This window comes from Haliotis rufescens, unplaced genomic scaffold (assembly GCF_023055435.1).
Source record: "Haliotis rufescens isolate VD_foot unplaced genomic scaffold, xgHalRufe1.0.p SCAF_9, whole genome shotgun sequence".
Classification (NCBI taxonomy): domain Eukaryota; kingdom Metazoa; phylum Mollusca; class Gastropoda; order Lepetellida; family Haliotidae; genus Haliotis; species Haliotis rufescens.
In genome coordinates, this window is record NW_025964383.1 from 1902501 (window position 1) to 2145000 (window position 242500).

The window sequence follows — 242500 nt, forward strand, 5'->3', positions numbered from 1 at the left end:
GGGAAGTGATTTACTAATCATATGCAAACAAACTATTTCATGTCAGTAAGCTGGGTCGCCGCTGTCAATCGTGTATTTTCGTGTAACTTCGAGAAGACACAGGACGTGCCGAGAGACATGTTGACCTAGACACAAGTCACTGCATGTGTTTACAACATAGATATGTACTCGTCAACACAGGATACGATTCCCTCGCAATCAAGTGAAGTACATCCTATATTGCGTGTACACATATCGATGACGTTAAGTGTTATCAGCTGTGCCTCTCTTTCCAAGAACAACCCCCCCCCCCCCCCCCCCCCCCCCAAACTTGTTTACTGTACACAGTTCCCTCTTCACGCCTGCACCAAAGTGAAACCCGACTGCCACATGGTGCGATATGTTTCATGTTGATGTGCAGGATGTCTCACACTTCCTTATCTAGTTGCGCACGCACGCACGCACGCACGCACGCACGCACCGGGTTCGATTCCCCATATGGATACTATGTGTGAAGCCCATTTCTGGTCTTGATATTGCTGGAATATTGCAAAAACCGGCATAAAACCATATTCACTCCCTCACTCATTTAAGTAATGAAAAGAAATACTTCTCAGTCTGTGAGGTTTTAGTTATAGTGTTCTACACAAGCAGACTGTAGGTGTATACATAGAGATTACTACACTCGCATTATACAGTGTTCGAAATAGACATCGGCCCGTAGGCGCGAGGCCGACAGATTTGTTCTCGGGCTAAATAATTTCAGCAGGCCTTTACGGCCAGCAGTTTATTTTATGTATAGGAATCATAGCATTGAGATTGCTTTGTGAAGCAGCTTCAAAGTAGTTCGCTTGTTAACTCTTTCAACACCGCAGGCCGGCATACCAGCCACATCGTAGACACGTCAAATTAATATATAGTTTCATGAACCTACCTGTCATATCATTCATTAATTACATCTATCACTTTTCACAATGTCTGAAAATAAGTATAACATTTCGATTTGTCATATTTTATCAATAGTAATATTATGAACTATTGAAATATCTGGGACACGTGCTTCGATAACGGATCCATATCTCACACGTCAAAGAGCAATATAAAGACGTTTCAAGCGAATCGTAAATATATTAAATAAAGTAATACATAAAATCAACAAATATATTTCTAACAATTGTCAAACTTACATCTAAGTTACTATTTGCATCTTTTCGTGCGATCGTGTAATGTACGTCAGACGACATCTCGGCATTTGTCACCTCGATTTTTAGGCTCGGATACAATGTTTAATGCCAAAATGTACGCATATATCCATTGCTGTAATTTGGCTCTTAGGTCACGTGCTTGAAGTTGACCAATCACAATGCTTATATTAGATTACGGTTATTGTCAATAAAAACAGTTTCTATCCCTAAAGATCGCATGTTACAACTTCGAAAATACTCCTTTCGATGTTACTGTAATATTTGATGTTCAGAACTTTCTAACCTCATCGAACGAATCTTCGCACGTGTTATTTATACGAAGCTTCGAAAACGGAGATGCTTTCGGGAAATATGTGATAATAGATAGTACTAAAAAATCTTTTTATCATCATTTCCCGATTACTTTATCAATGAATAAAATAAGAAAGTGATTGTATTTTGCTAATATGAAATCTTAAAACAGCTTTTGAAATGTGATGGCCCTTTAAGGCTCTGTTTACTCTGCTGAGTTTCAGACACTGCATGGGTGTCATTCTGATTTTTCGAAACGAGTGTCAGAATGCTTGTACTTCCCGAGCGAGAGCGATAAAGACAATGACCGAGTGTATCAATACATCTCTGCGGCATAAAATGTGTTTTCGGTCACTGCTTCAAGACTGGTAAAATTATTTTTTTCAGTGTTTTCTGGAACAAATCGTGTTTCTCAAAAACTGATCACATTAAAATAAACCTGATACGAATGGAAACTAACACCGTTAGACTCGCCTCCTGTCGCATATCATTACGTGTCGTGTTTTCAAGCACAGCACCATAGATAATCAAGAATATTTTATTGTACAAAAACGCCCACTTGGGACCTGGTAAAAAAATAGAGTATTTATATGGTGTGGAGATGAGAATATCATATATATACACATAACATAAATACATGAAACTATATGTAACTAATAAAAATAACAAACAAGGCCTAATCTGCGAGTTTGTTATTATTAGTTACATGGTCCTGTGGTTCAAGAAAGTTGAACACAAAGAAACGTGTGCAATACCGAGCTGTGTTGTATAACAAAACACGTCGGCACCTCCGCCTCATCGGGACAACAGCCTCTAGAACAGTTCCGGCAGGGCAATGTTTCCTAGTAGACTAACCCTTCCCTGAATACTTAATCACGACAGACTGTGTCTATTTTCGGAAAAAACTGTGACGTCACAATTAATACAACCTCAGAACGAGGCTGGTACTTCACATGTCAGGGAATTCCACTCAGTGTAGTGTGACCGGCAACGTGATGACAGGCTGGAGCGCTGTGGTATCCATCTGGACACTGGGATGTATTCTGGACATAACTTTAGTTTCAGGTAAAGCATCTTCATATGTGTCTTATCTGCATATATATCTGTACATCAGATGTATGTACAGTTCCATAAATATTTTTTCAGCCAATTCTACACTCAATACGTCAATAGTCCTCCGTCAGCGAGTGTCCTCGCGCAGCTGTAGTTATTTCTCTTTGTCTACTACGTTCAGGTGTACAGGCCAAACATCTGTTTCCACTGTTAGATGATGGAATGTGAACATGAACATATTCACATATTACAAAGTCACGACATCGTCAGCAATGAGTATTACGATGTGTCTAGAATGATCGAAATTTGCGTGACAGATGACATACATTGATTAATTGTTCCAAGGCTGTTGGGGCATTGACACGACGGATATCTGCACAGATACGAGTAAGCGATTGTCACTTTTAACGTTTAACATTACTGTATTGAATTTACGAACATTCCTAGTAATCGAACACCCGATGGCGGGTCGGCCAACGACACTATCCCACTACTTATAGTATTAACATTTACACCAGCGATCTAAGGGGCGATTGTTGAGGCATATTGATTATAGAACAACAGAATTGAGGGCTGCTATGTAACCTCCAATCGCTTTATAAAGCATTAACACACTGGAGGAGGTGATGAACCCGGCATGAAGGTACTGGCTCTAAACGTGCAGCACGGGAAACGTTACACCGTGTCTGAACTCGAGTAGATCACTGTAATTAACCTGCATGTGTTCTTCGGTAGAATGGGTGCCATGTGTTGTTACTTGAATCAGGGCTTAATGTGGTTATTTGACGGACACGGCCAATGTTTGTAACAATGATTAGAAACAGGACCCGGTACCACGTCACGCCAGCCTCGATTATCCAATGCACATTATTATATCCATTCTATTAAGGGAAATAATAGAATGAAGATAATTATGATTCTCTGGATAAGCAACAGTGTACCCCACACATAGTGTAAGCCTAGATTACTGAAGCACTCGATTAATACTTTGACTTATACTTGACTTTGAAGATTAAGAGAAATATTTAAATAGAGAACTCAATAGTGACGCGGGATATAAAGCAGGATTTATGTTTACAGAAATAGTTCATTGTTTCTGAAGTGGCATCTCTTTATCCGTGGTGGGCGTTTTGTCAGAGGCCTGTCTGATAGCTCTGGTGTCTTTCCCCCTGGGGCAAGTCCTGTCAATAACTTGATCAGTCGCTGGGACAATCAGGCGTATTGGTCAACGACGTCAGCGCAGTTGATGACTTCATATCGTGACACACTTTCCCACTGGAGACAGAACGTGTGAAGTGAAGTGATCTAGTGACACCTGTAATCAATCACAGTTCATAGATCGTGCTGGTGACACACGAACGGCCACCACACAACAAGATCGGCTTCGTCTTGGAAGTTCTTTTCCTTCGTGTTATGGTATCTGGACAACACGCCTAACGCGTTACAAGGCAGATGACTAACACAGAAAATGTAAGCGTTACAAGGAAAATGACTGATAATGGCCTGGTATCTTGAAGGAAATTCGGTGAGTTTGACTAGACGTGAATGTCTGGAGGTAAAGAAAATCAACAATGTATTGAAAGCAAGATTGCTTTATATATACCAGGAAGTGATTGCACAACTGAATTCACGTCACATGGTATTGCGTACCTAAAACCTGTATCCAGGATGTTGTAGATTTGATATACTTTTTTTCAGGTCAGGTGATATAAAGGTGGGTTTTCAGGTGCGTGACCCGTGCATGTTGGCGCGAACATTGCGGAACTATGCACCGAAATGAGCCTACAACTAATTTCATGTACTGTTCATGCCACTGAAACAACGTGTCTAGGATCTCATGTCCAGAACATCCCTTTTGTTTGTAGGTATCACCTATAATATACACTCAGGCAGTTACAAAAACATAAGGCATACTATTTCTGTTCACTAGACCGGAAGCCGTCTCACCACTGTGTCATGTGTAGCGTGCAGTTGTCAGGCGAAGCTAGTATCACACTGTGTGGTTCATCTTAAATAGCGAGTAAATGCAAATATGAGACACTGTAAAAACATCGGACAGTCGTGTGACGCCGTGAAAGCGAAACAATAATAATGCTTTATATTATTTCGCATTTCCTAAAAGAAGCATACGACGAGAACTGACGGTCGTGCTGCAGACAGGATCCCAGTTGATGTCAGCCGACTGTGACGACAGTGTAAATCTATCGAGCCTAACCTGATCGCTTTGTTTCTTATCATAATGCACGCGCACACATTGTGACACAGTCAATTATAAAATAAGTTAACATGGACCCATGCATGTGCTGTTCCCATGTAAGGGAACACGCACAGCTTATCGCCAGTCTTTATGTGGCATGGGTTAGGAGAGGAGTAAACCCCATGGAGGTGGCAGGTGCACGTTGTAGTGTCATCCATCAGTTCAGGCCTACATCGACCGCCTGTCGACATCCAGTGATTGATATCATGGGCATCGATCTACGCAATTGGGATACGATGACATGCATCTTCCAAGTCAGTGAGCCTGACCACCCGATCCCGTCAGTCACCTCTTACGGCAAGCTTGGGTTGCTGAAGACCTATTCTCTATCCTGATCTTCTGGGTACTCAGTATATAGTTGTGGCAGCACTATGTGAGTATACTCAGTATATCCTGTTGCAGTACTATGTGAATATACTCAGTATATATCCTGGTGCAGCCCTATGTGAGTATACTCAGTATATCATGGTGCAGCCCTATGTAAGTATACTCAGTATATCCTGACGCAGCCCTATATGAGTATACTCAGTATATCATGGTGCAGCACTATATGAGTATAGTCAGTATATCCTGGTGCAGCCATATGTGAGTATACTCAGTATATCCTGGTGCAGCCCTATTTGAGTATACTCAGTTTATCCTGGTGCAGCCCTATGTAGTACACTCAGTATATCCTGACGCAGCCCTATATGAGTATAGTCAGTATATCATGGTGCAGCACTATATGAGTATAGTCAGTATATCCTGGTGCAGCCCTATGTAGTATACTCAGTATATCCTGACGCAGCCCTATATGAGTGTAGTCAGTAAATCCTGGTGCAGCCCTATGTAGTACACTCAGTATATCCTGACGCAGCCCTATATGAGTATAGTCAGTAAATCCTGGTGCAGCCCTATGTAGTACACTCAGTATATCCTGACGCAGCCCTATATGAGTATAGTCAGTAAATCCTGGTGCAGCCCGTTGTAGTACACTCAGTATATCCTGACGCAGCCCTATATGAGTATAGTCAGTAAATCCTGGTGCAGCCCTATGTAGTACACTCAGTATATCCTGACGCAGCCCTATATGAGTATAGTCAGTAAATCCTGGTGCAGCCCTGTGTAGTACACTCAGTATATCCTGACGCAGCCCTATATGAGTATAGTCAGTAAATCCTGGTGCAGCCCTATGTAGTACACTCAGTATATCCTGACGCAGCCCTATATGAGTATAGTCAGTAAATCCTGGTGCAGCCCTATGTAGTACACTCAGTATATCCTGACGCAGCCCTATATGAGTATAGTCAGTAAATCCTGGTGCAGCTTATGTTTCTAGGTTTGTCTCAGCACCATACCCGTGCCCTTCACCGAAGTGGTAAACGTCTGAGACCTGCATTACTTCGGGCTTTCCTTTATGCGAGTATACTCAGTATGCCCTGGTGCAACATTATGTGAGTATACTCAGTATGTCCGGGTGCAACACTATGTGAGTATACTCAGTATGTCCGGGTGCAACACTATGTGAGTATACTCAGTATGTCCTGGTGCATAACTATGCGAGTATACTCAGTATGTCCTGGTGCAACACTATGTGAGTATACTCATTATGTCCTGGTGCAACACTATGTGAGTATACTCAGTATGTCCTGGTGCATAACTATGCGAGTATACTCAGTATGTCCTGGTGCAACACTGTGTGAGTATACTCAGTATGTCCTGGTGCAACATTATGTGAGTATACTCAGTATATCCTGCTGCAACACTATGTGAGTATACTCAGTATGTCCGGGTGCAACACTGTGTGAGTATACTCAGTATGTCCTGGTGCGATAGTATGTGAGTATACTCAGTATATCTTGGTGCAACACTATGTGAGTATACTCAGTATGTCCAAGTGCAACACTATGTGAGTATACTCATTATGTCCTGGTGCGACACTATGCTAGTATACTCAGTATGTCCTGGTGCGACACTATGCGAGTATACTCAGTATATCCTGGTGCAAAACTATGTGAGGAGTATACTCATTATGTCCGGGTACAACACTATGCGAGTATACTCAGTATGTCCGAGTGAAACACTATGTGAGTATACTCATTATGTCCTGGTGCAACACTATGTGAATATACTCAGTATGTCCTGGTGCAACACTATGCGAGTATACTCAGTATATCCTGGTGAGAAGTAATCTCGTTGTGACATTATAAATAAGAAAGCAAATAGTTTCATTTGAGTTTGTTCAGAAGTGACTAAATTCATCCCTTTGTGGATCGAATGTGTTCATCCACAGGCCTCGTAGGATACATGGGTAAATAAAAACAATGTTTTGTGCACAGCTACATATTCCTGTGGTTCATCTCGGTGCCTTCATTGGCACAGAATGACATTTGTTTGCTCTCACCAGACATGCTGAGATTTGTAGTTTGTCAGAGTGTCCATCTCACGTCCAAACGTGAGACCCGTTTTAAGTTCAAAGTCAGCCTGCTCCTAACCTTCACTGCGTGTAACTTTGTTACCAGATCACAACAGTCAATGTTTGGGCAGCGAATCTTCAAGTTGTGACAACGGGGGATGCGTGTTCATCTGGCTATTGTAGGGGCAGTCAACACTTTTTTAACTTTATGAAACAAGAAGCTATTGTTAAAATTTTGCAGGTCCCGACACTCAAGCACAAGTGGTATTTGAACTCGACAGTCGGGACTACTAGATGTTGGACGACATTTCTTGTGAACCTGTCATTGTTATTTATTTATGTCCAGTGTACAACCACCACGTCCAATGTATAACCACTACATGTCCAGTGTATAACCACTATATGTCCAGTGTATAACCACTACATGTTCAATCTATAACCACTACATGTCCAGTGTATAACCACCACATGTCCAGTGTATAACCACTACATGTCCAGTGTATAACCACTACATGTTCAATCTATAACCACTACATGTCCAGTGTATAACCACTACATGTCCAGTGTATAACCACTACATGTTCAATCTATAACCACTACATGTCCAGTGTATAACCACTACATGTCCAGTGTACAACCACCACGTCCAATGTATAACCACTACATGTCCAGTGTATAACCACTATATGTCCAGTGTATAACCACTACATGTTCAATCTATAACCACTACATGTCCAGTGTATAACCACCACATGTCCAGTGTATAACCACTACATGTCCAGTGTATAACCACTACATGTTCAATCTATAACCACTACATGTCCAGTGTATAACCACTACATGTCCAGTGTATAACCACTACATGTTCAATCTATAACCACTACATGTCCAGTGTATAACCACTACATGTCCAGTGTATAACCACTACATGTTCAATCTATAACTACTACATGTCCAGTGTTTAACCACTACATGTCCAGTGTATAACCACTACATGTTCAATCTATAACCACTACATGTCCAGTGTATAACCACTACATGTCCAGTGTATAACTACTACATGTTCAATCTATAACCACTACATGTCCAGTGTATAACCACTACATGTCCAGTGTATAACCACTACATGTCCAGTGTATAACTACTACATGTTCAATCTATAACCACTACATGTCCAGTGTATAACCACTACATGTTCAATCTATAACCACTACATGTCCAGTGTATAACTACATGTTCAATCTATAACCACTACATGTCCAGTGTATAACCACTACATGTCCAGTGTATAACCACTACATGTCCAGTGTATAACTACTACATGTTCAATCTATAACCACTACATGTCCAGTGTATAACTACTACATGTTCAATCTATAACCACTACATGTCCAGTGTATAACTACTGCATGTTCAATCTATAACCACTACATGTCCAGTGTATAACTACTGCATGTTCAATCTATAACCACTACATGTCCAGTGTATAACTACTGCATGTTCAATCTATAACCACTACATGTCCAGTGTATAACTACTGCATGTCCAGTGTATAACTACTACATGTCCAGTGTATAACCACTACATGTTCAATCTATAACTACTACATGTCCAGTGTATAACTACTGCATGTGCAGTGAGGTCGCCAGTGACTGGGATAATGACTTCTATTATGTTTTAAGTGAAGAAGATTTACCACACTCAGGTGTGTGGTTTTTTAACCCGGCGTTCATTTTAATGCATCAATTCACTTTTAAGTCTTCATGTCTACATTTGAAACTACTTTATGCAACCCAGCTTATGGGTTTTTGAAATCACACGCTTTGCTTTGAAACCAGTATGTGATGTGTTTTACAGTGCTTGTTGTGTCCAAGCTGTCAATATGTACCGCAGTATAATATACACGGCGGGATGCTGGACACGGGCATAGGGTGGCTTTATCAAACATTAAATATTGTCTGACTCGGGGAAAACAATAACAACAAGACACGCGTGTTATAAACAAACATAGCAGTTTGCTGATTTGGCTGCCATCCCAACCACATAACGATATGACAAGGTCACTGATGTCTATTATCCATACCACTTAACCACATGGGTGGGGCAGGTGTGTAGGGGGTGGTAGTCGGACATGGGTGGGGCAGGTGTGTAGGGGGTGGTAGTCGGACATGGGTGGGGCAGGTGTGTAGGGGGTGGTCGCGGGGGTAGCTGTCGTGGCAGGTGCTAGCTATAGAGGGAAGACGTTTATATACAGACTCCCTGGCGGTCGTTTCCTGACGGCGTGGGTATTCAACTTGTGAGCTTCAAGCTTCCTACACATTGATAGAATCGGTGACGAGAGTACACATTATTAATGATTCGTATTGGAAATGTAAACTGATTCATTTAGCTGCCAGAGTGAGATGAGCGTGAAACTAACTGCCAATTTAATTTGAACACTTCTCCACCATGACTGCGATTCTGCTCAAAGGTGATTTAACACGCTGCCTTGCTGAAAATACAAATATAATATCAACAATATCACAATAGTGTAGGGTAAAAGAAGAGACCAATCCCCACTTGCACATTCTCTAATATTAGAAGACATTCAGCTCAGATTAATTCAATAATTTTAAACTTCGTGGGCGTATCACATTCCCATCGTCCGTCTTGGAGGTTAGTCAGCAAGTAACTCTAAAAACTGTATATACACCTATTACAATAAACTGTTCAAATCATCCGAAATCCGTGAATATTAAAGCAATCAGTGTGTGACAACAGTCATCAAACAGATCCAATGACCATCCTCCTCTGCCAGCCCTGGTGAATTCAACTGTTTTACCGTCTGCACTTCGCCTGTATTCATTCTGACATCGACGTTGTCTGTGTCGTACTTAGTCCCAGCTGTATCCAGTCCAATGGGTGGAGGTTGCAAATCTTGGGCCAACGTATTTCTTGTTGCATTTGTGTAGCTGGCAGATTGTTGTTCTCATTTCTAAAGAAATTATTATTTGGGAATTCACTATCTTTTAGTTTCTTGTCAGTAAGAGGATTCCAATTTTGGCATGATTTTAGTACAGCATGCATTTTGCATAAACTGCAATCTCTGAAGTGTGTATTGTGGGTCAGTATGGTCATATAATATTGTATGTGGACTATAACGGTCAACGTGTCTGTTTATATATAGATGAAGTGTCTACCTAAAGCGTGGCCACCGACAGCTCTCAGCAGTGCCAGTTTTTTCTGACGCTCCCTGGAGTGTCACATCTTATTTTTATAAGGCTATCTAACTACTTATAACAATAAACGGGAACTGTGTGCCCTGCGAATAGATTAGCGCCTCCAGCTCTAGTGCGTCAACCCCATTCCACACTCCCGTGTTCAGAAAGCAGTTAGCTTCACACGTGGTTAAAGAAGGAATCGTCACAATCACTGCAGGTGTTTCCACAAAACTAGTACGTTTCATAAATCACTTCCTGGGACAGGTGTCAGTCCAGTCCTTATCGTCATGCCCTGGCAACTCTAAAACACTCATGGATTAATCACAGTTCAAGATGCTAGTCGGATGCGGAAGAGGTTGGTTTAATTGTGGATTATTCCGGCCTTGGGCAGTTATAGACCCATATTACACGCCCCAGTTCCCCTATACCCACTTGTATAGAGCGCGAGCCTGTCTGATGTACCACAGTAGTAGCGAGGCAGTTCACCTGGCAACACCCGCAGAGCACCCACAGCCGTGTTGGATATATACTGCCTTCTTCCCTGCATCTCCAAATAATTGGTGGTGGATATATCTGACTAGATACTTGGGTTGTCAGTGATCACGGGAGATGACAAACTACACCAACACAGGTATGATGTTAATAGTTGCTAAGTAGGTGTACTGACGTACGGTCATGAAGGGACACGTTGTATTTCCATATATGGATGACAAAGATAATTGTTGATGAGCATGTGTTTCCTTTTTATGACGAATACAACGTTTCGTGGTCATTATTCGTTCGTGAGTGCATATATGGGAATCTAGTCAGAAGTAGGGAGTCAGAGGTTCAGTGGGAATCAGCTGTGGTATTGCTGTGGGTGATATTATTATCATTATTATTATTATCAAAGTTGTCAGACCACACAACCATAAGAGACTAAAGTGTCCTAACCCTTCACAAATCGTGTAAGGGTGAGATAATAATATAGTGCTGGTCCAAAGAAGTACCGTCAAGCAAGCGTGACTCCTGGTGTCAACAGACCCAACACGCTGGTACGGGTTGTGGCGGTATCTTCCCAAAACGTAGACCTGCCAAAACGCAGACCCGTTAAAGCAACACTCGTTATGGCTGGTTGCATCAGTAAGTAGTACCCTGTACCCTTGATTAAGTAAAATGGTATCACCCATGTAACAAGAAAGAAAGCTGGGTAGATTTCACAATTTTTTATTCAAATGTTATTTCATTGTCATTTATGATTATCAGTCATTTTCGCTTGTTTATCATCAGTGTAAAATGGCCTGTGTATATTTTCCCATATGTTACACTGCTCCAGATGTGGTGACTGTTGTAGCGTTACGTCCACTGACACGTGTCGGTATGTTTACAAAGCTACGTTGATGTCAGGGCAACAATACACGTGACTCCAAACAATATGCACACCAACAGGGGCAGGATGGTTGGCTCGAGGCTGACTGAGTACACTACGGTACGGCCGTCATACAATGCAGGCTACTCTGTCATACGGACCCTGAAACAAATACAGTAGCCACTGTTATGACGAACTCAATGGGACCACTAATTTTAGTTCGTTATATCCGTCGTTCGTTATACGCATGTCGGCCGTCAGATCAAGTCATGTGACATGTTACTCGATAAATAACAAGAGTGTGCACTGTACATGTACAGAATATATCCACTTCAATCAGTGTTACTATTGTTAATTGAGGGAGTAATTTGAGGACAAGGTGTCAGTACTTAAGAGTAAATTAATTGCCTTCAATTGTTTATTGACGCTTTGAACAGCAGCGGTTGGCTGTGGATCTTTTGAAAGGCAGATTGGTGGCACATGAGGAGCTCAGCACCGGGATTAACAGTTCGCTAAACCACGTGACATATAATGAAACAAGATGTTTATGTTTTGGGTTTTTTTGTCAATCCCTGGTACATTCTCTTTATGCCTTTGTGTCATGAGGCTACTACAGAGCTATTCATATGCGAATCTGCGAAGTTATTGTTATTACAATTTCATGAGATCATCAGAAAGTGAGCTACATGAACCAATATTTAATAACCTTCATTATATTTCTGGTTTTGGCATCAAGGAAAAAGATTTCCTTGCCAATCTAAATACATTTGAAGGTACACACAGTTTACCGACATGCCACGTCGGGGGGGGATATGTCATCTTCGGATGACGCTTGTTAAATCTTTAAATGAAGTTTCGGCAGATGACGATTTTCATATTGATAATCTACGTAAAGTAAACATGGAAGAAAGCGCAATACTTAATGTAACTCCAGCTGCAGGCCAACCTGCCACGTGTGATTGAGCTCGATCAGTATGATAACACCCGTGAAGATTCCGGGATAGAATAGGTCTTCAGCACCCCATGCTTGCCGTAAAAGGCGACTATGCTTGTTGTAAGAGGCGACTATCGGGATCGGGTGGTCAGGCTCGCTGACTTGGTTGATGCATGTCATCGATCCCAACTGGGTGGCCCAGTCGTCTATGGCGCCGCGATTCGCTGTGCAGAGTAGCATCCCTTGGGCACGCCGGAAACCTATGATTGTGGGTTCGAATGACGGTTCGCCCCGATTATGTTTCTAGGTTTGTCAGCACCATACCCGTGCTCGTGGGTTTCACCGAAGTGGGAAACGTCTGAGACGTGCATCACTTCGGGCTCCTTTTTAGCTGTAGCTGTATCAAATGATCGGTGCCTAATGTTAACTCTAACTTGATTGAGCTGGATATAGCCATCGATGATATATTCTTGATAATCAATTGGATTAGGGTGTTTTTGTTTTTCATGTTTACATATTGTTATTGCTTATGTTTATTACGAGGGATACTGTAATGTGTATGTAATACTTCCGACAAGAAGGCGATGTCCTACCCCCAGCCAAGCGGCACTACGCTGTTCTAGACTAACATCTAGTCTCTGAAATGAACATATCGTACATAAAAAAACAGTTGTTCAGTTATTTTAATAAAAATATAATAAAAAGGAGCCCAGTGACTCTCTTCATTCCTGATACTGCAGTGATCTAGACTTGCCAAACATGCATTATAGACTTGCATGGGCTGTATTTGATATATATTTGTATCAGGGTCTGTAAGACAGACTATACGCTGTTCTATTGACATGCATTGTCCCGTCCTGCGAAGTCACGTCAGGCGACCTTTGGGCTAAACTTTGTGAACTTTTGTCAGTTTGCTCAGTGCACTTTTAGTTCACAACACTTACAGCATGATTCTGAAATCGGTACAACAAGCCCCTACCTATCTACCTGATACTTGATTGTTGCTCGGCTTCCTTCTCAAGTCCTTGTGTCACCAATGCACAGCGAATGGATGGTGACAAGTACTGGACAACTAACTATGGTTTTATTCCTATGTTGCAGGGCAGTCTGCTTGGACGGAGTGGTTCAACACGGACACGCCATATGATGGCGTCGAGGAGGAGACAATCGGCAGTGTAAAACAGGTGTGTCCCGTGCTCAGTCATTGGAGAGAGAGAGAGAGAGAGAGAGAGAGAGAGAGAGAGAGAGAGAGGGAGGGAGGGAGAGAGAGAGGGAGGGAGGGAGGGAGGGAGAGAGAGAGAGGGAGGGAGAGGTCACGCTGACATGTCATACGAATGGAGTCATGACTAACCAAGTATTATGCAATACACTTTTATCCTAAATGTCGCGTGTCTTTGCGTAATTAACATAGCTTTGGTGTAAACAATTAGCACTAATTGTTGGCCTCCTGACGGCCTCTCCAATTACCGCCCTGTTGCTGCTGCGGGTACATACGATAATGTGGGATTGTGCAATCGTGGCAGATCAGCTTCAAGGTGCAGTAGCGGAATACATGCATTCACCGATCCCGACATTGCCTTGCCCGTGGGTGGGGTTCGTTGTTATTGGTTCACCGAACCGCGCAATACTGTAGGTTTGAGTTTCAAATTACATCTATTAGATGGGAATCTAACTATCCATGTGACGAACCTCGACACAAGTCATGAAAACAGTAGCTAGTGGTTGTTGATGGCGCCAGTATTGAGTTGAACGAATGTTATATGAAGTTGACGGTTCACCAGTCCGACGTGGCACGTGTCGGGACGCACACATGTTTCAGTGTCAGGTGCACATCGTGACCGACATGTTTCCCATGACACGTGGATGTCTCGCTGACAGCTTCATTCACCTCGTTTACCGGAGGACGACATGCAGTGGTCGAAACGGATATAAACTTGTCGAAACTGCAGTAATAATGCCTGTCGGCTGCGGCTACGACAACACTCCGACACATTCAGCTGCTACAGTAAACCTGACAACAATGTGTTGTGAACATCGGCGTGGACGCGTGTCACGTGGACAGGTGTCATGTCGTAAATGCTGGAATAACGAAGTAACTCTTTGTGACATTGACAAAAAAAGTAACTGAAAAATCAACTTTTTCTCCGAACCTACCATGTGTTCGATATCTGCCAAAAATGTTTCACTGAGATATCAAAGGCTGTTTACAAGCATATGCATTGTTTGGATATTGTCAGCACAATGCCACTTGTACAATAGCACCCTGTAAATCTGGACATGTTGTTTAAACCTTGAGAAGCAACCTGCTGAGTTTGGTGTTTTTTCCTAATCTGAGAACTCTATAGATGCTATTCCAGTACGAATTGTAAAAAAACGCCATTGTAGTTTGTATTTGTATTTATTTCTCTTAATTGGCAATACCAATGATGATGTGTTGAAGTGTGTTGGTGATACTTACGCCTCGTCACAATAATTATTAACTGCAGTTTTCACACAATGAACTCCATGACATACCGCGTGACTGACAACGCTGTAAATGAACGCATATGTAGCCATGTTACTGTAAGGAAGCTGACATTGGACACACATGTTTTTATTCGTTAGTGGTGATTGATGACATACGTGACGCAATGAGCTACGTATAGCCCGCACAGAGATGGAAGAAACAGATCGCTACTGTATAGAATTGTTTAAACTCAATCACATCTTCTAGCCATTCCAGTCATTGCTGACGATTTTAAAAAAACAAACTGTTTTCACCTGTGTCACCTGACACCCTCACAGGTACAATAAAAGATGATGTATTGAGTAAATTTCCCCACAGACACACGAGACCCTGTGCCCGGGCGGGTCAGTAACACAGGCAGAGTGTAGGGCGGTGGGGACGGCCTTCACCTTCAAGAACAGATGGACGTTCTCCAGCAACATACTTCACGTTCCCTGCAACGCCACAGGTCTGGTGTGTCGAGACCGCGACCAACCGGGTACAATCTTCTGTAGCGACTATGAGATCCGCTACTTGTGTCAAGGTGAGTAGCAGCTAGCGCCCGTACACTCATTACTTACGCAATTCTAGATGATTCTAGATATCACGATGAACATAGTAGTTCATGACTGATCTATGATCGGAATTCAAACAATAGCAAAATGATATTATCCATATCTGCTCTGAAGTATTAGATAGAAAACAAGAATTGTAAAAAGAACAATGTTGTCGATTCTTCATCAATAGGTGGAGTTATTTATCGCATGATACGAGTGTATGTGCACATACTGTATACAATTAATGATATACACAGTAGCAGGCACGTGCGTGCTCCTTGCCGCGTAAATTCAGGTGTCAGCTGTTTTCTATGAGGCTGCTTTACGCTGCTGTATACCCCGCCCTTAATTCTGTTAGGTCCACCATTATAGTCGAGACGATTGTCTTCAGGTTTTGTTATACAGAATTCCTGAAAATTATCTGCAGTGGTATCTCTAGTGGAACGCGGATTAACATATATGCCGTCTATTTCATGGAAACAACAAATATGCTGAATATAATTATATGAAAATCAGACTATAAGTATTAGTCCATATGGAATGCGTCTCTTCATACATTCACTGTCAGAGAAAGCATTCCTTACCGTGAGGTCCGCGCTGAATTAGAAATCATGCGATGCATTACCGCGTGTAACCTGACCGACAACCGGCGTGTTCTGAAGTAGATGCATGGGCAACCTACACGTGTTGTAGAAGTAGATGGATGGACAACCTACACGTGTTCTGAAGTAGATGCATGGGCAACCTACATGTGTTGTAGAAGTAGATGCATGGGCAACCTACACGTGTTGTAGAAGTAGATGCATGGGCAACCTACACGTGTTGTAGAAGTAGATACATGGGCAACCTACACGTGTTCTGAAGTAGATGCATGGGCAACCTACATGTGTTGTAGAAGTAGATGCATGGGCAAACTACACGTGTTGTAGAAGTAGATGCATGGGCAACCTACACGTGTTGTAGAAGTAGATGCATGGACAACCTACACGTGTTGTAGAAGTAGATGCATGGGCAACCTACATGTGTTGTAGAAGTAGATGCATGGGCAAACTACCCGTGTTGTAGAAGTAGATGGATGGACAACCTACCCGTGTTGTAGAAGTAGATACATGGGACACCTACACGTGTTGTAGAAGTAGATGCATGGACAACCTACACGTGTTGTAGAAGTAGATGCATGGACAACCTACACGTGTTGTAGAAGTAGATGCATGGACAACCTACACGTGTTGTAGAAGTAGATGCATGGACAACCTACACGTGTTGTAGAAGTAGATGCATGGACAACCTACCCGTGTTGTAGAAGTAGATACATGGGACACCTACACGTGTTGTAGAAGTAGATGCATGGACAACCTACACGTGTTGTAGAAGTAGATGCATGGGCAAACTACACGTGTTGTAGAAGTAGATACATGGGACACCTACACGTGTTCTGAAGTAGATGCATGGGCAACCTACACGTGTTGTAGAAGTAGATGCATGGGCAACCTACACGTGTTGTAGAAGTAGATGCATGGACAACCTACCCGTGTTGTAGAAGTAGATGGATGGACAACCTACCCGTGTTGTAGAAGTAGATGGATGGACAACCTACACGTGTTGTAGAAGTAGATGGATGGACAATCTACACGTGTTGTAGAAGTAGATGCATGGACAATCTACACGTGTTGTAGAAGTAGATGGATGGACAACCTACACGTGTTGTAGAAGTAGATGCATGGGCAACCTACACGTGTTGTAGAAGTAGATGCATGGACAACCTACCCGTGTTGTAGAAGTAGATGGATGGACAACCTACACGTGTTGTAGAAGTAGATGCATGGACAACCTACACGTGTTGTAGAAGTAGATGCATGGACCACCTATACGTGTTGTAGAAATAGATACATGGGACACCTACACGTGTTGTAGAAGTAGATGCATGGACCACCTACACGTGTTGTAGAAGTAGATGCATGGGACACCTACACGTGTTGTAAAAGTAGAAATCTGATGTTGCACTCAGGCGTTAAGGCTACACCACTCAGACGTTGAGATTACAGGGCAGATGTTAAGGTTACACCACTCAAACGTGGAGATTACAGGGCAGACGTTAAGCCTACACCACTCAGACGTTGAGATTACAGGGCAGACGTTAAGGCTACACCACTCAGACGTTGAGATTACAGGGCAGACGTTAAGGCTACACCACTCAGACGTTGAGATTACAGGGCAGATGTTAAGGCTACACCACTCAGACGTTGAGATTACAGGGCAGACGTTAAGGCTACACCACTCAGACGTTGAGATTACAGGGCAGACGTTAAGGCTACACCACTCAGACGTTGAGATTACAGGGTAGATGTTAAGGTTACACCACTCAAACGTGGAGATTACAGGGCAGACGTTAAGGCTACACCACTCAGGCGTTAAGGCTACACCACTCAGACGTTGAGATTACAGGGAAGATGTTAAGGCTACACCACTCAGACGTTGAGATTACAGGGCAGACGTTGAGGCTGCACCACTCAGACGTTGAGATTACAGGGAAGATGTTAAGGCTACACCACTCAGACGTTGAGATTACAGGGCAGACGTTGAGGCTACTCCACTCAGACGTTGAGGCTACACCACTCAGACGTTGAGATTACAGGGCAGATGTTAAGGCTACACTCAGACGTTAAGGCTACACTCAGACGTTGAGATTACAGGGCAGATGTTAAGGTTACACCACTCAGACGTTAAGGTTACACTCAGACGTTGAGGATACACCACTCAAACGTGGAGATTACAGGGCAGACGTCAAGGTTACACTCAGACGTTGAGGCTACACCACTCAGACGTTGAGGCTACACTCAGACGTTGAGATTACAGGGCAGATGTTAAGGTTACACCACTCAAACGTGGAGATTACAGGGAAGATGTTAAGGCTACACTCAGACGTTGAGGCTACACCACTCAGACGTTGAGGCTACACTCAGACGTTGAGATTACAGGGCAGATGTTAAGGTTACACCACTCAAACGTGGAGATTACAGGGCAGACGTTAAGGCTACACAACTCAGACGTTGAGGCTACACCACTCAGACGTTGAGATTACAGGGCAGATGTTAAGGTTACACCACTCAGACGTTGAGATTACAGGGCAGACGTTAAGGTACACAGACGTGAAGGTTACACTCAGACGTTGAGATTACAGGGCAGACGTTAAGGTTACACTCAGACGTTGAGATTACAGGGCAGACGTTAAGGCTACACCACTCAGACGTTGAGATTACAGGGCATATGTTAAGGTTACACCACTCAAACGTGGAGATTACAGGGCAGACGTTAAGGTTACACTCAGACGTTAAGGTTAGACTCAGACGTTGAGATTACAGGGCAGAGGTTAAGGCTACACTCAGACGTTAAGGCTACACTCAGACGTTGAGATTACAGGGCAGACGTTAAGGCTACACCATTCAGACGTTAAGGTTACACTCAGACGTTAAGGCTACACCACTCAGACGTTAAGGTTACACTCAGACGTTGGGGCTACACCACTCAAACGTGGAGATTACAGGGCAGACGTCAAGGTTACACTCAGACGTGGAGATTACAGGGCAGACGTCAAGGTTACACTCAGACGTTGAGATTACAGGGCAGACGTTAAGGTTACACTCAGACGTTGAGATTACAGGGCAGACGTCAAGGTTACAATCAGACGTTGAGATTACAGGGCAGACGTCAAGTTTACACTCAGACGTTGAGATTACAGGGCAGACGTTAAGGTTACACTCAGACTTTGAGATTACAGGGCAGACGTTAAGGTTACACTCAGACGTTGATATTACAGGGAAGTCTGTAGGCCGCTTTGTCATTTGTGCAAGTTGAATTATTTCCGGAGGCAGGCACAGAGCAATCAGGGTTAATTTCCGACTTATTTTCACTGACACAATCTGTTATTGGCACGAATCTTACTAGCTTAGTGTGGTATATCTGTCACAGTGATATACTTTTGGGAACTGTCAACATTGCATGGAACAATTTGAATGGTCCATTGGTATGCTTCAAACCATATTGAAACAGATATTTGAAACAAAAACAGGTATAACAGGTACTATGAATATACCGACATCAGTGTTAATATGAAAATTCCAATTAACTAAAAACATATTTCTTAAATGATCAAGTCCTTTTTTAAATTTAATGTATCTGATCCTGATGTGCTGTGACGTTTAATGAATATGTTTTACAGATGACAACGACGTGCCGGTGTACGATGGAGGATTTATCGCAATGGCCGCAGGTCTCTCTGTCATCGTGCCGCTCATCTGTGTGCTCATTGTCCAGCTGAAAAGGGCGAAGGCAGAGCGTATCCGACAGGAAAACGGATCGTCAGGCACGGCAAGCGCAGACAGCGCCACTCCCTCAAGTTACGTGGACCCACCACCCACCTACGAGCAGCTGTTTGGAGACAGTGGGATGTTAGAAAGATACGACAGTACGACGGGCCTACTGGGTGAGAGCGAACACCGGTCTCCCCACAGCCGCGTGTCCATTTCCAGTGTGGAAAGCCAATCAGATTTGTCTATTTCTACCATTTCCGGTGACATCATAGAAGACCGTCCAATCATATCATCGGGTGTGGATAACCCGGTTATGGACAGGGTAGACATCGAGGTGGAGACGTTGTCAGGACCAAGACGCTTCCTTGGAATGCATACATCACTGCACGACTTATTCAGTTACAATGATTCGAATATAACGACACCGCCGCCAACATACAACGAAGCTCTAGAAATATTAAAGATGATACCCTCGGCGAGCCGTAAAATATCGTCAGTTCAAACGTGAGATTCGAGTAAACGGAAAGCCATATTCCCGGTGCTTCGCGTGATTTCCGGTGATGTCAGGCAAAATGCCAAGTTTTGAAGGCCTTTTTGTGTTGAAGGTCTAGTAGCCACTTGTAGACTCGACACTTGTAGCACGAACTGAACGAAGGGCACCCCAAACCCGTCCAAACATGACACCGAATACCCCTAAAACGCGTCAAAACATGACACCCAATACCCCCAAACCCGTGGACACAATCATGACACCCCATGCCCTTGGACATTTAATGCCTCCCCCCACACCCCATACCGTGGACATACGGTCCCGGTCTCTACACTGTGAAATCAACGCACCCTCCAGCAGAGCAATGAACAGAATGAATGTCTTGTGTAAACACAAGTGAAAACGAACAACTTGAATGCCAAACCAAAGATGTGTCTTCCGATTGGGTGTATGTAATCAAACGGGACGTATTATTTGTGACATTGTTGTCAGTGACATTAGCGCGTCGTCATTGCGTACACCTGATACAATCCTCTCTCAACCCACCCAGGCAGCACGTCAGCTGTGCCATGATGGCGGCTGCTCGCTGGGAGGATGACAGTATGGGGAAGCCCGCACTATTGGGGGAAACTGCGGGTTTCGTAGGGTGGACATCAAACGGCAGATTTTATCGATTTATATCAAACTATGAATCCCAGGTATTAATGTAACGAGGTAATTCGTTAGATGTGTGCATGGCGACATTGTGTACAATTACCGCACTTGTCTTCCACCTTCATACTACGTTGTATTTGCTGTGAATTGTACTGACTTCTGATCGGCATGAGCTATCTGTGTCACTGGTCATACTGGACGTTCGGTAAAGGTCATCTGCCTCGCCACAGGATCACGGTATTCATTGCCTTTGCTATTACTGTATACACACAATGAATGTCTCCAATGTCTCCCGCGGTGTAAATACCAACTTATTTATTTAGAGTCATTAATAAATTATCAAATATATGTGCTTTTCCTGAAATCTAAACGATGGCATCACGAACCTCAGACATGTGAATCAAGATACCACCATCATCAGACACACTTACACCTTGATAACACCATCATCAGACACACCTACACCTTGATAACACCATCATCAGACACACCTACACCATGATAACACCGTCATCAGACACACCTACACCTTGATAACATCATCAACAGACACGCCTACACCATGATAACACCATCATCATACACGCCTACACCATTATAACAATTTCATCAGACACACCTACACCACGATAACACCATCAACAGACACACCTACACCATTGTAACACCATCATCAGACACGCCTACACCATTATAACAATTTCATCAGACACGCCTACACCACGATAACACCATCATCAGACACACCTACACCATTATAACACCATCATCAGACACGCCTACACCACGATAACACCATCCTCATACACATACACCTTGATAACACCATCATCAGACACACCTACACCATGATAACACATCATACACCTTGATAACACCATCAGCAGACACGCTTACACCATGAAAACACCATCATCAGACACACCTACACCATTATAACAACATCACCAGACACGCCTACACCACGATAACACCATCGTCATACACATACACCTTGATAACACCATCATCAGACACACCTACACCATGATAACACACCATACACCTTGATAACACCATCAGCAGAAACGCTTACACCATGATAACACCATCATCAGACACACCTACACCATTATAACAACATCATCAGAAACGCCTACACCACGATAACACCATCGACATACACATACACCTTGATAACACCATCAACAGACACACCTACACCATGATAACACTATCATCATAAACATACACCTTGATAACACCATCAACAGACACACCTACACCATGATAACACTATCATCAGACACGCCTACACCACGATAACACTATCATCATACACATACACCTTGATAACACCATCAACAGACACATCTACACCATGATAACACTATCATCAGACACGCCTACACCACGATAACACTATCATCATACACATACACCTTGATAACACCATCAACAGACACGCCTACACCTTGATAACACCTTCAACAGACACACGTACACCATGACAACACCATCATTAGACACACATACACCTTGATAACACCATCATTAGACACGCCTACACCATGATAACACCATCATTAGACACGCCTACACCATTATAACACCATCATTAGACACACCTACACCATGATAACACATCATAAACCCTGATAACACCATCAACAGACACGCCTACACATTGATAACACATCATAAACCCTGATAACACCATCATCAGACACACCTACACCATGCAACACCATCAATAGACACACATACACCTTGATAACACCATCATCAGACACACCTACACAATGACAACACCATCATCACACACATAAACCTTGATAACACGATCATCATACACACGTACACCGTGACAACACCATCATTAGACACACATACACCATTATAACACCATCATCATACACACATATACCATGACAACACCATCATTAGACACATCATACACTATGATAACACCGTCATCATACATACATACACCATGACAACACCATCATCATACACATACACCTTGACAACACCATCATTAGACACATCATACACCATGATAACACCGTCATCATACATACATACACCATGACAACACCATCATCATACACATACACCTTGATAACACCATCATTAGACACATCATACACTATGATAACACCATCATCATACACATACACCTTGACAGCACCATCATTTGACACATCATACACCATGATAACACCATCATCATACACACCTACACCATGACAACACCATCATTAGACACATACACCTTGACAACACCATCATTAGACACATCATACACCATGATAACACCGTCATCATACATACATACACCATGACAACACCATCATCATACACATACACCTTGATAACACCATCATTAGACACATCATACACTATGATAACACCATCATCATACACATACACCTTGACAGCACCATCATTTGACACATCATACACCATGATAACACCATCATCATACACACCTACACCATGACAACACCATCATTAGACACATCATACACCATGATAACACCATCATTAGACACATAATACACCTTGATAACACCATCAACAGACACCTACACCATGACAACACCATCATCATACACATAAACCTTGATAACACCATCATTAGACACACTTACACCATCATAACACCATCAACAGACGCCTACACCATGACAACACCATCATCATACACATAAACCTTGGTAACACCATCATTAGACACACTAACACCATCATAACACCATCAACAGACACCTACACCATGACAACACCATCATCATACACATAAACCTTGATAACACCATCATCAGACACACCTACAACATGATACCACATCATAAACTCTGATAATACGATCAACAGACATGCCTACACCATGATAACACCATCATTAGACACACATACACCTTGATAACACCATCAATAGACACACATACACCTTGATAACACCATCAACAGACACCTACACCATGACAACACCATCATCATACACATAAACCTTGATAACACCATCATCAGACACACATACACCATGATAACACATCATAAAACCTGATAACACCATCAACAGACATGCCTACACCATGATAACACCATCATTAGACACATATACACCTTGAAAACACCATCATTAGACAAACATACACCATGATAACACATCATACACCATGATAACACATCATACACCTTGATAACACCATCAACAGACACACCTACACCATGATAGCACCATCATTAGACACATACACCAGGATAACACCATCATCCGACACACCTACACCATGATAACTCCATCATCATACACATACACCTTGATAACACCATCATCAGACACACATGCACCTTGATAACACCATCATCAGACACGCCTACTCCATGATAACACCATCATTAGACACACATACACCTTGAAAACACCATCATTAGACACACATACACCATGATAACACCATCAGCAGACACGCTTACACCATGAAAACACCATCATCATACACATACACCATGATAACACCATCATCATACACATACACCTTGATAACACCATCATCAGACACACCTACACCATGATAAGAACATCATTAGACACACATAAACCTTGAAAACACCATCATTAGACACACATACACCATGATAACACCATCATCAGACACACCTACACCATGATAACACCATCATCATACACATACAGCTTGATAACACCATCATTCGACACATCATACACCATGATAACACATCATACACCTTGATAACACCATCAACAGACACACCTACACCATGATAGCACCATCATTAGACACATACACCAGGATAACACCATCATCCGACACACCTACACCATGATAACTCCATCATCATACACATACACCTTGATAACACCATCATCAGACACACATGCACCTTCATAACACCATCATCAGACACGCCTACACCATGATAACTCCATCATCATACAACCTACACCATGATAACACCATCATCAGACACACATACACCATGATAACACCATCATCAGACACACCTACACCTTGATAACACCATCATCATACACATTCACCTTGATAACACCATCATCAGACACGCCTACACCATGATAACACCATCATTAGACACACATACACCTTGAAAACACCATCATCAGACACACATACACCTTGATAACACCATCATCAGACATACCTACACATTGATAACAACATCGTCATACACATACACCATGATAACACCATCATCAGACACACATACACCATGATAACTCCATCGTCATACAACCTACACTATAATAACACCATCATCAGAAACACATACACCATGATAACACCATCATCAGACACACCTACACCTTGATAACACCATCATCATACACATTCACCTTGATAACACCATCATCAGACACGCCTACACCATGATAACACCATCATCAGACACACATACACCATGAAAACAGCATCATCATACACATACACCTTGATAACACCATCATCAGACACGCCTACACCATGATAACACCATCATTAGACACACATACACCTTGAAAACACCATCATCAGACACGCCTACACCATGATAACACCATCATCATACACATACACCTTGATAACACCATCATCAGACACACCTATACCTTGATAACACCATCATCATACACATTCACCTTGATAACACCATCATCAGACACGCCTACTCTATGATAACACCATTATTAGACACACATACACCTTGAAAACACCATCATTAGACACACAAACACCATGATAATACCATCATCAGACACACATACACCATGATAACACCATCATCATACACATACACCTTGATAACACCATCATTAGGCACACATACACCTTGATAACACCATCATCAGACACACCTACACCATGATAACATCATCGTCATACACATACACCATGATAACACCATCATCAGACACACATACACCATGATAACACCATCATCAGACACACATACACCATTATAACACCATCATCAGACACACATACACCATTATAACACCATCATCATACACATACACCTTGATAACACCATCATCAGACACACTTACACCTTGATAACACCATCATCAGACACACCTACACCATGATAACAACATCGTCATACACATACACCATGATGACACCATCATCAGACACACATACACCATTATAACACCATCATCAGACACACCTACACCTTGAAAACACCATCATCAGACACACATACACCATTATAACACCATCATCAGACACACATACACCATTATAACACCATCATCATACACATACACCTTGATAACACCATCATCAGACATGTCTACACCATGATAACACCATCATTAGACACACATACACCTTGATAACACCATCAACAGACACCTACACCATGACAACACCATCATCATACACATAAACCTCCATAACACCATCATCAGACACACATACACCTTGATAACACCACCAATAGACACATATACACTTTTATAACACCATCAACAGACACCTACACCTTGACAACACCATCATCATACACATACATCTTGATAACACCATCATCAGACATACCTACACCATGGTAACACATCATACACCTTGATAACACCATCAGCAGACACGCCTACACCATGAAAACACCATCATCATACACACATACACAATGACAACACCATCATCCGACACACATACACCATTATAACACCATCATCATACACATACACCTTCATAACACCATCATCAGACACACCTACACCATGATAACACCATCATTAGATACACATACACCTTGATAACACCATCATCATACACACATACACCATGACAACACCATCATCAGACACGCCTACACCATGATAACACCATTATCAGACACACCTACACCTTGATAACACCATCATCATTCACATACACCTTGATAACACCATCATCTGACACGCCTACACCTTGATAACACCATCATCAGGCACACATACCCCATGCTAACACCATCATCGGACACACACTATACAAGCAATGTACTTGCGACAACGTCAAAGTGACATCTACAAACGTTACACTTTCCACTGTTTGGGCGGCTTAAAATTGGGCCTCATTTCGTGTCCCTGGCACTGATTCACGCTGTCGACAACAGCCGTTATACTCGTCCAGGGCCCCACACGTCCCCATATTCATAAGCAACGTGTATGGCCATTCGGTGCTGCCTATATCTCTAACGTTGTTGGTCAGATATGTGATTCACTTCAGTCTGTCATACATGCCATACTATCACGACTTAAGTGATGAGGGCATGGCATATAAATGACACGTTGTGTAGCTGAGTCTGACATGGCAACCATGTCGCCGGGGGGACGTCACGAAGAGAGGAAGTAACCCACCCAGGGGCTGACACACGTTGTTATTTATTGGGGAGCCATTAGGCAGAACCAATGAACTGGCTTGGAGTGAAGGACACAGCACCAATCAGTGGATAGAGGATATATAGTGAAATACACAACAATCAGTAGCTATAGGATATATAGTGAATTGCACAACACCAATCAGTAGATATAGGATATATAGTGAAATACACAATACCAATCAGTAGATATAGGATATATATTGTGAAATACACAACAGCAATCAGTAGATATATCATTTAAAAGGCGCCTCATCACTAAATCACTGCAGAGGTGCCTTTTGATCAATGGTCTTAGAAGGATATTGCTGGAAGCAAACACACACGATCTCAACTTCCTGATCCGAATGGTTTCAGGGGAGTATAGAAGATGCTGGTAGGACAGCATTCTATACAATGGGCGACGCTCCACCCGTTCTTGGGTGAAGGGGTGAACACTGTTGTGTGGATATTACAACCCGGACACCGAGTCAACCAGACGGACTGTAAGCATGTTAATACGACCGACCTTGTCAGCTTCTCGCACAACAGAGTCACGATGATGGCATGAGATACAGCACCCGTGGCGGTGACACGTCAGTCTGTACACATTCTGTGAACGCAGCCAATAGCCTTGTTCATCTCTAAATACTTATTTCCCTTTTTGAGAATGGTGTTCTACTTTCATGTCCGCCGAAAGATCTGTAGCCGCCTTCGTGCGGGTGCTCAAACAGGACCACTGTTTACATAAATACTTGTGTCTTAAAAAAACATAAACTATTTCCGTTTAAAACACGCAATTATCAGTTTAGACATACTATGGTAAGGTGAACTTTCCCCTTCATAAAGCGTCCCCAGTTTCCTGGTGTTTAAACGGGATCTATGAGCGAAGTTCTCCAAAATTGTACAGTGGGTACTGTGTGCGTTGTTCGCCTATATTGTACAGTGGGTTCTGTGTGCGTGGTTCTCCTATATTGTACAGTGGGTTCTGTGTGCGTGGTTCGCCTATATTGTACAGTGGGTTCTGTGTGCGTGGTTCTCCTATATTGTACAGTGGGTTCTGTGTGCGTGGTTCTCCTATATTGTACAGTGGGTTCTGTGTGCGTAGTTCTCCTATATTGTACAATGGGTTCTGTGTGCGTAGTTCTCCTATATTGTACAGTGGGTTCTGCGTGCGTGGTTATTCTATATTGTAGCCTTGTTCATCTCTAAATACTTATTTCCCTTTTTGAGAATGGTGTTCTACTTTCATGTCCGCCGAAAGATCTGTAGCCGCCTTCGTGCGGGTGCTCAAACAGGACCACTGTTTACATAAATACTTGTGTCTTAAAAAAACATAAACTATTTCCGTTTAAAACACGCAATTATCAGTTTAGACATACTATGGTAAGGTGAACTTTCCCCTTCATAAAGCATCCTCAGTTTCCTGGTGTTTAAACGGGATCTATGAGCGAAGTTCTCCAAAATTGTACAGTGGGTACTGTGTGCGTGGTTCGCCTATATTGTACAGTGGGTTCTGTGTGCGTGGTTCTCCTATATTGTACAGTGGGTTCTGTGTGCGTGGTTCTCCTATATTCTACCCTGGGGTCTGTGTGCGTGGTTCTTCTATATTGTACCGTGGGTTCTGTGTGCGTAGTTCTCCTATATTGTACAATGGGTTCTGTGTGCGTAGTTCTCTTATATTGTACAATGGGTTCTGTGTGCGTGGTTATTCTATATTGTACAGTGGGTTCTGTGTGCGTGGTTCTCCTATATTGTACCCTGGGTTCTGTGTGCGTGGTTCTCCTATATTGTACAGTGGGTTCTGTTTGCGTGGTTCTCCTATATTGTACAGTGGGCTCTGTGTGCGTGGCTCTCCTATATTGTACAATGGGTTCTGTGTGCGTAGTTCTCCTATATTGTACAATGGGTTCTGTGTGCGTGGCTCTCCTATATTGTACAGTGGGCTCTGTGTGCGTGGTTCTCCTATATTGTACCGTGGGTTCTGTGTGCGTGGTTCTTCTATATTTTACCCTTGGCTCTGTGTGCGTGGTTCTCCTTTATTGTACAGTGGATTCTGTGTGCATAGATCTTGTATATTGTACAGTGGGTTCTGTGTGCGTGGCTCTCCTATATTGTACAGTGGGCTCTGTGTGCGTGGTTCTCCTATATTGTACCCTGGATTATGTGTGCGTTGTTCGCCTATATTGTACAGTGGGTTCTGTGTGCGTCGTTCTCCTATATTGTACAATGGGTTCTGTGTGCATGGCTCTCCTATATTGTACAGTGGGTTATGTGTGCGTAGATCTTGTATATTGTACAGTGGGTTCTGTGTGCGTGGCTCTCCTATATTGTACCCTGGATTCTGTGTACGTGGTTCTCCTATATTGTACAATGGGTTCTGTGTGCGTGGTTCTCCCATATTTTACCCTGGATTCTGTGTGCGTGGTTCTCCTATATTGTACATTGGGCTCTGTGTTCGTGGTTCTTCTATATTGTACCCTGGGTTCTGTGTGCGTGGTTCTTCTATATTGTACAGTCGGTTCTGTGTGTGGTTCTTCTATATTGTACAGTGGGTTCTGTGTGCGTTGCTCTCCTATATTGTAAAGTGGGCTCTGTGTGTGTGGTTCTCCTATATTATACAATGGGTTGTATGTGCGTGGTTCTCCTATATTTTACAATGGGTTCTGTGTGCGTAGTTATTCTATAGTGTACAGTGGGTTCTGTGTGCGTGGTTCTCCTATATTGTACAGTGGGTTCTGTGTGCGTGGTTCTCCTATATTGTACAATGGGCTGTATGTGCGTGGTTCTCCTATATTGTACAATGGGTTCTGTGTGCGTAGTTCTCCTATATTGTACAGTGGGTTCTGTGTGCGTGGTTATTCTATATTGTAGCCTTGTTCATCTCTAAATACTTATTTCCCTTTTTGAGAATGGTGTTCTACTTTCATGTCCGCCGAAAGATCTGTAGCCGCCTTCGTGCGGGTGCTCAAACAGGACCACTGTTTACATAAATACTTGTGTCTTAAAAAAACATAAACTATTTCCGTTTAAAACACGCAATTATCAGTTTAGACATACTATGGTAAGGTAAACTTTCCCCTTCATAAAGCATCCCCAGTTTCCTGGTGTTTAAACGGGATCTATGAGCGAAGTTCTCCAAAATTGTACAGTGGGTACTGTGTGCGTGGTTCGCCTATATTGTACAGTGGGTTCTGTGTGCGTGGTTCTCCTATATTGTACAGTGGGTTCTGTGTGCGTAGATCTTGTATATTGTAGTGGGTTCTGTGTGCGTGGCTCTCCTATATTGTACAGTGGGCTCTGTGTGCGTGGTTTTCTCATATTGTACCCTGGATTCTGTGTGCGTTGTTCTCCTATATTGTACAGTGGGTTCTGTGTGCGTGGTTCTCCTATATTGTACAATGGGTTCTGTGTGCGTGGCTCTCCTATATTGTACAGTGGGTTCTGTGTGCGTAGATCTTGTATATTGTACAGTGGGTTCTGTGTGCGTGGCTCTCCTATATTGTACCCTGGATTCTGTGTACGTGGTTCTCCTATATTGTACAATGGGTTCTTTGTGCGTGGTTCTCCCATATTGTACCCTGGATTCTGTGTACGTGGTTCTCCTATATTGTACAATGGGTTCTGTGTGCGTGGTTCTCCCATATTGTACCCTGGATTCTGTGTACGTGGTTCTCCTATATTGTACAATGGGTTCTGTGTGCGTAGATCTTGTATATTGTACAGTGGGTTCTGTGTGCTTAGTTCTCCTTTATTGTACAATGGGTTCTGTGTGCGTGGCTCTCCTATATTGTACAGTGGGTTCTGTGTGCGTAGATCTTGTATATTGTACCCTGGGTTCTGTGTGCGTGGCTCTCCTATATTGTACAGTAGGCTCTGTGTGCGTGGTTCTCCTATATTGTACAGTGGGTTCTGTGTGCGTGGTTCTCCCATATTATACCCTGGGTTCTGTGTGCGTGGTTCTTCTATATTGTACAGTGGGTTCTGTGTGTGGTTCTTCTATATTGTACAGTGGGTTCTGTGTGCGTGGCTCTCCTATATTGTACAGTGGGCTCTGTGTGCGTGGTTCGCCTATATTGTACAATGGGTTCTGTGTGCGTGGTTCTCCTATATTGTACAGTGGGTTCTGTGTGTGGTTCTTCTATATTGTACAGTGGGTTCTGTGTGCATGCTTCTTCTATATTGTACAGTGGGCTCTGTGCGCGTGGTTCTCCTATATTGTACAATGGGCTCTGTGTGCGTAGTTCTCCTATATTGTACAGTGGGTTCTGTGTGCGTGGTTCTTCTATATTTTACAGTGGGTTCTGTGTGCGTGCTTCTTCTATATTGTACAGTGGGTTCTGTGTGCGTGGTTCTCCTATATTGTACATTGGGCTCTGTGTGCGTGCTTCTTCTATATTGTACAGTGGGTTCTGTGTGCGTGGTTCTCCTATATTGTACATTGGGCTCTGTGTTCGTGGTTCTTCTATATTGTACAATGGGTTCTGTGTGCGTGGTTCTTCTATATTGCATAGTGGGTTCTGTGTGCGTAGTTCTTCTATATTGTACAGTGGGTTCTGTGTGTGGTTCTTCTATATTGTACAGTGGGTTCTGTGTGTGTGGTTCTCCTATATTGTACAGTGGGCTCTGTGTGTGTGGTTCTCCTATATTGTACAATGGGTTCTGTGTGCGTGGTTCTCCTATATTGTACAGTGGGCTCTGTGTGTGTGGTTCTCCTATATTGTACAGTGGGTTCTGTGTGTGTGGTTCTCCTATATTGTACGGTGGGCTCTGTGTGCGTGGTTCTCCTATATTGTACAGTGGGTTCTGTGCGTGGTTATCCGATATAGTACAGTGGGTTCTGTGTGCGTAGTTATTCTATATTGTACAGTGGGTTCTGTGTGTGGTTCTTCTATATTGTACAGTGGGTTCTGTGTGCGTGGTTCTTCTATATTGTACAGTGGGTTCTGTGTGCGTGGTTCTTCTATATTGTACAATGGGTTCTGTGTGCGTGGTTCTCCTATATTATACAGTGGGTTCTGTGTGCGTAGTTATTCTATAGTGTACAGTGGGTTATGTGTGCGTGGTTCTCCTATATTGTACCCTGGGGTCTGTGTGCGTGGTTCTCCTACATTGTACAGTGGGTTCTGTGTGCGTGGTTCTCCTATATTGTACAATGGGCTGTATGTGCGTGGTTCTCCTATATTGTACAGTGGGCTCTGTGTGTGTGGTTCTCCTATATTGTACAGTGGGCTCTGTGTGCGTGGTTCTCCTATATTGTACAATGGGCTGTATGTGCGTGGTTTTCCTATATTGTACAGTGGGTTCTGTACGTGGTTATCCGATATAGTACAGTGGGTTCTGTGTGCGTGGTTCTTCTATATTGTACAATGGGTTCTGTGTGCGTGGTTCTCCTATATTATACAGTGGGTTCTGTGTGCGTGGTTCTCCTTTATTGTACAATGGGTTCTGTGCGCGTGGTTCTTCTATATTGTACAGTGGATTCTGTGTGTGGTTCTTCTATATTGTACAGTGGGCTCTGTGTGCGTGGTTCTCCTATATTGTACAATGGGTTCTGTGTGCGTGGTTCTTCTATATTGTACAGTGGGTTCTGTGTGCGTGGCTCTCCTATGTTGTACAGTGGGTTCTGTGTGCGTGGTTCTCCTTTATTGTACAGTGGGTTCTGTGTGCGTGGTTCTTCTATATTGTACAGTGTCAGTTCTGTGTGCGTGGTTCTCCTATATTGTACCCTGGGTTCTGTGTGCGTAGCTCCTATATTGTACAATTGGTTCTGTGTGCGTGGTTCTCCTATATTGTACAGTGGGCTCTGTGTGTGTGGTTCTCCTATATTGTACAGTGGGCTCTGTGTGCGTGGTTCTCCTTTTTTGTACAGTGGGTTCTGTGTGCGTGGTTCTCCTATATTGTACAGTGTCAGTTCTGTGTGCGTGGTTCTCCTATACTGTACCCTGGGTTCTGTGTGCGTAGCTCCTATATTGTACAGTGGGTTCTGTGTGTGGTTCTTCTATATTGTACAGTGGGTTCTGTGTGTGGTTCTTCTATATTGTACAGTGGGTTCTGTGTGCGTGGTTCTCCTATATTGTACCCTGGGTTCTGTGTGCGTAGCTCCTATATTGTACAATGGGTTCTGTGTGCGTGGTTCTCCTATATTGTACATTGGGCTCTGTGTTCGTGGTTCTTCTATATTGTACCCTGGGTTCTGTGTGCGTGGTTCTTCTATATTGTACAGTGGGTTCTGTGTGTGGTTCTTCTATATTGTACAGTGGGTTCTGTGTGCGTTGCTCTCCTATATTGTACAGTGGGCTCTGTGTGTGTGGTTCTCCTATCTTGTACAATGGGTTGTATGTGCGTGGTTCTCCTATATTTTACAATGGGTTCTGTGTGCGTAGTTATTCTATAGTGTGCAGTGGGTTCTGTGTGCGTGGTTCTCCTACATTGTACAGTGGGTTCTGTGTGCGTGGTTCTCCTATATTGTACAATGGGCTGTATGTCCATGGTTCTCCTATATTGTACAGTGGGCTCTGTGTGTGTGGTTCTCCTATATTGTACAGTGGGCTCTGTGTGCGTGGTTCTCCTTTTTTGTACAGTGGGTTCTGTGTGCGTGGTTCTCCTATATTGTACAGTGTCAGTTCTGTGTGCGTGGTTCTCCTATATTGTACCCTGGGTTCTGTGTGCGTAGCTCCTATATTGTACAATTGGTTCTGTTTGCGTGGTTCTCCTATATTGTACAGTGGGCTCTGTGTGTGTGGTTCTCCTATATTGTACAGTGGGCTCTGTGTGCGTGGTTCTCCTATATTATACAATGGGTTCTGTGTGCGTAGCTCCTATATTGTACAATGGGTTCTGTGTGCGTGGTTCTCCTATATTGTACATTGGGATCTGTGTGCGTGGCTCTCCTATATTGTACAGTGGGTTCTGTGTGCGTGGTTCTCCTATATTGTACAGTGTCAGTTCTGTGTGCGTGGTTCTCCTATATTGTACAATGGGTTCTATGCGATAGGTATATCTTAATTGCACCTTTACTTTTTTTATTAAACATTCCTTTGTCGTAAGAGAAGTATCGCCACCATCACATTCTACTCCCTCCGTGTTCTTTGCATCCTGAAGGCTGACGTTTACGGATGGCATACTGCCAGAACCCCAGTGGCGTGAAGTCCGTGACCACCAAATGTCTCGACAATCCTCACATGGTAGAGGGTATATGCAGGGCGCTTCATTTAACCTGAATGAGTCAATAAAAACCCTCCTTCCGAAACGTGCGACAGGTACTGTGTGTATCATGTACCCAGCTATGTGTACTGTGTATATCCAGTTATGTGTACCATGTACCCATCTATGTGTACCATGTTTCCAGCTATGTGTATCATGTACCCATCTATGTGTACCATGTATCCAACTATGTGTACTGTGAAGATATTTTATGAAATTGAAAGAAAGGAAACGCTGAAAATCGTATTTTCAGTTTCCCTCTGCAGACGCTCGAATAGAAAATTTCAGTTTCATGCATGGATCATGTTTTATTCACTTCCCACGTGCCACCACTAGCGTTTCTTTTATACAAATATATAATTCTGTTTGTTGAGTATAAAACGTCATTATTTCAGACAGTATTGTGTTTGTTTGTCCACGTGAGGGTGATCCCCCAGCATGAGACAAGACATGAATTTGCTGAATCCACCAAGAGGGGTCAGTATTGAATCCACCAAGAGGGGTCAGTATTGAATCCACCAAGAGGGGTCAGTATTGAATGAATCAAGAGGGTTTGGTATTGAATGAATCAAGAGGGGTCGGTATTGAATCCACCAAGAGGGGTCAGTATTGAATGAATCAAGAGGGGTCGGTATTGAATCCATCACAAGAGTGTTTAGTGTTGAATCCATCAAGAGGTGTCGGTATTGAATGAATCAAGAGTGGTCGGTATTGAATCCACCAAGAGGGGTCAGTACTGAATCCACCAAGAGGGGTCAGTATTGAATCCACCAAGAGGGGTCAGTATTGAATCCACCAAGAGGAGTCGGTATTGAATCCACCAAGAGGGGTCAGTATTGAATCCACCAAGAGGGGTCAGTATTGAATCCACCAAGAGGGGTCAGTATTGAATTAATCAAGAGGGGTCGGCATTGAATGAATGAAGAGGGGTCGGTATTGAATCCATCAAGAGAGGTCGGTATTGAATGAATCAAGGGGGGTCAGTATTGAATGAATCAAGAGTGGTCGGTATTGAATGAATCAAGAGGGGTCATTATTGAATGAATCAAGAGGGGTCGGTATTGAATGAATCAAGAGTGGTCGGTATTGAATGAATCAAGAGGGGTCAGTATTGAATGAATCAAGAGGGGTCGGTATTGAATGAATCAAGAGTGGTCGGTATTGAATGAATCAAGAGGGGTCAGTATTGAATGAATCAAGAGTGGTCGGTATTGAATGAATCAAGAGGGGTCAGTATTGAATGAATCAAGAGGGGTCGGTATTGAATGAATCAAGAGTGGTCGGTATTGCATGAATCAAGAGGGGTCAGTATTGAATAAAGCAAGAGTGGTCAGTATTGAATCCATCATAAGGAGTCGGTATTGAATCCATCAAGAGTGATCAGTATTGAATCCATGAAGAGGGGTCGGTATTGAATGAATCAAGAGTGGTCGGTATTGAATCCATCAAGAGGGGTCGGTATTGAATCCATCACAAGAGTGTTTAGTGTTGAATCCATCAAGAGGTGTCGGTATTGAATGAATCAAGAGTGGTCGGTATTGAATCCATCAAGAGGGGTCGGTATTGAATCCATCAAGAGGGGTCGGTATTGAATCTATTAAGAGTGGTCAGTACTGAATCAATCAAGAGAATTCAGTGTTGAATCCAACAAGAGGGGTCGGTATTGAATAAAGCAAGAGGGGTCGGTATTGAATGAATCAAGAGTGATCAGTATTGAATCCATCAAGAGAATTCAGTGTTGAATCCAACAAGAGGGGTCGGTATTGAATGAATCAAGAGGGGTCAGTATTGAATAAAGCAAGAGTGGTCAGTATTGAATCCATCATAAGGGGTCGGTATTGAATCCATCAAGAGTGATCAGTATTGAATCCATCAAGAGGGGTCGGTATTGAATCAACCAAGAGGGGTCGGTATTGAATGAATCAAGAGTGATCAGTATTGAATCCATCAAGAGAGGTCGGTATTGAATCCATCACAAGAGTGTTTAGTGTTGAATCCATCAAGAGGTGTCGGTATTGAATGAATCAAGAGTGGTCGGTATTGAATCCATCAAGAGGGGTCGGTATTGAATCTATTAAGAGTGGTCAGTACTGAATCCATCAAGAGTATTTAGTGTTGAATCCAACAAGAGGGGTCGGTATTGAATAAAGCAAGAGTGATCAGTATTGAATCCATCAAGAGGGGTCGGTATTGAATCCATCACAAGAGTGTTTAGTGTTGAATCCATCAAGAGGTGTCGGTATTGAATGAATCAAGAGTGGTCGGTATTGAATCCATCAAGAGGGGTCGGTATTGAATCTATTAAGAGTGGTCAGTACTGAATCCATCAAGAGTATTTAGTGTTGAATCCAACAAGAGGGGTCGGTATTGAATCCATCAAGAGTGGTCAGTATTGAATCCATCATAAGGGGTCGGTATTGAATCCATCAAGAGTGATCAGTATTGAATCCATCAAGAGGGGTCGGTATTGAATCAACCAAGAGGGGTCGGTATTGAATGAATCAAGAGTGATCAGTATTGAATCCATCAAGAGGGGTCGGTATTGAATGAATCACAAGAGCGTTCAGTGTTGACTCCATCAAGAGGGGTCGGTATTGAATCCATCAAGGGTGGTCGGTATTGAATGAATCAAGAGGGGTCGGTATTGAATCCATCACAAGAGTGTTTAGTGTCTTGTGATGGATTCAATACCGACCCCTCTTGATTTATTCAATACTGATCACTCTTGATGGATTCAATACCGACCACTCTTGATTCATTCAATACCGACACTCTTGTGATGGATTCAATACCGACCCCTCTTGATGGATTTAATACCGACCTCTCTTGATGGATTCAATACCGACCCCTCTTGATGGATTCAACACTAAACACTCTTGTGATGGATTCAATACCGACCCCTCTTGATTCATTCAATACTGATCACTCTTGATGGATTCAATACCGACCCCTCTTGATGGATTCAATACCGACCCCTCTTGATTCATTCAATACCGACCCCTCTTGATTCATTCAATACCGACCCCCCTTGATTCATTCAATCCCAACCACCCTTGATTCATTCAATACTGACCCCTCTTGATTCATTTAATAGTGACCTCTCTTGATGGATTCAATACCGACCCCTCTTCATTCATTCAATACTGACCCCTCTCTTCATTCATTCAATACTAACCCCTCTTGATTCATTAAATACCGACCCCTCTTGATTCATTCAATGCTTACCACTCTTGATTCATTCAATACCGACCCTTTTTGAATCATTCAATACCGACCTCTCTTGATTCAATCAATACCAACCCCTCTTGATTCATTCACTACCGACCCCTCTTGATTCATTTAATAGTGACCTCTCTTGATGGATTCAATACCGACCCCTCTTCATTCATTCAATACTGACCCCTCTCTTGATTCATTCAATACTAACCCCTCTTGATTCATTAAATACCGACCCCTCTTGATTCATTCAATGCTTACCACTCTTGATTCATTCAATACCGACCCTCTTGATTCATTCAATATCGACCTCTCTTGATGAATTCAATACCGACCCTTTTGGTATCATTCAATACTGACTTCTCTTGATTCATTCAATACCGACCCCTCTTAATTCATTCAATACCGACCCCTCTTGATTCATTCAATACTAACCCCTCTTGATTCCTTCAATACTGGCCCCTCTTGATTCATTAAATACTTACCTCTCTTGATGGATTCAATACCGACCCTTCTTGATTCATTCAATACTGGTCCCTATTGATTCATTCAATACCGACCCCTCTTGATTCATTAAATACTAACCTCTCTTGATGAATTCAATACCGACCCTTCTTGATTCATTCAATACTGGTCCCTATTGATTCATTCAATACCGACCTCTCTTGATGGATGCAATACCGACCCCTCTTCATTCATTCAATAGTGACCCCTCTCTTGATTCATTCAATACCTACCACTCTTGATTCATTCAATACTGACCCCCCTTGATGCATTCAATACTTACCCCTCTTGATTCATTCAATACGGACCCCTCTTGATTAATTCAATGCTGACCCCTCTTGATGGATTCAATACTAACCCCTCTTGATTCATTCAATACCGACCCTCTTGATTCATTCAATACTAACCCCTCTTGATTCATTCAATACCGACCTTTCTTGATTCATTCAATACCGACCCCTCTTGATTCATTCAATACTAACCCCTCTTGATTCATTCAATACTGGCCCATCTTGATTCATTAAATACCGACTCCTCTTGATTCATTAAATACTAACCTCTCTTGATAAATTCAATACCGACCCCTCTTGATTCATTCAATACTGGTCCCTATTGATTCATTCAATACCGAACCCTCTTGATTCATTCAATACCGACCTCTCTTCATGGATTCAATACCGACCCCTCTTAATTCATTCAATAGTGACCCCTCTCTTGATTCATTCAATACCGACCACTCTTGATTCATTCAATACTGACCCCTCTTGATTCATTCAATACTTACGACTCTTGAGTCATTCAATACTGAACACTCTTGATTCATTCAATACTGACCACTCTTGATTCATTCAATGCTTACCCCTCTTGATTCATTCAATACTGACACCTCTTTGTGGATTCAATACTAACCCCTCTTGATTCATTCAATACTGACCCCTCTTGATGGATTCAATACCGACCTTTCTTGATGGAGTCAAAACCGACCCTTTTTGAATCATTCAATACCGACCTCTCTTGATTCATTCAATACCAACCCCTCTTGATTCATTCAATGCTTACCACTCTTGATTCATTCAATACCGACCCTCTTGATTCATTCAATACTGACCCCTCTTGATTCATTCAATATCGACCTCTCTTGATGAATTCAATACCGACCCTCTTGATTCATTTAATAGTGACCTCTCTTGATGGATTCAATACCGACCCCTCTTCATTCATTCAATACTGACCCCTCTCTTGATTCATTCAATACTGACACCTCTTTGTGGATTCAATACTAACCCCTCTTGATTCATTCAATACTGACCCCTCTTGATGGATTCAATACCGACCTTTCTTGATGGAGTCAAAACCGACCCTTTTTGAATCATTCAATACCGACCTCTCTTGATGAATTCAATACCAACCACTCTTGATTCATTCAATACCGACCCCTCTTGATTTATTTAATAGTGACCCCTCTTGATTAATTCAATACCAACCTCTCTTGTTGAATTCAATACCGACCCTTTTTGAATCATTCAATACCGACCTCTCTTGATTCATTCAATACCAACCCCTCTTGATTCATTCAATGCTTACCACTCTTGATTCATTCAATACCGACCCTCTTGATTCATTCAATACTGACCCCTCTTGATTCATTCAATATCGACCCCTCTTGATGAATTCAATACCGACCCTCTTGATTCATTTAATAGTGACCTCTCTTGATGGATTCAATACCGACCCCTCTTCATTCATTCAATACTGACCCCTCTCTTGATTCATTCAATACTAACCCCTCTTGATTCATTAAATACCGACCCCTCTTGATTCATTCAATGCTTACCACTCTTGATTCATTCAATACCGACCCTCTTGATTCATTCAATACCGACCCTCTTGATTCATTTAATAGTGACCTCTCTTGATGGATTCAATACCGACCCCTCTTCATTCATTCAATACTGACCCCTCTCTTGATTCATTCAATACTAACCCCTCTTGATTCATTAAATACCGACCCCTCTTGATTCATTCAATGCTTACCACTCTTGATTCATTCAATACCGACCCTCTTGATTCATTCAATATCGACCTCTCTTGATGAATTCAATACCGACCCTTTTGGTATCATTCAATACTGACTTCTCTTGATTCATTCAATACCGACCCCTCTTAATTCATTCAATACCGACCCCTCTTGATTCATTTAATAGTGACCTCTCTTGATGGATTCAATACCGACCCCTCTTCATTCATTCAATACTGACCCCTCTCTTGATTCATTCAATACTAACCCCTCTTGATTCATTAAATACCGACCCCTCTTGATTCATTCAATGCTTACCACTCTTGATTCATTCAATACCGACCCTCTTGATTCATTCAATATCGACCTCTCTTGATGAATTCAATACCGACCCTTTTGGTATCATTCAATACTGACTTCTCTTGATTCATTCAATACCGACCCCTCTTAATTCATTCAATACCGACCCCTCTTGATTCATTAAATACTAACCTCTCTTGATGAATTCAATACCGACCCTTCTTGATTCATTCAATACTGGTCCCTATTGATTCATTCAATACCGACCTCTCTTGATGGATGCAATACCGACCCCTCTTCATTCATTCAATAGTGACCCCTCTCTTGATTCATTCAATACCTACCACTCTTGATTCATTCAATACTGACCCCCCTTGATGCATTCAATACTTACCCCTCTTGATTAATTCAATGCTGACCCCTCTTGATGGATTCAATACTAACCCCTCTTGATTCATTCAATACCGACCCTCTTGATTCATTCAATACTAACCCCTCTTCATTCATTCAATACCGACCTCTCTTGATTCATTCAATACCGACCCCTCTTGATTCATTCAATACTAACCCCTCTTGATTCATTCAATACTGGCCCATCTTGATTCATTAAATACCGACTCCTCTTGATTCATTAAATACTAACCTCTCTTGATAAATTCAATACCGACCCCTCTTGATTCATTCAATACTGGTCCCTATTGATTCATTCAATACCGAACCCTCTTGATTCATTCAATACCGACCTCTCTTCATGGAGTCAATACCGACCCCTCTTAATTCAATCAATAGTGACCCCTCTCTTGATTCATTCAATACCGACCACTCTTGATTCATTCAATACTGACCCCTCTTGATTCATTCAATACTTACGACTCTTGAGTCATTCAATACTGAACACTCTTGATTCATTCAATACTGACCACTCTTGATTCATTCAATGCTTACCCCTCTTGATTCATTCAATACTGACACCTCTTTGTGGATTCAATACTAACCCCTCTTGATTCATTCAATACTGACCCCTCTTGATGGATTCAATACCGACCTTTCTTGATGGAGTCAAAACCGACCCTTTTTGAATCATTCAATACCGACCTCTCTTGATTCATTCAATACCAACCCCTCTTGATTCATTCAATGCTTACCACTCTTGATTCATTCAATACCGACCCTCTTGATTCATTCAATACTGACCCCTCTTGATTCATTCAATATCGACCTCTCTTGATGAATTCAATACCGACCCTCTTGATTCATTTAATAGTGACCTCTCTTGATGGATTCAATACCGACCCCTCTTCATTCATTCAATACTGACCCCTCTCTTGATTCATTCAATACTGACACCTCTTTGTGGATTCAATACTAACCCCTCTTGATTCATTCAATACTGACCCCTCTTGATGGATTCAATACCGACCTTTCTTGATGGAGTCAAAACCGACCCTTTTTGAATCATTCAATACCGACCTCTCTTGATGAATTCAATACCAACCACTCTTGATTCATTCAATACCGACCCCTCTTGATTTATTTAATAGTGACCCCTCTTGATTAATTCAATACCAACCTCTCTTGTTGAATTCAATACCGACCCTTTTTGAATCATTCAATACCGACCTCTCTTGATTCATTCAATACCAACCCCTCTTGATTCATTCAATGCTTACCACTCTTGATTCATTCAATACCGACCCCTCTTGATTCATTCAATACTGACCCCTCTTGATTCATTCAATATCGACCTCTCTTGATGAATTCAATACCGACCCTCTTGATTCATTTAATAGTGACCTCTCTTGATGGATTCAATACCGACCCCTCTTCATTCATTCAATACTGACCCCTCTCTTGATTCATTCAATACTAACCCCTCTTGATTCATTAAATACCGACCCCTCTTGATTCATTCAATGCTTACCACTCTTGATTCATTCAATACCGACCCTCTTGATTCATTCAATACCGACCCTCTTGATTCATTTAATAGTGACCTCTCTTGATGGATTCAATACCGACCCCTCTTCATTCATTCAATACTGACCCCTCTCTTGATTCATTCAATACTAACCCCTCTTGATTCATTAAATACCGACCCCTCTTGATTCATTCAATGCTTACCACTCTTGATTCATTCAATACCGACCCTCTTGATTCATTCAATACTGACCCCTCTTGATTCATTAAATATCGACCTCTCTTGATGAATTCAATACCGACCCTCTTGATTCATTTAATACTGACCCCTCTTGATGGATTTAATATCGACCCCGCTTGATTCATTCAATACCGACCCCCCTTGATTCATTCAATACCCACCTCTCTTGATTCATTCAATACCGACCCCTTTTGATTCATTCAATACTAACCCCTCTTGGTTTATTCAATACCGACCTCTCTTGATGAATTCAATACCGACCCTTCTTGATTCATTTAATACTGGCCCCTCTTGATTCATTCAAAACCGAACCTCTTGATTCTTTCAATACCGACCTCTCTTGATGGATTCAATACAAACCCCTTTTCATTCATTCAATGCCGACCACTCTTGATTCATTTAATACTGACCCCTCTTGATTCATTAAATACCGACCCCTCTTGATAGATACAATACCGACCACTCTTGATGGATTCAATACCGAACCCTCTTCATTTATTCAATACTGACCCCTCTCTTGATTAATTCAATACCGACCACTCTTGATTCATTCAATACTGACTCCTCTTGATTCATTCAATACTTACCCCTCTTGATTCATTCAATACTGACCCCTCTTAGTGGATTCAATACTAACCCATCTTTATTACTTTTAATACCGACCCTCTTGATTCATTCAATATCGACCCCTCTTGATTCATTCAATACCGACCCCTCTTGATTCATTCAATACCGACCCCTCTTGATTAATTCAATACCGACCTCTCTTGAGTCATTCAATACCGACCCTTTTTGAATCATTCAATACCGACCTCTCTTGATTCATTCAATACCGATCCCTCTTGATTCATTCAATACCGACCTCTCTTGATTCATTCAATACCGACCCCCTTGATTCATTCAATACCGACCCCCCTTGATTCATTCAATTCCCACCTCTCTTGATTCATTCAATACCGACCCCTCTTGATTCATTAAATACCGACCCCTCTTGATTCATTTAATACCAAACCCTCTTGATTCATTCAATACCGACCTCTCTTGCTTCATTCAATACCGACCCCTCTTCATTCATTCAATGCCCACCACTCTTGATTCATTTAATACTGATCCCTCTTGATTCATTCAATACTGACCCCTCTTGATGGATTCAATACTGACCCCTCTTCATTCATTCAATACCGACCCCTCTTGATAGATTCAATACCGACCACTCTTGATGGATTCAATACCGACCCCTCTTGATTCATTCAATACCGACCACTCTTGATTCATTTAATACTGACCCCTCTTGATTCATTCAATCATGTGCTCAATACTGACCCCTCTTCATGAATTCAATACTGACCCCTCTTCATGGATTCAATACTGACCCCTCTTGATGGATTCAATACTGACCACTCTTGATGGATTCAATACTGACCACTCCTGATGGATTCAATACCGACCACTCTTGATGGATTCAATACTGACCCCTCTTGATTCATTCAATACGGACCACTCTTGATTTATTTAATACTAACCCCTCTTGATTCATTCAATACCGACCCCTCTTGATTCATTTAATACCGATCCCTCTTGATTCATTCAATACCGACCTCTCTTGATTCATTCAATACCGACCCCCCTTGATTCATTCAATACCGACCCCCCTTGATTCATTCAATATCCACCTTTCTTGATTCATTCAATACCCACCTCTCTTGATTCATTAAATACCGACCCCTCTTGATTCATTCAATACCAATCCCTCTTGATTCATTCAATACCGACCCCTCTTGATTCATTTAATACCGATCCCTCTTGATTCATTCAATACCGACCTCTCTTGATTCATTCAATACCGACCCCCATTGATTCATTCAATACCAACCCCCCTTGATTCATTCAATATCCACCTTTCTTGATTCATTCAATACCCACCTCTCTTGATTCATTAAATACCGACCCCTCTTGATTCATTCAATACCGACCCCTCTTCATTCATTCAATGCCGACCACTCTTGATTCATTTAATACTGACCCCTCTTGATGCATTCAATACTGACCCCTCTTGATTGATTCAATACTGCCCCCTCTTCATTCATTCAATACCGACCCCTCTTGATAGATTCAATACCGACCACTCTTGATGGATTCAATACCGACCCCTCTTGATTCATTCAATACCGACCACTCTTGATTCATTTAATACTGACCCCTCTTGATTCATTCAATACTGACACCTCTTCATTCATTCAATACTGACCCCTCTTGATGGATTCAATACCGACCCCTCTTGATGGATTCAATACCGACCACTCTTGATGGATTCAATACTGACCCCTCTTGATTCATTTAATTCCGATCCCTCTTGATTCATTCAATACTAACACCTCTTGGTTCATTGAATACTGACCCCTCTTGATTCATTCAATACCGACCCCTCTTGATTCATTCAATACCGACCCCTCTTGATTCATTCAATACCGACCCCCCTTGATTCATTCAATCCCAACCACTCTTGATTCATTCAATACTGACCCCTCTTGATTCATTTAATAGTGACCTCTCTTGATGGATTCAATACCGACCCCTCTTCATTCATTCAATACTGACCCCTCTCTTCATTCATTCAATACTAACCCCTCTTGATTCATTAAATACCGACCCCTCTTGATTCATTCAATGCTTACCACTCTTGATTCATTCAATACCGACCCTTTTTGAATCATTCAATACCGACCTCTCTTGATTCAATCAATACCAACCCCTCTTGATTCATTCACTACCGACCCCTCTTGATTCATTTAATAGTGACCTCTCTTGATGGATTCAATACCGACCCCTCTTCATTCATTCAATACTGACCCCTCTCTTGATTCATTCAATACTAACCCCTCTTGATTCATTAAATACCGACCCCTCTTGATTCATTCAATGCTTACCACTCTTGATTCATTCAATACCGACCCTCTTGATTCATTCAATATCGACCTCTCTTGATTCATTCAATACCGACCCTTTTGGTATCATTCAATACTGACTTCTCTTGATTCATTCAATACCGACCCCTCTTAATTCATTCAATACCGACCCCTCTTGATTCATTCAATACTAACCCCTCTTGATTCCTTCAATACTGGCCCCTCTTGATTCATTAAATACTAACCTCTCTTGATGGATTCAATACCGACCCTTCTTGATTCATTCAATACTGGTCCCTATTGATTCATTCAATACCGACCCCTCTTGATTCATTAAATACTAACCTCTCTTGATGAATTCAATACCGACCCTTCTTGATTCATTCAATACTGGTCCCTATTGATTCATTCAATACCGACCTCTCTTGATGGATGCAATACCGACCCCTCTTCATTCATTCAATAGTGACCCCTCTCTTGATTCATTCAATACCTACCACTCTTGATTCATTCAATACTGACCCCCCTTGATGCATTCAATACTTACCCCTCTTGATTAATTCAATGCTGACCCCTCTTGATGGATTCAATACTAACCCCTCTTGATTCATTCAATACCGACCCTCTTGATTCATTCAATACTAACCCCTCTTGATTCATTCAATACCGACCTCTCTTGATTCATTCAATACCGACCCCTCTTGATTCATTCAATACTAACCCCTCTTGATTCATTCAATACTGGCCCATCTTGATTCATTAAATACCGACTCCTCTTGATTCATTAAATACTAACCTCTCTTGATAAATTCAATACCGACCCCTCTTGATTCATTCAATACTGGTCCCTATTGATTCATTCAATACCGAACCCTCTTGATTCATTCAATACCGACCTCTCTTCATGGATTCAATACCGACCCCTCTTAATTCATTCAATAGTGACCCCTCTCTTGATTCATTCAATACCGACCACTCTTGATTCATTCAATACTGACCCCTCTTGATTCATTCAATACTTACGACTCTTGAGTCATTCAATACTGAACACTCTTGATTCATTCAATACTGACCACTCTTGATTCATTCAATGCTTACCCCTCTTGATTCATTCAATACTGACACCTCTTTGTGGATTCAATACTAACCCCTCTTGATTCATTCAATACTGACCCCTCTTGATGGATTCAATACCGACCTTTCTTGATGGAGTCAAAACCGACCCTTTTTGAATCATTCAATACCGACCTCTCTTGATGAATTCAATACCAACCCCTTTTGATTCATTCAATGCTTACCACTCTTGATTCATTCAATACCGACCCTCTTGATTCATTCAATACTGACCCCTCTTGATTCATTCAATATCGACCTCTCTTGATGAATTCAATACCGACCCTCTTGATTCATTTAATAGTGACCTCTCTTGATGGATTCAATACCGACCCCTCTTCATTCATTCAATACTGACCCCTCTCTTGATTCATTCAATACTGACACCTCTTTGTGGATTCAATACTAACCCCTCTTGATTCATTCAATACTGACCCCTCTTGATGGATTCAATACCGACCTTTCTTGATGGAGTCAAAACCGACCCTTTTTGAATCATTCAATACCGACCTCTCTTGATGAATTCAATACCAACCACTCTTGATTCATTCAATACCGACCCCTCTTGATTTATTTAATAGTGACCCCTCTTGATTAATTCAATACCAACCTCTCTTGTTGAATTCAATACCGACCCTTTTTGAATCATTCAATACCGACCTCTCTTGATTCATTCAATGCTTACCACTCTTGATTCATTCAATACCGACCCTCTTGATTCATTCAATACTGACCCCTCTTGATTCATTCAATATCGACCTCTCTTGATGAATTCAATACCGACCCTCTTGATTCATTTAATAGTGACCTCTCTTGATGGATTCAATACCGACCCCTCTTCATTCATTCAATACTGACCCCTCTCTTGATTCATTCAATAGTGACACCTCTTTGTGGATTCAATACTAACCCCTCTTGATTCATTCAATACTGACCCCTCTTGATGGATTCAATACCGACCTTTCTTGATGGAGTCAAAACCGACCCTTTTTGAATCATTCAATACCGACCTCTCTTGATGAATTCAATACCAACCACTCTTGATTCATTCAATACCGACCCCTCTTGATTTATTTAATAGTGACCCCTCTTGATTAATTCAATACCAACCTCTCTTGTTGAATTCAATACCGACCCTTTTTTAATCATTCAATACCGACCTCTCTTGATTCATTCAATACCAACCCCTCTTGATTCATTCAATGCTTACCACTCTTGATTCATTCAATACCGACCCTCTTGATTCATTCAATACTGACCCCTCTTGATTCATTCAATATCGACCTCTCTTGATGAATTCAATACCGACCCTCTTGATTCATTTAATAGTGACCTCTCTTGATGGATTCAATACCGACCCCTCTTCATTCATTCAATACTGACCCCTCTCTTGATTCATTCAATACTAACCCCTCTTGATTCATTAAATACCGACCCCTCTTGATTCATTCAATGCTTACCACTCTTGATTCATTCAATACCGACCCTCTTGATTCATTCAATACCGACCCTCTTGATTCATTTAATAGTGACCTCTCTTGATGGATTCAATACCGACCCCTCTTCATTCATTCAATACTGACCCCTCTCTTGATTCATTCAATACTAACCCCTCTTGATTTATTAAATACCGACCCCTCTTGATTCATTCAATGCTTACCACTCTTGATTCATTCAATACCGACCCTCTTGATTCATTCAATACTGACCCCTCTTGATTCATTAAATATCGACCTCTCTTGATGAATTCAATACCGACCCTCTTGATTCATTTAATACTGACCCCTCTTGATGGATTTAATATCGACCCCGCTTGATTCATTCAATACCGACCCCCCTTGATTCATTCAATACCCACCTCTCTTGATTCATTCAATACCGACCCCTTTTGATTCATTCAATACTAACCCCTCTTGGTTTATTCAATACCGACCTCTCTTGATGAATTCAATACCGACCCTTCTTGATTCATTTAATACTGGCCCCTCTTGATTCATTCAAAACCGAACCTCTTGATTCTTTCAATACCGACCTCTCTTGATGGATTCAATACAAACCCCTTTTCATTCATTCAATGCCGACCACTCTTGATTCATTTAATACTGACCCCTCTTGATTCATTAAATACCGACCCCTCTTGATAGATACAATACCGACCACTCTTGATGGATTCAATACCGAACCCTCTTCATTCATTCAATACTGACCCCTCTCTTGATTAATTCAATACCGACCACTCTTGATTCATTCAATACTGACTCCTCTTGATTCATTCAATACTTACCCCTCTTGATTCATTCAATACTGACCCCTCTTAGTGGATTCAATACTAACCCATCTTTATTACTTTTAATACCGACCCTCTTGATTCATTCAATATCGACCCCTCTTGATTCATTCAATACCGACCCCTCTTGATTCATTCAATACCGACCCCTCTTGATTAATTCAATACCGACCTCTCTTGAGTCATTCAATACCGACCCTTTTTGAATCATTCAATACCGACCTCTCTTGATTCATTCAATACCGATCCCTCTTGATTCATTCAATACCGACCTCTCTTGATTCATTCAATACCGACCCCCTTGATTCATTCAATACCGACCCCCCTTGATTCATTCAATTCCCACCTCTCTTGATTCATTCAATACCGACCCCTCTTGATTCATTAAATACCGACCCCTCTTGATTCATTTAATACCAAACCCTCTTGATTCATTCAATACCGACCTCTCTTGCTTCATTCAATACCGACCCCTCTTCATTCATTCAATGCCGACCACTCTTGATTCATTTAATACTGATCCCTCTTGATTCATTCAATACTGACCCCTCTTGATGGATTCAATACTGACCCCTCTTCATTCATTCAATACCGACCCCTCTTGATAGATTCAATACTGACCACTCTTGATGGATTCAATACCGACCCCTCTTGATTCATTCAATACCGACCACTCTTGATTCATTTAATACTGACCCCTCTTGATTCATTCAATCATGTGCTCAATACTGACCCCTCTTCATGAATTCAATACTGACCCCTCTTCATGGATTCAATACTGACCCCTCTTGATGGATTCAATACTGACCACTCTTGATGGATTCAATACTGACCACTCTTGATGGATTCAATACCGACCACTCTTGATGGATTCAATACTGACCCCTCTTGATTCATTCAATACGGACCACTCTTGATTTATTTAATACTAACCCCTCTTGATTCATTCAATACCGACCCCTCTTGATTCATTTAATACCGATCCCTCTTGATTCATTCAATACCGACCTCTCTTGATTCATTCAATACCGACCCCCCTTGATTCATTTAATACCGACCCCCCTTGATTCATTCAATATCCACCTTTCTTGATTCATTCAATACCCACCTCTCTTGATTCATTAAATACCGACCCCTCTTGATTCATTCAATACCAATCCCTCTTGATTCATTCAATACCGACCCCTCTTGATTCATTTAATACCGATCCCTCTTGATTCATTCAATACCGACCTCTCTTGATTCATTCAATACCGACCCCCATTGATTCATTCAATACCGATCCCCCTTGATTCATTCAATATCCACCTTTCTTGATTCATTCAATACCCACCTCTCTTGATTCATTAAATACCGACCCCTCTTGATTCATTCAATACCGACCCCTCTTCATTCATTCAATGCCGACCACTCTTGATTCATTTAATACTGACCCCTCTTGATTCATTCAATACTGACCCCTCTTGATTGATTCAATACTGCCCCCTCTTCATTCATTCAATACCGACCCCTCTTGATAGATTCAATACCGACCACTCTTGATGGATTCAATACCGACCCCTCTTGATTCATTCAATACCGACCACTCTTGATTCATTTAATACTGACCCCTCTTGATTCATTCAATACTGACACCTCTTCATGGATTCAATACTGACCCCTCTTGATGGATTCAATACTGACCACTCTTGATGGATTCAATACCGACCCCTCTTGATGGATTCAATACCGACCACTCTTGATGGATTCAATACTGACCCCTCTTGATTCATTTAATTCCGATCCCTCTTGATTCATTCAATACTAACCCCTCTTGGTTCAATGAATACTGACCCCTCTTGATTCATTCAATACCGACCCCTCTTGATTCATTCAATACCGACCCCTCTTGATTCATTCAATACCGACCCCCCTTGATTCATTCAATCCCAACCACTCTTGATTCATTCAATACTGACCCCTCTTGATTCATTTAATAGTGACCTCTCTTGATGGATTCAATACCGACCCCTCTTCATTCATTCAATACTGACCCCTCTCTTCATTCATTCAATACTAACCCCTCTTGATTCATTAAATACCGACCCCTCTTGATTCATTCAATGCTTACCACTCTTGATTCATTCAATACCGACCCTTTTTGAATCATTCAATACCGACCTCTCTTGATTCAATCAATACCAACCCCTCTTGATTCATTCACTACCGACCCCTCTTGATTCATTTAATAGTGACCTCTCTTGATGGATTCAATACCGACCCCTCTTCATTCATTCAATACTGACCCCTCTCTTGATTCATTCAATACTAACCCCTCTTGATTCATTAAATACCGACCCCTCTTGATTCATTCAATGCTTACCACTCTTGATTCATTCAATACCGACCCTCTTGATTCATTCAATATCGACCTCTCTTGATGAATTCAATACCGACCCTTTTGGTATCATTCAATACTGACTTCTCTTGATTCATTCAATACCGACCCCTCTTAATTCATTCAATACCGACCCCTCTTGATTCATTCAATACTAACCCCTCTTGATTCCTTCAATACTGGCCCCTCTTGATTCATTAAATACTAACCTCTCTTGATGGATTCAATACCGACCCTTCTTGATTCATTCAATACTGGTCCCTATTGATTCATTCAATACCGACCCCTCTTGATTCATTAAATACTAACCTCTCTTGATGAATTCAATACCGACCCTTCTTGATTCATTCAATACTGGTCCCTATTGATTCATTCAATACCGACCTCTCTTGATGGATGCAATACCGACCCCTCTTCATTCATTCAATAGTGACCCCTCTCTTGATTCATTCAATACCTACCACTCTTGATTCATTCAATACTGACCCCCCTTGATGCATTCAATACTTACCCCTCTTGATTAATTCAATGCTGACCCCTCTTGATGGATTCAATACTAACCCCTCTTGATTCATTCAATACCGACCCTCTTGATTCATTCAATACTAACCCCTCTTGATTCATTCAATACCGACCTCTCTTGATTCATTCAATACCGACCCCTCTTGATTCATTCAATACTAACCCCTCTTGATTCATTCAATACTGGCCCATCTTGATTCATTAAATACCGACTCCTCTTGATTCATTAAATACTAACCTCTCTTGATAAATTCAATACCGACCCCTCTTGATTCATTCAATACTGGTCCCTATTGATTCATTCAATACCGAACCCTCTTGATTCATTCAATACCGACCTCTCTTCATGGATTCAATACCGACCCCTCTTAATTCATTCAATAGTGACCCCTCTCTTGATTCATTCAATACCGACCACTCTTGATTCATTCAATACTGACCCCTCTTGATTCATTCAATACTTACGACTCTTGAGTCATTCAATACTGAACACTCTTGATTCATTCAATACTGACCACTCTTGATTCATTCAATGCTTACCCCTCTTGATTCATTCAATACTGACACCTCTTTGTGGATTCAATACTAACCCCTCTTGATTCATTCAATACTGACCCCTCTTGATGGATTCAATACCGACCTTTCTTGATGGAGTCAAAACCGACCCTTTTTGAATCATTCAATACCGACCTCTCTTGATGAATTCAATACCAACCCCTCTTGATTCATTCAATGCTTACCACTCTTGATTCATTCAATACCGACCCTCTTGATTCATTCAATACTGACCCCTCTTGATTCATTCAATATCGACCTCTCTTGATGAATTCAATACCGACCCTCTTGATTCATTTAATAGTGACCTCTCTTGATGGATTCAATACCGACCCCTCTTCATTCATTCAATACTGACCCCTCTCTTGATTCATTCAATACTGACACCTCTTTGTGGATTCAATACTAACCCCTCTTGATTCATTCAATACTGACCCCTCTTGATGGATTCAATACCGACCTTTCTTGATGGAGTCAAAACCGACCCTTTTTGAATCATTCAATACCGACCTCTCTTGATGAATTCAATACCAACCACTCTTGATTCATTCAATACCGACCCCTCTTGATTTATTTAATAGTGACCCCTCTTGATTAATTCAATACCAACCTCTCTTGTTGAATTCAATACCGACCCTTTTTGAATCATTCAATACCGACCTCTCTTGATTCATTCAATGCTTACCACTCTTGATTCATTCAATACCGACCCTCTTGATTCATTCAATACTGACCCCTCTTGATTCATTCAATATCGACCTCTCTTGATGAATTCAATACCGACCCTCTTGATTCATTTAATAGTGACCTCTCTTGATGGATTCAATACCGACCCCTCTTCATTCATTCAATACTGACCCCTCTCTTGATTCATTCAATACTAACCCCTCTTGATTCATTAAATACCGACCCCTCTTGATTCATTCAATGCTTACCACTCTTGATTCATTCAATACCGACCCTCTTGATTCATTCAATACCGACCCTCTTGATTCATTTAATAGTGACCTCTCTTGATGGATTCAATACCGACCCCTCTTCATTCATTCAATACTGACCCCTCTCTTGATTCATTCAATACTAACCCCTCTTGATTCATTAAATACCGACCTCTCTTGATTCATTCAATGCTTACCACTCTTGATTCATTCAATACCGACCCTCTTGATTCATTCAATACTGACCCCTCTTGATTCATTAAATATCGACCTCTCTTGATGAATTCAATACCGACCCTCTTGATTCATTTAATACTGACCCCTCTTGATGGATTTAATATCGACCCCGCTTGATTCATTCAATACCGACCCCCCTTGATTCATTCAATACCCACCTCTCTTGATTCATTCAATACCGACCCCTTTTGATTCATTCAATACTAACCCCTCTTGGTTTATTCAATACCGACCTCTCTTGATGAATTCAATACCGACCCTTCTTGATTCATTTAATACTGGCCCCTCTTGATTCATTCAAAACCGAACCTCTTGATTCTTTCAATACCGACCTCTCTTGATGGATTCAATACAAACCCCTTTTCATTCATTCAATGCCGACCACTCTTGATTCATTTAATACTGACCCCTCTTGATTCATTAAATACCGACCCCTCTTGATAGATACAATACCGACCACTCTTGATGGATTCAATACCGAACCCTCTTCATTCATTCAATACTGACCCCTCTCTTGATTAATTCAATACCGACCACTCTTGATTCATTCAATACTGACTCCTCTTGATTCATTCAATACTTACCCCTCTTGATTCATTCAATACTGACCCCTCTTAGTGGATTCAATACTAACCCATCTTTATTACTTTTAATACCGACCCTCTTGATTCATTCAATATCGACCCCTCTTGATTCATTCAATACCGACCCCTCTTGATTCATTCAATACCGACCCCTCTTGATTAATTCAATACCGACCTCTCTTGAGTCATTCAATACCGACCCTTTTTGAATCATTCAATACCGACCTCTCTTGATTCATTCAATACCGATCCCTCTTGATTCATTCAATACCGACCTCTCTTGATTCATTCAATACCGACCCCCTTGATTCATTCAATACCGACCCCCCTTGATTCATTCAATTCCCACCTCTCTTGATTCATTCAATACCGACCCCTCTTGATTCATTAAATACCGACCCCTCTTGATTCATTTAATACCAAACCCTCTTGATTCATTCAATACCGACCTCTCTTGCTTCATTCAATACCGACCCCTCTTCATTCATTCAATGCCCACCACTCTTGATTCATTTAATACTGATCCCTCTTGATTCATTCAATACTGACCCCTCTTGATGGATTCAATACTGACCCCTCTTCATTCATTCAATACCGACCCCTCTTGATAGATTCAATACCGACCACTCTTGATGGATTCAATACCGACCACTCTTGATTCATTCAATACCGACCACTCTTGATTCATTTAATACTGACCCCTCTTGATTCATTCAATCATGTGCTCAATACTGACCCCTCTTCATGAATTCAATACTGACCCCTCTTCATGGATTCAATACTGACCCCTCTTGATGGATTCAATACTGACCACTCTTGATGGATTCAATACTGACCACTCCTGATGGATTCAATACCGACCACTCTTGATGGATTCAATACTGACCCCTCTTGATTCATTCAATACGGACCACTCTTGATTTATTTAATACTAACCCCTCTTGATTCATTCAATACCGACCCCTCTTGATTCATTTAATACCGATCCCTCTTGATTCATTCAATACCGACCTCTCTTGATTCATTCAATACCGACCCCCCTTGATTCATTCAATACCGACCCCCCTTGATTCATTCAATATCCACCTTTCTTGATTCATTCAATACCCACCTCTCTTGATTCATTAAATACCGACCCCTCTTGATTCATTCAATACCAATCCCTCTTGATTCATTCAATACCGACCCCTCTTGATTCATTTAATACCGATCCCTCTTGATTCATTCAATACCGACCTCTCTTGATTCATTCAATACCGACCCCCCTTGATTCATTCAATACCGACCCCCATTGATTCATTCAATATCCACCTTTCTTGATTCATTCAATACCCACCTCTCTTGATTCATTAAATACCGACCCCTCTTGATTCATTCAATACCGACCCCTCTTCATTCATTCAATGCCGACCACTCTTGATTCATTTAATACTGACCCCTCTTGATTCATTCAATACTGACCCCTCTTGATTGATTCAATACTGCCCCCTCTTCATTCATTCAATACCGACCCCTCTTGATAGATTCAATACCGACATCTCTTGATGGATTCAATACCGACCCCTCTTGATTCATTCAATACCGACCACTCTTGATTCATTTAATACTGACCCCTCTTGATTCATTCAATACTGACACCTCTTCATGGATTCAATACTGACCCCTCTTGATGGATTCAATACTGACCACTCTTGATGGATTCAATACCGACCCCTCTTGATGGATTCAATACCGACCACTCTTGATGGATTCAATACTGACCCCTCTTGATTCATTTAATTCCGATCCCTCTTGATTCATTCAATACTAACCCCTCTTGGTTCATTGAATACTGACCCCTCTTGATTCATTCAATACCGACCCCTCTTGATGGATTCAATACTGACTCCTCTTGATTCATTCAATACTGACCTCTCTTCATTCATTCAATACCAAACACTCTTGATTCTTCAATACTGACCCCTCTTGATTCATTCAATACTGACCCCTCTTGATTCATTCAATACCGACCTGTCTTTATTTATTCAATACCGACCCTTTTTTAATCATTCAATACCGACCTCTGTTGATTCATTCAATACCGACCCCTCTTCATTCATTCAATACTGACCCCTCTTGATTCATTCAATACTGACCCCTCTTGGTGGATTTTATACCGACCACTCTTGATTCATTCAATACTGACCACTCTTAATTCATTCAATACCGACTGTATAATTATTAGGCATTTAGTGAGTGAGTGAGTGAGTGAGTGAGTGAGTGAGTGAGTGAGTGAGTGAGTGAGTTGGGTTTAACACCGCTTTTAACAGTATTCCAGTTATATCTCGGCATGTCAGCTTAATGTGGGAGGAAAGCCCGAAGTGGTGCAGGCCTCAGACGTTTACCACTTCGGTGAAACCCATGAACACGGGTATGGTGCTGACAAACCTAGCAACAAAATCGGGGCGAATCGGGATTCGAACCCACAATCAAAGGTTTCTGGCATGCCCAAGGGACGCAACTCTGCACGGCGAATTGCGGTGCCTATTGGGCATTTAGGGTGTAGTATGATAGATTAGGTTTAGCATCGAGTGACATGTTCCCCGATGATAATGATGAATGTCTCTGTAAAAAAAACATGAACGGTGCCATTATTGAAATGCGTTCAGAAGAAGCTAAAGATTACTCTTACCTTATAAAGTTTGCAATGAATACAGATAACTGTGTGAATCAAGAAGGACCAGTTTGCACAATGTGAAAGGAAGGACCTAGAATTTGCAGCAGCGGTAGACTCTAAACGTTTCTGGGACATCATAGAGCGTGTGTCTGGACGACCGCAACGACCCAACCCTTTTAATATACAAGACTGGGGGGGACTATTTCTCGTCGCTGAATTCTGAACCAATTCAGGTATTCAGGATAATCTTGGTGAGGTGGAGGACAAAGTGACATGTCAAGGTTATGTGCAAGAACTGACAATTGATATATAAGAATTTCCAATCACCAGATCCGAACTTTTTGAAAGCATCAGTACCAAGAAACATAATAAATCAGCTGGCCATTGTACAAACATGGTTTGAGCGCTAAAATGGGTAAAATGTTACAATCCATGTACAGTAATGTAAAGGCTTGTGTTCCTTCAAACAACAGAGTATCCTTGTTGCTTCATTGGTGTGAGGCAAGGGTGTATGCTTCGTCCCTTTTTGTTTCAGTTTTTTTATAAACGATTTGGTTACTGAAATGGAACCAAATTGTCGTTTTGGTGTTAAGTTCCATCCAGAATTTATTTATATTTTTTCTGCTTCTATTTGCGGAAGACCTTTTTGTGTTGTGCAAAACTGTCAACAAAGAACAAATGAAGTTGGATATCTTGCATGATGACTGTTGTAAATGGGAATTGCCAGTCAATCTATCGAAAACAAAAATAGTTGTTTTTCAAGAATAGGGGAGGTTTATCACGTTATGAAAAACAGGTATTATGATGGAAATGCGTATCATGTAGGTACTGGATACGCTATCTTGGCTTTTATTTTAGCAATAGATTACTGAGGTCGAATTCCTAAATAATATTGCAATTCAGGCAAGACAGGTCTTCATGGTCCTGTTAATTAGTATACGTCCCTGGAAACTATTTACAAATACCAACGGAATGGAGTCCTCTGATTGGTCCCCTATTTAAGACTATTTTACCATACTAATAACTACTCTTTATGAAACAAGGTGTGGATGATGTAACCTCATTCAGGAATCCAAGATGGTCTCACTGTCGCCATTTTGTAATTTACAGGTCTCAAACACCTAAATGAGTAAGGGGGCACGAGTGGCCCAGTCGCCTAAGGCGCCGCGATTCGCCGTGCAGAGTTGCGTCCCTTGTGCACGCCAGAAACCTATGATTGTAGGTTCGTACCCAGGTTCGTCACCGATGATGTTTCTAGGTTTGTCAGCACCATACCCGTGCTCGTGGGTTTCACCGAAGTGGTAAACGTCTGAGACCTGCATCACTTCGGGCTTTCTCCCCACATTAAGCTGACACGCCGTGATATAACTGGAATACTGTTAAAAGCGGCGTTAAACCCAACTCACTCGCTCACTCTAGATGAGTAAATATCTATTCATGAATTCCTTTTGAAAACCCATGTGAATATCATTTCATTAGATTATTCGTTCATTGTAGCCCCGCAACGAAGTTAGGGGGGGGGGGGGGGGTCTAACGGAATCAGCGTGTCAGCCCGTCTGTCGGAATGTCCGCAGAAAATAACTTTCCGAATAATTCCTTCCAAACAAATTGACTGATTTCAATTAAACTTTGTACACGTGGCCACTTCAACATGTTGTTTGGCACATTGCAATTGGTTTTTTTCCTCTGGAAGGAGTTATTGCCTTTTATTACTTCGTCATTTCAAGTCATTACAACTTCTAAACTACTACATCGATTTCTTTCAGATATGTACGTGTGTGTAGCTGTACGACATGCCTTCATTAGTTCCCCATAGGACAGTTCTAGTTAGCTTAATTTAGTTAGCCATACATGCAAGATGTCCGAAAGGCTTATGTGACGTAATGCCATCCGTCTTTGTACGGCGTGCGTCATCCGTCATTCGAAATCTATTCACAATCCAGTACATTTTATTCATAAAATATGTCGAAAGATAGTATTTACAGTTCACCTGGTACGAAGTTCCATGGTGAGCTTATGTCGGCTCCCACGGAAGATCGAATGGTCGGTTCATAACTGACATGAAATACTCAACAGGCCGTATGCTTAAAGTTCTTTTTCGCTATTTTCAACCAACAATAGTCTTACCACAGGATATGATTTGCTATAGAAAAGGTAAAGACTTCATATCCAAAAAATGTAAACTTTAAGTGGCTATATTTGACACGGCACGGTACTACGGTTTTTGTTTTAACCAAACATCATTGCATTGGAATTGCTGTCGTTTGTAATTATTATAGCATGTGATTCTGGTGTATGCGTAACTGTCATATCCGTAATAAAGCAACAAAATGTCCATTATTTTATGCCTAAAACTCTGTTAATGGACCATTCTAACAACCCAACATCATCCACAACTTGGTCTGATCTGCTTGGGAATCTCCGTCGTTACAGTATTAGGCTAGTAACGAGGTTACCTTGCAGAGTATCGAAAAATAACCTTTGTAAAACAGTTAGTTTGATAACAATCTGTTAAAGGGGTTAGGGGACATAAACCCTTTTATGTAGCCTGAATATAACAACCAGGTGGTCGTTGTAGAGAGGGAATCTAAAATTGATTAGTCATTTGCACATCTAGACAAAGTAACGATCAATTAAATCTGCGAAGTTTCATGAAAGTTCGATAAGTATTATTTCATAGTGATAACCCTTAATGTAAAAAAATATTATCGATCACTTCAACCCTTAATGTATTTTTTTTTACATTAAATGTATTTTTTACATTAAGAGTTGTAACAAGGGTGAATCGGCAACCCTTAGTTTTAAAAATAGTTTTACATTAAGAGTATTTTTTACATTAAGGGTTGTAACAGAGCCATAATCTGTTGTTTAAAGAAGCTGTAAATGGCAAGATTAATTGGGTATCCAAGGTTAAAGATACCTTATATAAATTTGGTTACGGCTATGTTTGGGAAAAACCAATCAGTTTCTTATCCAAAACTATTTGTATTTGAATTTGTATCACGATTAAAATATATTCATGAACAAGAATGGCATTCAGATATTGCTAGTAGTCCTAAAATGCATACCTTTTTTTTATCTAAATTATTTGTGTGTGTGTTGAACCTTATCCTCTTAATATCAATATTGATAAATGTCGTGCTGCCCTTTCCCGTTATCGTTGTAGTTCTCATACACTCCATACTGCAGTGGGTAGATATCACAGTGCCCCAAGAGACCAAAGAGTTTGTAACCTCTGTAACATTGGTCTTATCGAAAACGAATACCATTTTCTGTTAATTTGTAAAACATTTAACAATCGTAGAAATATATATATTCCGGGAAAATAGTATGTCCATCCTACATTATATATATTTAACATATTGTTGTCATCATGTCATGCTGAAACCACGAAAAAAACTTTCATTATACATATTTCATGCCATGAATATTAGAAGCTCTTTAATGTCCAATGTGGACCTGACCATATACATGTACACTGGGCAGATGGTCCACAGTGCGAAATGAATAAAAAATATCCAAGGTTAGGGCACGAGGACCCGTAGGCTGTCATACAGACCCTGAAACAAATATAGCCAATACAACCATGCAAGTCTATAATGTTTAGACTCTAGATTACTGCAGTAATGAAAATGAGAGTATCTGGGCTCCTTTTTATTACATTTTTATAAGTATAATTAAACAACTGTTTTTATCTGTAAAATAAAAATTATGTTCATTTCAGAGACTAGATGTTAGTGTAGAGGACCTGTTGACGCCGACGATTCAAACTAACCATTTCAACGATAAGACACCATGGTTCGAGTGCTCTCACCTATTTAAACCTGACACTCGAAGAAAGTTAGCATCTAAAATGTTTAAACAACATTGTTTTGATAACCGTATCTATCAAGATCTTCAAGAACGCTATGCTTTGCTGTGGAAACACTCTGTGAGCCGCACATAGAGCTTCGCCTTTGATGCGGCTCTCGCGGGATTCGAAACCCGCTGGAGACACACGATTTTCGTGAAAGTGATCAAGGAAAATGATAGGGGGAAAAAAGTTCCGTCATTGCCAACTGGTGTTTAACTAACTATTCAGTTACTTATTGATTAGCCAAAAACAAAAGCATTAAAGCTGTTTCACTATCATTGACATGACAGCAAACTTAGACGTACGGCAGGTGGCGTGGTGGGACGTTTAGCCCTGATTCCTGACAATTCTTGCAATGTTTGATCAAAAGCCAGTCATGCTGCGCTGGACGTGGACCATCTCTGGCGGTGCTAGTGTAGAATTGGTAACTTTTTAACAGTGACGATATGGTGTCACATTGGACATCAAAACTTCCTGAGCCACGAGCTGTGCATGCAAGAGTGATTTGCTTGATGTTTGTTTGTTGTGTCACGCCGCACACAGCACTATTCCAGCTGCATGACGGTGGTCTGTAAATAATCGAGTCTGGACCAGACAGTCCACTGATTGACATCATGAGCATCGATCAACCCTGGGATACAGTGACATGCATCAACCAAGTCAGTGAGCCTGATTGATATTTCCCCAAGAATTTCTTATGGTAATCAGCTTGGATGACAGACAAGCACTGGGCATGAAGTGTAGTATAAAACAGGACCCCGTGGTAATGCTGGTCATTGCAAAGTCTTCCTGCCGAGGTTGTTATCGGGGGTTACAATACCAAGCATCACCAGGGAGGAGTGTTCTATCTAGCTTAGATACTGACAAATAGGTAATGGGGGTTCTGCACCACTTCCACTGGAGCCGGATTCATATACCTATACTGCTACTACAGGTGGCATTTGTTATGCCCAAATGATTATGAGATTCAATGATAGTCATAAGTCGTATTAAAAGAAACATCAATATTAATTAATAATGGATAAAATTTACTATAGCCCACGAGGATATTGGAAAGGTGTAGGAGCAATAAAAAAAATTAGCCACCGCGGCTAAGGTATCTAAAGATGTGGCCAAGGATTGGTTAAAGAAACAAGCGATGTGGCAGATATATTTACCGGCACCGCATTATATACCGAGGAAGAAGTTTGATATTTTTACAACGAATGAAGTTCATCAGGCTGACCTCTTGTTTTTTCCCCACGATAAGATGCAAAACGTATAAATACGCTTTAACCGTAGTGGATGTGGCTAGTCGATACAAAGAGGCTGAGCCATTAACATCGAAAGATTCAACAGAAGTAGCTAATGCACTGAGCCGCATATATAAACGCGGACCACTAAAATGGCCTAAGCTATTTCAAGTAGATCCCGGTCGCGAGTTTATGGGATCGGTAACTAAACTGTTAACAAGGCACGATGTCGAAATCAGGCGTGGTGAAAGAGAGGCCCACCGCAGTCAAGCTATCGTCGAAAGATTTAACAGGACATTAGCGGAACGTTTGTTTGGCTATCAGTATGGGATCGAAATGAAATCGGAACGATTGAGATCAACCGAATGGGTGACACGATTATCAGCCGTTGTATCAGCGCTGAATAATGAAGTAACGAGATTAATAGGGAAGAAACCATCCGATGCGATTAAAATGAAATCCGTGACTTCCGAATCTTCAGCACCGAGGAGAGGCAAAGAACAAAAACTTCCGGATAGAGTAAGGGTAAGATATTTATACCAGCCCGGTGAACTCGAAGGAGGCCTACGTCGCGCAACCGATCCCATATGGTCCCTTAAGACGTATAACATTAGTCGATTGGTTACGAAAGAAGGAGAGCCTATTCTTTATTATCTTCAAGATGGACCGGGTAGGGCATTTGTACGAGAAGAGTTGTTCATAGTTCCCGACGTTAGGTATTACCACCATAACCATAAGCATAGGTATTTACACCATCATTATCAATCCATCTCTTTGTATCTAAGGGGGATAATGATGTCTTGTTCATTCTTAATCCATATATCCTATGATTGTAACTTCTTAAAGAGTTCATCTCGTGTTTGAACGTTCTACCGTTGAATAATGATTCTTTATACTGTTCGTGTTTGATATGTTTTTTTACAACATACTTCTTAACGCCCTTAGCTTTTCTTATCTCTCCATTATCGGACTTCTTTATAGAATATATCTTAGGTCTTAATCCTACATACTCCGCTATAGGGGTCCCAGCACATTCATCCTTCATCTTACCTAACACCTTTTTATTTACTACGCTGTGCAGTGGATTATCTTTTGGGTAATCGCTCGTGTCGTACATATCTATTTTTTCTGCCACATCTTTATACACATCCTCGGTTTGTATTTCCATCAACAAAGAATCTGTGTCAGTATATAACACCTCGCATCTATCGCCGTATTGCTTCTTAAGTTCGTTGTAATAAAAGTCATACATTAAGTGTTTTGACAAGTCGAGTATACTCATACCGACGTACACCGGTCTGTTGAATTTTATATTACTCTTCTGCATATGCAACGCTGCTAAGTCGTTATCGAATATCTTGCTTCTGTTAAAAGCCGGACTGGCTATAAATTTCCTGAGTCTTTCTTCCTCATTAGATCTGACTAATTTAACATCAACACGCTTCCTTAGATTCTCCATAGTTTTACCAAATACTGAGTTATTCATGAGCTTATACAGGTTCTTTTCGAAATCGCTGGTAGCTATCTTTCTTAAATCTGTGTTCAACCTTATATAGGGCTCGATCCAAGGGCTTTGATCAAACTTTAGAACTCTGTGTATTTTCTTAAGTTTCATACCTAACGATAGATACAACTGGAGATTTCTGTAGTGAACTATATATTTTGTCTTATCCATCAAATTTGGTACGAGTTTTTCTACGTTAGCTAACCTACTATTACCCATCAAGGAGCGTTGATATTCCGACATCCAATCTTTATTAACCATTAATCTTTCGGGAGCTAGCGGATAACTGTTATGATCTTTATGTAACGAACTTGGATATTCCAAGTCAACTTCTAGTATGTACCCTTTATTCGCATCATTATTATGGATATTATGGATATCATTGACCCACTCAAAACCACCCGTGGGTAATGGTTGACTCATAGCCCATCCGTACAAATTGTTGGCGTCGAGATATAATATGTGCGTGTCGGGTTTACTAGGATCGTATCCTTCCACTAATTTATTATTAGCCTTAGAATACCTTTTCGCTGCCATCGATATACCACCTCTTAATCCTTTCTCAATAAACAAGTGCAGATCGTAATCGGTGAGTAGTTTTAGTTCTACGCCGGTCTTCTTCAACAATGCATCCCACGATAGTCCGGGACTGGAATAGTACCATGCCGGGTCCAAGCCGTATTGTTTTAAACATGTCTTTCTAAATATCTCGAATATATCGGCGAGTAACAGCACATCGGTTTTTAAGTACAGATCATGATAATCGCCTAAATTCTTACAACCTAATTTATCCCAGACCGTCAGAGCATGTTCATAATCGCCATCTGTTATTTTAGATTCTGTTAAGTTACTATAGAATGATTCGAGAGGTGGTAATTCAGTTTCTTCGAATCTAGACCAATCATCCATATATTCGTAAGGATATAAACCTTTTCTCAGCAACAAATGACGAGTTATCTTATGGGTATATTGATTTGTTATCGCAAAGTCATCGGGATTGTTCGCATTACCTAAATTGTCCAGGGAAGATAACAGAAACTGTACGGAGTCTATGAATCTAAGCCCATTACTTTGCTTTATTCTAGATTTCCCATCCTTGTCCTTATAATGTATAGGTTTAGTCAACGAGAACGATATGTATTTTTCCATATTATTAGGAATGCAGGTTAAACCGCCGTCGGTCTTTGAGATAGCTTGCATAATGAGATGTGAATCGTATCCCCTAAGGTCATGAAACACAACGGGGATAGGTATTGTTTGAGAATACATTTTTGGTTTCAAGTTACACTCGTTATGCGCGGCCCCCCGATAATTACCCGTGACGTGACAATGATCTCTTACGGAATCCCCATCCAGGGGTTTATTACAAACATGACAACTCGTTGACTTCTTATGGGCCCTCCAATCATCCCTTCTCATACACATGGGTTTCTTACACGATAATTTTTCCCTGATTATTCTCTCTTCATTTTGTAGATATTCTAGGAACTTTGCCGCTGCATCGGGACCTCTGTAAATCACGGGAGTGTTTGTTTTCCCATCATACCTTACAACTATATATCCAAACCCACAAGGAATATGTTCTTGAGTTTTGTACGTAAAACTACCTTTATTGCTTCGGTTGGTATTTTCTATGGGTTTGATAAGCGCTTCGAAGTCGGCGTAAATTACGTACGGTACTGACATTTGATTACAATAATGTTCAAATTTTAATATATTTTTTCCCTCTTTAGGCATATCGATCCTGATAGCATTCTGTCCAACACCTCTACAGTCTTCTTTATGCGCTTCTAATAGATCTTGTCTGCTGTACCCATGCAGGCATCTTTCGCAGAAATATTTCTTTTCCTTATGTTTTGTTTGATCGTATAATAGCCTGTTTAAACTCTTTATCCACGTATAATGATATTTACCATCTTTTTCGATCAGAAATGAATTGATTCTGAGAATATGTTCCGGAGCGGAGCTTATCCTGTGTACAACAATTCCTTTAGAATGTCCGAAAACATTTATAGCTAAATTATTTTGTTTTTCCACCTTATCAATTTGTGATATTGGTGTAGGTTCGTCTATTCCATCGAAGTTGAGTCCATCGTTTTGGGGATAGCTAGAAGGTCTATCCGCATGCTTGTCTACGGGGAACAATGCAGATCTTATCATCATTCTTAAACAGTCATCGGATTTATTTTTTACGTTAATTATGGCTTTTTTCTTCTTATAATACGGGGGTAAATCTATATAAGATCCACCTTTGAAGGGCATATAATTTGCTATATCTAAATATAAACTATCGATTTTAACCACACCCCAACCCGAACCTCTATTAGTCCAGCGTTCTAAAGTTTCCTGTATCCTCTGAATTGATGTATCTAATGATGCGTTTATAGTATCGGATTCGGTTATAACTTCTTGATTGCTGCAGAAATATGGTTCGGTATAGTCGGTGCTATCGTCTGTGTTACTTTTACTCAATAACATTTTAATCGTCAGCTGGTATTTTATACTATGTAAATCATCTAACTCCTCCTTAATTTTACTCGATATGATGGGCTTAATATCGGCTTAATATCGTTAACATCCATGTTGGAATTAATATCCATCTTCCAACCTCTTAGATATTTACCAACGTCGGAGGATATGGGTACAAATATTAATTCTTGTTGTTTATTCTCAACATCATTATGTTCATCATCATTATTATCTAGTAAAGCGATCAATTCAGCTCTTCTCATTCGAGAATAACCTCTCAGCCCACTGTTTCTCGCTCGAGCTTTGAGTTCCCTAACAGTCTGGGGTTTGTTGTATTCCAAACCTAGTAAGGTAATCAATTCAGCTTTTCTCATTCGAGAATATCCACGTAGGCCACTTTGCTTTGCCACAGCCTTCAACTCTCTGACAAAAACCATTGTGGTTGAATGGTATATGCAAAATGAGACAAATGTCTAATTAGTTGTTTTCATATATCTAAATACGTATTCTCCCCAACCTATTCCTCTCATTGATGTAATCTCTCTTCCTAGCATAAATAATCTGGTTCCTGACCCTATCAGCACCGTGTTCCTTACATAAACAATAACGACCTTTGACCCCTATCCCGCATACAGAACACATATAGTTTATGTTTCCGCGCCTGATGTAATAATTGTGTATGCCGCAGTAAATTTCAACACAGCGTCTGTTACATAGAGTCGTCTTACCCATGAGTGTAAATATGCAATTATTCATGGTTATACATCTATCATATCATTTGTCTAAATGCAAATCACATCTACACTGGTGAGATATTGATTAGCTAACTAGGTCATGGTTTATGCATAGCCACAGCTGTCACTCTGACTTACGTTTAATTGTATAGCTGAAAATCAATACAGAAGTCAATCCCATAATCACAAATGCGACCTCGCGGTTCTTTTGAGCCTCTGACGGTGTATAAAACTGACTTATTGTTGGTCTCCGTATTGGCTCGAGTTTTTTCCCATAAACGAGGAAGTATTCGTGCATGGCAGATTCGACATCCTTAAACGTTTGAATTGAATGTCCTTCCTTAAGCAGTTTTTCATGAATAAAGTCTAATCTCTTCATTCTCTGCCTTGTATATTGTGACTGGGCTGCTTGGAGTTGTTCTAAAGCATTGTTATGTCGTTTACACTCCTCTTCAACTTCTTTAGCGTTTGATTCCCTCATACTAGAAAATAAAAAATTACTCCCCGAAAAAGCTAGAGCATTAACAATAGCTCCACCGACCATCATCGTAATTGTTGCCATGGTTTATATGAATATAATATATTCAAATGTTTAATTACTTCATTATGTCTTCCGGGATAAGCCCTTGTTTGATGAGCATATCCTTCGTTGCCATTGCTAATCCAATATCCAGAACCATCATACCTATATCATAACTATTAAAATCTAGCTTGGGAGGTGTGACTTTAGTAATTATTTTAGCCATACGGGCATAGCCAATGGCCAAGCCGGTGACCACCGCTGAATGATACGTCGCGTTTACCAACATTTTACCATCTGTAACTGGAGTAGTCATGCTTCTTATAGCATTATATGCGGGCTAACCTCTAATTGAACTTGTTGTTGCATTGGGGGTGACGTTTTCTCTTCTCCGGTCTTATAAAAGAACCATACAGCCGCTATACCAGCAACTCCTACTAGTGCCCATGTTTTAATCGGATTAATATTTGAATTATTTATTAATTTCGCTTTCCTCGCCAGTCCTCCCTTTCTTCCTGCAGCTATTTTTGGGGGGTTCTTAGTAACTCTGGGTTTTAGTATTTTCTCATTCACATGTGGTGCAATCGCTGGTGGTGGTTCCTCATTCACTAGTTGTTCTTCGTTCACATGTTAAAATGCAATCTGTTGTGCAGTTTCGTTCACAATCTGTTGGGGTGTCACCTGTTGAGTCTCCATTATTATTAAGTGGGCATGTATGTTTAAATTGACAATACCTAGCCGTTATTAAAGCTGTGGTGAGTGGAGCTAAGAACATTCCGTATCTATGATAAAACTCACAGCTCACTGAGCTTATAGCGTGTTCGATGAATGGGTCTTTCTCTAGAGATTCGCATAAATACATGGGATGTTCTGCCGGGATAGGGAGAAACGTACTAGCTACAACTGTGTACAGTTGTAATATAGAAGACCCTATTGTTTTAGTCATGGTAGCTCCCAGTCTAGACTCGTAAGGCGCGTACAGTTTTTTAATGTCTTCGTCGGTCATGTTATCAATTTTTTCGATGGTATAATTTTCCCCCAAATATTGGGAACATTTTCCACCGGCTACCAAAGCGGCGAGTCTTTCTCTATGTTTATCTAAAGATTTATCTAAAGATTTATCTAAAGATTTATCTACATTTTGATCAGGCTCAGATTCTTTGAGCATTTGTTCGATGAGTTCATCACATTCCATAATGTAATACCTAAGGAGATATTTAAGTCTAACATAATATAATATGACATATCCAATACAACCCGTAATAATGAACTGTTGCGAAAGAATGATGATTTCGAACCACATTTTATGTAATATTAACCGCTAATGTTCAAGTTGCTACATTTTGCTATATTTTTGCTACATTTTGCTACATTTTGCTACATTTTGCTATAATTTTGCTACATTTTGCTAAGCAATTGCATAAGCAGCTGGTTGATCGGTTTTTAATACGAGTTTACAGTGCTTCGTTGCCGCTAACAGTTTTCTGACTTTATCTCCTTCGGGCTTGGTATAAATACATCATTTTCGCATAAACATTCCTCGAATGAATCTCTGTCTTTGCAATGAAACAGTGCTACCCATTTGGTCTGCTCTCTGAGATCTTTCAGGACAGAGTTGTATTTTTGAGTAAGTACCCAAACGCTATGTTGAGTATGCCGACCGGAGAATGCTAAATACGAAAGCATATCTTTCTTTTTGGCAAGTTCTTTACTCGCGCTGCAATCGTCTATTACGAAAAGGGTTGATTCACCTTTGTATTTTTCGTGACATACTCGGAGGCAGTCTTGTAAACGATCGCCCGGATCGACTCTGTGTACCCCGTCGTCATTCATTACCCAATCTCTCGATAGGTATGTTTTATTAACGCTTATAGTCGGGCACAGAATAATAATATGATCGAAAATGTCCCGATAATGACTTTCTAAAATATCTAGAACAAAAGCTGTTTTTCCGCAGCCCGTTTGCCCCCATATGATAGCGCAGTGCGGATCATTAGGTAAAAGATTATTAATAGATTGCTTGCACGAATCGTCCATTCTGTATATTAAGTTGCGCATCCATAATCACGTACAAATATATGTTTAATTTACCAGCCGTTTCCTGGAGCTTCGTTATCTGTATGGTGACACCCTCGCTAGCATTTTCTATTCTCCTCCCACTGCCGTGTAGTTGGTCATCATCCATTGTTTGCATGTCGAGCCATAGCGTGTACTTCATGGTGAGGTATTCACCCATCGATACACTCCCGAGAGACAGATCTTTCACGACCGCGATAACTTCTGGGGAACGTTTTATAGAAGGAAGTTTTTTAATCTCATCCCACTGGTGATACGCTTGCATTCCTTGGCTATATAGTTGATTATGGACGCCCTCGATAGTCAATTCTACTTTTGTAATCTTGGGATTGTAGAACTTCTCGGTATTCCTTTTAAACGCATCGGAGGGGTCCTCGAACAACATTAAAATACCCTTCAACGACCTCGTGGGGACGTTAAGATTAACATCGTATCTTTTTTGTCCCTCGTGATCTTTCGGTGTCGCAGCACGCGATCGTACAAAATGGCTAAACTTCCCGTATAATGGTTACGAATTTGTCTGGCTAATTCGGGATCCGTTATCATATCGTACTCCAGAGAGATATTGTCAATGGAATAGCTAGTATCTTCACCACCAGTTCTGATTACTCTACCGTAGTCATTAAAAGTGAGTTCATATTCTAACCTATCACCTAGGGATGCTTGATAAAAAGGCATGTGGGAATCTAGTAATTCAAAGTCTAGGGGAATATAGAATCGGTTACCTAATGCGTCGGCAACGGCCTTATCTTCTTTGTTGGTATCAACACCATTTTTAGCACCCACGCGCAGTTTCAATGTGTTCTTATTACAAATACCTTGGTACTGTAAGTTTTCCCGCTCTTTATCCGTTCTCCAGAGATCCATGTAACAATAGTATACATCGCTATCGTCGATACTCAAAACCTCATTACCGCTAATTTTAATCGCGATTTTCTTAACGATAGCACGACCTATGTTCTGAACGGGCTCCCTGTTAACGTCGGTAGAAGTCAAACCAAACGTAAATGCTAGTCGGACAGTTCCCGGAACTAACACATCGTGTGCGCCGAGATTAGGAAAGCGAACCAGAAGCGTTTGATTCTGATCGATGGTACTAGGGTTATTAGTTATAGTTACAGACTGACGAATTGCTTTGACCCCTAATGGATCTCGAAGTCTACGTTGTGGGTTTAACTTGCGTCCGTATTGCGAAGACATTATTATATTGAAAACATGTACCCTATGTTTAATATAAAAATGACTGATTTTGATCTAGATACCTTTGATGACTTTGATAACCAGAATCCAATCGAAGATACTGATGAAACCAGTTTTATGAATTTTAACGATGAACTTTTGAACCCAACCGTAAATGATGAACTTTTGAAACCAGCCGTTGATGATTATTACGATACCATTAAAGATACCCCAATAGGTCGTGACTATTCAAAGTTTGAGATAGATAGTAAAGGAATATTGCGACTGCGTGGCGCTCAGGATATTGATCTTATGCATTCTAGTACTCGTAAGCCCCTAGCCTTGTCTACGATAGCCAATAAACACGGCATCAGCACTGTTCGTGATAAATTAGGTTTTGTGGACTACCGACGACTTTCCGCGAAGACTACTAAGGTTCTTAGGACTGTGCGTACTGAACTCGGTAACACAGATAATTTGGAAGCTTCTTCGAAGGTGGCCTCGGACGGACTTGAAGAAATCTTGGGTACCTACTACGATAATTCCACGGTCAGTGTATCACCATATTCGGAGTTCAGTATTAGGGAATTACGAGGTCTTGACAAGGCAATGCAAATAATGCGGGGAGAACTCAACAATAATATGGCCAAGATATCCGAAATCAACAAGCATATAGTTTACGAGAAAACAAAACTTGAACAGGCGGGCGATGAATTCAGTAGACGCCGCATAGCGGAAAGATTGCGTAACTTAGAAGACGAAAGATCGGCCCACCTCGAGGCTGCTTCCACTAATAAAGAGGCATTTCGTTCGCAAATCAGTCGAATTCGAGAAACTATCGATCGAGTCCTCAACGATGACACTACACTGGCCGATAAAATTAAAACATTGTTCAGAGAACAGGGAATAACCATTGCCAGTATTTTAACCGCGTTGGGATTTATTATATTGACTTTGACTCTCGCGTTAATAGGTGGCACACTAGGTACAGGAGGTGGATCACCGCCTACGTTGGATGGCATAAAAGAGTGGATAAAAAAGCATTTAAAAGCATTAGGTTCAGCACTGGGAAAGCTCGCTGAAAAAGCTGTGGCCGCACTTCCCGGTATAATAGGGAGTGTTGTTTCCTGGCTATTGAATTTATTAGCTAAGACCACCACTTGGCTTAGTCAAAACTTGTGGGGGTTGATCGTAGCAATTGCAGGGCTGTTGTACGTATTCGCTAAGAACTATTTAACCAAATCAGTTCGCTAAGAACTATTTATCCAAATCATGAGTAAACCAACCGCGACTCCACCCACTACGAGCGCTGTTTTTTCATCTATATGTTGTTGATTTTTAGCCTCAATATGCGGTGGCACTTGTGCTTCAGTAGATGGTTGTGCATTAAAAGATGTGTTAGTAGATAACTGTGGCTTGACTATTCCCTTTTCACCTGTGATTGTTTGCGTTATTAATTCGACGTTAATATCTGAATTTATACCTGATTTTTGTTTATCGGTAGCGATAACAATTTTATTATTATAACCTATCACTTGACCGATCTTAAGTTCCATATTACTCGGAGACATGTATAGTACTGGCGCATAAACGTAGTCCACTTTGGATTGAGCGTACTGTAATACATCTTGAAAACGCTTTATAGACGATGGTATGTCAACTGGTGAATTAATGGCGTCCTCCACGTTTGCGACAAACTGTTTTTGCGCATCGAACGCCGTCCCAGTACCGATAATGGATGTTCGTGTTTGCGATTGTGCACTGAGAATTGCCCATACATAAGTTCTTATCGATTCATTAACTCTTTCAAATCAGGGGTTAGTAAAATTATTTTCCGTTTTATCATTAAGAAATTCATTCCAAGCGTCTGTTGTATCGTTTGGATGCACAAACTTTATTACAATATAAGGCAAGCCACTCTTAAAACTCATAATATCTTCCCTCCAATCATTATTAAAAAGTTGCCAGTTGTTATCCCAATTATGAGTTTTTAAGAAAATATTATGTAATCTTACATAAAGTTTGCTTCTATGCGACCACCTAAGTGTATCTACTGATTTTTTTACCATTTCTTTAGCTAAAATATCACTTTCTTCTTTAACAGTTTTTTGTCCACTGTATGGAATACCTAGACCAAGACTAGGTCCTTTAATGCGCCAATCTTTACTCGTAGAAACATTAAATTCATTACAAATACGTTCGAAGGCCCTCTTATCATAATTATTATTTGTGGAATTCCACGCTCGATCCTGCGGTAATGGAGCACTAATTTCTTTAAGTATAGGTCTAATCTGATAGTACACGTGAAATAATATAACAGACTTATATAGTTTAAATCCTGGGGCATTAACAGATACGCCACATTCCGTTGTGGCACACCATACGGCAAAGTTTAACTGATTCTGCCAAAATTGCATCGCATTAACCAATCGTGCACCATTTTATCGCTAGTTGCCGTGACCCTGTACTTTTCAAAGATATCAGGGAATTTAACGTTAAACTCAGCACCAGAGGCAGTTACTATAATCGATTGATTAGTAATGTAAGTTGATTTCATATTTAAGTTATGATATAGTATCATTGTATATTTAATATGTATGTTACACTCCTGGGAATAACAAATGGTCAGTCTATTGAACTGCTTCATACTATCGATAACTCCGATGGACAACTCGAAGTAGCTCTATGCGATGTAACGTATTACCCACGGTGGACCAATATAAATGCTGCGAGGGGTTATAATAATGAGAAAGAAATAAATGGTGAAAAATACATTATACCTGATGGGTATTACAGCGTATGCTCACTCAATGATGAATTTTTTAAGCCTAATGGAGTTAGTCTAACACAAAATGAGTCGAATGGGTTACTGATTTTAAACGCTGGAAAAAAGGATGTAAAGCTTTACGAGAACTTAGCATACACACTTGGATGGAGAGGAGAAATAACAGTACTCAAGACATCAGATCAGGGACTCGATTTACCTGATTTAGTTCCCTATAAAGAGTTGTGCATCCATCTTGATCAGATCAGTACGACGGATAATATTCAACAAGAAAGTCCTTCAACTCTACTCAGATGTGTTCCAGTTAAAGATGAAAAATACAATAGTGGTAGAACGGAATCTTTCTCAACATTACAATATAAAAAATTAAAGCGGGGTATTATTTCAGACCTCAAAATTTCTATATTAGATGTAAAACACCAACCTGTACATATAGGATACTTAAGTGTAACACTCCATATTATAAATAATGGTTGATTCCATATTTAAGTTATGATATAGTATCATTGTATATTTAATATGTATGTTACACTCCTGGGAATAACAAATGGTCAGTCTATTGAACTGCTTCATACTATCGATAACTCCGATGGACAACTCGAAGTAGCTCTATGCGATGTAACGTATTACCCACGGTGGACCAATATAAATGCTACAAAAGATAATAATAGGATAATGCTATTAAATACAAGGGGTACTATTATCAAACGCTTTACTATACCTGATGGGTATTACAGCATAAGCTCACTCAATGATGAAATTTTTAAGCCTAATGGAATGAGTCTCACACAAAATGAGTCGAATGGGAAAGTGAAATTCGACCGAAACAATATAATTTTATTGGAACAATCAGCTACATGGGAATTTTTTCGCTTAATTGGCATACATCTGGATGTTAAATTACCCGATTTAGTTCCCTATAAAGAGTTGTGTATCCATCTTGATCAAATCAGTACGACAAATAATATTCAACTAGAAAGTCCTTCAACTCTACTCAGATGTGTTCCAGTGAAAAATGAAAAATATAATAGCGGTAGAACGGAATCTTTCTCACCATTACGATATAAAAAATTAAAGCGGGGTATTATTTCAGACCTCAAAATTTCTGTATTAGATGTAAAACACCAACCAGTACATATAGGATACTTGAGTGTAACACTCCATATTAAAAATAATGGTTGATGCATCAGGCCCTGGAACGCTCAGACAATGTAATACAATTGCGCTTTCCGATCTCGGAGACACAGAAGGATTTGATAAACCCGGTAACAATGGTAAGTTATACGCTTTACACTTACACGATAATGTATACAAGCGGAAAGAAGTCACATTCACGGGTAATCTAGAAGATTTAAGCGATGTCGACGTTAGTAGACTCATTAAAAACACTTCGTACAATATTATTCTCAACGGCGAGAATAAATGGACTATGGTCGAAGCAAACATCGAGTGGCTACTGAATATCGTCATTACCCCACCTTATGTGATGATGGGTAAGGGACATAATTTAACTAAGATAATAAATAGTGGCATCGTACTCGCGGCTTATATCCCATCAAAACGAAAAAGTGTGTTAGTTACCCCCCTGCCAGAAAACCCAGGTCATATGTTATATAGTCGTCCGGCAATCCAAAAACGTCAGTTTAAATTTGGTTACTGAATTCGATGATATTAAAGTTAACTTGAGTGCAATACCTAATATTTCTACGCTTATTATTGAAGTCTTGTTCCGAGATGCACCGGAAAATGCCTTCGAAATATTACCAGGTCTATCGATTAAATGGCTAAAGAAACACCAACGTCGACGTTGCAGTATTATTCATATCGGAGCATCACCCGTTGCAACCCTCGAGGGGGTCCAAATTATTAAAAGTGACAGCATTTCTCTATCTAAGATATTCTTGCTGTATAATATACATTTGATAAGGTTGATGTATAGTCTCAAAACATTTAAGCAAGACCAATTAAAGACTATTATATGATCCTAATATACACTATGAGTTTATATCCAGCGCTCGATGAAGCATTTGAAAAGATGGATACTGTTGATGGATTTCGATTACATCAAATAAGCGACATAAAACATCGAATAGAGAAGGATAGGGAGTTGAGACTTGGATTGTATAAAAAGTATCGCAGAGCCGTGAATGCTCTAGACGGAGTTGACACCGCGCTTGTAGCAGCTGGCATGGGACTCGGTGTAGCGGGTGTAGGTTTACTATCAACTATAATCACCGCGCCTATCGTGCTCGGTATGGAAATAGCCGCTGTAGTCTCGGGACTGGCAGGAATAGCGATAAAATTCATTTCTCGTAGGTTACAAAAGAAAGCATTAAAACACGATAGTATTCGGATACTCGCCGAAGCTAAGTTGAACAGCATTGAGGATCATATTTCGACAGCAATGGTCGATCGTAAGATATCCGAGGATGAGTTTCGTTTAGTGTTGTCAGAACTCACCAAATACAACGCAATGAAGCAGGATATTCGATCAAAATCTCGTAAGACCAGTGGTATTAGCGAAGATGAGAAAAAAAAGTTCATAGAACAGGGGAGGCAACAAGCGCGTCAATTATTCCGTGCCAAAACCAAAGAACTGGTTAGAGATTAAAAATAGATTGCTTTCTATCATTAGATCACATTTAGACAAATGCTTATACAAATATATAATAATGGAGATCGAAAAAACTATTACATGGAGAGAATTACCACAAGGTTTTTATTATATCAGTGATGTCAAAGCAAGTTTCACGTGACGAGGATTGCGCAGTATCTTTTATTAAATTTTTCAGACGCGATCAGGTATACAAGAACAAAAACACAACATATTGTATTACTTATTCCAAGTATTAATTTCTAATATTTCTAAAGCATGAATTAAAAAACCCTTCCTCTTCTATACGGAAGACTTGTCAGTTGCCGGAATGGAAGCAGTAGGGATCAGTAACGAAATGTGACTGTTATCCCAGGATGAGGAACTATTAAAAGAAAGGCTGATTCAGGCAGGACAGATCACTACACTGAGGGTCCATGACAAGGGTTGTAAAAAACTACTTCAGCGGGGTACAGATTATTATTATGTTGATGAAAAACATCCAGTGTAGATACAGGTTATTATAAAGTTTGTAAAAAGCCGTGATGTTGTGGACTTCATTCCATCATTGATTATAGGCTAATAACCAGGCAATATTGATCATCAGCGGTCATGATACAAAAATCAGAAAGCAAAAGATGATGTCACAGGAGGTTTCTTAATTGAGATGACATCCCTTTGTTCCCCCTACAGTCAGACTTGTCGATTGATTTTGAAAATAGCATAAAATAACTTTGTTTTGAGTCTTGGATGGGCATTTGGAAAATGTAAGAACGTAAATACATGACACTTTTTTATGGATTTCAACTTCTTTTACTCTTTGTCACGACGTTTCAGAGCTACCTGTTGCTCCTTCATCAGGTATACTGAGGAAGTGTATAGAGTTAATATCTAGATCAATGATGATATGTTAACACAAGGTAGGACTAATTACAAAGATAACAATATAATGACGAAGTCAATGACATTAACATGAGAGAAGCCAACTAAGAACACTGAAGGTGTAGTGATGGGGATGGCTGTATGATAACAAGGAACTGACTATGGTAACACTAACAATAAGGTGATCAAGATGTCCATATCTGGTTGATGATGTGATTAAAGAACAGTGGAGTACACGCTGGGTAGGTTGATGCCTCTGTTCTTTGGATTTCAATAGTTTCTTGAAGTTCCTCTTTATCCAGTGACTAATGTTGGTATGGAAGATCTGGATTTCTTGCCAGGGAATATCGTGTTCAAGGTTTTGGATGAGATGTTCCAAAAGGGCGGATTTTTCGACAGAGATCTACTGTTCTTTTATTCTGGTGGTTATGGGTCGTGAAGTCTACACTATATGTATCTCCACAGTTGCACGATATCTCATACACACTTCTCCAGGGGTTTGGGTGGGACCATTACCGTTATGGTGTAAGATGTCGGAGGTGAATGTCACATCCATGTTGGCCATTTGATCAGGACCTTAGTATGGGATGCTGACGAAAATTGGTGATGGGGCTGGTTTGGAGTGGGAAACGGGTGGCTTTTCTTGCTGGGTATGCTGTGTATTTACTAGATGTTTGGGATATCCATGGAGGGTGATAGATGTGTAATTATGGTGCTGGATTTCTTTGCTGAGACTGTCAGGTTTCATATCGCTAGGGTCCCAGTGTTGTGCTACCGACCTTGTGTTTACTGTTTCAACTTGTAACATGGTCTCAGCGTTAAAATACCTGTCTTGTGTTTACTGTTTCAACTTGTTACATGGTGTCAGTGTTGTGCTGGGTTACTGTTACATGGTCTCGGTGTTGTGCTACCGGTGTTGTGTTTACTGTTTCAACTTGTTACATGGTCTCAGTGTTGTGCTACTTTAGTGTTACAACTTTTTACATGGTTTCACTGTTGTGCTACCGGTCACTACTGTTACAACTTGTTACATGGTCTCAGTGGTGTGCTACCGGTCTTGTGTTTACTGTTTCAACTTGTTACATGGTGTCAGTGTTGTGCTGGGTTACTGTTACATGGTCTCGGTGTTGTGCTACCGGTCTTGTGTTTACTGTTACAACTTGTTACATGGTGTCAGTGTTGTGCTAGGTTACTGTTACATGGTCTCGGTGTTGTGCTACCGGTGTTGTGTTTACTGTTTCAACTTGTTACATGGTCTCAGTGTTGTGCTACTTTATTGTTACAACTTTTTACATGGTTTCACTGTTGTGCTACCGGTCACTACTGTTACAACTTGTTACATGGTCTCAGTGGTGTGCTACCGGTCTTGTGTTTACTGTTTCAACTTGTTACATGGTGTCAGTGTTGTACTGGGTTACTTATTCATCATCTCGGTGTTGTGCTACAGGTCTTGTGTTTACTGTTTCAACTTGTTTTATGGTATCAGCGTTGTAATACCGGTCTTGTGTTTACTGTTACAACTTGTTTACATGGTCTCAGTGTTGTGCTACCAGTCTTGTGTTTACTGTTTCAACTTGTTACATGGTGTCAGTGTTGTGCTGGGTTACTTATACATCGTCTCGGTGTTGTGCTACCGGTCTTGTGTTTACTGTTTCAACTTGTTACATGGTCTCAGTGTTGTGCTACCGGTCTCGTGTTTACTGTTTCAACTTGTTACATGGTCTCGGTGTTGTGCTACAGGTCTTGTGTTTACTGTTACAACTTGTTACATGGTCTCAGTGTTGTGCTACCGGTCTCGTGTTTACTGTTTCAACTTGTTACATGGTCTCAGTGTTGTGCTGTTGTTACTGTTACATGGTCTCGGTGTTGTGCTACCGGTCTCGTGTTTACTGTTACAACTTGTAACATGGTCTCAGCGTTGTAATACAGGTCTTGTGTTTACTGTTTCAACTTGTTACATGGTCTCAGCGTTGTAATACCGGTCTTGTGTTTACTGTTTCAACTTGTTACATGGTCACAGCATTGTAATACCGGTCTTGAGTTTACTGTTTCAACTTGTTACATGGTGTCAGTGTTGTGCTGGGTTACTGTTACATGTTCTCGGTGTTGTGCTACCGGTGTTGTGTTTACTGTTGCAACTTGTTACATGGTGTCAGTATTGTGCTAGTTTATTGTTACAACTTGTTACATGGTCTGTGTTGTGCTACCGGTCTTGTGTTTACTGTTTCATTTTGTTACATGGTCTCAGTGTTGTGCTACAGGTCTTGTGTTTACTGTTACAACTTGTTACATGGTGTCAGTGTTGTGCTACCGGTCTCGTGTTTACTGTTTCAACTTGTTACATGGTCTCAGTGTTGTGCAGGGTTACTGTTACATGGTCTCGGTGTTGTGCTACTTTATTGTTACAACTTGGTATTTGGTCTGTGTTGTGCTACCGGTCTTGTGTTTACTGTTTCATCTTGTTACATGGTCTCAGTGTTGTGCTACCGGTCTTGTGTTTACTGTTTCATCTTGTTACATGGTCTCAGTGTTGTGCTACCGGTCTTGTGTTTACTGTTTCATCTTGTTACATGGTCTCAGTGTTGTGCTACCGTTCTTGTGTTTACTGTTTCATCTTGTTACATGGTCTGTGTCGTGCTACCGGTCTTACGTTTACTGTTACAACTTGTTACATGGTCTGTGTCGTGCTACCGGTCTTACGTTTATTGTTACAACTTGTTACATGGTGTCAGTGTCATTCTAGTTTACTGTTACAACTTGTTACATGGTGTCAGTGTCGTCCTAGTTTATTGTTACAACTTGGTATATGGTCTGTGTTGTGCTAGTTTATTGTTACAACTTGTTACATGGTCTGTGTTGTGCTACCAGTCTTACGTTTACTGTTACAACTTGTTACATGGTGTCAGTGTCGTGCTAGTTTATTGTTACAACTTGGTATTTGGTCTGTGTTGTGCTAGTTTATTGTTACAACTTGTTACATGGTGTCTGTGTTGTGCTAGTTTACTGTTACAACTTGTTACATGGCGTAACCTGGACCCATGCGATGTCACCATCTCCATTCATCATGAACCTGCACCATTTCTTCAGCACATGAATACAATATGATTGGACTGCTATTTGTATTATCATGTCATAAGATATCAGTGAGAGGGTCCATGTTTTCAGGAGGGAAATGCACTTATCCCATGGTTACACTGGCTAGTAAAGGATGCTGTGTTGTGAACCCATCTGGTGACATCATCCTCGGGCCCAGCAGCAGCTGCCTCCCTGGTGCGTCAGATCTGTTCAGTCCCCATAATCACCCTCTCAGATTCTCATCTCAATTAGGGCACAGCAGTACATACATGTAGTCCATTCTTAAACTGGAGGTGTTTGACACTTGCAGAAACAAGCACACCCAGTTCCAACATTTCATGCAAGGGTCCGAAGTCATAACATAGCCAATGTACATCCAGTCCTGCACAACACACACCTCTAGCACAACAAGCTTAAACCAGACTGTCTTCAAGGTCTTCAAAACAGTCAAGTTTGCCTTACAAGGAAGTGGTCATTTCATTTCTGTTGCAAGACTGTCAAAGTAACAATTTTGAAGGAATTGACAATAATATAACAGATATTACAAATATTGCTTTTTGCATAAAAGCATTAAATCTTTTTGAGAAATGGCACATTTTAGTGAGGTTTTTTCCCCTTCTCATGACATCTGTAAAGACAATTCCCAAGGTCCAAAGTCAATAACCGTTGACATGACAAATATGTTCAGAGACAGGTACGGTGGTGTCACTGGGATGCTTGTTGTTTATGGAAGGATGGAAAAACATTTTCTGTTATCAATGCTGGAACTGTATTCAAATTCATTTCAATATTTTCATGTAGCAAAGGCATAAAAAGAAAAACCTAGCACATTGATCATGTTTACATCCTAAATATTCTTATAAAACAAAACCAGAACCCCTTATTATTGTGATCATTTATTTGAGGATGAATATTTGTACATATTTACAAACAGCAGAAAAAGATGTATAAAAGTGTCTGCACATCCAGACAAAGTGTATAAATAGCCAGCAGAGACAATGTATGTACACAAGCCATGAGATCTAATACATATGTCTATGTACAAAGCAATTAAAAGATGTGTACATTTGAAAAGTCAGAAATTATTAAAGATCATATCTTTATTTTCATGAGTGGATCAATATTGTTTCATTATAACCAACATTTGAAACTTATAGTTCATTCAGATCTAACACTTATTTCTGTTCTCGCTCACGGCATCCTAGGTATTGCACCAACTGGTTGTATTACACATTTTAAAAAACACTCACCTTGCACAGATCTAGTCACAAGCACCTTCTAATGCTAAGATGGCAGCCAAATACTCATGAAATATTTGTATTGTTTAAAAACATGTAGCTTTGCACATAGTGTCTTGGTGACCTTCCACCTAACATACGACCATTGATCCCACTAACTGCAACCCTTTTCTCCTTCCAACTAGATTAGGACATTATGCTATGTAGACGAACACATTATCCAGGGTATGTTTGTGTGAAAGTAGAACTGGAGTATAAGAACGGATCAGTGGAATACCAACTAACTCCTACATTGTATTTCACATTGTTATTCTACAACTACTGTACATTGTATTTTATGTCCAGGACTTGACCACCCCTTTCAGATTGTTATAATACACATTTACACTGTTGTTACATGACATAGTTGATAACAGCCACAGTTGGTGTTGGGCTTGCATCCACAGATCATGTACAGATTGAAAGACATGTGGACTAGCTTCGATAATGGGTTGAGCAAATGGAAGGCAGATAACTCTATTCACATCAGCAAAAAAATTATCTCCCTTTAATGAACAAGCACTGTTTTTTTTTCATTTGTCACATGAGTTACATCCCTTGCTCTGTTATGAGATGTGTCTCCCATGTGAGACAAGATGGCATGTCCTTCGATGTAAAGGAACTATACAATTGTACTTCAGCTAATTTGTGTATGAAGGAAAACTTGTTTATTCTCATTTGATTACTCTTGCCAGTAGGACATAAATGTTACAGTGATGACCTGTGGCATTCTGTAATACTTGTGTGGTATTCCTCAATATATTACTCTGGCATCTTGACAAAGGTGTATAGGAATAGAGTTGTGCAGGTTGCCCAGAGGCCTGCCTTTAGCACCTGTACACTGTTACTGGAGTCTTGTTCCTTGACCTGGTCAAACATTCAGGACAGTATCAAGGACATAAACCTGATTCAGAACAAATGCTGTAAACTTGTTTGGTCCAGTTTATCTGTACCCTACACCCACTGCTGGGGGAATGAACACATCTTGTATAAGTGGTCTCAATGTGGGATTTCACTAACATGGCCTACTTTATGAAATACACATAGAATGGCTTTGAATTGGAAATATTGTAATGAAGAGAAAGGTCTAGACAACATGCAGCTTATTCCCCTGCACATTTCAGCAGTAATAGTGGATAAATAATTAATGTATGAACCTCCTCTAATTCAAAATGTACAAACAATAGTTTGTAAATACTTGTAGGAATATATAAATGTTAGAAAATATTTGTCTCTTAACAGACAACTGTCATTTGCATTAATGAAGCACAATATACATAAAATTGAATTAAGCACTACAACAGGTGAATCTGAATGACTAAAAATGACTGGTTAACAATGGCTGTAGGCCATGGACAGTACATAAAACACAAGTTAAAGCTGTGCAGCTGAGACAGAAGTCCTGTTGTTTCCATGGCCTACTGCAGGCAATGTAAGTTCAGTCTGGTCTAGGCAGCTATAGGAACCTCAAGCCTTCAATATCTACATCACAAGGTCCTTGACTGGCACCAATGGCATGACAACACTGCTAGCACTGTCCAGATATGTCTCTAGCCGTCATACCACAAGCTGCTAATCCATCCACACTTACAACTAGGCCATTCCATCCTTGAGAGGGTAAGAATCATTATGCTTCTCTATAAGTGGACACACACTGCACTATCGTCTATAACATGTTGTAGCACTTGATATGAATAACCATTGGTAGTGTCTGGCACAAAATAGAAACCAATGGTAGCACAAAATAGGAACCAATGGTAGTATCTGATATCAAATAGGAACCAATAGTAGCATCTGGCACCTAATAGACACCAATCTTGTAATAAATCTGTCCATGTTTGACATGGAACAAAATCAGTTGATAAATAGTGTTTGTGACGTGTGTTCACTATAAGACAATGGTGGGGAACAGTGAAGAAACACTGCCAGTAATGCTGGCGTCTCTTTGCCAGCAGGAGCTAGCCGCAAACACATTCTTCACTTTTTCTTCCCCTGACCCAGAAAGAACCATGTTAGTTTCTTTGATTGGTTTATGTCCCCAAGTGAATCTTGCTGCTTCTTGCGGGGAAGTGTTCCTGGCACCGCAAATGTAGCATCTTTCTTTGTGTGACGTAGACTTGCACTTCTAGCTGCCTTTCTCTTCCCTAGAAGCACACACAAGTACCAGTTAGGCAACACATGCATGCATTCATCCATTCACAGGACGTGTTCATACAGGAATTAAAATACAGTTGTATATTTGGCAAAGATGATTTCAGTAGATGAAGTTATGTTATCATGGAAACAAGCAGATCTGCTCATATTTTATTCAACAAATAAACAAATATTGCATAAGTTACAACTTAACTTGCATGTGATTTGGACACCAGCCCATGCTTGTCAATGAATGATCAAGTCAGTTTACCCTTGCTTGTATGACAAGTGACCATGAGTGGGTAGGTAGAGAGTACACAGTACAACATGATAGACATGCATGATACATTGGATAATACACCTTTTACCAAGGTACCAACAGAACTAGTTCTCAGAGTTAATCACTATTGTATGGGGCGCAAATAAACATGGCAAATGAAGAATACATTGAGGACATATCATATGAATGCGATCATAAATTGTTAAATTTATAAATGCAATTTTTAGAGTTAAGATGAAATGTTTCACAAGTAATTATTGATGATTTGACAAACGTAGAATTATTTGATAGCTATAATCTACAGGCTATATCGGTTGTGTGTAACTGAGCTACAAATCTCACTATATACAAAACAATAAACTACTTCAAAATTAATCCACACAAAAATGACCACATAATGTGTGCTTTAATAAATTAACATAAAAAAACTAAATCCATGAAGGATGAGGTGATACAGGTAGGTGGTACAGGCATACAACGAGTTGAAAGTAAAATGAGATTCCAGTCACTAAAGCTTGGCAAAGTTATCTCCCTTCAACTCAACATGACCAGTTGATTTACAAGTTCATCAAGTATTTCCTTACCATAAAAATGCTTCATTTGTGTTTTCCAAATGTCTGGTGTTGTTCTAGCAATGCCAAGCTTTAGTATGATATTTAGTAGTTGGTGAGAACCACACAAGACCAAATGCAGAAATATAGTACTGTCACCGTGGTTACCTCCTCCATACTGATCATCTATCACTTCGCTTTGATAACCATAAAAACAAGCCTGAAACCCACAAGTTGACATAGTAGTCCTTCTCCACACTCTCCAGCACAGTTAGTGACATAGACATGTTGGGTAATACACATATGTACATCTTCATCCAAGTGTACTACTGGCCATGTCAAACATATTAGTCAAGGGAATGACTGCTAGGTAATAATAACACCAAATATGAACAATAGTTCCTGAAACATTTATCAACTTTGCCCAGGCCTTTATATAGAAGTTTTAATAAAGTATATAAGGTCCATGCTTACCTTTTGGTTTTGCAAGATGTGATTTCTGTTTGAGGTTGTGGATAGCTGTCTGTTTTAAGTGCACAGGGATGTTGAAATCTGGAACACAATAAGGATATCATCAGGTCCACAAAACAGTGCCAACCCATGCTGCTCTACCTTCACAATGTACAATCAGCAACAGCCTAATGGCTGAACGTCTACTCACTGTTTTCCTGGTCATCTTTAACCCTCTTCCTCTCATCCTCGAAAGCCTTGAGCCACCGTTGCTTCACTTGGTCCGACTTGGCAACCAGCAGGTACCACTTGTCTCGCATGGTGTCGTGAATCTTCCATGCATGCTTTACTGTAACATTGTACTGGGCATCTGAACACAACAGAACACAACATTGTACTGGCATGTGAACGCAACGGGACATTGTACTGGGCATCTGAACACCACACCTCAGCTTACTTGGCTGTTTGCAAATCTTGATCCCTATGACATGGATCATTGCAGGTAATTTGATTATCTAAAGGTCATCATCTAAGAGGTGAAATATTACTGCTGACATAAAATACTCATTGTGAATACATGGGAACATTCTTCTGTGCTTCTAAGTAGAGCAGACTGATTGCTGACTCGGACTTGCATCCTTCACCTCCTGATGTCTATATATTACACTACAGAAGACTATGTTAATGGTGTCATCAGCTTACCCTTCCCATCAGCCAGCGGTATGATGTCACTGTGATCGAGGTCAACCCGACCTTTGTAGCAGAAACCATTCTTTTTCAGTAGATCCTGAAATTCACAAAGTGGCGTGTATGTCTGAAGTATTTTCTTGCACTAATAATACTAGCGATGCCTTTCACTCACGAAACATACACAAATATCTATTAATTGATTAACTGGTGTTGAAAAAGAAAAATCATACCTTTTTACAGTAAACAAGTTGATGGTCAAAAAGAAAGAAGTATCTTTCCTGTGACCAGCCACTCGAGTTAATCTTGTTCAGTTCCCCGGAGTAGATCAACTCCGAACTCAGCTGCAACAAGTCATCGCCCTGGGAACAAATAAACACATGATAAATAAATACAATAGTTATATACATTACTGTATTAACACATTCAATAACAACCCTAGGCTTATTTTCCAGTATTTTCCCAGCCAAATAGTCTGTTGGTCTCACCTCCCAGTCATCCACTGATGCCTGCCACATGGCAATCTTCTCGATACTCTCCATCTTGCGCTTCCTCTCATTGATGAGTGTGGCTATTTTCTTCATGGAGTCAAGTGCTGCCTTAACGAAGTGGAAGTCTTGGTGGTCTGGTGGTGTGTACTTGAGCAGCTCATTCAGTTGGAGGTGGTACTTGCAGATCTTCTGGACAGGGGTTAGCAGGAAACCCTCCAAGGGGATCTCTATCATATCCTGGAGCAGACGACATGCCTGGCGGGAGGGTAGACGGCATAACATTAGATCTAGTATAGGATATTTATGCAAGTACTGAGAAAGTTAATTTCCCATAAGAGTAAATGTTAATTTATGACACATTCATTGAATTTTCTATTTGAACTCTTTACCTCGAAAAAATGTCTGTATTTTTTGTTCCTGTACAATTCCTTGACCACCTCCCCCGACCCTGGATGGTTGTTGCAGTAGTCGGAGTAGATCTCAAAACTCTTGCTCTGAAACAAAGATGACATCTTCCATATATATCACATCATAATGTGTAGCTGGACGCAACCCACACACCAAGCAATTCACACGTAAGTTTGTGAATTCCCATCCTTATATTTCTACTGATAAAAACCTCCTTCCTGCTGCTCCACTCATTATTTACATTACATGAACATAACAGATTACATACAATAAACTCACATGTGAGAGGAAAACTTCGCCAACACCACTCATGTGAGGGGCTTCCTTGTTGAAAACTTTATCCAAGCTGGCAAGAAACTTGGTGGCAAAATTGTAGATTTCCTCTATGTTTCCGAAAATGATTGAGATCTTCTCCTCGGGGAACATTTCTGGTCTCTTTTTGGCCTGTTTGAGGTAACCCTGGGAAAAGAGACACATGATGGCTTGAGTATGTGCAGATATACAGACACAAGGTGACTTGAGTATGTGCAGATATACAGACACAAGGTGGCTTGAGTATGTGCAGATATACAGACACAAGGTGGCTTGAGTATGTGCAGATATACAGACACAAGGTGGCTTGAGTATGTGCAGATATACAGACACAAGGTGGCTTGAGTATGTGCAGATATACAGACACAAGGTGGCTTGAGTATGTGCAGATATACAGACACAAGGTGGCTTGAGTATGTGCAGATATACAGACACAAGGTGGCTTGAGTATGTGCAGATATACAGACACATGATGGCTTGAGTATGTGCAGATATACAGACACAAGGTGGCTTGAGTATGTGCAGATATACAGACACAAGATGGCTTGAGTATGTGAAGATATACAAACACATGATGGCTTGAGCATGTGCAGATATACAGACACAAGGTGGCTTGAGTATGTGCAGATATACAGACACAAGGTGGCTTGAGTATGTGCAGATATACAGACACAAGGTGGCTTGAGTATGTGCAGATATACAGACACAAGGTGGCTTGAGTATGTGCAGATATACAGACACATGATGGCTTGAGTATGTGCAGATATACAGACACAAGGTGGCTTGAGTATGTGCAGATATACAGACACATGATGGCTTGAGTATGTGCAGATATACAGACACAAGGTGGCTTGAGTATGTGCAGATATACAGACACAAGGTGGCTTGAGTATGTGCAGATATACAGACACAAGGTGGCTTGAGTATGTGCAGATATACAGACACAAGGTGGCTTGAGTATGTGCAGATATACAGACACAAGGTGGCTTGAGTATGTGCAGATATACAGACACATGATGGCTTGAGTATGTGCAGATATACAAACACATGATGGCTTGAGTATGTGCAGATATACAGACACAAGGTGGCTTGAGTATGTGCAGATATACAGACACAAGGTGGCTTGAGTATGTGCAGATATACAGACACAAGGTGGCTTGAGTATGTGCAGATATACAGACACAAGGTGGCTTGAGTATGTGCAGATATACAAACACAAGGTGGCTTGAGTATGTGCAGATATACAAACACATGATGGCTTGAGCATGTGCAGATATACAGACACAAGGTGGCTTGAGTATGTGCAGATATACAGACACAAGGTGGCTTGAGTATGTGCAGATATACAGACACAAGGTGGCTTGAGTATGTGCAGATATACAAACACATGATGGCTTGAGTATGTGCAGATATACAGACACAAGGTGGCTTGAGTATGTGCAGATATACAGACACAAGGTGGCTTGAGTATGTGCAGATATACAGACACAAGGTGGCTTGAGTATGTGCAGATATACAGACACAAGGTGGCTTGAGTATGTGCAGATATACAGACACAAGGTGGCTTGAGTATGTGCAGATATACAAACACATGATGGCTTGAGTATGTGCAGATATACAGACACAAGGTGGCTTGAGTATGTGCAGATATACAGACACAAGGTGGCTTGAGTATGTGCAGATATACAAACACATGATGGCTTGAGTATGTGCAGATAGGATGTCTTGTGTCAGAAACAATGATTTCTTGATTTTTACCAAGCAGTAGAACAAATATGACTTGATTTCTATTCAATGTGCACACCTATCTTCTTATCTTGTATGACTTGCAGAAAGCGTGTAAAGTTAAAAATTAAGTATTATCTGTCATTAATAGTGTCAACAGAGGAATACAAATTGGTGAATAAACTCATGTCTCACCTCAACAACATCACGTAAATGCTTGACATATTCTCGTTCTGCATGGATGATTTCATTGACAACATTGGCCCGACCTTGATCAGTGTTCATCCCATGGTTCCTGAGTTTCGGAGACTCCTCGGTTTCATCGTGTATGATCATGTCCTCGTCAAACCTCTCCTGATTCACCCACAGCTGGTCAAATACAGACAAGTCAAAGTCATCACCACTTGAAAACCCCTTGAATGCTTGGTTGATAATGTACCTCATTGTGAGAACTGAGTAAACTAGAACAGGGTTTCCATGTAGCACAAAAAAACCTTTAGCACTATCTAGCACAGGTACACTGTTTCACATTCACAGCTGAACTGCATCAGCAACTCAAGAAGCAGATGTAATACTCTCCCTAATTGGATGTATTCATTACAGATGCTTTTCTTAACCAATCAACAACCAAGTCAACAAAGGTGAGACAGTCAACAAGGAAACACAAAGGACCCCCTAATGAGATAACATGCTGCAACAAGAGACTGAGACAACACTAGCTGTACACAGGTAACAGTCAGCAGGAGCTTTGATGTGTGCTAATTGCAGGTGTTATCAATAGCCAGTCAGTCCTAGGTGATGAGGGGAGATTAACAGTTAATTACACTGTGTACAGTTCATCTATCTGTGTATTTAGACATCTTGCTACTTAATGTTTTTAATTGAAGTTGAATTCAAACTTAGGAATCAATGATGTTGTTGGTTGGAGTAAGTAAACATCATTAGAGAGAATGTTTCTCAACCGACTGTCCCTGAGAAGCATCTTATTTGACAGTGAATGATATAATAACACCATGCAGATGTAAACACAACAATTGATACCGATGGCTATCACTTGGAAAACACTGGTTTATAACAATCAAATATATGTTTAATTCCTTCAGTTGATGTATCTGGGTCCTACTGATGAACAACTATTATAGTGATTTAACAATACCATTATTAAATACTATGAACATACTATGCAGTAAAACTGTATCTTTATCTACAAAAACGACACATGTACACATATTTTTTAACAGCTGAATCTTACTTGCAAGTATTACAAAAGTCAAGTGCAAAATTGATTGAAGAAATTAGGAACACTTAATGTGATAATTGGGTTCTGGAACAAAAATAGCAGACATCATGAGCATGATGATCATGATTTCCTATATGAAAAAAGAAAACCCCCATTTGCCTTTTATTTAATCACGTAAAGTCCTCAAAAAGTCTTAGTGCCTAAATATGTGACAATGACTGATGAACTGACTTCGTTACACCAAGCACAACGTAGAAAGTCTTATGTTGAAATCTGGTGAGAAAAACTTGTGGATAAGTGAAAGCAAGAACTATTACTGGTGAAAAAACACCTTGATACATATTTCACTTTGTCGTACTGGCCCAAACTATGATGATCACATTACCAAATTGTAATGGTTGATATTGTCTTGCATAATCTGTGTATACTGAGAGTTATCAACAATTGATGTGGATGAAATTTTATCTTTCAGTGGCATTTAGCAGTTGAGGGTTCCACACAGTGATTGGAAGGAATGTGTTTGGCGGACATGACAGACACGAGTGTGTATGTACTCCTACACACTATTTGTTCACCTTACTTTTCTGGACAAACATTCCAGACACATATTCAATTTCTCGTAACATAAACTTCCTGTTAGAAATGCTTCCTGTACCCAGTTTGTGATATAGCAGGTCTTACCCGCACAAAGGCTGCCGGGAACCAGCCCCGGCGCTGCTCCGTACACCCGAACCACCAGTCCTTGTCCGACATGTCCGTCACCCGGATCTGCTCCCCTGCTCGGAAACCCAGCTCATCCGGGTCCATGGTCACATGATCCCAAAGGGCCTCTGCAAAGGTCCTCGTCTCCTCCTGCATCTGAACACACAACCAGGCACTGCTAGAAACATGCTCACAACTCTCAGCAATAGGTCTTTCAGTTCTTCTATTCATAACATAGATATTATATCCATACCGTTACAGAAGGTAAATCTAGTAGGATCTAGTAGATATTTGTCAAAATACTTCACATGACGAGCCTCTGTACCTTATTAAAACTGATTCTAAAAGAACTAACTCATTGTTATCATGGGGATATTGGAGAGTCTGCCAAGTCAGTCCCGTCTGGAAGGGTGGCAGGCACAACATGGAAACACTGGGCAATATGTACTGAAGCAGAACATTCTGTCTATATTGTTACATGGGGTGAAGACATTTGGAATGGCAATGCACCACAAATGATATTAATCATGCGAATATATTGCTGCATGCAGCAGTCTGATAACATAATCCTGGCTGAGGTTTGTGCAAGATGCACTTTTCCAAGTGTGATCCAGATGTAATACCGCCATTGCCTATATTGTCAACACCAAGTCAAGTAACCCCTGGCATGATCTCAGTGTGGGGAGTACATTACCTCGTCCAGCGTTGCCAGCGCCATCTGAGAGGACCTAGTGCTGGGACATTTGTCGTGTATCGTAAATTCCACGGAATATTCCGACTCGTCGGAGGAATCGTCTCCACTTCTCTGGCTGTAGAGGCTCTGGTTGTCCGACCCTGGGGAGAGATAAGTAAACCTCAAAGTATTCCTGTTACATTAGCAGCCTCATGAGAAGGTGATGCTTCACGTCTACCAGCCTACAGACAGCAGCTGAAGAGACAGCACCGCCAATGTTTGCAAGGCACATTTCCTAACTGGTGATACCATATCACAAGTCTCCAACTGACCGCAAGGAGGGAAGCAGATAGGCCCCTGTTTATGGTGTGATACTGTCAACACTGGTGATATGGTAGTACATTGCAGTGCCAGGATGAGGGGGGAGGAGTGTCCTCCATTCCAGGAGTCAGGTGGTTGCCAACATCAGTTAACATGACAGACTTAGGGACACTACTTGGTGACAGGGGCATATATCCTACATTAGCTAACATGACAGATTTAGGGACACTACTTGGTGACGGGGGCATATATCCTACATCAGCTAACATGACAGATTTAGGGACACTACTTGGTGACTGGGGCATATATCCTACATCAGCTAACATGACAGATTTAGGGACACTACTTGGTGATGGGGGCATATATCCTACATCAGTTAACATGACAGATTTAGGGACACTACTTGGTGACGGGGGCATATATCCTACATCAGTAAACATGACAGATTTAGGGACACTACTTGGTGACAGGGGCATATATCCTCCATCAGCTAACATGACAGATTTAGGGATACTACTTGGTGACGGGGGCATATATCCTACATCAGTTAACATGACAGATTTAGGGACACTACTTGGTGACGGGCATATATCCTACATCAGTAAACATGACAGATTTAGGGATACTACTTGGTGACGGGGGCATATATCCTACATCAGCTAACATGACAGATTTAGGGACACTACTTGGTGACTGGGGCATATATCCTCCATCAGCTAACAAGACAGATTTAGGGACACTACTTGGTGACTGGGGCATATATCCTCCATCAGCTAACATGACAGATTTAGGGACACTACTTGGTGACAGGGGCATATATCCTACATCAGCTAACATGACAGATTTAGGGACACTACTTGGTGACGGGGGCATATATCCTACATCAGCTAACATGACAGATTTAGGGATACTACTTGGTGACGGGGGCATATATCCGGACTTCAGGATGAGTCTTCACAAGTCTTAATGGTGTCAATGATAAAGATAGGTGATGTCAATGTAACTATCTCCAGTCTAATGTGTGTTTCTATCAAACTGTACAGACAGATGTTACAACTTGTCCACATTCCCGGGCAGTGCTTAATGTAAGGAAGACTACTGTATGCATTCCTGGTTCATTGGATCAGTAGACCAGTAGATCAGTGGTCTATGCTTCTCAACTCCTCTTGACGTCATTCAACAGAATTCTTATCAGCAACAGGTCCCTCTAAATCTATCAATGTCAAATTCCAATCAAAATATTTATTGTTGGTTCATAAAAATAAATAAAAGAGACCAAACTATCATACCTGAGTGACAAAACATCTACAAAGATCCTCCTTATGAACATCAGTTGAAAAATACTGTATCGTGTGTAGCAGCTGATAGTGGGCTATCACATAGATTAGGTAATCAGCTGCTGGGGAGCTCTCTTTCCTCTAGTGATCAACTCTTGACTGGCATTACATATATGTAAACATAGATATAAAACATCTCCAGACATTTGAAATGATTCTTTTTTTTTCATATTTGATTATGTTGAAGAAAGACACTAACCTCAAAGTGTACTTCACCTATTCAGAGGATTAAGTAAAGCTGACTGGCCCTAGCCCGCCATCGTCTAAATCTGTTCGTCTAATGTCTCTGGCTCGTAGAATTTCAGGCTGTTCAGTGGGTGTCTATGTGTTATCACTATTCAGGGGTAGTGAATGTTTCAAGTTAATGTCCATGTTGAGTAAAGCAAGGGATGTCCACATTAATGGACTATACTGTGTGATGCCAGATCAGCTAACCCATAAAAGTTACACCACCTTCTCAGAACAATTAAACCGGCTGATGTTCAACTTGTTGATCAGATGGATCCATGTGACTGAGGCAGTGGGTGAGGGTTGGGTCATGTTTGTGTCATCACCTCCCATCATCTTAACAACACACACACACTCACACACACTCCCTGGTATTGCAAGTCTCATGGTCCACCTACGTATCTATGCACTTCTCGTACCTGAAGATGCAGAACACAATATGCCTTGCCATGTTTTATTAACATTTAGCAGTAATTCGCTAGATGGGTTTATCATGTTTATAGGCAGCATTTATCTTACATTCCACCATTTATTCCCTCTATAAGTAAGCCTACTTTTAACAGACAAAATTCACCTCGCACATGTAATCCCCCATTTACTCCCGTGTTCATCAGCAACCGGCAATTACATCACTTCCATCCATTCACATGCCTACGTCGCGTTCTCTGCCGTACGTCACGTTCTCTGCCGTACGTCACGTTCTCTGCCCTACGTCACGTTCTCTGCCCTACGCCACATCCTTTCACCAAAGCGTCATGCCGTGCTTACTATCACTTTTGGCATTCTCTTTTTTATCGCTTGAATTTCTAAACTTTACAGCATACCTACATACAATATCACTATAAAGGTCTGCATATAACTACTTTCAACAAACTTTTGCAAAGCTGGGCAATACGCCACCTGATCACAACTGAGGCTCACATTGCCGTACTGCTTCTTGGGAAATAAAATACAACACGATCACATAATCATGATAATACTATTAGAATAATACCAAGAAGACACCCAACACGGGTTTATAGTATACCAACAACCTCTTGGTAGCTGTGCCACAGGCAACTTGAGAAGTTCTTGTGAAAACAGCACACATTCCATTTTGTATAAAGATTAAAGTATTTAAAGTGCTTTCAATAAGCCTATCATGCCATACCAAGCATGTGGCCTTTAGTAACTGTGATCCTGCCCTTATTTATGATACTGTCATTACTTTTAGAAACATGACACAAAAGTTTCCTTCTTCAAAAGGAGTGCAATAATAGATCTCCAAAGGCTTTCAAATAGATCATTAATATTCAAAACTACAAGGTAAACACTAGCCATTCTTTGGTTATTTACACACATTGTGAAACATGGTCAGTTTCAGTCATTCATTCATTGCACATAAGCAGAAAAGCTATGTACAGAAAACTAGGGGTGTGGCTTTCTTTGTTAGCACTACACATGCACATTTCTCCCCGGCCTGATGAGGGGTTTGTTGTGTACACAGATACATGAAACACCATCAAACCTTTACCCTTGCCCGACATGGTCAGCTTATTCAGTTGGCAATAAATTCATTTGATGAGTTACTTTTGTCATTGAGCATATGCAGTCTGTGCCAAAATGAGTCATCTTGCCTGTGCCCAGCCTCATGTTCAGTATTCTTTAGTATTATAACATGGACTAATATGACCCGAGATTATTTGACCACACAGAATGTTACTGGACTCGGGCATCTGACTAGTAACTCCCAGCCGGTGTGTGGACTGTGGTGCAAGGCCTGTACACCACTTAACATGTAGGAATAATGAATCTCCTATTATTAATATTTCTACTAACCAATGAGACTAAGAAAGTTCTTCTTCCGGTGTAGTTTATCCAGATTCTCTGGCATGCTGTGTGAGCGCACCATGACTGGAGCCTTGCTGTGGGACTTGCTTGTCAGTGTTGCAGTCTTGTCTGCTCGGGTTTTGATAGGGTGGGGTGTGGACATCTGTAATAGAAACAGCTAATACATCTCCTGGCATGTACAACATCTACATCCACACCATCCACATTCAACATTGTAACACATGTATAGAGATCGGGAAACATTGTGAAGGACACATTATTTCCTAAAACATATTTCATCTGTCATGATCATAGACATCTTCAGAGTATTGTTTAGTTTGAAAATCTTCAAATTTTCCAAATTTAGTTTACTTTATATTCATATTAACCATGCATGACCTCCAAGTACAGGGAGGCATCACCCACCCACCCCACCTCCCACTGCCCTGTCTACAAGTGAAGCATATATCAACTAACCACCCGTTTTGAGCGGCTATTGAAGGCCATGGTAGCTGGGATTCCCGGCACTCCCTGAATATGTGGTCCCCACGGACCCTCAGCGATGTCAGCCGAGAAAAAAGTCTTGGAGAATAATCCATTGCTAAACAGGGGCGTCATCCTGGCAGATGCAGCCAACATATCCTCACTGCCATGTGCCTCTCTTGATAGCAGGTTCCTACTCCAAAGAGAATGTCACTCCACAGGAAATCTCCTGTGTTGAGAGTTATAGCCCCAGTAATAATCCAGATAGTAGTCAGCCATTGCAAGCACACAGGCTGGTGTTGCTTCTCCACAGGCTCATATTACATTCAGTGACATTTCCCTGTTGCACATGTGCACTGCACTGTTTGAATCTCCAGCTCCCTCTTGCATGATGGGAAGTGTGGGGCAGTCTATGTCAACTAACATGGAGAGGGGGGGTAGGGCGGTATTTGACAGACGTTTTTGCACAATTGTTTTCCTGAAAACTTTACAAAAGTTTGTTAAATGTTTGTTACATGATTCAATTGTCAATTTAGAGAGATTTTCATATATTTTGTATAAGGTCAGCAGGCTGTCCCATACCATCCACCCCCTGGTCAAGGAAATGGATTAGTCCATGGCTTTAGCCAAGGTGAAAAGTTTTCTACCTGGGTATTGTGTATTATTTGCCTTGGGTTACTAGCCTCTCTCCTTGAGTCAACATGGTCTAGCTACAGACACAAAGGCTGTGTGAGCCAGAGGCTAGAGCATATCAAGTCATCCACTGACACCTTGGACAAAGCCTGGCTGCTTGGAGAGGCAGCCCCCACAATGTATGAAGACATCACAACTGACCTGGGGCAATCACTCTCCAGCCATTCTAGTCAAATGTCTATCGTCCCACACTTTACCTGATTTCTGACATAATATAAGCTATCATATTTTACTACTATTTTTATGAGGCTTGCTCTCCCAAATTGTGAACAAGCACTACGTAATCTTAGCAAACATGTATGCTTCTTCCTGATGAACAGTTGACCCAAAGATCAATATAGTCTTTGGATGACCTGACTATCTGTGAGACAGTCATTATCACTCAGTGGTCTAAAGCAACCCTAATAAAATCAAGCTGGCAGGTGCTGGCTGCCTCACTCTCGGCCAGGCTTGAGTTGTACATATGACGATATCAGGGCAACTCTTTTTAATGAATATATTGCTAAATCTTATAATGTTTTAGATATACCTGATATCGACAAACTTTGTTTAATTTTCAGTGACCCCAGTGTGTGTTTTATACTTGCCAAAGTCTGCTTTTTAATTCTTAATCGTAGAAAGCATCTATTATATGGATAACGTTTTACTATATCATCTTTATATCATTTATGTATAAATTTTATGATAATTTGTCTCTCATAATTCTATTGAATGGTTCTGTACATTCTATCTATGTCAAGTTATACAAAGCTGTTTTATGTATGTACAGAAGTGAGACGTTAATAAACTATCTGTCTGTCTGTCTGTGGGAGAAGCTTGACAGCCTGTTCCACACAAGTGAATCAACAGGTGGGGGCTGATTCATGAGAGTGATTTCACAGTGGGATTATGAATAACTTAAATCGGAGTCTCTAATCTTCACACAACCTGACGTCTTGAAAACCTCCCAACAGCTATGGAACCCAAGTTATTGAACTTTGTACAACCTCAGTAACCAACACCAATCAGAAACTCAACTATTGTCATTTGTCCACGGTCAACTGACGGCAGTGAAGTCCTCCCCTGATTCAGTAATAATATCACTTCAGGCTACACAACCTTTCACAATTCTTCTGTTTCAAGGTTGATAATTCTGGATGCTTTAGGATATAATTTATCATTGTAGTTTCCAGGGCTACCTTCAATTTACTTTCATGCCGGATAATCACCATTTAAATATTCAGCTACTTGAAATTATTGTAATAATGTCTAATGAATATTTACCAAAGATTTCTCTGTGTCTTCATAGATCACTGTTTATCACTGAAACTCTTCATAGAACTGCACAGCCATAAGAATCTCTGTCCACATAACCCCTGAGTGCACCCTAGAGGAATCTTACTGGACAGCAGCTGCTGCAGCCTCAAATGCCTTCTATCCCCAGCCCCCTTGACTAACCCCCACCCCCCCACCCCACCCCCATCCTGCTATATAAGCTCAAGGACTAAGGTTATGGGAGAAGCGGTTAACGGCTGAAAAAACAGAGTGTCGCCATAAGTCCATATCTTTGTGCCTGTGTGTTACAGAGGTAGAAAGAAAGATCTAGGTGTAATTAGGCCTCAATCCCTTGTCCAAACAACGGCAGCTTGCACTCCTGTGTAGAGAGTAGCCAGCTTTGACAGTGAGAGCAGGGTGGCATCTTACATTGTCTCCACTTAATTGATTTAGCATTTAATAATTACAGAAGATACAATAAATTTTGCTTTCAACAATTACATGTGATTATTTTGTGATTATTTTGTGATTATTTTGTGATAATTGATTTGGGATGTGATAATAAAAAAACAAAACATCAATGTTATGAAGAAACAAAAGATTTTTTGCTCCATTTCAATTAATTGTTTGATAGGCATAACTTAGAAGTTGATGGATGACAAAGTAGACACAATGTATGGATAACAACTTCTTTATTTACTGTAAAGGCGACGTTTTGGCATAGATCCTTATACCGTTGTCAAGTAAGGCTGATTAACATTTCAATTAACTGACAAATATCTTACACTATTCCAAATCTTGGATACTTACAGAATAATTTAAACATATCATTATTCAATGAATCTGGATTGGCAAACATGCCAAGAAGGCTTATGTTAATACTTCTCCTGTATAAGTTAGCCGCATTCCAGAAAAATGATTCTTGATGATAAACCAGATACTTTTGACATAAGCAAGTGGTCATAAGCAACAGCATGGTGTTTGAGTAGAGGAGGATTTACACATATATGTGCAGGATTTATAGTCTCACCATATAATGCAAGTTTAAACCGTTCGGAGGGAAGAATATGAATGTACTGATGTCAAGATTATAATCTAAATTACTAGTTTTTTCAAAATTAGCATTTTCATATAATGTAGTGTTAAGATGTACTCACTCAGCGTAGAAAATGAATGAGTTTCATTTATATTATGTCCACAAGAACAAGCTGCATTATCAGAAATGTGTCTTTCATATCAATGTGCATTCATATCACTACAATCATGTCTGGGGCTGATGGGGTAGCCTAGTGGTATAAAATATCTGCTAATTACACCGTAGACCCGGGTTCGATTCCCCACATGGGTACAATGTGTGAAGCCCATTTCTGGTGTCCCCCGCCGTGATATTGCTGCAGTATTGCTAAAAGCGGCGTGAAACCATCCTCACTCTCATTATCACATCTGAGGCAAGAATGTACAATCTGACAAATTCTACTACCAAAATTTAGATCAATATATACAAATTGATGTAAAACAAATATGTTTACAATTCATGTAGAGGAAATCATTTCATTTACTATTGACATACCATGCAGGTAAAAACATAAATGTATCCTATTCAATGCTTGTATATATTTTAATGTTTGGGCATCGTTAGATACAAAACTCTTTATAGGATGTTTTTGCAAATATGAAATAGAAGACAGTTTAAGATAACCAACTCCTGGCTGGCTTGAATGCCAATCTGAGGGGTGAGCTCCTCCAGAAGTGTCCCAGTGTTTTTTGGAGCACAGTTTCAGGGTACTACACATCCCACCACTGAACAACCTACTGCCAGTTCTGGCGACCTCCATAATACACAACTCAAGCCTGCATTGCATGTTCAGTCATCATTTAGTCATGTGGATAAAGACACAAACCTCGTCCAGAGATCCATATTTCCCTCCCTTTGGTTTTGATGGTAGTATTTTTGTTGTCCAACATTTCAATATGAATGACCAGAAAGCTAGACAGCAATCCTCCATTTTGATGTGATATTTTGAAGAAATCCCACGCATTAGTTACGTGGGAATCAATGACATCTACAAAACACTTGGCTGTGTGCAGATTTGCACTACCTGTGTGTATTGATTACTGAGTTGAAAGGTAGACTACTACGTGGAGAGTGAAGCCAGGTGGAGTGACAAGACTGCCCAGACATAGCATGTGAGAGCAAACACAATCAAATATCTACTGCCAGTCTGCCCAGACATAGCATGTGAGAGCAAACACAGTGAAATATCTACTGCCAGTCTGCCCAGACATAGCATGTGAGAGCAAACACAGTCAAATATCTACTGCAAGTCTGCCCAGACATAGCATGTGAGAGCAAACACAGTCAAATATCTACTGCCAGTCTGCCCAGACATAGCATGTGAGAGCAAACACAATCAAATATCTACTGCCAGTCTGCCCAGACATAGCATGTGGGAACACCAGGAGCAAACAGTCAAATATCTACTGCCAGTCTGCCCAGACATAGCATGTGAGAGCAAACAGTGAAATATCTACTGCCAGTCTGCCCAGACATAGCATGTGAGAGCAAACACAATCAAATATCTACTGCCAGTCTGCCCAGACATAGCATGTGAGAGCAAACACAATCAAATATCTACTGCCAGTCTGCCCAGACATAGCATGTGAGAGCAAACACAGTCAAAAATCTACTGCCAGTCTGCCCAGACATAGCATGTGAGAGCAAACACAGTCAAATATCTACTGCCAGTCTGCCCAGACATAGCATGTGAGAGCAAACACAATCAAATATCTACTGCCAGTCTGCCCAGACATAGCATGTGGGAACACCAGGAGCAAACAGTCAAATATCACTGCCAGTCTGCCCAGATATAGCATGTGAGAGCAAACAGTCAAATATCTACTGCAAGTCTGCCCAGACATAGCATGTGAGAGCACCAGGAGCAAACAGTGAAATATCTACTGCCAGTCTGCCCAGACATAGCATGTGAGAGCAAACAGTGAAATATCTACTGCCAGTCTGCCCAGACATAGCATGTGAGAGCACCAGGAGCAAACAGTGAAATATCTACTGCCAGTCTGCCCAGACATAGCATGTGAGAGCACCAGGAGCAAACAGTGAAATATCTACTGCCAGTCTGCCCAGACATAGCATGTGAGAGCACCAGGAGCAAACAGTGAAATATCTACTGCCAGTCTGCCCAGACATAGCATGTGAGAGCACCAGGAGCAAACAGTGAAATATCTACTGCCAGTCTGCCCAGACATAGCATGTGAGAGCAAACAGTCAAATATCTACTGCCAGTCTGCCCAGACATAGCATGTGAGAGCAAACAGTCAACTATCTACTGCCAGTCTGCCCAGACATAGCATGTGAGAGCAAACAGTCAAATATCTACTGCCAGTCTGCCCAGACATAGCATGTGAGAGCACCAGGAGCAAACAGTGAAATATCTACTGCCAGTCTGCCCAGACATAGCATGTGAGAGCACCAGGAGCAAACAGTCAAATATCTACTGCCAGTCTGCCCAGACATAGCATGTGAGAGCACCAGGAGCAAACAGTGAAATATCTACTGCCAGTCTGCCCAGACATAGCATGTGAGAGCACCAGGAGCAAACAGTGAAATATCTACTGCCAGTCTGCCCAGACATAGCATGTGAGAGCAAACAGTCAAATATCTACTGCCAGTCTGCCCAGACATAGCATGTGAGAGCAAACACAGTCAAATATCTACTGCAAGTCTGCCCAGACATAGCATGTGAGAGCAAACACAGTCAAATATCTACTGCCAGTCTGCCCAGACATAGCATGTGAGAGCAAACACAATCAAATATCTACTGCCAGTCTGCCCAGACATAGCATGTGAGAGCACTAGGAGCAAACAGTGAAATATCTACTGCCAGTCTGCCCAGACATAGCATGTGAGAGCACCAGGAGCAAACAGTGAAATATCTACTGCCAGTCTGCCCAGACATAGCATGTGAGAGCAAACACAGTCAAATATCTACTGCCAGTCTGCCCAGACATAGCATGTGAGAGCAAACAGTCAAATATCTACTGCCAGTCTGCCCAGACATAGCATGTGGGAGCAAACACAGTCAAATATCTACTGCCAGTCTGCCCAGACATAGCATGTGAGAGCAAACACAATCAAATATCTACTGCCAGTCTGCCCAGACATAGCATGTGAGAACAAACACAATCAAATATCTACTGCCAGTCTGCCCAGACATAGCATGTGAGAACAAACACAATCAAATATCTACTGCCAGTCTGCCCAGACATAGCATGTGAGAGCAAACAGTGAAATATCTACTGCCAGTCTGCCCAGACATAGCATGTGAGAGCAAACACAATCAAATATCTACTGCCAGTCTGCCCAGATATAGCATGTGGGAACACCAGGAGCAAACAGTGAAATATCTACTGCCAGTCTGCCCAGACATAGCATGTGAGAGCAAACACAGTCAAATATCTACTGCCAGTCTGCCCAGACATAGCATGTGAGAGCAAACACAGTCAAATATCTACTGCCAGTCTGCCCAGACATAGCATGTGAGAGCAAACACAGTCAAATATCTACTGCCAGTCTGCCCAGACATAGCATGTGAGAACACCAGGAGCAAACAGTGAAATATCTACTGCCAGTCTGCCCAGACATAGCATGTGGGAACACCAGGAGCAAACAGTCAAATATTTACTGCCAGTCTGCCCAGACATAGCATGTGAGAGCAAACAGTGAAATATCTACTGCCAGTCTGCCCAGACATAGCATGTGAGAGCAAACACAGTCACATATCTACTGCCAGTCTGCCCAGATATAGCATGTGAGAACACCAGGAGCAAACAGTCAAATATCTACTGCCAGTCTGCCCAGACATAGCATGTGAGAGCAAACACAATCAAATATCTACTGCCAGTCTGCCCAGATATAGCATGTGAGAACACCAGGAGCAAACAGTCAAATATCTACTGCCAGTCTGCCCAGACATAGCATGTGAGAGCAAACACAGTCAAATATCTACTGCCAGTCTGCCCAGACATAGCATGTGAGAGCAAACACAATCAAATATCTACTGCCAGTCTGCCCAGATATAGCATGTGAGAACACCAGGAGCAAACAGTGAAATATCTACTGCCAGTCTGCCCAGACATAGCATGTGAGAGCAAACACAGTCAAATATCTACTGCCAGTCTGCCCAGATATAGCATGTGAGAACACCAGGAGCAAACAGTCAAATATCTACTGCCAGTCTGCCCAGACATAGCATGTGAGAGCAAACACAATCAAATATCTACTGCCAGTCTGCCCAGACATAGCATGTGAGAACACCAGGAGCAAACACAGTCAAATCTCTTTTGCCAGTCTGTGCAGACATCACTGCCAGGATACATGGAAGTTAGTAAGATGTCTCAGCAGGCATTGACTGAATACAAGGTTGTTAACAAGATCTCTTAGCAGGCCTTGACTGAATACATGGAAGTTAGCAAGATCTCTTAGCAGGCCTTGACTGAATACAAGGCAGTTAGCAAGATCTCTTAGCAGGCCTTGACTGAATACATGGAAGTTAGGAAGATATCTTAGCAGGCCATAGCTGAATACAAGGATGTTAGCATGATCTCCTGATGGGGCCTTGACTGAATACAAGGATGTTAGCAAGATCTCCTAATGGGGCCTTGACTGAATACAAGGATGTTAGCAAGATCTCCTGATGGGGCCTTGACTGAATACAAGGATGTTAGCAAGATCTCCTAATGGGGCCTTGACTGAATACAAGGATGTTAGCAAGATCTCCTGATGGGGCCTTGACTGAATACAAGGATGTTAGCAAGATCTCCTAATGGGGCCTTGACTGAATACAAGGATGTTAGCAAGATCTCCTAATGGGGCCTTGACTGAATACAAGGATGTTAGCAAGATCTCCTGATGGGGCCTTGACTGAATACAAGGATGTTAGCAAGATCTCCTAATGGGGCCTTGACTGAATACAAGGATGTTAGCAAGATCTCCTGATGGGGCCTTGACTGAATACAAGGATGTTAGCAAGATCTCCTGATGGGGCCTTGACTGAATACAAGGATGTTAGCAAGATCTCCTAATGGGGCCTTGACTGAATACAAGGATGTTAGCAAGATCTCCTAATGGGGCCTTGACTGAATACAAGGATGTTAGCAAGATCTCCTGATGGGGCCTTGACTGAATACAAGGATGTTAGCAAGATCTCCTAATGGGGCCTTGACTGAATACAAGGATGTTAGCAAGATCTCCTGATGGGGCCTTGACTGAATACAAGGCAGTTAGCAAGATCTCTTAGCAGGCCTTGACTGAATACATGGAAGTTAGGAAGATATCTTAGCAGGCCATAGCTGAATACAAGGATGTTAGCATGATCTCCTGATGGGGCCTTGACTGAATACAAGGATGTTAGCAAGATCTCCTAATGGGGCCTTGACTGAATACAAGGATGTTAGCAAGATCTCCTGATGGGGCCTTGACTGAATACAAGGATGTTAGCAAGATCTCCTAATGGGGCCTTGACTGAATACAAGGATGTTAGCAAGATCTCCTGATGGGGCCTTGACTGAATACAAGGATGTTAGCAAGATCTCCTAATGGGGCCTTGACTGAATACAAGGATGTTAGCAAGATCTCCTAATGGGGCCTTGACTGAATACAAGGATGTTAGCAAGATCTCCTGATGGGGCCTTGACTGAATACAAGGATGTTAGCAAGATCTCCTAATGGGGCCTTGACTGAATACAAGGATGTTAGCAAGATCTCCTGATGGGGCCTTGACTGAATACAAGGATGTTAGCAAGATCTCCTGATGGGGCCTTGACTGAATACAAGGATGTTAGCAAGATCTCCTAATGGGGCCTTGACTGAATACAAGGATGTTAGCAAGATCTCCTAATGGGGCCTTGACTGAATACAAGGATGTTAGCAAGATCTCCTGATGGGGCCTTGACTGAATACAAGGATGTTAGCAAGATCTCCTAATGGGGCCTTGACTGAATACAAGGATGTTAGCAAGATCTCCTGATGGGGCCTTGACTGAATACAAGGCAGTTAGCAAGATCTCTTAGCAGGCCTTGACTGAATACATGGAAGTTAGAAAGATATCTTAGCAGGCCATAGCTGAATACAAGGATGTTAGCATGATCTCCTAATGGGGCCTTGACTGAATACAAGGATGTTAGCAAGATCTCCTAATGGGGCCTTGACTGAATACAAGGATGTTAGCAAGATCTCCTGATGGGGCCTTGACTGAATACAAGGATGTTAGCAAGATCTCCTGATGGGGCCTTGACTGAATACAAGGATGTTGGATGAAGAAACTACAACTGTGATCAGATCCTCCTACTGCAATGAAATGCCCTGACCAACATTGGGGACGGATCTGCACTTACTCTCCGTGACTTGACAAGCTTTGCTGACAACACACGGTCCTCCTGCCCACTTCTTCTGAGTTCCACTTGTATTCCATCCACCAATCGCAGACTCCGAAGTGAGTCACTTGGTCGTAGGTTGCTGATGCTCCCAAATGCTCGCATTGTGTCTGTCAACAATGTACTTCCTCCTGAAAAAAAGCAACATTAAAATGATGTAGTAGATAATATTTAATATCTTTCATAATTCTTATTTTGTTGATATCAAAGGCATTTAATCAGCCTGCAAAAGAGTGTAAATAGATATCCACTCATGAGACTTGTCAAGCAACACAGTAACTAGAACTGTCTACACTGTCAAGCTGCCATATTCTGCACGTGTTTCCAGGATGCCAATATACTGTGAACACCTCTAATTACAGTGAAGGAAGCAGGACTGTTAAATCCTGGAATATGAGAAGGACAAGGAGACTTTTAGTGCAGACACTATCAGTCATCTACAGAGAAAAACAAGTAGAGTAGGTCTTTATAAGCTAAAAGTATCACGTTTCAATGTAAATACACATATCTACTTCATGTATACACCTATAATATTTGTAAACTGTTGTTGTAGTGCTAAAGAATGATCAAACATGCCTAAAATATATCATGCTATTATTCAGGGGAAGGTTAACAGTGATATTTCAAACTCCATGCACCACGCTATGTAAACGTAAGTTTTTAAACAAGTTTTCTCTTTCAGCCCAGGAAAACATATTCTTCTCTGGGAACAACCGTGTGTACAGTGGGAATCTGTACATGTACAACAGTGTGTAGTGGGAATCTCTACATGTACAACAGTGTGTATAGTAGGAATCTACATGTACAACAGTGTGTAGTGGGAATCTCTACACGTACAACAGTGTGTAGTGGGAATCTCTACATGTACAACAGTGTGTAGTGGGAATCTCTACATGTACAACAGTGTGTAGTGGGAATCTCTACATGTACAACAGTGTGTACAGTGGGAATCTCTACATGTACAACAGTGTGTACAGTGGGAATCTCTACATGTACAAAAGTGTGTAGTGGGAATCTCTACATGTACAACAGTGTGTAGTGGGAATCTCTACATGTACAACAGTGTGTAGTGGGAATCTACATGTACAACAGTGTGTACAGTGGGAATCTCTACATGTACAACAGTGTGTAGTGGGAATCTGTACATGTACAACAGTGTGTAGTGGGAATCTCTACATGTACAACAGTGTGTACAGTGGGAATCTCTACATGTACAACAGTGTGTAGTGGGAATCTCTACATGTACAACAGTGTGTACAGTGGGAATCTCTACATGTACAACAGTGTGTTCAGTGGGATTCTCTACATATACAACAGTGTGTAGTGGGAATCTCTACATGTACAACAGTGTGTAGTAGGAATCTCTACATGTACAACAGTGTGTAGTGGGAATCTCTACATCTACAACAGTGTGTAGTGGGAATCTCTACATGTACAACCATGTGTACAGTGGGAATCTCTACATGTACAACAGTGTGTAGTGGGAATCTCTACATGTACAACAGTGTGTAGTGGGAATCTGTACATGTACAACAGTGTGTAGTGGGAATCTGTACATGTACAACAGTGTGTACAGTGGGAATCTCTACATGTACAACAGTGTGTAGTGGGAATCTCTACATGTACAACAGTGTGTACAGTGGGAATCTCTACATGTACAACAGTGTGTAGTGGGAATCTCTACATGTACAACAGTGTGTACAGTGGGAATCTCTACATGTACAACAGTGTGTACAGTGGGAATCTCTACATGTACAACAGTGTGTAGTGGGAATCTCTACATGTACAACAGTGTGTACAGTGGGAATCTCTACATGTACAACAGTGTGTTCAGTGGGATTCTCTACATATACAACAGTGTGTAGTGGGAATCTCTACATGTACAACAGTGTGTAGTAGGAATCTCTACATGTACAACAGTGTGTAGTGGGAATCTCTACATGTACAACAGTGTGTATAGTAGGAATCTACATGTACAACAGTGTGTACAGTGGGAATCTCTACATATACAACAGTGTGTACAGTGGGAATCTCTACATATACAACAGTGTGTAGTTGGAATCTCTACATGTACAACAGTGTGTAGTGGGAATCTCTACATCTACAACAGTGTGTACAGTGGGAATCTCTACATGTACAACAGTGTGTAGTGGGAATCTCTACATGTACAACAGTGTGTACAATGGGAATCTCTACATGTACAACAGTGTGTAGAGTGGGAATCTCTACATGTACAACAGTGTATAGTAGGAATCTACATGTACAACAGTGTGTAGTGGGAATCTCTACATGTACAACAGTGTGTAGTGGGAATCTACATGTACAACAGTGTGTACAGTGGGAATCTCTACATGTACAACAGTGTGTACAGTGGGATTCTCTACATGTACAACAGTGTGTACAGTGGGAATCTCTACATGTACAACAGTGTGTACAGTGGGAATCTCTACATGTACAACAGTGTGTACAGTGGGAATCTCTACATCTACAACAGTGTGTACAGTGGGAATCTCTACATGTACAACAGTGTGTAGTGGGAATCTCTACATCTACAACAGTGTGTACAGTGGGAATCTCTACATGTACAACAGTGTGTAGTGGGAATCTCTACATCTACAACAGTGTGTACAGTGGGAATCTCTACATGTACAACAGTGTGTAGTGGGAATCTCTACATGTACAACAGTGTGTACAATGGGAATCTCTACATGTACAACAGTGTGTAGAGTGGGAATCTCTACATGTACAACAGTGTATAGTAGGAATCTACATGCACAACAGTGTGTAGTGGGAATCTCTACATGTACAACAGTGTGTAGTGGGAATCTACATGTACAACAGTGTGTACAATGGGAATATCTACATGTACAACAGTGTGTAGTGGGAATCTCTACATGTACAACAGTGTGAATCGCCAGTACATGCTATGGCCCCTATAGTCAGACTGTGTGTTATTCAGGCCAGAGTGGAGTGATCACTGCTGCGTGTTATAGGTTGATCCTGACACTCATGTCAAAGTAGGACTTCCTTCCTGTTCCTCCTAGCTGTGATTTATGAACGCAATTGATAGCTTTCTCTTTTAGTATTATGAAACCCTTTACAAAAGATATAAACAAACAAGAAGACATGGCAACATCTTTTGCCTCTACTATCCTTGTATGCTTTAAAATGACACAAGCATATAGTCTTTAATACATGGCATATGGTTTACTATACAGAAAATCAACTGACAGAGAAATGACGTGTGATTAGTCTCCCCACAAGAACTATGACTAGAATGTTTATTAACATATCAAAGATGTTCATGAAAACTAGAAAGGTGATCTTCACAAACATGACTAACAAGTGTATCAGGTTGCCTCACTAATCCCTCTGAACATCCTCTGTTACTTCTTTCGAAGACTAAAATAAGTTAAAGGCAGTGATAGTAACCTTGATCACTGTCATGAATAAAACAGTTATCAGATGTTGAAAGACTATCCCCCATGACGGCCCCTTTGCTATATGCCAGTTGACACCACGGTATTGACTATCCCCCATGACGGCCCCTTTGCTATATGCCAGTTGACACCACAGTATTGTACTGAAAGACTATCCCCCATGATGGCCCCTTTGCTATATGCCAGTTGACACCACAGTATTGACTATCCCCCATGACGGCCCCTTTGCTATATGCCAGTTGACACCACAGTATTGTACAGAAAGACTATCCCCCATGACGGTCCCTTTGCTATATGCCAGTTGACACCACAGTATTGTACTGAAAGACTATCCCCCATGATGGCCCCTTTGCTATATGCCAGTTGACACCATGGTATTGACTATCCCCCATGACGGCCCCTTTGCTATATGCCAGTTGACACCACAGTATTGTACTGAAAGACTATCCCCCATGATGGCCCCTTTGCTATATGCCAGTTGACACCACAGTATTGACTATCCCCCATGATGGCCCCTTTGCTATATGCCAGTTGACACCACGGTATTGACTATCCCCCATGACGGCCCCTTTGCTATATGCCAGTTGACACCACAGTATTGTACTGAAAGACTATCCCCCATGACGGCCCCTTTGCTATATGCCAGTTGACACAACAGTATTGTACTGAAAGACTATCCCCTATGATGGCCCCTTTGCTATACGCCAGTTGACACCACGGTATTGTACTGAAAGACTATCCCCCATGATGGCACCTTTGCTATATGCCAGTTGACAGCACAGTATTGTACTGAAAGACTATCCCCCATGATGGCCCCTTTGCTATATGCCAGTTGACACCACAGTATTGACTATCCCCCATGATGGCCCCTTTGCTATATGCCAGTTAACACCACGGTATTGTACTGAAAGACTGCCCCATGATGGCCCCTTTGCTATATGCCAGTTGACACCACGGTATTGACTATCCCCCATGACGGCCCTTTGCTATATGCCGGCCCCTTTGCTATATGCCAGTTGACACCACGGTATTGACTATCCCCCATGATTGCCCCTTTGCTATATGCCAGTTAACACCACAGTATTGACTATCCCTCATGACGGTCCCTTTGCTATATGCCAGTTGACACCATAGTATTGACTATCCCCCATGACGGTCCCTTTGCTATATGCCAGTTGACACCACAGTATTGTACTGAAAGACTATCCCCCATGACGGCCCCTTTGCTATATGCCAGTTAACACCATAGTATTGGCTATCCCCCATGATGGCCCCTTTGCTATATGCAAGTTGACACCACGGTATTGACTACCCCCCATGATGGCCCCTTTGCTATATGCCAGTTAACACCATAGTATTGGCTATCCCCCATGATGGCCCCTTTGCTATATGCAAGTTGACACCACGGTATTGACTACCTCCCATGATGGCCCCTTTGCTATATGCCAGTTGACATCAAAGTATTGTACTGAGAGATTGCACCACAATATTGCTGGAGATGACTTGTATATAATATTGTCAATAAGTCTACAAATGAATGGTATTGCACAGTCTTTGTTATTTATTTATGATCATCTGACTTTATTTAAGGTGAGCACATGACACACTTCAACAGCATACCACTAACACCTTGATCAGACACCTTGCCTGGCATACTGGAACTAAAACACACACCTTGCCTGGCATACTGGAACTACAACATACACCTTGCCTGGCATACTGGAACTACAACATACACCTCGCCTGGCATACTGGAACTACACAACACACACTTCGCCTGGCATACTGGAACTACAACATACACCTTGCCTGGCATACTGGAACTACAACATACACCTCGCCTGGCATACTGGAACTACAACATACACCTTGCCTGGCATACTGGAACTACAACATACACCTCGCCTGGCATACTGGAACTACAACATACACCTTGCCTGGCATACTGGAACTACAACATACACCTTGCCTGGCGTACTGGAACTACAACATACACCTTGCCTGGCATACTGGAACTACAACATACACCTTGCCTGGCATACTGGAACTACAACATACACCTTGCCTGGCATACTGGAACTACAACATACACCTTGCCTGGCATACTGGAACTACAACACACACCTTGCCTGGCATACTGGAACTACAACATACACCTTGCCTGGCATACTGGAACTACAACATACACCTTGCCTGGCATACTGGATCTACAACACACACCTTGCCTGGCATACTGGAACTACAACATACACCTTGCCTGGCATACTGGAACTACAACACACACCTTGCCTGGCATACTGGAACTACAACATACACCTTGCCTGGCGTACTGGAACTACAACATACACCTTGCCTGGCATACTGGAACTACAACATACACCTTGCCTGGCATACTGGTACTACAACATACACCTTGCCTGGCGTACTGGAACTACAACATACACCTCGCCTGGCGTACTGGAACTACAACATACACCTTGCCTGGCGTACTGGAACTACAACACACACCTTGCCTGGCATACTGGAACTACAACATACACCTTGCCTGGCATACTGGAACTACAACACACACCTTGCCTGGCATACTGGAACTACAACACACACCTTGCCTGGCATACTGGAACTACAACATACACCTTGCCTGGCATACTGGAACTACAACACACACCTTGCCTGGCATACTGGAACTACAACATACACCTTGCCTGGCATACTGGAACTACAACATACACCTTGCCTGGCATACTGGAACTACAACATACACCTCGCCTGGCATACTGGAACTACAACATACACCTCGCCTGGCATACTGGAACTACAACATACACCTTGCCTGGCATACTGGAACTACAACATACACCTTGCCTGGCATACTGGAACTACAACATACACCTTGCCTGGCATACTGGAACTACAACATACACCTTGCCTGGCTTACTGGAACTACAACATACACCTTGCCTGGCATACTGGAACTACAACATACACCTCGCCTGGCATACTGGAACTACAACATACACCTCGCCTGGCATACTGGAACTACAACATACACCTTGCCTGGCATACTGGAACTACAACATACACCTTGCCTGGCATACTGGAACTACAACATACACCTTGCCTGGCATACTGGAACTACAACATACACCTTGCCTGGCTTACTGGAACTACAACATACACCTTGCCTGGTGTACTGGAACTACAACACACACCTTGCCTGGCATACTGGAACTACAACACACACCTTGCCTGGCGTACTGGAACTACAACATACACCTTGCCTGGCATACTGAAACTAAAACACACATGTTCAGCGTGTTATGCAATAGGAACATTTAAAACAGCATGATCGCTGAAATACAATTATAATAACAAATGTTGAACATTGATTATTTTTTTTACCAAATAGCAACTGTTTTTAATGAGTTTTATAACCTCAAAATCAAGCCAGATTTAATAAGTACAGGCCTGGTTTAGCGAGTCACAGCACACAATACAGGCAACTTCACTGGCTGATAATTTTTATGTTATCCAATCTCCTGTCAATATCAGTACGAACTGTCAAAGCTATCAAAATGCCTCACTGAAACATCTTTGTACCCAAACATGAGACCAGATATTCAGGCAGTTTCAAGCCTTTTTAACAGTATTTATGTCGACAAAATGTAAAAATTCACGAAAAATTGCTGCAAATCAGGTATCATGTACTTCGACATCCCTGTTCCACCCTTATCTTATCACTGTTTCCAAACTGACAATCAAGGAACACTCTAGAGATTGCACTTGTGTCAACAGTTACACCTCACACTGACATTTCACTATATATAATGATGAAAATAGAAAAAGCTCCCACCCTGCTTGTCAGACTGACACGGTGTCTTGCAATCCCATGTCCTGTCATTCCTCCAAGCAAACTCAGGATGAAGACCCACAAGTAATGAACACTCAACAACATATTGATTACAGCTTAGTTCATGATGTCACTCATTCCAAGAGTGAATACAATATTTCAAAATTACTCAGTTATGAATTTGACCAACTTCCTAAATAAGGCTCTATAGATTGAAGGTGGAATGGAGCAGAAACAATGAACATGACTTATTTCTTCCTGCCGAGATGAATCCTTCAACAGCCACACATTCCTCCTGATTACAGTAGCTCATGTAAATTTTCAAACAGAATCAACTGCAGGCTGCCATTAATCTGTGAGTGAGAGGGCAGAGTTGTGAAGCGCAAGTGATGTCTCTGTGCTGAGGAATCACCCAGTGGTGACTCACACACATAGGGGACAAAGGGAAGCAAGAGAGAACTGGAATGTTTAGGAAGAGAGAGGGTAAGAGAGAGACAGAAAGAGAGAGGGTAATCTGGAGAAAAGATCAGCCTTTACAGAAATTTACATTCAAGTAGAAATTGTCTGGACAATATTAAGAATGTTGAACATTTCTTAGTTTAATGACCCCATATTATGTTTATGAAGAAGACAGAATTACCTCAGTGACCGACATACTTATAAAAACACAAAATGGACGCATCAAATACAGCAGATTTTCCAAATACAACTGGAACTTGAGATGATTACTTCCCCAGGAATTCAGATGAGAACAAAGTCTTAACATGAGATGCCTACCTGAGGAAACTGATATCCTGCCATAACACCACCCTGTGTTGTCAGCTACATACAAGTCATGCGTGAATGTGATAGTGGTGTAACGATAGGGCAATACAGCAACGTATCGCAATACCAGGCCCACCATACAATACATTTATTTACAAGCCCTGTATCGCCATATATACAATTTATTACATTTCAAGTTATATATTGCCATTTATAGCCAAACGGGAAATACTAGAGAATAATAACAGAAACTGTTCAACAACCAGCTTAAACAGATTCTGTAGTAGTTCCCGTTTGGAGGTTAATGGCATACATTCTCTGTGCACTCTAGCCTATATGTTCCTGACCAGGCTACTATCTCTGAAATCTTAAAACATGATTCTTGTGTGTTTAACCTGCAAACAGAAAGAATATCAACTTATGAAATAATAGTGCTGTATCGGGATACAAATCGTATCGCAGCCATATTATGAGGATATGTATGGTATCGCGCCCCCATTATATCGTTACAGCTCTAGACAGAATGTGGGTAGACCAGTCAGCTTGTGGTCCTGTTTGACTACAGACACATCCTGTATATGACCAGGAGGGGGATGCTTGGAGGGTAGTGACAAGCTCCTCACAGCAATAGCCTGTTTGCAGAGCTCTCTATACTATCAAAACTCCCCACTGTGACAGGTGGCAACAACCATGTTTGGGAGTTGAACTCGCAACCGACTGACCGTTATGTTTACAAACAAGTGGTGACTGATGTGATGCTGAATACTCTTACCCCAGCTTAATTATTTACTTGTCAATTTGAATTTCTCTTTCATTCCAACTATCATATAATTGGTATAGTAAGAATGTAACTGGGAAGTTAAGAGATTTTCCGTTCGTCTACAACCCCGAACCAATCTAAGTAAACAAACAATAAGGTCAATTCATCTGGGAAATCTGGTCAGTTGTAAACCCTTTCAAAATTAACTATGATGGTATTCCCAAAAACATAAACAAAATATATAAACATGATTACATTTGGGGTTAAAGGGCAAATTTCAAGATTCTTGAGATTCAAGATTCTGCTCCCACCCTGACGGCAGCGATGTTACCGAGAGTGTAACGAAGGTGTCCCATGCTGGGAAGGATTTGGGGTAATGAGTGGCAAGGGGAGGCAACTGTGTAGTCTCCAGACACCTGTTTTACCTGTGTCTCGTAGGTTTATTGCAGATCGACTCTTGGCACGACTGCCTGTTAGAATATAAAAATCTTTCAGTTCTTCTAAACATGTGCATGATCAGCAAGACAACATAACGTAAGTTTCTGTGAGAACATCCACTCCTCATTTTCAGTAGCAAGAGAGTGAGCTGGGTTTTACACCGCTTTAAGTGATATGCCAGCAGTATGGCGGAGTAAACCTAAAATACACGAGCAATGAGATAACATTAAGCTATTTGACACATCATGGTCCACGATGTATCAGGTTGCATGAATTTAAAGAAACTGAATAATACCAGGGCTATGTGCAACATGATAAAGAGGTCTGGTTGCACTAATGATTAATTACTTGCTGCTTGCACACTCAGAACATTCAAAATATCCTCCCCACACCTACTACAGGATATAATAACTGTGATCATTTCAATAACATCAATTGACTCCTAACTTCCTAGTTCCACATGCAACATCAATGCATTCAAGCCTATCTAATTCTACCTGACATTACTTTCTGTGCAGGACATACGCCATCAGGCAACACTTTCCTCACATACAAGCAACACCAAGCTACACGGCAATGCAATACAAGATACCTTTCATTATTTTGAAAGTTCACTGATAACTTTTAAAGGAAGACAAAATGGGGGCATTATTGCAATTGGGCTTGCATAGGTGAGACTTCTATATGAATATGGACCTGTTTTAGCTGACTTGGTGTTCATACAATAACTACAGTATCTAAAGGGGCATTAGCAATCACATGAACTAGTCATCAGCCATGTAGGGCAGCAGTCAAAAGCAATTCCTGTAATTTGCTGTCCTGGGATCTTAGAAAATTGCCAAAGAGGGGTGCTTATTAAAACCATCTGCAATATACACAAGAACATACAGATTGGTAAACAAATTTATCAGGGGGCGCTTATTACAGAGAATATGGTACTACCCCTACGAACTAGAACAAAGCATACTCTGCTCTTCAGTTAGACCAATACCCAATGAAACCAATAAGGTGTTCATAACTGCATTCCAGAACTGATTGGACGGTAAAATGTTGCTTTCTGTGTACCTGCATTAGCAAATGGGGCCCTTGTCCTTTAAAATGAAAATCACATTTCTGACACTGAATAGGTTGAAATGTGTCTGACTTACAAGTGTCAATTTTTAGATAGTCACAGTGGATCTTTCTCTCAGTGACCACATCCATGCTGCTCATCCTCCTGTGGAAATAATCTGCTCCCACAGTCTGTCCCAGTATCCAGATATACAATCCAAAGTGTGATATCAGTAATATAGAAGAGAAGTCGTAGCAGTCCCTCACTGTGTATTCCAGCACACCCTGTCCTGCACTGTCTGTCTGTGTCAACAACAGAGCCCCACTGTTATACTGCCACTTATAAATTGATACATCACTGTATTTTACTTAACACAAACGTGTGATCTCCTGGTGGCCGGCCACAGATAGTTGCTGCCTGCTGAAGTGGCCACACATATCTGACACAACACAACTTCCCCCTGAAACCTTCCTCATGCCAGCCAAGCCAAGCAAGTTCCAATCGGCTGTTAGACCTCAACCATCTCTCCACAATGTCCACACAATGACACTCTCAAGCCAGACAACAAAATTGTTGTATTAGCTCCAAGACTGATGCAATTTGCTCACGATCCATGTTTGCAATTTTGAGGACAATTAAGCGGTGAGCCTGCAGTGTCATGATGGCAGACCAGGAAGGAACTCCAGCGATCTGGGTCGCCCCTCACTACGTCACATCTAACACATTCACCATGTCAATTCACTGCATGTCATGACAACATGATGAATACTGTAGTAACAGGCCAGGCTTTAATAAAACCCTTACAGTTCTTTTTGAGTCCTGTTAGATTGTTAAAAACTGTCAACTGCAATAAGTTCTAGAAATCTACTACCTAACAGATGTGTTCACACAACATTCCATGTGGTAGTTTACTTGTCAACATGAATCTTAATGTTTAGAAATGACATGGCAAATCTAGAAACTTACAGCACATGTCAACCCCTGGGGTGAACAGGAGAGGAGCACCCACAGCAACAGCCATGCTCTGGGGGAAGGCTCAGCCACAAGCGTTGTTACAGTCTGACAAGGAAGTACGTATATACATGTGTGGACAACTTTCTATTACTGTGCAATAGCTTTCAATCGGTAGTTGACAACATTCTATCCCAGTCCTAGATGTGTCCCATGACAGTATGTAAAGTAGGATGGTTCTTTACTCTAAAACATATCCCAGTCCTAGACGTGTGTCCTGTAACAGTATGTAAGGTAGGATGGTTTATAACCTCTCAAACATATTCCAGTCCTAGACGTGTTACCTGTAACGGTATGTAAGGTAGGATGGTTTATAACCTCTCAAACATATCCCAGTCCTAGACATGTGTCCCGTAACGGTATGTAAGGTAGGATGGTTTATAACCTCTCAAACATATCCCAGTCCTAGACATGTTACCTGTAACGGTATGTAAGGTAGAATGATTAATAACCTCTCAAACATGTCCCAGTCCTAGACGTGTGTCCCGTAACGGTATGTAAGGTAGAATGATTAATAACCTCTCAAACATATCCCAGTCCTAGTAGTGTGTCCTGTAACGGTATGTAAGGTAGGATGGTTTTTGACTCTCAAACATATCCCTGTCCTAGTAGTGTGTCCCGTAACGGTATGTAAGGTAGGATGGTTTATAACCTCTCAAACATATTCCAGTCCTAGCAGTGTGTCACGTAACGGTATGTAAGGTAGGATGGTTTATAACCTCTCAAACATATCCCAGTCCTAGTAGTGTGTCCCGTAACGGTATGTAAGATAGGATGGTTCATAACCTCTCAAACATATCCCAGTCCTAGTAGTGTGTCCTGTAACGGTATGTAAGGTAGGATGGTTTTTGACTCTCAAACATATCCCTGTCCTAGTAGTGTGTCACGTAACGGTATGTAAGGTAGGATGGTTTATAACCTCTCAAACATATCCCTGTCCTAGACGTGTGTCCCGTAAGGGTATGTAAGGTAGGATGGTTTATAACCTCTCAAACATATCCCTGTCCTAGTAGTGTGTCCCGTAACAGTATGTAAGGTAGGATGGTTTATAACCTCTCAAACATATCCCAGTCCTAGTAGTGTGTCCCGTAACGGTATGGAAGGTAGGATGGTTTATAACCTCTCAAACATATCCCAGTCCTAGACGTGTGTCACGTAACGGTATGTAAGGTAGGATGGTTTATAACCTCTCAAACATATCCCTGTTCTAGTAGTGTGTCCCGTAACGGTATGTAAGATAGGATGGTTCATAACCTCTCAAACATATCCCAGTCCTAGTAGTGTGTCCTGTAACGGTATGTAAGGTAGGATGGTTTTTGACTCTCAAACATATCCCTGTCCTAGTAGTGTGTCCCGTAACGGTATGTAAGGTAGGATGGTTTATAACCTCTCAAACATATCCCTGTCCTAGACGTGTGTCCCGTAACGGTATGGAAGGTAGGATGGTTTATAATCTCTCAAACATATCCCAGGCCTAGACGTGTGTCCCGTAACGGTATGTAAGGTAGGATGGTTTATAACCTCTCAAACATATCCCAGTCCTAGTAGTGTGTCCCGTAACGGTATGTAAGGTAGGATGGTTTTTGACTCTCAAACATATCCCAGTCCTAGACATGTGTCCCGAAACGGTATGTAAGGTAGGATGGTTTATAACCTCTCAAACATATCCCTGTCCTAGACGTGTGTCCCGTAACGGTATGTAAGGTAGGATGGTTTTTGACTCTCAAACATATCCCTGTCCTAGTAGTGTGTCCCGTAACGGTATGTAAGGTAGGATGGTTTATAACCTCTCAAACATATTCCAGTCCTAGCAGTGTGTCACGTAACGGTATGTAAGGTAGGATGGTTTATAACCTCTCAAACATATCCCAGTCCTAGTAGTGTGTCCCGTAACGGTATGTAAGATAGGATGGTTCATAACCTCTCAAACATATCCCAGTCCTAGTAGTGTGTCCTGTAACGGTATGTAAGGTAGGATGGTTTTTGACTCTCAAACATATCCCTGTCCTAGTAGTGTGTCACGTAACGGTATGTAAGGTAGGATGGTTTATAACCTCTCAAACATATCCCTGTCCTAGACGTGTGTCCCGTAAGGGTATGTAAGGTAGGATGGTTTATAACCTCTCAAACATATCCCTGTCCTAGTAGTGTGTCCCGTAACAGTATGTAAGGTAGGATGGTTTATAACCTCTCAAACATATCCCAGTCCTAGTAGTGTGTCCCGTAACGGTATGGAAGGTAGGATGGTTTATAACCTCTCAAACATATCCCAGTCCTAGACGTGTGTCACGTAACGGTATGTAAGGTAGGATGGTTTATAACCTCTCAAACATATCCCTGTTCTAGTAGTGTGTCCCGTAACGGTATGTAAGATAGGATGGTTCATAACCTCTCAAACATATCCCAGTCCTAGTAGTGTGTCCTGTAACGGTATGTAAGGTAGGATGGTTTTTGACTCTCAAACATATCCCTGTCCTAGTAGTGTGTCCCGTAACGGTATGTAAGGTAGGATGGTTTATAACCTCTCAAACATATCCCTGTCCTAGACGTGTGTCCCGTAACGGTATGGAAGGTAGGATGGTTTATAATCTCTCAAACATATCCCAGGCCTAGACGTGTGTCCCGTAACGGTATGTAAGGTAGGATGGTTTATAACCTCTCAAACATATCCCAGTCCTAGTAGTGTGTCCCGTAACGGTATGTAAGGTAGGATGGTTTTTGACTCTCAAACATATCCCAGTCCTAGACATGTGTCCCGAAACGGTATGTAAGGTAGGATGGTTTATAACCTCTCAAACATATCCCTGTCCTAGACGTGTGTCCCGTAACGGTATGTAAGGTAGAATGATTAATAACCTCTCAAACATATCCCAGTCCTAGTAGTGTGTCCCGTAACGGTATGTAAGGTAGGATGGTTTATAACCTCTCAAACATATCCCTGTCCTAGTAGTGTGTCCCGTAACAGTATGTAAGGTAGGATGGTTTATAACCTCTCAAACATATCCCTGTCCTAGTAGTGTGTCCCGTAACGGTATGTAAGGTAGGATGGTTTATAACCTCTCAAACATATCCCAGTCCTAGCAGTGTGTCACGTAACGGTATGTAAGGTAGGATGGTTTATAACCTCTCAAACATATCCCTGTCCTAGTAGTGTGTCCCGTAACGGTATGTAAGATAGGATGGTTTATAACCTCTCAAACATATCCCAGTCCTAGTAGTGTGTCCTGTAACGGTATGTAAGGTAGGATGGTTTTTGACTCTCAAACATATCCCTGTCCTAGTAGTGTGTCCCGTAACGGTATGTAAGGTAGGATGGTTTATAACCTCTCAAACATATCCCTGTCCTAGACGTGTGTCCCGTAACGGTATGGAAGTTAGGATTGTTTATAACCTCTCAAACATATCCCAGGCCTAGACGTGTGTCCCGTAACGGTATGTAAGGTAGGATGGTTTATAACCTCTCAAACATATCCCAGTCCTAGTAGTGTGTCCCGTAACGGTATGTAAGGTAGGATGGTTTATAACCTCTCAAACATATCCCAGTCCTAGTAGTGTGTCACGTAACGGTATGTAAGGTAGGATGGTTTTTGACTCTCAAACATATCCCAGTCCTAGACGTGTGTCCCGAAACGGTATGAAGGTAGGATGGTTTATAACCTCTCAAACATTTCCCAGTCCTAGACGTGTGTCCCGTTACGGTATGTAAGGTAGGATGGTTAATAACCTCTCAAACATATCCTTGTCCTAGTAGTGTTACCTGTAACGGTATGTAAGGTAGGATGGTTTATAACCTCTCAAACATATCCCAGTCCTAGACGTGTGTCCCGAAACGGTATGTAAGGTAGGATGGTTTATAACCTCTCAAACATATCCCAGTTCTAGTAGTGTGTCCCGTAACGGTATGTAAGGTAGGATGGTTTATAACCTCTCAAACATATCCCTGTCCTAGACGTGTGTCCCGAAACGGTATGTAAGGTAGGATGGTTTATAACCTCTCAAACATATATCCTGCTGATGGGACATTCATTGCCACATCTACCTCCACTAGAAGGCAAGAAGACAACTTGGAATGTTGAGTCTCTACTGTCGCTCACAGTTTCTCCACAGGTCACTGATCCAAGTGTAATACACGTCTTCATTCCCTCAATACACTAACAAGGCAATCTATGGACTTATAGTCAGTGGTGTTAACAGTATCATCTTAGGTTAAAACTATACACAAAAATCTATATGAAGGAACAGAATTCTTATCAAGAAGTATACATGCTTATGTTTATCTATAACTAGCATGAACTGTTCCTTGTAACACACGTAACACATGTAGTGAATGTAAGGAATGGATTCTGATGAGTAGTCAAGAGTTATATCCCTTGACTTTCCTCCAACATCGCTGTTCCCATGTCTGCAATTAATGATTAGTGAAACCAGCAACAGGTGGGACGTTTGGTTAGTGGCACAGTATATGTAGTGACAACGTTCACTCAACTGGGACTACATCTAGATTATAACAAATATTTTGCTCTAAACCTGAATTAATACATACCAACTTGAACTTCAACAACATAACTCAAAGAAACAGTGAAACTCAGGTAAAGGGGTACTTTACCATAGCTGCTCAAATTCTGTGTAACAAATTATCTTTGCAGTGATGCATATGCAGTAAGCCAGGAAACTTGGTTCAGGCAAAACTCTAATCATTATTGGAACAATTTAAAATTATGAGTAAAATGTGTCGTACTCAAAAGGATAAATCAAAAAGTTGTCAAACATTCTTGGGTGGTAAAGATTTTGAAACTGTCATCAATGTCATTTTCTTGTGGCAGAAACTGCCCCTACACAAGCTTCCCCCTGAGGCCAGCATTGAGCTGGGTGTATGCTGGGGTCAGGTACACAGAATGTGACACAGCTATAGTGTGCCATGATGCAGGCTACCTTCACACATGTCATCAACCTTATCAGCATCCGCATCAGCTAAACCTTCATCAACATACAGGATAGCTTCTGAAAATCAATCATGACTGCTGAGTGAGAGAGATACATGCCCTAACCACAGCCCTCCTTACAGCCAAATCCCACACTCTACATATCTGTCAGCATCTGTCCATTACAAGAGAAATATTGCAAAATAATATCTTGAAAATGTGAAAACACAAAACTAACTTCAGATTAGTGTGCACCAAAATCCTGAAAACATTTGAATACCCAAATATGTTTCTTACTCATCTAGCACAAATGAGAGCAATGACACTCATTATGAGAACACATTGGGGGACTAGCATCTAGTGCTTGCTTCCTTGACTTAGTGTCATGTCATCACAGCGACAACTGACCTAGAGTTAGCCAGGAGTTAAATTGCCTCCCTTCAATCAATTGCGTTCTCCTGCATGCTGATTTGGTCACAGAAGACAGACAATTGCATATAAATCTGTCAAGAACTGGCAAAAATAACTCCTATAGTTGTCTTTTTCCTGACAACCCTAAAGAAAATGTGCCAACTTCCTGAATATATTTGTGAAAGGATGCTAGCGTGGTTCAATCACATCTTAGGGTGCTTGGATCTGATTTGTCTGAAATTTTGGTTTCCATGGTAACAATGTTATGTCATTCCGCTAGCAAGAAAACTGGAAGTCTCTTAAATTGAAATCACATGTTTAAGGCCACAGCGGGACACGGTGGGCCTGCAAAGCAATGCAACCATTGTTGTGGTAGCTGTTTGACCAGAATCAATTATTCACCTTCCAGTTGTCTGAGCCAGACAGAAATGACATTTCTGTATTTCACACAGGGATTCTGTAACACATGTGAACAACTCCTCCAGCTGATCTACGTCCATTATTGCAAATCAAATCAATCTTTCATAACACTTGGACACAAACTGCTTTGCAAGTACAATTACCTTGGGAATAGGAATTACCATTCTCCTTAAATAAAATAGGTATGATAATATGCTTCTGTAGGATGTATTTCAACATGGCAAAATCCAGTCCTAGGTCAGTCCTAGTCTGCAGCCTTGCTCCCACATTAGGGCTGGGACGGGTAACTCGGGTACTCGGGTCGGGGTACTGAGAAGAACAAGGACTAACCACAGGACTTTAGGTTGTTAGTCCTGTGATATATTGTTTGATGGCAAAAATCATCTAGAACTCAATGATTACACTACTAGTCACTAATGTTCACATTTCTTTCTAACTATGCACCCATTCCTTCTGACTTTTATGTTTGAATAAAGATAAAACTTCAGTCAACTTCAGTGTATGCATGACCAGATAATCTTAAATGTGTATCTAAATAGACTTTGTCCAGGGCTACGGTCAAACTATTTCCAATTGGACATTTTGTTCCCATCTTGAGACCTACAGTATTACAGTCAGGTAATAGGGGAGAGGGTACCTATTCCACATAGAGGATTATGTCCCAGCCCTATTCCACATAGAGGATTGTGTCCCAGCCCTATTCCACATAGAGGATTATGTCCCAGCCCTATTCCACATAGAGGATTGTGTCCCAGCCCTATTCCACATAGAGGATTGTGTCCCAGCCCTATTCCACATAGAGGATTGTGTCCCAGCCCTATTCCACATAGAGGATTGTGTCCCAGCCCTATTCCACATAGAGGATTGTGTCCCAGCCCTATTCCACATAGAGGATTGTGTCCCAGCTCTATTCCACATAGAGGATTGTGTCCCAGCCCTATTCCACATAGAGGATTGTGTCCCAGCCCTATTCCACATAGAGGAGTGTGTCCCAGCCCTATTCCACATAGAGGATTGTGTCAACCAATGATATTACATGTACATCAGGAGTCAATGGAGTTTGGAGACGAAATGAGTGAACAGGAACTTTCCAACGATTGTAAATACCTGACACACTACAGTGTGTAAATATGTGATGAGCTTCACTTACCTAAGTCTGACTTTGGCCGTGGTCGTTTACGTATTGTCTGTCCATCGTTCCTGTAGGTGATGTTGGTTTCCCTCACCTGCTCCAGGAGGTCAGCCCAGCGCACTGTGATGTCCGATTTAGGACGCTCCTGCTTTGGGGAGGGGGTTTTCCTCAGCTTCACCGCCATGTTGACGGGTGTCGCTGTGTCGGGGGATACCTGCACACACATCATCATATCATTCTCCACATGTATGTAGGCTAGAGTGTTCCTGTGCTGCTTATGTGGGAGGAAATATTGGAGTGGAACCACCAAATGTACCTTTTTAGTTTCCATCAATGGCTGCATCCAGTTAACAATGAATTATCATTTCAAAATCATGTACAGATAAGTACTACAATCAATAAAATATTTGTATTTTTAATCTAAATTTATTGGTCATAACCTTTTTGTAAGATTGAAAATTCAACATGATAATGTTATCAGAACTTTATTTAAACCAACATTTTGACCAGTTACATAAATATTTAGTAAACTGTACATGTGTCCAGCTAAATGTCCCCAAGCAAGTGTTGATCTTAAACAGAGGCCTCCCTGCTTCTTGTCTGGTGCTGGTAAACAATACACATCAACACATACTTTATTAGTTCTGGCCAGTTCAAACAGCGACATAACTGTCATCCTTACTGATGTTGTGAGTAGGCTTAATACAATTGAATTTGGACATGCTTTGACATTTGACTCAAGTGAAGTCCACAACAAAGTCAAGCTGGTTGCTATAACATGACTGTCACTAGCTGATAATAAATCTTTTGACTTCAAACAAACAAGTCTCTGTTTGACAAACATATTCAACATGTTATAAAGCCTAACTAATAAGTATTTGTATCTGAGGTGAGTTGAGGTGAAATGGGGTTTAACGTTGCATCCAAGATTATTGCAGTTTGTGTGCATGTGTGTGTACGCGCTTGTACTTGCCTGAACAAATATAGTGCTAGCCCACTGAGATATCATGCCGCAGTTTAACATGAATACCCCACTGAGACACAGTATACTGACTCCAAGCCAACCAGTCCTTTTTTTAAGCCCCTTTACCAGGCAGGGTAACAACAAGTACCATCTTTCAACGACATTTGGTATATACTCGGCCGGGGATCGAACACTGGACCTTCCGCTCTCCGGGAGGATGCTCTCCCACTAGACCAAGGAGGTGGTCTATTTGTATCCTTGTCCTATGTAAGATGGAGGGTGGGAAAGGATATAGTGGCCTTGTGAAAATGTCTCCTCTCCCCACTAGATGAGAGAAACATGATATTACCACATGGAATATCCTCTATATTACAGCACATGTCCTAGCTATGGCACTGTGTCTCACTGGTCTGTCAGTCACTTGTATGGCTATATTCTCTTTAGTCTACACCCATCTGTGTATGGCTATATTCTCTTTAGGTTATCACACATCTGTGTATGGCTATATTCTCTTTAGTCTACACCCATCTGTGTATGGCTATATTCTCTTTAGTCTACACCCATCTGTGTATGGCTATATTCTCTTTAGTCTACACCCATCTGTGTACTGCTATATTCTCTTTAGTCTACACCCATCTGTGTATGGCTATATTCTCTTTAGTCTACACCCATCTGTGTATGGCTATATTCTCTTTAGTCTACACCTATCTGTGTATGGCTATATTCTCTTTAGTCTACACCCTTCTGTGTATGGCTATATTCTCTTTAGTCTACACCCATCTGTGTATGGCTATATTCTCTTTAGTCTACACCCATCTGTGTACTGCTATATTCTCTTTAGTCTACACCCATCTGTGTATGGCTATATTCTCTTTAGTCTACACCCATCTGTGTATGGCTATATTCTCTTTAGTCTACACCCATCTGTGTATGGCTATATTCTCTTTACCCTGCACCCATCTGTGTATGGCTATATTCTCTTTAGTTTCCACCCATCTGTGTATGGCTTTATTCTATTTAGTTAATCACACATCTGTGTATGGCTATATTCTATTTAGTTTACACCCATCTGTGTTTGGCTATATTCTATTTAGTTAATCACACATCTGTGTATGGCTATATTCTATTTAGTTTACACCCATCTGTGTGTGGCTTTATTCTATTTAGTTTACACCCATCTGTGTATGGCTATATTCTATTTAGGTTATCACCCATCTGTGTATGGCTATATTCTATTTAGTCTACACCCATCTGTGTATGGCTATATTCTATTTAGTTAATCACACATCTGTGTATGGCTATATTCTATTTAGTTAATCACACATCTGTGTATGGCTTTGTTCTATTTAGTTTACACCCATCTGTGTGTGGCTTTATTCTATTTAGTTAATCACACATCTGTGTATGGCTATATTCTATTTAGTTAATCACACATCTGTGTATGGCTTTGTTCTATTTAGTTAATCACACATCTGTGTATGGCTTTATTCTATTTAGTTAATCATACATCTGTGTATGGCTATATTCTATTTAGTTAATCACACATCTGTGTATGGCTATATTCTATTTAGTTAATCACACATCTGTGTATAGCTATATTCTATTTAGTTAATCACACATCTGTGTATGGCTTTGTTCTATTTAGTTAATCACACATCTGTGTATGGCTTTGTTCTATTTAGTTTACCCCCATCTGTGTATGGCTATATCCTGTATTGCCTGCCCTCATGTTTTCTCTAGTCACACTTGATAATGCCAGGGAGTCACATTTATACATTTGACATCTGCTGCTTTCATTTCTAATAATCACAGCAACTATTTCCTGCAACGATTAATTCATTAAATGATAAAGTTAGTATTGTTTTTTAAATCAGTGATATCATAGCAGCTGCATAGTGTAGGCATGTATGTCAGAGCCCGTCATGTTGGCAACACATTGTAAGTGCAGTGATGGTGACAAGGTCACAGATAAACTGATCATCTATAGATAAGAAAACAATTATCTCCTCAAGTTAATGTGCTATTTATTTAGTATTTCCCTCAGTTTCTAATAAGCAGCAATGTTCCAATTCATGCCATCACACAACGAGGTTACAATGCAACATTCATGTGCTGTACTCATGCACTCCTGGTATAAGCAATAGGCGACATGTAGTAAGTCTTTGACTGTGGGCATGATCCCATGAGGATAGATTGACTTGAAGAGCCAAGCAAGGACTCTCGACTCAGCCTGTGTGCAGTGAACAACTAAGTCAGGCCAGCGGCATCATTCACAGAGACCTGTAGCCAATGCATGTTTCAAAGGCTATATACAAAGTTAAATGCTACTAATTAATATAACATTGCTTACTTTTTCCAGCTAATAAATTTGAATCAATATCCTCAGAGCTACCTATCCTTCCTGCCTTGTTTTCATATTTGCTTTGACTGATGTGAGTTTTGCTGGGGGTTATCCCTAGATTGTGTGGTGTGTTACAGTTGACAGCTGCCAATCCTACATACTTGTTGGTGGCCTCCAGGGAGGTGACCGGCCTCAGTCAGGCACAGATGTACTGTGTAGCTGCTACACACCGACACCCACTTCCTGGTCCCTCCACACAACTGCTACAGTCTCTATCAGGGAAATAGCATCTCACCAGCCTGCCACACTCAACTAACAATCAACCTATTATTAGTCATGAGGATAATGATCCTTAGTTTAACTAATCACAATAGAAACTATTGTTTGTTCAACTGCACTTGAAAAAATACCCACTAAATAAATGCTGCCAAATTTTGAATTGTAACACTGGTTGCATTATCCAAGTCCTACATTACTCAAAACCTATTTAAGTGTTGATGTTGAGGTGTATGTAAACACTGCTATGATGGTGAAGAGGGTGCACTTGAACCTGAATCAGTGGGAACACACGTCCTCTACCTCCTCCCTCAAACTGACCTCTGTGTGATGGGGTTAGTACTTGAAAAGGCCTGTAGTATCAAACATGCTGATGCACAATACTTCTTATGAAACTCAAAGGAATGATATTTTACCTTGAGAGATTCACAGCTGGACAATATGACAGCATCATGTTGTATTCCGCTGTCGTTGCTGTTACTTGAAGTTATCTCCCCTCGTACAAGTTTTCCTGACAGTTTTTCAAATTCCTGTGGTGACATCTGATCAAGCCGAGGATTCAACCTATTTGGATGCACTGCAACAGATTGGACAAAGTCCCCAGAATGAGGAGATGCAAGAAGTGTGGCGTCTCGCTCATTGTCAACTATGGACGGTGACGAAGATCGCGGTGTAAGTCTGTCATCTGCTCCTATGTCAAACTCACATATACTGTACTCCCCAGAACTCCGATCTGTTAATGAACCTTGCTTTATAGAGCTAGATGAGCTCTGTCTTCGCCTGGGTGGTACGTCTGGTCGAGTGAGGCCAGGCCTGGAGCCACTCCTGATGATTGATTGACTGAGGGATGGTGATTTCATGCTAGACTGAGACTCATCGGGACATCTCTGAACTGGTCTTCGAATCTGTATGTGTGGGTCTGTTTGTACTCTCTGAACACGCTTTGACACAAATGGAGAGTTTGGTAATGAACTGATAGCACCGATGTCCTCATCTTTAAGGAAAGCTGCAATTGGTGGACTGTCTGGTTCATCTGAACCTTTCCGATTTTTCCGTTTGAACAAACTTTTTAATGACATGCGTCTAACTATCGAAGTGTCTTTTCTGGATGTTCCCTCATCTTGAGGTAGTTTTGCCACTTTTTCTGAGAATGATTTTCGTTTAGACAACATTCTTTGGAAGAAATTTGGACTTTTTGATCTAGATCTCTCACTTTTATCGTCTTGTACAGACAGTCTCCTACGACCATTCCTGGGATCAGACAACAAGTCCTGATTTACAGCTTCTCGAAAACTGTAGTTCCTTGTGTGGCTTTGACCTTCATTGTCACCTTGACTTTCACACTGTTCTTGAAGATATACATTTCGAAGTAACTGTATGTCATCTACAGAAACTGGGCGATTTCCGTCATTGTCCCGACCGGTCCTCCGTGGCAATGTTGATGATGCTGGCATCATAGCCAGACTGCTCTGACTGGAGTGCGAGGAGGAGTCACTCCCCGCATGGTTACAGTTCCAGTCCAGCGGGTGGTTGTAAAACACATCACTATCCACTAAATGCTGGTTTAACAATGACAACAGTTCATCCCTAATGGACAGGTCCGACAGAATGGATAGAGTGTCGTCGTTGCTGTTCACATCAGTGACTGACTCGGAGCTTGTAGCTGGTACACTTCCACTGTTGACAGTGTCACTCTGACTTCCAGTATACGGTTGAGGGTTAGTCTCTGATTCAGAACTAGGTGGCTCTGCCACAAAGTGTCCATCAACATAGGTGATTTTGACATCCCCATAGGACAAAGTTCCACTTGGAAGGCTCAAACTACGACGTCCTGACTTCTTCCTATGTAACCGTCGTGGAGTTGTCCCCCCTGGGTGTTCAGCAACTTTGACCGGACTAACAGACGCACTTCGATGCTGTTCCGTCTCAGTGCCCTCTACAGCCTCAAAACTTTCCTCAAGTTCTGAAATCTCTGCCAGGAGCTGAAAAACAATAGAACAAATTTTGAATACGCATTAAAGGTATATACGATTGTTTTCACGATGCATGTGACCAAGCGGAAGTATCAGGTTTCCTGTACACAATGCTGAAAAGCAATCTGTATGTATGGGTTCACACAAAGCAGGGAAATTAATGAAAGAGCAGTTTATTGAAACGACTCTGTTCAAAGGTGAGGTTTGTCCACTACATCAATGAGCTCATTTTATCATACGATTTTCCTTTAAACCAAAATCAGCTGGGGGCTGGGAATAGGTGTCACTTGTTATAACCAGTATGACTTGAGACATTGTGGCCAGTGAAAATGTTTATACCTTGAAGTCAACTCTGATGAAACATATGCCTATAATGATTATTGATATAAGAATCTCCTGGGTCTGACTGCTTCATGGTCTGCTAGGGTACAATGGGAGACAATCAATCATGATGTACTATCATTAATGTGTGAAAGACAGCCTTAGTTCCTTGGACTCCTGCAATGAGATGAGGTCAACGCATTACATCAGTTTCCATTCCAGATGTAGGAACTGACATTCAAGAAGTCATGACAAACTGATACTGCCGACTCACCCTACTTGGATCAGCATGGCAACTCACTCACATTCCTCACTATTGCTGAAACGATGTCTTTGTAAACTTTCATATTTGTTAGAACAATGCATCAATGAAAGCAACTTTAAAGGTCATTTATGATTAGAAAATCTGCTTCACCAAGATTGTTATCTAATGGTAAACTGCTCACCTCCCAGTGGCCAAGGCAGTAGGAATATGTTTGCTCCATCTACTTGTCTACAGTTAGCCCTCCCAATGTTCCACCAGATAGAACCATCCTTGTCACAGTCAGCCTCCCATTACATGCAGTAGATAACCATCTCACCAATCAGGCAACCTTCTCTTCCCTTTGCTCCTCCCATCAATGCAGATGTCAATGACACATAAGCCAAAGATAAAGTGAAACTGAGGAACTAACTGAACTCGGGGTGCCAAATTGTTCTCATATGAAAATACTGTCATTAGCTACAATGTCTAGATTAGATACATCAACACTTGAACATTAAGTGTTGACCAATAATTTTACGATCCTAATAAATTCATAATTGTTTTAATCTAAAACCAAAGTAGTTCAGTATATCGATCATTCAAAGAGCATCACCACTCAAATCTCTTGAAGTGTCAAATAAATTCATCTGCCCCCCTCCCCAAGCCATGCTCCAAGGCTGTACTGAATGGTAAGTCCATGGGTGTATAGTAATTCTATCCTCATAATGGGCAAGTCTAGATAAGCGGACAGTATGCCTGTCTATTATAGGGACAACTTGTTGTTATTATTTATATAATCTAGAAAGTATGATTTAAACTAATAATTATTGCCTCATAGACTTGTGCAAGTCTACCCCTCCCCTAGTCTGCTTAATCACTTGTGCCGATGGCTGTGGATGTAAAGAGTAAATTAGCTGCTGACAACAGAGAGGACTCTCAACATCGACAACAACATTGTTGTGGCCAGTCAGGTCAGTCAGGAGGCCCAACTATGCTGTGTAGAATATTGTTAATTACATAATGGCCACATTATGTGGCAACATCAGTCAGCTTGACTTCTGGCTTCATGACAATGTTCTGACAGCGAGCCCTTGTTCTACAATTCCATATATATATATAGAACATATAAATGAGCCATACTAGAACCACACGACTGATTTCAATCTGCAACCTGAAACTGTGCACACACACTGTCACTTCAACTCATCCTAGTGAACAACTTTCTGCTGCAATGCAAAATTTGCCTGCAAATGTGGATAATTTTTTTATGTGGGCTCTAAAAAATGTGTTTTCAGTTTTCAAAAGAACTTAAAGCTTAAGCTGTCCTATGTGACAAAGCTGCTAATTACTGAACACAACCAATGAAGAATAACATGGCTCAACTGTATCAGAGTGATGGGTGAGAAAACAAATGCAGACATGCGATGGAAATGGACATCAAATAAGGTGTTCAGACATGTTTTTTTAATCTTAAATCCCTGATAGATGAAACAGTACTCTCAAAGTCAAGGTAGAACACCAGTTTGAGATAAAAACACACACAAGTTCTGGGGGGTAAAAACGTTAGTCTGCTACACAGTAAACAAGAGTAGCCCCTGGGGGAATATCACTGGTAGTGGTGAACAAGTCGCGCACACACCCACACCCACACCCACACATACGTACACACACACACACCCACACACACCCACACACACACACACACACACACACACACACACACACACACACACACACACAAGAAACAGTTTCCCACTTACCATGTTCCCCAGGCCTATAATTGAGTCACAGAGAGAAGATTCATTCACACACATCAATAGAACAGACATAAACCATGAACAAATGTGGCCTGTAGCCTGCTCTCATATACGCCTTGTGTGGAGGGAAACAACAAATGTCAGCTCTCACATGCACAGGTCAATGATGGATTGTTTCCATAGTTTTTATTAGAAAACGATACCATTGTATTACTTCTTATCCTGAATCAAGGACAACAACAAATGCCAGCATCAGTATAAATAGCCGTCATATATAAGATACAGATCTGTACACCACCAGTTAACTATGACTGGTACATAAGATACAGATCTGTACACCACCAGTTAACTATGACCTATACATAAGATACAGATCTCTACACCACCAGTTAACTATGACCTATAGATAAGATACAGATCTGTACACCACCAGTTAACTATGACCTATACATAAGATACAGATCTGTACACCACCAGTTAACTAAGACCTATACATAAGATACAGATCTCTACACCACCAGTTAACTAAGACCTATACATAAGATACAGATCTGTACACCACCAGTTAACTATGACCTATACATAAGATACAGATCTGTACACCAGTTAACTAAGACCTATACATAAGATACAGATCTCTACACCACCAGTTAACTAAGACCTATACATAAGATACAGATCTCTACACCACCAGTTAACTATGACCTATACATAAGATACAGATCTCTACACCACCAGTTAACTATGACCTATACATAAGATACAGATCTCTACACCACCAGTTAACTATGACCTATACATAAGATACAGATCTGTACACCACCAATTAACTATGACCTATACATAAGATACAGATCTCTACACCACCAGTTAACTAAGACCTATACATAAGATACAGATCTGCACACCACCAGTTAACTAAGACCTATACATAAGATACAGATCTGTACACCACCAGTTAACTAAGACCTATACATAAGATACAGATCTCTACACCACCAGTTAACTAAGACCTATACATAAGATACAGATCTCTACACCACCAGTTAACTATGACCTATACATAAGATACAGATCTCTACACCACCAGTTAACTATGACCTATACATAAGATACAGATCTCTACACCGCCAGTTAACTATGACCTATACATAAGATACAGATCTGTACACCACCAATTAACTATGACCTATACATAAGATACAGATCTCTACACCACCAGTTAACTAAGACCTATACATAAGATACAGATCTGCACACCACCAGTTAACTAAGACCTATACATAAGATACAGATCTGTGCACCACCAGTTAACTATGACCTATACACAAGATACAGATCTCTACACCACCAGTTAACTATGACCTATACATAAGATACAGAACTGTACACCACCAGTTAACTATGACCTATATCTGTAGATGGCTTAATGATGTCATAATTCTTACCTCCGAACACACATGACAGATGGTTCCACATGTCCTCTAATTCTTCAGATTGAGACACTCAGTTACTTGCCAAGCAGCAGTGTCACTGCTGGTGTACACCGAACTGACTGACAGAGTGGACTGCTGAGACACACAACCCCCAAGGACAATGGTAAAACTTAAATGTTTCTCCACCATTTAAAAATCACATCCTAGGGAGAATACTGCAGTCATACAATGTCTTAGTGTTAATGAACAGTCAATGTAAAACCCCAATAAACAAATGCCATTGTATAGGATGTTTGTTTCTAATGTTTCTTAACTAGCGCCACAAGGCTATCATTTGTCATGGCCTATACAACTTGACTCCTGAGAGGGTAATTTACTCAAGCTGGAGTATTTCCTGGTCATGGGTTCAGCCAAGCTTGTTGGTTCCACTGGGCAGAGAGCTTTGGTGGGAGGCAATATCTTGCTACCCTCAACCCAAGCTTGTTGGTTCCACTGGGCAGAGAGCGTTGGTGGGAGGCAATATCTTGCTACCCTCAACCCAAGCTTGTTGGTTCCACTGGGCAGAGAGCGTTGGTGGGAGGCAATATCTTGCTACCCTCAACCCAAGCTTGTTGGTTCCACCGGGCAGAGAGCGTTGGTGGGAGGCAATATCTTGCTACCCTCAACCCAAGCTTGTTGGTTCCACTGGGCAGAGAGCGTTGGTGGGAGGCAATATCTTGCTACCCTCAACCCAAGCTTGTTGATTCCACTGGGCAGAGCGTTGGTGGGAGGCAATATCTTGCTACCCTCAATCCAAGCTTGTTGGTTCCACTGGGCAGAGCGTTGGTGGGAGGCAATATCTTGCTACCCTCAACCCAAGCTTGTTGGTTCCACTGGGCAGAGAGCGTTGGAGGGAGGCAATATCTTGCTACCCTCAATCACTCTCTGTTCAATTCAGTGGTTCATAACCTGTGCACATGTCAAGTCTTCCAAAAAAGTAGGATAATTGTTAATATAAACATTACAACCAGATTAATTCCAACATTTAAGTTTCAATAAACTTTCCTAATACGGCTTGGACATCAATAATCAACCAGCATGAAAACTTGCATGCAAACCAACATGGTTCAGTGGAGTTTTGATCAGATTGCAAATTGAGACACAAGTCAGCCCAGCAGATTTCATATACAAATGTATTTAGTAGTTGCGGCCAAGTGCTTCATGGACCAAGGGAGGTAACTCTATACGCCCTGAGCATTCAGATCTGCTGTGACCATTATACTTTATCATTCCTGGGAGTTACTTCTAAATTTAAAAATAAATCAGCTAAACTGAATAAATAGCCAGCCACTCTTTAACTTGTAAAAAAACAGATGTAAATTTTCACGTTTCAAAGTAAAGGCAAACAACCCTGACATGTTTATAATAATTACAAAGTATAGAGCCAGGACAATGAGCCAGCAATGAATCATACTGTATCACAACAGCTGATGAATTCCTACCTAGCGGAGAAATGCCTTGTCAACATTATACATTTACTTCATGTGTGCACTGTTGCTTGCCGTATGTGAGTCCAAAGTTGAAAAGCAGCCTTGCAGATTTACTTGATGGAGATAACTCAAGGACTGTCACAGCTGATAGCTGCAAGTCATTCATACAGGCCCAATAGAGGATATGTAATGGATTGGATAAATACACTGTTTCCCTATGTCATTGTTTGGATATATTTTCATTTGAGGTGTTATTTGACAAACATTAAACATCCTATTCATGATACATTTCAAACTGTTTGTGCATAGCTTCACTTCTGCAAGCAAGTACTCCTATATAATCATGTTTCAGACCAAACCAATTTTACATTTTACATTCACAAACAAGATAATAGAGAATAGTTTCTTTAGATGCCACTGACAAATGGAAAAATAAACTTTAAAGTAACATGACATCACTAAACGGATGACAGCATATTCCTAATTTGCAGGAATGATACAAAAAATATCTACTAATGGTCAACAGTTGTTAGTGCATCAGGAGTACCTGTACAGAAATCAAGACAACCACGTTTTTCCAAACAGCTGATATGTGCTTGTGAACATGCAATGTGTGTCATCAACATAGACAGAAATAAACCGAACAAAGTTGACAGAAAACCTCTGAGCTAAAACAAGCATGTCAGGCAATTGCCAATTATCAAGTGCCAAATGTTTTTAACTGAATGTCAAGTGTTTTCTTTTAGCCATGATCTGACAGTGCTGCTTCAGTAGGCATACTATAAAACCTGGGTTGGGTTGGGGTGGGGTCTGGGGTCTTGGGTTGGGGTGGGGTGGGGTCTGGGGTCTTGGGTTGGGGTCTTGGGCTGGGGTTATGGGCTGGAGTCTCTTGGATTATCAGATGAAATATGGAAACAAAACCCCCAAACTGTGTTTATGCCCATTGGTTCTAACTTAGACAAGTGGTGATATGAGATTATCATCACTTGCCATCGATAGGAGATTTATCTCACTAAAATATAAGGGTATCTTGCTGCCAATTTTATAATATCGGAACATAACATGTGCTGTAAAACAACATAAGTGCCAATATAAGAACATACAGTGCCTATATAAGACCATATCAAGCTGATACATGACAATGGTACTGATACAAGGCCATATAGTGCCTCAATAAGACCATATCAAGCTGATACATGACAATGGTACTGATACAAGGCCATATAGTGCCTAAATAAGACCATATTGAGCTGATACATGACAATGGTACTGATACAAGGCCATATAGTGCCTAAAAAAAACCACATTAAGCTGATACATGACAATGGTGCCAATACACGTTAGGACTGATGCCGATTTATAGTGCTAGCCCACTGAGTTACCATGCCGCAGTTTAACATGAATACCCCACTCAGACACAGCATACTGACTCTGAGCCGACCAGTCCTTGTTTTAGCCCCTTAGTGCTGAGCACGAGCCAGGGTAACAACAAGTACCAGCTTTTAACGTCTTTCTGTATGACGTGGCCAGGGATCAAACCCCTGACCTTCTGCTCTCGGGCGGACGCTCTACCACTAGACCACGGAGGCGGTCCCATAGAGTCCTGACCATTTAGTGTCCATATAACATTTTATCATGCTGATACGAGACACTAGTGTCTATAAGACCTTAGAGGGCCTATATAAGACACTATTATGCTGATGCAAATCAATAGTGCCTATAAAAGACCATATAGTGTGAATACAAGAACATACAAGTGAGTGAGTGAGTTGGGTTTAACGCCGCTTTTAACAGTATTCCAGTCATATCACCGCGTGTCAGCTTAATGTGGGAGGAAAGTCCGAAGTGATGCAGGTAGCAGACGTTTACCACTTCAGTGAAACCCCATACAAGAGTTTGCCACTAACGTGGCTATATCCCCTGCCCTGTTGCAGAATTTATGACATAATTAAATCTAAACAAACCCTAACCTTTTTTAACCGAGGTGGAACTTATCATGGAAATTGTAAAAAAAGAAGAGTTTGGAACCTAAGTCCATCTTGTTGCCATGCAAACGTAAAAAATAAAAATTTCTAAAATTTCTTAATAGCAAAAGGCACCAGTTCAGCATGTACCTGACAAACCTGCAAAGTTTCATGAAAACATATTGAATGGTTTATGAGTTATGCTCCGGAAATGAACCCTACCCTCACAGAACCTAAGTCCATCTTGTTGCCATGGAAACGTAAAAAAGACAAATTTCTAAAATTTATAAATAGCAAAAGGCACCAGTTCAGCATGTACAGTGGTCCCTCGCTACAACGCTACCAATGTTTTCGCCGTTTGTTATTATTTACAAGCCTTAACTGTCACATTCAATGTGAAAGTACTCTACTTACATGAAAATATCGATCGATAATGGTAGTAACAGACACTATGAGTGAAGAGCCAATCACAATTCATAACGCAAGTACAGAGTGTTTCAGTGGCATTGATTGGTCATGTTGCTTAAAATACGGAAAACGAGAGTTTTGACCAGCACTAGAATTTATTACATGTGCGCATTCATACAAATATAGATACACATTCAAGCCATATTAATTGGTTTGATACGGTTACTTGATCCAAATCAAAAGGAATGACCGTCGTGTTGTGACAGCAACTACATGTGAGTTGACAGTGTCGCCTCAAATTGGATTGCCCACTAATATGAACTTCGCTTGTGGTTCTCTTTTATTGCATGCATGCGCTTCTAAGATCAAAGGATGTATAGTATGAAAAGTTAACTAGCAGAACAATCGTATTTCCGTGACTTGCCGCGGATGTTTTCAAACAGATTATTAGAACTCCATTCAGCGATAAACAGTTGCTTATGCAATGAGAAGCGTTATGTGCAAATGAACAACGAACATCAATACAATCATGTCTGTGTAAAACTCTCAGTATAAAAAGTGTACATAAATTGTTGGGCGGGGGATAATTAAGTTGACATAAGCTAATAATACCAATATAAGGCCAAATAGTGCTGATACATGGCCATATAAGACCATATTGTATGCTGCTATAAGACCATATAGTTCCTACGAGGGGTGTTCGTTAAAGATTTCCCCTAAACCACTTAGGGTTATCATATTTGGTTGAAATTTCACATGTGTAATGATTCATGTATCTATGTGTTATGTCTGAATTTGCAGCATCGAACTATTAATCTTACCACTTTTACAGGTGTTCTGATCGAGTAGGGTGTGACAATGGAGCCAGCAGAATACCGAGCAGTGATTAGGTTTTTATATTTGAAAGGTCGCACACCAAAAGAAACTTTAGATGAAATAAAAGCAACTTATGGGGAAGATGCCCCATCATATGACGTTGTTAAACACTGGCATCGCCAGTTCAAGTGTGGTCGGACATCTGTGGAAACAGCTGCCATTCCTGGTCGCCCCCATTCAGCCATTGATGAGGACACTATCCATCAAGTGGAAACTGCCATTTTGGCAGACCGACTTATAACTGTTCGCCAGTTAGCACAAGATGTCAAAATCAGTGTAGGGTCTGTGGAAAAAATCATCCATGACAATTTGAACATGCATAAGGTGGATTCCCAGGTTGCTCACACCTTTCCAAAAGCAGGAACGAGTCAATTGCTCAAAGGATCTTTTGGACATGTGCCAAAAAAAACAGGCAAACTTTTTTGACAGACTTATCACACAGGATGAAACATGGGTCCATCACTATGATCCTGAGACTGAAGTTCAGTCGATGCAATGGATGCATGTGGAGTCACCACCCCCAAAGAAGGCACGTGTCCAACCCTCTGCAGGCAAGGTCATGCTCACTGTGTTTTGGGACCAGCACGGAGTAGTGATGATGGATTTCTTGGCAAAGGGTACCACAATTACAGGAGCTTATTATGCTTCACTGCTGCGGAAATTGCGGGACGCTATCAAGCTTAAGAGGCGTGGCATGCTGACCAAGGGTGTCCGTCTCCTGCAAGAAAATGCTCCAGTACACAACTCTCATGTTGCCCAGACAGAAGCGCGGTCCTGTGGCTATGAAATCCTTCCACATCCTCCTTACTCTCCTGACCTTGCACCATCTGACTTCCACCTCTTTCCAACCATGAAGTCATTTTTGAAGGGAAAACGTTTCACAGATGATGAAACACTGATTTCCGAAGTCAAGTCCTGGTTTGAGACGCAAAATGAGGGCTTTTACAAGCAAGGTCTCCATAGTTGCATAAAACGATGGGAGAAGTGTGTTACTCTTGGTGGTTCCTATGTGGAGAAAGACTAATACCTATGCCAAGTTTCATTCCACTAGGTCCATAGGAAGTGGGTCAGGGGAAATCTTTAATGAACACCCCTCGTTTATATGGCAATAAGGCTGATGTGAGGCCATATAGTGCTGTTATAAGATCATCATATGCTGATATAAGACAAAAGTGCCAACATAAGGCCATAAAATAACTATAGAGGACCATATATTGCTGCTGTATAAGACAAAAGTGCTGAAATAAGGCCATACAGTGCTATAATAAGATCATGTTATGCTGCAATAAGACAATAAAAGACCATATATTGCTGCTAAAAGACCATATAGTGCTGGTATAAGACCACAATGTCAAAAAGGTAATCAGTACTAAATGAGATACGTCCAGATTATGGAGTTAAATTTGAGTCAACAAGGTTTCACAGTACCTTTAATCAAACAGCGACATATTTCTAAAATGTTGGTGATAAAATGCTACTATATAACTCATTCTGCCCACACAGTGCGCATGAGTAAACACAGCATGATACATGTGTTTATCACGGTCCAAGTGTTCCACAGCACAAATAACACTTGTCAGGAATACTTTCTGGTGTCTTTTTCAAATCATGCAAAAGTTTCCCCTTGTCAACAACAAATACTACATATGGCCATTATAACAGACAGTATTCAGAAGAGCTCTTCAAAAGTGGAAGAATGAATTGTGAAACATTCCTGCATTCAATCCAATGGTTGTTACAGACAAGGCGTTTGTCTCCACCACTAACACAACACAGTTACTTGGACGCCATATTTAGAAAAGGCAGGATTTATTTGTAATTTTGATTTTGACTATTTAATCTTCCACATTTCGACATCATTTTGACAGTTTGCAAATCTTTTGACAAGATGGTATGTCTATTTCCTGCTTAGTCCGTCCCTCCAGAGACTGGCACCAACATTTTACATTCAAACATCATTATTTCTGTCAAATTCACCAAATATTTCAAATACATTCTTTACAAAATCACAAACTCACACAAATCATTATACCCAAAATACCAAAATTTAAGAATTATTACTGTTTTATTAACCAGTTATAAATAAGACATATTGCCAACATCTCAGGTGAATAATCCAAGTGTTTCATCTCCTAACTCTTCTTGATGGCCTCGACCACCTTCAGGAATACAACACATTCACTTCCTCATCATCTGCTGCACTTTGATAGCATGCCCAACTATCACACAATCATTCCAACTTATGACCAAAGTAAACTCAGATAATAAACCATACATAAACAATTTGTGGATTATTTTACCACAATTCTCACAATCAAATGCCAAACATCAAAAGGTGGAACTTTGGAAAATATTCTGATAAGCCGAATGCTATCATTACGTGATCTTCATATTAATTCTGATGATAAGGTTGTATCGTTTACTGTCGGAAGTATTGGGGTTCACCCAGCAAGCATGTAAAGTACTAATTGATGTGCACCAAGTGTACAGAATTCCAGGTTTCCCTGCCAGATGAGCCTAGAGAGTTATACCTCTCCGAACTTTACATCAATCAATAATCATAATGGTGCGCTGCTGCTCATACTCTGGTACATGTGGGGGGAGTTGCTACAGCACCACCATGTCGGGGGAGTTGCTGCAGCACCACCATGTGGGGGGAGTTGCTACAGCACCACCATGTCGGGGGAGTTGCTGCAGCACCACCATGTGGGGGGAGTTGCTGCAGCACCACCATGTCGGGGGAGTTGCTGCAGCACAACCATGTGGGGGGAGTTGCTGCAGCACCACCATGTGGGGGGAGTTGCTGCAGCACCACCATGTCGGGGGAGTTGCTGCAGCACCACCATGTCAGGGGAGTTGCTGCAGCACCACCATGTGGGGGGAGTTGCTGCAGCACCACCATGTGGGGGGAGTTGCTACAGCACCACCATGTGGGGGGAGTTGCTACAGCACCACCATGTCGGGGGAGTTGCTGCAGCACCACCATGTGGGGGGAGTTGCTACAGCACCACCATGTCGGGGGAGTTGCTGCAGCACCACCATGTGGGGGGAGTTGCTGCAGCACCACCATGTCAGGGGACAGAGTTGCTGCAGCACCACCATGTGGGGGGAGTTGCTGCAGCACCACCATGTGGGGGGAGTTGCTACAGCACCACCATGTCAGGGGACAGAGTTGCTGTAGCACCACCATGTCGGGGGAGTTGCTGCAGCACCACCATGTGGGGGGAGTTGCTGCAGCACCACCATGTGGGGGGAGTTGCTACAGCACCACCATGTGGGGGGATTTGCTACAGCACCACCATGTCAGGGGACAGAGTTGCTGTAGCACCACCATGTCAGGGGAGTTGCTACAGCACCACCATGTCGGGGAAGTTGCTGCAGCACCACCATGTCGGGGGATTTGCTACAGCACCACCAGGTCAGGGGAGTGAGAGTTGCTGCAGCATCACCATGTCGACCATGTCAGGGGACTGAGAGTTGCTGTAGCACCACCATGTCAGGGGAGTTGCTACAGCACCACCATGTCGGGGGAGTTGCTGCAGCATCACCATGTCGGGGGACTGAGAGTTGCTGCACCACCACCAGGTCGACCATGTCAGGGGAGTGAGAGTTGCTGCAGCATCACCATGTTGAGCATGTCAGGGGACTGAGAGTTGCTGCAGCATCACCATGTTGACCATGTCAAGGGACTGAGAGTTGCTGCAGCACCACCATGTCGGGGGAGTGAGAGTTGCTGCAGCATCACCATGTTGACCATGTTGGGGGACCGAGAGTTGCTGCAGCATTACCATGTTGACCATGTCAGGGGACTGAGAGTTGCTGCAGCATCACTATGTCGACCGTGTCGGGGGACTGAGAGTTGCTGCAGCATCACCATGTCGGGGGACTGAGAGTTGCTGCAGCATCACCATGTCGACTGTGTCGGGGGAGTGAGAGTTGCTGCAGCATTACCATGTCGACCGTGTCGGGGGACAGAGTTGCTGCAGCACCACCATGTCGGGGGACTGAGAGTTGCTGCAGCATCACCATGTCCACCATGTCGGGGGACTGAGAGTTGCTGCAGCATCACCATGTCGACCGTGTCGGGGGCGTGAGAGTTGCTGCAGCACCACCATGTCGGGGGACTGAGAGTTGCTGCAGCTCACCATGTCGACCATGTCAGGGGACTGAGAGTTGCTGCAGCACCACCATGTCGGGGGACTAAGAGTTGCTGCAGCACCACCATGTCGGGGGACTAAGAGTTGCTGCAGCACCACCATGTCGGGGGACTGAGAGTTGCTGCAGCATCACCATGTCGACCGTGTCGGGGGACTGAGAGTTGCTGCGGCATCACCATGTCCACCATGTCGGGGGACTGAGAGTTGCTGCAGCATCACCATGTCGACCGTGTCGGGGGACTGAGAGTTGCAGCCGCATCACCATGTCGACCATGTCGGGGGAGTGAGAGTTGCAGCCGCATCACCATGTCGACCATGTCGGGGGAGTGAGAGTTGCTGCAGCATCACCATGTCGGGGGAGTGAGAGTTGCTGCAGCACCACCATGTCGGGGGAGTGAGGGTTGCTGCAGCACCACCATGTCGGGGGAGTGAGAGTTGCTGCAGCATCACCATGTCGACCATGTCAGGGGAGTGAGAGTTGCTGTAGCACCACCATGTCAGGGGAGTTGCTGCAGCATCACCATGTCGGGGGACTGAGAGTTGCTGCACCACCACCAGGTGGACCATGTCAGGGGACTGAGAGTTGCTGCAGCATCACCATGTTGACCATGTCAGGGGCGTGAGAGTTGCTGCAGCACCACCATGTCGGGGGACTGAGAGTTGCTGCAGCTCACCATGTCGACCATGTCGGGGGAGTGAGAGTTGCTGTAGCACCACCATGTCAGGGGAGTTGCTACAGCACCATGTCGAGGGAGTTGCTGCAGCATCACCATGTCGGGGGACTGAGAGTTGCTGCACCACCACCAGGTGGACCATGTCAGGGGACTGAGAGTTGCTGCAGCATCACCATGTTGACCATGTCAGGGGACTGAGAGTTGCTGCAGCATCACCATGTCGACCATGTCGGGGGACTGAGAGTTGCTGCAGCATCACCATGTCGGGGGACTGAGAGTTGCTGCAGCATTACCATGTTGACCATGTCAGGGGACTGAGAGTTGCTGCTGCATCACCATGTCGACCGTGTCGGGGGACTGAGAGTTGCTGCAGCATCACCATGTCGGGGGACTGAGAGTTGCTGCAGCATCACCATGTCGACCGTGTCGGGCGCGTGAGAGTTGCTGCAGCATCACCATGTCGACCGTGTCGGGGGACTGAGAGTTGCTGCAGCATCACCATGTCGACCAAGTCGAGGGACTGAGAGTTGCTGCAGCATCACCATGTCGACCGTGTCGGGGGAGTGAGAGTTGCTGCAGCATCACTATGTCGACCGTGTCGGGGGACTGAGAGTTGCTGCAGCACCACCATGTCGGGGGACTGAGAGTTGCTGCAGCATCACTATGTCGACCATGTCAGGGGACTGAGAGTTGCTGCAGCATCACCATGTCCACCATGTCGGGGGACTGAGAGTTGCTGCAGCATCACCATGTCGACCGTGTGAGAGTTGCTGCAGCACCACCATGTCGGGGGACTGAGAGTTGCTGCAGCATCACCATGTCAACCGTGTCGGGCGCGTGAGAGTTGCTGCAGCATCACCATGTCGACCGTGTCGGGGGACTTAGAGTTGCTGCAGCATCACCATGTCGGGGGATTGAGAGTTGCTGCAGCACCACCATGTCGGGGGAGTGAGAGTTACTGCAGCATTACCATGTCGGGGAACTGAGAGTTGCTGCAGCATCACCATGTCGGGGGAGTGAGAGTTGCTGCAGCATCACCATGTCGGGGGAGTGAGAGTTGCTGCAGCATCACCATGTTGACCATGTTGGGAGACTGAGAGTTGCTGCAGCATCACCATGTTGACCATGTCAGGGGACTGAGAGTTGCTGCAGCATCACCATGTTGACCATGTCAAGGGACTGAGAGTTGCTGCAGCACCACCATGTCGGGGTACTGAGAGTTTCTGCAGCATCACCATGTTGACCATGTCAGGGGACTGAGAGTTGCTGCAGCATCACTATGTCGACAGTGTCGGGGGACTGAGAGTTGCTGCAGCCCCACCATGTCAGGGGACTGAGAGTTGCTGCAGCATCACCATGTCGACCGTGTCGGGGGCGTGAGAGTTGCTGCAGCATCACCATGTCAGGGGACTGAGAGTTGCTGCAGCATCACCATGTCGGGGGAGTGAGAGTTGCTGCAGCACCACCATGTCGGGGGAGTGAGAGTTGCTGCAGCACCACCATGTCAGGGGAGTGAGAGTTGCTGCAGCACCACCATGTCGGGGGAGTGAGAGTTGCTGCAGCATCACCGTATCGGGGCACTGACTTGTTGCACAAACCCTCGGCCAGAATGGCCACAAAGTGAGATATTGCAAAATTTTGAACTATTGCTGGTGGCCAAACAGCATGTTGAATTTAGAGTTTAGAAGTGTCAAGTAAGCTATTCATCAACATTTTCTGGCTGCATGCCACCTACTGCTGGAAATAAAAGACTTGGAACAATATTCATTGTTTATGAACATATGATGAATTGTCACTACTAAATAATTGAAAATTCAGCAAAATTTCCTCTGATATGGTACACACTACAGACAGAAATAAAGCAGTGAAATTGACGTGTTTCATAAAATATCATTAAAAAAAAATGTTAATAATATATTTTTTGCCAGTAAACTTTAAAACCATTTAAAACAGTTGCTATTTCATGTCTTATAAAAATCTAAACACACACTGTCGAAGACCTAGAAATCTGATTGGTAGATTGCTGTCAATGTTAACAATGATCATTGTCTAATAACATACACATATTTTTAAATATTCGCAAACAAATAATAAAGTGTTCAAAAGTAGGGTATGCGAAGATAAATATAATATTGTAAGATTACTTGCATCATAATTCAAATCACAAATAGCATAAATCCAATACGGTTTCAACTGTTTGAAGACAAAGTATCTCTCTGGTAATGAGGAAAAGCTCATCCCACTCCAAACAATCTCATTGGTTTCTCTCCAGGTAATAATGTTGAGGATAATCCGTGTACATCACTTCCTGCTCTGTCCAGGACACTGCAGCCAGAACAGGTGTCTATTGTAGTAATATCAACAGCAAGTGTCACTTCCACTTGGCACAATTAGTTGATTGTTTCCTTAAGATACTTCCTATCTGTAATATCAGAATGTCATGTGACTTTAGGTGCTAATCTATTTGCAGTCTCCTTATTAACATTTGCAGTTTGATTCATTCGTTGTTATTACTTCCTGCATGTATTGTTTTTATTGTACTAAAACCATCAAACAGGTGGTTCTAGAGCAATGGGATTAATGTGTATTTTAATTATTTGCTTTGGTGCAAGTGACTGCACTGCAGCCAGTGAACACTTCAACCAGATAGAGAATACTCAGGTGACACAAACTACAGAGTCTGGGACTAATTCTGTTTGGATTATTTATCTATGCCATCTGTAGCAGCAGCAGCAGCAGCAGCAGCAGCAACAGGGGCAACAGACAGGGGACTGACAACTGTCAACCATGCAGGGCTAACAATACATGAATGAATATTGTCATGCGTTCCATTACATAGAAACAGTTCCCAGGCCCTCCTATACCAAACAGCACAATCACATAATACAGTGACAAATCAATTACAAAGTGAGCTGTTAGTACCCAATACTGACTTATCTTATTGAATAATACATCCACAGCAGAAGGTGGAGGTGAGGTGGCATCAGGAAGACGCCATCCCCATTAGAAATTCAAGCCTGGAGACGAGGCTTAGATAATTGAGAAAAATTGTGTGAATGGTGCTGGATTGTGTGGAAACAAAACCCAGTTGGTGGGGATGATCTGTTACAAGCGTTCTAATTATTACAGATCAAGTAGTAGCACTGGACACCACTCATGCTATTCTCATTACAGTCTACTTCAAGTGGGAGATTCCTAGACAGAGATCATAATGTCTGGTCCTCCATTCCTTACCGTCCAGTCCTTCAAGAAACCCCGGATAGCTTCCCAGAAATCCTCACCCATTCTACCCACGATTCCTGGTCACTGAGATATTCCAGTTATGGTAACCACATCGTCTGTAACATCTCCCCTTCGAACATGCTCCAGCCACCACCACCACCATGCTATTTTTAGGTGTCTTGTAAATAAATGCTAGTAAATTGATTGTTTGGAGGAGGGGGAAGAAATGGGGAATCTAACAGGGAAGGTTGACCGTGAAGTCGTGGGAAATGTGTAACTGCAGCAAATGAGAGCAAATCTTGCATGGGGGATAAAAAAGTGTCCCTTGAATCAATATTCTTCATGGATTTCCATTACTGTGACAACCAGGCAATAAAGAAATTGCATACATCAAAGATCAATACGGATTCTGTTTTAAAAGTGGATTCACTCAGGAGCCTCTGAACATCATAACAAGTGCAGAATGTGGTGAATATTTGGCTACATGCCACTTTGACATGCTAATCTAGTGAATTATGGCATGCATGTACCATGTCAACTCCCACTATGTACAGTGGTGTGCAAGATCAGCACTAGATTTACACCAACAATATTGAATTATGCACTGTATTATGTTAAACAGGCAGTCACATTTCACCTAGCCAGGACTGGCAGGATGCTTCACCCACCTGTTCAGTGCCTCAACTGGACACATCTTGTCTTACATAAACTTTTACATAGCTGCCGTACAACTTCTTAAATGATAACACATTAAGCAAAACAGTATGTTTACAATATTTCAAAAGATTCTCCTTTTATCACTTTTATTCATTGAACATTATTTTATACTTATAATGACTTCTACATACAACATAAGATTTTTTTCACAACTTTAGGGCTAATGGAAAACCAACAAACATGAAATACTCATGTCCCCCACCAACATGACATGTCTTATGTGTGCAAGGCATTAGCTCCTGTGAACTATGTTCACTGGACCCACTGCAAGGAAGTAGGATGGTTCGGGTGCCACTTTTAAATTGTTCTTTTCACAATAATTCACCATACACTTGTCCAAGGTCCTTTGTCAATAGTTTACATCTCAATTAGGTAATTATGGTAACCGTTCTCAGACAACCCTGTGTAGATCATTTTGTAGAATGTGTGAACGGTTTCCGAGTAATGCTCTGGAAACAAATGCTACACGTATTTGAGCCTAAATCCTGTTTCTTGCTAAGGAAACATTCTTAAAAAATCCCAACTATCAAAAGGCACCATTTCATCACTAGACCTATCAATGTGCCAAGTTTGTTGAAGAAATATCGTATGGTTTTCAAGATCTGCTCCGGAAACGAGCACTGCCGTCATTTTCAGTCTAAGTCAAAGTTGTTTCTATGGAAGCTTGAAAAATATTTTTTTGTAAATAAAGAAGAGAAAAAAGGCACCAGTTCATCACTGGATCTATGTGCCAAGTTTGGTTAAGATACATCTGATGTTTTTTTAGTTCTGCTCCAGGAACAAAACATGACAGACGGATGGACGGAAGGATGGAAAGACAGAAGCGTGGCACCCATTCCTATATCCCCCTTATTGACGTTAAGGTGGGGGATAATAAATTGGATCCCAAAGACATTTCCAACGCCCTATAACATGCCCTACAGCTTATAATAATAGATCATGTAACACTTAAGGATGTAACGCTTTCAATATTTTAACCATATGGATAAAATGTTTACCTGCTGCATGTGTGCCGCATTTACCACAAATTGTTATCACATATACACATTTTCCTCAATTTCTAACATGGGGCAACATTCCACTGATGACGTCATATATATACATATACCCCTTCAATGGTACTCCCGTTTGTGTGTAGATGCCACGTTACCCAGAAATGACGGCATTTATAAAATTTACACAACAATGGTGCTGCTATACTATAAATTGTCATTTAAGTTCATACAGAAATCAGCTGATTGCCTGATTACAATGTTCACGTGACAAAAGCTTCCATGGCTATGTCCTCAGAGAGAGGTATATTGTATCGGACAAAAAGATCTGATGTTCATTAAATTGGTTCACTCTAATAATGATTGTAGCTACTCGACTTGGGTGTTGAAAGATGCTCATTATGTTCCCCTGTATGAAGATTAAAGCTACTGAATGCAAGACTTGTGAACTATTGAGAATGCTCATGGCACTATTGTCTTCTCAAGAATGTATACTTTTCAAGTTTGGGTATAAGAAATGCATTTATTTCCCAATTTTCCTGCCACATACAGGCATCAAAGTCAGACTTGACAAATCCCTGACCAAGCTGGTGTATGCAGAGGGGGCTGACCTAGCAGGCCTGGGGGTTGTCCACTATCCTGCCAGGGGGAAGGTCTGGCCATCCCTCATCAAATAACAGACCACTTGTCTGGGTCTTACTTGACTGTATTGACTGACCTCCTCCGTAATGACTTAAACAGTAGAAGACCCCGGAAATAACTCCACATACTCCTCGGCTACTACAGCTAGAGATGTCCGATGCCTAGCCACAGGGTAGAAGATGGCATTCACTCAACCAGTTGTACACAATTTGTTGCATGCAATACATAGCATCATGTGAACCTGCCAGTTGGACCACCCTATGCGACTTTTTGGACGTAGTCGCAGAGCTCAAGATAACTTTTTGAGCAATTAAGTTTTTACTCTAGGGTTTTTATTTTAATTGGGTTATGACATTTTTCATTGGGTTAACAATATTTTTTCACTCATTGGGATTTACACGTGCTGTTTTTACACATTTATAATTAAATTTTCATTGTGTTCATTGAAATTCCTGCATTCTGATTAGCTGAACTGGTCACGTGTTGTTGCATTCGTTTCCCAATGAATGTAAAATATTAAGCCACACCCACCTAAGTGCACTACTTTTATTACTGCGGAATGTCGGGGGATTCCCAATATTACAGTCGAGGGAATTCCCTTTCTGCTCACATGTATGGTCATGCACAGGACATTCAGCGACATTCATGCATATTCATTGTCCAAACTACCCTTTGAAACCGAAGGCCGAGAAGGAATGAAACAGCAAATGTTCAGGCTTGCTCGCCTGTTTTTTCCCTGCTTGCCTCGTTTCCAACACTTTCATGTCTTCGGGAAACAGAAATCGTTCTCCATGAATCACATATCAAAAGTATTCATCTGCCTTTCCATCTGCAGTGTCAAGGCTAGAAGGGAAAACATAAAAATAATAATAATAGATACCTATCGATTTCAGATCTGACTACATACATGGCTACTATGTGTATGCATCCCCGCATCCCCCCAGATCCTGCTGTGAACAGTGAACACACTGTGTTGTGGAGGAGGCGACTGGTAGTGATGTCTCACATCAACTGTCTTGTCCATAAATGGTGTTATTTTAGGTGTGGCTAACATAAGTACACAACACTTTATTTCCTGAAGTAGTTTACATCACTTCTTTGATAGGCATTTAGAAGTTGGAGTACTAAGTAAGGATCAGAAGTGATGGATGAACAACTTCTTTATTACAATTAAGAGCTCTAAATTGTAATAAAGAAGTTGTTCATCCATAAATTCTTATCCTTACTAAGTAGTTTACAGTTTTAATTTTGAATTATAATTTCACTATCTCTTAAATATTGTTTTACCCAGTAAATTTCCCTAAACTTGTAGTACTGCAGTACAGGTACTGAGTATTTGTTACTGTTTGTAACTGTTTACTGTTCACAGCAAACTTGGACAACATTTACCTCCTGCAAATAACTCCACAACCAGGGTTCCAACTATAATGTAGTGCATCACGACGTTGTATGCAACTCACCACCGTGGGAATGCCGAATTGTAAACAACTTTAGTTCATACAACTAATTGCATACAACAAGTTGTACCAACCAGCTGTATTGTGTGAGAGCCCCTTCAGGGGGTATGTGTGTCGGAAACAAGAACCACTTATCTCAATAGTCCACTCCCACATGTGGTTTTGATGTGTGCATAATACTGTTTTACTTGGATCATAAACACGGTTTTACTAAAACCTAAAGAAAGAAATATGAATTCTTCTCATTTCTGACCTGTCATCACAGAACTGAATGAAGGGCCCTATAATCCTATTAAAATGCTTCATACAGGGAATGACCCACTGTGCAATGACATATGGAATATTTGCAATGTAGGTACTCTTTTGCTCTATGCAACTCGCGCCTGGAACATGCATCTAATTGGCATGATCTGACACTTGCACCAGCACCTCGGCAACACGATATGGGTGGTTACACTACACTGGTGTATGTGGCTTAAATCTGCTTCCATATTTTCTCAAGATCTTTGTCAATAAATATGCTTTTCAGATTTCTGGGAACACACAAGCATGTTTATTGCTGTCTCATACTTTCTTTTATTTATTTGAAGGAGCTTTCTTCTTGACAATTATATGAAATATTTTACTTATAACTGATGCTTTTTCTTTGACTGACATCAACAGTGTACCTCAGTATACACTGTTCTCACTCACTCCTGTTGCAGCAGCAAGCTTCTGAACGTGTCATCATGTTTCCACTTGTACCTTTCAAGTATACACCTACTAACCCCACATTAACATTTCAGGGGCAACCCTGTACCTTGACAACAAGGTAGGTGGGTCAATGCTGTGCATAGACGCCAGTAGAAGACAGGTATAACCACATGCATGTGTGGAACTCCATCCAGTATGGGGTAGTTACTTCAAATCATGTTCTCATAGACGTGGCCCTGTTCCTACTTCAACATAAATACCCAAATATCCAAATAGAAATACAGCCAGTGTTTGTTTGTTTGTTGTTTAACGTCGCACTTAGCAAAATTCCAGCTATATGACGACTGTCTGTAAATAATCAATCTGGTCCAGACAATCCAGTGATTGACATCATGAGCATCGGGATATGATGACATGCATCACCCCTTCCCGTTAATCACCTCTTACAACAAGTTACATAGTTGCCTTTTACAGCAATCATTGGTTGCTGAAGACCTGTTCTACCCCAGATCTTCACAACCAGTGCGACCTACACATTTCAGTCAGTAAAGAGTATTGTTACAGTGTGGAAATGTGCTGACACAGCAGTGAGATCTACACATTTCAGTCAGTAAAGAGTATTGTTACAGTGTGGAAATGTGCTGACACAGCAGTGAGATCTACACATTTCAGTCAGTAAAGAGTATTGTTACAGTGTGGAAATGTGCTGACACAGCAGTGAGATCTACACATTTCAGTCAGTACAGGGTATTGTTACAGTGTGGAAATGTGCTGACACAGCAGTGAGATCTACACATTTCAGTCAGTAAAGAGTATTGTTACAGTGTGGAAATGTGCTGACACAGCAGTGAGATCTACACATTTCAGTCAGTACAGGGTATTGTTACAGTGTGGAAATGTGCTGACACAGCAGTGAGATCTACACATTTCAGTCAGTACAGGGTATTGTTACAGTGTGGAAATGTGCTGACACAGCAGTGAGATCTACACATTTCAGTCAGTAAAGAGTATTGTTACAGTGTGGAAATGAGCTGACACAGCAGTGAGATCTACACATTTCAGTCAGTAAAGAGTATTGTTACAGTGTGGAAATGTGCTGACACAGCAGTGAGATCTACACATTTCAGTCAGTAAAGAGTATTGTTACAGTGTGGAAATGTGCTGACACAGCAGTGAGATCTACACATTTCAGTCAGTAAAGAGTATTGTTACAGTGTGGAAATGAGCTGACACAGCAGTGAGATCTACACATTTCAGTCAGTAAAGAGTATTGTTACAGTGTGGAAATGTGCTGACACAGCAGTGAGATCTACACATTTCAGTCAGTAAAGAGTATTGTTACAGTGTGGAAATGTGCTGACACAGCAGTGAGATCTACACATTTCAGTCAGTACAGGGTATTGTTACAGTGTGGAAATGTGCTGACACAGCAGTGAGATCTACACATTTCAGTCAGTAAAGAGTATTGTTACAGTGTGGAAATGTGCTGACACAGCAGTGAGATCTACACATTTCAGTCAGTACAGGGTATTGTTACAGTGTGGAAATGTGCTGACACAGCAGTGAGATCTACACATTTCAGTCAGTAAAGAGTATTGTTACAGTGTGGAAATGTGCTGACACAGCAGTGAGATCTACACATTTCAGTCAGTACAGGGTATTGTTACAGTGTGGAAATGTGCTGACACAGCAGTGAGATCTACACATTTCAGTCAGTAAAGAGTATTGTTACAGTGTGGAAATGTGCTGACACAGCAGTGAGATCTACACATTTCAGTCAGTACAGAGTATTGTTACAGTGTGGAAATGTGCTGACACAGCAGTGAGATCTACACATTTCAGTCAGTAAAGAGTATTGTTACAGTGTGGAAATGTGCTGACACAGCAGTGAGATCTACACATTTCAGTCAGTAAAGAGTATTGTTACAGTGTGGAAATGTGCTGACACAGCAGTGAGATCTACACATTTCAGTCAGTACAGAGTATTGTTACAGTGTGGAAATGTGCTGACACAGCAGTGAGATCTACACATTTCAGTCAGTAAAGAGTATTGTTACAGTGTGGAAATGTGCTGACACAGCAGTGAGATCTACACATTTCAGTCAGTACAGGGTATTGTTACAGCATGGAAATGTGCTGACACAGCAGTGAGATCTACGCATTTCAGTCAGTACAGGGTATTGTTACAGCATGGAAATGTGCTGACACAGCAGTGAGATCTACACATTTCAGTCAGTACAGGGTATTGTTACAGCATGGAAATGAGCTGACACAGCAGTGAGTTCTACACATTTCAGTCAGTACAGAGTATTGTTAAAGCATGGAAACGTGCTGACACAGCAGTGAGATCTACACATTTCAGTCAGTACAGAGTATTGTTACAGTGTGGAAATGTGCTGACACAGCAGTGAGATCTACACATTTCAGTCAGTAAAGAGTATTGTTACAGTGTGGAAATGTGCTGACACAGCAGTGAGATCTACACATTTCAGTCAGTAAAGAGTATTGTTACAGTGTGGAAATGTGCTGACACAGCAGTGAGATCTACACATTTCAGTCAGTAAAGAGTATTGTTACAGTGTGGAAATGAGCTGACACAGCAGTGAGATCTACACATTTCAGTCAGTAAAGAGTATTGTTACAGTGTGGAAATGTGCTGACACAGCAGTGAGATCTACACATTTCAGTCAGTACAGGGTATTGTTACAGTGTGGAAATGTGCTGACACAGCAGTGAGATCTACACATTTCAGTCAGTAAAGAGTATTGTTACAGTGTGGAAATGTGCTGACACAGCAGTGAGATCTACACATTTCAGTCAGTACAGGGTATTGTTACAGTGTGGAAATGTGCTGACACAGCAGTGAGATCTACACATTTCAGTCAGTAAAGAGTATTGTTACAGTGTGGAAATGTGCTGACACAGCAGTGAGATCTACACATTTCAGTCAGTACAGGGTATTGTTACAGTGTGGAAATGTGCTGACACAGCAGTGAGATCTACACATTTCAGTCAGTAAAGAGTATTGTTACAGTGTGGAAATGTGCTGACACAGCAGTGAGATCTACACATTTCAGTCAGTACAGAGTATTGTTACAGTGTGGAAATGTGCTGACACAGCAGTGAGATCTACACATTTCAGTCAGTAAAGAGTATTGTTACAGTGTGGAAATGTGCTGACACAGCAGTGAGATCTACACATTTCAGTCAGTAAAGAGTATTGTTACAGTGTGGAAATGTGCTGACACAGCAGTGAGATCTACACATTTCAGTCAGTACAGAGTATTGTTACAGTGTGGAAATGTGCTGACACAGCAGTGAGATCTACACATTTCAGTCAGTAAAGAGTATTGTTACAGTGTGGAAATGTGCTGACACAGCAGTGAGATCTACACATTTCAGTCAGTACAGAGTATTGTTACAGCATGGAAATGTGCTGACACAGCAGTGAGATCTACGCATTTCAGTCAGTACAGGGTATTGTTACAGCATGGAAATGTGCTGACACAGCAGTGAGATCTACACATTTCAGTCAGTACAGGGTATTGTTACAGCATGGAAATGAGCTGACACAGCAGTGAGTTCTACACATTTCAGTCAGTACAGAGTATTGTTAAAGCATGGAAACGTGCTGACACAGCAGTGAGATCTACACATTTCAGTCAGTACAGAGTATTGTTACAGTGTGGAAATGTGGAAGTAGCTGTTGGGTCTAGCCTCTGCAGGACCACACTTCCTAATCACAGTGCATGAAGATGATCAGCACTCTGCAGCCCCGCCCAGCCCAGCTGCTCCCTGCTCCTCCCTGCCCCACCCTGCCCAGCCCCGCACAGCCCAGCTGCAGGTTGTTACAAAATAAAAATTGCTAAAAATATTAGCATTAGTATTAACAAAAAAATACATTTGACTTTTATTTCTGTTCATTGTCTACTTTAGGAGAAATTACACTAATATTTATGTATTTCTGTTCATTGTCGACTTGATGGGGAATAATCGCAAGGACAATTATACATCGTTCAAATTTCGACAAAGTGTGTTTAGATCGTAATTCAATATATTTAGAGTGAAGACATGAAATAACGACTGTTGTAAATGTTATTACAGTTTGTTGGCAAAAAATATATTATTTACATTCCAGTGCTTTCGTCAATTGCGCCATCTTATTTCTGTCTGAAGTGTGTACCATATCAGAGACCGGGTCTCTGACCGTATCAAATGAAATCTTATCAATATGGACTTTTCAACTGATTACAAGTGACAGTTCATTATACAATGACTATTGCTCCAGGTTCATCCCTTTGTTTAATAAGCAACAATTAAGTCATTTATTTCACACACAAGGCGGCGTGTTTGCCACGTGCAGCAGCCAGAAAATGTTTACGAGTAACCAGAAGTTGAAAATACTGTTGACATTCACAATGTTTAAGAGTTTCATTTGAATGATTAAGTCACAGTTTTCAATTTTTACGGACAAATTTGGAAGCAAACGTATTGTAGCATATTCTAAAAAATCTAAATCCAACTTGCTGTTTGGCCACTAGAAATAGTTCAAAATTTGTAATTCACGCACGGTGGTCATTCTTGCACGAGGGTACGTTCATGAAAACCCTTTCACCGGTGCCGTCACCGGCTAGACGAATCTCATCTAAAATATGAGCTTTTCAATTGACAACATTTAGTGATGAATTAACTAGCGTGTAATTTTTCTATTGACATGTTTAGGTACCAAAGATAAATTTATTCAAGCAATACAACATTTTTTATTTTTGTAGGTGAAAATGAGAGTGTTAATGCAAATAAAACTATTGAAAGATCTAAGCGAGTTTCAATCATGCTGATTGAATGTTGATGCGATATCTACGAAAACTATGCGAGAATATCGCGGAAACGCAGCCCAAGTCAATCCCCGCACACTGTGTAATAGAGGGAACCAAGGAAACCTCCCATGGACCATTATCAACTGTATGAGGTTTCAGCTTGACAAAACTGATAACTCTACCCAACATAGATCTCAGCTTCTGAAAGGCTTCACTGCCAGATTAACTCAGGAACAAAGTGCAGGATTAGTAAGCGAACCAGCTTATGTCTCTCAATCTGAAGCTGCATCTAAATGATACAAGTGTAATCAGTAGTGAGGAGATAAGACACTGCGTGGTATCATTCTTACCTAATTGCCAGCTGTTGGGTAAAGTCTCCTCTAGTGAAGTAAGTCAAAACAAAGTAAATTAACGAAACTCAGACATGAAGCATAATCAACATGAATAAGTCATAATTAAATCAATTGATTTTTGCTTAATTCAAATATCAAAGTCAGTTTGTATATATTCATATGATTTGCTACACAACAAAATCTCAATCCATCTTTTAGCATCATCAGCTAAGATCTTCTTGCACGTCTCTCAATGTGTACATACTTCAGGCTTACATATACAAACTGAAAAATAGTGATCATGACATCTGTGATCATCCATGAAACTTTTCAACATAATAGCAAAACCGAGATACTGATAGTTTAGTGCACCTCATTGTACATCACACCAGGAACCTGTGTTAGCAGGTAGCAAACAGCATCGTAAGGCAAAACAAACATCAAATCAAAGTTTACCAAGAAAACCTGATATTATCACAACCCCCTGCCTTAGATAATGGTGTACCAACAACCTTGCAACTGTTCACAGCAATCAAGATCAACAGAGTTATGTAACATTAGCCTGCCAACTGCTTGACAATCTAAAACAGGAACATGATTTAACACAGCAATTTCCAGTATCAGATCTCACTGAAGTATCAGAGAAATATAGTTCCAGGCCCCTGTCCTGTACTTCCTCAGGCACATGTAGAGACGTGAAGAAATGGCATGCATGTTGGAAAAACACTCTACACGTTTCCACACACACATGACATTGCACATGTTCCCCAACACTGGACGGGTCCTTGAGTCCATGCTAAGTAATACATGTTACACATTAGTCAGTCAATTGTAGATTTATTTTCACATCTTTAAGAAGACAATATCCTTTGATCTTCAGAGCCAGTACCAGACATGCTAGAAAGGAACAGTTCAGCACAAGACTGGTATAGCTATGCTTTATGTCCCACAAGATCCATGATTAATGTGTAAATACTTCTGACCATTTGTGCTGCAATACATGTCCATGATACAAGCATACACTATCTGACATCGTTTGAACTTACACACTACCAAGGTCACTTTATGATACTTCCCTCAAGACTGATAACAAAAGTGCTATTTCCCTACTACAGTGACCATTTATGTTAACCAAACAGCAAGTATGTCTGTAAACAAACAGTAGTGAAATCATCACACAGTCTGTACCTGTTTTCACGGAGAAGCCTTCCACTGAGGACAAGGTACAACAGATTCAGGCAGCCATTCATGGGGAGACCACAGTGTGGGCAGATAATGGTGGCAATGATAAACACCTGAGTTCATATCAAGAATCAAACCAAACAATCTACAAATAGCAGCCAGAATGTCAGCATACTCCCAGTAGCATTGTCTACCATTCTGCCTCTTTGGAAATCTACCACATGTGCAACTTCTTCAGGACTTGGTGGCCTCAGAGAGGGGTTTCAAGGACAGTCCAACATGACTGGGAGATAGCCATTGCTTGATAACTTGGGATTTTGTTTGGCATGTTTGGAGACTACATATTTTTTCAGCTATAGCTACAGGTGCAAAACCAGATATTTTGCTTAAATCTATGAGCGTAAACTAAAAAACAACAACATAAAAACTTCTTTTATTTTTCAGAAGCATAATTATTTATTTCAAGAATTTTCTGTGATAATCAATTATAATCAGCCATCCCCCTTCCACACCTCCCCTCTTCTACACCTTCCCCCTTCCAGAATATCAAATGGTCAGTCCCTGATGGTTCTTTCAACTATCTTAACTCACAACACAGCTGCCTCTTCCAAATGTTTCTCTAAATAGATGATTCTCAGAATGTAACCTGCTGAGAAATATTTAGAATGACACACAATTTACTTTTAAACAATCTACAAATTCATCACCTTGGAATACCTCAAAGTCTTCAGGAAAGAGTTGTCTGTCCAACATTATGTTTGTTCTATGAACGTTAAACACAGCTGTCATTACACAATTCAATCTGCTCACAAAGTACAAACCAGAGAAGGCTTAAAAACCTATTCTCATTTACTCATTGTGAATAAAGTGGTACTGCTGCTAATTCTAGGTCAGCATATTTCTACAGAACTTGAAACAATCCTATTCTGAAAGTTTCTTCACACAAATGTTTGAAGCAATCAATAGCTGCAAGTTCCCCAACTCAGGTCAATTACACCTACACCACCAGTAGCAGACAATGTCAGGGCAGGATTTAACTCCCCTGGAATCCTGATATAAATACCAGAGTTCAAGAGTGTCTCAAATATCCATAACCGCTTACTGACATAATAAACACATGACTTGCAACCTCCAGCATACAGCATCACTGACTGGTGGGGTATGTGCTGAAGTCAGTCATAACCCCAGTGTACAGCATCACTGACTGGTGGGGTATGTGCTGAAGTCAGTCATAACCCCAGTGTACAGCATCACTGACTGGTGGGGTATGTGCTGAAGTCAGTCATAACCCCAGTGTACAGCATCACTGACTGGTGGGGGTATGTGCTGAAGTCAGTCATAACCCCAGTGTACAGCATCACTGACTGGTGGGGTATGTGCTGAAGTCAGTCATAACCCCAGTGTACAGCATCACTGACTGGTGGGGTATGTGCTGAAGTCAGTCATAACCCCAGTGTACAGCAACACTGACTGGTGGGGTATGTGCTGAAGTCAGTCATAACCCCAGTGTACAGCATCACTGACTGGTGGGGGTATGTGCTGAAGTCAGTCACAACCTCCAGTCTACAGCACCATCAGCTACTGCTCATGCTCATCACGAAATAACACTCGGGAGCACAAATTACATGAAGTGGAAATAATGGCTGCTTGTATGTATTTTATTCTAATGAGAGAAATATCGATGCGGCATCATGGAAACTCTCCATCCTCATTGGACTTTCTCATCAATCACAAGTGAGTTTGGGGGCAATGTTCATCCCAGGAGTGAAGTCCAGTTTGATAGCAGCACACTGACATAACGTGGGATACAAAACACAACATCTCCGTGTTACATCAACCAGCCTGCTGGTTCTAGCTTCAAGTGATGTATGTAACACATTGTTTAACATTGTGTGTCCTGGTATAACCAATTCTACATAAGAAGATCTGGACACTCATGTTTGCAGGGGGGAACTTGTTGGAAAACTGTCAGGAACATTACCAGGGGTCACAATGAAATTGAGTGGATGTCTTGATGTGAGCGAAGGGGAAAACCTAGGATGTATCATGTAGTAAACATCTTTACCAACAGAAAAAACCCTCTGAGTTGATTCTGAGATCAACTAGTAACAAACATATGTAGTGCTACCTCTCTCAGTGCTATCTGCAGCATACAAGGTTAGTGGGAACCAGGGCATTCAGCATCAGTGGTGCTGTGGTCTGTATTCTACTGCTTCCAGGGCTTTAGTAACCATCAGTCATCCCCTGGACTACACAGATCCATGGAGCTGTTTTCAAGTGGCTCAACTTGCATGCTGTAACTTAAATCTGTACAAGTGTGTGCTATTCCTTGATCATCCTTAATATTGGTGGCCACACGGTCATACTGGGACAGCGCAAGTCAATAAACTCATGGAACTCAGGCACAAATAGAAGAACTAACATTATCATTTCAATGGCTGATCGATGCAGCTGAACTGTATTGAGCATCAACATCAAAATAGGTTTGGCAATTCATGATGCCGTCCTTATCCAATCATACAGAAACGTGGAACATCCAAGTACTGAGACATTGTTTAGTTGAACAAAGGCTCCTGACAGATCTCATCACATACATGTAGATTTTCATGAACAAGAACATATCCATATCCACCATGTGGGCTTTGTCGATTATCTATGCAACAATATTCATTTGCTGAAAATAGCATCAGACGCCAGACACATCTTTATAGGACCAAACAGCTCTGATAATGTCATATCTGTATGGCACTACTTTTCATCTTTTAATTGTAAGATACTTTTATCTGGACCATTGCTATCACTGAGTAAACATGGCATCAGTTTCCTTCATGTAAGCGTGTCAAAATGTACATCTGTGCTCGATACTGGAGAACATGTTATCTCAGGAATGGCAAAAATGAGGCCATTCATATGTTATTAAGATTAACAAAAAGCAAAAATAAATATTTGTCAATTCTTTTTTTTCCATAAAGCTTCTTAAACTTGACATCTCCACATGTGCAGATTGTGACCGGTGTCTGGAGCAAGCTCCCACACTCCCAGCACTGATAATCCAAACATTTATAAGCTTCAGTAATATTCAGAAATTATTTACATCTTTCACTTTTTTATGATTGTCCAGAAAAGATACAAATAATTATAATTTTATAATTTGAAGTTTACATGATATACAGCCTTCCCATTGGACGAGAGGTCGGTCACATGACCACGAAATTGAGGTTCATAAGTGTATGAACGACACAATTTGACGTTCATACGTTTTTCACGAGTCCGTGTTCTTGAAATGACGTAAACACTGACGGACTTCTTCGACATTACTGGGGAAACCCTTGGGAATTCCCTAGCACGAAAACATACATAAGCGTTCTTTCTGATCATTTAGAACCTTTATTCTTGGTCTCAGCGTTTCAGTATACATTGAGAAATGTCAGAGAGGGTGACTGCATGATTGTTCACGAATATCCTCGCTGTGGCCTATCCTAATGAACAAACGAAGAAATGCACATCTAAACTATCGTAGTATCGACTCGATCCGTGCTTTGACCGTCTGACATTGACCGTCTCCAGCAATCTTTGAATTTACCATAGTGTCTGTTTGACGCATCTTTATTCACCTTTCAATGATCGGCCAGTTGATCAATGATGATTAACACATGTAACCGCCACAGGTTCATTAACAACTTCGGAAATCTCTCCCTTCATAGAGTGAGGGCCACAAGCTCCGATGTTCATACAGTTTGGCCCTCACTCTATGCAGGTTCATACTCCAATGAACTCACACAAAGTGAAGGTCAATTCTTAAATGAAAACAGTTTCACCACAATCAAATTCCAAGGTAATAGTAAAACCAATGAACACTGTAACAAAGAAATCCTTTCTACTCCGGGTATTTGTGACCTCTGACCACCCTAATTCTGCCAAGTCTGGCTTGTTTACCAAAAACACCTACAAGTTGATGTTAGCCTAAAGCCATCAATATCAAGAAACCCAATGTACAGTAGTGTAGCCTGGCCAGGTAACACATACTTGACAATCTTAATTTGGTGTACTGTCAAGCTGAACATTCTCATAACAGGACCTAATTAAATTTTGAAATACAAAATACAATGTGAATGTTAATTTGCATTCTGAAGTCAATTCCATACGGCAATAAAACATGAACAAAACGAAAACAACCATGAACTATACTTTAGTACAGGAAGGTTAATAAGTTGAAGACTGGTGGAAAGAATGTTAGAGCCGGGTACCCGCTGTAGGTCTCAAGAGATACGTACAAAATGTATGATTGAAATAGTTTGACCGTCGCCCTGGACAAAAAGTATTTAGATACACAAAAAAAACCACGATCTGGTCATGCATACACTGCAGTTGACTTAAGTTTAATCTTTATTCAAACAAATACAACTCTGAAGGAATTGGTGCATAGTCAGAAAGAATTGTGAACATTAGTGACTTGTAGTGTAACTATATAGTTCCAGATCATTTTTGTCATTAAACAATATATCACATGACAAACCACGGGTCCAGGTAGTCCTTTGTGTACCCAGGTCCTTCTCAGTACCCACCTGACCAACGTACTCGAGTTACCTGTCCCAGCCCTAAAGAATGTACATGAAATGGTTCTGACTGCTGCAAATAAAATTGTTCCCAAGTGCCCCACTTCTGTCCCATTCCTGTTAACTAGGAATAATTACAGCTACTAAACAAAGTAGCCCAAGCACCACCAGAGCTCTCCTCTCTGCCTTGTTCTCATTCTTCAGGTGTTTAACTAAGTAGAACACGGTCAGGGATGGTTGTAGGCTCATGTTGTATGAACCCAAGTACAGACTGAACCACAGCAGGGTGCGTCAGTAACCCAGTGACAAGGGCAGGCTTTGTACACAGACTGAACCACAGCAGGGTGCATCAGTAACCCAGTGACAAGGGCAGGCTTTGTACACAGACTGAACCACAGCAGGGTGCATCAGTAACCCAGTGACAAGGGCAGGCTTCGTACACTGACTGAACCACAGCAGGGTGCATCAGTAACCCAGTGACAAGGGCAGTCTTTGTACACAGACTGAACCACAGCAGGGTGCATCAGTAACCCAGTGACAAGGGCAGTCTTTGTACACAGACTGAACCACAGCAGGGTGCATCAGTAACCCAGTGCCCAGGGCAGGCTTTGTACACAGACTGAACCACAGCAGGGTGCATCAGTTACCCAGTGACAAGGGCAGGCTTTGTACACAGACTGAACCACAGCAGGGTGCGTCAGTAACCCAGTGACAAGGGCAGACTTTGTACACAGACTGAACCACAGCAGGGTGCATCAGTAACCCAGTGCCCAGGGCAGGCTTTGTACACAGACTGAACCACAGCAGGGTGCATCAGTAACCCAGTGACAAGGGCAGTCTTTGTACACAGACTGAACCACAGCAGGGTGCGTCAGTAACCCAGTGACAAGGGCAGGCTTTGTACACAGACTGAACGACAGCAGGGTGCATCAGTAACCCAGTGACAAGGGCAGGCTTTGTACACAGACTGAACCACAGCAGGGTGCATCAGTAACCTAGTGCCCAGGGCAGGCTTTGTACACAGACTGAACCACAGCAGGGTGCATCAGTAACCCAGTGACAAGGGCAGGCTTTGTACACAGACTGAACCACAGCAGGGTGCATCAGTAACCCAGTGCCCAGGGCAGTCTTTGTACACAGACTGAACCACAGCAGGGTGCATCAGTAACCCAGTGACAAGGGCAGTCTTTGTACACAGACTGAACCACAGGAGGGTGCATCAGTAACCCAGTGACAAGGGCAGGCTTTGTACACAGACTGAACCACAGCAGGGTGCATCAGTAACCCAGTGACAAGGGCAGGCTTTGTACACAGACTGAACCACAGCAGGGTGCATCAGTAACCCAGTGCCCAGGGCAGACTTTGTACACAGACTGAACCACAGCAGGGTGCGTCAGTAACCCAGTGCCCAGGGCAGGCTTTGTACACAGACTGAACCACAGCAGGGTGCATCAGTAACCCAGTGACAAGGGCAGTCTTTGTACACAGACTGAACCACAGCAGGGTGCATCAGTAACCCAGTGCAGGCTTTGTACACAGACTGAACCACAGCAGGGTGCATCAGTAACCCAGTGACAAGGGCAGGCTTTGTACACAGACTGAACCACAGCAGGGTGCATCAGTAACCCAGTGACAAGGGCAGGCTTTGTACACAGACTGAACCACAGCAGGGTGCATCAGTAACCCAGTGACAAGGGCAGTCTTTGTACACAGACTGAACCACAGCAGGGTGCATCAGTAACCCAGTGCAGGCTTTGTACACAGACTGAACCACAGCAGGGTGCATCAGTAACCCAGTGACAAGGGCAGGCTTTGTACACAGACTGAACCACAGCAGGGTGCATCAGTAACCCAGTGACAAGGGCAGGCTTTGTACACAGACTGAACCACAGCAGGGTGCATCAGTAACCCAGGGCCCAGGGCAGACTTTGTACACAGACTGAACCACAGCAGGGTGCATCAGTAACCCAGTGACAAGGGCAGGCTTTGTACACAGACTGAACCACAGCAGGGTGCGTCAGTAACCCAGTGACAAGGGCAGGCTTTGTACACAGACTGAACCACAGCAGGATGCATCAGTAACCCAGTGACAAGGGCAGGCTTTGTACACAGACTGAACCACAGCAGGGTGCATCACCAGTCTGTCTATGCACATCTGGGAGATCACATTTAAGCCAGAAACACAGGGAATATGAGCGCTGTTGGCATAGCGTGGTGCTGCAAGTCTGTCAAGAATGCAATATATCTCTCCAGCTTTCAATCACAGCAATTCTAACATATTGGCTATAATAGATGGCAATGCATTCACTATCTAGAGAGAGACATCAGAACCTAGCACCACAAACATGTCAACAGAGTGGTAACAATGTGTAAGCTGGAGTAAATGCCTTCTTCTTACCCCACACTGTGGAGGAAACCTTGGCAACATTGCCAGTGTTGAGTGAGCTCTGTTATCATCCCAGACACATAGATTTTGACAAACTACCAAATTACACATCCTTAGGGTATACATTTACTCATCAAATTAAAGTTATTTGATTGGATATACAAATGCCAATCCAATAATCTTTACTGGGTCATTGGTTTGGCTGGTTCAAACCACCCACGACGTTATCCCAACAGTACTTGTTGTTACCCTGCCTGGCGCTCGGCATTAAGGGGCTAAAACAAGGACTGGTCGGCTCGGAGTCAGTATACTGTATCTGAGTGGAGTATTCATGTTACACTATCGCATTAAAGTTATTTGATGGGATATACAAATGTCAATCCAATAATCTTTACTGGGTCATTGGTTTGGCTGCTTCAACAACACTTAATGATAATAACTGTACTACATGTACTTAAACTAATGCTGCCACTTCTACTACCACTGTACATGTACTTAAACTAATGCTGCCACTTTTACTACCACTGTACATGTACTTTAACTAATGCTGCCACTTCTACTACCACTGTACATGTACTTTAACTAATGCTGCCACTTCTACTACCACTGTACATGTACTTAAACTAATGCTGCCACTTCTACTACCACTGTACATGTAGTTTAACTAATGCTGCCACTTCTACTACCACTGTACATGTACTTTAACTAATGCTGCCACTTCTACTACCACTGTACATGTACTTTAACTAATGCTGCCATTTCTACTACCACTGTACATGTAGTTTAACTAATGCTGCCACTTCTACTACCACTGTACATGTACTTTAACTAATGCTGCCACTTCTACTACCACTGTACATGTACTTTAACTAATGCTGCCACTTCTACTACCACTGTACATGTAGTTTAACTAATGCTGCCACTTCTACTACCACTGTACATGTACTCTTGCATGTGGGAAGACCACCTCCTTGGTCAAGTGGATAGAGTGTCTGCCTGGAGAGCAGAATGTGGGTGGTTCGACCCCTTATGGCATCACACAAAAGGACAGGAAAAGATGGTACTTATTGATACCCTACCTAGCAATCAACATTAAGGGGAATAGAAAAGGACTAGTTCGCTCAGTCACAGTATACTGTGTCTGAGTGGGGAATCTTATGTTAAACTGTGGCATGGTATGTCAGTTAGATAGGACCATAAAACTGGCATTAGTCTGGACCAGTACAAACAGCCCCACAGATACACATGCATGCATGTTGCTATGTAACAGATACCCCATTTCAGCAGCGTCTATCTACCTTCCTGCACCCAGTATTTCCCCATCCCACCACTGTGTGGAGCAGCATCTATCTACCTTCCTGCACCCAGTATTTCTCCACCCCACCACTGTGTGGAGCAGCGTCTATCTACCTTCCTGCATCCAATACCGTATATCGCTGTGTATAAGGCGACCCCACGTATAAGACGACCCCCCTGTACACGCCTTAAAAATCAACCCAAAATCCTATACTCCGTGTATAAGGCGACCGGGAATGAAACACATCACAAGTCTGACTGATATACCGGTAGAAGATTTAACATGCTCTTGCTGACTGTAGCGTATTTCGCACACGGACATCACAAATTAGTTAGTTAGTTACTTTGGAGATTTAATGTGCGCTTTCCGACTGAAGCGTATTTCGCACACATCACAAGTGCGCACACAAACCTTATATATGCAATAAAAATATAATTATCTTGCATTGTTTTTTTTCTACAATGATAGGTCGCGTGTGTAACTCCGGCACACATCGCGATTTTGTGTTTACACGGTACGACACCAAATTGGTGCCCGTAAAATAAAATTCATTTATGAAGTAATAACATATAAGAGACAATGGTGAGTAATATAATCGCCAATTAACTATGTTGTAACTAACAAGGCTTATGTTTGCTTCACATTCAGCGTGTTTATTCCACAATCACTTGTACACACCGTCTCCAACACTTGTTAATACAACTGTAAAAACAGCGGGAATTGATTTCAGCTTCACCGGTTATCACATGTTAGGTCACATGTGCAATATGCAAATGATTACCGGTACTTCCGGCTCTCTACTCACGGATGTTGATTGTTTTACCGTGGCAGCTGGTTTGACAATCTGCATCGAGGAGAGGGTCATTTCAACTTTATTTGCAGAAATTATTAAACTTTATTCAAGGAAAAGAGATACAAATCATGTTTATGTATGGAAATAGTTATTGGAACAGTTATTTAGGAAGAAATGCGAAGTTTTATTGTCAAATGCTGGGCTGGCTATCGGACGCCGGTTGACATCGCCAGTGGTAAAAAATGTGAGATCTTCGACTCCATGTATAAGACGACCCCCCTTCTTAGCCCCCTCATTTTAGGTACGAAAAACTTGCCTTATACACAGCGATATACGGTATTTCCCCACCCCACCACTGTGTGGAGCAGCATCTATCTACCTTCCTGCACCCAGTATTTCCCCACCCCACCACTGTGTGGAGCAGCATCTATCTACCTTCCTGCACCCAGTATTTCTCCACCCCACCACTGTGTGGAGCAGCATCTATCTACCTTCCTGCACCCAGTATTTCCCCACCCCACCACTGTGTGGAGCAGCATCTATCTACCTTCCTGCACCTAGTATTTCCCCATCCCACCACTGTGTGGAGCAGCATCTATCTACCTTCCTGCACCAAGTATTTCCCCACCCCACCACTGTGTGGAGCAGCATCTATCTACCTTCCTGCATCCAGTATTTCCCCACCCCACCACTGTGTGGAGCAGCATCTATCTACCTTCCTGCACCAAGTATTTCCCCACCCCACCACTGTGTGGAGCAGCATCTATCTACCTTCCTGCACCCAGTATTTCTCCATCCCACCACTGTGTGGAGCAGCATCTATCTACCTTCCTGCACCAAGCATTTCCCCACCCCACCACTGTGTGGAGCAGCATCTATTTACCTTCCTGCACCAAGTATTTCCCCACCCCACCACTGTGTGGAGCAGCATCTATCTACCTTCCTGCACCCAGTATTTCCCCACCCCACCACTGTGTGGAGCAGCATCTATCTACCTTCCTGAACCCAGTATTTCCCCACCCCACCACTGTGTGGAGCAGCATCTATCTACCTTCCTGCACCTAGTATTTCTCCACCCCACCACTGTGTGGAGCAGCATCTATCTACCTTCCTGCACCAAGTATTTCCCCACCCCACCACTGTGTGGAGCAGCATCTATCTACCTTCCTGCACCAAGTATTTCTCCACCCCACCACTGTGTGGAGCAGCATCTATCTACCTTCCTGCACCCAGTATTTCCCCACCCCACCACTGTGTGGAGCAGCATCTATCTACCTTCCTGCACCCAGTATTTCCCCACCCCACCACTGTGTGGAGCAGCGTCTATCTACCTTCCTGCACCCAGTATTTCCCCACCCCACCACTGTGTGGAGCAGCGTCTATCTACCTTCCTGCACCCAGTATTTCCCCACCCCACCACTGTGTGGAGCAGCATCTATCTACCTTCCTGCACCCAGTATTTCCCCACCCCACCACTGTGTGGAGCAGCATCTATCTACCTTCCTGCACCAAGCATTTCCCCACCCCACCACTGTGTGGAGCAGCATCTATCTACCTTCCTGCACCCAGTATTTCCCCACCCCACCACTGTGTGGAGCAGCATCTATCTACCTTCCTGCACCTAGTATTTCCCCACCCCACCACTGTGTGGAGCAGCATCTATCTACCTTCCTGCACCAAGTATTTCCCCACCCCACCACTGTGTGGAGCAGCATCTATATACCTTCCTGCACCTAGTATTTCCCCACCCCACCACTGTGTGGAGCAGCATCTATCTACCTTCCTGCACCTAGTATTTCCCCACCCCACCACTGTGTGGAGCAGCATCTATCTACCTTCCTGCACCAAGTATTTCCCCACCACTGTGTGGAGCAGCATCTATCTACCTTCCTGCACCCATTATTTCCCCACCCCACCACTGTGTGGAGCAGCGTCTATCTACCTTCCTGCACCTACTATTTCCCCACCCCACCACTGTGTGGAGCAGCATCTATTTACCTTCCTGCACCCAGTATTTCTCCATCCCACCACTGTGTGGAGCAGCATCTATTTACCTTCCTGCACCTACTATTTCCCCACCCCACCACTGTGTGGAGCAGCGTCTATCTACCTTCCTGCACCCAGTATTTCCCCACCCCACCACTGTGTGGAGCAGCGTCTATTTACCTTCCTGCACCTACTATTTCCCCATCCCACCACTGTGTGGAGCAGCGTCTATCTACCTTCCTGCATCCAGTATTTCCCCACCCCACCACTGTGTGGAGCAGCGTCTATCTACCTTCCTGCACCCAGTATTTCCCCACCCCACCACTGTGTGGAGCAGCGTCTATCTACCTTCCTGCACCAAGTATTTCCCCACCCCACCACTGTGTGGAGCAGCGTCTATCTACCTTCCTGCACCAAGTATTTCCCCACCACTGTGTGGAGCAGCATCTATCTACCTTCCTGCACCAAGTATTTCCCCACCCCACCACTGTGTGGAGCAGCATCTATCTACCTTCCTGCACCAAGTATTTCCCCACCCCACCACTGTGTGGAGCAGCATCTATCTACCTTCCTGCATCCAGTATTTCCCCACCCCACCACTGTGTGGAGCAGCATCTATCTACCTTCCTGCACCAAGTATTTCCCCACCCCACCACTGTGTGGAGCAGCATCTATCTACCTTCCTGCACCAAGTATTTCCCCACCCCACCACTGTGTGGAGCAGCATCTATCTACCTTCCTGCACCAAGTATTTCCCCACCCCACCACTGTGTGGAGCAGCGTCTATCTACCTTCCTGCACCACACTTCAGTGATCACAACACCAGATAACACCAGATAACACCAGATATTGTATTGTATGAGTATGATATATAGTTTTATTAATAGGTATCTGAAAGAAATTCTTTCTTAATTGTAATCTTCCTATATTAGTTTCAAAACGAAAGCTTAGCACAGATAGTTTGATCAATGCTTTTTGTTTTATATGAATAAATTGTTCAAAGAAACCAATCATGATATACCATCACCAAACAAGAAATTTCATGTGCACTTTTAGCATTCCTGTTTCCCTTCTGTTTGCCATGGAATCAATAGACAGTTGATGGCTGTGGGGGTCAATGTGACCTCGTCATGAGTGTGGGAGTGCTGCCAACAGTCTGCAAGTGTTGGCACCATCTCGAAGATCAAACACAACATGAATGAACACGGACCCTGATCTCAGTATCACCAACCACTGTGGAAATGTCATGGTATATCATTTCATCCCTCGAGACATCAACACAATTAAATCTGGCACTGGAATTGCCAATGAGTCTGGCGACATAAAATATCTACATTCCTTATGCAAATCAGGCATTTTTTAAAGGAAAGGTGCCACCTTATGTATATATATATGTGTAAACATGTACTCTTTGTGTGCGTGCGTGCGTGCGTGCGAGATATGTGCCAGTACATAGCAATGTTGCCCTGCAGTTATTTCCATCCCACCTTCAAGTACACAACTTTTTACATGAAGTTTTTACGCAGGTTTCGTTGATCTCTGTTGACTGTCCTGGAGCATAGACCACCTTATCTCTGTCAACTGTCCTGGAGCATAGACCACCTTATCTCTGTCAACTGTCCTGGAGCATAGACCACCTTATCTCTGTTGACTGTACTGGAACATAGACCACCTTATCTCTGTTGACTGTCCTGGAACATAGACCACCTTATCTCTGTTGACTGTACTGGAACATAGACCACCTTATCTCTGTTGACTGTCCTGGAACATAGACCACCTTATCTCTGTCAACTGTCCTGGAATACAGACCACCTTATCTCTGTTGACTGTCCTTGAACATAGACCACCTTATCTCTGTTGATTGTCCTGGAATACAGACCACCTTATCTCTGTTGACTGTCCTTGAACATAGACCACCTTATCTCTGTTGATTGTCCTGGAATACAGACCACCTTATCTCTGTTGACTGTCCTTGAACATAGACCACCTTATCTCTGTCAACTGTCCTGGAATACAGACCACCTTATCTCTGTTGACTGTGCTGGAACATAGACCACCTTATCTCTGTTGATTGTCCTGGAATACAGACCACCTTATCTCTGTTGACTGTCCTTGAACATAGACCACCTTATCTCTGTCAACTGTCCTGGAATACAGACCACCTTATCTCTGTTGACTGTGCTGGAACATAGACCACCTTATCTCTGTCAACTGTATTGTTACATCCTTACTGAAAACAGAACTATTCATGATTTCCTGTTTGTTCAGACTACTTATAAACATTGCTGAAACAATAGAAGACAATAGGAAAGACATTGATCAATTGTTTCAGATACAGCTTGTCCTGGGGAGATATCTGGCAACTTGTGGGCAACATGGTGCTGTACCTCTGCAACCCTCACAGGCAGTCAAATACCTCTGCTGATCATCACCTCCCTGACCTCACAACACTGCCTGTTCAAGCCTGCTCTGGGCTGTCAGTGGAAGCAGCTTGACTGTAGAGCATCCTGCTACATTCCTTGCCTAATGAGTTTGGATAAATGTGCCAAATTCTGGCAGTTATGCTAACACCACCAGAAAACATACAGCTGCCATTTTTGAATAAAAAAATGCCATGCCCACCCTTAGCTATTTCTTCCAACACCTGATTCTCCTAAACACAATCAGATGCAGCTAGGACCCTGTGAAGGATCAGCATCAACAAAGTTTAACCTGGGATGATGACACTGACGTAGTGCTCTAGCAGAGAAGACAACATAAAATCACATATGATCTTGATATGATCAAGTGAACATATTCAACAATAGACCAAATCTCCAACACACCTGTGGTGCTCTTTGATCACAGCCAGCACCATAACTCAACTAGCAACTATTCCTGCAAGTTTCCCTACAGGTCTGTAGATATCAGGCAAAACACACATCAACGCATACTGCTTACAACACAACCTTGTCACAATCATCAGTCTTCACCCCTCACTATTCTCATGACAGAATTGACATCACTGAACCCTTTCTGCACATAATGCATAGCCTCCTACAAGAAATGTTCCAACCATTCTGTCTCTAGTACCCACACTGTTACCAACCTGCACGAACCCGATACCAACTACAACTACTGTTTTCACAAGCACTTCAATTCCTATTGGGCTTGATGATCCCCCTAGTGACCCCATAATGAGCCTGAGGTCCCCTGACCCACTGACTGCCCTCATGACCCCATCACAACCCCACCAGCTGCATATGTATCACCACTTCTCCATACCTACCTACTTACTGCTTGTAGCTTGGAGATCTCAATGGGTAATCAGCTTAGGGCTGAATCAAAATATTCTCAATCTCAGTAAAAATCCAAACTGAAATCAACACTTCACATTTAAAAAACAAAACATTTTCCACTTTTATCAAAACTGTTGCAAGTGACACAATGTAGCATAAAGTTATACTTATGATATTCATCAACAGCCCGCAGGCTTCCTGGTCCTGCATAATGCAAGCATGATATTCACCAGGCTGACTCTGTCATGTATCCTTTTTGACAGGCCCTTGTCTAGTTCACCCTCACCACAAGCTGAATATTCCCAAACCCCTGCCCAGTAAGTCACTGCCACACACAATCTGCAGACACAAGTTTGTTTCTAATGACAGATACTCCATGTGATATGAAAAATAATTTCTGGGGTAATTACTTCTATAATATATCAATACCTGATCTCCTTGGTTCTCCACACAAGTTCCAGATTCTAGCCACGCTCAGTGCCTACTTCTGATCAGACCATACATCTAGGTTCTAGCCATGCCCATCTCCTAGATCGGACCATACATCTAGGTTCTAGCCATGCCCATCTCCTAGATCTGACCATACATCTAGGTTCTAGCAATGCCCATCTCCTCGATCTGACCATACATCTAGGTTCTAGCCATGCCCATCACCTAGATCTGACCAGACATCTAGGTTCTAGCCATGCCCATCTCCTAGATCTGATCTGAACATACTACTAAAGTCTAGCCAGGACCATCTCCTAGATCTGATCTGATAAATCTGACAATGGTTCTAGAGTCTAGCCAGGACCATATCCTAGATCTGATCTTATAAATCTGACAATAGTTCTAGAGTCTAGCCAGGACCATATCCTAGATCTGATCTGATAAATCTGACAATAGTTCTAGAGTCTAGCCAGGACCATATCCTAGATCTGATCTGATAAATCTGACAATAGTTCTAGAGTCTAGCCAGGACCATATCCTAGATCTGATCTGATAAATCTGACAATAGTTCTAGAGTCTAGCCAGGACCATATCCTAGATCTGATCTGATAAATCTGACAAGAGTTCTAGAGTCTATCCAGGACCATGTCCTAGATCTGATCTGATAAATCTGACAATAGTTCTAGAGTCTAGCCAGGACCATATCCTAGATCTGATCTGATAAATCTGACAATAGTTCTAGAGTCTAGCCAGGACCATATCCTAGATCTGATCTGATAAATCTGACAATAGTTCTAGAGTCTAGCCAGGACCGTATCCTAGATCTGATCTGATAAATCTGACAAGAGTTCTAGAGTCTAGCCAGGACCATGTCCTAGATCTGATCTGATAAATCTGACAAGAGTTCTAGAGTCTAGCCAGGACCATCTCCTAGATCTGATCTGATAAATCTGACAAGAGTTCTAGAGTCTAGCCAGGACCATATCCTAGATCTGATCTGATAAATCTGACAATAGTTCTAGAGTCTAGCCAGGACCATATCCTAGATCTGATCTAATAAATCTGACAATAGTTCTAGAGTCTAGCCAGGACCATATCCTAGATCTGATCTGATAAATCTGACAAGAGTTCTAGAGTCTAGCCAGGACTATGTCCTAGATCTGATCTGATAAATCTGACAATAGTTCTAGAGTCTAGCCAGGACAATATCCTAGATCTGATCTGATAAATCTGACAATAGTTCTAGAGTCTAGCCAGGACCATATCCTAGATATGATCTGATAAATCTGACAATGGTTCTAGAGTCTATCCAGGACCATATCCTAGATCTGATCTGATAAATCTGACAATAGTTCTAGAGTCTAGCCATACCCATCTCCTAGATCTGATCTGATAAATCTGACAAGAGTTCTAGAGTCTAGCCAGGACCATATCCTAGATCTGATCTGATAAATCTGACAATAGTTCTAGAGTCTAGCCAGGACTATGTCCTAGATCTGATCTGATAAATCTGACAATAGTTCTAGAGTCTAGCCAGGACCATATCCTAGATCTGATCTGATAAATCTGACAAGAGTTCTAGAGTCTAGCCAGGACCATATCCTAGATCTGATCTGATAAATCTGACAATAGTTCTAGAGTCTAGCCATGTCCATCACCAGCCATCAGACAGATTGATATTTCTGGTAATAGACTAAAGGAGTAGTGATCACTCATGATTGACAACTTTTAGTTTTTATGATTTTTAACATAAAAGACTTTCTAAGGGTATGTCTGGTGAGATCACATAAAATGATTTTCAAATGAAATTTCGTAGATCATACACATCTTGAGAGCCTTTTCTCTTGCAGGAATTATCACACGACAATGATTTTTCATTCACTTAAAACATTTTGTGACGGATTTGAATGACAAACCGGATGCTGCTGACATGGAAATAGTCTGTTTTCAGTTAGACCATGACTTACAAATTCAAAAATTACATTTTTTATACATCTTCATGATGTCAGGTTAGAAGGAAGGCATTTTTCATACTTTAAGTATCTCATTTTTCATGACATTTTAAATTTGTTTTTATCATAATGCTTACAAGTATTTGGTTAAGTAAGTTCATTGAAAGCTCCATGTATAAAAAAACAAGAGCTTTAGATTGATGCACTTGTAATATTAAATGCTAAGTGTTTAAAGGAAGACTTGTTCTGAATTCTGGATGATCACTGTTATGTTTGTTTCTGCCCATAGAAAAGTTGAATCTAGCTTTTCATGCAACATAATTGTGTTTAATGACAGCATCATGCAGCAAGAGTTACGATATAGTGGGAATCATACAATGGGCTCTTCTTTTAGTTCTTATGATTATGGAAATATTCTAAAGACCTGTTACATTAATTTTGTTGTGTCACTCAATCATAATCATAAACACAATGTGGCAAATACACCCGGGTTACCATTTCATTTGCTTTTACTATGCGTTACAAAGATCTACTAGACTTGGGCTAACATGACAGCGCAGCTGTCGGACCTGCCACACCCCACCCATTGACGTACACACTGAAACAGATGTCACTATTCAAAGATTACTGAACTTAGAACAACAATAACTATACATGAATGCCTTGCAAACATTTGCTTGGTGCATCATATTTGTATTTCTGTAATAATGGACAATATTTACTAATTTCTCAAGTTCTTGACTTGGGATTAAATGGCTGTTGGGTGAGCTGAAATCTGTAAATAAATCCGAGAGACTGATAGACCCCTGTGACAAACTTCACCAGGTCATACTGACCTGTACTGCTGGTGATCTCCGTCAAATGTCATCTGATCGATCCACATGGAGATCCTCACAAGAAGGCAGGTACTTTCAGCTGATACACAGGGAAGCTCTAGTATAGTACGCACATGTGCTTATGTCAAAAGTCCAGTTATTCCAATCAGTCAAGCTAAAGATTGTTTGCAGGGGTAAATTATTTTTTCTTGTCCCTTCTTTGACCCTCTTACAGCCTAAAGGCATATAATATGAGCAGGATGTCTTGACAAACATTTCGTACAGTTGGACTGAGTCACATTTGTTGGCCATATACATGCCTGCAGCAGAGAGCTCATCCCCCGACACACAGTGTTTACACAGGTTTCAATACACCATGTTTTCTCAATGAAACAAATGCCACGTTTTTATGTGGCACATTACTGTTAAGTCACTCAAATATCCAAGGCAAATGATCTTACTTTGGCAAGACACAAATCAGCAGTTGTAGTAATTCAAAAAACATTCAGAAAACAGATTTGGTTTGTTCACGTTTTGACTTAAATATTCTATCTTTTATAGGAAGTTAACATAATCTTTAAAAAAAGGTTTCTGTACATATTATTTACCTATCTGAGATCTCTTCCTGCTAAGTGTTTCCTGCCAACAGACAGACCAGTTCACCCTTCGCTCTACCTGATCAGTCCATCCCTACCTGATCAGTCCACCCCTACCTTATCAGTCCACCCTTTACTTTACCTTATCAGTCCATCCCTACCTTATCAGTCCACCCTTTACTCTACCTTATCAGTCCAGCCTTTACCTGACTAGTTCACCCTTCACTCTACCTCATCAGTCCACCCTTCACTCTACCTGATCAGTCCATCCCTACCTGATCAGTCCACCCCTACCTTATCAGTCCACCCTTTACTTTACCTTATCAGTCCATCCCTACCTTATCAGTCCAGCCTTTACTCTACCTTATCAGTCCAGCCTTTACCTGACTAGTTCACCCTTCACTCTACCTCATCAGTCCACCCTTCACTCTACCTGATCAGTCCATCCCTACCTTATCAGTCCACCCTTTACCTGACCAGTCCACCCTTCACTCTACCTGTTCAGTCCATCCCTACCTTATCAGTCCACCCCTACCTTATCAGTCCACCCTTTACCTGACCAGTCCACCCTTTACTCTACCTGATCAGTCCATCCCTACCTGATCAGTCCATCCCTACCTCATCAGTCCACCCTTTACCTGATCAGTCCACCCTTCACTCTACCTGACCAGTCCACCCTTCACTCTACCTGATCAGTCCACCCTTCACTCTACCTGATCAGTCCACCCTTCACTCTACCTGATCAGTCCACCCTTTACTCTACCTGATCAGTCCACCCTTCACTCTACCTGATCAGTCCACCCTTCACTCTACCTGACCAGTCCACCCTTCACTCTACCTGATCAGTCCATCCCTACCTTATCAGTCCACCCTTTACTTTACCTTATCAGTCCATCCCTACCTTATCAGTCCAGCCTTTACTCTACCTTATCAGTCCAGCCTTTACCTGACTAGTTCACCCTTCACTCTACCTCATCAGTCCACCCTTCACTCTACCTGATCAGTCCATCCCTACCTTATCAGTCCACCCTTTACCTGACCAGTCCACCCTTCACTCTACCTGTTCAGTCCATCCCTACCTTATCAGTCCACCCCTACCTTATCAGTCCACCCTTTACCTGACCAGTCCACCCTTTACTCTACCTGATCAGTCCATCCCTACCTGATCAGTCCATCCCTACCTCATCAGTCCACCCTTTACCTGATCAGTCCACCCTTCACTCTACCCGATCAGTCCATCCTTCACTCTACCTGATCAGTCCACCCTTCACTCTACCTGATCAGTCCACCCTTCACTCTACCTGATCAGTCCACCCTTTACTCTACCTTATCAGTCCACCCTTCACTCTACCTGATCAGTCCACCCTTCACTCTACCTGATCAGTCCACCCTTTACTCTACCTTATCAGTCCACCCTTCACTCTACCTCATCAGTCCATCCTTCACTCTACCTGATCAGTCCACCCTTCACTCTACCTGATCAGTCCACCCTTCACTCTACCTGATCAGTCCATCCTTCACTCTACCTGATCAGTCCATCCTTCACTCTACCTGATCAGTCCACCCTTCACTCTACCTGATCAGTCCATCCTTCACTCTACCTGATCAGTCCACCCTTCACTCTACCTGATCAGTCCACCCTTCACTCTACCTGATCAGTCCACCCTTCACTCTACCTGATCAGTCCACCCTTCACTCTACCTGATCAGTCCACCCTTTACTCTACCTTATCAGTCCACCCTTCACTCTACCTCATCAGTCCATCCTTCACTCTACCTGATCAGTCCACCCTTCACTCTACCTGATCAGTCCACCCTTCACTCTACCTGATCAGTCCATCCTTCACTCTACCTGATCAGTCCATCCTTCACTCTACCTGATCAGTCCACCCTTCACTCTACCTGATCAGTCCATCCTTCACTCTACCTGATCAGTCCACCCTTCACTCTACCTGATCAGTTCACCCTTCACTCTACCTGATCAGTCCACCCTTCACTCTACCTGACCAGTCCATCCCTACCTCATCAGTCCACCCTTTACCTGATCAGTCCACCCTTCACTCTACCTGATCAGTCCACCCTTCACTCTACCTGATCAGTCCACCCTTCACTCTACCTGATCAGTCCACCCTTCACTCTACCTGATCAGTCCACCCTTCACTCTACCTGATCAGTCCACCCTTCACTCTACCTGATCAGTCCACCCTTCACTCTACCTGATCAGTCCACCCTTCACTCTACCTGATCAGTCCACCCTTCACTCTACCTGATCAGTCCACCCTTCACTCTACCTGATCAGTCCACCCTTCACTCTACCTGATCAGTTCACCCTTCACTCTACCTGATCAGTCCACCCTTCACTCTACCTGATCAGTCCACCCTTCACTCTACCTGATCAGTCCATCCCTACCTCATCAGTCCACCCTTTACCTGATCAGTCCACCCTTCACTCTACCTCATCAGTCCACCCTTCACTCTACCTCATCAGTCCACCCCTACCTTATCAGTCCACCCTTTACTCTACCTTATCAGTCCATCCCTACCTTATCAGTCCACCCTTTGCTCTACCTTATCAGTCCACCCTTTACCTGACTAGTTCACCCTTCACTCTACCTGATCAGTCCACCCTTCACTCTACCTGATCAGTCCACCCTTCACTCTACCTCATCAGTCCACCCTTCACTCTACCTGACCAGTCCACCCTTCACTCTACCTGATCAGTCCACCCTTCACTCTACCTGACCAGTCCACCCTTCACTCTACCTCATCAGTCCACCCTTCACTCTACCTGACCAGTCCACCCTTCACTCTACCTGATCAGTCCACCCTTCACTCTACCTGATCAGTCCACCCTTCACTCTACCTCATCAGTCCACCCTTCACTCTACCTGACCAGTCCACCCTTCACTCTACCTGATCAGTCCACCCTTCACTCTACCTGACCAGTCCACCCTTCACTCTACCTCATCAGTCCACCCTTCACTCTACCTGACCAGTCCACCCTTCACTCTACCTTATCAGTCCACCCTTCACTCTACCTTATCAGTCCACCCTTCACTCTACCTTATCAGTCCACCCTTCACTCTACCTGACCAGTTCACCCTTCACTCTACCTCATCAGTCCACCCTTCACTCTACCTGATCAGTCCACCCTTCACTCTACCTCATCAGTCCACCCTTCACTCTACCTTATCAGTCCACCCTTCACTCTACCTTATCAGTCCACCCTTCACTCTACCTGACCAGTCCACCCTTCACTCTACCTCATCAGTCCACCCTTCACTCTACCTGATCAGTCCACCCTTCACTCTACCTGATCAGTCCACCCTTCACTCTACCTCATCAGTCCACCCTTCACTCTACCTGATCAGTCCACCCTTCACTCTACCTCATCAGTCCACCCTTCACTCTACCTGATCAGTCCACCCTTCACTCTACCTGATCAGTTCACCCTTCACTCTACCTGATCAGTTCACCCTTCACTCTACCTGATCAGTCCACCCTTCACTCTACCTGATCAGTCCACCCTTCACTCTACCTGATCAGTCCACCCTTCACTCTACCTTATCAGTCCACCCTTCACTCTACCTCATCAGTCCACCCTTCACTCTACCTGATCAGTCCACCCTTCACTCTACCTTATCAGTCCACCTCTACCTTATCAGTCCACCCTCTACCTCATCAGTCCACCCTTTACTCTACCTTATCAGTCCAGCCTCTGCCTGATCAGTCCACCCTTTACACTACCCTAACATGGCATCCTGGTATTGCAGGATGGGTGGATGGGTTGGTCCTACAGCTGCAACACCAGCTCATGATTTATTCAGAAAATCTTTTGTCATAATAACCTGCAACTGCAGATAAGATGCTTATTTTTAATCCAAATGTTAATAAGTTACTCAATTCATTGTCACAGTGGTCAGCCAAGCAGAAATCACAAATGTAGCTGAAAGGCATGTTGGTGCCTATTACTAGATGTCCAGTGGAGTGAACTACTTCATCAGCAGACTTGCTTAGGCAGAAAAAGACAATTTGATAAACAACTTTTGCAAATATTGAAATCACATTAGTGGTAATTTTTAAAAAAGGACTGCAGCATTAAAAGACTTAATCAGGCTATGCAGATAGAGCATGCCACTGCAGTTCTCACAGTAAAAGGAAGGTCTTGTTCCCTTTATAATTGGCTGAAGGGAAGTTGTCTGGATTCTGTCAGAAGGGGGATTATCTGAAGTGTATTGAAGCAGTAGACAACTGCAAATATATCCATCATCAAAGGCTGAGTGTTTGGCTTTACTACACTGGAGGCTTCTCTGCTCATCTCACATACATGTGGACCTGATTGCCAAACAACTCACTGTAATGCCCCACCAAGCTCATCATAGGAATTACACTAACAATTCTCCATGGAAACCTCTTGAAAAGTTACACATAGACATAAGAGCTTTGGGAAATTGTTTCCAACCAAATCAATAGCTGTCTTCCAACATAAACACAATATGGATGTACACTTGTGCTCTAATGGATGCAAATGCTTAGAGATTGGCACCCCACTTGTCAATATCACACTTAGTTGTGTATCAATCAGAATGCATCACAACAGCAGAACATGCCATTACAGTCCTTCCAGTTGAAATGGACCTTCAACTATCTGTTAATCACGATGGCCAATCATGTACAGCACTAACATGAAAGGCACAGCAGATCAATTCTGAAGTTGGTGCTGGCTGGGTAGGTGTCCACCTACACCCACATGGTGACAGCTCAGGGCTCCCAGACCAACGATTGATCCTTGTCATTTTACACTCTACTTTCACAACACAGTTACAATAGGTAACACAACTGTGACTAAGATCTTCCAGCTGATATCTGAGGTCGAGCTGATGTATCTGTTCTCCTGCCTCGATCCGCTTCCTCACAGGAACCAGGTGTTCACAGAAACTGCTCACACCGGATAATCTGTTTATGGAGATTCCACCAGAATATTATAACGAAAATGTTAGTTTCAATTTCATAAGCAAGTTATTCTATATCTATCAGATATTACACCACATGAACAGTAAGGAAGAAAAGTGAAGGATGCTAACACAACATTTCAGAGTATATACTTACTCCATCATCAGGTCTTCCTTATGAGTATCACTTAATGAAAAGTGTCGAGTCTGTTCTGACTGAACAATGGAGCACTAAATGTTGGATGATGGTATCATTCCCCAAACCATATAACATGTACTAGGAAACTTTTCTTTATTTTTCTTTGAAAAAAAAAGCATATATAAATGCTAGAAACAATATCACTACCAGAATGTGCCCTTGAGTCTGGTTTTGCCTCAGTACTGATGCTGGTTCTATGGCTGTGATGTATATCCTACAGCTACACAAACACACACAGATACATCATGTTTGGGTTGCCTAACACCGGAAATAGCATACATTTATTTTTATCTGCCATCTAGAATCAAAGTATAAGTATGAGACATTATCGGAGGCTGAGTCACGAGGCTTGTTGGGGAGGAGAGAGAGAGAGGGCTTCCAGATGAGTCCTGCTGCCTATACAGGAGTGCACCCAGTAGGCTGTGTGTACATCTCAGATTACATACGCTGCTTGGCAGTCATGCTCATTATTCACACAAGTATGAACTTTTCTCTTGACATTAATGAACTCACAACAAAAATAAATATCTATCACTACTAATACTTATCTAAGCCATGAACAAAATGTTAAATGTCTTGAGACAAACACTCGTTTAACAGAATAAATTCATTACATTAAATATGATATACCGTATTCAACGTAATAAGCGCCCAGGGCGCTCTCAAAATTAGAAATAGGGGGCGCTTATTAGAATATTATTTTGAGTTGAAAGATTGTAAATTTCGTTGTTTATGCCAACAGCCTGAAGTGTTTACATACGAAAGATATATTTTTCAAGAATTTAATTGCCCATAATTAACACACGAGTGCGTATTACACACGAATAAATACGTCCTGTGTACATTGATCAATCGGAAGGAGTGCTGATTGGGATTGTTTACTAGCCAATATATTAGCAAATATCGCCGTGGGCGCTTATTAGAGCGGGGCGCTTATTACGTCGAATACGGTAAGACAGTTAGTCTGTCATGGGTAACTCGGGTACTCGGGGCGGGTGGGTCCTGAGTAAGAACCGGATACCCACAGGACTACCAGGACCCGTGGTTATATTCACGTGATATATTGTTTAATAATAAAATATCACTATATCTCAATGGTTACACTAAAATGTTCGCATTTCTTTCTGACTATGCACACTTTCTTTCTGATTTTTTATGTCTGAATAAAATTTAGCTTCAGTCAACTTCATTGTATGCATGACCAGATCATTTTATATGTGTATCTAAATAGTTTTTGCCATGCTCCAGTAAAACAATTCCCAATCGGACATTTTGCACCTAACTTTTGAGACCTATAGTGGGTACCTGGTTACAGGATATTGTATATATAGTTTTTAGGAATATAGTTTTAGCTTTTTTCATCTCAAGTAGTTGTATATATCTTCAAAATGTATATGCTTGGGTTGAGAGTCCAAGCGGTTGGTCCAATTTTATTGAAGGGTGGACAGGTTAGTCTATTCCTGTCCTTTTGTCACAAACTCTCTTGCTTGTCAATACAATAGCTTTCAGCTTCCTAGCTGATTAACATTATCTAACTACAGCTTTCCTCCCTAACATTTGCACACTTTTTATTCACTCTGCTTATAACTCTGCACAGACAAGACATGGACTACATATAGCTCAGGTTAGTTAGTTACATTATCTTTCCTAAATAGAATTCTAACTTATCATTTAAATATGTTATCAATAATGTAAAACGTTGTAAATGATATCAAATAATCAAGATATCTTCTATTTTATCAGTATAAAGTGTTTAACATGTAAGTATGTGTGAGAGCAAGATTTGATTGGGAGTTTTGAATGTAAGGTTTGAATTAGAAGTTGGTTTTCTATAATTTAAGGAAATGGTTGTCATGATGTATGTATGTATGTATGTATGTATGTATGTATGTATGTATGTATGTATATATTCAGGCATGATAGTTATTTACTTTTTATAGGAATGCCATAATCCTATATGATGTGGGTTTATAGACACACCCCGGTGTGTCACCCACAGGGTATGTACAAATCCTTTATTTTATCACTCACTTATGAATGAGTTTATATGTATTAACTATGTGTTAGAACTTAACACAACATGGTAGCATTTTATATATATTCCTACTCTTAGAGATAATAAGTATATATTTATGACGCCACACGGCTACTAGTATTCTTCTCACTATATAGTGTGTAACTGATATATTCAGTTATGATAAGAGACATTTAATATATGTACTGTATTCGACGTAATAAGCGCCCCGCTCTAATAAGCGCCCATGGCGATATTCTACAATATATTGGCTAGCAAACAATCCCAATTAGCACCCTTCCGACTGATCAATGTACACAATTCGTGTACATTTCTTCGTGTATAATACGCACTCGCGTGTTATATGCAACCTTAATTACGGGCAATTAAATTCTGTAAAATATATATGTCGTGTACAATATGCACATACTTTTCTTTTGTATCATTTAAGGCTGTCAGCAGAAACCATAAAATTTACGATCTTTCGACTCTTTCAACAAAATTATATTCTAATAAGAGCCTCTTATTTCTAATTTTAAGAGCGCCCCGGGCGCTTATTACGTCGAATACGGTATTACTATTTGAATATAAGTTATCTACAACGAACTAGTGATGTGTAACTGTATGCGTTGCATGTATGGATTAATGTGACTGCTCAAACTAGGAAATAATTAATATGCAGCCATATCTTTGAATGCTATTCTATGTACAGTATATAATGTTATATTTTATTACAGGGTGATTAATTGAAGTGATTGATAAAGGAATAAATGTCACCTCAACAAACACAACCGCAGCTTGTCATTTTTCATAATGAACCACCCCTGCAACATAGTGGGTACCTGGGTGGGGTCAGGTAATAGGGGGTTGGGTATCTGGGTAGTAAATTTGGACTCGTCCCAGCCCTATAACACAGCTACACTGTGTAAGTTTGGCAATACTTCTTCATATGCCTCAAGGGAGGATGTGTGGTAATAGGTCCATCTCAGCCAGACTGGGTCAATATGTAGCATTCATGATCAAGCTCGGCAAGTACTGCAGAAAGTCAGGCTACACTAGGAGAAGCTGAGATGCTGGTCAACAATGATTGTCGACAGTCCATTGAAAGACAACAAATGTAAACAGACTTCTGAGTTACATTTCATGAAAGTCATCATCAACTTTAAAGTAAATGCAGACCATGACAGGAACTAGACAGAAAATGTAAAAACTAACACAATTCAAGTGTTCATGAACTGCTGTATTTCATCAGGGCCATAAGCTGCTCGACAAAAGTTTCAAAACATAACAAATCATAACAAACACATATTTATGCCACAATTCTCATTTCTTATGTTGTGACTGACATCAACATATTAATATATACTTAATCTGAATTAAATGGAAAGTGAAAGTATTCTCTGTCCCTGGATTAAACATTGATCCCAGTCCACATCGAAAGTTGCATTCAGTCAGTGACGACATACAGAATAATAAATTTGAGTTCGATAAGTTGTAATTTCTTTTTTTCTGCTGCTCCTTGACTGTCATTCATGAATGTAGTGGATCCTTATCACATCATGGATATAGTCCAACAACAGCATTTGAATTTGGAATTGAAGCACAGACTTTGAACATGTCCAGAATATAGGACATCCATGTAGTGAAGAGACACATAGCTGTCAACCAATAAGCCATCATGACGAAGTTTGAAACTTTGAGATTGTATCGTAGCCCTAGGACTGGGTTTTAAATAGCGCAACATCGCTCCCAAACAGGAAAGTCTTCAGTGGAATCTCAGATCAACGCATAGCCAGCTGAGGGCATTTCAGATTCAACGTCTCTTTCTTAGTGACTTCAACAAGTGAAGGTACAGGTTATCAATATCAGTGACATCAACAAGTGAAGGTACAGGTTATCAAAATCAGTGACATCAACAAGTGAAGGTACAGGTTATTAATATCAGTGACATCAACAAGTGAAGGTACAGGTTATCGATATCAGTGACATCAACAAGTGAAGGTACAGGTTATCAATATCAGTGACATCAACAAGTGAAGGTACAGGTTATCAATATCAGTGACATCAACAAGTGAAGGTACAGGTTATTGATATCAGTGACATCAACAAGTGAAGGTACAGGTTATCGATATCGGTGACATCAACAAGTGAAGGTACAGGTTATCGATATCAGCTACATCAACAAGTGAAGGTTATCGATATCAGTCACATCAACAAGTGAAGGTACAGGTTATTGATATCAGTCACATCAACAAGTGAAGGTACAGGTTATCGATATCAGTCACATCAACAAGTGAAGGTACAGGTTATTGATATCGGTGATATCAACAAGTGAAGGTACAGGTTATTGATATCGGTGACATCAACAAGTGAAGGTACAGGTTATTGATATCGGTGACATCAACAAATGAAGGTACAGGTTATTGATATCGGTGACATCAACAAGTGAAGGTACAGGTTATTGATATCGGTGATATCAACAAGTGAAGGTACAGGTTATCGATATCAGTCACATCAACAAGTGAAGGTACAGGTTATCAATATCAGTGACATCAACAAGTGAAGGTACAGGTTATCAAAATCAGTGACATCAACAAGTGAAGGTACAGGTTATTAATATCAGTGACATCAACAAGTGAAGGTACAGGTTATTGATATCGGTGACATCAACAAATGAAAGTACAGGTTATTGATATCGGTGACATCAACAAATGAAGGTACAGGTTATCGATATCGGTGACATCAACAAGTGAAGGTACAGTTTATCGATTTCTGTGACATCATCAACAAGTGAAGGTACAGGTTCCCGATATCGGTTTGAGGGGTTTTGCAGCTTCCCTTAAGAACAAGTCTCTGAGCCAAACAACTGTTAAATAGTCCAAAAGCATTCAAAGATATTTCAATTACTCTACCATCTATTTGTCTCCATGTTATGTTTACAATCACAAATTACATGGCCTTGACAGGTGTAACACATAATGGCATGCTTGGTATGTTCCAACCACACAGGACAGATTGTACACATACCACTCCACCACCTGTACACCCCTTCCCCTCCCCACCCTATTCCTGTGTACCCTCCATACACTTCCACATTTTCAGGTGCCAACCTACAAGCTTCAGCCTTTGAAGTTCACCTGAATGACTTATTAGATTGTCTCTCTGCCTTCTCCTACAGTATTATCCCCTTTGATGCTCTTCCTCACCTGCAAGGTGCTGTGTAGGGTAACACACAAGAAATACTGCTAGATATCTCAATATGAAACAATCAAACCAGATGACAGAAAATTTTAACATGTATGCAAACTTACTAAAACTAGAATGGAAGTACATCAATAATGTTGATCCAGCTCCCTCATAACACCGGCAACACTCACACAGGCACTTCATCATCACTCTGTGACAGTGCATGGTGTGACAATCTGCTTCTACTGTGACAGTGCATGGTGTGACCATCTGCTTCTACTGTGACAGTACATGGTGTGACCGTCTGCTTCTACTGTGACAGTGCATGGTGTGACCATCTGCTTCTACTGTGACAGTACATGGTGTGACCGTCTGCTTCTACTGTGACAGTGCATGGTGTGACCATCTGCTTCTACTGTGACAGTCCATGGTGTGACCGTCTGCTTCTACTGTGACAGTGCATGGTATAACCATCTGCTTCTACTGTGACAGTGCATGGTGTGACCGTCTGCTTCTACTGTGACAGTGCATGGTTCGACCAGCTGCTTCTACTGTGACAGTGTATGGTGTGACCATCTGCTTCTGTGACAGTGCATGGTGTGACCAGCTGCTGCTTCTTTGACAGTGCATGGTGTGACCATCTGTGAGTGCATGGTGTGACCGTCTGCTTCTACTGTGACAGTGCATGGTGTGACCGTCTGCTTCTACTGTGACAGTGCATGGTGTGACCGTCTGCTTCTACTGTGACAGTGCATGGTGTGACCGTCTGCTTCTACTGTGACAGTGCATGGTGTGACCGTCTGCTTCTACTGTGACAGTGCATGGTGTGACCATCTGCTTCTACTGTGACAGTGCATGGTGTGACCGTCTGCTTCTACTGTGACAGTGCATGGTGTGACCGTCTGCTTCTACTGTGACAGTGCATGGTGTGACCATCTGCTTCTACTGTGACAGTGCATGGTGTGACCAGCTGCTTCTACTGTGACAGTGCATGGTGTGACCGTCTGCTTCTACTGTGACAGTACATGGTGTGACCGTCTGCTTCTACTGTGACAGTGCATGGTGTGACCATCTGCTTCTACTGTGACAGTGCATGGTATAACCATCTGCTTCTACTGTGACAGTGCATGGTGTGACCGTCTGCTTCAGCTGTGACAGTACATGGTGTGACCATCTGCTTCTACTGTGACAGTGCATGGTGTGACCAGCTGCTTCTAATGTGACAGTGCATGGTGTGACCATCTGCTTCTACTGTGACAGTGCATGGGGTGACCATCTGCTTCTACTGTGACAGTGCATGGTGTGGCCAGCTGCTTCTACTGTGACAGTGCATGGTGTGACCATCTGCTTCTACTGTGACAGTGCATGGTGTGACCATCTGTGAGTGCATGGTGTGACCGTCTGCTTCTACTGTGACAGTGCATGGTGTGACCAGCTGCTTCTGCTGTGACAGTGCATGGTGTGACCATCTGCTTCTGTGACAGTGCATGGTGTGACCAGCTGCTGCTTCTTTGACAGTGCATGGTGTGACCATCTGTGAGTGCATGGTGTGACCAGCTGCTTCTACTGTGACAGTGTATGGTGTGACCATCTGCTTCTGTGACAGTGCATGGTGTGACCAGCTGCTGCTTCTTTGACAGTGCATGGTGTGACCAGCTGTGAGTGCATGGTGTGACCAGCTGCTTCTACTGTGACAGTGTATGGTGTGACCATCTGCTTCTGTGACAGTGCATGGTGTGACCAGCTGCTGCTTCTTTGACAGTGCATGGTGTGACCATCTGTGAGTGCATGGTGTGACCGTCTGCTTCTACTGTGACAGTGCATGGTGTGACCGTCTGCTTCTACTGTGACAGTGCATGGTGTGACCAGCTGCTTCTACTGTGACAGTGCATGGTGTGACCGTCTGCTTCTACTGTGACAGTGCATGGTGTGACCGTCTGCTTCTACTGTGACAGTGCATGGTGTGACCGTCTGCTTCTACAGTGACAGTGTATGGTGTGACCACCTGCTTCTACTGTGACAGTGCATGGTGTGACCATCTGTGAGTGCATGGTGTGATCATCTGCTTCTACTGTGACAGTGCATGGTGTGACCGTCTGCTTCTACTGTGACAGTGCATGGTGTGACTTGTCGTTCTACTGTCTGCTTCTACAGCACATCACATTGTTCAAAGTAAACATTTCTTTTGATTGACTGTGATTTCACTGCTATTCAAAGCTGGGCTACATATAGCAGTACGCTTGAGACTTTCTATTTATCGCATGTTAATATGTTTGGCCTGCACAGAGCCCAGTCACACAGGAGGTGTTAGCACCACACCACACAGCTTGCCTTCTCCCTCCCTGAGTGGAGGAGCTTAAGATTAACTGTTTACTATAGTAATATAACAACAATACCATGGTGGATCTTTCCTAGACTGGACTTCCCACAGTTGAACTCCAACACAGTATTCCACACTTCTGTAGATTATGCATACAATTTCATTATTTAATCCCTCTTCATGAAGCTGTATAAACACTGCCAATGGTAAATAATTTTTTAATTTGAAGTTTACACGTTATACGGCTTTTCCATTGGACGAGAGGTCAGTCACATGACCACGAAATTGACATTCATAAGTGTATGAACGACACAATTTGACGTTCATACGTTTATCACGAGGCCGTGTTCTTGAAATGACGTATACACTGACGGACAAAATCTTCCTTCCACACATACATGAACTGTCAGCCATAGAGGCTCGAGCTGTAGTAATCCTAACTCATCCCAGAGTCCACACAGGGTGTTTGATGTCCACCTTGATGGGTGGTAGTGCTGTTTGATGTCCACCTTGATGGGTGGTAGTGCTGTTTGATGTCCACCTTGATGGGTGGTAGTGCTGTTTGGCATGAAAAACAATAGTCACCAAAATTGTTAAAGAATGATAACATTAGTGCAAGCATATAAAAATCACACCAGTATTTGTTATAGCCTCATAGGCTGTGTAATATCATAATCAGTATTATGGGTGAAGTTGAACCATCAATATTACTGCTGAAACTATACAGCCCTTGAGTTGTTCATGAGAAATAAGATTTATGACCTGCTGCCCCTGCAGTAGAAGTCGGGTAGTGGAGACTGATCAATCAGACTTACACAAGCTATCTGTGTCACACTGACAGGCACACGAGGCCAGGTAGACCTGTCCCAGTAGGTAAACTACATGTAATGTAACTGGGTGGTCCAGTCAATGCTTGTCAAGATGGAATAGGAGATGGACATGTCACAGTATCTTATACTGATATAGGTATTCAGGAACTCACTGCTGATCACATTACCTAACCTCAAACAATGACACAACACCTGCAGTCATATCTTGTATGACAGATAAATCCAGAAAAGAAATAAATAACTTGCCCCCAGACTTATTCCATCAGCAGTGTGGACATACATGGTACCACCTGCAACTAGCCTGAGAGCAGCAACATGCATGTAAGAGATATATCTATTGAAGTGTTTCTTCATTACAGAAGGACATGAGTGAAAAGGCACAACAAACTCCCACACAGGGTCCTGCCTCTGTGTGTGCTGGAGTAGGGCAGCATAGGACCTGTGAATTCATGATTCAAAACATAACAGCCACATATCTGAGTCACCTGGCTACATGATAAGAACAAGTTGGTCTGACAAGGTGGTGGTTACACCAGTAATCCAATCAATAGTTTGTCTGGCATGAGATTCATATCCAATGTTGTAGATTGTATATTCTAGGGAAATTTCTCACCAGATAAACTTTGACACATACATAAATGTCATTGAATAAAATATAATCATAGAGAGATAACTAGCATGCTAACACATTTGATAATACTGCCCAACTTACCTTACTTAACTGTTGGACTAGGTGTACTAGTAGTACACCCATCACCATAATGGAAATCCCAACGAAGGCAAATCCAAATTGTTCTACAACCTCCAACCACATGGCATTGTTCTAGTAAACCCCGGACATGTTTTGAAAGTTTTGGCTCACTCAGGTTGAGCCATACGTCACAAGCTGACATTTGTCAAGGTGGAAATCCTGTCCCCACCACCTGTCTGACAGGTACACACAGGTAGCCCTACATATGCTAGTTGTGCAGAATCAAATCCACACATTTCAACTTTCAACCATAATCAGATGACTTCTAGGTCCTACTACATGTTGAATATGGCGGTGCTTGGCCTCCCACTTGACACTTGGCTGTACATGCCTCAGGAGACCTTGCTTCTAGCTGTGAAAGCTTCAAGTCTATCTTGAAACTATCAACTTGATTATTGTCATACACTGGGAATGCCTGGGTCATGCTGCATTGGGAACCAAAATACATGGCCTGATCACAAAATTATGCAGGACATAAACATAGGGGACAAACTTCTAGAATTAGATGAAAAATAGGGGAGAAAACATTCCCTGTTCCACCCACCTTAAGTAATCTTACGTTAGTGAAAGTCTACATACTTGATCTCCACAGATGTTTTGATTACTAGTATTCTTCTGTAATGCACAAACTAGCCTGCTTTGAACCATTCCTGTTATCAAAATCACAATTCTAAAACTCTCAGAATCAAAAGGTACTCCAAATAACTATTATTTTAGTTGGAGTAGATGAATCAGCAGACCATGTTACACTGAGAACCTTCCTCATCTGGAGTAACTGGCTACTCTCACCAAGCCGGTACACTGTCATGGCACACTCCCACACTAAGCCTCCAATCACAACTGTCGGGAATATCACAGTATCTTTCATTGAGGCAAAATGTTGAGTAACAGTCTTGTCCCAAGCCTGTTGACATTTTCCAACAAACAACGACATCTAACGCAAATGTAACTTTGCCCATCTGTCCAGCTAATCCACACTTGTGTGGGTAAGCAAGTGTCATACTTGACGGCCCAAGGTAAAGTATATCTACGTGGAGTACTGCTGATTGAGTACATGGGCAGGAAGGTCAACCTTAACCTGCCCACAGCAGGACAATGCTCTGTCACGTCTCAGTGAACACCTCTTTCAAGCGTGTCCCTCTTGGCTGGATGGTTTCATCTCAATCACTCACACTAATCATGATGCTTCACACACTATTCATGATGCTTCACACACTACCCATGCTGCTTCACACACTATCCATGCTGTTTCACAAACTATCAATGCTGCTTCACACACTATCAATGCTGCTTCACACACTATCAATGCTGCTTCATGCACTATTCATGATGCTTCACACACTATTCATGATGCTTCACACACTATCAATGCTGCTTCACACACTATCCATGCTGCTTCACACACTATTCATGATGCTTCACACACTATCAATACTGCTTCACACACTATCAATGCTGCTTCACACACTATCCATGCTGCTTCACACAATATTCATGATCCTTCACACACTATCAATGCTGCTTCATGCACTATTCATGATGCTTCACACACTATTCATGATGCTTCACACACTACCAATGCTGCTTCATGCACTATTCATGATGCTTCACACACTATTCATGATGCTTCACACACTATCAATGCTGCTTCACACACTATCCATGCTGCTTCACACACTATCCATGCTGCTTCACACACTATTCATGATGCTTCACACACTATCAATACTGCTTCACACACTATCAATGCTGCCTTACACACTATCAATGCTGCTTCACACACTATCAATGCTGCTTCACTTACTATCAATGATGCTTCACATACTGCTGGGTAGTTCCAGACTGCAAGGTGACAAGCAGAGATAAAACTTGCCACATTCCTGTACTAAAACATGTCATACAATTAAGGGGGCGGTCGGGTAGCCTAGTGGTTAAAGCGTTCGCTCGTCACGCCGAAGACCCGGGTTCGATTCCCGACATGGGTACAATGTGTGAAGCCCATTCCTGATGTCCCCCGCCGTGATATTGCTGGAATATTGCTAAAAGCGGCGTAAAACCATACTCACTCACTCACTCACTCACTCACTCACTCATACAATTAAGATCTGTCTTCGACTAAATATACCTCAAAGTTTACATTTGCTAAAATGATGCAATGCTTGAGAGGCAAATGGACTGAAGAATGGGTTATCTACCTACTGTAAGGTACATTTATAATGAACACACTTATAACAGACTGGCGGATATACCAAACTGTTTTTTTGGTCCCGTCCATTGTTGTTTGACATAGCCCGTCAAGGTAGGACGTAGGTAGAACACATTCGTTTACAAAGGTCATCACAATAGCTCGTCAAGGTAGGACGCAGGTAGAACACATTCGTTTACATAGGTCGTCACAATAGCTTGTCAAGGTAGGACGCAGGTAGAACACATTCGTTTACATAGGTCGTTACAATAGCATGTTTTGTTCTCCACATACCACAGTAAGAGAAATTCACATTTTAGTCAACACTGATGTCAGCAGAAGCTTGCCTACATCAGACTACTCTCATAGAATTGTGACAAAATATACATTAATTTAACGTTCTCTGACCCTTATGTTCTTCATTACAAAAGATTACACAGTATAAGACCATAAGCCCTTCAGAAATTGATTACTGGTTTTTGCAATTATTAGGTCAAAAGTGAATAGCTGTTTAGAAAAAATCCAATCAGTTTGTGGTGGGGTTCTCAGGCATCATAACAATTACATTATTCCTGTATCATTTGTCCAACTGACCGTAACAACCACATCGATGTTGTGTAGAAAAGACCCTATACACTTTAGTTGCCCAAGAAATATCATCAAAAGGCCGAGTACAGAATTCCATCGTCTGCGGGTGAAAGGCATCAGTGGATCTTGAAAGCCATAGCGGTCTAACGCAAACAAAGGCCTATGGCATGGAATAACCTAGACTGATGATTGTTCCACACTTACCATCCTCGACTACCTTATCTATAACAGTGAGTGGGGGAGTTACAATTTCACGTTGCATCAGCATTATTTCAGCCATAAAGCGACTATCTAATAAAGAGAAATATCTGAATACATCTATAAGACATCACAGCATACCAATTAAACTTAGGACAGGCAACACAGGAATTGATGTTGTACCTGGCAACACAGGAATATATGTACCTGGAAACACAGGAATATATGTACCTGGCAACAAAGGAATATATGTACCTGACAACACAGGAATATATGTACCTGGCAACACAGGAATATATGTACCTGACAACACAGGAATATATGTACCTGGCAACACAGGAATATATGTACCTGGAAACACAGGAATATATGTACCTGGCAACACAGGAATATATGTACCTGACAACACAGGAATATATGTACCTGGCAACACAGGAATATATGTACCTGGCAACACAGGAATATATGTACCTGGCAACACAGGAATATATGTACCTGACAACACAGGAATATATGTACCTGGCAACACAGGAATATATGTACCTGACAACACAGGAATATATGTACCTGGCAACACAGGAATATATGTATCTGGCAATAAAGGAATATATGTACCTGGCAACAAAGGAATATATGTACCTGGCAACACAGGAATATATGTACCTGGCAACACAGGAATATATGTACCTGGCAACACAGGAATATATGTACCTGGCAACAAAGGAATATATGTACCTGGCAACAAAGGAATATATGTACCTGGCAACACAGGAATATATGTACCTGGCAACACAGGAATATATGTACCTGGCAACACAGGAATATATGTACCTGGCAACACAGGAATATATGTACCTGGCAACAAAGGAATATATGTACCTGGCAACACAGGGTACCTGATAATACCGGAACATTCCCAGCTGGTCCACATTTTATTTTTGCTCAGAAAATGTCCTATAATGCATCTTTAAGTGTGAAGAGGAAATTGTTTACTTGTCAGCTATAAGTTGTGCCTGGCCCTACTCTCAAACAGCTAGATAAACTTAAGTATGTGCACCTCAATGCCATGAACCAGGAGCTGTTTCTTCAGCTGTGATGGTGAGAATTACACCCTCATCTCTACCTGTCATGCAGCTTTTTAGTTGAACTTGTTGGAAGCTGACACAGGTGTACATAAAATACATCTGCCATGTTAGCTCCTCAGACGGGGTGGGGTGGGGTGGGGGGCCTGGGGAGACCCCCTTGACTCATTACATCATGGGTAATGAGGATGCTCAGGTTCAATGCATGTGGTGGATGGCGTACCAGAACTGGTCCATGTTTCTGCCATCTTAAGTTAGAAGTAAACTGGTGAAACAAAGAGGCATTAGTTTCAGGACTCTGGGGCTTACATGTGTTGCAACTTTCAGTAAAAGTATTTAGCTGTTTTACATCACTAATTGAAAATAAGGCAAGGGTCTTCTGAGGATATTGCTTCGAACAAGATAATTGGGAAGAGTCTACTGAATGACTGACCCCCAGGTCCTCACTGGGAAACTCCGCTCAACTCAGTGCTGTGCATCAACATGTGCTGTTCCCCCTACTAGATGTGGCTGATCTTGTCAGTGATGTCCTCCACAGACACAATCTGCTACATCTATCAGAACCAAGCTAATGAGGCTCTGCCAAAGCCTGTATCAGAAACATTCTCCAATAACATTACCACATATACCTTTTTTCCTAAATTACAGAATGATAGTTGTACTTTTTTATTTAGAAGAGAGCCTTCCATTTCCTATTATCCACCTCTTACCAAGACTGTCCTACACATTAGGTGATTCACAAAGAGTCACCAGTCGTCCCCCATCCATGGCCAAGAAGACAACAATCTTCTCTTCGTTTCCCATCTAACCCATTACTTATTGAATGTTTAATATGTATACATTTATTCAAAAACGTTTTATTTCTAAGAAAAATAACAATAGCGGTGTCCCTTCAACTTTGGACCTGACCTTTAACATTTGACAGCACCTCAATGAAGATACATTTTCACATACTACTTCCCTTTTTCAACCACCTTTGACATATTCTGCATGCTGTCGATGTAACACTTGCAGAGGTTTAAACACCCACACGAAATGGGGCTGCATGCTGACAACAATCAACCTAGTCTACATTTGACTGTCAGCCCTATGATTCTACACTAGAATATGTTTCTCAAAGAATGTGCACCATCTTGTATTCATTATACCAAAGCCAATAACAGTTGATTACCTTGTTTAAAATAATTGAGAAGAAAACAAATTCCAAGTAACAGCCTTCTAAATAAAACACCTACCTCTAGTGTTTGAAATAAAAAGAAATGCAAGGCTGCCATCAAGACCCACCAAGCCCTGACCACACCCCTCAGGCTCTCTTTTGAAAAACTGTGTCTCATTTTGAGAAATAAATGGACACATACATTTATTGTAGGCCATAAGGAAACTTACAAACTTGAAACTGTGGGCCCTACACAAGCTCTACCTGCCAGGGTCCTAGGGTACCAGGGTCCTACGGGCAGGCGGTTATTTCCAATACTGCTGCCATCTGTGCACCTCCATGTTTTAGCACACTTTGATCTCAACACAATATTTGAAAGTGTTTTCTTTCAATCACCAAATGACTATCAAAAGAAATTAAACTATCCACCAAAACATATTATAAAAAATTGGAAGAATTAACATGTAGTTCCTCTGTTGTTCTCCACAGACAGGTGTTAATGTGAAGCATGTAAACATGGTAATGTTCCTTCATCTTGGATGGACTAGACAATTTCCGACAGCAATGATAAAGTTCTGACACCAAGCAATGACATGAACAGCAGAACATGGGATTATTTCCATCATTGTGTCTACAAGAAGCTTACCAAAATGTAATACATCAAGAAGCACTTTGAAGACACATTCTGTAAGGCACACATAACCTCTCCCAACATGGGATCCTGTCTTGGTCACTTCAGGAAACCGTTACAACCACATACCAGACTCAATTAGGGAGCTGTTTGTTTATACAATGAATGTCACAAAGAAGACTGTGCCTATCCAATGGGATATATGGAGACTTTCATACATACAGAGCTTGTTCAAGAAGGAGTTAGTAAATGTAGGTCCTTGAGCACTATTGACAGGTGGGAAAACAAACAAATACACAGTAAGTGGTATTGCCATAATATTCATGTGGGTTGTAGGAATAGGGTACTTCAGCCACAAGGCATACAGGACAAGGTAACCAACACCTTCATGAAGCTCTATAAATACCATCAGTTCAAAACAAAATTAAGAGCTACATAGTCTTTACTTGGTGTGTCAACTTCAAACACAAAAGAAGTACATGTCATGTTTTAATGGAGGTTGCACTAACCTACATGAATCAAAGTCATGATATTACCGTTTTAATGGAGGTTGCACTAACCTACATGAATCAAAGTCATGATATTACCGTTTTAATGGAGGTTGCACTAACCTATATGAATCAAAGTCATGATATTACTGTTTTAATGGAGGTTGCACTAACCTATATGAATCAAAGTCATGATATTACCGTTTTAATGCAGGTTGCATTAACCTATATGAATCAAAGTCATGATATTACCGTTTTAATGGAGGTTGCATTAACCTATATGAATCAAAGTCATGATATTACCGTTTTAATGGAGGTTGCACTAACCTATATGAATCAAAGTCATGATATTACTGTTTTAATGGAGGTTGCACTAACCTATATGAATCAAAGTCATGATATTACCGTTTTAATGGAGGTTTCACTAACCTATATGAATCAAAGTCATGATATTACTGTTTTAATGGAGGTTGCACTAACCTATATGAATCAAAGTCATGATATTACCGTTTTAATGGAGGTTGCACTAACCTATATGAATCAAAGTCATGATATTACTGTTTTAATGCAGGCTGCACTAACCTACATGAATCAAAGTCATGATATTACCGTTTTAATGCCCATTGCATCAACCTATAAATAGCCATAATTTATAGTCATGATTTTCTCTTTTGCTACAACCAAGTTGAAATATTTTCAAATTCCAATGAATGAATTGTGATATAAAAACAATATTATATGCCCTGAACAATATGGTATCATATAGGCTACTTTGATGCAATGAAATTTATAAGGTCTCCTGTGAACAACTGGTTGTGTACATTCTTAAAAAATAAAAAACATGATGTTAACTGAAGACAGCTTGTAAACATAACAGGTGAGTCAGTGATGACGTTGCCACCTGGACCAATCACCAGGCAGCTGTGGAGAGCTTACAGTTAACATAGTCCTCTACATTTACATCTGGGAGCTGTGTGGAGCTTACGGTTCACGTTTGACTCCACATCGGTATCGATCAGCTGTGTGGAGCTCAAAGTTAACATGGGACTCTACATTTACATCTGGGAGCTGTGTGGAGCTTACGGTTCACGTTTGACTCCACATCGGTATCGATCAGCTGTGTGGAGCTCAAAGTTAACATGGGACTCTACATTTACATCTGGGAGCTGTGTGGAGCTTACAGTTCACGTTTGACTCCACATCGGTATCGATCAGCTGTGTGGAGCTCAAAGTTAACATGGGACTCTACATTTACATCTGGGAGCTGTGTGGAGCTTACGGTTCACGTTTGACTCCACATCGGTATCGATCAGCTGTGTGGAGCTCAAAGTTAACATGGGACTCTACATTTACATCTGGGAGCTGTGTGGAGCTTACAGTTCACGTTTGACTCCACATCGGTATCGATCAGCTGTGTGGAGCTCAAAGTTAACATGGGACTCTACATCAGTAAAAAGGCTGGGATTTATCCAGACATGTTTGAGGTAGAAACTTGGCACCAAGTCTGCAGCAAATATTAATAAAAATTCCTAAATTGGAATTACAAATTTCCCAATTTATGTTAGTATTGATATAACTATTGTTATGGCCTTGCGGAGATGACTTATTTCACTGATTACACAACCAATAGAGAAGATCAAGGCTTAGAATTACATTATAGCATTGAATGCAATGATGAAAACCTATGAATTTAAAAAGAATTAACTCTAATATTTTTTTTTAAATTTGCCTGTCAAGGGTGGCAAAGCTAGATAAATCCCTGCAGTGATCTGTGTGGAGCTGACAGTGTTTGAAGTGTAACGAAGTTACACCACAACCAGTCATAGCCATTTGTTTATACAGCCAGCTATGCCTGTCCCTGTCAGTGATACACACACACTCTAACTTCTTCATCCTTGTGACCATGTTATCATATGTTTACGCCAAATTCCTTTCCCAAATGTTAACTGAAGCTGATATGCACATTTTGCTTTAAATATAAAATATTTCGAATTCTCTCACATTTAGTCTTATGCAAACATATCAGAATATAATTCACACATATACTTTTCAAATTGACATTGCAATACCTGTGTGACTCCTGAAATAAAATCTGCCTTTTCAACATGAAAGGAACACAAACACAGCATAGCCTAAACTGTAATTCCTAAACTCTAGTGAAATGTAAATTAGTGCATCTTGAAGAAATGTGTTTAAAACTGATAAGAAGGGAGAGTGGTAGAATGTAAGTGGAGTTGGTAAATACCCTGCCATACCTCACAGGGCAAGAGTGTGAGGAATAAACTGTAAAACAGACATGTCAGCTATAACAACACACACGTCTTATGGATCATGTATCTCTCTCACACAGGTTAATGAGGATGTTAGGAAACAATCACTAAAGCCACACATATCTCCTTGTCACCCTCACAGCTGCCAGTCTTGCTAACAGTCAGGCTTCATTAACGAAATACTGGATTCAAGTTAAATAGGGCTGGTTGCCATGGTTTCTCAAATTTATGAGACGGTATGGGCTATGACTCAATATTTGTATGATATTTTCTTTTCTGTATATTCTTGAATCTTGTTGATAATCAACAGAACTAGCTCAAATTCCATGCACCCATTTACTTCCATCATCTCAAACATACATGTACAGTCCTTCAAAAACAATGTTCAAAACACAAACCCATTTTGTTCCATGATTATTATGAATGGCTTGTTTAGTAAATCACATGCAGAAAACACATTGTTCACACAACAAATCACAATATTCATCAACTGTCAACACTTGTGTTCACCTTACTTTAACTTTCTTCTGCTAATTTTACATAGTGAAATCAAAAGAACAAAAAAAACCCATATCTATGGTGACATTTTGACATGGAAGAAGGCTGTGAATTCTAGTAAAGGACCGAGTAAGTGCAGCAGTTCCAGATAACACTGAGAAGGGCCTACCAGTTAATGTGAGGCATACCCATACAGTGAGTCCTTGCAGTTAAATCTTTTAATGTCATCATCTAAGCAGTCAGGGTTGTGGCCTAGAACGCTTCAAACATCCGATATGGAAGCAAACAGGAGATAATATGGCCGCAAAATAGAAGACAACTCTGTTGACAAGGCGTCCTGAATTTGTACTTTCTCATATTCAGATAAATACTATGCAAACAGCAAAGTCAGTTGTAGTAAAGTTCCAGCTCTGATGACCCCAATTTCAATCCAATACCAGTCATAATTAACGGTAATGTTGGAAACAAACTTCTGACTGACACCTGTCATGCCTTTGTCAGACCTCGGGGTCCTTTGATATAAAATCAACATGTCATAATCACTAGTTTCTTACAATGCATGAGACATCTGCTTCCATAATAGCCCTATCTCTATCCCACCCCCCTCCATCCCAATCCGCCTCATTTATTTTCCAAATGCCGCCTTTCTTATACTTTCTTGGTATATGTTATATTTCAGAGTGTTATAGGAGCCTCAGAGAAGGAGCCTGAAAGTCTGCCCCAAGGAGCATGCTTGCATCACATGGAGTCCACCATCATAAAACCTTGTTGTTTTTGTTGCATTAGCAGTCATGCTCAGCAGACAAAGCAGCATCCATCAGATGGAGTATGTCCAATTACTTCAGAGCTTCTAATTACATGAGGCGTTTCATGAAAGCGTTAAATATTGGCTTCTTATATGTCAAGATGTCAAAACCAATCCTTACCCATCAATAGAAGAAAGATTTTCTGCAACTTAATGTCATGCAATGTTAATAGGCACCAAGCTATAATGATAGTGTGTTATCCTATAGTTTCACTGTAACGTAAAAGCCAGAGATTGATAGCGCCAGTTCCAATCTTGTGCTGACTACAACAACCATCATGGTTTTCCGCCACAGATGTGAACAAGTGTGGTTTTACCACACCATTTGGAATATTATAGTTATATCTCAGATTGGCCAGATTAAATCCAGAGAGTGCTACCACCCTTTCCTACCACACCCTGTACAGTGTACAATACAATCTCACACACCCTGTACAGTGAACAATACAATCTCACACACCCTGTACAGTGTACAATACAATCTCACACACCCTGTACAGTGTACAATACAATCTCACACACCCTGTAAAGTGTACAATACAATCTCACACACCCTGTAAAGTGTACAATACAATCTCACACACCCTGTAAAGTGTACAATACAATCTCACACACCCTGTAAAGTGTACAATACAATCTCACACACCCTGTAAAGTGTACAATACAATCTCACACACCCTGTACAGTGAACAATACAATCTCACACACCCTGTACAGTGAACAATACAATCTCACACACCCTGTACAGTGAACAATACAATCTCACACACCCTGTAAAGTGTACAATACAATCTCACACACCCTGTAAAGTGTACAATACAATCTCACACACCCTGTACAGTGAACAATACAATCTCACACACCCTGTACAGTGTACAATACAATCTCACACACCCTGTACAGTGAACAATACAATCTCACACACCCTGTAAAGTGTACAATACAATCTCACACACCCTGTAAAGTGTACAATACAATCTCACACACCCTGTACAGTGTACAATACAATCTCACACACCCTGTACAGTGTACAATACAATCTCACACACCCTGTACAGTGTACAATACAATCTCACAATAATTGATTCTATGAAAAAAGTTTAGTGAATAGGACTAGTGTTTCTTAATTGGTGAGTAACATGTGACTGTAATGGTGACTTGTCTGTGGGGCTAGTGTTTACTGAATGGTGTCTTGTGTGTGGGGCTAGTGTTTACTGAATGATGTCTTGTCTGTGGGGCTAGTGTTTACTGAATGATGTCTTGTCTGTGGGGCTAGTGTTTCCTGAATGGTGACTTGTCTGTGGGGCTAGTGTTTCCTGAATGGTGACTTGTCTGTGGGGCTTGTGTTTCCTGAATGGTGACTTGTCTGTGGGACAAGTGTTTCCTCAATGGGGGCTAGTGTTTCCTCAATGGTGACTTGTCTGTGGGGCTAGTGTTTACTGAATGATGTCTTGTCTGTGAGGCTAGTGTTTCCTGAATGGTGACTTGTTTGTGGGGCTAGTATTTCCTGAATGATGTCTTGTCTGTGGGGCTAGTGTTTCCTGAATGGTGACTTCTCTGTGGGGCTAGTGTTTCCTGAATGATGTCTTGTCTGTGGGGCTAGTGTTTACTGAATGATGTCTCGTCTGTGGGGCTAGTGTTTCCTGAATGGTGACTTGTCTGTGGGGCTAGTGTTTACTGAATGGTGACTTGTTTGTGGGGCTAGTGTTTCCTGAATGGTGACTTGTCTGTGGGGCTAGTGTTTACTGAATAATGTCTCGTCTGTGGGGCTAGTGTTTCCTGAATGGTGTCTTGTCTGTGGGGCTAGTGTTTCCTGGATGGTGTCTCGTCTGTGGGGCTAGTGTTTCCTGAATGGTGACTTGTCTGTGGGGCTAGTGTTTACTGAATGATGTCTCGTCTGTGGGGCTAGTGTTTCCTGAATGGTGACTTGTCTGTGGGGCTAGTGTTTCCTCAATGATGTCTTGTCTGTGGGGCTAGTGTTTACTGAATGGTGACTTGTCTGTGGGGCTAGTGTTTACTGAATGATGTCTTGTCTGTGGGGCTAGTGTTTACTGAATGATGTCTTGTCTGTGGGGCTAGTGTTTACTGAATGGTGACTTGTTTGTGGGGCTAGTGTTTCCTGAATGGTGACTTGTCTGTTGGGCTAGTGTTTACTGAATGGTGACTTGTTTGTGGGGCTATTGTTTCCTGAATGGTGACTTGTCTGTGGGGCTAGTGTTCCCTGAATGGTGACTTGTTTGTGGGGCAAGTGTTTACTGAATGGTGACTTGTCTGTGGGGCTAGTGTTCCCTGAATGGTGACTTGTCTGTGGGGCTAGTGTTTACTGAATGGTGACTTGTCTGTGGGGCTAGTGTTTACTGAATGATGTCTTGTCTGTGGGGCTAGTGTTTACTGAATGGTGACTTGTTTGTGGGGCTAGTGTTTCCTGAATGGTGACTTGTCTGTGGGGCTAGTGTTTCCTGAATGGTGACTTGTCTGTGGGACAAGTGTTTCCTCAATGGGGGCTAGTGTTTCCTGAATGGTGTCTTGTCTGTGGGGCTAGTGTTTACTGAATGATGACTTGTTTGTGGGGCTAGTGTTTCCTGAATGGTGTCTTCTCTGTGGGGCTAGTGTTTCCTGAACTGGACTTGTCTGTAGGGTTAGTGTTTACTGAATGGTGACTTGTCTGTGGGGCTAGTGTTTCCTGAATGGTGTCTTGTCTGTGGGGCTAGAGTTTCCTAAATGATGTCTTGTCTGTGGGGCTAGTGTTTCCTGAATGATGTCTTGTCTGTGGGGCTAGTGTTTCCTGAATGGTGACTTGTTTGTGGGGCTAGTGTTTACTGAATGGTGACTTGTCTGTGGGGCTAGTGTTTCCTAAATGGTGACTTGTCTGTGGGACAAGTGTTTCCTCAATGGGGGCTAGTGTTTCCTGAATGGTGTCTTGTCCGTGGGGCTTGTGTTTCCTGAATGGTGACTTGTCTGTAGGGTTAGTGTTTCCTGAATGGTGACTTGTTTGTGGCGCTAGTGTTTCCTGAATGGTGACTTGTTTGTGGGGCTAGTGTTTCCTGAATGGTGACTTGTCTGTGGGGCTAGTGTTTCCTAAATGGTGACTTGTCTGTGGGACAAGTGTTTCCTCAATGGGGGCTAGTGTTTCCTGAATGGTGTCTTGTCTGTGGGGCTTGTGTTTCCTGAATGGTGACTTGTCTGTAGGGTTAGTGTTTCCTGAATGGTGACTTGTCTGTGGGACAAGTGTTTCCTCAATTGGGGCTAGTGTTTCCTGAATGGTGACTTGTTTGTGGGGCTTATGTTTCCTGAATGGTGACTTGTCTGTGGGGCTAGTGTTTACTGAATGGTGACTTGTGTGTGGGAAAAGTGTTTCCTCAATGGGGGCTAGTGTTTCCTGAATGGTGACTTGTCTGTAGGGTTAGTGTTTCCTGAATGGTGACTTGTCTGTGGGACAAGTGTTTCCTCAATGGGGGCTAGTGTTTCCTGAATGGTGACTTGTCTGTGGGGCTAGTGTTTCCTAAATGGTGACTTGTCTGTGGGACAAGTGTTTCCTCAATGGGGGCTAGTGTTTCCTGAATGGTGACTTGTCTGTGGGGCTAGTGTTTCCTGAATGGTGACTTGTCTGTGGGACAAGTGTTTCCTCAATGGGGGCTAGTGTTTCCTGAATGGTGACTTGTTTGTGGGGCTAGTGTTTCCTGAATGGTGTCTTCTCTGTGGGGCTAGTGTTTCCTGAACTGGACTTGTCTGTAGGGTTAGTGTTTACTGAATGGTGACTTGTCTGTGGGGCTAGTGTTTCCTGAATGGTGTCTTGTCTGTGGGGCTAGAGTTTCCTGAATGATGTCTTGTCTGTGGGGCTAGTGTTTCCTGAATGATGTCTTGTCTGTGGGGCTAGTGTTTCCTGAATGGTGACTTGTTTGTGGGGCTAGTGTTTCCTGAATGGTGACTTGTCTGTGGGGCTAGTGTTTCCTAAATGGTGACTTGTCTGTGGGACAAGTGTTTCCTCAATGGGGGCTAGTGTTTCCTGAATGGTGTCTTGTCCGTGGGGCTTGTGTTTCCTGAATGGTGACTTGTCTGTAGGGTTAGTGTTTCCTGAATGGTGACTTGTTTGTGGGGCTAGTGTTTCCTGAATGGTGACTTGTTTGTGGGGCTAGTGTTTCCTGAATGGTGACTTGTCTGTGGGGCTAGTGTTTCCTAAATGGTGACTTGTCTGTGGGACAAGTGTTTCCTCAATGGGGGCTAGTGTTTCCTGAATGGTGTCTTGTCTGTGGGGCTTGTGTTTCCTGAATGGTGACTTGTCTGTAGGGTTAGTGTTTCCTGAATGGTGACTTGTGTGTGGGACAAGTGTTTCCTCAATTGGGGCTAGTGTTTCCTGAATGGTGACTTGTTTGTGGAGCTAGTGTTTCCTGAATGGTGACTTGTCTGTGGGGCTAGTGTTTCCTGAATGGTGACTTGTGTGTGGGACAAGTGTTTCCTCAATGGGGGCTAGTGTTTCCTGAATGGTGACTTGTCTGTGGGGCTAGTGTTTCCTGAATGGTGACTTGTGTGTGGGACAAGTGTTTCCTCAATGGGGGCTAGTGTTTACTGAATGATGTCTCGCCTGTGGGGCTAGTGTTTCCTCAATGGTGTCTTGTCTGTGGGGCTAGTGTTTCCTGAATGGTGACTTGTTTGTGGGGCTAGTGTTTCCTGAATGGTGACTTGTCTGTGGGGCTAGTGTTTACTGAATGGTGACTTGTCTGTGGGGCTAGTGTTTCCTGAATAATGTCTTATCTGTAGGGCTAGTGTTTCCTGAATGGTGACTTGTTTGTGGGGCTAGTGTTTCCTGAATAATGTCTTGTCTGTGGGGCTAGTGTTTCCTGAATGGTGACTTGTTTGTGGGGCTAGTGTTTCCTGAATGGTGACTTGTCTGTGGGGCTAGTGTTTCCTAAATGGTGACTTGTCTGTGGGACAAGTGTTTCCTCAATGGGGGCTAGTGTTTCCTGAATGGTGACTTGTCTGTGGGGCTTGTGTTTCCTGAATGGTGACTTGTCTGTAGGGTTAGTGTTTCCTGAATGGTGACTTGTCTGTGGGACAAGTGTTTCCTCTATGGGGGCTAGTGTTTCCTGAATGGTGACTTGTCTGTGGGGCTAGTGTTTCCTGAATGGTGACTTGTCTGTAGGGTAAGTGTTTCCTGAATGGTGACTTGTGTGTGGGACAAGTGTTTCCTCAATTGGGGCTAGTGTTTCCTGAATGGTGACTTGTTTGTGGGGCTTATGTTTCCTGAATGGTGACTTGTCTGTGGGGCTAGTGTTTCCTGAATGGTGACTTGTGTGTGGGAAAAGTGTTTCCTCAATGGGGGCTAGTGTTTCCTGAATGGTGACTTGTCTGTAGGGTTAGTGTTTCCTGAATGGTGACTTGTCTGTGGGACAAGTGTTTCCTGAATGGGGGCTAGTGTTTCCTGAATGGTGACTTGTCTGTGGGGCTAGTGTTTCCTGAATGGTGACTTGTCTGTAGGATAAGTGTTTCCTGAATGGTGACTTGTGTGTGGGACAAGTGTTTCCACAATTGGGGCTAGTGTTTACTGAATGGTGACTTGTTTGTGGGGCTTATGTTTCCTGAATGGTGACTTGTCTGTGGGGCTAGTGTTTACTGAATGGTGACTTGTGTGTGGGACAAGTGTTTCCTCAATGGGGGCTAGTGTTTCCTGAATGGTGACTTGTCTGTGGGGCTAGTGTTTCCTGAATGGTGACTTGTCTGAGGGGCTAGTGTTTTTCCTGAATGGTGACTTGTTTTTGGGGCTAGTGTTTCCTGAATGGTGACTTGTCTGTGGGGCTTGTGTTTCCTGAATGGTGACTTGTCTGTGGGACAAGTGTTTTCTCAATGGGGGCTAGTGTTTCCTGAATGGTGACTTGTCTGTGGGGCTAGTGTTTCCTGAATGATGTCTTGTCTGTGGGGCTAGTGTTTACTGAATGATGTCTTGTCTGTGGGGCTAGTGTTTCCTGAATGGTGACTTGTCTGTGGGGCTAGTGTTTCCTGAATGGTGACTTGTCTGTGGGGAAAGTGTTTCCTCAATGGTGTCTTGTCTGTGGGGCTAGTGTTTCCTGAATGATGACTTGTCTGTGGGGCTAGTGTTTACTGAATGATGTCTTGTCTGTGGGGCTAGTGTTTCCTGAATGATGACTTGTCTGTGGGGCTAGTCTTTCCTCAATGGTGTCTTGTCTGTGGGGCTAGTGTTTCCTGAATTGTGACTTGTCTGTGGGGCTAGTGTTTACTGAATGATGTCTTGTCTGTGGGGCTAGTGTTTACTGAATGGTGACTTGTCTGTGGGGCTAGTGTTTCCTGAATGGTGACTTGGCTGTGGGGCTAGTGTTTACTGAATGATGTCTTGTCTATGGGGCTAGTGTTTCCTGAATGGTGTCTTGCCTGTGGGGCTAGTGTTTACTGAATGTTGCCTTGTCTGTGGGGCTAGTGTTTACTGAATGGTGACTTGTGTGTGGGACAAGTGTTTCCTCAATGGGGGCTAGTGTTTCCTGAATGGTGACTTGTCTGTGGGGCTAGTGTTTCCTGAATGGTGACTTGTCTGTGGGGCTAGTGTTTCCTGAATGGTGTCTTGTCTGTGGGGCTAGTGTTTCCTGAATGATGACTTGTCTGTGGGGCTAGTGTTTACTGAATGGTGACTTGTCTGTGGGGCTAGTGTTTACTGAATGATGTCTTGTCTGTGGGGCTAGTGTTTACTGAATGATGTCTCGTCTGTGGGGCTAGTGTTTCCTGAATGGTGACTTGTCTGTGGGGCTAGTGTTTACTGAATGGTGACTTGTTTGTGGGGCTATTGTTTCCTGAATGGTGACTTGTCTGTGGGGCTAGTGTTCCCTGAATGGTGACTTGTTTGTGGGGCAAGTGTTTACTGAATGGTGACTTGTCTGTGGGGCTAGTGTTTACTGAATGATGTCTTGTCTGTGGGGCTAGTGTTTACTGAATGGTGACTTGTTTGTGGGGCTAGTGTTTCCTGAATGGTGACTTGTCTGTTGGGCTAGTGTTTACTGAATGGTGACTTGTTTGTGGGGCTATTGTTTCCTGAATGGTGACTTGTCTGTGGGGCTAGTGTTCCCTGAATGGTGACTTGTTTGTGGGGCAAGTGTTTACTGAATGGTGACTTGTCTGTGGGGCTAGTGTTCCCTGAATGGTGACTTGTCTGTGGGGCTAGTGTTTACTGAATGGTGACTTGTCTGTGGGGCTAGTGTTTACTGAATGATGTCTTGTCTGTGGGGCTAGTGTTTACTGAATGGTGACTTGTTTGTGGGGCTAGTGTTTCCTGAATGGTGACTTGTCTGTGGGGCTAGTGTTTCCTGAATGGTGACTTGTCTGTGGGACAAGTGTTTCCTCAATGGGGGCTAGTGTTTCCTGAATGGTGTCTTGTCTGTGGGGCTAGTGTTTCCTGAATGATGTCTTGTCTGTGGGGCTAGTGTTTCCTGAATGGTGACTTGTTTGTGGGGCTAGTGTTTCCTGAATGGTGACTTGTCTGTGGGGCTAGTGTTTCCTAAATGGTGACTTGTCTGTGGGACAAGTGTTTCCTCAATGGGGGCTAGTGTTTCCTGAATGGTGTCTTGTCCGTGGGGCTTGTGTTTCCTGAATGGTGACTTGTCTGTAGGGTTAGTGTTTCCTGAATGGTGACTTGTTTGTGGGGCTAGTGTTTCCTGAATGGTGACTTGTTTGTGGGGCTAGTGTTTCCTGAATGGTGACTTGTCTGTGGGGCTAGTGTTTCCTAAATGGTGACTTGTCTGTGGGACAAGTGTTTCCTCAATGGGGGCTAGTGTTTCCTGAATGGTGTCTTGTCTGTGGGGCTTGTGTTTCCTGAATGGTGACTTGTCTGTAGGGTTAGTGTTTCCTGAATGGTGACTTGTCTGTGGGACAAGTGTTTCCTCAATTGGGGCTAGTGTTTCCTGAATGGTGACTTGTTTGTGGGGCTTATGTTTCCTGAATGGTGACTTGTCTGTGGGGCTAGTGTTTACTGAATGGTGACTTGTGTGTGGGAAAAGTGTTTCCTGAATGGGGGCTAGTGTTTCCTGAATGGTGACTTGTCTGTAGGGTTAGTGTTTCCTGAATGGTGACTTGTGTGTGGGACAAGTGTTTCCTCAATTGGGGCTAGTGTTTCCTGAATGGTGACTTGTTTGTGGAGCTAGTGTTTCCTGAATGGTGACTTGTCTGTGGGGCTAGTGTTTCCTGAATGGTGACTTGTGTGTGGGACAAGTGTTTCCTCAATGGGGGCTAGTGTTTACTGAATGATGTCTCGCCTGTGGGGCTAGTGTTTCCTCAATGGTGTCTTGTCTGTGGGGCTAGTGTTTCCTGAATGGTGACTTGTTTGTGGGGCTAGTGTTTCCTGAATGGTGACTTGTCTGTGGGGCTAGTGTTTACTGAATGGTGACTTGTCTGTGGGGCTAGTGTTTCCTGAATAATGTCTTATCTGTAGGGCTAGTGTTTCCTGAATGGTGACTTGTTTGTGGGGCTAGTGTTTCCTGAATAATGTCTTGTCTGTGGGGCTAGTGTTTCCTGAATGGTGACTTGTTTGTGGGGCTAGTGTTTCCTGAATGGTGACTTGTCTGTGGGGCTAGTGTTTCCTAAATGGTGACTTGTCTGTGGGACAAGTGTTTCCTCAATGGGGGCTAGTGTTTCCTGAATGGTGTCTTGTCTGTGGGGCTTGTGTTTCCTGAATGGTGACTTGTCTGTAGGGTTAGTGTTTCCTGAATGGTGACTTGTCTGTGGGACAAGTGTTTCCTCTATGGGGGCTAGTGTTTCCTGAATGGTGACTTGTCTGTGGGGCTAGTGTTTCCTGAATGGTGACTTGTCTGTAGGGTAAGTGTTTCCTGAATGGTGACTTGTGTGTGGGACAAGTGTTTCCTCAATTGGGGCTAGTGTTTCCTGAATGGTGACTTGTTTGTGGGGCTTATGTTTCCTGAATGGTGACTTGTCTGTGGGGCTAGTGTTTCCTGAATGGTGACTTGTGTGTGGGAAAAGTGTTTCCTCAATGGGGGCTAGTGTTTCCTGAATGGTGACTTGTCTGTAGGGTTAGTGTTTCCTGAATGGTGACTTGTCTGTGGGACAAGTGTTTCCTGAATGGGGGCTAGTGTTTCCTGAATGGTGACTTGTCTGTGGGGCTAGTGTTTCCTGAATGGTGACTTGTCTGTAGGGTAAGTGTTTCCTGAATGGTGACTTGTGTGTGGGACAAGTGTTTCCACAATTGGGGCTAGTGTTTACTGAATGGTGACTTGTTTGTGGGGCTTATGTTTCCTGAATGGTGACTTGTCTGTGGGGCTAGTGTTTACTGAATGGTGACTTGTGTGTGGGACAAGTGTTTCCTCAATGGGGGCTAGTGTTTCCTGAATGGTGACTTGTCTGTGGGGCTAGTGTTTCCTGAATGGTGACTTGTCTGAGGGGCTAGTGTTTTTCCTGAATGGTGACTTGTTTTTGGGGCTAGTGTTTCCTGAATGGTGACTTGTCTGTGGGGCTTGTGTTTCCTGAATGGTGACTTGTCTGTGGGACAAGTGTTTTCTCAATGGGGGCTAGTGTTTCCTGAATGGTGACTTGTCTGTGGGGCTAGTGTTTCCTGAATGATGTCTTGTCTGTGGGGCTAGTGTTTACTGAATGATGTCTTGTCTGTGGGGCTAGTGTTTCCTGAATGGTGACTTGTCTGTGGGGCTAGTGTTTCCTGAATGGTGACTTGTCTGTGGGGAAAGTGTTTCCTCAATGGTGTCTTGTCTGTGGGGCTAGTGTTTCCTGAATGATGACTTGTCTGTGGGGCTAGTGTTTACTGAATGATGTCTTGTCTGTGGGGCTAGTGTTTCCTGAATGATGACTTGTCTGTGGGGCTAGTCTTTCCTCAATGGTGTCTTGTCTGTGGGGCTAGTGTTTCCTGAATTGTGACTTGTCTGTGGGGCTAGTGTTTACTGAATGATGTCTTGTCTGTGGGGCTAGTGTTTACTGAATGGTGACTTGTCTGTGGGGCTAGTGTTTCCTGAATGGTGACTTGGCTGTGGGGCTAGTGTTTACTGAATGATGTCTTGTCTATGGGGCTAGTGTTTCCTGAATGGTGTCTTGCCTGTGGGGCTAGTGTTTACTGAATGTTGCCTTGTCTGTGGGGCTAGTGTTTACTGAATGGTGACTTGTGTGTGGGACAAGTGTTTCCTCAATGGGGGCTAGTGTTTCCTGAATGGTGACTTGTCTGTGGGGCTAGTGTTTCCTGAATGGTGACTTGTCTGTGGGGCTAGTGTTTCCTGAATGGTGTCTTGTCTGTGGGGCTAGTGTTTCCTGAATGATGACTTGTCTGTGGGGCTAGTGTTTACTGAATGGTGACTTGTCTGTGGGGCTAGTGTTTACTGAATGATGTCTTGTCTGTGGGGCTAGTGTTTACTGAATGGTGACTTGTCTGTGGGGCTAGTGTTTCCTGAATGGTGACTTGTTTGTGGGGCTAGTGTTTCCTGAATGATGTCTTGTCTGTGGGGCTAGTGTTTACTGAATGGTGACTTGTCTGTGGCGCTAGTGTTTACTCAATGGTGACTTGTTTGTGGGGCTAGTGTTTCCTGAATGGTGACTTTTTTGTGGGGCTAGTGTTTCCTGAATGGTGTCTTGTCTGTACGGTAGTGTTTCCTGAATGGTGACTTGTTTGTGGGGCTAGTGTTTACTGAATGGTGACTTGTTTGTGGGCTAGTGTTTACTGAATGGTGACTTGTTTGTGGGGCTAGTGTTTCCTGAATGGTGACTTGTCTGTGGGGCTAGTGTTTCCTGAATGATGACTTGTTTGTGGGGCTAGTGTTTCCTGAATGGTGACTTGTCTGTGGGGCTAGTGTTTCCTGAATGGTGTCTTGTCTGTGGGGCTAGTGTTTCCTGAATGGTGTCTTCTCTGTGGGGCTAGTGTTTACTGAATGGTGACTTGTCTGTGGGGCTAGTGTTTCCTGAATGGTGACTTGTCTGTGGGGCTAGTGTTTCCTGAATGGTGACTTGTCTGTAGGGTAAGTGTTTCCTGAATGGTGACTTGTGTGTGGGACAAGTGTTTCCACAATTGGGGCTAGTGTTTACTGAATGGTGACTTGTTTGTGGGGCTTATGTTTCCTGAATGGTGACTTGTCTGTGGGGCTAGTGTTTACTGAATGGTGACTTGTGTGTGGGACAAGTGTTTCCTCAATGGGGGCTAGTGTTTCCTGAATGGTGACTTGTCTGTGGGGCTAGTGTTTCCTGAATGGTGACTTGTCTGAGGGGCTAGTGTTTTTCCTGAATGGTGACTTGTTTTTGGGGCTAGTGTTTCCTGAATGGTGACTTGTCTGTGGGGCTTGTGTTTCCTGAATGGTGACTTGTCTGTGGGACAAGTGTTTTCTCAATGGGGGCTAGTGTTTCCTGAATGGTGACTTGTCTGTGGGGCTAGTGTTTCCTGAATGATGTCTTGTCTGTGGGGCTAGTGTTTACTGAATGATGTCTTGTCTGTGGGGCTAGTGTTTCCTGAATGGTGACTTGTCTGTGGGGCTAGTGTTTCCTGAATGGTGACTTGTCTGTGGGGAAAGTGTTTCCTCAATGGTGTCTTGTCTGTGGGGCTAGTGTTTCCTGAATGATGACTTGTCTGTGGGGCTAGTGTTTACTGAATGATGTCTTGTCTGTGGGGCTAGTCTTTCCTCAATGGTGTCTTGTCTGTGGGGCTAGTGTTTCCTGAATTGTGACTTGTCTGTGGGGCTAGTGTTTACTGAATGATGTCTTGTCTGTGGGGCTAGTGTTTACTGAATGGTGACTTGTCTGTGGGGCTAGTGTTTCCTGAATGGTGACTTGGCTGTGGGGCTAGTGTTTACTGAATGATGTCTTGTCTATGGGGCTAGTGTTTCCTGAATGGTGTCTTGCCTGTGGGGCTAGTGTTTACTGAATGTTGCCTTGTCTGTGGGGCTAGTGTTTACTGAATGGTGACTTGTGTGTGGGACAAGTGTTTCCTCAATGGGGGCTAGTGTTTCCTGAATGGTGACTTGTCTGTGGGGCTAGTGTTTCCTGAATGGTGACTTGTCTGTGGGGCTAGTGTTTCCTGAATGGTGTCTTGTCTGTGGGGCTAGTGTTTCCTGAATGATGACTTGTCTGTGGGGCTAGTGTTTACTGAATGGTGACTTGTCTGTGGGGCTAGTGTTTACTGAATGATGTCTTGTCTGTGGGGCTAGTGTTTACTGAATGGTGACTTGTCTGTGGGGCTAGTGTTTCCTGAATGGTGACTTGTTTGTGGGGCTAGTGTTTCCTGAATGATGTCTTGTCTGTGGGGCTAGTGTTTACTGAATGGTGACTTGTCTGTGGCGCTAGTGTTTACTCAATGGTGACTTGTTTGTGGGGCTAGTGTTTCCTGAATGGTGACTTTTTTGTGGGGCTAGTGTTTCCTGAATGGTGTCTTGTCTGTACGGTAGTGTTTCCTGAATGGTGACTTGTTTGTGGGGCTAGTGTTTACTGAATGGTGACTTGTTTGTGGGGCTAGTGTTTACTGAATGGTGACTTGTTTGTGGGCTAGTGTTTACTGAATGGTGACTTGTTTGTGGGGCTAGTGTTTCCTGAATGGTGACTTGTCTGTGGGGCTAGTGTTTCCTGAATGATGACTTGTTTGTGGGGCTAGTGTTTCCTGAATGGTGACTTGTCTGTGGGGCTAGTGTTTCCTGAATGGTGTCTTGTCTGTGGGGCTAGTGTTTCCTGAATGGTGTCTTCTCTGTGGGGCTAGTGTTTACTGAATGGTGACTTGTCTGTGGGGCTAGTGTTTCCTGAATGGTGTCTTGTCTGTGGGGCTAGTGTTTTCTGAATGGTGACTTGTCTGTGGGAATACCTTTCCGTTGTCTGAAAACTTATCCAGTAAAAAAGGACATTACATCCTACAAAGAACACCTGTTATTGTACAAGACTGCATGCTTAAGGTAACAGAAACTGTTCCCATCAACTCTTACATATGAAAACTCATCACTGTTTTCTAGGAAATATTTCCTCACTTTAGAAGTAAAAGCCAGGAAATGTTTTGTATGAGGTCAGTTTTGGATTTGGCTTTATAACCTACGTAATTAGGTTAATATCCCCAAAATTGTGCTGAGAACTCACATAGGATGCACACAGTTTGCCACAGACAGACAACAATCTGCAGCACATCTCCAATCATTTTTTTACTTAACATACATGGAACAGACTATTCAGAGGGCAAGCCATTTTGTAGTGTACCGGAGATGTGAATAAGGAGAGAGACATCTTGGGTTGAAACAACACAAGGGAGGTTGGTAGTAGAGGGGATGGACATGGATACCAGGGGTTGAAACAACACAAGAGGGGTTGGTAGTAGGGGGGATGGACGTCGATACCAGGGGTTGAAACAACACAAGGGAGGTTGGTAGTAGGGGGGATGGACATCGATACCAGGGGTTGAAACAACACAAGAGGGGTTGGTAGTAGGGGGGATGGACATCGATACCAGGGGTTGAAACAACACAAGGGAGGTTGGTAGTAGGGGGGATGGACATCGATACCAGGGGTTGAAACAACACAAGAGGGGTTGGTAGTAGGGGGGATGGACGTCGATACCAGGGGTTGAAACAACACAAGGGAGGTTGGTAGTATGGGGGATGGACATGGATACCAGGGGTTGAAACAACACAAGGGAGGTTGGCAGTAGGGGGGATGGACGTCGATACCAGGGGTTGAAACAACACAAGGGAGGTTGGTAGTAGGGGGGATGGACATCGATACCAGGGGTTGAAACAACACAAGAGGGGTTGGTAGTAGGGGGGATGGACATCGTTACCAGGGGTTGAAACAACACAAGGGAGGTTGGTAGTAGGGGGGATGGACATCGATACCAGGGGTTGAAACAACACAAGGGAGGTTGGTAGTATGGGGGATGGACATCGATACCAGGGTTTGAAACCACACAAGGGGGGTTGGTGGTAGGGGGGATGGACATGGATACCAGGGGTTGAAACCACACAAGGGGGGTTGGTGGTAGGGGGGATGGACATCGTTACCAGGGGTTGAAACAACACAAGGGAGGTTGGTAGTATGGGGGATGGGTATATATTTATCCATGGGATGAAACCACACAAGTATATATGTTCTTTTTTAAAGATATTATGAACCAATACCTCATTTACACACACACTTCAAACATTGTGACCAAATGTAAAATTAGGAAGGAAATAGTACTGTTGATATGATACACAAATTTGTTTTAAGTTTAAAGACATCCCACTGGCTGGCGTGAGAAACACTTGCTGGCCCTTATGAAGATAAAAACCTGAGCCCTAATTGTCAGTGTGAGCTGGTACAGTGTGTTTTCATCTTTATGTCTGTAGATTGATGAGGGCAGCAGTACTATACGTGTTCATTGAAATATTGTTAATTGTTAGTTTTCACATAAACTTACCTCGCTTGAATCTTTTTCCCAGAAAGCCTTTCGTGTGTTCCAGTATCCACTTTCAGGGGCATCTGGCAGACTTGACCCCGACAAAGAACTATAGTTGACTGTAGACCCTGCATAGGAATACCTACGTCCAGCCCCTCTACGTGGAGTGTACGCCATGTCAACGTGACCTTGAGGTGCCAGCACAGGCGTGACAGCGCTGTCTTCCTCTATGTGTAAATCCACTGTCTCCCCTCCCTGGGCACCAACCACTGTTGTGTCCAAGTCTTCAGTAATAACAAGCTCACATAAGTCATCTGTTTCATCATCTGTCACTGTGGTATCCAAGTCTTCATCCCCACATGTAGTATCCGTATTCTCGTATCCATAGTAATAAGAGTGTTCTGATTCTGTGTCCCATGCCTCCGAGAGCTGCTGCTCCACAACCTCTCCCTCAATGACACTGTCTTGCTTTGGGACATAGGCATGGGAAATGCTGATGTTTTCTGAACTTGGTGCAGCTGAGATGGAAACCTGATCCTCAGACTCTTCTTGAGAATTCAACTCCACACATTTTTTATGTAGAATGGGGGACGCCTCTATGGGGATAAACTTTCCCTCACTTTCAGACAGGGCAACATTTTTGTCAGCTTCTTGCTGGCCTGCATGCTCAGAAATGTAATCACTTGAAACCTGTTCCTCTGACACAGTCATTGTTTGCATGAGGAATCTGTCAGAACTCTCATCTTGGGAGATATCTCCATCGCAACTGGTCATTAAACCCGTGTCTCCACTCAATGTCTGATGGAACCTATCATTTCCTAATTCTTCATCCGTACTCAACTCAGACACCTGTATCGCACCTGCAGTGGTCATACATTTGTCCCTCTCAGTACTGGCAGTGTCTCGCATACTGTGAAAGTCTAAGTTAGCCGAGTCCTCGTTAAATCCTGAGTCAGTTATACTGAATTTATCATACACACAGGTATGGGTTTGCACTTCTTCTTCATCTGAGCAACTCCCATCAAGAAAAGTTCTGTTGTCAAGGTTGCTGATAGGCTCACAGTCGGGGATGGCATCATACACAGCGGAATCAGTGATACTGCTGTCCCTGTTTGCATCCAGTGTGGAGTTCCCTGGCTTCATGTCACAGGTAGCCACACTCGCTTCCTCACTTTCATCACTGCCGGCTGAAGGAAACACTTCTGAAATGGACTCACACAGTTTGTCCATGTTTTCAACATCAACATTCATTAAGACATCTGCAATTATGACAGAGGAAACATTTTCACAACCGCCAGCAGCCAATTTGATGCATTTGTCTACTTCAGGCTCTATATTTTCACATTTGAGATCCATATTTGGTGCATGTCCAAGTGTGGTATCCGTATTAAGAGAAGTAAGCAAATTAGCATTCCCACTGCTAACTGGAGACACATTATCAAATCTGTCTGTATCAAAGTTGTTGATTTTGTCAAATATAGACTCAGTGTCTTTACTTCCGTTCACATGACAAGTAGAATCTATATTTGTATCAGGAAGGTGAACTGCTTGTATTTTGTTCTGAAGTTTTTCATCCATTTGCTTATCCATATTTTCAATGCTGCTATTTCGTCTACTCAAGCTAGGTAGAATTGGCTTTTCATTAAAATGTGATCTTGCAGTCTCAAAATCCACCTTTTCAACACAAACACCATCATTATCCTCCACATATCCAGGTTTCTCCATCACTACATTGTCTCCAGACTGCCTCCCTCTGTCCATATTTATAGAATGTTCAATCATATCTGGGTCTTCAACTTCTGATGCTGATGTTTCCATTTCATTGTCAACACCAAAGTCTCCAAGTAACTGCCAACCACCCTCCTTGCCGGGCTTATATTCCGACTCAGATGAAGATTCTCTGTCAATATTTCTTTCATGTCTATTTACAGGTGGTAACTTGGCCAGGATCTCCTCCTGATCTTCCTTTGCATAATCCTCATACTCACTCCCACTCTCCCCGGAGTCAGATAAAAACTTTTTCTTCCAAATCCCCCCCTCCCCTCTTATCCATTTGTATTTCCTGGTTGGAGATGGGGAGGGAGTGGCAGGTGGAGTTTCAGGATGTGGGGATTTGGTCAGCCTTTCACTGAGTGATCGTCGAATCTCAGAGACACGTGAACTTTCTACAGACTTCTCGTCATTTTTGTCTTTACGGTCAGTGTTCAATTTCTTGTCTAAACATTCTTCATATTCTTCAATGGTTTTCTCCACGCTCCCATGAGCTGACGGTACAATGTTCACTTTCTCTTTGCTGACTTTCCTTGATGGTTTACTCAGGAATTTATTTTTGACGGTCTGCCAGTGGTGTAATGATGTTGTCCCATTGGATCGTTTCAGTGCTTGATTTGACACAGTTTCAGTAGTTGGACATTCAGGTGAAGAAATTTCAGACGACCTGTCAAAACTACACAAGTCTATTGATGTTTCCTTGGGTGGGGCTATAGAGGCCACGTCTGTTTGTGTGGGTCTGACTGTCAATTCGTAATCAAATTTGTTTTCAGTACTATCTGAGTTAGCACTGCTTGGTATAAGATGTTCCTCATTACTGACATCTTTTACATAATTCTCCGTGACAGTCACTGCAGAGGTTTCTCCATCAGGTAGCTCAGGGCAGCTCACTGTGCTAGAGTTTGGGGGATCACTTGAAAGAGGTTCAAATCCAAATTCATTACTAATGACAGCAATTGGACACTGCAAAGGTTGAGCATGCTGAGTTGTAATCACAGACTTAAGATCAATTTGCTCATCAGGGGTAACAATGCATGGAGACAAATCAGAATAGCTCAAGTCAATTTTTCCATCGGCTGAGACAGATACTTTTGGTTTTGGTGATACGACTGGAGGTGGAAGCCTTGGTGATTTTGCAGTTTTGGTGTTTTCCATCAGAGGGGGACAAACTTCTTCAGTTTGCACAGAGCCATCTGCCATTAGTGAGAAAATTGTGTCTGGTCTGAGAGCCACAGCTGCCTTATCCACAATGGCGTCTGCTTGTGATGTGTTGTCGTTAGCTTCCAAGGGTAATGAGTTGTCTGCTACCTGCAAACTGTCGTCTGCTGTTAGAAACCTGGCTGACACACTCACAGCATTATCCTGCTTCCTTCTGACCATGACTTCACAGATTCCATCATTCTCTTTACTCTCAACAATAACATCTTCCTCAACTTTTAATCCAATTTCTTTTGTATCATTTATGCTGTCACTGTCATTCGAGGAAGACACATAATTTGTGATATTCATTACCTCACTATCACTTGCACAAATATGTGCTTCAGATTTGGGGGTACTAAATGTCTCCATCAGTGACAATTTGTCATATTTTGCAGGAAGCATCTGACTAGTTTGGCAATCGTTTTTCACCAAGAATTCAATGGAGCTAACATGTGGCACAGTAGCAGAGGTGTGGTCTTCAGAGGCACTCTTATCACCCCCTGATAGGTGGGGCTTTTTCATCAAAACATTACCAGTCTTAACTTTATTCACAGAATCTTGGGAAAATCTTGAAGTAATGGCCTTCTGCTGAGCTCGAGCTGCTAAACTTTTTCTCACAGAGCTTTGTTTCAAAAGTTCAGATTTGTGGACAGGTTTATAAGTGTGTAGTCTGCTAGCAGGTTTGCTGCTACTTTCCCCATCAGCCCTTGACACAGTCAACTGTAGTCTAATATCAGGCGAGTGGTTGCAGGTTACAGTTTCAAGCAATCCACTTGATTTGGGATCTCTCATGACAACTTTGGAGTCTGGGTTTAACACAATTCTTCTCTGTATAGGCATGTTTTCATTATAGCCTTCAGGGTGCAAATTTCTCTTATCTATGACAAGTCTTCTTTCAGGAAGCTTTGCTGAAAGCTTATCACTTCTTGCACTCCACATTCTACCCAAGGTTTGGCTATCACATTTCTTAGTGGAACTGTTATCAGGTTTATTTCCATCCATGCTAAGTAGGTCAGTGCTGACATTATAGTTTACTTCCGTCTCAAATCCTGCAGATATTTGGCCCCCTGGGGTAGATGACATAATATTGGAGCATTGTGAGCCTGTGATGTTGTGTGTCCTTTCTGTGTCAGGTGACATGGACACAGGATGGGGTGTGTTTTCTTGCCTGTAATGCCCATGCTTTTCTCTGTACAACGGGCTGGTGCCGTGAATTTCATCAAGAGATTTGTCAGTCTTGTTAAGTGAGCAAATGTCTGTGGATATAGCATCAATGTGACTTGCAAATTCCATGTCATCATGGCTACCAATACCCTGGAATCCTATGTCAGACATCTCACACGATTCCATATTTTCCACAACATGCCAATTTTGTTTGTCTGCAACCAAGTCTAATTTGGGTGTAGATTCATTAATATATCCAGTCTTACCTTCATCTAATGTATCATAATCAATCCAATCGTGGTTATGACTGTCACACTCCCTCCATCCACCCAGCGGTTCTGCCGCCTCCTCCCTCAGTCGGATGCTTGCTGAAATGTCTCCTGAATTCTGTCCCTCACTACTCCAGTCTAGATGTTCGGAATTGAAACTTGATCGCACTACATCTCCTGCCGTGCCTTGCACTTTCCCCAATCTGTGTGAACTGGGGGATCCTGTGTCTCTGATCACCCTACCATCCCTTCCTTGTAATGCACAAGCTAACACAGTTTCAGTTTCTGGTTTGAAAGTATCAAAGTTTTCCTGGGCCCCGGATGAATCATAAGCTGTATGTCGGTCTGAAGAGCCAGCTGTCTCTGTGGTACATCCTTGCTCAGGTTTATCGGAGTTTCCCGAAATATGAACCAGTTTATTTATTGAGATTTTATCATTTTTATCAAACTGCCTTTCAGAGTCCTCTCCATTTTTATCACACCCCATGAATTCCTTGGTTAAAGAGAAGCCTGCATCTTCCTTTGCTTGTGCTGCCATTGGCACTACAATATTGCTATCTTCCCTCTCTTCAGCCTTAATTTCTTTAACCTGAGATAATTTCAAGAGCATGCCGTCACACGCCCCCAGGAAGCTACCTGTATCTTCTGAGACTTCAATCACAGCAACTGTCTCAGGGTCAGGATTTTCAAACTCTGAATCTACAATTCTAGAGGATGAAGTGAATTCTGTAGGGTGGGGAAAGAAGTGGCCAACCCCTCCCTCTCTCTGATGTAAATGTTTATTATTGGCATTTTCTGAGGCCAGGTTGTGTCTGTATATGTTATCAGAGAAACTTCCATCCACTGAGGCCCTATCAACATCGGAAGATAGGGTGCAGGGCTCCATGAGCTGACTACACACAGCCGAGGCCTTCTCTCCACTCAGTGCTGGTTCCTGGTTGCCTTGACCAGCTGCTTCAGATGATAGATATTCCCCCTCTCCTGTCATCTCAGACAATAAACTATCTGCCTGATAGCAGCTCAGGTTTACCATTTCTAAAGATGCCTCAAATGTTCCATCTGAATCTTTTGACATCTGCCCATCTGACAATGCGGATGCATGTGTGATAGATTTCAAATTTTCTTCAGTTCTTTTAATATGTACCATAGGGACCTCTTCTTGCCCCTCCCTTAGAGAGCTTGTTTTCATCTGGTAGGAGGGTGATAGGGCCCCATATTGACCCTCATTTTTAACTTCAGCATGCCTATTGGTATGAGTTTCTTTCTGTGAATGGAACCTGTGTTTACTAATGTTAGCAGTGTGGTTTACATTACCATGCTCTGAGGACTGGCCTTGTCTGGAATCAGCTGGCAAAGTACTGTCACTCATAATTTCCTCTGCTTCATTACTAGCTGTTAAAGTGCCACTTCCAACATCAGTATTCTCACCAGGATACCTACAGCTTTCTAATATTAAAGGCACATTGACCTCAACTGGGACTGCACTTTCATCCTCAAGTGAACTGCCACATTCACACTCATTAACACGGTCCAGTAGCTGTATTACAGGTGTACTTACATCAGCTAGGTTTTCACCTCTTGAAAGAGATGGGACCAAATTGTTGTGCATCCTTCTGTTATCTATCCCTACAGAATTTAATGGTTCATTATCTAATTTCTCATATTTGTTTCTCTGTAGATTTTCCCCTGTGGGACTTGTATGTTTACTCCCAACTTTCTTGCTAACAGTTTCACTTGAACTACAGAAATCAGTTGCACTTTTCCCTTTCAGTCTCAGCTGTTTTGTTGGCAGGGAAGATTTACCTACAGTAGTATGAGTCTTTGAGGAAAGTCGTTCACTAGCCGGTTTGATCCTTGAACTTGGGACGGCAATTCTTGGAACTTTGGAACCTGAGGTTTGAGTCTTATTACTTTTACTAATTGAAGATGCTCTTGACACACTGGAAATATCTGAACATATTGACCAGCGGTCATCATCAAATCGACTGTCCACAGATCCTTCTCGTGTTGAAGGTCGACTGACATCACTGAAGTCCATTTCAGCTGGTATCTTAAGTCTCATCAGCTCCAGTCTTTCAGCTGTATATCTTTGTTCTAAGGCTAACAATGACCGAGAATTTGGAACATCAATATGTGACTTCTTTAATCCAGATTTCTTTGGTAATTTAGATACAGTAGTCTTCGATGTTTTCACATCAGTTCTTGCACCTCTCGGACTACCATCGGTCCCAGATTTTACTAACTGTGCAGGAGATAGTGGGGATTTCTTACAGTCAGATTTTGGAGATCCTGGTGATGTTTTGGAGTTCATCCGTGGTAAAGATGGAGATGTCTTCTTTGAATAGAACTTTCCCTGTTGGCTTTTCCTCAACTCAACTTTAGGTGATGTCAGTGATTTTGGTTTAGTTTTTAACTTCTTGGACTCAACAGTTGACTGGTCACTGGCAGGCAATGAATGTGGCTTATCAATCATTTTGGTTTTCGTGTCAGCTGGCCCGTGTGAATGATGATCACTGTCATCCATTCTATCTGTGTCATAGTCACTGATGCTAGGAATGACTTCTTCTAACATACTGTACTCACTACAGTCTGTTCCAGCAGTCAAGGGGGACAACTCACGTTGTTTGCGATTTATGTTATCCTTTAAGTTCTTCTTCTTCAGTGTTGGTTTGGAGTCACACTGAACATCACAGACAGCTTCTTTGTAGTTGAGAGTGTCTTTCTTTGGACGATTATTTCCTCCTGCTGGTTCTGCTGTCTTCAATGCAACACCTGACATTGTCAAAACAGAACTGCCAGATTTTTCTGTTTTATCAGAATGTTTACCACCCATAGTAGGCCCTTTACCTTTATCATGAGTAGTGCTTGGCAATCTTGAAGCCCTTGGCAGTTTTGAATGAGATTTGTTCATTTTGGAAGTGGCTGAACTAAAACTAAGAACACTGTCTGTATCATCATCCACAACAGATGATCGTGGTGAGTTAGAAACACTACGCTGATGCTGAGGCATATTGGAGCTTGAACATTTACTTCCAGATTGTACTTTGTGTCTTAGGCTGTTTTTTGTACTTTGCATTTCAATATTTTTCAAACTCGAAGGGGACAATGTTTTCTTCACTGTCTTGGCTTTATCTTTCCGATCTTCAGACACTGATTTAATAGATTTTACAGATTTAATTTCAGTGCCTTTCTTTTGACTTGCTGATACGCTGATTGTCACTCTGCTTGGAACACGTTCCATCCTAATGTTCCTGGGATCATGTGCTGACACCGTTGATGCTTTTTGTTTAGGCTTCCCAGATTTTGATTCAGTTGATGTGGCAGACAGTGTTGGGGACAGTGACCCTCCCCTTTGAACTGTGTCACATACAACAGGTTCTGTCGCACAGACACAATCACCAGAGTCCTTTTTCTTTTTCAAAGTGACTTTCATATTTGAATTCTGTACAGTCTTTGGCTTGGCACAGTTCTGTGAGGTTTTCTTTGCATGAAGTTTCAAGTCAGGTTTATTTGATATAGATGAAGTGTTTCTGAAACGTTTCTCACCTATCTTATCCCTCTTCATGTTCTTTATCACCTTGTTGTCACTTTGAACTTCATCCTTTTCAGATCCTGGTTCTTTCAAAGAATTCATCTTTGTGATCTGAGGTAATGACCCATCTTTCACAAAATATTCCCTCTCAGAGCTGCTTCGATTGCTATCCATTCCACTCTCAACACAATTTTCATATGTCTCAACATTTCGTCTTGTTTTTTCAACCTTGATGTCACATGATTCAACTTTTTCTGTAAATTCATTCGATGTGATGCTATTATTTTTTAGTTCACCTTTTTCTCTGCTACAGCTTTTCTGTGCACCACTTTGTTTGTGATATGCGTTGGCAGTCTGACCAAACTCCTCCAACACCAAATTTTCATCCACTTTCACTGTTCTGCACTTCTTAGATCTGTGTTTTGATGAATCAGATTTTGCACTCTGATGCATCTTGGGTGCTACGCCAGTAGTTTTTGTGGCTCTGTTCCTGTGTTTCTGATACGTCCCGCTGCTGGATATCTCACTCTCTTTCTCGGATGCACAACTAGGAACACTGACGTCAGTTGAGGAAACAGAAGACCTTGGAGAAGTTAAAACCTTATCACAAGACTTAACCTGAAGTGGTTTATGTGCAACAATGTCACTGGAAAATGTTTGAAGTTTCATTTTTCCAGAACTCTCATTCTTCTTCCATTCTTTGTTCTTTCTCTCCATTGGAGGAGAAAACATTGTATCAGGGCTGGTGGGAGACTTCACCATAGGTATCAACTTTTTTGCCATTTCTGGACTACTTTTAATAGCTGATGAAATCGTAGGCCTCATTAGCCGTGAGGCGCTAGCATTATTTCTCTTTCTACTTGGTGTTGTTTCAGCTAATTGTTTTCCAGAACCACACTCTTTCTTTTCTGCCAAATTGATGTCCAAAGAAGCGTGTCCAGTCTGTCGTTTTAATCCCTGACTCTTCTGTTGTGATGGTCTCATATTTTCCTTGACAGGACCACTTGCTTTGGTTGCCATAGATTTATTCTGGTCAGGATCACACTTTATTGATGCTTGATGTGTTATACACCCATTACCAATGCCACCATTTTCAAAATGTAATGGGATATAGTTATTTATACCATCTTCACAATGCTCCTCAGTGTCAGAATTCTTGCAATAATTACTCCCATGGTGAACCAAGTAATTTCTATCATGATTGAAATCACTAAACATTTCACTTGAGTGATTTTTTCTTTCACCTGTTTCAAAAGAGTTTATATCTTGAAAGTTTGATCCATCCTTTTCAGTGCCAACACAATGTTCACTTTGAACAAGGAATTTTTCACCTCCCTTTGAAGATGAGCCTAACAACCGATCACCATTGCTGCCTACTGCCTTTCTCTCCTTATCACCAACTGATAGCAACCTCCGGGGGAATCCTGTTCCTACTACTGTGCCTAATGATTCCCCTCCTGCATCTGTTTCTGCCAGATTTTCTGGTGCAGAACTTTCACAAATTGCAGTGTCAGACGGGGAAGAGTTTTTGTCTGTTTGAGCTGATGTATCCCGCTCTGATAGTGTTACAAGATATGACACACTATCTGAAACGAGCAACAACTCACTCTCCTCATATATCTTGCCATCTTCAGAGAAATTATACTCACATGCACTTTTTTTGGTTCCATTTTCATAGACTGGAGTAGAATGGACTTTGTGCTTCAGGGATTTACTAGCTCCTGAAATTGTACTGCCAGGGCTACATGACACATGTGTATCATCTCTGTCAGTTTTTTCAACACTTTCACCAAACTCATTCCCATCTGAAACTGCTGTTACAGTTCCAGTATATGAGTCTTGGTTAAGCAACTTTTTCTTTTTCACGTTGGGAGCTTTTGCATACTTGTAGGCGCCCTGATAGCTAGGAATACCTGACAGTTGTTTCTGGTGCTGGGTCGCTTTGCCTTCACTTCTACCAACATTTCCTATTTTTTCACACACGCGGAAACCATCACTTAGAGAGCTTGCAACGTCATCAGGTTTATTATTGCTTAAACATGCTCCTCCTTGAAATCTGTCAGTAACATTCGAATGCGAAACCTCAACCCTGCATACATCTCTGTTTTTACAGTCTGACTGTTCATCTAATGAATCATAATTACGATCCGTGTGTGAAATATTTCCTTGTTTATGACCACGTACCAGTGGCTGGTTAGCAGGCGAATCGCACACAACAGACAACTCACCGTTATTCACCGACTGCCCATACTTGATCTCCGTCACAGCACACACCGGTGATTCTAATCCTGTTGTTATCTCTCCGTAATCCCGTTGTGCATTATCTGAAATAACACAACCCTGTCCCACTCTGCCAGTCTGTGCAATTATTTCCTTCCGTCTCACGGTACGTTTGTCACGGACTATTACATTACAATCCACTGATCTTTGACAAATTTTACGAGACGCTTTGGCGCTGCCTGCACGTGACGCGTGTTGGGCGGTGTCGTCTGTTTCTTGTGTCGTCTGCCTGCCGAGTGTATCCACGCCTGTCCTGTCACCGAGAGAGACTTCATTCGTCCCTGCCACACCTCCACACTGAGTCGAGTCCAAAGTAGAGTGGAACACCTTTCCTCTAGATAAGCCTGTTATATTCTCCCCACTGCTTGCGCACCTTCCATCGTCTCCAATTTCACGTCGTCTGCTCGCTTTACAATCCGTGCCATTTCGGTCTGTTATCTCTGCTCCTAATAAATTACCTGGCAAAGAGGTACAGACCGATTTGTGAACACTGACAACCCGACTATTCGCCGGGCGGGACTTGTATGATGTATCCCCACTTCTAAACCTTTGTGGGGTAACGGACTTCCGTTGACCACTAGACTTTGATAACACTGCAATTTTACTGGCTTTCAAGCCACGCTTATTCTTATCCCCACGTCTCTCGTCGCTCTCCATGTCCCCTGCTATAAATGAATGGTCGAGAAATACTTTCTCCGATTTTTTCTCAAGACTTCCACTCTTGTAACAATTATTCTCGTCGCGGTTCCTACACTTTCCGGTTGTTTCCGATTTTTCCACCTCCATCGACTTGATGTTTCCATTTTCGCGTCCAGATTTAGGATACCTCCCCTTTTTCTCTTTCAGTCCACTTTCCGAATTACATCGTGTCCCGTTTGACTTTAAATTGTTTCTATTCAGAAGAACATTAACATCCGACTTGTGTTGCAGCCTACACGGGATTGGTTGCAGTAGGTGGCAGGCTTTGCTCTGTATTCCTCTTCCTACCTTGGGGTCTTTTGATGATTGCTGCAGGTTTCTGCTTTGGCTAATGTTACGTAACACTAAGTTAGTCTGTTTAGGAAGGATAACAGAACATTTCTCGCCTACACTCACGGAATCAACATAATGATTCACTAGTCTCGGTGATCCAAGCCTTGGCAGACTGCTGACTGAGGCGAAGGTTTCCTCGTCCCGAACTTTCCTCGATCGATCGATATTCGTCGGGTCCAAAACTTGGCAAAGTCCACTGTTCTCATAGCAATTGCTTCTTAAACGCGATCCCGATCTCCTCCTTCTGATACTGGTACTTTTACATTTCTGCTGTGGCCTGTTACCCACGAGAACACTGCTGCCACCAAAATGTGATTTGTCCAGTGCATTTGTCACACGCTCTGTGCTTCCGCCTTCCAAAACCACTGTCAGCCTTTGAATTGTACATTCTATTTTACCTCCCTCCCCACGACGTGCAGTTACATCGATATTGTTTGTTCTTGTGTTGCTCACAACGCCAGCCCTGCTCTGTTTATTTGGAAAAGTTTGTTTGTTGGTCTTGTGAGATTTCACGTTTCCCGCAAGTCGACCAGCGACTCCGGGTCCATTCCTGTTCAAGTTAGACATTCCACCCGATGGGGTACACTGTTTGACTGATTATATTGCTTAGCATAAGTAATGACCAGGTTAGCCACGAGGCAAGAGTTGTCGTAAATTAAATTCTGTTTTTTTCCACGACGTCAAACGCCACAGGTTTCTGAAACGATAAAGTTACTAAGTAGTCAATCAGAAAGGATAAGATTAATCTGAGGAGTGGGTCAATAAGATTTGCAGATTAGATTTTTGCGATACTATTTTCAGGCGTTTATACACATGTTTTTAGACTTCCTTGTATATTATAAGACTCGAAATTTAACTGATCTTAAATATGTATATTACGTTGCAAGCTTTTTATTGTTAGCAATAGTCTCTGTGCAGGTGTTTCTCTTAGATTTATTTAACTTAACTTAAATATCAAACTCTCAAATATTTTTTGGGGATAATTTAATTAACTTTGAACTTCCTTGACGTGGAATGTGTTGCTATCCTGTAAGTGTATTTCAGGAAGTACATTGATCTCACAATCAAGACGGAAAATGTAGATTGACGAAGAGGTATTGGTATTTTGTACCAGCGTTGATGTGTGTAAATATGTACCTGGTTTCATCTTCATTAGCAAATAGCGACACAGAAGACATAAATAAGCAATGAAGACGGACGCCGAGGGCTACTGTGAGTAGGTATTGATGAAGAACACAGGGCAGGGTAGAGTCTAATTAACAACCTCTGGTTGACACTGTGGAATCCAACTAGTGGTTAAAGTGTCGACCTTTAGAGCTACAGGTTAGCATGAATTAGTTGTGCGCTGTGGTAATATCCTGCCTTCCTGGTGATGTGTACATAGGGCCGGTGATACAGCTTGCAATGTATATAGTGTGTTGTAACGGTGGCTACACGGCAGGTTTAAGTTCTATGTCAAATCACGTAACTCATGTATGATAAATTATGAATTACAAATGCTTTTAACAACTTAACTCGGTCGGTTTTCTGAATTATACTAAAATAGCATGTCTTGGCTGAATATATTTCCGTAATCTTGTTCCAATATGGAATGTCAATGTAGTTAATACATCGTATTGTGTTAAATGTAAGGGTAAAGCCCCGAACAGTTATAGTTATGGTCGCGAGGATGAGAACCAACACGTGTAGGGTCTCATATAACATCCACGTATTTCCTTTTTCAATTACATCAGAGACCATATACCGATATATGGTCTCTGATTACATGTTGCAGCTTGACTGGCTTGGAGTTCACGTTGCTGATGACGTCAGATGCACTTTTATCCAAAATCACTTTGGCGTGCGACGAATTTTCAGTTACTGGCTATTCTTAAACATTATGAGTTAAGCATACGCGATACGATTAAAAGTGCTCTTCTTTTCAACCTTTTCGAGAGTATAATTTCTTGGCTGCACGATAACCTTGATCCATCTTTCAAAAATGCAAGAGATAGGACAGACGTGCCAAATGAACAATATTTAAATATCCGATACATTTGCCTGCACACAAAGCAAGGTTCAGGTGTAACATTAAAATGCTTTCCTCCGTTAACAGCGTACTCATTTCGAACCGATGTCCACTCATAATTTAGTATTTTAAGGTTTATTTTAGCATCTACAAAAAAAACCTGTTTGTGTACCATATAGTGTATCTCTCTCCATAGTGTCAGTGCACCATATAGTGTGTCTCTCTGTCCATAGTGTTAGTGCACCATGTAGTGTGTCTCTCTGTCAAAGTTTTTGGTGCACCATGTAGTGTGTCTCTCTGTCCAAAGTGTTAGTGCACCATATAGTGTATCTCTGTCCATAGAGTCAGTGCACCATATAGTGTGTCTCTCTGTCCATAGTGTTAGTGAACCATGCAGTGTGTCTCTCTGTCCATAGTGTTAGTGCACCATGTAGTGTCTCTCTGTCCATAGTGTTAGTGCACCATATAGTGTGTCTCTCTGTCCATAGTGTTAGTGCATCATGTAGTGTGTCTCACTGTCAATAGTGTAAGTGCACCATGCAGTGTGTCTCTCTGTCCATACTGTTAGTGCACCATGTAGTGTCTCTCTGTCCATATTGTTGGTGCACCATATAGTGTGTCTCTCTGTCCATAGTGTTAGTGCACCATGCAGTATGTCTCTCTGTCCATAGTGTTAGTGCACCATGTAGTGTGTCTCACTGTCCATAGTGTTAGTGCACCATGCAGTGTGTCTCTCTGTCCATAGTGTTAGTGCACCATGTAGTGTGTCTCACTTTCCATAGTGTTAGTGCACCATGCAGTGTGTCTCTCTGTCCATACTGTTAGTGCACCATGTAGTGTGTCTCACTGTCCATAGTGTTAGTGCACCATGCAGTGTGTCTCTCTGTCCATACTGTTAGTGCACCATATAGTGTATCTCTCTGTCCATAGTGTTAGTGCACCATGTAGTGTGTCTCACTGTCCATAGTGTTAGTGCACCATATAGGGTGTCTCTCTGTCCATAGTGTTAGTGCACCATGCAGTGTGTCTCTCTGTCCATAGTGTTAGTGCACCATGTAGAGTGTCTCTCTGTCAATAGTGTCAGTGCACCATGCAGTGTGTCTCTCTGTCCATAGTGTTAGTGCACCATGTAGTGTGTCTCTCTGTCCATAGTGTTAGTGCACCATGTAGTATTTCTCTGTCAATAGTGTCAGTGCACCATGTAGTGTGTCTCTCTGTCCATAGTGTCAGTGCACCATGTAGTGTGTATCTCTGTCAATAGTGTCAGTGCACCATGTAGTGTGTCTCTCTGTCCATAGTGTCAGTGCACCATGCAGTGTGTCTCTCTGCCCATAGTGTTGGTGCACCATATAGTGTATCTCTGTCCATAGAGTTAGTGCACCATATAGTGTGTCTCTTTGTCCATAGTGTTAGTGCACCATGCAGTGTGTCTCTCTGTCCATAGTGTTAGTGCACCATGTAGTGTGTCTCTCTGTCCATAGTGTTAGTGCACCATGCAGTGTGTCTCTCTGTCCATAGTGTTAGTGCACCATGTAGTGTGTCTCTCTGTCCATAGTGTTAGTGCACCATGTAGTATTTCTCTGTCAATAGTGTTAGTGCACCATGTAGTTTGTCTCTCTGTCCATAGTGTCAGTGCACCATGTAGTGTGTCTCACTGTCCATAGTGTTGGTGCACCATATAGTGTATCTCTGTCCATAGAGTCAGTGCACCATATAGTGTGTCTCTCTGTCCATAGTGTTAGTGCATCATGTAGTGTATTTCTGTCCATAGTGTTAGTGCACCATATAGTGTGTATCTCTGTCCATAGTGTCGGTGCACCATATAGTGTGTCTCTCTCTCAATAGTGTTAGTGCACCATGCAGTGTGTTTCTCTGTCCATAGTGTTGGTGCACCATAAAGTGTGTATCTCTGTCAATAGTGTCAGTGCACCATGCAGTGTGTCTCTCTGTCCATAGTGTTAGTGAACCATGTAGTGTGTCTCTCTGTCCATAGTGTTAGTGCACCATGTAGTGTCTCTCTGTTCATAGTGTTATTGAACCATGAAGTGTGTGTCTCTGTCCATATTATTAGTGCACCATATAGTGTGTCTCTCTGTCAATAGTGTTGGTGCACCATATTATGTTTCTCTTTGTCCATAGTGTTAGTGCACCATGCAGCGTGTCTCTCTGTCCATAGTGTTAGTGCACCATGTAGTGTGTCTCACTGTCCATAGTGTCAGTGCACCATATGGTGTGTGTCTCTGTCCATAGTGTTAGTGCACCATATAGTGTGTCTCTCTGTCCATAGTGTTAGTGCACCATGTAGTGTGTCTCACTGTCCATAGTGTCAGTGCACCATGTAGTGTGTATCTCTGTCAATAGTGTCAGTGCACCATGTAGTGTGTCTCTCTGTCCATAGTGTCAGTGCACCATGTAGTGTGTATCTCTGTCAATAGTGTCAGTGCACCATGCAGTGTGTCTCTCTGACCATAGTGTTGGTGCACCATATAGTGTATCTCTGTCCATAGAGTTAGTGCACCATATAGTGTGTCTCTTTGTCCATAGTGTTAGTGCACCATGCAGTGTGTCTCTCTGTCCATAGTGTTAGTGCACCATGTAGTGTGTCTCTCTGTCCATAGTGTTAGTGCACCATGCAGTGTGTCTCTCTGTCCATAGTGTTAGTGCACCATGTAGTGTGTCTCTCTGCCCATAGTGTTAGTGCACCATGTAGTATTTCTCTGTCAATAGTGTTAGTGCACCATGTAGTTTGTCTCTCTGTCCATAGTGTCAGTGCACCATGTAGTGTGTCTCACTGTCCATAGTGTTGGTGCACCATATAGTGTATCTCTGTCCATAGAGTCAGTGCACCATATAGTGTGTCTCTCTGTCCATAGTGTTAGTGCATCATGTAGTGTATTTCTGTCCATAGTGTTAGTGCACCATATAGTGTGTATCTCTGTCCATAGTGTCGGTGCACCATATAGTGTGTCTCTCTCTCAATAGTGTTAGTGCACCATGCAGTGTGTTTCTCTGTCCATAGTGTTAGTGAACCATGTAGTGTGTCTCTCTGTCCATAGTGTTAGTGCACCATGTAGTGTCTCTCTGTCCATAGTGTTAGTGAACCATGTAGTGTGTCTCTCTGTCCATAGTGTTAGTGAACCATGTAGTGTGTCTCTCTGTCCATAGTGTTAGTGCACCATGTAGTGTGTCTCTCTGTCTATAGTGTTAGTGCACCATGTAGTGTGTCTCACTGTCCATAGTGTTAGTGCACCATATAGTGTGTCTCTCTGTCCATAGTGTTAGTGCACCATATAGTGTGTCTCTCTGTCCATACTGTTAGTGCACCATGCAGTGTGTCTCTCTGTCCATAGTGTTAGTGCATCATGTAGTGTGTCTCTCTGTCCATAGTGTTAGTGCACGATATAGTGTGTCTCTCTGTCCATAGTGTTAGTGCACCATGTAGTGTGTCTCACTGTCCATAGTGTTAGTGCACCATATAGTGTGTCTCTCTGTCCATAGTGTTAGTGCACCACGCAGTGTGTCTCTCTGTCCATAGTGTTAGTGCATCATGTAGTGTCTCTCTGTCCATAGTGTTAGTGCACCACGCAGTGTGTCTCTCTGTCCATAGTGTTAGTGCACCATGTAGTGTGTCTCTCTGTCCATAGTGTCAGTGCACCATGGAGTGTGTCTCTCTGTCCATAGTGTTAGTGCACCATGTAGTGTGTCTTACTGTCCATAGTGTTAGTGCACCATATAGTGTGTCTCTCTGCCCATAGTGTTAGTGCACCATGTAGTGTGTCTCTCTGTCCATAGTGTTAGTGCACCATGTAGTGTGTCTCACTGTCCATAGTGTTAGTGCACCATATAGTGTGTCTCTCTGTCCATACTGTTAGTGCACCATGTAGTGTGTCTCAGTGTCCATAGTGTCAGTGCACCATATAGTGTGTCTCTCTGTCCATAGTGTTAGTGCACCATGTAGTGTGTCTCACTGTCCATAGTGTCAGTGCACCATATGGTGTGTCTCTCTGTCCATAGTGTTAGTGCACCATGTAGTGTGTCTCTCTGTCCATAGTGTCAGTGCACCATGGAGTGTGTCTCTCTGTCCATAGTGTTAGTGCACCATGTAGTGTATCTTACTGTCCATAGTGTTAGTGCACCATATAGTGTGTCTCTCTGTCCATAGTGTTAGTGCACCACGTAGTGTGTCTCTCTGTCCATTGTGTTAGTGCACCATGTAGTGTGTCTCACTGTCCATAGTGTTAGTGCACCATATAGTGTGTCTCTCTGTCCATACTGTTAGTGCACCATATAGTGTGTCTCTCTGTCCATAGTGTTAGTGCATCATGTAGTGTCTCTCTGTCCATAGTGTTAGTGCACCATATAGTGTGTCTCTCTGTCCATAGTGTTAGTGCACCATGTAGTGTGTCTCACTGTCCATAGTGTTAGTGCACCATATAGTGTGTCTCTCTGTCCATAGTGTTAGTGCACCATGCAGTGTGTCTCTCTGTCCATAGTGTTAGTGCATCATGTAGTGTCTCTCTGTCCATAGTGTTAGTGCACCATATAGTGTGTCTCTCTGTCCATAGTGTCGGTGCACCATGTAGTGTGTCTCTCTGTCCATAGTGTCAGTGCACCATGGAGTGTGTCTCTCTGTCCATAGTGTTAGTGCACCATGTAGTGTGTCTTACTGTCCATAGTGTTAGTGCACCATATAGTGTGTCTCTCTGTCCATAGTGTTAGTGCACCATATAGTGTGTCTCACTGTCCATAGTGTTAGTGCACCATATAGTGTGTCTCTTTGTCCATAGTGTTAGTGCACCATGCAGTGTGTCTCTCTGTCCATAGTGTTAGTGCACCATGTAGTGTGTCTCACTGTCCATAGTGTTAGTGCACCATATAGTGTGTCTCTCTGTCCATACTGTTAGTGCACCATGTAGTGTGTCTCACTGTCCATAGTGTCAGTGCACCATATAGTGTGTCTCTCTGTCCATAGTGTTAGTGCACCATGCAGTGTGTCTCACTGTCCATAGTGTTAGTGCACCATATAGTGTGGCTTTCTGTCAATAGTGTTAGTATATTTTATAATATTCTTCAGAACAGATTTTGTTATGGGGCCATTGTAAATAATGATCCCCATTAGAGCAAAGGGATTAACTGTTATATGGTTGTACAACATTTCACCACACCAAGCACTATACGCATCAGCCACCTGTCTGCAGTGCTTATAATTCTCGACAGACCATATTGTAACGACTGAAGAACTATACCGTGAGCTTTACTGCATTGATTGTCTACATTCAACACGCTTCCTCCACCAGAATAATCAGGCTCCATGTGTTGTTGATTTGTAGCACTACTCCACAAGATAGTATTGGGTCATGGTATCCCAGTCGTACCAGTGAAGATGACATGCTTCTGTCGGACACACTGATAAAGGCCCCTGTAACAACATCGATCACACCAGACATACCAGGTGCTCGGTTTGCTGCGATTCTTCTGATTGGTTTGTCTGGTTCTGAAGTAGCATGAGAACCACTTCTCATTTCTTTATGAATGTAAATATTCATTGATCAATTGTTGCTTGTTTTGACACTCGACTTGAAGGTGTTTACGGGCCGGTACAGTGTTACTCGACAAGAGGTTGCTTCCAGGGCAGGGTTCGATAGCTCTGTACAATTCGCACGGAAACACGCGCAAACTAGGTGTACATTGTATTCTGTTGTATACGCGAGAGAAAGTGATGATGTCACGAATAACGTTGACAGTTGATGCAATCAGTGCCTAATCAATCAGTTCAGCGAAGGGCAGTTACAAAACCAGGTGTATCCCGCCATAGTGACTGTACGCTACATAACCAGGTGTATCCCGCCATAGTGACTGTACGCTACATACCCAGGTGTATCCCGCCATAGTGACTGTACGCTACAAAACCAGGTGTATCCCGCCATAGTGACCGTACGCTACATACCCGGGTGTATCCCGCCATAGTGACTGTACGCTACAAAACCAGGTGTATCCCGCCATAGTGACTGTACGCTACAAAACCAGGTGTATCCAGCCATAGTGACTGTACGCTACAAAACCAGGTGTATCCAGCCATAGTTACTGTACGCTACATACCCAGGTGTATCCAGCCATAGTGACTGTACGCTACAAAACCAGGTGTATCCCGCCATAGTGACTGTACGCTACAAAACCAGGTGTATCCCGCCATAGTGACTGTACGCTACAAAACCAGGTGTATCCCGCCATAGTGACAGTACGCTACAAAACCAGGTGTATCCCGCCATAGTGACTGTACGCTACAAAACAAGGTGTATCCAGCCATAGTGACTGTACGCTACATACCCAGGTGTATCCAGCCATAGTGACTGTACGCTACAAAACCAGGTGTATCCCGCCATAGTGACTGTACGCTACAAAACCAGGTGTATCCCGCCATAGTGACTGTACGCTACAAAACCAGGTGTATCCCGCCATAGTGACTGTACGCTACAAAACCAGGCGTATCCCGCCATAGTGACTGTACGCTACATACCCAGGTGTATCCCGCCATAGTGACTGTACGCTACATACCCAGGTGTATCCCGCCATAGTGACTGTACGCTACAAAACCAGGTGTATCCCGCCATAGTGACTGTACGCTACAAAACCAGGTGTATCCCGCCATAGTGACTGTACGCTACGAAACCAGGTGTATCCAGCCATAGTGACTGTGCGCTACAAAACCAGGTGTATCCCGCCAAAGTGACTGTACGCTACAAAACCAGGTGTATCCCGCCATAGTGACTGTACGCTACAAAACCAGGTGTATCCAGCCATAGTGACTGTACGCTCGAAAACCAGGTGTATCCCGCCATAGTGACTGTACTCTACAAAACCAGGTGTATCCCGCCATAGTGACTGTACGCTACAAAACCAGGTGTATCCCGCCATAGTGACTGTACGCTACAAAACCAGGTGTATCCCGCCATAGTGACTGTACGCTACAAAATACAGTGACTGACATCATGAGCATCGATCTACGCAAATGGGATACGATGACATGCATCAACCATGTCAGCAAGCCTGACCACCCGATCCCGTTAGTTGCCCTTTACAAGCATGGGTTACTGAAGACCTATTCTAACTTGGATCTTCAAGGTCTATACTTATGTGAAAAGTCTACTGCTCGATATATACACTGTATTATTCACCACTTTCATTCCGATAGCCACAAAAGTGTTCACTCCATCATTGAGAGTACCACGCATTGCTAACATGTAGGTCATTTTGACCCAGTTTAGACGATATGTATTCTTGGTGGTCATTTGAACATTAGAGATGTACGAGAAAAAGGATTGTAAGCCATAACGTCAATGTTTTGATGTGTTGTTAATAGAGTCATAGCGACCTGGTCACTACAACGTCTGTCTGAAAGGTTAAATCCCAAGTAGCCATAACATCTATATGTCTGGAATCACAAAACTGTTATTAAGTGAACGATGCTTATCTAAATCGTTAATCCTCATCACCCCTGTATTGTACGTTTATTGGCAGCCAACCTGAACGAGTTCTGCAACTATGTCACTCCTCATTTGTGCCTGTTGTTGATGTGTTTGACTTAGTCCTTGTAAGATGAAAAGACAAAGGAAGGTGCTGGTTGTGTGTACACCAATAAGGTGGATTATGTCCATCGTTCCTCAGTATTATTTCATAGGTATTGTCTATTCCTTTCTTCTATTATTTTTACGCATGTTTGTCTTCTATGTTACTTACTACAACATGCTTACGTAAGGTTATAAGACTGACGATGTCCATTGTTTCGGTGGGTTGTTATTCTTCTTGACGACTCCGAACGTGCAAAGTGCCGATATTGGACGATTCGATTTAGACGAGAGGGGAGCAAGCAGGATTCACGGTTTTGCGTTGTCGCGTGAAGCGCATCGCGTTCGTGGTGTCCACGTTATATGTTACAGGTGATGTGGAAGGCAATAATTTAACGTTTCATTCATACTGTTCGTCTGATTAAAACAAAAATGACCATAGTGAATCTTAATTATTATTTGTTATTGAAGCCGGATCACACACACACACACACACACACACACTACAAACGTTCTATATTTCTAACATTTCATAGCTGGGAACTCAAAACCAGCCTGTACGTGTGTCTAAGATTTGTCACGTGAAACACAAGAAGGACACACTGTGTACGTGACCGTGTGTATTTCTAGGTCACTTTGGGCATACAAACTGATCGTCACACAGTCGTACAGAGGAACAGGAAACGATGTCCGAGGCCTCATCGGATAGGGTTAACATGTTTGGGGTAACGGATCACCATCATTGGTTAAATACCCCCCCCCCCCCCCCCCCCCCCCCACACACACACACACACACACCCTCCGCTCCTTAACAGTTGCTATATAGATAGTACTCCAGTTGTTATATAGATAGTACTCCAGTTGCTTTGTAGATAGTACGCCAGTTGCTATATAGATAGTACTCCAGTTGCTATATAGATAGTACTCCAGTTGTTATATAGCTAGTACTCCAGTTGCTATATAGATAGTACTCCAGTTGCTATATATATAGTACTCCAGTTGTTATATAGATAGTACTCAAGTTGCTATATAGATAGTACTCCAGTTGCTATATAGATAGTACTCTAGTTGCTATATATATAGTACTCCAGTTGTTATATAGATAGTACTCAAGTTGCTATATATATAGATAGTACTCTAGTCGCTATATAGATGCTGGTTGCTATATATAGGCCTCATGTTACATGTGGGTCACATGTAGCATTGTAGTGGGGGTCACATGTAGCATTGTAGTGTGGGTCACATGTAGCATTGTAGTGGGGGTCGAATGTAACACTGTAGTGTGGGTGACATGTGACACTGTAGTGTGGGTGACATGTGACACTGTAGTCTTGGTCACATGTAACACCGTAATGGGGGTCACATGTGACATTGTAGTGTGGGTCACATGTGACACTGTAGTGTGGGTCACATGTGACATTGTAGTGTGGGTCACCTGTGACACGAATGTGGGTGACATGTGACACTGTAGTGTGGGTCACATGTGACATTGTAGTGTGGGTCACATGTGACACTGTAGTGTGGGTCACATGTGACATTGTAGTGTGGGTCACCTGTGACACGAATGTGGGTGACATGTGACACTGTAGTGTGGGTCACATGTGACATTGTAGTGTGGGTCACCTGTGACACGAATGTGGGTGACATGTGACACTGTAGTGTGGGTCACATGTGACATTGTAGTGTGGGTCACCTGTGACACGAATGTGGGTGACATGTGACACTGTAGTGTGGGTGACATGTGACACTGTAGTCTTGGTCACATGTGACATTGTAGTGTGAGTGACATGTGACACTGTAGTCTTGGTCACATGTAACACCGTAATGGGGGTCACATGTGACATTGTAGTGTGGGTCAAATGTGACACTGTAGTCTTGGTCACATGTAACACTGTAGTGTGGGTCACATGTAACATTACAATGTGGGTCACATGTGACAGTGTAGTCTCGGTCACATGTAACACTGTAGTGTGGGTCACATGTAACATTACAATGTGGGTCACATGTGACAGTGTAGTCTTGGTCACATGTAACACTGTAGTATGGGTCACATGTAACATTACAGTGTGGGTCACATGTGACAGTGTAGTGAGGGGAGTGGGGTCGAATGTAATATTGTAGTGTGGGGTCCAATGTAACATTGTAGTTTGCAGTCCCATGTTACATTGTAGTGTGGGGTCGAATGTAACATTGTAGTTTTAGTTTGCAGTCACATGTAACATTGTAGTTTTAGTTTGCAGTCATATGTAATATTGTAGTGTGGGTCACATGTAATATTGTAGTGTGGGTCACATGTAACATTGTAGTTTGCAGTCCCTAGATACGTTGTAGTGTGGGATCGAATGGAACATTGTAGTTTGCAGTCACGTGTAATATTGTAGTGTGGGTCACATGTTACATTGTAGTTTGCAGTCACATGTCACATTGTAGTGTAGGTCACATGTAACATTGTAGTTTGCAGTCACGTGTAATATTGTAGTGTGGGTCACATGTAACATTGTAGTTTACAGTCAAATGTAACATTATAGTATGGGTCACATGTTACATTGTAGTGTTGGTCACATGTAACATTGTAGTTTGCAGTCACATGTTACATTGTAGTATGGGTCACATGTTACATGGTAGTATGGGTCACATGTCACATTGTAGTTTGCAGTCACATGTTACATTGTAGTATGGGTCAAATGTTACATTGTAGTGTGGGTCACATGTAACATTGTAGTATGGGTCAAATTTAACATTGTAGTTTGCAGTCACATGTTACATTGTAGTTTGCAGTAACATGTAACATTGTAGTATGGGTCACATGTTACATTGTAGTGTGGGTCACATTTAACATTGTAGTTTGCAGTCACATGTTACATTGTAGTTTGCAGTAACATGTAACATTGTAGTATGGGTCACATGTTACATTGTAGTGTGGGTCACATGTAACATTATAGTATGGGTCACATGTTACATTGTAGTATGGGTCACATGTTACATTGTAGTGTGGGTCACATGTAACATTGTAGTTTGCAGTCACATGTAACATTATAGTATGGGTCACATGTTACATTGTAGTGTGGGTCAAATGTTACATTGTAGTGTGGGTCACATGTAACATTGTAGTTTGCAGTCACATGTAACATTGTAGTATGGGTCACATGTTACATTGTAGTATGGGTCACATGTTACATTGTAGTGTGGGTCACATGTCACATTGTAGTTTGCAGTCACATGTAACATTGTAGTATGGGTCACATGTTACATTGTAGTATGGGTCAAATGTTACATTGTAGTATGGGTCACATGTTACATTGTAGTGTGGGTCACATGTAACATTACAATGTGGGTCACATGTGACAGTGTAGTCTCGGTCACATGTAACACTGTAGTGTGGGTCACATGTAACATTACAATGTGGGTCACATGTGACAGTGTAGTCTTGGTCACATGTAACACTGTAGTATGGGTCACATGTAACATTACAGTGTGGGTCACATGTGACAGTGTAGTGAGGGGAGTGGGGTCGAATGTAATATTGTAGTGTGGGGTCCAATGTAACATTGTAGTTTGCAGTCCCATGTTACATTGTAGTGTGGGGTCGAATGTAACATTGTAGTTTTAGTTTGCAGTCACATGTAACATTGTAGTTTTAGTTTGCAGTCATATGTAATATTGTAGTGTGGGTCACATGTAATATTGTAGTGTGGGTCACATGTAACATTGTAGTTTGCAGTCCCTAGATACGTTGTAGTGTGGGATCGAATGGAACATTGTAGTTTGCAGTCACGTGTAATATTGTAGTGTGGGTCACATGTTACATTGTAGTTTGCAGTCACATGTCACATTGTAGTGTAGGTCACATGTAACATTGTAGTTTGCAGTCACGTGTAATATTGTAGTGTGGGTCACATGTAACATTGTAGTTTACAGTCAAATGTAACATTATAGTATGGGTCACATGTTACATTGTAGTGTTGGTCACATGTAACATTGTAGTTTGCAGTCACATGTTACATTGTAGTATGGGTCACATGTTACATGGTAGTATGGGTCACATGTCACATTGTAGTTTGCAGTCACATGTTACATTGTAGTATGGGTCAAATGTTACATTGTAGTGTGGGTCACATGTAACATTGTAGTATGGGTCAAATTTAACATTGTAGTTTGCAGTCACATGTTACATTGTAGTTTGCAGTAACATGTAACATTGTAGTATGGGTCACATGTTACATTGTAGTGTGGGTCACATGTAACATTGTAGTTTGCAGTCACATGTAACATTATAGTATGGGTCACATGTTACATTGTAGTATGGGTCACATGTTACATTGTAGTGTGGGTCACATGTCACATTGTAGTTTGCAGTCACATGTAACATTGTAGTATGGGTCACATGTTACATTGTAGTATGGGTCAAATGTTACATTGTAGTATGGGTCACATGTTACATTGTAGTGTGGGTCACATGTCACATTGTAGTTTGCAGTCACATGTAACATTGTAGTATGGGTCACATGTTACATTGTAGTATGGGTCAAATGTTACATTGTAGTATGGGTCACATGTTACATTGTAGTGTGGGTCACATGTAACATTGTAGTATGGGTCACATGTTACATGGTAGTATGGGTCACATGTTACATTGTAGTGTGGGTCACATGTTACATTGTAGTATTGGTCACATGTTACATGGTAGTATGGGTCACATGTTACATTGTAGTATGGGTCAAATGTTACATTGTAGTATGGGTCAAATGTTACATTGTAGTGTGGGTCACATGTTACATTGTAGTATGGGTCAAATGTTACATTGTAGTGTGGGTCACATTTAACATTGTAGTTTGCAGTCACATGTAACATTGTAGTATGGGTCACATGTTACATTGTAGTGTGGGTCACATTTAACATTGTAGTTTACAGTCCCATGTTACATTGTAGTGTTGGGTCAAATGTAACATTGTAGTTTGCAGTCAAATGTAACACCGTGCACACTGACCGGTTCAGAAGAGTGAGTGGCCCTGCACTATCCGAACATTTGGCAACTCGGGTGTTATCCTGCTTGTAGGGTGGAATGTCCTGATCCCCGCTTGCCATATGTGTTGAATGCCCAAGTTGTTTAAACAACTGCAGAGACTGAAATCGCAATAGGCATACTAAGTCATATTAATTGATAAATAGGATCGACCATCTGATTCCAACAGTGGGGCGTGACATTGGTTCTGTTCTGCCGCTAGGTCAACCTAGCTCAACAAGGAATGGCTGAAAACGTGAAGCCCGTTGAGAATCGCCAGTTTATCTCTTCAGGTTTGCATTTCAGAATATCAGTACTAGTGTTTCCCATTTCATTGACCGTCTGGGCATCTCACTCCTAGCCTGATATACACTAACAAGAGATCAATACAAGTCAGATTGCTTTTCTGTAGGGAGTAAAATGACGTGCCTTGTAGGATAAAGATTTAGATGCCCAGTGACCCTGGCGTCGTGTTACCATTGCCATTAAATATGTCACTCTAGGTAGAATTACAGTGCTAAAAACTAACCCGCCTTTTCTCAACCCTACCTTATCCAAGACAAAATCAGTAGAAATATTATAATAAAACCTTATGAAAAGTGAGGTATAAAAGTACCTGATATAAAAAATACAATCAATGCTCAAAAGATATCTTGGATTAAACGTTTGTTCAATTCACGTCCACACTTACACTCTTTTGATTAATAATACAACTCCAACACAAACCGATTTTCCGCAAAAATGCCAATTTCACAAACATGTCCTGTGTGCACGGGGAAGCTGAAAAAAGGAAAGTCTATCAAAGAGGAAAAAGATGCATTATCACAACCTTTATGGCAAAATACGAATATAAGAATAGGGGACACTCCGGTATATTACAAACGTTACTCGGGAAAGGTATTAATCTTATAAATGATCTGACAATTTTCCAGATCTTTTAGACCTAAAACAGATATACGAGTGTAACACACATTTTCTGGAATATTCTAGTGTTATGCAAGCAATAAAACAATATATCAAGTGTAAGCATATATCCCTAACATCTAAGTTACATCGGCCCTTAATACAACATTTCCCTGAAACGCAGAATATTAAATGATATATTATAAGGTACCTAACAGTATGATATCCAAAAGATACATTCAAAGATGGGAAAAAAGATCTTGCCTTCAACAAGACCAGGAAACGTTGGCAAATGAATAATCGTAGCAGATACAGATCCTACAGATACAACGTGTCCTCAAAAAAAAAAATGATACAGTATTATTCATAGAATTATACCAACAGACGAGTTACTGTAAAACAATGGAATATAACGAATTAATGTTTGTAAACGAGAAAAACAAACCTAAATGCACTGTTCTTTGAGTGTGAAATTGTAAAACATGTCTGGAACAACCTTGCAAAAATGGATCAAAGCCGTTCGTGGAATTTTTAAAATTGACAATTTTATTAGGATATCAAGAAAAACGAAATAGTGTTTTAAATCAAATCATAGCTGAAACAAAGCAAAACACATTCCGACTCCCCGTGCGCACACCTTCCCATTTTGTCAACCCCATCCCAATCCAACCCACCCATCCTGGATCCAACCATCCCAATCCAACCCACCCATCCTGGATCCAACCATCCCAATCCAACCCACCCATCCTGGATCCAACCATCCCAATCTAACCCACCCATCCTGGATCCAACCATCCCAATCTAACCCACCCATCCCAATCCAACCCACCCATCCTGGATCCACCAATCAACAGGATCTAATTCTGAAGAACTTCGTATAACTATTTTGGGAAATAAGGCAGTTATAACGTTCTTATTAACACTTTCACTAAAAAAGTGACTATTTTAGGGAACACCGGGATGTTGACATGTCATGCTAAGTCAACAGTGTGTCTCTTTTGACGGAATTGAACGCCAAGGTCAAATTACGTCACGCGATTTATTGTGACACAATACATTGTTTTGATGACGTGTCATAATGGCCTTTATTCCCCATAAGGTCAGAAATAACCGAGTTGATGAAATTCGTATGTGCACAAGTGCAAATATCACTACTCGCGCACCTGTGTATTGTTCGAGATATCCGAGCGATGCCATTCGAAACTTATTGTGACGTGAGGTCGGTATGATGTCACACTAAAATATCACTGAAATCATTCAACAAATTGTGGTTTTCCAGGACAACGGTGTTAATCAGTGCATTTTGGCATTTGAGGGGAGCACAAAAGGATTAAGAAATAATGGGTAATAAAGAAATTATTAAACTCACACGTGTGTCATACTGATTTCGCGAAATACGCGATACGAAATCACGAAATACAGAATTCTGACACTCGTTTCGTAAAAAACAGTACGACACATATGCTCCTATAATAATTTCGCCGTCATATAGCTTCAATATTGCTGAGTTTAACAACAAACAATACAGAGGTCATAGTAAGGTGGACATGTATACAGAGGTCATAGCAAGGAGCCCATGTATACAGAGGTCATAGTAAGGTCGACATGTATACACAGGTCATGAAAATGTGGACATGTATACAGAGGTCATAGTAAGGTGGACATGTATACAGATGTCATAGTAAGGTGGACATGTATACAGAGGTCATAGTAAGGGGGATCATGTATACAGAGGTCATAGTCAGGTGGACATGTATGCAGAGGTCATAGTCAGGTGGACATGTATACAGAGGTCAAAGTCAGGTGGACATATGTACAGAGGTCATAGTAAGGTGGATCATGTATACAGAGGTCATAGTAAGGTGGGCATGTATACAGAGGTCATAGTAAGGTGGATCATGTATACAGAGGTCATAGTCAGGTCGACATATGTACAGAGGTCATAGTAAGGTGGATCATGTATACAGAGGTCATAGTCAGGTGGATCATGTATACAGAGGTTATAGTAAGGTGGATCATGTATACAGAGGTTATAGTAAGGTCGACATATGTACAGAGGTCATAGTCAGGTCGACATATGTACAGAGGCCATAGTAAGGTGGACATGTATACAGAGGTCATAGTAAGGTGGATCATGTATACAGAGGTCATAGTAAGGTGGACATATGTACAGAGGTCATAGTCAGGTCGACATATGTACAGAGGTCATAGTAAGGTGGACATGTATACAGAGGTCATAGTCAGGTGGACATATGTACAGAGGTCATAGTCAGGTGAATCATGTATACAGAGGTCATAGTCAGGTCGACATTTGTACAGAGGTCATAGTCAGGTGGATCATGTATACAGTGGTCATAGTAAGGTGGATCATGTATACAGAGGTCATAGTCAGGTGGACATGTATACAGAGGTCATAGTAAGGTGGATCATGTATACAGAGGTCATAGTCAGGTGGACATATGTACAGAGGTCATAGTAAGGTAGATCATGTTTACAGAGGTCATAGTCAGGTGGACATTTATACAGAGGTCATAGTAAGATGGATCATGTATACAGAGGTCATAGTCAGGTGGACATATGTACAGAGGTCATAGTCAGGTGGACATGTATACAGAGGTCATAGTAAGGTGGATCATGTATACAGAGGTCATGGTAAGGTCGACATGTGTACAGATGTCATAGTAAGGTCGACATGTGTACAGAGGTCACAGTAATGTAGATATGTGTAGAGAGGTCATAGTAAGGTCGACATTTGTACAGAGGCCACAGTAAGGTCGACATGTGTAGAGAGGTCATAGTAAGGTCGACATGTGTACAGAGGTCATAGTCAGTTGGATCATGTATACAGAGGTCATGGTAAGGTCGACATGTATACAAAGGTCATAGTAAGGTCGACATGTGTACAGAGGTCACATTAAGGTCGACATGTGTAGAGAGGCCATAGTAAGGTCGACATGTGTAGAGAGGTCATAGTAAGGTCGACATGTGTACAGAGGTCACAGTAATGTAGATATGTGTAGAGAGGTCATAGTAAGGTCGTCATGTGTACAGAGGTCACAGTAAGGTCGACATGTGTAGAGAGGTCATAGTAAGGTCGACATGTGTACAGAGGTCACAGTAAGGTCGACATGTGTAGAGAGGTCATAGTAAGGTCGACATGTGTACAGAGGTCACAGTAATGTAGATATGTGTAGAGAGGTCATAGTAAGGTCGACATTTGTACAGAGGCCACAGTAAGGTCGACATGTGTAGAGAGGTCATAGTAAGGTCGACATGTGTACAGAGGTCATAGTCAGGTGGATCATGTGTACAGAGGTCATAGTCAGGTGGATCATGTATACAGAGGTCATGGTAAGGTCGACATGTATACAAAGGTCATAGTAAGGTCGACATGTGTACAGAGGTCACAGTAATGTAGATATGTGTAGAGAGGTCATAGTAAGGTCGACATTTGTACAGAGGCCACAGTAAGGTCGACATGTGTAGAGAGGTCATAGTAAGGTCGACATGTGTACAGAGGTCATAGTCAGGTGGATCATGTATACAGAGGTCATGGTAAGGTCGACATGTATACAAAGGTC

The 242500-nt window shown here is 42.0% G+C and overlaps 2 protein-coding genes and 2 long non-coding RNA genes across 14 annotated transcripts; 2 read left to right on the forward strand and 2 right to left on the reverse strand.

The window, feature by feature from the left end:
• The first annotated feature begins 2404 nt into the window (after positions 1 to 2404).
• Positions 2405 to 21506, forward strand: LOC124110385. Of its 3 annotated transcripts, none has more exons than XM_046469718.2 (4): positions 2405 to 2540; positions 13764 to 13846; positions 15487 to 15691; positions 19924 to 21506. In XM_046469718.2, the coding sequence occupies exons 1-4, from the start codon at positions 2429 to 2431 to the stop codon at positions 20520 to 20522; spliced, it is 999 nt and encodes a 332-aa protein (XP_046325674.2). In that variant the 5' UTR covers positions 2405 to 2428; the 3' UTR covers positions 20523 to 21506. The 3 variants fall into 3 exon arrangements, with proteins under 3 accessions (XP_046325674.2, XP_046325676.1, XP_046325675.1); XM_046469720.2 differs by lacking the exon at positions 2405 to 2540 and adding an exon at positions 10568 to 10735; XM_046469719.2 differs by lacking the exon at positions 2405 to 2540 and adding an exon at positions 10749 to 11011.
• A 59370-nt stretch (positions 21507 to 80876) lies between these two features.
• Positions 80877 to 224138, reverse strand: LOC124110386. Of its 4 annotated transcripts, XM_048391489.1 has the most exons (18): positions 212216 to 224138; positions 126694 to 128259; positions 122715 to 122910; positions 120744 to 120812; positions 104458 to 104627; positions 94627 to 94780; positions 90944 to 91083; positions 90229 to 90405; positions 88503 to 88676; positions 86550 to 86729; positions 86252 to 86356; positions 85860 to 86117; positions 85605 to 85733; positions 85387 to 85471; positions 84896 to 85054; positions 84709 to 84786; positions 84403 to 84454; positions 83278 to 83414 (listed from the first exon to the last, which is right to left on the reverse strand). In XM_048391489.1, the coding sequence occupies exons 1-17, from the start codon at positions 224006 to 224008 to the stop codon at positions 84417 to 84419; spliced, it is 15471 nt and encodes a 5156-aa protein (XP_048247446.1). In that variant the 5' UTR covers positions 224009 to 224138; the 3' UTR covers positions 83278 to 83414; positions 84403 to 84416. The 4 variants fall into 4 exon arrangements, with proteins under 4 accessions (XP_048247445.1, XP_046325680.2, XP_046325681.2 ...); XM_048391488.1 differs by lacking the exon at positions 84403 to 84454 and having other exon boundaries at positions 80877 to 83414; positions 84896 to 85033; XM_046469724.2 differs by lacking the exon at positions 84403 to 84454 and having other exon boundaries at positions 80877 to 83414.
• LOC125377569 lies at positions 88910 to 90584 on the forward strand. The gene is made up of 2 exons (XR_007219754.1): positions 88910 to 89036; positions 90020 to 90584. It is a non-coding gene; the product is annotated as an uncharacterized LOC125377569 (long non-coding RNA).
• LOC124110387 lies at positions 171841 to 176454 on the reverse strand. 6 transcript variants are annotated; one of them, XR_007219750.1, is made up of 3 exons: positions 175739 to 176454; positions 174950 to 175424; positions 171841 to 174899 (listed from the first exon to the last, which is right to left on the reverse strand). It is a non-coding gene; the product is annotated as an uncharacterized LOC124110387 (long non-coding RNA). The 6 variants fall into 6 exon arrangements; XR_007219749.1 differs by having other exon boundaries at positions 171841 to 174758; positions 174861 to 175424; XR_007219752.1 differs by having other exon boundaries at positions 171841 to 174106; positions 174337 to 175424.
• Positions 224139 to 242500: the final 18362 nt, after the last annotated feature.

Coding starts and splice junctions, on each gene's coding strand:
- LOC124110386 (XM_046469724.2), bottom strand. CDS start 224,008: ATGTCTAACTTGAACAGGAATGGACCCGGAGTCGCTGGTCGACTTGCG. Junction 91,084..94,626: donor GAACTTTCTTAGTCTCATTG/GTTAGTAGAAAT, acceptor ATCTCTCCCCAG/GGTCGGACAACCAGAGCCTC. Junction 86,730..88,502: donor ATTTACGTGATGTTGTTGAG/GTGAGACATGAG, acceptor CTCTTTTCCCAG/GGTTACCTCAAACAGGCCAA.
- LOC124110385 (XM_046469718.2), top strand. CDS start 2,429: ATGTCAGGGAATTCCACTCAGTGTAGTGTGACCGGCAACGTGATGACA. Junction 2,541..13,763: donor GGACATAACTTTAGTTTCAG/GTAAAGCATCTT, acceptor CCTATGTTGCAG/GGCAGTCTGCTTGGACGGAG. Junction 15,692..19,923: donor GATCCGCTACTTGTGTCAAG/GTGAGTAGCAGC, acceptor TATGTTTTACAG/ATGACAACGACGTGCCGGTG.